This window comes from Pavona decussata, unplaced genomic scaffold, assembly GCF_977016875.1.
Source record: "Pavona decussata unplaced genomic scaffold, jaPavDecu1.1 SCAFFOLD_300, whole genome shotgun sequence".
In the NCBI taxonomy this organism is placed as follows: Eukaryota; Metazoa; Cnidaria; class Anthozoa; order Scleractinia; family Agariciidae; genus Pavona; species Pavona decussata.
In genome coordinates this window covers 3,611,562-3,871,761 of record NW_028145697.1, presented here as the reverse complement: position 1 = coordinate 3,871,761, position 260,200 = coordinate 3,611,562, and the positions used below count along the sequence as shown (strand labels likewise).

General features: G+C 37.7%; 14 protein-coding genes and 1 pseudogene across 29 annotated transcripts; 7 read left to right on the top strand and 8 right to left on the bottom strand.

Moving 5' to 3' along the window:
• Positions 1-37,524: 37,524 nt before the first annotated feature.
• On the bottom strand, positions 37,525-58,245 carry LOC146454703 (uncharacterized). 2 transcript variants are annotated; one of them, XR_014859230.1, is made up of 12 exons: positions 58,132-58,245; positions 56,254-56,384; positions 54,638-54,737; positions 52,644-52,736; positions 51,264-51,518; positions 47,059-47,244; positions 45,321-45,526; positions 42,280-42,382; positions 41,075-41,253; positions 40,631-40,856; positions 39,302-39,536; positions 37,525-39,082 (listed from the first exon to the last, which is right to left on the bottom strand). XR_014859230.1 is itself a non-coding variant. In XM_085095286.1 (11 exons), coding segments are annotated over exons 1-11 (1,548 nt in total). In that variant the 5' UTR covers positions 58,133-58,245; the 3' UTR covers positions 37,525-39,468. The 2 variants fall into 2 exon arrangements, 1 of the variants encoding a protein (XP_084951412.1); XM_085095286.1 differs by having other exon boundaries at positions 37,525-39,536.
• A 3,539-nt stretch (positions 58,246-61,784) lies between these two features.
• LOC146454702 (protein NEDD1-like) lies at positions 61,785-83,221 on the bottom strand. The gene is made up of 15 exons (XM_085095088.1): positions 82,971-83,221; positions 80,853-80,941; positions 80,211-80,327; positions 78,965-79,105; positions 78,105-78,334; positions 76,737-76,825; positions 76,020-76,123; positions 75,562-75,772; positions 73,740-73,817; positions 69,416-69,852; positions 67,979-68,069; positions 66,680-66,872; positions 65,352-65,418; positions 63,679-63,797; positions 61,785-61,966 (listed from the first exon to the last, which is right to left on the bottom strand). Exons 1-14 carry the CDS (start codon positions 83,098-83,100, stop codon positions 63,693-63,695), a joined length of 2,082 nt encoding a protein of 693 aa, XP_084951214.1. The 5' UTR covers positions 83,101-83,221; the 3' UTR covers positions 61,785-61,966; positions 63,679-63,692.
• A 6,876-nt stretch (positions 83,222-90,097) lies between these two features.
• LOC146454701 (enhancer of split mdelta protein-like) lies at positions 90,098-91,894 on the top strand. Its single transcript, XM_085095263.1, has 4 exons — positions 90,098-90,209; positions 90,298-90,393; positions 90,571-90,661; positions 90,798-91,894. The coding sequence occupies exons 1-4, from the start codon at positions 90,174-90,176 to the stop codon at positions 91,268-91,270; spliced, it is 696 nt and encodes a 231-aa protein (XP_084951389.1). The 5' UTR covers positions 90,098-90,173; the 3' UTR covers positions 91,271-91,894.
• A 3,194-nt stretch (positions 91,895-95,088) lies between these two features.
• On the top strand, positions 95,089-104,059 carry LOC146454700 (b(0,+)-type amino acid transporter 1 pseudogene; annotated as a pseudogene). 4 transcript variants are annotated; one of them, XR_014859180.1, is made up of 3 exons: positions 95,089-95,208; positions 98,463-98,731; positions 101,935-104,059. The product of XR_014859180.1 is annotated as a b(0,+)-type amino acid transporter 1 pseudogene, transcript variant X3 (transcript). The 4 variants fall into 4 exon arrangements; XR_014859179.1 differs by having other exon boundaries at positions 98,463-98,737; XR_014859178.1 differs by lacking the exon at positions 98,463-98,731 and having other exon boundaries at positions 95,096-95,208.
• Positions 104,060-117,740: 13,681 nt separating this feature from the next.
• LOC146454699 (uncharacterized) lies at positions 117,741-141,341 on the top strand. 2 transcript variants are annotated; one of them, XM_085095042.1, is made up of 13 exons: positions 117,741-118,591; positions 118,709-118,884; positions 121,640-121,860; positions 122,591-122,748; positions 123,606-123,694; positions 125,100-125,340; positions 129,144-129,572; positions 130,373-130,462; positions 130,812-131,258; positions 132,020-132,211; positions 134,041-135,528; positions 137,555-137,664; positions 139,252-141,341. In XM_085095042.1, the coding sequence occupies exons 1-13, from the start codon at positions 118,271-118,273 to the stop codon at positions 140,156-140,158; spliced, it is 4,869 nt and encodes a 1,622-aa protein (XP_084951168.1). In that variant the 5' UTR covers positions 117,741-118,270; the 3' UTR covers positions 140,159-141,341. The 2 variants fall into 2 exon arrangements, with proteins under 2 accessions (XP_084951168.1, XP_084951167.1); XM_085095041.1 differs by having other exon boundaries at positions 137,552-137,664.
• LOC146454698 (cubilin-like) lies at positions 140,934-155,310 on the bottom strand. Its single transcript, XM_085095046.1, has 15 exons — positions 155,060-155,310; positions 152,812-153,030; positions 151,564-151,698; positions 150,811-151,045; positions 150,176-150,300; positions 149,593-149,817; positions 148,436-148,579; positions 147,346-147,497; positions 147,159-147,242; positions 146,749-146,877; positions 146,313-146,472; positions 145,115-145,450; positions 143,973-144,179; positions 142,855-143,031; positions 140,934-142,215 (listed from the first exon to the last, which is right to left on the bottom strand). The coding sequence occupies exons 1-15, from the start codon at positions 155,151-155,153 to the stop codon at positions 142,064-142,066; spliced, it is 2,574 nt and encodes an 857-aa protein (XP_084951172.1). The 5' UTR covers positions 155,154-155,310; the 3' UTR covers positions 140,934-142,063.
• A 9,315-nt stretch (positions 155,311-164,625) lies between these two features.
• Positions 164,626-184,603, top strand: LOC146454696 (neuromedin-U receptor 2-like). Of its 2 annotated transcripts, XM_085095064.1 has the most exons (4): positions 164,626-164,855; positions 168,752-168,809; positions 178,859-178,926; positions 182,567-184,603. In XM_085095064.1, exon 4 carries the CDS (start codon positions 182,664-182,666, stop codon positions 183,729-183,731), a length of 1,068 nt encoding a protein of 355 aa, XP_084951190.1. In that variant the 5' UTR covers positions 164,626-164,855; positions 168,752-168,809; positions 178,859-178,926; positions 182,567-182,663; the 3' UTR covers positions 183,732-184,603. The 2 variants fall into 2 exon arrangements, with proteins under 2 accessions (XP_084951190.1, XP_084951191.1); XM_085095065.1 differs by lacking the exons at positions 164,626-164,855; positions 168,752-168,809 and adding an exon at positions 177,927-178,498.
• Positions 166,615-167,223, top strand: LOC146454697 (uncharacterized). The gene has a single exon (XM_085095274.1). It carries the CDS (start codon positions 166,621-166,623, stop codon positions 167,116-167,118), a length of 498 nt encoding a protein of 165 aa, XP_084951400.1. The 5' UTR covers positions 166,615-166,620; the 3' UTR covers positions 167,119-167,223.
• A 2,894-nt stretch (positions 184,604-187,497) lies between the features above and the next one.
• On the top strand, positions 187,498-189,741 carry LOC146454695 (uncharacterized). The gene is made up of 2 exons (XM_085095109.1): positions 187,498-188,257; positions 188,516-189,741. Exons 1-2 carry the CDS (start codon positions 187,914-187,916, stop codon positions 188,955-188,957), a joined length of 786 nt encoding a protein of 261 aa, XP_084951235.1. The 5' UTR covers positions 187,498-187,913; the 3' UTR covers positions 188,958-189,741.
• Positions 189,742-194,931: 5,190 nt separating this feature from the next.
• LOC146454694 (substance-P receptor-like) lies at positions 194,932-211,902 on the bottom strand. Its single transcript, XM_085095194.1, has 2 exons — positions 211,129-211,902; positions 194,932-197,603 (listed from the first exon to the last, which is right to left on the bottom strand). The coding sequence occupies exon 2, from the start codon at positions 197,509-197,511 to the stop codon at positions 196,372-196,374; it is 1,140 nt and encodes a 379-aa protein (XP_084951320.1). The 5' UTR covers positions 197,512-197,603; positions 211,129-211,902; the 3' UTR covers positions 194,932-196,371.
• A 351-nt stretch (positions 211,903-212,253) lies between these two features.
• On the bottom strand, positions 212,254-222,890 carry LOC146454693 (5-hydroxytryptamine receptor 1E-like). 6 transcript variants are annotated; one of them, XR_014859212.1, is made up of 3 exons: positions 221,107-221,568; positions 213,633-216,894; positions 212,254-213,561 (listed from the first exon to the last, which is right to left on the bottom strand). XR_014859212.1 is itself a non-coding variant. In XM_085095214.1 (2 exons), the coding sequence occupies exon 2, from the start codon at positions 216,722-216,724 to the stop codon at positions 215,792-215,794; it is 933 nt and encodes a 310-aa protein (XP_084951340.1). In that variant the 5' UTR covers positions 216,725-216,894; positions 222,606-222,890; the 3' UTR covers positions 212,254-215,791. The 6 variants fall into 6 exon arrangements, 4 of the variants coding, with proteins under 4 accessions (XP_084951340.1, XP_084951342.1, XP_084951343.1 ...); XR_014859213.1 differs by having other exon boundaries at positions 212,254-214,923; positions 214,960-216,894; XM_085095214.1 differs by lacking the exon at positions 221,107-221,568 and adding an exon at positions 222,606-222,890 and having other exon boundaries at positions 212,254-216,894.
• Positions 222,891-230,780: 7,890 nt separating this feature from the next.
• Positions 230,781-234,073, top strand: LOC146454692 (5-hydroxytryptamine receptor 1D-like). Of its 2 annotated transcripts, none has more exons than XM_085095069.1 (2): positions 230,781-230,903; positions 231,734-234,073. In XM_085095069.1, the coding sequence occupies exon 2, from the start codon at positions 231,887-231,889 to the stop codon at positions 232,868-232,870; it is 984 nt and encodes a 327-aa protein (XP_084951195.1). In that variant the 5' UTR covers positions 230,781-230,903; positions 231,734-231,886; the 3' UTR covers positions 232,871-234,073. The 2 variants fall into 2 exon arrangements, with proteins under 2 accessions (XP_084951195.1, XP_084951196.1); XM_085095070.1 differs by having other exon boundaries at positions 230,892-230,907.
• A 70-nt stretch (positions 234,074-234,143) lies between these two features.
• On the bottom strand, positions 234,144-236,741 carry LOC146454691 (beta-2 adrenergic receptor-like). Its single transcript, XM_085095066.1, has one exon. It carries the CDS (start codon positions 236,324-236,326, stop codon positions 235,268-235,270), a length of 1,059 nt encoding a protein of 352 aa, XP_084951192.1. The 5' UTR covers positions 236,327-236,741; the 3' UTR covers positions 234,144-235,267.
• Positions 236,742-241,650: 4,909 nt separating this feature from the next.
• Positions 241,651-246,380, bottom strand: LOC146454690 (5-hydroxytryptamine receptor 2A-like). Of its 2 annotated transcripts, none has more exons than XM_085095067.1 (2): positions 246,305-246,380; positions 241,651-244,194 (listed from the first exon to the last, which is right to left on the bottom strand). In XM_085095067.1, exon 2 carries the CDS (start codon positions 244,159-244,161, stop codon positions 243,133-243,135), a length of 1,029 nt encoding a protein of 342 aa, XP_084951193.1. In that variant the 5' UTR covers positions 244,162-244,194; positions 246,305-246,380; the 3' UTR covers positions 241,651-243,132. The 2 variants fall into 2 exon arrangements, with proteins under 2 accessions (XP_084951193.1, XP_084951194.1); XM_085095068.1 differs by lacking the exon at positions 246,305-246,380 and adding an exon at positions 246,202-246,228.
• A 5,851-nt stretch (positions 246,381-252,231) lies between these two features.
• LOC146454689 (trace amine-associated receptor 2-like) lies at positions 252,232-258,025 on the bottom strand. 2 transcript variants are annotated; one of them, XM_085095132.1, is made up of 3 exons: positions 257,891-258,025; positions 257,441-257,522; positions 252,232-255,093 (listed from the first exon to the last, which is right to left on the bottom strand). In XM_085095132.1, exon 3 carries the CDS (start codon positions 255,058-255,060, stop codon positions 254,032-254,034), a length of 1,029 nt encoding a protein of 342 aa, XP_084951258.1. In that variant the 5' UTR covers positions 255,061-255,093; positions 257,441-257,522; positions 257,891-258,025; the 3' UTR covers positions 252,232-254,031. The 2 variants fall into 2 exon arrangements, with proteins under 2 accessions (XP_084951258.1, XP_084951259.1); XM_085095133.1 differs by lacking the exon at positions 257,891-258,025 and having other exon boundaries at positions 257,441-257,728.
• Between the last annotated feature and the right edge of the window lie 2,175 nt (positions 258,026-260,200).

The following is a 260,200-nucleotide window of genomic DNA, read 5'->3' as shown; positions in this document are numbered from 1 at the left end:
CTTATAGCTGTAAATTATATGCGCGTGCCATGATTTGTTATTGCTGAAAATTATATGCGCATGCCTTGTTTCTTTATGGTTGAAGATTATATGCGCATGCATTGTTTCGTTATCCTTGTTAATTATTTTCGCGCATGATATTTTGTTATTGCTCAAAATTATATGCTCACTCTTTGTTTGGTTATCGCAGAAAATTAAATGCGTGCGCTATGTGTCAATATCGCTTAAAATTATGTGTGCGGTATGTTTCGTTATTGCTGAAAATTATGCACGCGCTGTTTGGTTATCGCTGAAAATTATATGTGCGCGCTATGTTTGAAGAACCCTAAAAAATCATATGCTTGCGCCATGTTTCATTATCGCTGAAAATTACATCCGTGTGCTACGTTTTGTTAAAGCTAAAAATTAGATGCACGTCATGTTTGGTTATCGCTGTAAATTATGCGCTCGCCGCTTTTTTATCTCTGCAAATTGTATGCGTGCTACGTTTGGTTATTGCTAAAAATTATATGCGCACTCTTTGTTTGGTTATCGCTGAAAATTATATGCGCACTCTTTGTTTGGTTATCGCTGAAAATTATATGCGTGCTCTCTTTGGTTATTGCTGAAAATTATATGTGCGTGATATAATTGGTTATCCTTGAAAATTATATGCGCATGCCAAGTTTCGTTACTGCTGAAAATTGTATATGCGTGCCATGTTTCGTTATTATTGTCAATTATGTGTGCGTGCCATGTTTCATTATTGCTGAAAATTATAAACGCAAGCCGTGTTTTGTTATTGCGGAAAATTATATGCGCAAGCCTTGTTTCATTATGGCTCAAAATTATATGCGCACGCCAAGTTTGGATATTGCTCAAAATTATATGCTTACATTTCTTTATCGCGGAAAATTATATCCGCATTCCATGTTTTGTTAGTGCTGAAAATTGTATTCGCGTGCCATGTTTAGTTACCGCTGTCAATTATATGTGCGTACCATGTTTCATAATGGCTGAAAATTCTATACTCCAGCCATGTCTTCATTATCGCTGACAATTATTTGCGCATGCAAAACTTCGTTATCGTTGAAAATTTTACCTGCATTCTATGTTTTGATGTTGCTAAATATTATATGGATATTTTTCGTTATCAGTGTCAATTATATGCGCGCGACATTTTTCATTATGGTGAAAAATTATATGTGTGCACCATGTTTTGTTATCTCTGAAAATTATATGTCCGCGCCTTGTTTCGTTATGGCTGAAAATTATATGCGCATGCCATGTTTCATTATCGCTGTCAATATGCTTGCGCCAAGTTTGGATATAGCTGAAAATTATATACTTATTTTTCGTTATGGATGAAAATTATATGCGCGCGCCATATTTTGTTATTGCTAAAAATTATATGCGCGTGCAATCTTTGGTTATTACTAAAAATTATATGCGCATGCCATGTTTCATTATCGCTGTCAATTATATACGGTCAACTCTCTCAAAGCAACCACTTCTGGTAAGCGACCACCTTCCATAAGCGACCACTTCGTAAACAACTGTTTTGTTTCTCAGTTAAATACTGTTTCAAGAGCTCTCTTGTGAGCGAGCACCACTCAAATTTCTAAGGGACCACGACCACTTTTTAGGCCAGAAATTTGACATATTCTTTTGTTTTTTGTTTCCCGTAAGCGACCACCCAACATATTTGCGTATGATCTAAGTAAATAATTACTCAGAAGCAACAAAAGTTCAATTTTTAATGATGCTTTCCCGAACAACTGACAGTTTACAGACAGAGAAGATTACTATAATTAGATCTCTAGGTAAATGGGAATTGTTACAGTGATCTGTTCCAAAATGTTACACAAAGTTTTGTCAGAAGAATGAATAGATGTGAAAAAAATTAAATAAATTAGTTTCTATTTGCCTAATTTTAGCCGTTAGGGTAATATTTTTAGGTAATTAATTTATTAGTCCAGCGTTAGGCTTATTTTATTAATCTTTCCCGTAAGCGACCACTTTGTCGTGCACCAAGGGTTGTCGCTTACGAGAGAGTTGACTGTACTCGATTCATGTTTTTTATTATCACTGAAAATTATATGTGCATGCCATCTTTTCTTATAGCTGTTAATTATATGCATGCGCCATATTTTGTTATTTGTTGAAAATTATATGCACATGCCATATTTTATTATTACTGAAAATTATATGCACGTGCAATATTTTGTTATTGCTGAAAATTATACGTGAGTTCCATCTTTCGTTATCCCCAAAAATTAAATGCGCAAGCCGTGTTTTGTTATGGGTAAAAATTATATGCGCGCGCCAAGTTTGGATATAGCTGAAAATTATATGCTTATGTTTCGTTATGGCTAAAAGTTAAATGCGTGTGCCATATTTTGTTATTGCTGAAAATTATAAGCACGTGCCATCTTTTGTTATTGCTGAAAATTATATGCGCACTCTTTGTTTGGTTATTGCTGAAAATTATACGAGTGCGTTGTTTGGTTATCTGTGAAAATTATATGTGCGCACTATAATTGGTTATGGCTAAAAAATTATATGCGTGCGCCTTTCTTCATTATCGCTGAAAATTATATGCGCATTCCTGATTCATCACCACTGAAAATTGTATGCGGATGCCATATTTCGTTGTCACTGTAAATTATGTATGCGTGCCATGTTAAATTATGGCTGAAAATTATATGCACATGCCATCTTTTGTTATCGCTGAAAATTGTGCAAGCCGTATTTCGTTATAGCTGAAAATTATATGCGTGCGCCTTGTTTCGTTATGGCTGAAATTTATATGCGCACTCTTTGTTTGGTTATTGCTGAAAATTATACGCGTGCTTTGTTTGGTTATTGGTGAAAATTATATGTGCGTGCTATAAATAATTATCGCTAAAAAATTATTCGCGTGCGCCTTTTTTCTTTATCGCTGAAAGTTATATGCGCATTCCATGATTCATTACCGCTGAAAATTGTATGCGCACACCATGTTTTATTTTCACTGTAAATTATGTGCGTGCCATGTTTCATTATGGCTGAAAATTATATACGCGAGCCATGTTTATTATTATCGCTGAAAATTATGTGCGCAACGAAAACTTCGTTATCGCTGAAAATTGCATCTCCGCTCTATGTTTCGTTATTGCTGAAAATTATATGCTTATTTTTCGTTATCAGTATCAATTATATGCGAGCACCTTGTTTCTTTATGGTTGAAAATTATATCCGCATGCCATGTGTCGTTATCATTGTCAATTATTTTTGCACATGATATTTTGTTGTTCCTGAAAATTATATGCGCGTGCCATCTTTGGATATGGTTGAAAATTATATGCACGCGCCTTGTTTTGTTATCGCGGAATATTATATGTGCGAACCCTGTTTCATTATGGCTGAAAATTATATGCGCATGCCATGTTTCGTTATCGCTGTCAATTATGTGCGCGCGCAATATTTTGTTATTGCTGAAAATTTTAAATGCATGCCATCTTTTGTTATCGCTGTAAATTATATGCATGCACCCTGTTTTGTTATGGCTAAAATTTATATGCGTGCGCCAAGTTTGGATATAGCTGAAAATTATATGCTTATGTTTCCTTATGGCTGAAAATTATATGCGCATGCCATGTTTTGTTATCGTCTCCAGTTATATGCGCCGCCATATTTTGTTATCGCTTCAAGTTATAAATGCATGCCATCTTTTGTTATCACTTAAAATTATATGGATGCGCCTTGTCTCATTATGGCTGAAAATTATATGCACATGCTCTCTTTCGTTATGGCTGTCAATTATATCACACGCCATATTTTGTTATTCCTGAAATTTATAAATGCATGCCATCTTTTGTTATCGCTGAAAATTATGTGCACGCACCGTGTTTCGTTATGGCTAAAAATTATATCTGCGCACCAAGTTTGGATAAGGCTAAAAATTACATGGTTATGTTTCGTTATGGCTGAAAATTCTATGCGCATGCCATGTTTCTTATCGCTCTCAAATATAGGCAGCGCCATATTTTCTTATTACTAAAAAATTATATGCGCGTGCCATCTTTCGCTATTCCTGAAAATTATATGCGCGCACCTTGTTTCTGTATGGCTAAAAATTATATGTGCGCGCCTTTTTTCGTTATGGCTGACAATTATGTGCATGCCATGTTTGGTTATCGCTGTAAATGATATGCGCACGCCATATTTTGTTATTGTCGAAAATTATATGCGCGTCCTATCTCTCGTTATCGCTGAAATTTATATGCGCATGCCATGTTTCATTATCGCTGTCAGTTATATACTCCATCCATGTTTTTGCATATCACTGAAAATTATCTTCGCAAACCATCTTTCGTTATGGCTTAAAATTTTAAGCGCGCGCCTTGTTTCTTTATCACTTCAAATTGTATGTAAGCGGTATGTTTAGTTATTCCTGAAAATTATATGCACGCGCTCTTTGGTTCTCGGGAAAAATTATAGGTGCGCGCTATGTTTAGGTAATGCCAAAAAATCATATTGGTGCGCCAGGTTTTGTTATCGCTAAAAATTGCATGCGCGCGCTCTGTTTGGTTATCGCTGAAAATGATATGCGTGCTCTATTTGGTTATCGCTGAAATTATTTGTGTGTGCTATAGTTCATTATCGCTGAAAACTATACGCACATTCCATGTTTCGTTACTGCTGAAAATTGTATGCGCGCGCCATGTTTCGTTATCACTGTCAGTTATGTGTGCGTGCCATGTCTCATTATGGCAGAAAATTATATGCCCAAGGCATGTTTTGTAATCGCGAAAAATTACAAGCGCGCGTCATATTTTGTTACTGCTGAAAATTATAAATGCGTGCCATCTTTTGTTATCACTGAAAACTATGTGCACGTGCCTTGTTTCATTATTGGCTGAAAATTATATGCGCATGCCATGTTTCGTTATCACTGTCAACTATATGCGCGCACCATATTTTGTGATTGCTGAAAATTGCATGCGCATGCCATCTTTCATTATGACTGAAATTTATATGCGCACGCCTTGTTTCGTTATGGCTGAAAATTATATACGCATGCCATGTTTTTTTATCGCTGTCATTTATATGCCCGCGCCATATATTGTTATTGCTTAAAATTACAAACGCATGCCATCTTTTGTTATCGCTGAAAACTATATGCGTGTGCCTTGTTTTGTTATGGCTGAAAATTATATGCCCACGCCATGTTTGGTTATCATTGTCAATTATATGCACGCGCCGTTTTTGCTGACAATTATATGCATGCTGAGAATTACGTGCGCATGGGATGTTTTGTTATCGCTGAAAATTTATATTTCATTGCATTTTTTGTTATCGCTGAAAATTTTATGCGCACGCCATGTTTCGTTACCACTGTAAATTATCTGTGTGTGCAATGTTTCATTATGGCTGAAAATTATACGTGTATGCCATGTTTCGTTATGGCTGAAAATTATATGCATGTGTCATATTTTGTTATTGCTGAAAATTATATGCGCGTGCCATCTTTCGTTATCGCTAAAAAGTATATGCTCGCGCCTTGTTTCTTTATGACTAAAAATTATATGCGCGCGCCATGTTTGCTGACAATTACAGCGTGCTGAAAATTATCTGCGCATGGCATGTTTTGTTATCGCTGTCAATGATCTGCACGCACCATATTTTAGTACCGCCAAAAATTATTTGCGCGTTCCAGCTTTTGTTATCCTTGTTAATTATATGTGTGCGCCATATTTATTTACTGCTGAAAGTTATATGCGCATGCCATCTTTTGTTAGAGCTCTCAATTATATCTGGCGCCATATTTTGTTATCGCTGTAAATTATATGCGCGTGCCATATTTTTTAATGCTGAAATTTATATGCGCGTGCAATATCTCGTTGTTGCTGAAAATTATATGCGCATTCCATGTTTCGTTACCGCTGAAAATTGTATCCGTGCGTCAAGTTTCGTTATCACTGTCAATTATGTGTGCGTGCCATGTTTCATTATGGCTGAAAACAATATACGCGAGCCATGTTTTTCATTAAATCTGAGAATTATATGCGCAAGGAAAACTTCGTTATTGCTGAAAATTTCATGTCCGTTTTATGTTGTTTTTGCCGAAAATTATGTGCGTATTTTTCGTTATCAGTATCAAATATATGTGTGCACCTTAATTCTTTATGGTTGAAAATTATATCCACATGCCATGTGTCGTTATCATTGTCAATTGTTTTCGCGGATGATATTTTGTTGTTCCTGAAAATTATATGCATGTTTCATCTTTCGGTATGGTTGAAAATTACATGCACGCACCTTGTCTTGCTATCATGGAAAATTATATGTGCTCACATTGTTTCGTTATGACTGAAAATTACATGCGCATGCCATGTTTCGTTATCACTGTCAATTATATGAGCGCGCCATATTTTATTAATGCTGAAAGTTATATGCGCATGCCAGCTTTTCTTATCGCTGAAAATTATATGCGTGCGCCATATTTTGTTATTGCTGAAAATTATATGTGCGTGCCATCTTTTGTTATAGCTGTCAATTATATGCGCGCGCCATATTTTGTTATCACTGTAACTTATATGGGCCCGCCATATTCCTTCGTTGCCTAAAATTATATGTGCGTGCCATATTTAGTTATCGTTAAAAATGATATGCGCATTCCATGTTTCGTTACCACTGTAAATTATCTGTGTGTGCCATGTTTCATTTAGGCTGAAAATTATATGTGTATGCCATGTATCGTTATGGCTGAAAATTATATGCGCACGTCATATTTAGTTATTGCTGAAAATTATATGCGCGTGCTATCTTTCGTTACGCTAAAAACTATATGCGCGCGTCTTGTTTCTTCATGACTAAAAATTATATGCGCGTGCAATTTTTGCTGACAATTATACACGTGCTGAAAATTATCTGCGCATGTATTGTTTTTTTATCGCTGTCAATGATCTGCACGCACCATATTTTATTACTGCTAAAAATTATTTGCGCGTGCCAGCTTTCGTTATCGCTGTAAATTAAATGTGCGCGCCATATTTTGTTACTGCTAAAAATGATATGCACGTGCCATCTTTTGTTATAGCTGCCAATTATATCTGGCGCCTTATTTTGTTATTGCTGTGAATGATATGTGCGTGCCATATTTTTTATTGCTGAAAATTACATGCACCGTCCATATTTTGCTGTCGCTGAAAATTATATGCACATTCCATGTTTTTGTTATCGCTGAAAATTATATGCGCGTGCCATATTTCGTTGTCGCTTAAAATTATATGCGCATTCCATGTCTCGTTACCGCGGAAAATTGAATGCGGACGCCATGTTTCGTTACCACTGTAAATTATGTGTGTGTGCCATGTTTTATTATGGCTAAAAGTTATATGCGCACGCCAAGTTTGGATATAGCTGAAAATTATATGCTTATGTTTCGTTATGGCTTACAATTATATGTGCATGCCATGTTTGGTTATCGCTGTAAATTATATGCGCACGCCATATTTTGTTATTGTCGAAAATTATATGCGCGTCCTATCTTTCGTTATCGCTGAAATTTATATGCGCATGCCCTGTTTCATAATCGCTGTCAATTATATACTCGATTTGTGTTTTTGTATATCACTGAAAATTATATGCGCAAACCATCTTTTGTCATGGCTTAAAATTGTAAGCGCGTGCCTTGTTTCTTTATCACTGCAAATTGTATGTCCGCTGTATGTTTGGTTATGGCTGAAAATGATATGCACGCGCTCTTTGGTTCCTGGGGAAAGTTATATGTGCGTGCTATGTTTGGGTAATGCCAAAAAATCATATGGGTGCGCCATGTTTCTTTATCGCTGAAAATTACATGCGCACGCTATGTTTTGTTATCACTAAAATTATGTGCATGCTCTGTTTGGTTATCGCTGAAATTATATGTGTGTGCTATAATTCGTTATCGCTGAAAATTATACGCACATTCCATGTTTCCTTACTGCTGAAAATTGTATGCGCGCGCCATGTTTCATTATCACTGTCAGTTATGTGTGCGTGCCATGTTTCATTATGGCAGAAAATTATATGCCCAAGGTGTGTTTTGTTATCGCGAAAAATTACATGTGCGCATCATATTTTGTTACTGCTGAAAATTATAAACGCGTGCCATCTTTTTTTATCACTGAAAACTAGGTGCACGTGCCTTCTTTTATTACAGCTGAAAATTATATGCGCATGCCATGTTCCGTTATTGCTGTCATTTATATGCGCGCGCCATATTTTGTTATTGCTTAAAATTATAAACGCATGCCATCTTTTGTTATCACTGAAAATTACATGCGTGCGCCTTGTTTTGTTATGGCTAAAAATTATATGCGCACGCTATGTTTGGTTATCACTGTCAATTATATGCACGCGCCGTTTTTGCTGACAATTATATGCGTGCTGAAAATTATGTGCGCATGGCATGTTTTTTATCACTGAAAATTATATGCGCATGGCATTTTTTATCGCTGAAAATTGTATGCGCACGCCATGTTTCGTTACCACTGTAAATTATCTGTGTGTGCCATGTTTCATTATGGCTGAAAATTATATGCGCGCGTCATATTTTCTTATTGCTGAAAATTATATGCGCGTGCCATCTATTGTTACGCTAAAAATTATATGCGCGCGCCTTGTTTCTTTATGATTAAAAATTATATGCGCGCACAATTTTTGCTGACAATTATACGCGTGCTGAAAATTATCTGCGCATGGCATGTTTTGTTATTGCTTTCAATGATCTGCACGTGCCATATTTTATTACTGCTAAAGATTATTTGCGCGTGCCAGCTTTCGTTATTGCTGTAAATTATATGTGCGCGCCATATTTTGTTACTGCTAAAAATTATATGCACGTGCCATCTTTTGTTATAGCTGTCAATTATATCTGGTGCCATATTTTGTTATTGCTGTAAATGATATGCACGTGCCATATTTTTTATTGCTGAAAATTACATGCGCGGTCCATATTTTGTTGTCGCTGAAAATTATATGCACATTCCATGTCTTTGTTACCGCTGAAAATTATATGCGCGAACCATCTTTTGTTATGGCTTAAACTTTTATGCGTACGCCTTGTATTTTTATGACTGCAAATCGTATGTGCGCGGTATGTTTAGTTATTGCTTAAAATTATATGCACGCGCTCTTTGGTTCTCAGGGAAAATTATATGTGCGCGCTATGTTTGGGTAATGCCAAAAAATCATATTGGTGCGCCATGTTTTGTTATTTTTATATGCACATTCCATGTTTTCGTACTGCTGAAAACTGTATATGGCACCATGTTTGGTTATCACTGTCAGTTATGTGTGTGTGTTATGTTTCATTATGGCAGAAAATAAGATGCCCAAGGCGTGTTTTGTTATCGCGAAAAATTACATGCGCGCGTCATATTTTGGTACTGCTGAAAATTATAAACGCGTGCCATCTGTTGTTATCACTGAAAACTATGTGCACGTGCCTTGTTTCATTATGGCTGAAAATTATATGCGCATGCCATGTTTCGTTATCGTTGTCAATTATATGCGTGCATCATATTTTGTTATTGCTGAAAATTGCATGCGCATGCCATCTTTCATGATGACTGAAATTTATATGCGCACGCCTTGTTTCGTTACGGTTGAAAATTATATACGCATGCCATGTTTTGTTATCGCTGAAAACTATATGCGTGCGCGTTGTTTTGTTATGGCTGAAAATTATATGCGCACGCCTTGTTTGGTTATCATTGTCAATTATATGGACGCGCCGTTTCTGCTGATAATTATATCCATGCTGACAATTATGTGCGCATGGCATGTTTTGTTATCGCTGAAACTTATATGCGCATGGCATGTTTTGTTATCACTGTCAATGATCTGCACGCGCCATATTTTGTTACTGGTAAAAATTTTTTTCGCGCTCCATCTTTTGTTATCGCTGAAAATTATATGTGCGCGCCATAGTTTGCTACTGCTGAAAATTATATCCGCATGCCATGTGTTGTTATCATTGTCAATTGTTTTTGCGCATGATATTTTGTTGTTCCTGAAAATTATATGCACGTTCCATCTTTCGGTACGGTTGAAAATTATATTCACGCACCTTGTTTTGTTATCACGGAAAATTATATGTGCTCACCTTGTTTCGTTATGGCTGAAAATTTTATGCGCATGCCATGTTTCGTTATCACGGTCAATTATATGCGCGCGCCATATTTTATTAATGCTGAAAGTTATATGCGCGTGCCAGCTTTTCTTATCGCTGAAAATTATATGCGCGCGCCATATTTTGTTAATCCTGAAAATTATATGTGCGTGCCATCTTTTGTTATAGCCTTCAATTATATGCGCGCGCCATATTCCTTCATTGCTGAAACTTATATGCACGTGAAATATTTCGTTTTCGCTGAAAATGATATGCGCATTCCATGTTTTGTTACGGCTGAAAATTATGTGTGTGTGTGCGAAGTTTCATTATGGCTAGAAATTATATGCGCGCGCCAAGTTTGGATAGAGCTGAAAATTATATGCTTATATGTGTCGTTATGGCTGAAAGTTATATGCGCATGCCATGTTTTGTTCTCGCTGTCAATTATATGCGCGAGCCATATTTTGTTATCGCTGAAAATTATATGTGCATGCCTTGCTCTTTATGGTTGAAAATTATATGCGCATGCCATGTTTCGATTTCATTGTCAATTATTTTCACGCATGATTTGTTATTGCTTAAAATTATATGCGCATCAGTTTTCATTATGGCTAAAAATTATATGTGTGCGCCTTGTTTTCTTATCGCTGCAAATTGTATGTGCGTGCTATGTTTGGTTATTGATGAAAATTATTTGCTCACTCTTTGTTTGGTTTTCGCCGAAAATTATATGGGTGCGCTATGTGTCGTTATCGCTGAAAAGTATGTGTGCGCTATGTTTGTGTAATGCTAAAAAATCATATGCATGCGCCATGTTTCGTTATCGCTAAAAATTACATGTGCGGCTACATTTTTTTAAAACTGCAAATTATATGAGCGTTATGTTTGGTTATCGCTGAAAATTATGCACACGGCTTTTCTTTTTTGCTGCAAATTGTATGCGTGCTATAATTGGTTATTGCTGAAAATTATATGCGTGCTCTGTTTGGTTTGAAAAAAATTTATGCGGAAGCTGTGTTTTGTTATTGCTGAAAATTATATGCACAAGCCGTGTTTCATTGTGGGTAGAAATTATATGTGCACGCCAACTTTGGATATGGCTAAAAAAAAATATACTTAAGTTTCATTATGGCTGAAAATTATATGCACATGCCACCTTTCGTTATCACTGAAAATTGTGCAAGCCGTATTTCGTTATAGCTGAAAATTACATGCGTGCGCCTTGTTTTGTTATGGCTGAAATTTTTTGCGCCCTCTTTGTTTGGTTATTGCTGAAAATTATACGCGTGCTTTGTTTGGTTATCAGTGAAAATTATATGTGCGTGCAATAAATAATTATCCCTAAAAAATTATACGCTTGCGCATTTTCCTTTATTGCTGAAAGTTATATGCGCATTCCATGATTCGTTACCGCTGAAAATTGTATGCGCACGCCATGTTTTGTTATCACTGTAAATTATGTGCGTGCCATGTTTCATTATGGCTGAAAATTATATATGTGAGCCATGTTTTTCATTATCACTGAAAATTTTGTGCGCAAGGAAAACTTCGTTATTGCTGAAAATTGCATCTCCCCTCTATGTTTTGTTATTGCTGAAAATTATATGCTTATTTTTTGTTATCAGTATCAATTATATGCGCGCGCGTTTTCTTTATGGTTGAAAATTATATCCGCATGCCATGTGTCGTTATCATTGTAAATTATTTTTGTGCATAATATTTTGTTGTTCCTGAAAATTATTTGCGTGTGCCATCTTTGGCTATGGTTGAAAACTATATGCACGCGCCTTGCTTTGTTATCGCGGAATATTATATGTGCGAACCTTGTTTAATTATGGCTGAAAATTTTATGCGCATGCCATGTTTCGTTATCGCTGTCAATTATATGTGCACGCCATATTTTGTTATTGCTGAAAATTATAAACGCATGCCATCTTTTGTTATCGCTGTAAATTATATGCACGCACCGTGTTTTGTTATGGTTAAAATTTATATGCGCGCTCTAAGTTTGGATATAGCTGAAAATCATATGCTTATGTTTCCTTATGACTGAAAATTATATGCGCATGCCATGTTTCGTTATCGTCTCCAGTTATATGCGTGCGCCATATTTTGTTTTGGATGCGCCTTGTTTCGTTATGGCTGAAAATTATATGCACATGCTATCTTTCGTTATGGCTGTCAATTATATCGCATGCCATATTTTGTTATTGCTGAAAATTATATGCGCATGCCATCTTTCGTTATGACTGAAAATTATATGCGCGTGCCAAGTTTGGATACAGCTGAAAATTATACGCTTATGTCTCGTTATGGCTTAAAATTATATGCGCATGCCATGTTTTGTTATCAGTAGTTAGATATTTGGGTGTTTCAGCTCACTTTCAAAAAATGATAAAAAATCCCATACAAATCCTTATAAAACCAATATTTTTCCTAAACCCCATTAACCACACATTATCTCACCCCAATAACTACATAAAATACTATTTCAGCCTTTGAATTCAACCCTAAACTCAAAAACCTAAAAACCTAAATCCTCGGTTTTCAAAAAAACCTAAATCCTCGGTTTTGAAAAACCTAAATCCTCACTTTCATAAATGACACCAAACTGACCCCAACTCACAAACAATCATCGATTAAATCCAACCAACTCATCAATCGCTGATTTGAATGATGAATACAATATTTTTGAACACCAATTTGGATAAAAAATAATCATTATGGTTGTTGTGTGACTGGATGCCGTTACTGTCACGTGTGACGTTGTGTGACTTGTCACGAAAATGGACAAAACCCTAGACGTGGGGTGCTCGGTTGGCTGTTTACTTGCCTGGCCCCAGCCAGGTCTTTTTCCCGCCGCTGGACAAATGCGGCTGTCCCTTCCCAGTTTACCTCTGGGACCGAGGTTGAGTCCTGGGACGAACTCTGAGCACCCCGCTGTAAACCAGTAGGGCCTGAGCGGGCTCAACCTGGAGGTACCGTCTACTGGAAGACATCCCACACTACTCAGTAATTCACCATCTGCACAAGCCGTCAAACAGGTTTCAGTCAGGGGCCAACTGACACCACCCTAAAGCTTCACCAGAGTTTGTGAACTAATGTAACAATGGCCTGATTACCTATATATTACACTCAGTTCTGAAATTTTTACACTTGTGGTGCTATTTTTGTGTATATTGCGTAATATTGCTTGATTTGGATTAACACGCATGCGCTTTCATGCAAGTACACGATGACACAACCCAAAGGGGACTGGACACTAGTTTGTTAATACACGTGTCGGCCATTTTGTCGCCATTTTGTGAAGAGCTTGTGTTTTGATGTTTATGGTTCCTGTTTTGGGATTTTTGGACATTTATTTCTCCACTTTCATCGTTCTGATGTTTGTAGACGCTTATTGAGGTAAGAATATCATTTATCTTGCACACAACAATAGATTTTTTTATTGGATCGACTCGCTATCGAATATTCGTGAGGCCGTGAAGTGAGCTTATTTATTTTTGCACATCGACTACATCCTTGATTGGGATCCAAGAGTTGAAGGCATCATTGTATCCTTTCCACTTTACCAAAGCTTGTTTCTTCTTGTAATCTCTCCTGATGACTTTATCGATTCTGAATATCTCCTGTTTAGCTTTCAATAATTCTGGTTCATAAAAGCTCCCTTTAATATGTTCATCGTTTAGATCTTTCAGTTTATAAGTGATTGGTGTAGTGTATTGAATTTTATCGATAATGAAGACCTCTTCTGTCCAGTTTTCTGTATAACCTCGATCAAACAGCTTTCTTTTATACTTTGATATTCTAACCTTTTCACCAACTTGGAATTTTGCTTGGGATGACAATTGCTTCAAATTGCCAAATAGATTGAAGTAAACAGTTCCTTCATTCTTTTTCTTAGATGCTTCTGTCGGTGTCATTTTTATTGAACTGTGTTTAGTGTTATTATACTGATTCAATATTTCAGGCAAAATATCCAGATACATTGTATTGCCTTGAGCAGTGAATCGTTTCCACATTTTATTTTTAATCGTTCGATTCCACCTTTCCACCACTGATGACTTTTCTTCATTTTCAGTCGAATACAGTGTAATGTTATGTTTTTTGAGCAAGTCTTTGAAATGTTTGTTGTAGAACTCTGAGCCTTTATCAGTCCACAGATACTTTGGTTTTCGACCCTCTTTGAATATGCTTTGAAATGCTGTAGTTATGGTCTCACCTTTTTTATCTTTTAATGGGACAATCCAACCGTATTTACTGAAAACATCTATAGTCATGAGAAGATACCTATTACCTTTATTCCATTTACTGAATTGTTGCATTTCAACAAGGTCAGCAGCCCATATTTCATCAATATTATTTACAATAACACGCCGCCGAGTAAAATTACGCCTTATGGGTTTATGCAGCTCATTAGCTAATTTTTCTTGCCAGTTTTCCTCTTTACCCGACGGCTTTTGACGTTTTTTGGAACCCCAAGACCCAGTTTCTGTTTTGTATTTATTGCATTTCTTGCCAACCAATGTCCCCATTGTCGTTCGGAATATGGAACAGCATCCAATGATTTAACCATCTTTTTATCAGCTTTGTTTTTACATTTTTTGTCATCTTTGCAGACTGAATAATCAACATCATGTTGGATGGCTATTGCATCTGTTTTGCCTGTTGGTTTATCATATATTTCCAATATTTGCCCTGTTTTGGGGTTATATTTTACTTGATTCTCCAAATCATTGTATGGACCAGTGTATTTATGACCAGGTAATACCCAACCAGCTTTTGGGCGCGGTAATTTACCAATCATTTTGTGTATATCAATTGAACCACCGCTTTTGGGTCGTCCTTTGATTCCCTTTTCATACTCATCCCAATTTGGTGGGTGCCAACCAATTGAATCATAGCTTGAACAACTTGGTGTGTTGTGATATTTGCTTCCAATCTTGACCATGCTTTCACAAGGATAATCTTTGTATTTTTCTAATGTCTTTTTCCCAGCCTTGCCAGACCAAAATTGACTCGACAATATGCCAGTATCTGTGCTAAATGCACTTTTGGCAATGTCTCCAGATTTGTATCTATCAAAGACTTCCTTTGTTGATGGAATTAATGTTCCAACAACATCCATTGACTTCGACGCAACCTTACCTGGTGTACCGAGTTGTTCCAAAATTGTATTCAAATTACCACCATCAAGTTCTTTTCGGTCAGTTTTGTACCTTCTTTTTGGTCTTACTTTGGTTGATAATTTATCAAACATCTCTGATCCAGTCTTTTGAACAAAAGGTGTTGCTTTAGAGATAGCATAATCAATAGCTTTCTTCTGCAATTTGGGGTTTCTGAGAGCTTCAGACCCATAATATCGACCCATTTCAACTGCTTTCTTTCCCATCCATGGTAATGCATGTTGAATTAACATATCAGCACCAGTTGATGCTAAAGTATCCATTATGCCCACCCCTTCGAACGGGCTATTTAGTTTCCGTGTTTTTTAACAAATTTGGTTTTAGTTATACCACATTCAGCACATGTACAGAAGAACATGAGCCGACCATTTTTGGCTTGCTTGTAACCTGAAGGCTGAACACATTCAGTTTCTTTCTTTTGTTTAACACAATATGATTTGACCATTTTATATCACTATATTAGATTAATTATCATCAGAGTCAGACTCATAATCCGTCTCATAATCCTCTGACTCAGAATCTGTTACCAATGTACACCATAAACATAATTTTCCTGAAAATTCTGTGTATTCATCACATTTTTCACAATATCTTATATCAACCATTATACAAATTAATTAGATAATTTTTTAAAATATTGGATTATAAAATTATGATTGACACTTTGATTGTTCATGTCAAAATGTGCATTGTGGATTGTTTTCAATATACTTGTACCCTTTTGTCTCTCAAATAAATAATACAAACACCAATAGCCACATAATACTGAATCTCATTCCTGGATTTCATCACCTGAATACATTAATCGTTTGCCACTTGTTGACATGAATTGCATAATTTCTTTTGGCATAATTAACCCAAAACTATCAAAATATTCTACATATTTGTCTCCGTTTCGATACGCAACCCAATGTGTACCTGGTCCAATCTGTGAATCCAGGTTAATGATACCAACTTCATCTTTTTTCATCTTTTGTGGTAGATTATCTCTGCTGTAAATGCCTCTGAAGTGTTTTATTTTGAGTTTTTTGACCCAATCAATGAGTTCAAAGTTACTGAGTGGTTTATTTATGAATTTCACAGAATGTCTCCGATTAATGGAATCCCCTTGAATGGACTGTTTTTGCCTAATAACAGACCTTTTCCTTTTTTTTTTTTTTTTCCTTTACCTTTGCCATATTGATCCCATGTACCGAAAAATGGAGGCGGCCTATAATTAACTGGTAGGACCAAACCACCATCTTTTTTGGTTGTGTTTGGAACAAAAACTGGGACCGATCTTCTGGATCTACTTCTATCCACCTGCAAGCCTTTACCCATTAATGCATTCAAAACCATTGGAATGCCAATTGAAGCCAATAATGTCCCCAAAAAACCTCCTGATTGTGTCTTAGTTGGTTTAATTACAATCTGTCCACCAGTATGTATTGCATTGACAATTTGCTTCTTTTGTGCTTCAGTGAGCCAATCTTTGTATTTTATTAATTGATCAATTTTGTTTTGAGGAATGAGGAAACCACCAGCTTGTCCTCTACCAAATATTTTATTGACTCCCACATTTGCAAGCCCAGAAAGTGCTCCAGTAGCTAATGGTCCAACTGCTTTTGCTGCCATTGGTAGTAATTTGGTGCCAATTTTGAATAATGATGACCAAAGACTGCCTCCTTGTTGTACAGCATTTCGTATCTGTGTTTTGCTTATTTTAATATCTGCTCCAGTTTTGTTTTGCATTGCCTTTTTCAACCTATTTATTTGTGTATTGGTTAACATCAGCTGATCCGGTCCAGTTAATTCAGAATTTGATAATCTTATTGTTATTGCTGAATTGTTTTTTAATGCTTTTGCTAGTTTATCTTTTTGCCCAATTGATAGTGTTACTCCATGTGAATGATAAGTTGTCATATCTTTTATATAACTAACGTTACATTAAAAATTTATTCCATTTATCGAAACAATATTTTACCATCTTTTTGGATGAGTTCAGCGTCTTGTTCATATAATGTCAATGCATAAACTGAATATGCAGCGTTTGTTGTACCAGATAATTCATAATGAAATGTCAACTTTGTGGTACCATCTTTGATATCCATTTTTTGTTTTGTTAAATCGAAATATAAGAATGGAAATATTGTTTTGAAATTGTTGACATTCAATAAAGTTCCTTGACTGTACTCATTGTTTGCATGCACATATTTGAGAATATCTCTGTAAACTCTGGTTGGTTCAGCTTCCGGTGTATAATGAACATCAGGATATTCATTGCTATTTCCAACTGTCAGATGACAATTTGACATTTTCATATCATTTGCTACATTGAATGTATTGTACAAAAATGGATTTGCTGTTTGTGCAGCAAGATTTGCATCATTGATAATGAAAACAAACACATGTCTTGGCTTTGAAATACCACTTGTTATCTGAAAATGGCCACTTCTTTGTGTTGAAGAATTACTTCTCTCAATATTTTCTCGCAAATAAACCCATTTATGTGGCTTCAAAAACTGACTCATATACAGTGATTGCCCCTCTGAATTGAAAGTTATTCTTGGTACAATCAACTCCATTCTGGTAATAATTACACGACAATCAGCCCCAGCTTGCCAAATAAGATTAGCATCAGATTCAATCTGCAAATTCAATTCCAATCGTGTTGATGGCAATAACTCATCCATCAATGCTTCAAAGAATGAGTATCGATTCAATGGTATTTCTGTATTGACAACCGCCGATAGACCCAAAAGCGCTTTTCTTGCAGCAAATCCTTTGTTTTGCAAAGCTTGTGCAGGTCTCTCTTCAGCACTTCGGTTTGTATCCAGATAGAAAAACTCATTGGTTGCAGTTGATTGAGCATATACTGGACTATATTCCAATAGATTCTTAATATTTACACAATGATTTGCATCATTACAATCATATACCATTTTACCATTCAATCTTACATCGAAATCATGTATAAGACTGTGAGAGCCATTTACAATACCATTATGGTCTTCAGCTGCTATATTTCCATTTTACATTGTTTGGACTTTAAAACCAACTGATATTCTTGCATTATACCAATCAAATGGGGTCACTTCTCCTGTGTTGTCAACAACAAAACGATAACCATCTTTCTTTTGTGACCTATTATTCCCTGGATTACCAGTATTCAATGGTGTCTCCAATTGGAAGAAGACATCTTCGTATCTCTCAATGTATTTTGGATTTCTGAATGATTTCATTTATACAGATATGTTACATTATTTTCATTTTCTCCTTTTGAGTTTTCCACCGGATATCATCTGATTGACTCTCTCAGCTATTTGAAAATCAGTCAGTGGCTGCTCCATTTTTGGTTGGCTCATTGTCACTGATTTTGTTTTGGAAGGTTGTTTTTTGCTCAATAATTGAATTATTTTATCACCTGCTTTATTACCAGCAAACTCACCAGTTTTGGTGAGTGCTTTTTCAGCTGCAGTTTTGGCTCCTTTTTTAGCTAATTCTTTTGCTGTTTTCCCAAAAAGTTTTGATCCAACTGATCTGAAAACATCCATAATTCCTTCACCATGAATATGTTTCATCGCATAACGACCCAATTCTGGGTCAAAACGTGGCTTAAATTCACTTTGTCGTACCATATATTGATATATTATATTAAACTAGACCTGAGAATCAAGCTCATGAACCAGTCAATGCCATTCAAGTCAATTGGCCGACCCAAAGCGTCAGTCACTGTTATCCCCATTTCTGAAATAATTGATTTGGAAACTGGACTGAATAATGCTCTTTTTGGCTCAAAAGTAAATGGATAACTCCTTGTTAAATTGTCAGTGGGTATCATTATCAGTGTATTTGTGAATCGTCCATCACTGAGGCTATCAGTTATTATATCACAATTAATGTTCAAAACGTCAATATCATTGGTAATATTTGGCAATTTTGTCCCATGTTCAGTTTGTTTAATTAACTTTGGTTCAAATCCAATAAGCGCTCCAAAATTAGAGTTTCTAATATCAAGCTTCCATTGGATGTCTAGCTCAATGACAACTCTATATGATGAAAGCACAAAATATAGATTGATGCCCTTGCTGGAAGACGGTTTATCTCCATTTTGAATTATTGATTGAGTGATATAATCATCAAGATCATCATATGAATACATTCCATCAACAAATGTGATTGTTTTCCATTTTGTACCATTATCTGGGCTGTATTTTATTGTATTATTGTTGTATCCTGCATTGACATTATGCCACGAGTATGTCATTGAAACTCGATCAACAGCTAGCTCATGTCTCATTGTTGTGTCAAGCTTCAATGGTGGATCAAATTTGATAATAAAGTCTTCAGGCCGACTTCGACCTATTTTTTGTCGGTTAACAGATGAAATATGTATCGCCCTTTCTTGCATATATTATTTGATTATATATTGTTGCAATAAATCAATGAGTTGTTTGTTGTTTATTAAGCCAAGTTGATTCAATTTATGGGCTATTTGTGAAAATTCCTCTTTGACTCCATTATTGCCAGCCAAAATGGATCCACCAAGCAATTCCATTCTGTCAATCAAATCATTAGCATCATTGAAATAAACAACACCAGAGCCCAATTTCTTGAATTTTTTGCTGGATTTATGGATTGGAATCTCATTGAGTTGGTTCAATTCATCAAATACCATTTTGGCAATATCACTGTATTTCTTCTTTGAATTAAATCTCTTGGTCAATAAATCGATTGTATCGAAATCAACCTTTTTGTCCATTACTTTGCGTTTATCTTTTGTTGCCACAAGTCTGAGTTGTCCCATTAATTTTGGAATATCGATCATGAGTCCACCATATTTCCCAGAAGATGATATTTTGTATGCATTTCTCTTTGGTTGAGTATAACCAGAACCTTTTTTGATGGTTTTCATTCCTTCTGGGATTATTTTAATGCGCCCTCTGTATTTTTGCAATAATTTTATATCTTCATCTATTTTATCAATTTTGTCTTTATTCTTGGTCTTTCCTTGGCCCTTGGATAAAGGACCCTTCTTTATTCCAAGTTTTTTCAACATCTTGCCAATATTAGCATCGTAATCCTTGATGTCAATATCTCCTTGCATAGAAGCTTGGAGAACAGAACTCGGAGGTGCAAGATCGTATTGCATCAATTTTTGGAACTCATCGTCATCAAAACCAGCATCCAAATTTGACATTGCTGGTTGATAATCTATTGGTAGCTTTGCTTCTGGTGATTGTGGTTTTGTTTCTGGTTGATAAGTTAACATAGCAATGTCTTCCAAACCTGAAGTCAACGTTTTTTGGTTTTTCTCCAATTGTTCAATCAGTTTGTCTTGTTTTTCATCAATTGTTTGTTTTGTTTCCTCTTGAGCTTTGATAATTGGTTTGAAAGTTTCTGATAAACCTTGTTGTAAATCTTGTTTATCATGCTTGTACTCCTTCAATATATCTCTAACTTGTTTGGTTATTGTTCCAGCCTTAATCTTGGCTTCAGATAGTTGTTTTAATCTTTGTAGATCCATTATATTATTAACTTATATAATGTATTGATATACATGGAAATCCCAAATTATGATAGACATGATAAAAACACTAATTTCAAAAGATTGTATGGTTACATGCCAAGTGACACGTTTCGGATGTTAATATGTGGTAATTCAGGATCTGGAAAGACAAATTTATTGTACCATATGCTGATGAAACCCCTTTTGTATTATGATAGAATACATTTGTATGCCAAAAATTTAGAGCAACAAAAATACAAGGATATGATTCAAACATTGACTGATATATCAAATAGTGTCGGGTATAATGTCCTTGTTTGTAGCAATGATGATATAATTCCAGTAGAGGAATTGAAGGATGATGATGCCCAGAAGATAGTCATATTTGATGACTTTATTTGTGAAAAAAACCAGAAACCATTGATTGATTATTTCATTCGTGGCAGACACAAGAACTGCTCTGTTATTTATCTGAGCCAATCGTTCTACAAAACAACAAAAGATATTCGACTCAATTGCTCTCATTTCTGTGTCTATGAGTTTCCTAGCAGCAATGAAAGAGGTCTGATATCCCGTGAGTTGGGTGTCGAAAAGGATAAATACATTAAAGCAACAAACGAGCCATTTTCATTTCTATATGTTGATAGACCCATGAAGAGAATTAACAGGAATTTTTATGGAACAATATAACCAAATGATATAAATGGGAATTTTCAACGAACATAGTTCATCGTCTTCTTTCACAACGGTTCCTCTTCAAGGAGCCGCTGGGCCTCAAGGAATAGGGTTTAAATTAACCCAAAATGGCAATTATGATATACAAAACAAAAAACTTGTCAATGTTAAACAAGGAGCTGATCCCAATGATGTTGTCACAAAGAGCCAAATACAATTGCTGGATAATGCTCCTGGTAATGTACAAGCTGATAAAGCAGTAATTTACAGCAATACTGGTAGTGTTCATACCAATAGTATTTATCTACAAGACACGCCAGACGGTGCTGGCAGCTCCAATGAAAAAATCTCCAGATTTCAGATCTTCAGAGGTTGGCATCTCTGGACAAATTGGAGCAAAGTCATCTTGTCAGCAGCCATAAAACAAATGAATTCAAATATCTTACAGATACCGATGAAAGCAGTTCAGAATATAATATCACAGTGTATGGAATAGCTGCTTTCAATCAATCCCCACATCAGAATAAAAAAGCTTATGATATCACATTGATTAAAGACAGTGGAAGTAATGATTACAGATCAAGGATAGGTTTCAATATTTATACTCTTGCTATTGGAACATACACAATTGTGTTTGAATTCTACCCACCAGAAATGACTAATATTCAATTATCATGTGATGCTTCTGAAGCATACATTCACAAAGCTGTACAGCGTGGTTTCACTGCTTTTAGCAAGCTATTGGTTCAATTCAATAACAACAGCAAACAAACTCCAAATTACATCTATTTGACGATGCATGGAACAGCTACAGGGACTCCAGTACAATGTCATCTGGTTGTTTATGGGGTAAAAGATTGGTCAGATAGCGTTTATCCAGGCGTTTATGACGGCTTGGACAATGTAATGTTTGAATATAAAAATGGAGATATGGAGATGAAAGTCAATTTGGATATGAATAATAAGATTATTTCTGGTTTAATAAATCCGTTATATGATTCTGAAGCAATGAATTTGGGTTATTTTACCAACTTATTCAAAACGAAATACACTGGAACTATTGCCAGTGGTGTTTTTCACAATTTCAGTATTCCTGTCTCAGGAAATATTTATTTCAATTTGTATTCAGTTGTTTTGGTAAGCAATATTCAAGTTTCAAATGCACAAATATTGATTAGGGGGAAACTGCAAGGACAAACATCAAACACTGACACATATGACAGAATTGGAAACATAATAAGTGGAAGCAATACATTCGCTTTGCCTAAATCAACAAAATTTGTCAGTATTAGTTCAATATCAATCATGGATAGCATTGGAGCAGGAACTGCTGTTAATGGAACTTTTGAATTAAAAGTATTACATTCTAGTTATTTTGAAAGATATCATGCTGACAATAAAAGTTGGTTGTCAAATATTGAAACTTCAAGTGTTGTTAACGGCGACATAAAAAATGGAGTTTTTGAAAATGTACATGGTTACAAATTTGGAACATTAGGCCCGGTTAAAATAAAAAATATTGTAATTAATACAAAAAATCAATACCAAGTTTCTTTTGTCGCCATTGCTAACAGTAAAACTTTATTTTCCCATTTAACACAATTTAATATGAAAATTGGGAGAAATTTTGTAACTACAAATACAACAATCAAACCCATGATAATTCAAATGGAGATTTTTAAAAGACTTCCAGGGTTTAATTCTCCAATTTTAAACCAAGAAGTCACAGGAACTTTTGAAATTTATTTATCAACACTATTAATATAATGCCATACGTTGAAGATGAAAATGGAAACCATATTCTTGATGAAAATGGAGATAAAATAGAATACACAGTAACTTATGACAACTTACCAGATGGATTCAAATATAGAGAACCAATACATCTGAATGATGATGGTCATTTGGATACAGAAAACAGACATTTGGTGATAAAAGATGGAGTTAATTCAAATCATGCAATTTCACTCCAACAATTAATTAACAACAATGAGGACATCATCAAACCATATGTTGAAACACAAATACAACAAGCTCTGGCTCAGTTTAAAGCTCAACAAGCTCAGGAAGCTGTAACGTTTCTCAACAATCAAGTTGCAATGAGAATAGGAAGAAAAAGTGGTACAATACCAAAAACAAATTACACATGGATAAAATTATTGAGTAAAGATGACATTAAAGGAATCAATACATTGCAAGAGATTATTGTGACAAACACATATATCAGGAGAAATGACAGATATCATCATTCCAAATCCGATTTGGTGTCATCATCATTTGATCAATTGGAATTCTTCTTTGATGTGTCATTTGAAAACTATTATTGCTACTTCAACAATCATCCATCTGATTGGACAATGAAGTATTTTGTTGAATATATTAGGATACAATTACCTGACAATAATGACCACTAGGTCGTGGACTCCGTTACTTTATTTTATAAAATAACTAAATAAAAATATTGTAATCAAATTGTATAATGAAAGAATTGTCAGAATTGCAAGAACACATTCGAACATCGATGATAGATTTTCACCGTAAATTGAGTCTTCCAATATTGCCCAGACAGGGATGCAAGATAAAAAGTATCGTAATATTCACATATTTGCATAAAAAATATTACAACACAGGTTTACCTGATGAAGTTTACAAAGAGTTAATTCATGATGGAATCGGATTAATTGGACCTGGAGATGGATGTTTGACAGCTATTCTCCATAAATTATTTGGTTGGCAACCATATATCAGATCACATGGAATATTACATGATGCTTATGGTCAATTTTACAACAAATATCATCATGACAAAGGATACATGTACACCATTAATGAGAAAAAAACATATCCTTGGATGAAAAAATGCATGTTTTTGGGTCAAATAACTGGTCTCTATTATTGCATCAAAAATAAGATAACCATATAATATATGCAAAACAATTCAAAACAAAAGAAGAAATTAATAATTGATTTCAATCATATTTCAAATCGATTATCGAGAGAAGAAATTGATGAATTGAAAGCTTATTACATGTCATATCACAAAAAGATGTGGATGTACAAAAGTGCATACAAAAGATTAAAAAAATGGGAGTTTGCTGGTAATATTTTATCCATTGTGTTTGCAACTGGTGGTATTGCATCATCAATTACAACCAGTGGAGCTTCATTATTGGCAATATCATCAGTTTCCGTCGTAATTCAAGCTTATATGAAACATACAAATATTGAAATAAGGTTGTATCAATGCCAATATGCTTTTCAAACTTACGGACATTTATTAAATGAAATAAAAGAAATAATGAGAAATGGACATTTTGATAGAGATGATTTGACAAACAAGCTTACTCAAAATGATGATTTCATTTTGGATAATTCGCCGATTGTCGATAAATGGGGTGATAAATATGATAAAAAATATCAGATATTCACTTATGTATGATTAATAATGTGCATGATTTGGGGGCCAATAATGTCCATAATTTTATCCCAATAAACATTGTATAATTTCATTGTTTTTTTGGATTTTGTCAACTCAATTTGGGAAGAATCAATTTTCATAAATTGCAATATTCTATGCAAAAGATATTTCAAACTGATTATTCTCTTTCGTTTGCCATTGATTTGTGGCAGTATTTTGTTTATTTCAACGAATATTTTATGAATTTTGAAATTGGTTGAACAACTGATTTCAACTTTGTTTTTCAAAATAATTTGATCTAATGTATGCGACAAATGGTATTTTCTATTATACACTGTTTTCTTGTATATTTTGAACAAATTGGCATGAAAATTGATGTATTCTGTTTTGAAATCCTCACCAACAACTTGTCCACAATTCACACAAGTCAATTGACCAGAGATATCTCGAATGTTTTGATTTTCACAGCATTGTGGCATATTTGATGTTTTATTGGATGTTTCTTTGTGATAGTTGCAAAAGAAGCAATAATCATAGCAATGCAGGCTTTGACACAGAGATGATTCCACCTGCATGGAATCATCTTTGATGGGGATTGGCATGTGTCTGGCACCCATCGTACCATTCTTGTTATTTGTTTTATGGGGCATACACCCAACAAAACATTCAAAAATTGATGAAAAAATAGTCGAAAATTGATGAAAAATGAAAATTGAAAACCAAGTTTTAAACACAAAGTTTGAGGCACAAGTTTTGTCACAAATTTTGTTTACAAACGAAAATGTCCATAGGCATATGAATCAAGACCATTCGGATGTAGATATCGTTTATCATCAAAACATGACAATGATGTTTTGTTGATGGTGTAACTACCAAGTTCATGATGGTTACTCCTGGTTGTTTTCATTTGATGATGTAATTGTTTCTCATTGAAAAGAACATCTTTGTAATCAGAATGTTGAATTTCTTTTTTGATAACATTCTTTTTGATTCCTTTAGCCGTTTTGCCACCATTATTATTGTCTTTGATGTATGAGTACATTTTGGATCTCAATCCCACAAATTCAGTAATGGGTACACCAGCGGCTTCATCTTTGAATTTTCCAATAACTTTTTTATTTGTTGCATCAAAATATTGGTTATCAGATGGATAATCCGAGTTATCAAACATTTCTTTTTTATTCCAAAAATCTTGATACACATCTTCGGCTTCAATTTCGTATGTCAAACTATCAGTATCAGTGAACAATAATTTGGCTTTGTTACCATATTTGTTTTTAACGAAATTGTAATGGAAGTCATACATTAGAGTTTTACTCAAATCAAGGATACACATACCAACATATGCTGGTCGATTGAGAGTCAATGATTCCTTGATTTTGTGGACTGCAACCAAGTTTTCATTAAATATTTTGCTATTGATGAATGTTGGTTTGGAAGTCAGTTTCGATAATTGTTTCTCATTAGTCACCAGTTTAATGTCTTCCCGTTTTCTGATATTCTCCATGGTTTTACCAAACACTGAGTTATTCATCAGTTTGAAGAAATCTTTTTCAAATGCATTCTTTGCATTAGTTCTTTGACGAGTATTGAAATCAATATATGTCTTCAACCAGGGTGATTGGTCAAATGACAGAACACGGTGAATTTTAGTTAATTTGAGTCCCAATTCACGGTATAATTGTAAGTTTCTATAATGTAATACATATTTTGTTTTGTTTCCCAATGTTGGAATCAGCTTGCTGACTTGTCCACTTTTGATTCCAAATTTTTCTGCAATTCTTTGACAATAATCTGACAGCATATCTTGTGTCACTTTGATTTGTTCAGCGCCACATGGATAATCATTATGCAGGTCATGTAATTCATGAGGATATTCCAAATCAACTTCCAATAAATATCCAGTTTTGTTTTCTGCCGCTTTCGACGAAAGCAATCCCGACCTAGGGACTGTTTTCCAATTAATATTTTTTATTTGTTGTTTATTCAACCATTTAAAATTCCCGGTTGGTAAATATTGTGACATAGCCCAACCATAGAGATTGTTTGCATCCAAATACATGAGATATTTACTTGTTTCATTGGGATTCCAATTTTGCATGTATTTGTTGTTGGCTTTACCGTATCTATTGGCTATGTAACTGATTCCTCCACGAAGGCCCTTTTCAACAAATTGATACATATCAATATCCGTAATGAGTTCCAAATTGACTTCAGTCATTTTCAACATTGCATCCCAAGATAATCCCGGAGATGTAAAATAATGACATGGATCCAATCTATAATATTCCAAACATGTTTTCCTGAAATTTTCAAATACATCAGCCAGCAATAAAACATCAGATTTGAGATATATATCATGGTATTCGCCCATATTTTTCAAATTAAAAGTATTCCAAACATTTTGTGCATGACTGTATTCTTCATCAGTAATATGTGTATTATTCATTTGACTGTAAAATTCATCTTTGGTTGGTAATTGAGTATCATTGAATTTATCAAAATTACTCATATAATCGTACGGATAAACTCCTTTTTGTTTCATTAATTGCAGTTTTTCACCTTTGAAGACTTCATTGGTATATTTGTATGCATCTTCTGGTAGATTCTTTACAAGATTAACCAATGATTGATTCATAAATTGAAGACTGTCGATAAATACTAAATTATAACCCAACATGAAGGCCATGTATTTCTCCATATTATTTGGGATTACATTAATTTTGTGTTGTCTGGTTTCACCTTTTCTATCCACATAAGTATTGGTCTCAATAATTTTACCAATTTCTTGCATTATAAAATGACTATCATATCCTTTCAGATTATGGAAAATTACAGGGATTTTCTCTGTCAAATAGAAATTATAATTGCATTCATCATGTGCAGATCCACGGAATTCTCCATTTACATGACAATGATCTCTGACTCGTTTATCTGTTTTCTTGTATTCTTTTCCACAAATGTGACAAGATGTTGCTTCACGAAATTTCTGTTCATCTTCTGGAGACATAACTAATGGTTTATTGAATTTGTATTTAATAGTTTGTCTGCAGTATTTGACTTCAGCAAGCATTGCCTCCATGAATTTGTAAACAGCTTTTTCTCCACGATAATATTTTATTGGTTTGGAATATTTATCATCATAGCAGCAAACAACTTTGTATCCATAACCACAATCAGTGTGTTTTTGATAAGCTTCAGTAAAAGATTGTTGGTTAGATTGATTACAACCATGAATTGGTTCAGTAATTGCTTCAAAATCAGCATAAATCACGAATGGTGCTTTCATTTGTTTATTATAATTTGTAAATTTTATTTTTGAGCCAACTTCAGGCATTTTGATTGATTGTTCACCATTGATTTCAATACATACTTCCTTATGCTTGTTTAAAACTCGTTCTGATGAAAAACATTGCAAGCAATGCATACAAAAATGTTTTCTTTGATGTGATTTGGTTTTGTGGTGCATAAATCGATTAAAATCTTTGATAAGACAGTAATGTTTATTTTCATCATCTGAGATTAGCAATAGATTCAATACATCATCAAACTTTTCTTTTGAAACATAAATTGGATAAGCTTGTTTGTTTTCATAACCGAATACGTTGATGTTAATACTGTTTTGGGTTTCAATTTTGTTGTATTGTTTGACTGAAACAGGGAATTCAATTCCTTGGTAATCCAATTGTGGCATGAATGCTTTATCTGTTTTTTTGATTCTTTGTGGATCTTTAATTTGTGGATTTAAATGTCTAACGTGACACCATCGAAAGCATTCATTGTCTTTATTCTTGAGATTTATCAATCCATGTTTGTTATGTTGTAGTTCAGTTGGAAGTTGAATATAAGAACTTCCAGTAAGAGGCTCATATTTGATAATATTGATGTAATGTCCATTGATTGATTTAATTATCCAAGCTGAACCTTCACTAATCCATTTGTGAATATCATTCATAATTTGTTCAACATTAACATCCAAAGATTCTTGAAAATCATTGGCATTAGTTATTGTTTTTGAATTACTATTAAAATATCCAATTCTGGAGACAGTTTGGTTTCCTTTTTGTTGTTTCAATAAATTTAATTCCTTTCATTTGAGTTAATAATTGTTTCATAAAATGAGCAATAGCTAATCTGGTTGAACTCATTTGAATCAAAGGATCTGTTTCATTTTTAATTCCAACTTCATAAGATTTTGTATATCCCTTGAATGCTCTTGCAACTTCTGTGATTTGGGTTCTTTGTGTTGGAACTGGAGCCATTTTCTTCATCCTTGGTGCTGCTTTGGGTATTAATTGATTATCAAATGATACTTTTTTCACTCTGGGTGCAGCTTTGGGTTTATCAGCAAATTGAATCGGATGTGGAATTATGTTGTTTCTCGGCAAAGGTTGAGGTCCATCTCTAAATTGAACAGGTGGTTTGATGATTGTATTCTCATAATCTTTTACCATTTGTTTGACAGATTGTCTAGGCTTTGGAATTGGAGTAACTTTCTTGGTTCGAGGCTTTGGAACCGGTTTTTGTTTAGCGAGTAATAATTCAATTAACTGTTCTTTCGTTAATTTGGATAGATTAGATTTGTTCATATTATACTTATATGTCATATTATTTTCAAAAGGTGCGTTCAAATTTTGTGGCAGATTAGCTAATGAATGTTGACTGCCAACAACATTCATGTCAGATATCCGTTGTACATCTGACGGGTACATTCTGTTATTTATTTGTTGAGCCATACGGCCTGTATACTCAACGCATTGAATACACAGGTTGTTTGACAAAAAATTACCAAAATTCAACGTCTGGAAAATGTTCTTGCAATTGTTTTTTAAATGGAAAATGACCATTATTGATTTTTTTCATCATTGAATTGTATTTTTTATCAATTTTATGTTTCTCATCTTCAGTAAACTCATCATCTGTTTCATCATTGACAGTGTTAATTATTTGTCTAATTTGAGTTTCTTGACCTGATTTGACACAATTTTCTTTTTGAGTCATCATTTGTAAATTGTCAATTCGATTATCATCTTTGATTGAATTGATGTGATCCACAACTAACCCCTTTGGTATTGGACCATAATAACATTCGTAGACAAATCGATGAACATAAAAGTGTCTTTTAGGTAATCCAATTTGTGATAACCGAATCTGTCTATAACCACTTGTTAGTAAATTTCCAATTGAACATCTGTCAGTTTTTTTATTATAAATTTGACCATATTTGTTGGCACCAAAGTTGGTAAAATATGATGATAAAAAAATTTTTCACATTTTATTGAAACATTTTGTGGAGATTGATTTTTTTTACCACATCTTTCATTATTAGCATATAAAATATTTTTTTGTCTGGTAACAAGCTCAAGATTATCAGTTGAATTGTCTTGTTTATCATTATTGATGTGATGTATTTGATATCCATCTGGGATTAATTGTTGATTAACAGCTTCCCAGATAAATCGATGTGAAAGATATGTTTTCTTTCCATTTTGATTGTAAACACTTGTACACAAATACCCATTAAATTGTAAGTTCCCTTTTCTTGGAACCAATCTCTTGCAATTAATAATATATCCATCAGTTGAACACCCATAATTATTATAAATTGGATGGATATAATATGTTTTTTCATTATGAATAACAGTATTTGATGCCAGAATTTGCGTTGATGAATTTTCACTGGCAGGAAAATCCACATATGCGTTGTCTGATTTTTTTGTTCCACTCATTTCGGTTACCCTTCGGTACGCGTTTTGTCTTTAAGCCCTTTTGGTTTTCAAATTCATGTCAAAACTGTCTTCCAAAACCACATCATTCATAGTCAAATCAAAATGTTGATTAAATTAGCCTTGTATTCAACATCATTAATCCCTGTAAAGTGGAAAATCAGTGTCGTCCATATTGTGACACATTCTGTAATACATCTTATTGATTAACCTGTTTTCTGTGCGTGTAAACTCACAATCATTGTCTTCCATTGGTGGAAATTCCATTAATCTATTAACTGTTTGCAATTCTTCTTCAGAGTATGAGCTGTTAAAAAAGGCTTTTCTGGCTTTGTGCATGTGTTTCATATTTTCAGAGGCTGTTACCAATTGCAAATTTTCAATTGAATTGTTCTGGCGATTGGAATCAATGTGATTTACCTGTATTTTAGACGGAATATTTGTCTGATTTACGGCCTCATAGACGAATCGATGAGCGGGGCATGTATTGTTACGTCCCGGAGAAATTATATAATAACCATTTTCAGATAAGTATCCTTTTCTAGGTTCTAATCTTTTTCGGTTGATTATGTAACCATCATCTGAGGCCCCGTAATTCTCAAATGTTGGATGAATAAAATTGTTTTATCATTGTGATCAAAGGTGTTACTCATTTTTCGAATATAAATAAGGTTACATAAAATTGAATAACCGGTTTAAACCAGTTTTGAAAAACCTAAATTTAGGTTTTTGAAAACCGAGGATTTAGGTTTTTAGGTTTTTGAGTTTAGGGTTGAATTCAAAGGCTGAAATAGTATTTTATGTAGTTATTGGGGTGAGATAATGTGTGGTTTATGGCGTCTCCGTTGCAGGAGTTAGGAAAAATATTGGATTTATAAGGATTTGTATGGGATTTTTTATCATTTTTTGAAAAGTGAGCTGATACACCCAAATATCTAACTACTGTTATCGCCTTAGATTACATGCGCGCGCCATATTCTGTTATTGCTTAAAATTATACTTGCATGCCATTTTTTGTTATCGCTGAAAATTATGTGCACCACCATGTTTCGTTATGGCTAAAAATTATATCTGCGCATCAAGTTTGGATAAGGCTAAAACTTATATGCTTATGTTTCGTTATGGCTGAAAATTATATGCGCACGCTTTGTTTCTGTATGGCTAAAAATTATATGTGCGCGCCTCTTTTCGCTATGGCTGACAATTATATGTGCATGCCATGTTTGGTTATCGCTGTAAATTATATGCACACGCCATATTTTGTTATTGTCAAAAATTATGTGCGCGTCCCATCTTTCGTTATCGCTAAAATTGATATGCGCATGCCATGTTTCATTATCGCTGTCAATTATATACTCGATCCGTGTTTTTGTATATCACTGAAAATTATATGTGCGAACCATCTTTCGTTATGGCTTAAAATTGTAAGCGCGCGTCTTGGGTAATGCCAAAATATCATATGGGTGCGCCATGTTTTGTTATCGCGGAAAATTATATGCATGCTCTGTTTGGTTATCGCTCAAATTATATGTGTGTGCTATAATTCGTTATCACTGAAAATTATACGCACATTCCATGTTTCGTTACTGCTGAAAATTGTATGCATGCACTATGTTTCGTTATCACTGTCAGTTATGTGTGCGTGCCATGTTTCATTATGGCAGAAAATTATATGCCCAAGGTGTTTTGTTATCGCGAAAAATTACATGTGCGTGTCATATTTTGTTACTGCTGAAAATTATAAACGCGTGCCATCTTTTGTTATCACTGAAAACTGTTTGCACATGCCTTGTTTCATTATGGCTGAAAATTATATGCGCATGCCATGTTTCGTTATTGCTGTCAATTATATGCACGCGCCATATTTTGTTATTGCTGAAAATTGTATGCGCATGCCATCTTTGATTATGACTGAAAATTTTATGCGCACGCCTTGTTTCGTTATGGCTTAAAATTATATACGCATGCCATGTTTCGTTATCGCTGTCATTTATATGCGCGCGCCATATTTTGTTATTGCTTAAAATTATAAACGCATGCCATCTTTTGTTGAACGCTGAAAATTATATGCGTGTGCCTTGTTTTGTTATGGCTGAAAATTATATGCGCACGTTATGTTTGGTTATCACTGTCAATTATATGCACGCGCCGTTTTTGCTGACAATAGGCCATTTTACAGTTGTGTGCTAAGTGACCTGGCATTGGATTGGAAGTGAGGCTGGGGGTGACCTTGTTTTGATACAAACCTCACTGCTTTTCACATGCAGATCATGCTGTTCTTATGCTAACTAGTTGCATTTACATATGAAAAGCTGTAAGGTCTGTATCAAAACAAGGTCAACCCAAGCCTCGCTTCCTATCCAATGCCAGGTCACTCAGCACACAACTGTAAAATGGCCTATTATATGCTTGCTGAAAATTATGTGCACATGGCATGGCATGTTTGGTTATTGCTGAAAATTATATGCGCATGGCATTTTTTATCGCTGAAAATTGTATGCGCACGTCATGTGTCGTTACCACTGTAAATTATCTGTGTGTGCTATGTTTCATTATTGCTGAAAATTATATTTGGCGTCATATTTTGTTATTGCTGAAAATTATATGCGCGTGCCATCTTTTGTTATCGCTGAAAATTATATGCGCGCGCCTTGTTTCTTTATGACTAAAAATTATATGCGCGCTCCATTTTTGCTGACATTTATACACGTGCTGAAAACTATCTGCGTATGGCATGTTTTGATATCGCTGTCAATGATCTGCATGTGCCATATTTTATTACTGCTAAAAATTATTTGCACATGCCAGCTTTTGTTATGGCTGTGAGTTATATGTGCGCGCCATATTTTGTTACTGCTGATAATTATATGCGCGTGCCATCTTTTGTTATAGCCTTCAATTAATATTTGGCGCCATATTTTGTTATCGCTGTGAATTATTTGCGCGTGCCATATTTTTTTATTGCTGAAAATTATATGCGCGTGGCATATTTCGTTGTTGCTGAAAATTATATGTGCATTCCATGTTTCGGTACCGCTTAAAATTGTATGCGCATGCCATGTTTCGTTACCACTGTAAATTAAGTGTGTGTGTGGCATGTTTTATTATGGCTAAAAGTTATATGCGTGTGCCAAGTTTGGATATAGCTGAAATTTATATGCTTATGTTTTGTTAAGGGTGAAAATGATATGCACATGCCATGTTTTGCTATCGCTGTCAATTATATGGGCGTGCCATATTTTGTTATCGCTGAAAATTATATGCGCGCGCCTTGTTTCTTTATGGTTGAAAATTATATGCGCATGCCATGTTTCGATATCATTGTCAATTATTTTCACATATGATATTTTGATATGGCTGAAAATTACATGCGCGTGCCATCTCTCGTTATGGCTGAAGATTATATGTGCGCGCCTTGTTTCTTTATCGCTTGAAACTGTATGTGCGCGCTATGTTTGGTTATCGCGCCATGTTTCATTATGGGTGAAAATGATATGCTCAAGCCATGTTTCATTATCACTAAAAATTATATGTGCATGCAAAATTTCGTTATCGCTGAAAATTATATCCGCCTGCTATGTTTCATTATCAATGAAACTTACACGCTTATGTTTCGTTATTGCTGTCAATTATATGCATGCGCAATGTTTTGCTCTCGCTGAAAATTATATGCTTATGTTTTGTTATTGCTGAAAATTATATGCGCACACTATATTTAGTTACCGCTGAAAATTATATGCGCATGCTGTTTCATTATCTTTAATATTTTTTGCGTGCGCAATTTTTCTTTCTCTTTGAAAATTATATGCACACGCCATGTTTCATTATCTCTTAAAATTACACGCGCGCGCCATGTATCGTTATCGCTGATAATAAACGCGCACTATGTTTAATTGGGCAATTCCAGAAAATATCCATACCCAACCACGGACGGCTTCCATGTTTTAACCCCCCCTTGCCTTCGGAAATTCCAAAATGCGTTACCCCCCCCATGCCCTCAGAATTCCATAATCGTGAACCCCCCCTCCCCTTCAGAATATCCGGTTTTTCTGGGAAGTACATTTTCAATTTTAGCAACGCCTATATGAACAAACGAACATGAATTTATGCCTCCTCAGGGCTGCGATCTAGCGGCGCTAGGGGACAAGCTTTACTCTTCAGCAACAAGAAAAACCTACCGCTAGTGGCCAGGCCGTGAAATGTTCTTTTCAAGTCCGAATTTGGCTATAATAATAAACACCATTTACGGCAGTTTTACTCCTCTTTGTTTTCTTGTGCCATTCAACTCCTTTAGGAAAAGTAGGAAACTAGAACAACGCATTGGATGAAGACAAAAATTATTTCTTTTCACCCCTTGCTTTATACCCGCACAAAATCCATGCTTCAGTCGGCTTCAGTTTCTGAACCAAAAATTCAATTAAATAAAATTGTATCTGTGATTCCAGGCGCTATCAAGAGAAAACTTGTGGTTTCAATTACCACATTACGAATACCTAGTATTAACTATTTCAAACGCTTTTAGCGAGGAAGAAGAAAATTACCGATTGTCAACTACATTGAAAACAACTTTATGCAAATTTATCAGTGATATGTGATGCGCGTCTTGAATGTTCGATTCCACGTGCCCGAGTCCCTCACGAGTAAACATACATCGTTGCTGTTTTGTAATTATCTACTTTATTTACAAAATGTTACTGAAAAAAGTAGCAGTCATTAACCCTCATACAAGAGCAGCCTTCCAATCGCTCGACTCTTACGCCGGAGCACGTGGACAAGATTGCGGCTTTTTCGCGGAATGTAACACGATCGCTTCTGAAATATCTTCGCTGCGCAAGCAGTACGCTGTGCAAGATTATACTTGATTGTACTTGAATCTTTCGAATGAAAACTTCAGAAAAAGCATTTCCTTTTTTAAAAACGTACAACGTCTACGGTAAAATTCGGCAAGGAACCGGGGAAACTTCAACGTGGCCGCTCGCTTGCCTTTGAGCAGACTTTGTTTACATCTTTGGCGTAGCGTTACAAATTTGCATAAATATTATCGAGATCATCGAATCTCAAAAGGCGATGTCACGTTTTCTTCATTTCAAATCGTAACCGTGTCTTCCTCTCAAAGATGACTACCTGTCCACTTAACCCAGTAATAAACAGTGAAGGAAGCGATATTAAAGGATTGCACCTTTTTCGGCCGCTGTTTCACAAGCTGAGAATGGAAACACGCGCGATCGCTACCAGTACGCTGCACATAATTATGCTTGATTGTACTTTAATTTTTCGAATCAAAACTTCGAAAACAGCATTTCCTTGATTAAAAAACGAGCAAAGGCCCCCCCATGCCCTCAGAATTCCATAATCGTGAACCCCCCCTCCCCTTCGGAATTCCATAATCGTGAACCCCCCCTCCCCTTCGGAAATCCTAAAAGCCGTCCGTGGTATGGTATGGATATTTTCTGGAATCGCCCATTATCGCTAAAAATTATATGCACACGCAAAATTTCGTTTTTGCTGAGAATTATATGCGCGCGCCATGTTTCGTTATTGCTGAAAATTATATGCACGCACCATGGTTCGTTATTGCTGAAAATTATATGCGTGCGCCATGTTCATTTATGGGTGAAAATTATATGCAGAAGCCATGTTTCGTCATTGTCAAAAAATATGTTCGTGCGATATGTTTCGTTATCGCTGAAAATTGTATGCGCGCGCCTTGTTTCGTTATAGCTGAAAATTATATGTGCGTGTCATGTTTTATTATTGCATAAAATTATATGCGCGCGCCATGTTTCGTTATCACTAAAAATTATATGCATTCGTGATAATTATTATATGTGTGCTGTTTCGTTTTCCTGACAATTATATACGCACACTGTTTTGTTATCGCTGAAAATTGTATGTACTTGCTGTCTCGTTATTTCAGAAAATTATATGTTTGTTTTGTTATGGCTGAAAATTATATGCACGCGCTGTTTCATTATATATCGCTGAAAGTTATATGGACGCGCCGTGTTTTGTTATCGCTTATAATTATATGCTTATGTTTCTTCATCCCTAAATATTATATCCGTGCGCTGTTTGTTCATTGTTTTAAATTATATGCGCGCGCTATGTTATGTCATAGTTAAAAATTATATGCGCATGCTATGATTCTTCATCGTTAAAAATTTTATGCTCACTCTAGTGCGATGTTGCTTCATGGGTAAAAATTTAAAGAGTGCTTATCTTTCTTCCTCGCTTAAAATAATTGCACATGGTATGTTTCTTCATCGCTAAAAGTTATATGCGCAAATGATATGCGCACGCTGTTTCTTCATAGCTAAAAATGATATGCGCGCGCTGTTTCTTCATCGCTAAAAATTATTGCGCATGCTGTTTCTTCATCGCTAAAAGTTATATGCGCAAATGATGGTTTTTGACACTCAAGCAAGTCGATAATGCGTTGCTGTTTTGCTTCGAAGGTGTGACCGAGTGAAAGTGACAAGAAACGTCGTCTAGTACGCTCATTCCGAAATGCGTCCGAAATGTTTAGTAAGGGAGTAATGTTTTATTTTGTTTATTCACCTTTGCGTGACATTTTCGGTTGAACTACGTCACGTTTATTGCAAATACAAAGTGATGCCTTAGACTCTCAGCGAGTCTTTTATCGTGCACCTGTCATCAAAGACTGAACGTGCATGCTCAGATACTCTTAATACAAGGACGCCCAAGTATACGCTTCCAAAGCGCCTTGTTCCTGTATGGAAAATGTTTTCTTGATTACTGTAAATAAACCATCTTATAATGGGTTTTGGTAGTCACAGGGTGATACAGTTGAAATAGAGATTTTTTTCAGACAGTGTTCCATACAACAGAGAGGTCTTCACTGGGTTAAAACCTGAGAGAGCACACCCACTGGAAAATATGCTTAATTAAGTGCAAGTGACAAATTTGAGGATATTTATTTTTTAAGACACAAGTTAAACTAAAGTAAACATACAGTAGCTATAGCCAAATTACATAAAAATCTTCAAAATGTGCACAAAAAGAGACTGTATGATGTTCTATTAAACAATGGTTAATAATTAATTCAGTTTGTCACCCTTGCCCTGTTGCCTAGCTTATTCACAGAAAATTACTTTTTATGGAGTGGAAACCCATGTAGTTATTAATAAAATCATACAATTTATTTAATATATGTTTCCAGCATTTCAATGCAATGTTGTTGTCTGATCATTTTTTTTTTTACCAGAAATTATGCAGCTTTTGCACCCCCTCATAATCACCAACCTGTGAATAATACCATCACATCATGGCCATATTACTGGTTTCCACTGTACGTATTTCCATGCTTTAAGCAATGGTAATGTACACTTTATTACAAGCATTAACATTACTAGCACTGTTGTCAGCTGTTGCATATATCTCAATATACTGTATTTCCACATGAAAATCATCAAAATGTCTGTTCTACTCACTGAAGTAACTCTGTGTTGCTGTACTGCCCTTAAATTGTGTACTTATTATTATTAATTATAATAATATTGAAGGGCTGAGAGGATAACTGTCTTATGTCAAATTTCAAGTCGATATTGTATATATTTATTTAGTTGAAGGTGTATTCAGTAGTAAACTGTTTGTATGCCTTTCCTGTTTATTTTGTATTTATATCTTTTAATCTTTTCAAGTAAATTGTCCACAGAATTGTGGTATGAAAATTAATAAACACCAATGAAAGAAGTAATAAAATAAAAATAAAAGTAAAAGAGAAACAAAAAAAATTCAAGTTGATTTTTTGTTCTCTCAAAAGTGCTGGAATTTTTGCATGGCCTCCAATTTAATCAAGAACATTGCTCTGTGTTTGTTTTGCTCCAAAGCAATCTATTGTTACATTTGGCCTCATTTTTCTGAAAAACTAAGTGTAAACCAGGAGGAAAAAATACAAAAATTGACACACTTTTGAGCAAAACGAAAACCCAGTGTATGTTTTGCCCTTAAAGACAGTTAATATGCTGTCAGCCCTGCAATAATATTAGTATTTACCTTGAGTATACACACTGCACGGATACCCCCCCCCCCAAAAAAAAAACAGAAAACAGTGATGTGACTGTGTTTAAAATAAACGAGAATGTCCGCGCCACTTCCGAAGATTTTCCGCAGACTTACGAATGTTGCCGAAAATGTCTGAAGATATTCCGATGACCTTCGAACACGTTAATACGTTTCAAACAGATTGTAGGCATTTGAAAGCTTTTGTGATTGTTATAAAGAGCAAAGAAATATAATACATAACAAATCTGAAATGAAATGAAATTGCTTTTAGAACAGCTCATCCGGATTTGTGAGTCAGGTGTGAGAAATTGTCCTCGATGCGTGAGATCGATGTCTTAAGTCCACAGACGTTAGACTCACGCATAATGCGCCAGAGTTGGCAGGTATACTATTCTACAAGCAATATTAGTCACCTCAGCTCTACACTGCAGTCTATAACTATCCACTCTTGAAAATCAAGTTGAGCCTCACAGTCTGCAAAATGTGAATTAATTACTTTTAATATTTGGTAATATAACTGGTTCATGGTGACATGAACTGTTCTGATTAGTTGCTGTGAAGTCAAAAGACATTTTGACTAAAGTGAGAGAAAACAAAAGCACGCCAAAAACATTCTTGCAACAATGTTTCAGTATGGGACGCAGAACAAGAGGTGACAACTAAAGTTTTGTGATGTTTATACCAAGTCGTGTTTATTACACATAGTAAAACAATTAAAAGTAACTTTTTGTTACTGCCTTGTTGACTTTCAGTGCAAACGAATAATGCTAAACAACACTTATTTTATTGATTTACACTCCAGTGTGGGTTGTTTGATCCTGCACTCAGTCTTCCAGTGACGAGTGCCCCTCTCCTTCCCAAATTGTATTCACTTCCCGCTGCACTCGGTGATCTGTCAATATTGAAACAACAGTTTGTTAGCTTTGGTTAATGAAGGTTTTTTTATTCAAATGTATTGATTTTTAACTAGTGTATTTTAACACACTCAGATACAGAGAGTTTTAACTTTATCAACTGCATGGTTCAATTTACCGTTGAAGAAGCTACAATTTTTTATACAAACTTCAAACATTCAACTTATCAGAAAATGCCAGCTTTTAACAGTTTAAAAATACAATATTAATTATTATAAAAGGAATATTAATGAATTAACAACTTGTCGCTAAACATAGTAGTTATAAATACACACAACACAATCTTTGGCAGTAAATGGGACTAAAGACATTGGGTGCTCCCTAGCATAAATGGAGGGTGGCAGCAACACACCCTGCAAATGGAGGCAATAAGGGTGGCAGCGACACACCCTAGCAATAACAAGTAAGGCAACAAGGGTGGCAGCAACACACCCTAGCAATGATAAGTAACGTAACAAGGGTGGCAGCGGCACACCCTGCAAAGTATGGATGAGCCAGCGAGTGAGGTGCGTCCCCACCCGGGTGTAAGTGAAAGCTAAGGTGGGGCGAGAGCCCCACCCAGCCTGCAACATGCAAGGGAAGTGGCAGGTGTGCACCCAAGCCAGTAGTCCAGCTTTGTTGAAATAGGGGGAAAGGGAGTGGTGGGACAAAATACAGCACTAAGGCGAAGTAAACTTGATAAAACTTATTGTGCAACGTGTGCTCGCAAGGCAAACAATGAGGCACGCAATTCGGACCTAATTCGGACCTAATGGATATAAGCATACCTTGGTATCGATTACCTTTACTAACAATGTCCAGTTGTAATGAAGTACTGTTCAAAGACATTAAAAGGTCAGTTTATGTTCTGCTATGCAGAACAAGGCAGCTATATAATGAGTAATGTCACGCAAGGTCCCTGTTTGTGCGAGATGAGTGTAATAGATATTTTAGTGGCAATGAAGTCGCTGATATGCACTAAGGACAAAGGTTGTGTTAAGCTCCCATTAGTTAACTATATTTTACAGGTAAAATAACCATTAAAGGAATACAGTTAATTGGTTAAATTATGTTTAAAAAAAACAATACTTACAAATATCATCAAAGGCCTCCACAATTTCTCCAAGTTGATTTAATCTTTCATCCAAGTCCTCCATCTTCTTCTTATAAAGTTCAAACCCCTGTTCATTTTCTGCTTTGGTTTGTTTGTCCTTGTCGTATGATTCCTGGTACTTCTTCAACTTCTCCATGATCTCACCAACAACAACTTTCAAACCACTTCTGGCCTTGGATTTTTTCTCCTCTTTCAGACTTGTTATCTGAAGTACAGAGATTTTTCAATTTTTATGTATTTGCCACACAACCACACAAAAAGAAAACAAAATGGCAATTAATAACAAGGATATATGGATTCAAAGAATCAATGTGTGTTATGGTTTAATTTCATGGTTTTTAAAGTTTCTTGTTTGTACTTTTTCAAGGTGATTTATAAATGAGTCAACCAGGTATAATTATTTTTGCAAGGTTAATGTCACACCTGTTTCTTCAGATATTTTAGGTTTTCTTCACAGTCCTCCATGTGTTGCTTGCACTCCACAGCAGCTGCTGCTGTTGCATCTCGTAGTCGTCGGTGAGCCATGATGTCTAGCTCATGAAGATCCTTTTCCTCCTTCCTTTTGCTTTCAATGGAAGCTTCCAACAATTTACTGGACCCATCTAAGCCAACAAACACAGACAGTTAAATGTAACAGCGGGATTAGGAGGGCAAAATAGACCAGAAGGCTGAAAAACACTGAAAAGTACTGAGCCATCTGTTAAAAGAATGCACTGGGCTAGAATTAAAGAAAGTACAACATTAAGTTATAATAAGCTATTATTCTGTTGACAATTTGTATTTAATTTACAACTATGTTTAATTACCATGTAAAACTTAAGTTAGTACAAACCTCTCAATATCAATATTTGTAATTAAATGTATTGATTAATTTTCAATTAAATTAACTTAATTTTAATCTTATTATTCAATAAAAGTTTCATTCAAAAGATAGAATTTCATAAAAAACATTCAAGTTCTAGCTTTGTTTTTATGAACATGGAAAATTAGTATGCATGGAATCAAATCAAATTTCAAGCAAAATTTGTATTATATTAAATGTATAAGTTAGCTCAATTTCATACCCAAATCCTCAAGACTCTGAGGACTATGTTCAGGAAGCTGGGTATGAAACTGAGCTTACATAATATGTTACTTTGTTAACGGCTCTGCCTTTTTAATGCATTTTTTTTGCTGCAGGATTTCTGTGGTGAAAAAATAATTATTGGAATACCCAATTAAGAGTTTCCAGACGACCAACTGTTGGCCAATTAGAGCCTGTCAGCTGGATTCTGCGTATGAGACAAATGTGCATGTAAGCTGAGACAAATCAAGAAGAGGAAGTCAAAATGTTTGGGTTAATAACTTAAGGTAAATTTGCCGCTGTTAAGACATGCAAAAGCTGAGGTTTCAAGCGAATGCTGACAAAGGGTTAACACTTTAGAACAGTCAGCTTTTGTATTTCTTTATGGTGTCCAATTTTCCTTTGAAACTTGTCAACTCAGTTGATAAAATCAAACATTTTTTACCAGTATTCACTTAACTCAGCATTGCAGCGCCACATGTACAGTTTCTTTTAATAGGAACTATCTCTCTTTATCACCAAGAGCAAGACAGTGTTTGTTAGAAAGTCATGGCTGATCAGTTACCTTTAAATGCCTCCATTACATACAGTGCAGCCCAACACTTGTCATGTAATTCCTGTATTTGTTGACGCCACTTCTCTAGCTCCTGTCTGGCTCTCTTTTCAGTCTGATTGTAAAACATTAAACAAATAGATGTTAAGGATGGTGCCTACTTTTGTTACTGCGCATACCTTCTTCGCATCTTGAGATACTTGCATGGGTTTCCTATGGGTGGTGCCTACTGATACAGGAATATTTTTGCGTGGTTTAAAACTATGCGGAGAAAGCAGAACTTAGCAAGTGCTCTTGGTATCCAAAAAGAAAATTTGGGGTAACCATGCAATTTTCAGAGATAAGAAAGCTTCAATTTGGGGGAAAACGCCATACATTAATCTACCTGCCAACTTTTTCTGAGTCAAATACGTGAGATTTTCGTCTTGTCATGACCAGGATTTCTGAAAACATTCCAGCCACTTCCGAAGATTTCCGATGATTTTCTGAAGTCTTCTGAATGTTGCCGAAAATGTTCCGACGACCTTTGAACACTTCCGATTCAAACAGATTGTAGACTTTTGAAAGCTTTTGTGAAAATTTTAGCGTGTTGTGATACAGTTAGGACACAAAGTCAACATTTGGCGCCTTTTTTGGGTAAATTGAATTTGAATTTTTGTTATTAATCACATGTTAAAGAACAGCTCGTCCGGATTTGTGAGTCAGGTGTGAGAAATTGTCCTTGATGCGTGAGATCGATATCTTTAGTCCGCAGGCATGAGACTCACGCATAATGTGTGTGACTTGTCAGCTACACATTAATTGCTTTGTGTTTTACTGCTTTTTAGAATAATAATCATTGTTCTTTATTTTATTGGTCAATTGCTTGTTAAAGCATTTTATAAGAAAATTAAAAGTAACACTGTTGGACGTTTCGATGTTTCAAACACCATTATCAAGAATGAAGAAAACGTTTGATGTCAGGGTTGCCATCAAATGAGATTTCATTTATTCAAACTCAACTCCTTTTAGCAACCCTGACATCAAACGTTTTCTTCATTCATGATAATGGTGTAACATCGAAACGTCAAACAGCATTACTTTTAATTTTTCTTTATTTTATTGTTGCTTATAATTATTATCTCTGAAAAATGCATGGTTATACCCCCAATTGTCTTTATGGATTTCAATAGTCCTTAGCTTGCTAAGATCTACTTTTCCTGCATAGTCATATATCAGCTGCGCAAAAATACCTCTGTATTAATAGACACCACCCTTAATTAATAACTAGAAATACGTGACGATGTGACGTAACTAGCAAAACCCCGTGAAGCTGGGGCTGGGTGGAAAGCCCTCTTTACTCGTATTGTAGCATCAAATAAGGAGGTTAAAAGGTTTCTGAACATATAGCAACTATTTTAATGAGCATGGTCTTTTCGTAGTTCCACAGGCTAGTTTGCGGTTGAAATCTATGGATCTTGTGTCTTATAGGGGGCCTCGATCGATGGTAACGGTCGGTATGTCGGTCGAGTCACGGTCGACTGACCGTTGATATCTCGGTTGATATATCCACCGAGTATCGGTCGATTGTCGGTCGAGTAGCGGGCGAGTATCGATCGAGCATCGGCCACTATATAGGCGATGTATCGACCGATCATTGGATCACTTTCGGTCGAGAGATCGACCGACAGTCGGTCGCGATAGCATCGGCAGTGTGTCGGCAATATATCGGTGAACCGTCGGTCAAGTATCGGTCGATGCATCGGCCAATACTTGGTCGACACGAAAAAGGAACGAGGATTTTGCTTTGTTCTAAGCCGGTTAAACCGGGACACTACAGTGTAATACGCTGGCATATTTTTGCGCGTTCTCTTGACCTAATATGGTAAAATGATGCAATAGTGCAAGAATAAAATGAGATAACAACAGACTATCGACCGACTATCGGTCGTTTTTATATTGGCCATCAACTGATATGACGACCGATATAGCGGTGCGCTATGTACACGAATGTCGATCGAGATAAGGACGAAGTGTCGAAAAACATATTGATAGAATATTGACCGATATATCAGCAGATACTATCGGCCAGTAAGCGGTGAAATATCGATGAAGTATCGGTGATGTGTCGGTGAAGTGTTGGTGTATTGCTATCTATATCGGCCGACAGCCACCTCGGTCGATATGACGACCGCCATAGCGGCACAACATCGACCGAGTCATCCCCAATTATCGACCGAGTAGCGACCGAGGCTTGACCGAGATATCGACCGTCAGTCGACCGTGAGTCGACCGACATATCGACCGTTACTATCGATCGAGGCCCCCTATAAGACACAAGATCCAAATCTATATCTGACGCGACAAAATGTACAACGGGCGTGCAGTGCTGTCGTGTTCGATGAATTTATTTCCCATGGAAAATTATTTTACCGCGGCCACAAAACGTGTAATTTCGTCAATGCAATCTTTCACAAAAAAGATTTCTAGAAGAAAGGGAAAAGATTCTGCAGAGATAGTTCTGTATCCAGTGAATATTGATGAACATTGCAGTTGAAATTTGATCGGGCACGCAAACTTTCCCGCTGTATGCAAATTTTGCTCCAGCAAACTGTTGACGTCAGCCTGTCTGCCAACCTGTTGCCGCCTAGCAACCTTTCTTTTGTCTGACGTCATTCGTACTTTGTTTTTTCACCGTTGCTAGGCAACATTATTTTTCGCTCAAATTCGCGCGGCTTAGCTCCGCTCGGGCCGGCGTGGCCTGACAAATTTATTACCCTCACTACGCTCGGACCCCGCAAGGAATTATTTAAATCATTCATGTGTGACTCTTAATGCTCTTCTCTCATGACAAGTTATGTTGACAATTACAGTAGAAAAAATTGTGTACAAGTTCATTATATGCATCAGATTTGCCAAGTTAAGTTTTTCAAAAAATTTTAGCTATATCTGCAGGCTATGTTATAATAATTATTAAACATTGTATCATTTACTGATATAATTATTATATCAGTTAATGTAGATACAATGTTAATGGCTAGATTTATGGGGCCACTGTGTATTGATATTCTCACCATTTCAGCGGTTTGCTGGGTGTCACTTCTATTTTGTCTCTCTTCTTCCAACTTCCGTTCATGTTCTTTGAGCTCATTTAGACGCTGCTGTAACTTGTCTTGTTCAACCCTATTCTCTTGTAATTCTTTGCAGAGGCTTTTGTCTTTCTCTGTGTATTTCTTAAAGGCCATCTTGGCAGACTGGCTGAGGGTTTCCAGGCTTTTCCCTTGAATTGTGAAAAAACAGTCAGTTTCTACATGGCAATTAATCCATGACAATGAATTAAGTTGAGAATTTAAAAACGTATTTTCTCACCACATTACACCTGAGTGTAGAGAATTTGAACCTGAAGTTTATGACACCAATATTATGGCCTAGTCAGTGTCCCAACGAGTTTCAAAATCCTCAAACAAACCTTACTAAACACAATGAGTTCACGGTCGGGGTTCATCGGAAAGATAACGCAACAATTGCGCTTTGACTAGACCTTTCAGTGTTCATGTGATCGATGCGTGACAATGCTGTCATGAAGTTGGGGTCCATGAGATTTCCATACAACACCCATACATGTGGAGTAGATGGTGTCCCATTACATGTGATTGGCTCACAATTTGTAAGTGACCAGTTTCTCACAACAGTAATTTAACAATGTATTAATTGCACTGTATTATTTCTGTGGTTTAAGTATAAGTTCGGTCTGTTATATATTAGCATACCTCAGTGACCCACTATCGCGTAACGCGCAATCTGATTGGCTACACAGGTGCCGTCTATCAATCGATAGACGGCAGTTTTTCAGAGGGCGCGCGATTTAGCATGCATCATTGCACAAATATATCAAAATTTATGAAATAAAAATATATTTTTGCTTCACAGATTGATCACTGAGGTATGCTCTCGGTTTCTATCGCCTTTGATAGTTGGCTTGGGGCTTTGCCCCTCGCCAACTATCAGCCGATAGAAACCTCGAGCTCGCCGTCTAATTGTTAAATAAAATAGCATGGTTACACAAGTTCTCTTTTTAATTTAAATTTGTGTGGCTGAGCAGTTTATAGCCGTCAATACTTCATGGACTTGTAATCCAGGGGTCCTGGGTTAAGGTCTGCTCTGGCTGCTTGCTGGAGTTGTTTTTTGGTAAATAGCCAGCTGGTCTACTTCCTGCCAGTTGGGATTTTGAGTGTATACAACATACGAGCCAGTGAGGCATGCAAGGCAGACGTGTGAGGCATGAACAAAACATGCAAGGCATGCTAGGCATGAACAACCCCCAATATAAATGCTAACCGGAGAGCTATTTAAGCTAACCGGGGAGCTATTTAAGCTAACCGGAGTGCTATTTAGTCTAACTGGAGTGCTTTTTAGGATAACTGGAGTGTATTTTTAGGCTAACTTGGGAGCCTCACACATCTGCCTCATATGCCTTGCATGCCTCGCTGGTTCGCAGATTGTGCATCCCCGGGATTTTTAACAATGCTTATCAAATATTTGAATTGTTTGGTTATGAAGTTTAAATGTTCACACAGTCCACTAGCTATCAAAAAACCTTTGAGACAGTGAGTATTTAATTTAGAGAACAACAAATAATTAAATGAACAAATGAAGACCCCCCCCCCCAAAAAAAAAAAAAAAAAGAAATATTAATTACTATTTTGTGAGCACTCAGCCTGAGCATGTATCTGATGATTTCTAACTAAGGATAAATTCTAAATCCAATAAAACAAAAAGAGACTAACAGCAATGCGTGCCAATATGTCGTACCTATAGTGCTTATGTCACCCTCACAGTTCTCACTCATCATGTTCAGCTCCTCAATTTCCCTTGTGATATCTTGATCAAGTTCTTCTCTTTTTTTGATAAATTTTTGTAAGGTTTGTGCTTCTTCTAGCATCTTCTGTCGATCCAGCACCCTTGTGACATCTTGCTCTCCGCTTGTAATGGCTTTGTCTGTAGATTTCATTTCAGATTAGCAGTAGAGCTGTCCACTGGGGCATATATCTCATTACTGCATGGTTATAGATGTTATACTGACTCATGAATTTATTCCAAAGCAGAATAAGTTCTAAAAATTCACTGACTTTTGTATGTCTTCCACAGTAACTCCCAAAAGATTTTACCAAGCTCACAATTTAATAGATAATTATGACAATGAAGGAATGACTCATTCATTAATTGAGGCAGTTATTGTAACCACTTAAGGTCATCAATTAAAGGAAACACAAACTTTCACAAAAATAACACACTTAATAAAAAAGTATAAATATCATGTGGGACTGATAAAACCTTTAATATTGCAGCAAAACATTTTGTCACAAATTTGTAAATTATATTACACTCGCTCTGGAACCTAATTAGGACTGGGATTAAACATGATCATTTATTAACAGAGATTTTAATAAGCAAATTCAAACCACATTATTTTATAACTAATTTAAGGGAAAATGAACAATAAAAATCTTTGTCAAATATCAGGGTTTGGCTGATAATCAATTAATTTGCATTCATTTGGCCTGGGACAGTTTTTGAGTGGTCAGTAGAGCTGATAAAGCGGCGTGGAATGGCTCTTTGGTAGGAATCAAAAAGGCTGTATAAATAAATTAGGTTTTTAATTGGCAGAAAACTACTTTAACAATCTTTTACAGAATGCTGTGATAGGATTAAATGTCTGTTAATTTCTTTCACATTCAACTTCAGCCATGTGACATTTTGTGATACTGAGGGGGATTTGAAGGGGTGTCTACAAACCAAAGACCGAAGACCAAAGACCGAAGACCGAAGACTACAAAACGAAGACCCTCGCTAAAACGCTTTATTTGACACGAAAACATTAAATTCAATGGGGTCTTCGTTTTGTAGTTTTTGCCGCCTCAAACTACAAAACGAAGACCCTAGCCTCTCTAAAACGCTTTATTCGATCACGTTCTTGCATTTTTTTTCCGGATAATTAAGCCGGAATTTACGTGAGTGATAGACTTGTTTATCACAATTAAATACCGTGGAGGAAATTCCACGCATGTTTTTATGGTCAAATAAAGCGTTTTAGCGAGGGTCTTCATTTTGTAGTTTGAGGGGGGCAAAACTACTAAACGAAGACCCCATTGAATTCAATGTTTTAGCGTAAAATAAAGCGTTTTAGCGAGGGTCTTCGTCTTGTAGTTTGAGGCGGGCAAAACTACAAAACGAAGACCCATTGAATTCAATGTTTTCGTGTCAAATAAAACGTTTTAGCGAGGGTCTTCGTTTTGTAGTCTTTGGTCTTCGATCTTCGGTTTGTAGACACCCGGATTTGAAGTTTGGGTTGCATTTCACGAAAAGGTGATTATATAGCACTAATCCATGATTAACTCCCAAATTATCAAGAAATTCCTTTGGTTAGATCCTGTTCCTGAAAGCATGATGAGACTGCTAACCAAAGGATAAACTTAACCCACCTAGTGGGGTTGATTAACAAATTTAATATAAGCAAGTTTGTTAAAACAACAACTATTATAGTGGAAACAGTTATCATTCGTTGTTTCAAGTCATTAGATGGAGGAAAGCAGTTTCGATACCACAAATAGTTCCTCTTGGAAATTCAGGCAAGAATAAACCGAGTTTTCAGCAGAAAATATTATCAGCAGCGAAACATAATTTATTACATTAACCCTCTCACTCCCAAGAGTGCCATATGGCACAAAAAGTCATTGTTTGCCCAATATTGGGTCAATTTGCATCAAATTTGGACACCAAACAGATCTTGGAGAGATCTGCACAATAATAATAATTAATGGAAGCTTACCCACCTCCTACATAAGACATGATTAACCACCCCTCCATTTTTTGTAACTTTTTCCTCTTACACTTTTAAGACCAAGTCACCATTAATTTGACAAGAAACTATGTGCTGAGATCTGCAAATTAAGCTATAGTTTAGGGGTATACCCAGTGTATACGAGAAGTGAGATGTATTTTAAGGTTTATATTTTCTCGTTTTAAACACTTTTCATTCTTTTCTGTTACACTCCGTAAAAACTAAAATCTTAAACTAAGATTTTACCTTACGTTTCCCGTCTTATGCAAGACCACCACCACATTAAATTGAGACGGTGATCATCTTATTTTAACACAGGAGATCTTAATGAAGACTATCGGAGTCTCAGTTAGTATATAAGGTAAAAGATCGTCTTAAATATTGTCTTTAAATCGTCTTCATTTGAGAAGCGCTTATCTTAATCAACATTGAGGCATCTTACTTTAAGAAAGACCAGTCTTAATTATATTAATCTGAGTCGATGGGGTCCTTATTTTAAGATGTTTTTTGGTCTTGTGGAAATTTTAAGACGCCTAAGCAGGCTATAAGATACTGCCATCCTACGTAAGATGCAATACGCCTTAAGCTGGCGACACACCTGGCATTTTATACGACGATCGCAGCGAATTTGATCGCCAGCGAAAATCGCAAGTGATTTTCGCCACCGATTGATGCGGACACACCTGGCGATTTTTTTTCGCCGATCGCGGCGTTGTTAATGTGATAAACCCGCCCAACCTGACTGATTGACTTTACTGGCAATTCGCAGCGGATGAGCGTAAAAAAATCCCGGGAACGGGCACATTTGGCGAATTAATCGCCGATATCTGACATGCCAGATATCGGCGATTTAATACGCCGATCTCTACTCTCACCATTTTAGTTCTCGGTAAAAAAATAAAAAAATAAATAAAAAAAGGCTAACTTGGAAGAAATAGAAAATTCCAACACAAAAGGATCCAAATTTTGGAAAGCCCTTCCTGATTGAATCATTAAAAAAATGCAGACCACAAGGGAACAGGACTTCTCTTCTGATTGGTTGATTTTGATCCAAACTCTGCAGACACGGAGTCTGGGCTGGAGTCTGAAGCTTTGATCCATCGCAAACTCTCACCTTGTTCAGACTTTAAACAAGCCGTTAATATTTTTCAAGCAGCGGAGAGTGGAGAATTTACAAGAATTTCGAGACAACAACTTCAATATTCAAATAAGAAGACATCTGGACATCAAATACGGTCTAAAGCCTTGGCTTAAAACGTTGTAACTATACACGAACTTAACAGCATGCACTGCACACTCAGCAGAATGAAAAATGGAATGAAGAAATTACTGTCGCTTTCTAAACCGCCTGTTTTTTGAAAACCAAGATGAGTTCTGCAATTCTGCTGCGTCACCGATCAAAGGAATGAGTGTAGTGACAATTCAGACAATCTGCAATGCAAAGTTTATAATTTACGGGACTTTTAAGACCAACAAAACAGTATTTAAAATGCCGCGGCCCGACCTCTGTTTTCCTGCGAATTTACGGTAAGCGGATTTGTATAAGTTGTGTCATTTCAGATTTGGTTTTAATAAAGTACTATGGATTGAAATTTGTTGTGTTTTCATTGCTGCATGTATCATGTTCAAGCTTAACAGTATTAAACGTACGCTCCCTGTTTTTGAATGTAGGCTTAATAGTGACCGTTGCAGTTAGATTGAAGATTTCTTCCTTGCTTCGAAACTTAAATTGAGATTCTAAAGCATCTATATAGAATAAGATTGTTCAAATTTTGAGTTAAGATGAAGATATGACTTACCACAGCACTTTGAATCTAAGAAAAAATCATCTTAATCTAAGACGCCATCATCGTATAAATAAGAAGAAAGTCGTCTTATCCTAAGATAAATCGTCTTCAAATGAGATTTACGCGCTGTCTTACCACAGCACCAGAATTAAGTGTAAAAAACGTCTTAAAGTAAGATTTTAGTTTTTACGGAGCATCCTTTGTCTTAGCTGGAATGATTTATATGATGCCCCAGATAAAACCTTTTAATTGGTGTGTTCCAGTTGGTGTAGGGGTTCACAGTTGCCGTTTCACAAAAATACGACATTTCCCATGGGAGTAAAAGGGTTAAATAAAAGTGGTTTGTTATGGGGTCATTATTGAATTATTTTGTGTTTGATGCTACTTACTGAGTAAGCCTTTTCCTTCTTCTCTTTTCTCTTCAGCACTGTCCATTTCTACCTTCTTCAACAGGTCATATCTTTCCCTTTCACATCTCTTGAATTCTGCCAGGGCTGTGACTGCATCATCTGACAGTGTAAACTTATCTGCTACTCCATGGCAAGCTTCTAGCAGCACAACTAAACAGGAACCCAGCAAGTCATTCACAGCATTGAGGGAGGTTGCATTCTTTGAAGCATATTCAATAGCAGTCAAGAGCTTCTCTGTGGAAGAATATTATAGTACAGCAGGATTATGATGGAATTAAATCGGTTGTGACTCATAAAATGTACTTAAGTTTATAATATATGTGTACTCGTATTTGTCAACTGCAGGTGGTAACTAAATTAGGAATAAACTTAAATATATTGTCTTAATGTTTTTTACAAAGAATCATGTTGTATAGTCTTGTTCTTTGGGATTGTAATTGCTGTTAACTTCAAAGCAACAGGCAATTGACGTGTATTTATATAATAACTATAAAATTAATGACCATTAATTTTTATAAAAATAGGCACACTTAATAGCAATACATATAATTTTAATGTGCTATTTAATTAACCATACAACTGCAGTTTTTATGTTACAAACTATATTCATCTCACATGTGCAGACCTGGCCCCTTTAATTCTTTTGATGCAAACTATTCAGTTGTTTTCTTATATTTACAGCTAGCTCATTAGAGTGCCCGTTTTTAATCTGTACGTTAAGAAATTTATGAATACTGTACAGAGAGCTAAATTTGTGATGTGCAGTTTAAATTTCTACAATTCACTACATGTACAGTAATAATCTTAAGACTTAAATTACGACTCTTTATTGTTAATTTATTGATATAGTTAGAATGTTAGTCATTAATTATTGATCTGTATGTTTTTGTTTTTTACATTTTTAAATTTTTCTCGGCATATTAGCATGACTGTATTGCTAGGAGCCCTATCAGCCACATCAACCCGAGTTGAAATAAAGTTACTTAAACTTACTTACTTACTCAGAGAGTTAACTAAAGATAAAGCAAAACTGAAGCATGATATTAATAATTATTTACTGTAATAACAATTCTACTCTAATTAATGACAGCTGTAGCAACTTTTTGGTTCACTGTTTGAAAAATAGCACAGCCTAGCTAATTAGCAAAGCTAGACAGTGCACGTGCAGTGTATGCTGGTCATTTTGATTGTCTAATGTTGTTAATCTTTGGTGCAGGTGTCTTGCAGCTTAAGTTATACAGTTTATTGAACTCTAGCTGTCGAGGCTCATGAAAATGACTTGTCTATAACGACAAGTGTATATAAGCCTAATGGACCAAGTCTAGCTTGAACTTTTATCGTTAGACTTTGGAAACATACCATTGACATCCTTTCCAGTTGCATGAAAAGGTACAAAATCTGGATTGTGAAGAATTTCTTCAAGTGTTGTCATATGCCCCTTGATCTTTTCATCTGAATTAAATGAAAGCAATAAGTGTCATTTCTTAAAATTAAATAAATTTGAACTGAATGCTTGACCAGAGCTACTGTCCATATCTATCGACAGTCTGTTAACAGGGGGCCGCGCCGGGGCACATTCACAAATGTACAGGAGTTGACTCAGTTAATGCATGTTCACACTACTTATGACAAATAATAAATGAAGTGGCACAGGATGCTTTTCTGTATTTTCTCCAAAAAACAGTGCTTATTTCAAATTTCATATTACAATAAGCAAGCTCCCCCTGAAGACAATTTATTCCACCTCACAATGAACTTGAGTGTACAATATTAATGCTATGATTTGAAGTATGGATGTTTTGCATGGTCGCCATAATTAGCGGCACAGTCATGTAATTAATATTTAGATTGCCCTTGATAAAGGCAGTATATATGTTCCAAGTCAATTGATAAACTATGACGCTGCATAGTACACCTAATTAAATCCACAGCTAGGTTGTACATGTAGCACCGTCCTATTTTTTCTGTTCTTTCTTTTGGACTGCTTTTAAGTGGGATGGGTTGGTAAATTTCCTCAATTTTTTATATATATAATACTTACCCTTGACTAGTATATCTATAAGAGATGCTTATAACCTAAGGAGATCTGAAATCCCATTAAACTACTCCTCTCCCCCACCCCTTCCCCAAGATTGCAAACACTGACTCCCCCCCCCCCCCCTAAAAAAAACAGGAAAGAAAAAAAAATGACCCCCGGACAAAAGAATTATGCACTTGGGAACTGTGACATACTGAATTTGCAAATTAAAGTGAAATTTTGTGGATCAAGGAAATATTAGCTGTAAAATCTTTTCTCAGCTCTAATTTTTCTTGTTTTTTTTTTTTTGTTTTCACATACCTTTTGGTCGCGTTAGGTGATGCATGCTTTGCACTGTGCGATTTGCTGTTGTTTTACATTTATAATTAACGTACATTAACATACTTTAGGTTTTATTCATGACCAGCCATTTGCTGTTTTACCTAAGTGTTTGCCGAGATTGTGTGGTTTTATCAAAGAGAGGAGCACTCTTTTAAAACAGCTATAGAATGGCAAAATTCGAGTCGACTCGCTGAGACTCTAATTTAAAATCAGAGTCGAGACTTGAATTTTTTTTTCAAATCTGAGTCCGAGACAATGTGAATCAAAATTTCTGAGCGTAAGACGGCGTGAAATCAGCTTTGCTATTTTTGGCATAATATTATGCAAATATTAAGCAAGGTACCGCACAACGAAAATGCTGCGAGTATACACAGAATCTGTAAAAGATCTAATCAGCCAAAAATATAAATGACTCAAATTTCTGCAAGGCTGATCGGACTGCATAGAAAACTTAACACAACAGTGCTGTCGTGTTAAGTTTTCCATGCAGTCCAATCAGCCTTGCAGAAATTTGAGTCATAATATTATGGCAATATACAAGCAGAATTTTTTCCAAGCCGCGCGCTTAGTCATGTTTTACAGCCTGCGTGATTGCGATGTTGAGCTGCTTTCTTCACTATTCTTTGTTTTGTTGTTGTTTTATGACATTCATTCAGACTTAACAACTAATGGCTTGCGAGACTCTGAGATTCAAAATCCAAAATATGAGATTCCAAGACTGGACACTCGAAATTGCGAGGCTCTAGTTTGAGACACCAAGATTTCAAGACTCCCCGAAAATTTACCGAGACCCCCCTGGCATCAGTTTTCAAGGAACCATTCTATACCGGCCCCTAGCATTAGTGGGCAACTCTGAAATTACAGATTTACTAACTTAGTGAATTTCTGAGTGAAATACATGCAGGAGATATATGTCCTATATATTTACATGGCACAATTTAGTTATATATTTATTAGCTACCCATAGCCTCTTGCAAAAGTATTAAAATCTTACCAATTTTTGGTCGTGACTGCACTTTGTTCTTGCTAACATCAAGCCCTTCTTGATTGCTGTAATACAATTCTCCTTTAGTGTTTTTGGGCAATACTTGTGCCTGTTACATATAGAATTAAAAAATAACTAATGTTACATTAGCTGTCTCAATAATATTGATGTATTTAAAATTATTTATACTATATAAATGTTTGTTAAAATATATAAAGATGTCAAGTTCAAATTTAGCTGGTACAGTATCTTTTTCTTCCCCAAACAAATAGTTTGCTCCAGCAAAAACAATTGCCCAGAAGCTGGGTAATTTTCTGGGAGCTTAATTCTTTATTGATGTATAAATTTAACAGAAAAATGAAATAAAATAATACACAAATAAACATAAATGTTCTTTTAATCCATATTTTTTCGTTTAATAATCTCTGCTTTGTGTTCAGATGTTTTATGGAATATTCATAAAATGCTGTAAGCAAAACAATGGCTGGCAAGTTGATATATCAAGAAAAAGCCAATTTTCTGCTTGCTTATACATCCCTTACATTTGAAGACGTCACTCATCTTGAATATAATTTTATGAAAAGTGCTAAGAAGTGTTTATCAAACTCCCGGCCTGATGAAGGTGGGAAGATGCCATATGCACTGAAGTACCATATTTGGGGATGGGGTGGGAAAAGTTACAAAATAGTATACATGTAGACCATAATCTAAATACCCTCCGACAAAACCTATGCCTGGCCGCCACCACTAAATTAAAACAAATACCAACTAGCTGAAACCTTTTTATATCTTAATAACTTGTTTGTGGGTATAGACTTTTTTCTGTTTATTTTAACATTGTTTTTATTTGCACTTTAGTAAGTGGGCCTTTCCATAATTAAATCACTTAAATATTTGTGAAGTTGGTAACCTTATATAAAGATTGTCATATTTATTAATCTCACTTCATCATCATTAATTAATTATAATACATGAATTTTAAACCCAAACTATATTGAATCCTTTGCACCCCCCAGATCACATTAGCCCAACACCCCCTCCCCCCATCCTCGGGAATTTCACCCCACATATTAATTGTACTTTTTAACCTAAGAGATGGCAAAATAGATCAGGCACTCTGGAACTCAAGATTATATTAATTTTTACTTTCAAAGATTGGTGCATGTTAATGTAGGTTAAAATGACCTAAAATGAATCTCAGGTTAAAATGATTTCAACCTAGGTTGATTTGTATTTTCCTTTGTTCCAGATGTAAATTACCCAACCTTAAACATCAACATAGGTTGAAATCATTTTAACCCGGATTCATTTTAACCTGCAACACATGTACATGTATTACACATTTTAGCTGGCATGAAGACTTCAGTATGAATGCTATTATTACACCAGCTGTTGCTAAAATGTATACCGGTAATGTCCCAACATCGTAAAAATAATATTACTAATGTCAAAGAATGTCAAGTCCAACAGTAACAAGGTTCATAAGTTTGAGAACCCTGTGGCATTCTTGTCATAAAGAGGGTTCGCTATTAAAGGGTCAACAACCTTCAAATCCTGGTGCATTTGTTCATGTATATGCCGGATTAGCTCTGCTAATGGCAATTATGCTAATTAAAGATACCAACCTCTAAAATGTCCCTTCTCTCGGGTTCATTACTAGGTTCTGTTTCAACAGAGCTGTTAACAACCTCAATACTTTCTTCTCCATCAGGGGCATCTACGAAAACCATTTGGTTATCATCAGGCAGAGAATCCACTGCAATAAAGAAATCATTGTTAGGCACCAACAACTTTATGTGACTATATATGTACAATTTATTGTGGGCAGCAGGTAGCTAGATTATGTTCTTCCTTCCTTTCTTTCTTTCTTACTTTCTTTTTTTTTGTTTCTTTGGAGTCATACAGGTTTGTCAAACGATTAAGTAAGATATATGATATAGAAGGGGCTTAATTGGCTAGAATTAAGGATGGTGTCTACTAATACAGAAGTATTTTTGCGCGGTTTGTCACTATGCGGGAAAAGTAGGTCTTAGCAATGGCTATCGCAGCCATTTAAAGAAAATTGGGGTTAACCATGCATTTTTTTTAGATAACTAAGCAACAATAATTCTAAAAAGCTGTCAAATATTAAGGAATGTATGGAGTTTTTTTTCCAAATAATTTTAAACTTTATTATCTCTGAAAAATGCATGGTTACCCTCAATTTTCTTTTTGAATACCAATTAAGAGCACTTGCCAAGTTCTGATTTTTCCACAAAGTTTTAAACAGCACAAAAATATCCCTGTATTAGTAGGTACCACCCATAGGAAACCCGAGTATCTCAAGATGTGCATATGCATAGTAACAAAAGTAGGCACCGTCCTTAATTCCTCAATAAGAGTCCCACAACATTCCTGCCCACAGGATTCTCTGAGTCTCTTTAAGTTGACTGAGGGCTCCCCGATCTGGAGACAGATTATTTTGCAGTGCTTATAGATACTTCTAGTCTTCATGTATTGTCCCCTGTTTTGCAGGTTGCATGCACAAAAAATAGACCAATTATAAAGAGGAATAAAAAGAGTGACTGAATTACTGACTGACTGACTGACTTGATACTGGTAATTACCGTTTTTGGGGAAGGAGGAACATCCACCCCACCCTACTTGTTTGGTTGTCAAATGGTGCAAAAAGGGTAAGTTGTTCTCTTCCAAGCCAATACCGGTTGCAGTACGTTAAACGTGCCCAAATATGTTTATTTCAAAACGTAGCGTGACCTAGCTATAGTTCGTAATGACTCTATCATTATAATTAGCGGGTGATAAAAATAATTGTCACGTCATGGTTAAACTTGACGATCAATCAGTCATTTTGGTTTATCTGTACGCCGTCCAAAACATTCAATTACTTCTTGAGAGTTCAATCTGTTTGAAACTCGCCATAAAACGCTTAAATGCTTTCGAGCGAGTTTGAAAATTTGAGGTACCGCCACATTCGAGCCGTCTTTGAAGCTAGCTCGTGATATTAAACTGTTTCCTCAGCCGACCTAGGTTAATATGTTTGTTTTGTGAGTTCGTATCCATTTGTATACTATAAAATATTCCCAGAATATATTGAAACAAGTGTGAGGAAAGTGCATGAGATCAAATGTGTTGGATTTCCGGAAAACCTTTTCTTGAATCTGCCTGCTGAACTTTGATCGCTGCTATTGATTCCCGAAGGTCTGCAGTTTTCACCCGTACTATCTCAAATCGAAAGCGCTTCGCAATTTGTTCACATTCAGTGTTACTTAATTGCAAACGAAAATCCTCATCACGAATGTACTGCATTTATCGATTTTGTTCGATCTCTTTTCTTGCATAAAGAGAAATTAAAAGCGAGATCACAAAAGACCTCGACAGCTCGGCGTTAACCCGGAAGTGAACGCAATCTCATTTCATAGTTTGTATGCTGAAATAAACCTCCTCAAATATTACCCATGACAGAGAGAAACATAATTTCAACTGAGTTATCCATTTAAACTTACTCTTCGTGGCTTCGTGCTTCTTCGTTAGCCTCTGGAAAACTTACTCCGAAGCTTGTTGAAGTCGCATCTCATATATCCAATAGAGACAATTCGGGGGAATAACCCTTATTTTCAACGTCATTTTAGACGACTGTTAGGAGAATATAACAGCTACAAAGTAAAGGTTTATGTGAAACTTCACGTCCGTGTAGAAGAGAATACAAAATTCACATAAGAAGTTTTTATTCTTTTTTTTTTGTGCATATTTGTCAGTATATTTTAATATTTCTGGCCTAATTTGCGGATGAAATATCTGTTGTTACTCGAAGATCGATTAAAATTCTCCCAACTGTTTTCGTGGAATAATTCCGAAATTGGGTTGTGACAACGCCATTCCAAAAATAGACTCTGTTTGTTTGCTGTTTGCCCCCAGTCGTCCGGCGCGCAACATTCCACGCGCTCATTAGAATATTTCGCTGTTTCTTTGTGTGCGAGTCATTTATGGTCGGAACTGCAGTTTTAAAAACTTCAAAACGTAGCTTACACAACGTAGGTTTTCCCGATATTATTCTCCCGTATTCTGGGCTTTCAACACATAAAAATAGCACCCTGCGAGCAGAGGCCCTGTCAAGGAAGATCGAAGGGCCTCTGCTCGCAGGGTACACAATTCATAAATAGCCAAATGAATATAAATAACCTGATTGTTTTCCAGTATTTCCTTCGTTTTCCTTTTAACTTTTTTTAAAGTTAGCACATTTCGCATCTCCTTTTTGGGGAAAATTTCAAGGAATCTGAAGGAATTGATTCCACTTCATCACAAGCATAAGCCAAGAAAAATCGAGTGTGTGTGAAATATGAACAAACGGGAACACTGGTGTCAAAGTCGGCGAGTATACATCGCCAATTTTACTTCAGTTTTATTTAATTTTGCTTCTGCTTTATTGGTTCAATTTTCCATAAGTTGACCAAATTTGACCATTTTTGTACACCCCGGAATAATTAAAAACATAAAGCCTTAAAATTTCGAACGTGGGCCGAGGGCCGATGGGGTGCGTTTTTTTGGGAGAATCCAAAAACGAATTTGTGATCTCAGATCATTCGGATCATGCCGCATCAAAGGAACCGACGAATCCATTCCCAGAAAATTCGTCGGGTTATTCTTGGGACGGCTTGTTTTCAGAGACGGAAATTTTGCGTTTTTCAAATTTGATTTGTTTGACAGTAAAACAGCTTGAAACTTTGCAAATTCATTCAAATGGTCTCACACTAATTAAAAATGAATTTTCTCTCAGTGCTCAAAACATGACTGACAAAGTATTCATTTAAAATATTGTGCCTTTGCTATGCACTGACATTTTCAGTTTGTGGTTCAGCCAGACGGAATAAATATTAGACTATACAGCTATTTCAATTAACGTTGTCGGTTCAAAGCATAAAGCTAAAAGACAAGACCGAAAGTTTACGTGGGATTTTTATGAATAAATTCATCAAAATCAGTCATGCCTGGAGAAAACAATAGGTTGTAATTAGCAGTACAATGACCTGCACGTGCAGGGATGATTTTGATGAAATTATTCATAAAAAATAATCCCACAAAACATTGCGGTCTTGTCTTTTAGCTTTTTTAATCCGACAACGTTTATTAAAATAGCTGTATACAGTGCATGGACAGTGTACATAAGTGCAGGTTTACTTGTACAGTGTACATAAGGCAGGTTTACTTTGAATGAGAGCCAATCTCGTACCCAGAGTCTTCAGGCTTTTTGGTCAGCGGGGCAACGCCGGGAAGACTCTGGGGACATCGAAAAAATTCAATTTTTTTGATTGGCTGTTCCGTAACGGTTTCTATTGTTTTACCGCAGAAATCCTGCGGTAATAAAATTTGATGTCCCCAGAGTCTTCCCGGCGTTGCCCCGCTGACCAAAAAGCCTGAAGACTCTGGGTACGAGATTGAATGAGAGCATGTCACTGGGGTCACAGAACTGTCCGTTGTCAAGCGGGCTAATGTAAAGCCTGGTTCACACTAGTGTCATAATGACATAAGGTGAAGTCACACAAATGCAAATAAAAATTTATGTCTAAGTTTTATGTCACAAGTTTGAACGACATAACACAATGACATAACAGAAACAATGGCATAAAGAAAAAAAAAAACGATCTTCCTTTATTTTTCCACTGGGCTGGTAGTTGGAACAGAACTGGACTATTATATTAGGCTTTTGTATGTAAATACTGTCGCCAGTTATTTATGACTTCAAGTAAAAACAACTGATACAAACTTCAACATTCTTTTATTTACAAAGTATTGTGACCTAGGAAAATACTTCACAAACGCAGTATAAATAGAAACAATAGCTTTAAGTGATCTCATATTCATTTTTTCCACATCAACATTTTATCTCCGTATTAAGCCCAATTCATTTGACCAAGATGGGGTCACTTAGAATGAACAAGTGTAACAAAGTCTGAGGTTGATGGGTGACTGACCGACTAACATTCCTGCAAGTTTGATTAAATTACCAATTTCAATTGGAAAAAGGGATTATTTCATAATAAATAAAAAAGTAAGCCCTTTTTAATTTCATTAGTCCTATTTATTCCCAAGCCATTGTTTATGTAGCTGGACAATCCGATTCTACTGTGATCTTCTTTTCTTACCCTAACTCTTCAAGGATATAAAATAATTTATTTACCGGTAACCCTGCGAGCTATCTCTGCGCAAAACATCTTATGTTCAGTTTATTGCAGGAGGACTCAGAAATTTCACAACAGTAGTATTTTCTGTTAGATTTGGACCCCAAACAAAACATGTTACATTTTTCAAACCAAGGTTCAGTTGTTCAAATAATCAAGTTTTTTGTTTGTCGACCTAAAATTCCATTCTGAGATAAAAGCCAAAATGATTTTATGAAACTGTCCCTGACACGTTAAATTTATAAGCCATTATAAAATTATTATTATTATTACTATCATGATTTAAAAAATATGCTAATCCTGGAAAAAAGCTATAATCGTGCTTTGAACAAGTGCACTTAGGTTTGAGTTTTGAGGTTTGAAAAGTAACAGCTAATCTACAACTATGTAGTAAAAACTTTACCCTTTAATCAGGATAGATTTATTTTGCCAAGTAAACCTTTGCCTATCTTGCAAGGAACATGAACAAGTAACAAAACATTTCAATTTACTGTATCCCAATAACCACTGACACCAACCAATAGGCCAGGATGTATTTTGGTTAGCTTTCAAAATGGACAAATAATGCCAAACACAACAGGGAAATATAGTTTTGTCAAAGGAGATCAATGTTTTACTGCTGTAGACCACTCCGAGACCTGAACTATATGAACAGTTCCAAGATATACCATAGTGCCTACTGGGAGGCCGTGCAGCATGCTGTCAGCTGTTAAGTATTTTACCCAAAGAAAGGTTATGAAATTCTTGCAGGTTTTTGTGTTGCCATAGGAATAAGTAATACACTTCTTAACTTTTTCAACCCAAACCTGCCATAATTTTAACCAAGTATAAATCATCTGATCTCTCTCTCTCTTTTTTTTTTTGAAAACCTGTTTAAATTAAACAACCACAATGAATGCTTAATGATTTTGTCTCCATTTTCCAAAATATCCACTCTAAATGTAGCTATAAACACTATGAAACCTTGTTTTGGTGCACTGTTGATCATTTAAGCAAGTGCCAGAAGGGATAATATTTATGACAAAATACCGATTTTCTGAGCTAAAAATTAAGAAACGTATAGATGAAGACAGAGATGGAAGTAGTAAGTTGTTTTCTTGGTTGGATGAATGCACCGTGTGGCATCACAATTGGACCTCCATGCTGGAGCAACACAAACAAACTGTTGAACAAGATAATATAAACAGTCTCATTGTTTAAAGAACTTTTTGCAGGCTTTTCTTCTTTCAGAAGAAACTAACTTTTTTGTAGACTATACTAATCTCACTTTAGTGGATAGTGGAGAGGCTGGACTGGGGGACAACAGAGATGGTAAACTGAATGAAGATTCACCGTTAATGGCACAGGACAAGATTCAACTGACAGTGGAGAGTTTGGACTGGAGGACAACAGAAATGGTAAACTGAATAAAGATTTACAAATGATTAAATTTAACTGACAGTGGAGAGTCTGGACTGGGAACCACAGAGACAGTCTCTTCTCTCCACTAAAGTGCTATACCATTTAAACATGATTAAAACATATTTCCAGCTAAATAATATTGGTCCCATTTCCTTTGCTCTAAAATCGTACTGGACCAAAAAACAAAGCACTATTATATTACAAAAAAAAAAAAGAAGGATTTTCAGTCACTACTTTTAATTTTGGTCAACTTTAAAACAATACCAGTTAATAACAAAAGGCAGAAACCTCTAGGCCTGCTGTAAAGAGGTCATTTTTTAAAGGCTTCTTTAGACATACTGATGAATCAAGCTGATTTGGCCCAATTTAACAAAGAAAATGAGTGAGTTGATGAAAATTGGCCCGATTTACAAAAATCTGTGACACTAGTGCTACAGACTTTTTTAATTGGGCCCAATTTTACCCCGTTATGCCAAGAAAGAGAGAAATCAGTTAACAAATTGTACTATCAGTGTAACTTGGCCCATGAGATTGAATCAACTAAATGGGATGATAAATCGGTGTGAGTAAATTAGCCTTAACTTCCCAAATTACAACTGAAAAGAGTAATATTGTGATTGTCACCATTTCAATACCCAAAAGACAAATGTCAAGTTAAAATACAAATACAGAATAAGCTCTGTAACTCAAAACAGTCATTTCTCTCGATGAGGGCAACTTAAGACAAGGTAACCAATGACTTCAAACTGTGTAAGAATTTTGATGCTAAATGGATGAGCAAATAAACAGATTTTCAATCAATCCAAATTTATTTGCTACCAGTAAAAAAAGTTATTAAGGTACAAAAATCTTATATATATAAAATATTATGGAGCAGGGGCTTTCAACAAACCCGGCTGGGCATTACCAGGAGAAATGAATGTTTGGTTTATTTGGCCACCAGGAAGAGATTAGAGTGCTGGTGTTTTAGGCATTAGCCCTCTGTTTGAGTGAATCAAGGAACTGCAGGTTGTATGTGGTTTAAATAGTGAACAATATGGAGCAATGCTATTGGTGGGAGCATGATAACATGGAAAACAAGAATTAATTTATGGTCGAATGAAAGCATTTATTGTAGACTGCATGGCAGGTGCATGAAAAATATATAGGGCATGAAAAAGAGCATGCGCCTACCACCCAGGCTACATTTGTTGATTCTGTGCACAATTTGAGAGATGAATTTTTGCTCTAAACTTCTACGTTTTTTTGGTGAATTACCATGGCGTAGAAAAATGCCACAGACTGTCATGTGTGTTTGTAAGAATGGTTAGGCAGATGAAAGTGTCGAGCAACTGGTTTGGATGCATCCTTGCATCTTTCAGTGTATCATATCATGATATTAACTGATATCATGCTTTGTGTTAGTGCATACAAAAATGATATACATCTTACATTTTACATAATTATAAAGTGTGCCTGTAGCTTTCCACCTACCATGTGTATCATGCTCAGTATTTGGATTTGAGTCTGTTGTTTTCCTCCCTTAGACGCTCAATCTCAGTCACCAATGCTTCATTTACAGAATATTTTTCTATAATACCTTTCAGTTCATTCTGTAAAACAATAAATAAATAGAAAAAAAAAAACAGTTCAAACACTCAAAAACATTCTTGTTATTAGCTAAAAACAAACCTCACCATTACTGGTATATTCTAACAGTCTGAACACAGGGTGATCAAACAGGTTAAACAAAGTTTAATTTTTATTCTTGCAAAAGTACTGAATGAATTTTTATAGGAAATCGCACAATCTCAAGTACAGTAAGGGTACTGTTTGTGATTACTGGTAGGAGACATGAGTGATGTTTTGAAAGTTCTTAAAGGCAAGTGCAATTTGAGAACTTTCTAAACATCATGAGTAAAGCTCTTCATGTACTTATCACAAATTGTACATGTCAAGATTACAAATTGGTGAGTACTTTGGCTGAGTTTCCTTGAAGGTTAGGATTGATGTTACGTTCTTCACCCAAGCCACAGCAAACATTGACCAAAGCTGGGTGCCTTTCTGCATGTTTGCATTACTTGCTTTTACTAAGTTCTGAAGCATGTCTTCACTGGAAATTGCATAATGGCAGTCAGCCACCTTTTCGGTTCATGTTCAAATTTGCTGCAATATTGTCTGTGATCATGCACCGTTGCCATGGAAACATTTTACAGGCACTCCTACAGAGTACAAAATTTGGGATTAATTGTACTGCTCTCAACCAATCAGAGTTGAGTAATTTTGTTGACTGTACCATAAGTTATAGAACCATGCATCAAGAACAGTTACAGACTGATCACTGTAGGGAATTAAGGTGGCCGAACACAGTTTTAAAGTATACAGGTGTTAGTAAGTGTTATTTGGAAACTACGTTCTTCTGGGTGCCCGAAATTGGTGTGGTGCAAGATCAACTTAAAAGAAATGAATTTTGATACTTGTTGTTGAGCTAGGTCCTGTTGCCATGGCAACGCAGCGAGCTATTGACCTTCTACAAACAATAGTTTTCCTTAATTTTTAGAAAATGCACTCGTTAGATTTATTCCATTTTTTGTCTCTAGAAAAACTCACAAAATACTGACATAATGACACTGCTTTCATGTAACTTTAACAGAGGGATCTTCGGTAAATATCCATTTTGCACTTTAATGTTTTGTGAAGATACCCTCTGTCAGATTTGGATTTTTGTTTGCAGGCGAGTTAGGCTCTTAGAGAACTACTATATTGCTAATTTCACGAAATTCTAACGAGCGGTTCCTGAGAAAACAGTTCATTTCCATTAACACAACCAGTCACAATTTTTTGGTCAAATGCGCATGCGTGGCTTTTAATTGGGTTTTCACAGCAAAGATTAAAAGCGTACAAAAAGGCTTAGCTCTTCGCGAAATCGCTTTCTTTGTTCGGTGATGAAAGAAAAAGGGTCACAAACGATACACTGGATTATTTTAAGCGCAAAACTTAACTCTGTGATCAATTTGATATAAAATTAAGGGATCACTTTATCGATGCCATATTTTGCTTACCACAACCCTAGCGCGCGCTTACTATCATCATTAAAGAATGAAGTTAAGCGCGCGCAAACTGTGTTCGGCCACCTTAAAGGTTATCTCTGAGAACATTTAACTTACTTGTTGAATTTGAAACTGTCTGAGCATCTCAACTTGTACATTAACAATCTCTCTGTGTATTGCCACCCTGAAAAATACACATCATAGATTAATCTTGTACCCAGATGTTTTGTCTGTGGAGAAAACATCTGGTAAAATTGGTCATGTTCTTCAATATGATTGGCCAATCAAAATGGCACATACACAAGACTTTTCAGATCTTTGCTTTACACATGCCAAGACAAATCTATCTTGACACTTCTGTGAAAGTGGTTTCTTCTAATGATTTAAACTTGATGTTTCATTAAACTGTGACAAGTTCTTAAATACATAAACTTTTCTAAAGTGTTGTCTTTTCTCAAAGTTTTGTGAAAATTCTTGCTTGGCAATCTGACGCGTACAACTAACTTGTACATGTAATATTGGGCGTGCACTTTGGGAACCATTGTCAACAGAACTTTAGCAGCGGCTTTTTTCTTTCCCAGAAACTTTAAATTATTGATTTTTCTTAATAGGGTAGGTGAAACATTGCCGACACATTTATGGCGACAAATTGATCTTCAGTTGAAAAAAGCCATCTTGGGCAATTTGTGAGCAAAATCTTTTTGCTACAAATGTTAAGCATGTGCAGTTATGCTATGTGTCACATTCCTGACACCTGAAAAAGGATTTTACCAGATGTTCTCTGCCTGAGAGTGAGAAGATCTGGATACAAGATTAATCATAAATGTCTCAATGATAACTTGGTCATAAAAAAATTATAACCCCAAACACTTCTCATAAGCTTATCGCCATTAACAATTTCATGATGTGTTTTGAAGTTCATGACTGCATGCAATAATGTTTAATTTGCTAACAAGTTCTTGACAGTTTCTAGTTAATGATTATGATTATATATTGTTCAGCACTTAGAGATATCTCTGTTCCTTTATAAAACACATTTACAGATTCCATATTGGCTCTATTCAGCTAAATAATAGATCACAAAAACATTAAAATGTGGTAAGAGCATCAGCAATGCACTTGCATGTGGTTTTTTTCTTGCCACACTTTGACATCATCTACAACATTTTTAACATGTACATGGTGAAATGTAATCTATTGACAATTTAATGGTATAGTTAGGTGTACTTTAATGGACAGTGGGGACTGTCTTTGCTATCCTCCAGTCCAGACTCTCCACTGTCAATTGAAGTTCTGTACCATTTGTGAATCTTCATTCAGTTACCATGTTTGTTGTCCTCCAGTCTGGCCTCTCCACCCTCCACTAAAGTAATATACCCTAATTATTTGTTACATTGTATAAACAGGCTGTTACTCTTTTCTGAAGTGAGCTGGGTTGTTCATACCTGAATTCATCCAGTGATTCATCAATCAGGTTTTTAATGAACTGCACTTGGAATGGCAACATTCCTGCATTACCCACAGCACCTGCTACATCAGAAACATGTTCACTTGAAGTTGCCATGCCAACAGCTCCACTAGGTAAGGGGTCTATGCTGTGTTTTATGCTGTCAAATATTAAGCTTTGGGCTGGTGACACTGAAACAGGACATTACGATTGTGAGATTAAAGTATCTTTGTTCCCAAGCACAGAGCTAAATCATTAACTTTGAAACCACATGTTGCATTTAGCTTCACACCCATGACAAATGTGTTACTTTGTGAGTATCAACCTTCAATAGTCAAAAAATTAAGATCACCTGTTAAGTAATAAATAAATTTATATCAAACATGAGACACGGTGTTCCGTCACATATCAAAAACCGAGAAGAGAGTTGAAAATACAACGCATAGCGGAGTATTTTTGACAAACTTCAAGGTTTTTGATATTGTAATGAAACACTGTAACGAGTGTTTGATATAACTTCTCAAACAAACTGATTTTGAAGGAGAAATTAAGGATGCAAAAACCAGGAGTTTTTCATCAGATATCTAAACACATCACTGTGTATGATTTCCTTTGTCTTTGTCTTTTGAATTATTAATGAGTTTGAGAAAGTCCTATCACGCATATTCAGCCATAACAGGACTGGTGACATTACAGGTTATGAACCTTGATGATAGTTCTGTGAGCATTCACTTAAGACTTAATTGCTGGTAAAAAAGATAGGACAAGTTGACAGAAGTAGAATCAGGCACTTGATATAGTATTGACAGTTTTTTTTAGTATTCACAGTTGACCAGGGCCTGTTGCAAGAGCAAATGGTATACAAACATGTTTACATGATTGAACAAAACTCCTTGCCACATTCACAGATGGGTCTGAATCCAGTGAAACAAGATATCGTGTTCAAAATGAAATGTTCAAACTCTTTTAAGTGCCCAAGGTTTTTTCCAATCCTTGTTTTGTAAAAAACTACAATGATACAAAACGGTTTCAAGATAATGTCATCTTGCTCATCATGTATTTTGCAAATACATTTCTTTTAGAGAATTTAGTTTTCCAACAATGAGCTGTAATCTTAGAGTACAAAGTTACTTGGAGCACTGGGCACCAATAAGGATCCATGGATAAATGTTGGTCACACCCCAACATATCTAATTGCACAACAGGGAAAAATATTAGAAGCAGCAGTAGAAATGCCAACTACCCAGCATTTAAAATGCTAGTGTTATCGAGCTAAACTGTTGCAGCTGTTTTTAACCTTTGTGTGATTCTGTTCCATTTGTGATCTGATCATATATTGTTGTTCCATCTGCTGGCCTCTTGATTAGAGATGGAGATCCATGTGGACTCTGTGACAAAATATAAACATCACTGATAAATATATACAGCAGTAGATATATTTGTGACTGGATTCTCAAAGTTGTTAAAGGCATGAACTAGATACCACTGCCAACAACTTAAATCACTATTTTAAAAAATATAAAAAATATAAAAATTCTGTACTCAGAGCGCAATTAAAATTTTAAAGTGGGATATTTTGTTCAGATCCACCGAACTTCATCAGCAACTTAAATCACCAGACCATTATTTTTTATTCCATCTTTCCTTTATTACCCGTAGACACTTCTTCAGGAAGACACCATTCTAAGGTTGACACTATTTAAGCCAGGAATCATCCTACAACAGGCATCTCTTTTTAAGATAGTCTCCACTATTGCCTGGACAGTTCTCTAAATTGAAGACATCTGTAAGGTGGACTATCTCAATGTTTCCAAATCTTTCGTTTGCCGTTGGGGTTCCTTCACCTAAGAGTTATCTTCCTAAAGTGGCTCTCTCCTCCGCAGAGGCTCCATCAGTTGTGAAACGGAGGAAAAACGGGGAAAAGGGCAGGAAAACGAGGAAAATAAAAAATCAGGGGCGCGTGCTTTCCTTTTCCTTCTCCCCAGCCTCCGCGTGCTTTTCTTTTCCCTTCCCCAGGCCCCATACAGCTCGAAAGAATGAAAAGAGACCTCTGTGGAGGAGAGAGCAAAAGTTGTTATACTCAGAAAAAAAGTGAACATTAATTGGGAAAAGTGGAGGCATGAGTAAAGATGGCAGGGAAAGAAAACCCTTCTTATTTTTCTCCTTCCCATCACCCCCACTTGTGCTTTGCTCATTCCCAGCTTAGCAAGTAAGTAACAAAAGTTTGCTTCATGCTTCACTGAAATTGTTGACAAACTTCTCTCATCTGAAGACTCCATAAAATGTTGGTGTCCTTTCAACCTCTATTTGTCTAGCCTGCGTAGCAGTCATGTCCGTTTCCTTTAAGCACAAGACAATGCCCTCGTGCGTCTTTCGTGGCTACTATTTGTCAAGCTCTCAGATTTTCTTGAACATGTTTGCTCCTGCAAATGGTGCCTGGGTTTGCTGTCTTTGCTTGCTTTGTTGTGTTGTAGCATTTATACTAACAGAAAAAAGCAAGCTTGTGGCTTTGGAAGACTTTCTTCTCAGCACAGTGAACGCCGTTACATTGCTGGACGGAGTTTTACCACTGAGCATTTTAGACATGCTTTTTTGTTGGCCATGGGAAGCAACAGCATTACTGTCAAGACTCTTTGGGTTTTTGTGGCCTTGTGACCCTTAGAAAGTTACCTGTGACAGTTACAAACACGTTGTAGGTTCACATCTAATTTAGCTCTAAATAGTATTAACTTACTTGTGATGACCTGGTGCCTTCTGTGCCAGGTATAAAGCCACTGAATGGCTGTCTATTGCCTCCACTGATATCTGCACCATGTGAAATGACTGATGAATGTTCTACTGCAGAATGGAACCTGGTAGTACTTGGTGCCAGGCCCCCACTGATGGAAGCATCAGAGGGGGGTCTGTTGTTGGTAATAAGCTTGGTATCTGAGTATGATTTGGGGATACTGTCATGTGACCGATCCTCAGCAGTACTTAGTTCTGTCAGAGACCTAGTAGCAGATGAACGCACATTTTTCAGGGGTGAGGGAGATGTTGCAGTTGTTAGTGCAAGTGTCTTTGGTGAATCAGGTGCATTATTATTTGCCGCAGTTACTCCAGCAGAATGATGGGACTGACTGCTGCTGACTACAGATAGGTTGCTTCCAATTGGAGAAAAGACTCCTGACCCTTTGAAGAAAAAAAAATAGCCTTTTGATCAAACATTGCCCTTGGTGAAGTATTTGATTTACTAATCACACTCTCTTTAAAGCCGCTTTACAATACGTTTGCTTACGAACAATTCTGTGACAGAAAAATAAATAAAAATGATTCAAACTGTTCAAAACACACATCAAGAGGAGTTCCCATGATTTGAATGTTGAGGTTAGGCACTCTCCACAGCCTTGCAAAAATTATATGTACCAAAGAAAATCTGTTATTCATGGCAATGGAAAAGGAAGCGGGTAGAAAAATGCAATTACATGTAACAAACTGGCCCCAGTTGTTCAAAGGGCGGATAATTTGATCCATCGGATAGTTTGCTATTCGGCAGATAAAATGTGTGCAAGATTTTCACGATAGTCCTATAATTTGTGAATAGAGTAGAAGCATGTGTCAAATTTAAGAAATTATGGGATTGTGTGGAAAACTTGCCAAAAGCATTGGTTGCAGTACATTTGCTCCGCTGGATAGCAACTTATCCAGTGGATAAAGTTGTCCGCTCTTTGAACAACAGGGGCCCGGTGGGTAAGTCGTTAGAGATGATAAGTTCCTTCGGGAAAGTCCTTAAAAATTCATTTTATGATTAAAACTTTGCAATAAATAAGACAGAATCAGAAGTTCTAAGCAAAATGATAATCACACTTAGTGTAAACATTTTCAACTTTCTGCCTTGCTATTGAAACAAGAGTATATGCAGTAGAGTGAACCAATGGACAGTAAATGGTGCCCAGCCCTCCTCAATGTATCACATAAATTTGCCCTCCACGCTATTAAAAGGATCTGTCATATGTGCATAGCTAGAGGAGTGTTAAAGTAATTTTTTACTAAACATCTACTGCAAAAAATGATAGTTTGTAACTTTAAACATTGTTTGACAATTCATTTCTCTGAAGTAATAAACAAACACCTACACTGCTTTTAACAACAATGGTTCCAGTCAGTGAACAACAACCACACATTATAAGCTTTTTGTTTGAATTCTGCTTTAAAAACTGACTTCTGACTGTACCCAAAAAGAAAGGAAAATGAAGAATTCAAAATAATGAAATTGACCTGTACTATGTCTGTAGTACACCTCAGTTGATCTGCGTCGACGCATACTTCCCTTGTTAATAATTTTTCAAAATGGCCCTTTGAATTTTGAAATGCCAATAATTGTATGCACTTGAGGACAAAGAATCCGTTGGAGTCTGGCATACTTCCTTGTCTCGTTATGAAGTAACCACCAACTGAACAATGATAGGCTTATATTTATAACAACACATTAAAAGGATATCACAAAGCAATAGAAATCTTAGGTGAGCTTGGGGACCGTGCTATTGTTAGGTTTATTGCTCCTTTTTAAAATAGTGTCCGCAATGCATGACAACAAGGTTAAGGGTTGACTTTCTTGTAAAGAGAAAATTTATTTAATAAGGATCTAAAACAAAGACAAATCAAATAATTCTAATGATAGTTGGCAAAGTTTACCAACAGCAGGACACATATTCATCAGACCCTTGTTTTTTTCTGTAAATTACCACGAAACCAAACTGCTATTAATTTTTACAATAAAAAGTGTTTTTGCTCCACCTTCATATTATTATTGTCCAAATATTATTGCTTGTACCAGGAAAATTATCACATTGCTCAACGTGCTCAAATCCTGCTAGTTAGTACATCTTTTACTGCTTATGTTTTGCTCCAAAGTTTTCTACAGCTAAGTACTCTAATATAATATTTCCACATCATACTTTACAAATTGAACATGGTGTATTATTTTGCAACACAATTTTTTCCACATTCACAAAATTTGATAGAAAAGAGAATTTTGATAAGAATGGGAAAAAAAAAGACAAAAAAAAATTGACCACAATAATCATGCTATACTGCTTCTGAAATTACAGCTGTTCAAGTTGGTTTTATACTGTTTGTTTAATACTTTCAGAGCTATTGGATAGTATTTAATTGAGACTTATTTTCACTCCCAAATAATTATCATGATTAATCTACATGTACCTGTTGTTCCGCATGTTCCAAATCTAAACAAGCAATTTACATAATATATTTATAATGTTCCATACCTCCCACTTGTTGGTCAGGAGTCTGAATTTTTATTACTTTAGCACTGTCTGCTCAAATTGTAAATTACATGTAGCTCATGAACAAAGTTCAAGAATCACATCATGATTCACCTTCACACAATCACACAAAAACTATAGCTTATACAAATGTCTAATGTGATTTCAGAAAGAAACAAAAGTAATAATTTCCTTGGTGAGTGAAAGGTAAAGACATCCTCAAAAACCAGAATTGTAGATTTTTTCCCACTGTGCAGTAATACACTTGATTAAATTTTTAAATGATTTTATCAACATGTCATTCACCTTCTTGAATTATATGTAGCTTTAACTGAAAGAAAATATTTTATTTTTAAAGAAAATATCATAATTATACAATAGAAAGACACAACCCAGTAAGATAACACCATTAGCACTTATTACTGAAGTATATAGTTAAAACAAAAATTGATTAATTTGGAAATATAATATTTTATAATAAAAGACTGTTACATCAACAGAAAAAAAGTATTTGAATACCCCAAGGCTAATGTTGCTGTTTGTTCAAGAGGCAGGAAACCATGTATTTGAGTGAACAACTTGTTCAATGCATTTAATTGAATTGCTGGTATTATAAAAAAGGAGATTTTTCTAGCCTCCTTTCACACATAGCTGTGTGAATATCAGCCAGCTACCCAGTAGTCACAATGGTTCAACATCAAAACAGTACCTTGTAGGGCTTCAGTCCTTGTGTTTAAGTTTGTCTCTCTAAAGGTTTCAAACAATTTGTTTAATTTAACCTATATTTTAGCTTATTCACTGTGAGGGACAACCCAATCCTTTTTTTATGATCACATTGGCCTGTCCTTGTGTGTAAATCAGTTTTAAGCTGCATCTGATTTTTTGTTAAGTTTTCTTAGAATTACTTTCCAGACTGTTCCCTATATCAGTGATTATTACCTTTATAATGACAGGATAAATGAAATACATTTGGCCATGAAACCAATTATTGAGCACATGAGACAAAACATAATAAATAATAAATAGAAGTATGCCATCTTGATTGATAAGGAAAATTCCCGTTTTTTTGCTGAAACGAGTAATCACCCTTTTGTAGCTTTCTTCCTTTTGCTCTGTAACTCTGATGAATGAAATGTTAAAATTAATGTATATTTTGCACAGCTTTACGGTTCCAGAAGTTAATCAATCTTCGGTAGAAAAAAAAGACGCAAGGGTACTATCTGCTTGCTTGTCAATACAAACTTGAGCAGAACAAAAGTGTCAGTGATTGACTACTGATTATGAGTGATGTTAAAAAATCCAAACTTGCTTTTTCATTATCCTTGTTACTAAATTAATTTAAAACTCTCTTTTTTGACTATTGAATCCTAAAGTTTGTAGTTTCCTGAGTTTTTTATTGGAAAAAGATCTGTACCTATATCAGCCAAAGTGAAAGCAGCAAATTTATGTATACTTTATGCCAATTTCAAATTGCCCTTGTGTAACCTGACATGTCTCATAATTATATCCATACATCTCAATCACAGGCTGCCAGAAGACAGGTTGGATGACACTTAGATCCTTAATTTCTCCTATATTTTAGTGGGTGATCTATACATAATATTGAGCTCATACAAGTCTCTTGTATTTTTATACACTCAGACTTACCAAAACATGGCATGGCTTGTAAAATGTAATTTAGTTATTGTTTTGTTAGCTCTTTCAAAACATAAACGTCATTTGTTAAATTATTATAATGATTCAAAAATTGTTCAATATTTTGATTTTGTAGATTCTATAGCAAAAAGTTCTTACCATCTGGTGGATTGTTTTGCTTGAGGGTATTAGATCCAGTCACAGTGACCTGCTTGTTGTGAACAACAGGAGTTTTAACTGAAGATTTAACACAATTCAGATCCTTTCTTAAGCCATGACTCATAAAAAGACTCAGAGAAAAAGAAACAAAGCTTATTGTTTAACATGACTGTGCCCCTAAACAACAGTGTTGAACAATATGTCTTGACTTGTGACATTACGTGACATTTTCTTTTGTTGTTTATTCCCAAAAACAATTAATTTATTCTTTGTTCGTCTCAGGTTATGCGTCTCTAGTAAAAAGACAGTCACATGATGCATTATGCGTCTGGACGAACTATCTTACATTGTCCATCGTGTTATTAAAGAAACTGAATGTGTAGAAATCGAGACAATGCCAAATCCAGTTCTGTGCAGTGATTCATAATGCGAATAAAGTGAAGATCACATGGTTTTCATATGACACTTTAAAATAATGTACAACAAAGAACAGATGTAACCGGAAGTTACACCAGTCCTTTCACAGGAAATTCCTGCAAGATTTTCTTTTAACCTTTCACTTTGCTATTATTTGCAACAGAATTGAGGAAAAAATTTGGGGTAGTTAACTTCAGTCAAAAACTGCGATATTTACCACCAATTTAGTTATGCTAAGTATGCTAGCAAGGAATTACTGTCAAGGCCCGTTTAAACGGTTTCAACATTTGGTTGAACCTGCGTTCAACACTTTGTTGAACCAAATATTGGGGGCGTTTGAACGGGTCATTTAACATTGTTGAAAGCATAAAAAATGTTGAAAGTTTGTTGAATCAAATTTAAATCAGTTTAAATGTCATTCACCATCCATACAACATTTTGGTTGTTCTTGAAAATGTTGAATGGTGGTGAAGCCATTTGAACACTCCATTCAACATTTGTCCAACATTTGCCCAACATCCGTTCAACTTTTGTTGAACAAATGTTGGTCAAATGTTGAAACTGTTAAAACAGGCCTTTAGTCAACTCAGTTCTTGGCATTTCCCCCTCCATTTGTACGCCATGTTGCATAGAGGGGAATCATGGATTTCAGGATGTAGCACTTACAGATAGAAAACCGTGCTCTGGCAGCAGAAGTGCTTTTCCGGCCCAGTAGGTATACTGACTAAAAAAGCTAACTTGAACGTTCCATTTTTTTCCTTCAAGTATGTGGCCTACCCAAGTGTTCCAGTTTGCAAGTACTGATATTTACCAAGATTGATACTGCTCACGAATCCAGCAATGCAGATCAGTATTTGAATACAAGTGACTGTTATTGTTGAAATGTACCCCAGGCTTTTCTTTGAGCAACATTATTTTGAGAGTTTAATCCAGGTTCAATTCATCCAATGTCAAAGTTTTCAGGCCTGAAATGCCTGTGAAAGTACATTTTCCGGTATTTAGTTGTTAAAAAAATTTTCCTGGGGGGAACATGCCCCCGGACTTCCTCCTCCCCCCCCCCCCCCCCCACCAGAGCCATGGACCCACTGCTGTCTACTTTTCAGAAGCCTCAGGCTACTTAAAAACTTAAATAAAACCCTGCATAATTTGTAACCATGGCTTAATCTATAGTACAACTTTCAAATCTACTTTGCGAGGTTTACCGGTAGAAAACTGCTTGTCACACCAATCTTGTTTGTATGATCTCCTTATCCGCTGGTAAACAACGGGAAGGAGTGGCAGAGAGTTCTGGGGATGTGACTGATTTGAAATTTGAAAGTCGTTCTCGTACTCAATCTCGTACTTATACTCTGATCTGAAGGTCCCAAATCTTGAATGCTTATCAAACAACATCCTTACAACATACTTTCTCTAAGGGGTGAGAAAATGTCCTCCTCCTCATCTTTCACTCCATTTTGTTTCAATGTTGGTGTGTGTGTCACATGATCTTGCTCAGACTTGGGTGTTGGTGAGGAAGGTGGGTTTGCTGTTTCCACAGGTTGTTCAGACATCTTTTGTGGTTTAGTGCTTAGTGCAGAACTTGGCTTGGAACTCTTGCTGTTAGCTAAACTATTGACCTGCACAAAAATAAGGAGAATGTTAAGAGTGGTACAGTCCAGCATCAAGTTTCAATAGAGCTAGTGCAAAACCTCAAACTTCTTTGGTATAATCAGTTCTATGTTGAGTTTGTAAATAGTGTACCACAACAACCTGCTTTCTTTCTGCCTGTAAATAAACAACTACAGTAAAACTGATTTGTACTATTTTAAGAACACCCTCTGATAGAAATAAAATTGATTAATGAAGTATGAATTTATAACAAACCTTGGTTGATGATTGGAATGAAAGAGATTGGACAGAAGTTTTATGTGCCACTGTTGTACCAATAGGGGTGGACCCACTGCGCAGATCATAGATGTAGATTTTACCTGTATACAAAAAAAAAAAAAAAAGAAGAAAAAAAAAAATCCAGAACATACAGGTATTTATCTCAGTGATATGATTATGATTATGATTATGATTATGATTATGATTATGATTATTATTATTATTATTATTATTATTATTATAATGGCAGTAAAAACTTCTGGATGCCCAGATATCGTAAACAATCATCGGGCGGCCAGCCGTAGCCAATCAATTCAACGACGCAAGTCCTTACAATTAAAATCCCAACTCCTAATCATAAAGATCCTAGTAATAATTATTAAATTCTAAAACTATTTACTATCCATAAAATCCTCAATCCAAATACTAAAACTTCTGTTCCTCACGATGGAAACAGTCAAAAAAAATAAAAAAATAAAAAAAGTATAATAAAACGCCTAATGTCCATTATTTTAAAAGCTTAAAGCGCCTTGCACTATCTCCCACTAGCTCTTTCACTACTACTATTATTATTATTATTATTATTATTATTATTGTTATTATTATTATTATTATTATTATTATTATTATTATTATTATTGTTGGGAAAGGTAGGTTTAAAAACTCATTGCATAGAATTGAAAGTGAACCTTACAACATAACAACGTAACATACCTCTAGTTGATCCAACTGCCAAAGTCGCTCCATCAGACATGAAATCAACAGATGTTAAAGGCGATTCTGCTGTCATAACCTTCACTGACCTTTTAAAAACAACCATTGACGCATGATTTTTGGGGTTTTGTAGAATGGCCAAGTCAATGTAGTAAGTTTAGACATCATTTCTACAGCAAGTACTTTGATTTTCAAGTCTTAATTTACCCTGTCAAGGTTTCCAGAGGTTTAGGACCTATGGAAGTCAAGTGCGCTACTTATGAGTGGTGTCCATCAAAAGCAATTTAAATAAGGAGGTTGTATGTTTCACAGCCCTGGGTCTCAGGTGTCAAGCTGACCTTGATAAACTTAATAACATTTACTGAAACCCAACCCTCAGTCACTGACAACCCGTGTTGGGTGAAAACATGATTACCGGTATTTAAAAACTTATGAAGGATTGGCTTCAACTTTAACTAGTGTTGGGGACTGAAGATTTTTACAAAAGTTCGTTGCCTGTTATGTTTGAACTGTTTGAACTCTCACTTCCTTTTTCTTTTTTTTTTTTTTCTAACTTTATGATAAATTTTAAGACAAGACAGGTGCCAGTTGGTGAAGGTTGAAGGATTCTTCAGCTAGGAACCAAAACCTTCCGATCACTAAAATTGGTGTGAGGGAAACTCTGTGTCCATCAACAAATTCATCACTGTGAACAGCATAACAAAACACTTCACACCAGGACCCAGTTGTTCAAAGAGCGGATAAGTCGCTATCCAACGGATAAAATGTACTGCCTGGAGTATGTTTTATATGCTGGATGGCAATTTATCTACTGAATAGAGTCTGTATCTGTTTTTTGAACAACTGGGACCAGGATGATACTGAGAGACTGATGTCGTTTTCTTAAATAAGTCATAAAAAGAAGAGCAAAAGAAGAAATTAAAAATAAATAAATAAAATACTGCATTCAAAGACCAGGGCTCCAAACCTCTGTAATGTTTATGATGTTCTTTGTTAAAACTTGGATTGATGGCAATATCCTTTTGTTGGTTTAATATTGTTCATAATTTTCCCTCATTACCCAAAACTGTGAAATAAGAGATGTTGAGACACTAATTGTTTGGCACAGAAAGATGCTTTATTCACCCAAAACCATCCCTCAGTGATAACCAATAACAACCTATCTACACACCAAAGGGTGGGAAAGGGAAAAAATTACTGAACTAACAAATGAAGTGTTTTTTGTTAACTATCAAGGATAAATGTGAAGCTTGCTTGCTTGGAGAACTAGTCATGTGACCAGCTCATTTAAACTTAGCAAATTCACCTAGTTTAAGTGCCCCCAACATAAAGAATCATTATACAGTATCACCTCTGTAGTTTACTCACTTTCTCCCTTGTACATCATAGAACACAATACGTTTGTCAAGACCCACACTGCAAAGAAGCATGTCATTCATAGGAGAGAAGCTCAAGCCAGTTGCAGGAGCTTTGTGATCTGATGCAAATGATGTGAAAAGTTTACGAGTATTAGAGTCCCACAGATTAAGGGCTGAATCATCACTGACTGCACCAAGCAAACTTTTTTTGAAGTGTGAAAACTGAATGTCCCGCACAGCCTGTTGGACAAAATAGCAATAAATCCTGTTTACTGACTGAGCTATTAGGTTTTTTTTAGTACTAACTAGTACTGAAAACTTTGAATACTATTTAAATACCCATTTGATTTGGAACCAGTTATTGTGTCAGTCCAGCTCAAATTATGGTCAAACTGGGACTTCAAAAGTTAGATGAGTATGCGACAGAACTGAGTTAGGAAACTCAAATCTGCAGTATTGTAATATTAAACAATAAAAATGTATAATTCAGAACACAAAGCATCTGATCATGATGATGAGAATGCTACAAAAAGATTATAAGGAAAACTGTGACACCGCATTTCTCTGGGACAAAAATTAAACTATAAAAAGTAAATTGAAAGTTAAATGGTTAGAAACAAGATGTGTTAAACATGTAACTTCTGTCTGGTCTATTTTGGAAAACCAATCATAAATATAATTTACAATAACTGGAAAAATTTAATAAAGTATGATTCATTAAATATTTAATGAAGGGGTATTTCTGTACTTCAGAAAAAAAAATAGCGACAGTGGCATTCTATTTATTGTAATGATTACAGAAATAAAATCTTAAGTCAATTCCCTTATTCAATTTACAAAGCATGACTGCTTTCTCCATGGTAAGGCTACCTGAGTCTTTGCGAGTCTGAGCGGATCAGAAGCTTGTCCTGAAATCACATTATGAAGCAAGATATCACCATTAACTGATCCTGATGCAATTGATGTGTCATTCCAGTTGAATGCCACGCACGATACAACATCCTTGTGATCCTAACAAAGAAAATCACAGTAATCCATAATTAATATTTTCTTCCAGACTACGATGCAAATAATAAAAAATTAAAACCACTGCATTTCGGGCAACATGGGACAAAATGCCAACAAAAAAAGTAACAATAAAATTACATTTTCATGCAATCCCATCATCTCAAAAATACAAGGAAAAAATGTGTTCTTCCACCTAACAACATTAATAGAAAGTTTAAAGCCATCCTCCTCCTCCTCATCATCATCAAAGTTTTCCCTTTAGGTGTTCTTTCTGCTTCGTTCCAGCCACCATGTTGAAATGGTTCCCTTTTCCTTTCAACATTTTTCAGTCATGTCATTTCCCCCCTCCTCCCTGTACTCTTGGCTTAATGATATGGTCAATGATGATGTAAGTTCTAAAGACCATAATCTAGCTAGCTTATAACAGTAAAAAATTGCTGGTTTTCATTGTCACGCCATTGAAAAAAAATTGAAACCATTCCATGAATGAAGTCAAGAAATTGACATGCTATAGATAATAAATAAATAAGGAATCTGTCCAAGTGTCAGGTCCGTGTGGTATTCCGTACTCGAGTTATTTGACAAAATGTTCCACACAAATTTATAGAGCTTAGTATGGAGACACCATGTTGGTGTCCCTCTGAGGGGCATAAACATGGTGGCCGGAAATAGGGAAAAAACATCTGGAGTTCACTTGTGCCAGAAAAAGAGGTTTGTTTTCCCTTGTGAATTTTCAAATGTTTAGATAAATATTTCTCCTTGTTTAGAATGCTGAAAATCACCTGAAAAGACATTTTTAAGATACGGAACAGCTCTGTCACAGCCGTCCTCCTGATGTCAAGCCAATGAAAACTCGGAAATTGAAACTGTTCTATTTTCAAAAGGAAGTACGACATCGAGCTAAGAAATTGTGAAAAGACATATTTTTATGTAATCCTTCCTTGAATGAAGGTAAAAATTTGGTAGGCCTCTCGGTTTTGAATTCTAGAATTTGGTGACGTCACGTGAAAACCACGAATTGCACGATTTGTCTACTTGAAATGGACAATATCACACATTCAGTTGTCTTTTCACACCAGACACTATTTGTCATAATTATTTCACCAACCTTGTATGTTTTCTTGATACTCTTTGTCTTCATGTCCCAAATATTCAGAGTTTTGCCTTTCCCACCAGTCAGTAAATACCGAGATGATGAATTGAAAGCAACACATGTATTTCCCTCCTGAAATTTAAAAAAATCTGGTTAATGCAAAAACTTATTGTGTGAACCATAAATTTATGTATAGTCACTTATAATAGCAGGATCATAGCCTAGAGGGATGGTGTGCAGGAATCGTCCCCATCTCACCACCTGAACAAACCTTGCTTGTACACACAATCAGGTTCATTAACATAACAATACATGGCCCCAAAGGAAACACTAACACTGTGGCATGTGGGTGGGTTACTACAACAACTGAATCTGTGTAGGGTAATTAAAATAGCAGTCATAGAAAAAAGCATAGTGCAGACACAAGAAGAAAATGTACTTAATACTTAATTATTATGCCTACAATGATGACTTACAACAGCCATCTTTGTTATGATCTTTTTTTGTTATCAATGACAAGTTCAGTAATACCTGCATTAAGTGACAGACATTTACAGAATGACATGATTTTCTTATGCTCAGGCTTCACTGCTAGCTTCTGATTATGACTTTTGCACACTAATAGCAAGGGTAATATTAATTTCTAAGTTTACTCACCCCAGCAGTAATTTCTGTTGTGTCATAAACATCTCCTTTCACATAAGTGACAGCAACTTTGTCATTAGCAGCACTGGCCAAATATTGATCTGATGGTGTTAAGGTTTCAATCCCACTAAAAATAATTTATTGACAAGGTCTACATGTTCAAGGGGTGTTTTTCAAGGACCACACAACTCCCAAGATTTTAAAATTTCAAAGGTCATACGATCTCATTTTTTTCCCACAAAACCATCTTGGAATTTTGACTTCATTTTCAAGACCGAGTGATAATGAAAGATTAGGGAGTGCGTTCGATAATCTTGATCCCAGACTCTCTCTCTCCTTTGCCAAGTTGATGATGATGTCATCTGCCAATGAGAAAACCTGTGGGGATGCCAGATATGCGTCCAAGGATCTATTCATTCATTGTTGTCCCATACAAGCTTGACTCCAATCTATTAGGAGTGCGTTCTTTCTATGTCAAATGCAATTATACATGCACCACTGTCATTCTAATCCTCTTTCAAAAACAGCAAGCGTGAATAGAGTTTATATTGGTAATTGAACTGAGTGGAGTGCAATTTGGTCTGAAATCATACGCGTGATTCCAAAATCAATTGAGCGCGCAGCGCGAGTTTGATTTGAAATTACAAGTATGATTTCAGACCAAAATTGCACGACACAAAGTTCAATTACCACTTAATTACATCCATTTTGAAATCACAGAGTATCATTGTCAATATTAATATTCCATTTGTGTTACTTCATTTCCATTTTGATGGGCTAAAGAAAGGATGCAATTTAGAGCAAAAATGGTGCAATTTGGGAATAAATTGCATCATTTTGGACCAATCAGATTCCAAGGATCCCCAATGATTTCAAAATGGATGTAATTAAGTCAGAAAATGTATACATAATTAATGTATGGGGCTTTGAGGAAATCTTGTTGTCTACAGCTGTTTCGACAAAGGTTGTTCAAAAAAGTGTAAAAGCGACAATGCCGAAAGGTAATATGGGAAATACCCAATAAATTTCAATAAAAGCTCAGAATCCATTTAACAAATCGAATGCGGTTTAGCGTTGTCTGTACTCTTATCGACAACGATATTCCTCATCACAGTGGTCAAAATGTTGTGGACTCACTCGGCCAAATTTTGACCACTGTGATAACGAATATCGTTATCGATAAGAGTGCAGACAGCACTAAACCACATTCGGTTTGTTTTTTACCACAATATCAACGTCAAAGAAAATTTTTACAATAACTGTCAAAATTTCCGCGCGCTGATTGACGCGAGCAGGGTTGTCTAAACTCTTATCGACAGCGGATAATCAGCCAATCAGATTGCAAGATTAGAAACAATTGTGATAAAAAATGCCTTGACCATACAGCGAAGACTTGATATGGCCGGCAATATGGATTCTGAGCTTTTATTGAAATTTATTGGTTTTTTAGGACAACCTTTGTTGAAACAGCTGTGAATGTTGTTTTTACATGGAGTAATAACTCACTAGCAATTGCTCCTTTAAAAAGACAAAGCAGATATGTTGTAAAATGGCTTGTCCACAGAGCAGGGACAGTCAAAACGTAGCTTGAACACCTTTAACTACATAAGACTTATCACGGGGCCACTTACTCGCTTATTGGAAAGTCATACTTCAGTTCTGCAAAGAATGCACTAGATATTTCTTTTAGATTAACTATGGACGAGTAGAGCTTGTAGTATCAAGGAATAAAAATCTATTTGCGATATTATTGATCATGAATGGGCAACCAAAACCACTCAGCGGACTTAGAAGTCTATTAAAAAAAAAAACCCGAACATTTTAAAATCTAGGATGTTAGACACTTTAAGATGATTGCAACAAAAGGCTAACAACAAGGAAAATAATTTCTTTTCAAATGCAAATTAGAGCCAATATAAGCTCAAGCAAACTAATAATAATTTCAAAAAAACGTTTTACGGAATTGAAATATAGCGACAAGGATTCTTGATGTCTTGCTTTGGCAACCAAAAGAAAGACTTAAAAATGCAACGAAATTGTACTGTCGTACTCTAACATCAAATTTAAATGGTTAAGTATCTGTAAAATAAAACACTATATCAAGCATAAATTACTAGTTAATAAAGATACGGTTTGGACTCCAACACAGGGAACCAACAGGCTGCGAGTGCGGACTAAAAGACTTCACCATACTCAGCTCTGGCATGTCCCATATCTTTATATCGCCTCCAGACGATGCAAGACGTATCTTTGCTGCCATTCTCTTCCTTCGTAACCCGCAGTTTCATCCAGGGCCCGTGATTTTCACATATTTTCTTCAACCTTTCGCATTCGATATTGCCGCCATTTTTTTTTCGTTTCCTAGGCTAACCATGATGCTCTGCAAGTTGACAAATTATCCGCTGACCACTTCTTGCACCAGCGGGGGAAACAGTCGACCTTTGTTGAGGTAAAATGGGTGCAACATCGTCCAGCATGGTTGAATCGAACAAGTTGCACGACGTTGAAGGATGTTGAACAAAGTTTATGCACTAGTCAATTGAAAACCTCACCCCCCCCCCCCCCGGACCCGGGACAGATAGGGGAATAATAGGGGCATATAAGCACTTTTGATCAGTGATCTGTCCCCTGGGGGTGGTAGATAAGATGTGTTTTGCTTCTTTACAGTGTGCCCACCTCGGGCAATCAGGGAGATTTGACTGTGCTTGACTCAGGTACTGAAGTTCTTCGCGAAGTGAATCGACTGCACGTTGTCATTTTCATGCCATCCATATTGGATGATTATTGGCGAAATGCTTCGCAAAATTTGGTTTAAAGACAATTCAAAAGAAAGAAGAAAATTCATTCCAGCTCTATGCAAAACTCTGCCTACAAACCCATGGTGCAGCCATGGGTGCAAAAATGGCAGTCGCCTTTGCGGAGATTTTAAAAACAGAGATTTTAAAACTGCTCATTTGGAAACGATATATAGACGACATATTTTCCCTCTGGACTTTAAGGAGAGGAGATATTGCAGTTCATTGAGCAAGCACACAAACACCACCCCACAATTAAATTTACGGCTGAAATTTCAGAAACAGAAACATTTCTGGATACAAACATTTATAAAGGTGAAAGATTCAGAAGCAATTCAGTTCTTGATGTGCGTACGCACTTCAAACCTACTGAAACATTTCAATATACGCACTTCTCTTCGTGCCACCCACCAGGGGTCAAAAAAGGCTTCATCAAAGGCGAAGCACTGAGACTTCTCAGAACAAACTCTTCTAAAAACATATTTCAAGAGTAAATTCAAAATCCTAAATCACGCCTACAGGAAAGAGGTTGTCCCAAGAACTTAAACTTTAAAAAACAAATCCTCATGCAAGCCTGGCATTTAATAGAGCAACAACCATGGATATGGCTCAAAGAAATCTACAAAGACCTTCCCCTCATATGTTACACTGAGAGGGCGGTCAGTCAAAGATATACCCGTGAGAGCTAAATTATAAAAAAGGCTTAAACACGCGCTAATCCTGGCTGCCCTATAGAGTGGTTCCATTTCGAATGCATGGGACTTGTGGATGCACCAAGTTGAAAGCGGCTTTACGCTGACTGTGCTGTTTAACATTTTCAAAGCTACCGCTGTTCAGAAATGCCCTGTTCTAATGTGAAATTCACATAATTTCTTGCAAAATTTAATAATCCACAACAAGTTTTGTTAAGATGTATTAAAAGAAAGCCATTGCCTTATTAAATAATATTTTGCTCCTGATTGATCCAGTATGAACGGTTTCTTTTGTCTTGTTTTGTTTGGTTTGGGCTATTTTTTTAATCCCTTGCCAATTTGTTCCCAGGGGGAGGAGAATTTGATCTCAAGATTTTCCCCAGGGGCTGGGGGTTTTGGTATGATTTGATCAGGGCCTTTGTCAAATCCCCCTACCTGTCCTGGGTCCGGGGGGGATGGGGGTTTCAATTGACTAGTGCATTAGTTTCCATCAAACATCGTCTTTAACCACAGGTAGCCCAAGCTGTATGAGCGTTAAAATAAAGACCTTTGTTTGACCTTTGTAATTTGAGTGTCACGATGAGTGTTACGCAATGGCGTAATTTATAAGTGTTTGTTTGTATCAAAAATAAAGGGCATGAATTGAACAAAAATGGCTTACCTTGTCTCCTTGATATCTTGCCAGTGTTTGTGTGCCGTATTTTGGCCATTTCAGCGCGATTCAGTGGAACTTTTAGGTTCGCTATTTTACTCTCTATGTATATATCTCTATATAGAGAGAGTAATCTAGAAGAAGAGGAAGTGCCTTTATTTACCATTTTGTTTTAAAATAAGCTGTTACATCAAAAGGCAGGAGATCCAGCAAGCTCTGTTGAGCTTTTTAAAAGATCCCCGCTTAAATTTATATAAATAGATATGTAAATCAGTTAATAACAGAATCTATATAGAGAGAGTAGGTCCAGCGAACCTAGGGGGGGGGGGGGGACAGGGGGGTCGGAACCTCCCGCCTCCCGTACCTTTGCCTCCCGCCTCCCGCCCTTTTTCGCGTTTCTCCCGTCTCCAAGTAAATTAGAAGGCTTTAAAACCCGTATTAGTCATAAAGCTGTACCAGGACGTACCATTCTCAGGCCTTTCATTATTCATTTTTTTACTATATATTTTGATTAACGTTAACATTATTGATAGGTTTTGTACTCTGAGTTAATGAAGTTTTGACTAACATAAGGGCTTTTGTTCTTGAGCCATCGTAGCTTAATCAGAAATAAAATACAAGCAGCGGTGATAAACATAATAAACTTGCGCATTTTATGTAACCTGACGTTTCATATGCTACGTCAAGCTAAAATGCGCAAGTTTATTATGTTTATCACCGCTGCTTGTATTTAATTTTTGACTAACACGTTCGTCTTGTTTGACGGTTTAACCATTCTTTTAATGACAACAGTCTTAGTCCATCGTGCAGTGTAATAGTTGTTGCATTTTTTAATTATTCATTTGCTGGGATCATGTAATTCAAATGGGGAAGTAGGACATGGCGAGCTGGCAGCCAAACGCCCCAGTTAGAGTGTGGTATGTCTGCCTAATTCTCGGCGCCTTATTGCGGATCCATCGCGTTTACTTGATACACTAATTATAATCTTGATATCTTTCTCGATATCCTTACTCCCTAAAACTGCGTGAAAATATTGCTTTTAGTTCGGGAAATGGTAAAATAAAACTTTAGGTTTAAATCTCTGGGTTACTGGTGGTGAATTCTAAGCTCGCTGCTACTGCTCTAAGGAAAGAATTAATGCATTAAATGCAAAAAGCGTCCGAAATTAGGCCGGACAAACTGTTCATCAAAAAGAAGTCTTCATCAATGTGCAGAGGAGGCTGCACTGATCTCCTCCTACTCCTAATCCTACTCCTCTTTTCTATAAAGTCGCTCCTGACTGCTCCCCATGCTATTTGGCTGCCTATTGTAATAGGAATCGATTTTGCCTTGTCCAAAGAAAAAACCGGTGTCGTTAAACGAACCACTCCGCACTCTCCATGTGCTCATTGAAACAGCATTCCGTTCGCAAATTCCCATACACCATGCAGCAAAATCTTTTGTACAGTCTGATTGACGGTCATTGGGAGCTAACTCCCAAGAAGGTCGTCCATGCCCCAGATTTCTTACTACCGCACTGAGAAATACTAAGAACTACTAAAATGGTCTTTGACGACATTGAATTTTTTTATATCTCTGATACTAAATTTACAAGACGCGTACTTGCTCGCCTTGCTCACCTCTTTTAAGACTTCTAAAAACTTGCGCGGCACTCACACATGTGTACACATGCCACGCTTGAACATTTCATGAGCTCATGATGGCGTAACACCATGAAAGGGTTTACAATTTCACCGGAAGTAACCCTGTTTATCGCCTGAGCACGAATTTTCCTGTGCCCTCGGATATAAAATATTGTGTAAAGCCTCGGAGGACGCTATAGGGAAGACAAATAACATTGTACAACATTGTTGAGTTCTTTTTTTGATAGTATTCTAACGCATTAATAAGTAAAGAAATTCACCGTTTTGTATTGCTCTCCCGCTTCCCGTCCTCTTAGAACTCCCGCCTCCCGCCCTTTCCTCTCCCGTCTCCCGTACCCCTCCCGCCCCCTATTCTCCCGGGCTCCCGCCCCCCTGTCCCCCTCCACAACCTAAAACCCACTGAATCGCGCTGAAATGGCCAAAATACGGCACACAAACACTGGCAAGATATCAAGGAGACAAGGTAAGCCATTTTTGTTCAATTCATGCCCTTTATTTTCGACTCCAAAACACCGCGTTCGTAAATTCCCATACAAACCCTTATAATTTACCCCATTGCGTAACACTCATCGTGACACTCAAATTACAAAGGTCAAACAAAGGTCTTTATTTTAACGCTCATACAGCTTGGGCTACCTGTGCTTCAACATCGTCAAACATTTCTTTGGCCGCCGTGTTCAACATTGTTGATCTTTTTTGAACGCACGCATGCCCATAGCCTCCCACGCAGACGTTTCACGCGTTCCTGCCCAGGAACGCGTTACGAACCCCTAAGAACGTCTGCGTGGGAGGCTAGCATGCCCACCAAGCTGACTTTGCGCGTATCTCTATCCATGGCGATGATTTATTGTTTAGTGATCTTTAATATGGCGCACAAACAAGCGATCTCCCTTCAAACAGAAAGAGAAAGAGAAAGAGAAACTGGAACACCAGGGACGAGTTGCGTAAATGCTATCGTCAGACGTAATACTTGGGCTGAACGCCTGGCGTAAGCAGTAACGCCCGACGTTAAATTTTATGCAACTCGGGTCACTGTCAACTCGCTTCTCCTGGGGTGATGCGGAGGTCGATCGGCTTTTTCAAGGCCAAGTTTACTTTACAGTAGACGTTCTTAGGGGTTCGTAACTTTACAGTAAATGTTGCTTTCGTACGTAAGTAAACCGGAAGACGCTAATTTTTTATCACTGACACGGCAAAGAAGCCACACCATCGTGCTGATCATGTACATGGGTCTACATGGACTGCAAAAAAACGTGCGCGAATACGTGACAAGCAGGCGCGAAAGTCGCCTGTAAAACGATCTTCTTCCGAACTGCGTCTTCAGCTGGAAAAATTAAACATTTCCAACATGTTTTTTTTTTCGCGTGGTTTCCAGCGCACCGCTTGTTAAATGAAGAGATTTGGCAACGAGGGCCGAGCGGAGTGACACTGGAGTGACATTCAGTTTGTGATGAGCACAGTGATATCTGCAAAATAAGCTATGATAGCTATCCTTCTTTGGGAGACCTGTCGAGCGAGGACCAAAGAAGGTAAGCAGGCGCGAAAGTCGCCTGTAACTCTCGACAAGTTCGTGTTTGTGTTGTTCGACTGTTGGACTGCTCGTAATTTAGAATCTTCACTTTCTGTATCTTCCTCTGTCATTTGACCAGGACTAGAAATAAAACGTGGACAAACTTTCTAAAAAAGAATCGACCTAAATTCCTATACATTCCTCTTCGCTATTTGGGGAAAACAAAATTCAAAAGGCCCGCTTTCACTGCCACGTGATCGGAAAGCGTGTCTTTAACCAAGAGTAAAGAAGCGGTTCTTTTTCTAATAACATAAATAATACACGAATCAGAACAAAAGAATATTTATGTAGCGGCATCCCTCGATAATTTCAGAAAATAGCGACGCGATTTTGACGTTTTAATAAGCTATTATACAATAATGATCTTTATAATCAGGTCAAACAACAATACAACGGAATATTAACGAGATAAAAGTGAAGAATAATGTCCACTTTACGGCCGAAAACACGATATAAGACGCGTGACTAACCAGGCAGCGGCGCGGCGGGCTTTTGATCCAGCTTTTGAATTAACTGTTACATTGTCTTGGTTTATTAAACATTTTAATCATCCCTGGTCAATTACGGTCGCGGTGGGTAACAAAAGCAATATTCTTCCTTCAAAAATTTGAACTTACGAAACTCGAAATTATTGTTGTGTAGAGTTGAACTGAAGGTTTCAAAGAGTTTTAATCAAAAAAGTCTTCCAGCTTCAGTTCAGAAGCCTTTACGGTTAAAGTCTCGATCTCTCTTTTTCCGTTTTAGTTCTTTTTTATCTTGTTTTGTTTTTAGAATTGATTTAAGCGTTTGTGTTTTAGAATTACTTAACTGATTCTTTAAACTAAGAGAATAACTTTGTACTTGGATTTAGCTACACCATACTGTATCTACTATCTCTCAAAACAGTACTTTTGCTTCCTCGGTGAGATATTTTTTTTGCTCAGTGTGTTTTGCTGTGCGTTGTCTCTATTGTATTCATAAGGCATTGTTGTAGGCAACCTTAGCCGGTTCTCTTTGTTCTCCATTTTTTAGCGCGGATATTTTAGAGTGGTGTTCTTCATATGGTGAGGTTTGAGCCGACTATTATCCTCAGTTGACTGAAATCTCTTTGTTTGTGTGTGACATTTTACACTCAGTAATTGGAGGCACGTGCAATAGGTTCACACAGATTGAACTTGATTTCAAACAAACTGTAATGTTCTGAAAATACGTCTTGAGTTTTAAAAACCCCTCAGTTGGCTATTTGCATCAAACACCAAAAATCTCAAAAACCTTTCCTTGAATTTCTCTGTAATGCTGTTGGAAAAGCGCAAACAAAAACTTTGTTCTCGCGTCCGAAAGGATTGTTGTGTACAGCAGGTTGTGGGTAAATATCGCTGACAAGTTAAGTTCAACATGTCTGTCATTCTTCCAAGACATAAAGAAGGTTAATTTTTATGAATTTGCAGTTGAGCCTGTTCATAAGTCTACTTTCTCTATCCTGCATGCACGCGCGAGATGTTAAACGCAAGGTTATTCCACGCACCGGCATTGATATTTTGGCGGGAATTTCGACGGAAAAAACACTGAAGCGTGTGAATAAACAACATCCACTTTTACGTAGTCTTTTGAATCAAAACATCTTCATCAGCCACAGGGAATCTGTAATTTGTTGGATAAAAAAATATCAATCACGCGCTGGAATCCGCCGGGAGTTGATCGCTGTCTCTTTGATGTAAAAAGGTTAAAATTATTTCACGGTTTAGAGGCGTCATTTTTGCTAAAAAGGGATTGATTTGTTCGCACTCGCGTGCGAGAATTGAGGGCCTGATTGCACAACACAATCGCCGCTTCTGATTGGCTCCTAAGAGAATAAGTCTGAAATTGCTTGCCCGTGGCATTGTATATTTAGGTCAAAGGTTTTAGCACTAATTTCATTTCCTGACTCAGCGTCGTGCAAAGCAGACCTCTCCGATCTTCAACCTAGTAACTATCTACAATTACTCGCTTTTTGAAGGTCAACATGGCAGAGAGAATCCACTTAACCAGGAGACGACAGGTATTGGGGAGGTTCTCCTCTGCTTGCTGTCAATTTTCAAGGTGCTGTTTTCATGTGTTTGTTCTTACTTTTTCTTCTGTTCCAACAGACAAGCAAGCCCTTACTGGAAAGACAAAGGCGAGCGCGTATTAACCGAAGCCTCGAAGAACTCAAAGGACTCGTCCTATCTGCACTCTATCGCGATGTAAGTTTACTGTCTTCTTGTTAGTAGAATGCTCTCCCAGCCGTCTTTTTATCATTAGTTGCATGAAGTTTAATTTGTGTAAAGCGTCACTTAAGAACCTACTAAGTATCCTGCCCTGCAAGTCAATGGAATTTCAATAACAGTTGTGTAATCTTTTGGTCTTTTTTACTGTTACAGAATGATCAGAATTTCCAAAAGATGGAAAAAGCAGAGATTTTGGAGCTGACTGTGAACTTCCTAAAGATGATTCGAGAGCAACAAGCTACAGGTTAGTAATGATACTATGTGAAATTTTTTAACCCTTTCAAGGGCTGTCGTGTAAATTCCGAACATCTAATTTTCATGCAAACTCAAGTGTGAGTTGCGAAGCCGAAAACTGAATTTTTAAATGCCTTTGTGTTTAGGTCATTGGTCCAACTACATGAGCTGTTCGGAATCGCTGAGCAACTACCGCGCTGGATTCAATGACTGTGCCAACAAAGTTTGCAGTTTAATGGAAAACCAGCCTCTAGTGGACACCAAACTCCGCGAGCAGATCCTTGTGCGTTTGGCCGCCACTTACAGCCCGGTAAAGTCAGATAATGTGTATTATTCAGGCAGTGTTTCAGCGCCAGAAATCTACGCTTTACAGAACATAACCGACTCGTCTTGCTGTTGCGTTTCTTCGCCGCCGCCCTCACCAACATCAAGCGCGTTCAGTCCCTTCGAGGCGAGCAATGGAGGTGTAACACCAAATGAGACGGGAATAAATGGATATCATAGCAATGCCAATGTAAAGAGCACCGATGCTGACTCCGCAAACTGCACCAGCCGTGTGGAATGCAGGCTCCCACTTTGGAGGCCATGGATTTCAAGCTCGGAGGATGGAGCAGTTTAATGCACCGTTCCCTGTTGGATCGCAATGACATTAGCATAACGCATATCCTGTAATGAGTTTAACGAAACGACCGTCTCCAGTGCGATCAAGAAAGCAGCAGACAACTGAAAATCCGGCACGTGCAACAGTAAGTTTGTTTAATTTGTTTGACTAACAACTGGATTGCAAACGGAGGTGCCTGCTCTTTTGAAATGTTTGTGACTCGAGAAATGGAACATGAAACATAGTTGTCAGACTGAAAGCCGTGGAAATACTAGAGACGAATACATTCAATTATCTACGAGTATTGTTGCACTGTGTAAAATTGGTAATTAAAAAAAATGTTGACACATTTCAAATGTTTGTTCTCGTGGATTGTCTTGTGGTACTTTCGTTAACCTTGGTGAGCAGGTGCGGGATGTTTTATTGATGTTTACCAGTTCACGTCCGATACTATGTCATTTGCGGCCATCTCCTTACTATGTGAAGTGTGAAGCTGATGTCAAAAGACCACCTGAAAATGAATTTTGAACGAGATTTGATACTTTAAAGTTGCTTCAAATATGTCCATTCTACTGCTCCAAAATTGTACTCAGTGATAAAAGTGCAATTTGTCTGGATTCTTGACTGACTGTATGCAAGGCAGAGGGGAAATCTGAACAGAGCAGATTTGAATTCAATTTACCACCAGCTTAAGTCCCCTATCCCTAGTCATTTCCTGTACGCTTCCCTCTAACTGTTTAATTAAATTACCACAACTTGTAAATGGACAATGAAATACGAACAGGTTATTTTTATATTTAACAGCTCACTGACAGCTAACAGCTTATTTGTTAATTAAACAGTTCGTCACGATTCGTCTTTTGGCTCTCGAAAAATGTTTTAATACAAAATGACGGCAAAAATTATTTACTAGACCTCATCTCCTGCATTATACAGAACCAATTATTTATGGTTCAGACCAACGAACCAGGGCATTCCTGAACTTGCATCATTACCGTGCAATCAATAAGCCACTGAAAAGAACCCATGTGTAGGAGATTAGGAGGCCTTGAAGGATAGCCAATTGGCTCGTAACATATACATCGTTGAAATAATTAAACAAATCAATAAGTAAGGTTCTTACAGGACTATAGAGACTAAAATACAACACTACACTGATACCATACTGTATCTAGAGGTATTCGTTGCAATGTTACTGTCCTGTCCTTTACGTCATGCAGTATATTTTCTCTATAGTAATTAAAATGAACGCCTTGTTTTCCTTATTTTAACAACAAGCGCTAACATCGTAGGAAAAGTGGAAAATTAAAGATGGATTCAGAGGATTCGGTTTTTAAGCTAAAACTGTACCTATTGAGTTACAGTTGATCATGAAATTGACGGCGACTTGAATGGCTGAGGAAAGTTTCAATGAAGTTTCTGCTGGTACAGCTGTGGCACAACATAAGGTCAGCAGGTACAGGAGGGCAGTAATGTCACGTCCAACACATGTGAAGCCGATTACATTGTGATGCAAAATTTTCTTTCGTGGTAGCTTGCATTGTCCAAAGTGTTAAATTTTTGCCGAGCCTGTTTTAAAAAACTACACGCAACTAAAATGCTAATACTTCAGACGTTTATGGCGTAACACAGCGGTGTATTTACTCAGAAGAAACAAGGCAAGTTTCCATCGATTTTACAGGCTGAGTTTCCTTAATGTATCTCATAGTACTACATCTCAAGTACTATGTTTATAAACAATCGTTTTTAAAGTGCATTTTTATCACGAAAGTCAAGGCAACACAAACTGGAGTTTGCCATTATAAGATACCTCCACTGGAGTTTGATCGACGATTTCCAATTCAGTATTTCACGTGTGCTGTTTTTCATGTGTTTATTTTAAATAATGACAAGCTTATTCAGTACTGTGAGAACGTGCTTACCTGTTGTTACTAAAGCCGCAAAACGTGGCCCATTTATTTGAACCAAGATCATTGTAGTCTTTTTGTTTATGTACGCTGATCGGTTCTATGTATATGGTATCGAACAGATGAACATTTTTGTGAGTTCAAGTTTTGCAATTTCAGTTTCGCACTTTAATACCGCGAAAAGACATTACAAAGATCTTGCAAAATATAGTCCTGCAACACACACAAAAGGTTTATGTTGTCACTTTTCCACAAAGGATTCCTTCTTCTTTGTTGAATTACAAGTATTACTTTATGTTAGCACATACACACAATCTGAGAGAATTATCATCAAATCTTAGTAAGAAGCAAAGCCATTGAAAATAATCCATGGATAGTCGTCGCTTACATGTAACATATGTAGCGATCAGACAGTTTACGTTTTATGGTATCATTCATTTCGGTAGACTACAATCCCAGCCAAACTGTATGGACGCTTATAAATCTGAAAGACGGCAATTCTCCCTGAAGGCCAAGCTTCCCAAAAGTTTTATTAATAAGAGTTTTCAGGCGTTAGTTAAACGTACGTTGCTCAAACTCCCCGCGAAAACAACTCGGGCCCTGTTGAAAACTGTAACCATTTTACACTATTTTATGTAAAAACAATGTATTGTTTATCAGCACTCTGAGAAAAAAATTTGATTTAAAATCATTTCGAAGGATTTACCATTGAAAACTTTACAATATTGGGAAATACATTGGCCCAGCTTGCACACAAAAAATAAACTACCACCAAACGATAGAAAAGAGGTTTGCCGGAAAATAAAAATAAAAGAACTCTTCAAGGCAACCGCTAAAGAATTTCCGGGCCAAAGTATTTTACAATTGGCTTTCTATCGATTGCCCTGGGAGGTACTCAATAGAGTTTTATGCCGGGAGAATTTGTCCGGAGGTCCAAACCCTTACCCTTTCATATACCATTTTTGGCAGAAAAGGTAATTCTTTCATTTTCCTTCCAAAGAAAATAGTACCCCTTTCGGCATACCTGCCTTTTCGGCTAGTCTGTTTGAGATATTTTAAAATACCGTTAAAAGGCCCTTTTAAATACCTAAATGACAGTCTTCCCTACCCTTTTCTTAGCCTGCGTAGCATCGTTTCCGTTTCCTTCAAGCCAAGCGGGGCAAGCGCGCGAGGGCATTGGGCAAAAAGGAGCAAAAAAGTAGGAGTAGCCCCTCCCCCCCGCTCCTACTTTTTTGCTCCTTTTTGCCCAATGCCCTCGCGCGCTTGCCCCGCTTGGCTTGGAGGAAACGGAAACGACTGCTACGCAGGCTACCCTTTTCTATACTTCAGCTCGTGACATCCCTACCCTTCTATATACCTCCATCCTGAAAAAAGGATGCCCCTTTGGGGGGGGTCCTCTTATTGTCCACTATAGGAAGCACTCCCCCGGATCGAGTGGTGGTAGTTTAAGTGCAAAGTAGAATTTTGAACGTTTTAGCTCTGAAATTATTAAAAATTGATCTGATTTCTCGTAATGAACATCTTACATGTAGAATAATTTTTTGGCGAAATATTTTCTGGAGCTGGTGATGCGTTTTTCAAAAGTCCCAAAAACATTTCGTGACTTTTTGTACGTGCTCAATGGCCATTTCCATATTTTTTTGTAACTTTGAAAACCGGAACGGGTTATTTAACGTTGAAAACTTTACAAGAAAATCAAACATATTGGTTTAGTTTACACGGAAAACTGCCAAAACTATTGATAGAAAATGAGTTTGAAAAATACTCCTCAGTGCCGAAAACTCTTCAGAATTTTTTAACGCGCGCCGCGGTAGCGAATTTTCGGCTTGTAGCTTCTTTCATCAGTAATCCCTGGCCCAGCCCTGGCCCACGATGGAAGCGAGGGAGATTCGACGACATATCAAGGGCGGAGACTGGGGCCGTCCGCCTGCTGGTGCGCAGATCAAGTGCGCATTCAGTTATTTCTTCATGGTGAAGTTGAAGCAGCAATACCCAAACTGGCTTCGAGACAGGTACATTAGCTTAAAATGCGGCAAGTTAGGATGAAAGGTACGAACAAACAGACATATAGTATTTACAGGTAGTGTAGTGTGCGTGTGTTATTAAAGAATTTTATATACTTTAACTTACAATGTGTATCCACCTAACTAATTCGTAGCTTTTATATTTAGCATAGATCATAGATGATTGGATCTTTCCCAAATCATAAGCTAGAACACTGCACTGGTCAAGATAGTTAAGAACATATAACTCTGAATAAGTTATGTGTAAGCTTTTGAAATGTCGAATATCAACAGTCTTTAAAATGAGTAGTTGGCTTTATAAGAAATTATCAAATTAATGTTAAGTTGTTGAAGATAGAGTCTAATTTCAAATTTCATTGGAAAACATGGAAATAAAATTTCTGTGTCGGAAAAAACAGAATAATATTTAATTATAATATTTAATATTTATATTGCGCATTTTCTATAAAAACAATCAATTGCGCATTTGATTATCGCGTATTTTTCATTTTGAATTTCCCGGTGCTGCCATCTTGGATTTCATGATGTTATACGGTTGCTCAATTGTTTCACACAAAAGAACTTCTGTTCACTGACAATAGCGGCAACCCCGTATGACGTCATGAAATCCTAAATGGCGGTGCCCGGGAAATTTATAATCAAAATAGGTGATAATCATATCTAATTTTTAGCCCACTTGAATTTCACTTCTACTTGTAAAACTAAAATTTAGAATCTAGACACTATTTCTGACAATTTATTGTCAATTTTGCAAATTTATTTATGGGAGTCACCAGATGCTTTCAATAATATGACCACTGGTGCTCATTTTGAGGGAACAAACAAGAAATGCATAGTCAAAACCATCATACAAGAAAATGGGTGTTTGTTATTTTACCATGCTCTTTCTAGAAGTGGCGCAAAACAAATGGCCGAGTGGTCATCAGGGAACTGGACTCTAATTCTTTGAAAACGTTTTACTCAAAAGCCACCTGTACGACCCTACCACAAAATCTTACCATTTATACTTTGGATAAAAATAAACGTTCTTACAAGGTAAAACAAAAATCTGTAAGAGAAGTTTTTGCATATCAACGAAAATGTCAAAAATGGGAATTTTTGCAAAAATAACTTAAAATCTGTCTTCAGTCTTGCAAAATGCAGCATGCGGTTGCTTAATAAGCCTTTGTGGCTTACTTTTCTTTAATACATAAGTGACCTACACAAAAGAGATACAAACACTTGACTGATTTCTTTTGTTCACAAGCACAAAATAATGCTTTGCTTGATTTGGTTCAGTCTCATACACAAAAAGAGATCGGTCGACTGTCTGTGCTTCTTTTGTGTAGATTGCTTTCATTTTAAATAATAGTAATAAGCCTTGTTTTTTTTTGTTTATTTACCATTGTGCTCAAAAACTAAATACTAAGTTGCTTACATGACAACCAGTATCTGAAGCAATTTTGATTTCAAGGCAAAAAGTCACTTTTGGGAGAGGTGGTGGGGGGGGGGAGGGGGGGAGAGCAAGGGAAAGAAAAGCCTGATATGAGTGCTTTGACTCTAACAGCATTTGGATCATGTGTACTTTAGGCACCTGTCAACCAACTCTTGGCTGATACAATGTACTATCGACCATCACTCAGTTAACATACATGTATCAGTGGACAGTCAGTTGTCAGTCGGTCAACACTCGGCCGCTATATATCTGCTAATACTTGAAATTGCACTTGTAAATGCTAGGCGAGAAGTCTTGCACCAGTTCTGATCTACAAAAAAACAAAAAAAACAAAAACATGTTTACATGACTTGTGGCTCATTTACCAAAGCTTGCCTTTGTTGAAATTTGAAAATGAAGCTTGTAAAAATGTTAAATGGTGGTTGGGTGTTAGTGTTCAAGCTCTAGCCATACACATAATTCATTGCATCATGGAAAGACAAGGATGTGCTGATGGCTGCGACCTTAAAGGGAGTCATATTTATTCCTGGTGAACTCCAGTTTGTAAACATCATAAACAACTGAAAACAAGCTTTCAAATGCTGTGACTATTTACTGAGGGGATTTGAGACCATGTTGCATTCAAGTGAAAGTATTTCTTGTGTTTATTTCAAATGAAATGAGCTTCTTGTGCCTTAACTTTGACATTTTGTGCAGTTTTTCATTGGAATAGAGGGCCAGTGTGTTGTTTATCAAATGAAACAAACATTGAGAAATATGTTTAAATTTTAATTATGTGAAATGGACATTGCTTGCATTACTTTCAAATGAAATCAACCTCTTGTACAATACTTAGATGTGAAATGAACATCTTGGGCTGTTTTTCACTGAAATAGGCCTGTAGCTTATTGTTTGTAAGTGAAATGAACGCTGAGAATGTAAATTTCATGTAAAACGGACATCACTTGCATTCCTTTCAACTGAAATGAACATCTTGCACATTGATTTCAACTGAAATGGAAACCTTACTTATTACTTTGATGTGATTTTTATGGACATGACTTGTGCTGTTTTCACTGAAAATTGTAGACCCATTGCATGTTGTTTGTACTGAAGTGCATGTGGGCATCGAGAATGTTAAATTCATGTGAAACAGACATTGTGCTTGCATTACTTTCAACTGAAATTAACATATCTTGTGCATTACTGTGATGCAACATGGGCATTTTGCACCATTTTCCATGCAATAGAGCTGTTGCATGTTGTTCGTAAGTGAAATGAACATCATGATTGTTTTAGTAATTTTATGTGTAAATGGATACCCATAGTTGACTGATTTCTTTTGTTCACAACCAAAAATGCTTTGCCTGACTTGGCTCAGTCCCATACACAAAAGAAATCAGTTGAGCATTATATCTTCTGTTAGTCACTTGCATTAAGGAACAGTAATAAGCTATTTCTTGTGTATTTAGCATTTTCCTCAAGAACTAAATATGGGACCAAGTTTCTGACATGATAACTGGTCTCTGTGCCAAATTAGAGCTTATTTGCAGCGATTTTGATTTCAAGGCAAAAAAAAAAAGGTCAATAACAGGAGTCTTGCATAAAACCCTTCAGTTGTGTCCCTTTTAAAGTAGATGCTTCAGTTTTTGCCTATCTGGAGTCCTCAAGGACGGTGCCTACTGAATGCAGAAGTATTTTCGTGTGGTTTATGAATTTTGGGAAAAGCAGATCTTAGTATGGGCATTTGGGCTACTGGAATACAGAAAGAAAATTGGGGGTAACCATGCATTTGTTAGAGATAATTAAATGGCAATAATTATAATAATTTCATCGGGCAATTTGCGGCGTATTTTATATTTTAGCCCGCTGCTCTAAGCCAATGAGAAACAAGAAAATGACATAGCCAGCCAATCAGAACTGGAAACCATTCAACTGTTCGCGCCGTTTTCTTGCTTGTTTAACTGGAAGCACTGCCATCTGCCAAAAAATTGTTTTGAGCTACAAAAGGGCTGAAAAACCTAACGAAGAAGCAAATTCCCAGTCGTCTCAGCTAGCTAGAGAAGAGGACTTACAGAAACTTGTGGGCGATGATGGAAATAATGCCTGTAGTAGCTCCATGGCCGGTGGCGAGGTGAAGGTAAACAGTTTGTCTTCGTCGAGCGAAACCCACTCAGCGAACATCAACTCTATTGTTATATTCTAAAAACCTCTAAAATATAAAGGAATGTATGGCATTTTTTTGTCAAAATGAGGCTTTATTATCTCTGAATTACCCCCAATTTTCTTTTTGGATACCAAGAGCACTTGCTAAGTTCTGCTTTCTCAGCATAGTTTTAAACCACGCAAATATATCCCTGTATTAGTAGGCACCACCCATAAGAAACCCGAGCATCTTGAGATGCGCAGAACGTATGCGCAGTAACAAAAGTAGGCACTGTCCTTAAGAGCATGTTTTGGATAGCTCTCATTCTTTTCCAGCAGACTTTTGTTTTAAGTTTACAATCCAGTATAATTATATCTATTACATTTGACATAGTTATTTAACCATTTTTCAAAAAAGCTATATTTAAATTTTTATCTTGGCAAAATAATTTCTCTATTTGACTAAAATGTTTGTTGTAATATGCATGTGCATCCCACATTTCAGTGGTAAACACTTACAGAGATGTAATTGTGTGAAAAAGTAGGTCCAATTAACATGCAGTGTAATTGTGAATCTTGAGCCACTAAACTTGGACATGACTGATGGTTCAGAGAATTAACTCTGTTGTGAATCCATGAAAATTCCTACTGAGCATTAGCGCTAGTGAGGAAATGGGAGACTGCACAAGGCAAATTAATTTTTTTTGACCTAGGTGGGAATTGAACCCATGACCTCTGGATTTGAAGGTCTGTTGCTCCACCTGTTGAGCTCAGAGGCCAGATGGGTGCAAGTCATGGGTGGCACAATTACTGCCTTAATGACACACTTGCTCCCCTCCGTGACTGGCCTCATACATGTAGCTCAGTTGGTACAGCAATGGACGATCAAATTCATAGGTTGTGGATTTGATCTGTTTAGGTCAAAGATGTTTTACTTTGCATCATGCAGTCTCCTACTTCCTCACTAGGGCTAAGGCTCTGAAGGAATTTCCATGGGTTCACATAGCACTTTAACTTACACTACATCTAGTTAATTCTCTGTACCACCGTTCTGGTTCCTTTAAGACTACTGAGTTTTAAGAGTCTATCTTCCAGGAGTGTGGATGCCCCTGAGTGTTCAAAGCATTCAATTTTCAAGAAGCAAAGCAGGTGGCCAAATATTTGATTTGGCTGAGTTGTGACAGAAACTGTTCCACTCTGAACTGAAATGGATGATTTTCACTGAAAATTTAGTGCAATGCTATACACACTATTAAATTTCTCCTGTGTTGAGCTGTACACTTTGGCTGGTGTGTTAGAGCTGTTTGTAATACTGCTTAAGAGGCTGGTGACCCCTGTTGTTTTGGTTTTGTTCCCTTGACTGTGTTTGACATCAGTAAAATAATTTTGATTTCATTGTAGCTGTGATCAAACAGAAAGATGAAAGTTATGAATATTATTGAAAATGAATATGTGTGGATGAAAGATTAGATAGAAGAAAAGATTCTTGCAGTTATCTAGACTCAACCGGACTGTTGCGAAAAAAAATTCAGGCTTGAACGGGGTTTGAACCCATGACCTATGCAATGCCGGTACAGTGCTCCATCAACTGAGCTATCAAGCCAACTGGGAGCTGGTCATGTTCTGAGTTCTGAGGGTTTTTTTTCAGGTTTTTCGCAACAGTCTGGTTGCATAGATAACTGCGAGAATCTTTTATTCTATTTAATCTTTCATCTGCAGTGCATATACATTTTTACAAATTATAACAGTCCAAATTCCCGCGCGCTGATTGGCTCGCAGCTATTGTCTATAAGAGTACAGACAATAAAAATGACGTCAGATGTAACGCGCACGCTTTCTCATCGAAAAAAATAGCCAATTCCACTCTTACTTTTTCCATGTTATTGTAAAAAACAAATCGACTGCAGTTTTCTATGGTCTATACTCTTATAGACCATAAAATGATGCCATAAAATGTCCAAAACTAGGCAGTGAAACCACTCGCCTGCGGCTCGTGGTTCCACTTGAGTTTTGAACATTTGTTGACGTCATTTTGTGGTCTATTAGAGTATAGACCATAGAAAAACTGCTGTCGATTTGTTAAATTACACATGTATTCACTACAGACATATTCATTCATTCTTCATGGGTATATTGTGAACTCAGAACATGACCAGCTCCAGTTGGCTTGATAACTGCGAGAATCTTTTCTTCTATTTTCGATTGAAAAGTTTGATTATTTTTTAAAAAATTTCAATCAAATTTAGTTAAGATTTGCATGAAGTTGAAATGTGCATAGATTTTATGGCTTGTGAATATATTCTAGTGTTTTTGCACTTATTATCTTTTAATTTTTGTTTGACCCCACCAGCTCTGCTGATTAATTTTATCAATTTATGAAAATAAAGTTATTCAGTTCAGTGCCATTTTCAAGTGAATCAATCAGTAGAGAATTTGAATACATGGGAGACTATCACAGTTACAAATGCAACTTCAATATTCGCAGAAGGAAATCTTGAAAATGACTTAAACTTGACTAGCAGGATTTGAACCCAACCTTTACCAACTGAGCTATCAACTGTTTGAAACTATTGGCAGATATTCATTTTGTGAGTTCTGAACAAAACCTGTTGAGGATGAAAATATAAGAGTGAATATTTCCTCCGTGATTTTACTACACACTCAATAAAATAACCAACTCCCAGTTGGCTTGGTAGCTTTGTTGGTGGACTACTGTTCCAGTATTGCAGAGATATTCTAACCTCATAATCTCTTTACAACAAACATGTATTGCCTTAAAAATGTTGTTTTATTTATAAATTAAAGTAACTACTCATCCTGCTACCATGACCATTTGAAACTATGTGAATACAGAACCACTGTTTGTGATTGCTTGGTCTGTTTGTAGTTGCTTAAATTGCCTTTATAAGGAGTTGTTGTTGTTTTTTTCACTAAATACAACACAAACAAAAACATTCCACTTGCTCCATGTAGGTTCCTCAGTTCGAAACCTGCATTATTCTTAGTAGCAGTCATAATAATATTGTTGTACTTGCTACAATCAAACATACGGAAGAATTTTAAGTGTCCATGCTTAATGTGTGTTCATGGCAGTGGCTATGTACTGAATAAACACTGAATTCTGATGTTTAAAATGGTGTGCCGTAAAGTGAGTTCCAGAGTACATTGTAATGTTTTCTTTATTTCCATTAGATCCCAAATTTACCACTGAAGACCAAGAACTGTAGAGGCTATAGAACACAGTGATGACCAAGTTTAAGCAAGAAGATCTTGATGCTGGTGTTTCATTTCATGAGACTAAAAGAGGTCCAGGAGAGAAACTAATCAAGCCGCAAAAGAGTTCCAAGAGTGAACAGCCTGCGGGAAAACTGACCAGAAATGTGACTCTGTTACAAGGAGTCTCCCTCATGGTTGGTGTTATGATTGGTTCTGGAATCTTTGTCTCTCCACACTATGTTCTTCTACACTCGGGCTCTGTGGGTGCAACACTAATGGTATGGATTTCATCTGGTGTTATGGCGACGTTTGGAGCCTTGTGCTACTGTGAATTAGGAACACTGATTCAGCGTTCTGGTGGTGAGCTGACATATATTCGTGAAGCCCTGGGCCCTTTAGCTGGTTTTCTAGTAAGCTGGACAATGGTTCTGATTTTGAAGCCAGCATCTGTAGCAATCATGACTCTGAGTTTTGCATCCTATGCTATCCAGCCATTTACGAGTGATAATAACATAGAAACTGAACAGCTCATCAAAGCCATAGCTGCTGTTTGCATCATTTTAATCACATCAGTGAATTGCTTGAGTTCTCGCTGGGCTGGTCAGATGCAGATCATTTTCATGGCAATGAAATTGTTGGCCATTGGGATAATAGTATTGATTGGAGCTTCTAGAATTGCCAGGGGACATTATGAAAATTTCCAATCTCCTTTCAAAGGGACTAACCCAAACATTGGAGAGATTGCTCACGCTTTCTTTAGTGGATTGTGGGCATATGACGGCTGGAACCAACTCAATTATGTCACAGAGGAGTTACAGAACCCACACCAGAATCTTCCTCGTGGTGTTATGATTGCACTGCCACTTGTTACGCTTTGCTACACTCTGGTTAATATAGCATATTTCAGCATTCTGACACCAGCAGAAGTTCTGTCATCCAATGCTGTTGCTGTATCTGTAGCTGAGAAAGTGCACCCCACCCTTGTTGTAGTGATGCCTCTGTTTGTAGCTTGCTCTTGTTATGGTGCAGCCAATGGTTCCATTTTCACCAATGGTAGAGTAGTGTGTGCAGCAGCCAAGGAAGGCCATATGCCTCAATTTCTTGCCACCATCAGTGAGCATTTTCACACTCCTTTGCGTGCTATCATGTTCCCATCCTCCATTTCCATTGGTTTGTTGATGCTTGGTAATTTAGATTCCCTGTTGAGTTGCTTCAGCTTTGTGGCGTGGATTTTTCTTGGTTGCACATTCCTTTCCCTTTTAATTCTTCGCTGGAAGAGGCCCCATGACGTGCGTCCCTACAAAGTATGGATTGGAATTCCTGTTGTCATGGTTATGGTGTCATGTTACCTTGTCGCTGCACCACTGCTTGCCAAGCCACAGTCCTCTGCAGTTGCACTGGGTTTTGTTTTGTCTGGGGTCCCTGTGTACTTCTTGTTTGTTGGTCAAGGAAGCAGCAGTCATAAACTATGAGCAAATGACATTCAGTTCAGCAGCAATATGTGATTTTAGTGACTGCGTCACAGATTCCTATTTGAGTTGTCATATATGCCAAAATATGGTGACAGGTATTTTGAGCTATACTATTTACTTGTTACTTTGTTGACCAGGCCCCGGTTGTTTAAAGAGCGGATAATTTTATCCACTGGATAGGTCGCTATGCGGCAAATAAATGTGTGCAAGAATTTCCCTTTCGCCCTATAATTTGTTTATAGATAAGAGGCGTATGTCTAATTTAAGTATGATATTGTGTGGAAAACTTGCCACAAGCATTGTTTGGTATACATTTTCAACGCTGGATAGTGACTTATCCACTGGATAAAGTTATCCGCCCTTTGAACAACTGGGGCCAGTATTGCAATCATGATATAATTAACATGAGATGTGAAAATTTGAAAATGTAGTTTTATCCAGCAAGATGGATGTTGTAATCTGCAATAAACAAGCACGACTCTTCCTTCCGTCCTTAGAATATGTCTCTCCTCCTCTCTCTTAGGTTGAGGTTTTGATTTAGGTTGGAATAGGGTAATCTGAAAAGTTGTAAATAGAATCGAAATGTTCGGGTAATTTGTTCATTTGCCAATAAAGAAACTGTGGTGCTGCGTCGGTGTGAAGTGGAAACGGGTGGCTGGTTTTACTAACAGAGTTGGTAAGGTAATTTATCCACCGGAAAGAGATTTGAGTTGGCCAGAGCAAATCCGATTCGCTCCGACTCGGCAAAGGGCTAACACTCGAACGTCAGCGCTCCAATCTATTCACGGTGGCCAAATTACCGTATTTTTACATGAGCTCGGATTCCTTTGTTCTTTTCGGGGGGGGGGGGGGGGGGGAATATATTACATAACCCCCAAATCAACTGTCTGAAAAGCTGGGTGTGGCTTTAATTGTTTGAAGGGAAGAGCGGGGCTAATGAACAGCTAATTTAAAAGCGAGGGAATTATGTGTTAATATGCAAGGGGGATAAGTCACTTATCCCCCTTGCATATTAACACATAATCCCCTCGCATTTAAATTAGCTTTTTTATGAAGAACAAATTTACAAATGTATACACAAACTTGCTCAGCCAAAACGACAGTTCGAAAATTGCAAAGTGTATTTAAAATTCCACTGTTTGGAGCTACCACGAAAGTGTCGCTGTCATTTATTGGTAACGAGTTTCGCTCCGTAACCCAGTCATCCCAAACTCGTGTACTCCATGAAGTCCCTTGGCCGGAATCTTCTTTATCTGTAAAAAGGTCGGTCAAAAGATCCTCGGTGCGTAAATTGAAATTGTCAACTGCTTTCTCTTTGTTTTCCGAAAGCTCAATTGAGGTGCTGCCACTAAAACTGCTTTGAGTAACAAACAGTTCTGACTCTGAATCACTCAACATTGCTAGCCTGTTCCTAGCATTCACTACGAACAAGACGAACAACTAATTCGAAATGCGACTTTAAAAAAGCTAACAATTAAAAAGCCGACAAACTTGTGAATCCCACAAGTGCCAGCATGGAGTGTTGAAAAACGAAAGAAAGATGAACAATGGAGGTATTTTTCTTCAGTATATTTTTGCATCCTTGAAGAATCTTCGCCAATGTAAAAATAAGCCGTTTATCGGCCTTCAGCTCGTGGTTATGTGATTTATTCCCCTCGTGCGAAAATCACACAACGGCCTCGCTTCAGGCCGATAACTATTACTTATCAACTCGAACGTGTGTACTAAAACTTGGGAGCACCAGACAAAGGGAGTGGACAATGAATCAGAAACTTTTTTTGAAAACTTCAGACTGTAAGGCGATGGGAAACGAAATAGTTTATGGGCTAATGTACCCAAACGTTTTTCAAATAAGTATGATCATTTTTGTTGCCGATGCAGATCGTAAACGCGCAAAAGTACAATTCGTAGACATTTAGCCATTAGTTTGAGTTAATAACCAGGTTCAGGAATGAACTCCGGCGTGAAAATATGAAAAATTTAAAAAATGCGGTAAAGAAATGCCTGCCACTCGGGCGGTGGCCGGCCATACATTTCTGTTTACTTTGTGAAAGGGGACTGATTTCATCAAACTAGACAGTTACGGACGTTCTAAGGATTTATTTGACTTAATAACACCCTGTACCTAATCGTCGAAGTTTTTGACTTTAATTCTAAAATTTTGGGATCATCCAGATCAGTATAAATGATCCAAGATCACTCGGATCATGGGCATCAAAGGAACCGACGAATCCACTCTATCGCAAAGAAACACTCTATCGCAAAGAAACACACCCTAGAGTGGCGAAAGGTTTGTTCGAAATTTGATCACAATGAAGTCTTGGAATTTCTTATTCTGCTATTACAACGGTAGGTTGATTTGTACGGAAGAGTCAAATTTATATGGAGAAAAGTTGTCCCCGGAAAGAGGGTCACCCTCCCAGCCGAGTCAATTTCAGCGAGCGTTTATATGAGAAAAAAGTTGACCCCTTTGCCTAAGCAAACAGGGCTCGCGCATGCTCTGATTGTCTCGCCTAGACGGAGTTGAACCGGCTAGGCGAGCCAAAGTGTTTATATGGAGAAAAGTTGGCCCGGCTAGGAGGGTGACCGTACCATCGAAAAAGGGTGACCCGGCTAGGCAGGTCACCCTTCTAGCCGAGCCATCTTTTTGTTTCTCATGTAAACGGTTCGCCAAGTTTTGTAAGGAAATATAGGAAAAATTGGCTCGCCCAGGGTAGCTCGGGTAGGCGAGTGACCCTTCTACCCGGGACAACTTTTCTCCATATAAACGGGGCCTAAGTCGGTAGATCTTGGAATAAACAAGTGAACTGGGCAAAATGAAAGAGGAATTAAACAGAAATACAGCTGACACTCGGGTGAGCATCATGTCAGGCCACAGGAAGTCGAAATTTTGAATCACTTTCTGTGGTAATTGTAGAAAATTACTCCGTACTGCATATAGACGGAAAACCAAACTTCCTGAGTAGTCACAAAGGTATTTTAAGCGTCCAACATTATACTAGGTTAAAAAGTTTCGTTATAATAGCCTAATGGATAACGCTTTGCCTTATAAATTAGGTAATACGTCGAAAAAATAGTTATATTTTATCTTAAATACTTCACCGCATTTGAAACTGACATTCAGAACTTGACAAGCAAAACGTTTCTGGGATCGCTAGTTTTTATTCTAGAAGACGACGAACAGGTTTCATGATAGCTATAAAAATCGTGTTTCGCGAATTGTTACATTCTGTCGAGATCTCAAAGAAAAAAAATGTAGTCGTTGTACTTGATTCTTTCATGAGCCCGCTCGCTATGTCGAATAGAAGCCCATCCCTGTTTTATGGCAATTTACTCCTGCCCATCTCCGCCTATCGCCTTATGAGATCAGATCCTTCGTGCAAAGGAGATAGGAGACGTCTTCGCACAGGCTAATCATGGCTCACTAACGGGGAGGTAGTCGCTTATACAAGATGTCCCAAATAGAGTGATAATGATTAGATAGGAAAAAATGTTGGTATTTTAGAAACTAGTCGATTGCAGGAAGTGGTAGCGGGCCAATACAGCTGGGCCAGGATCTATCCGCCCTGGCTTGGCTAAGCGGTTGTACTCGCAAGTGACCGTATAGTACTATACGTATATTAATCAGTTAAAACAAGAAACTCATCAGGGGTTTTCTGCACATGATTGTTATAGCTTACTCAAAATTTTAAGAAAGGAAAACAAGCCTCGTGCCAGATACGAACAAAACAAAGTTTGTTAGTGAAGACGAGAAAACTAATCCGGTACGAAAACGACGGGGAGACAGCCTAAAATTTTGCTGTTTACTTATAAAGCTCTTCATAACTTAGCACTTTGTTTATACACAAGGCCGCCTACTTTTAATTTACCGTGACTCCTGCAAACAACTTTAAATCTTCTTCTTCAAAACTATTGGTTACTCCTTTTATTTTAATTTGAAGAGTTATGGACACAGAGCGTTCTCGGTCTGTGCGAACTGCACTTCACTTGATACTTTAAAAATAATTATAAACTTTTCTTTTCAAACGAACTTTTAGTTAATATCTAGTTTATTTTTTCATATATTTAAACAATTTCTTGTACCTAATTTTAACAATTTAAAATAAAAACAAACGATGGCAATGTTGAATGATGTCTCGATGACTCCATGTTATCATTTTCGAATTCGTTTAAGTCCGATTGTGCGGGTTAGTTGTAAAAGCAAAAACATGATAAAAGTTTTCTGTTTTCACAAAATTAAAACCTAATTATACTGAACGGGACCTACATTAAGAAAAACTTGAACATAATAGGAAATTTTAGAGGAAAGTTTGTTGAAACCCTCTGATTTAGATGTCCATCTTTTCTGTATAAAAATATAGTAAGCAGGAATCCCAGCGAAAATTACCGACAGACCAAAAGCTGACTCTACTGGGTTTGAAATGAAGGGGATGACTGCAAAATACAACGAAACACACGCCATAAAAATAGGAATGATAATGTTGACCTTGAAGTTTCTCGGAGTGTTTGCCTTTTTCCGCCTGAGCCAAATTAAACCAATGAAAATGAAACTGAGTAGGAGCCAGTCTACAAACAACAACCAGTTGAGGAGATTTTCAATATTTGTCGGCAAAAGCATGAGGAGTGCCAGAGATGTACGCATCAGAATAGCAGGGATAGGTGCTTGGGATCTCCTGTGAACCATGGCAAAAGTTGACGGCAGCTGTTTTTCTCTGGCAATTGAAAATATTACCCTGGAACTGCTAAACAATCCCGTGTTTAGGGAGCCGAAACACGATAGGGATACGATGAGAGGCATTATTGCTCCGAAAACCGGGCTTAAACGGGAAGCGAATGTCAAAGCAACAGCATCAGAGGCCAGAATTTCCTGCTTTGATAAAACACTGAAGAACGCCAGATTAATCAACACGTAGCACAGGGTAACCAGCGGAATAGATATCATCAAGGTCCTCGGAAAGTTCTTGTTGGGATTTTTGACTTCTTCAGTGATAAAGTTAAGGCCGTTCCACCCGGCGTAAGCCCACATGGCGCTGTAGAAGGCGTGCCCCACGTCACCCGGCCCAGTAGCACTGTCTCTAAATACATTCTGGCTAAATCCTGTAGTTTTACCAGCAAGTAAACGAATCAGAGCCACAATTACTATGCTAGCCACTGCCAATAACTTACAAGATGTGAATAAAACCTGGGCTCGGGCGGCTAAACGAATGCTGATACAGTTGACCGCGGCCAAGATACAAATTGCACAGGCTCCCAACAGCTTCACCAAGCCCACTGGTGGATGACAATCGGCACCCGAGCTGGCAGCGATTGCTTGACTGGGAAAGAAAGGCTCCGTGGCATACAGAGCAAAAGTAAGACTAAGAATGGCGAAAGAACCTGGTTCTAAAAACCACACGTTTACCCAGCTGTATAGGAAACCGATGAAGTGGCCATAAGCGAGTTTTAAATAGATGTAATCACCGCCGGATTTTGCGATGAAAGTTCCCAATTCGCAGTAGCATAACCCTCCACACAGACTCAATACACCACCAATTATCCACACAAGTAGAGTCTCTCCCATAGAACCGGCGTACTTCACAACATACCGGGGGGAAATGAATATCCCTGAGCCGATTATTCCCCCAACGACCAGGGCGATCGCATGAACGAGCCCTATTCTTCTTTCAATACGTTTTTCTGAAGCATCATCGCGCTGTTCGATAAACGGGCTCCGTTCCAAGTTGCTGACTTGCCAGTCGTCCATGTCTTCGTCGTAGTCTTCGGGTTCGCCACCATCCCTTTCTTCATCGCTTATTAAACTGCCTGCTTCATTCCTCATTAACGATGATATTTCCATGACAGTGTATCTCGCGGTCAACACAAGAGTCTAGCTTTTGTCGACGCCGCTTACCGTGAAACGAGTATAAAATCATGCAACTTGAAATTTGTATACACGAACACTCGACCGATCAAGGTTCTTTATGCGTGCAATGTCGCTCGAACTGAAATCGATATTATTTTTTTTATTCACATTACATATTGTTCTTCCCATCCGCCGGCGATTTACATATGAAAACCACAATAACACTGCTGTGCTTGCTGATGATGTTGTTATGCTAATTAAGTAATTTTAAATAGGCCTTATTACGGTTTTCGACGCCATTTTGACGAGTAGGCAAACAGGCTTGAAATAACAGTGTTTGTATGGAAATCCGATGTTAAATAATTTTCATAAAACATCGCTTCTGAAAAATTCATGAATTGGAAACTTTTGGTACTAGGAAAAGTATTTTAAGAAAAAAATTGAAGGGATGTAGCTGTGCCAGGAAGCGTCCAGTCGTGTTTTGAACTTTCCATACAATTGTCTCTATAGCGAACTGCTACTAAAAAATAGGTCGCGGGAAAAAATACAGGGAAATGTATGGAAAGTTCAAAACACAACTCGACGCTGGCACAGCTACATCCCTCCAAGTTTTTTGTCCTAAAATCCTTTTCCTAGTACCAAAAGTTTCCAATTCAAGAATTTTTCAGTAGCGATGTTTTATGAAAATTATTTGACATCGGATTTCAATACAAACACTATTATTTCAAGCTCGTCAAAATGGCGTCGAAAACCGTGATAAGGCCTATTCTTGGCTCGCTATACCGTATAATGTGTAGCCCTAAAATCAGTACATGATCTACTGCTTATAAAATCTGTAAAAAAACAATTTGAGTAGCGTGATACGAAATACAACAAAGAATATAAATCTAAGCCGTCCACACAACAGGGCTCTCCCAGTTAAGCCCATAAGGGTTTGTGGAGAGTCCCTGCTCTACTCCATCTTATTTTTATGACAGCAAATGTATCCATGTAAATAGATTCAACTGTAGAGCGAAATAAAGATTGATTGATTGATAAAGTCACAGGTAGCCCAAACCCTACGCGTTTACGATTTGAATTGACCTTTGTATCAAGACGACCATTGCTGCCGAAACTGTAAAGCGGTTCAGGTATGGGAAAAATAATCGTATTTGAAGGAAAAATTAGGAACGATTTTTCAATAAAAGTTTCTCATCTGAACTTCTTCTGTAGTTTTTGTGTCCTGTGTGGTTTTTAGTCGATTTGAAGCGATTTCGTGGAGTTTCACTTCCAACGCCGGCTTTTAGTTGCGTAATATCACAGACATCCCAAGCTCAGGTTGCAGAGATTAGGAGAGAACACATCCTCCCTGATTTGGCCAATCAAAAGCGGGGAATCAAATGCTTCTGGGACTGGTTCGATAAGAGTTATTTCCCAGGGGCTCTCCTGTTCTTTAATACAGTAAACTTTGCCCAATTAAAAGCGGGGAATTCAAATGATCCTGGAACTGGTTCGGTAAGAGTAATTTCACAGGGGCTCTCCCGCTCTTACAGTTAACTTTTGCCCACGAAAATCTCTTCCATCTGATTAACTGCCCATGTTCTCCGAGGATGGAGAGAACAAGGAACAATTAATAACGTGTCCTTGGAGTGTAAGCAGCATCCACCGTGCGTAAAATATGGCGGCTGTTCATTTTATCACAACACCTTGCGAACCTAACACAGGTACGCAGCCAACAGGCATGTGGAAAGCGTCCCCGACTAACAACATATATTGTGATGTATGCTGTACGTTTGAGGTTTTTACACTTTTCCTCGCGTTGTTATGAGCTTATTTTTCAAAGGTTTTGTACGCAAAAAATTATGGGTAAATGTACCAGACGCCATCTTTTTTGCTACGGTGGATTGAGTTACGGCCACAGCACGACATTATGATTATGGCTCCTGGTTACAGGTGGTCGTTGAGAATTTGAGCGCTTTACCAGAATTTGTATGGGGAATGAAATATCATAGATCCCGAAAGTAAGAAAAAGCAACAACAAAAATGACTACTATATTTTAACATTCCAGTGATAAAATGAATCAAACTAATTCATCTATTTCGTATTCTTATAAGTTTAGAGTTATTTGGGGTTTCTTTGACATTCCGTCTTATGAAGGGAATAACAGTGATGTCAAAGGAAGCTTGAAAAGGTAGAAACTGACCCCAAGCCAATTCGAATACCCCAGAGATGAGCTAGCATAGTTTTATTCATTTTACCGAATGTATTATAAAATATAGCTTTATTTTACGTTCAGAACGTATAATATTTTCTTCCTTTATTCGACAAAGTCTTCATATAGCGCACATCGAAATTCGGAACCAGCCGCCTGGGCTGTGTGTGATCGACCTGTCCGACGTCCAAAAGCAAAAAATTAAAAGCCAATAAAATTGATAAGATTTTACTCCAGCATGCCAACAGGGGTGGTGTGCTCCAAGTTTCGCCTCCTTTAATTGTAAGTCGTTAAAGATATGAAACATGCGAAAAAGAAGAGAGAGTGCTACATGCCATTTTCATGCGTATTTTACAAACGACCACTGGTTTCCCCACGTGAGTAGGAAAGGCAGGGCGGGGTGGGTGGGGAGTGGGCATCAGGCATGCTGATAGCCAAACTGTTCAACTGTTCTCCTCTGCTGAGAATTTGACAATTTTGTGCTACCCGGAGGTTGAAAAGATTACTCTCACTAACGTGTTCAGGGCCAGCCTGGTTTTCAAGCGTCCGGCCGGAAAATCCTGCAGATTATCACAAATCAACACGGCTTTTATACGCTTTTCTACAAATTCTGTCATCGCCGATCATCACGTAAGTCTGGGATGCGCCGTCCGAAAAATGAAAACGTTCCCGGTTTTCTCAACCGTCAAGGACTATCCTAGAAAATCCCAGATGACCGGGACTGCGAAAACTGGGACGCTCGGGAAACAGTGAAATCTCGCCTGGGATTTTCCACTATATATTAAAACATTACATAACATAACTTCTGCAAAGCGATATATACAGCTACATTTGACGAACATTTTACCACGCACTTGTACTGAGCTATAGCTAAACCAAACGACATGGAAACCACCTGTAATTACTAGACAGAGACAACATAAAGTCAGATTCCAAATGAAGAGATACGACAGGCGAAAGCCACACTGACTCATCAATGACATTAAAATGTGAAACATACGGCGGTTAAAAACACAGGGCTCAATATGTCATCATCAGAATCCTCAACTTGAGTAATCCCTACATTGAGTGGTGTATGCACAGTCGCTCGCTGTCGGGCTGCCATGTACAGACTACTCAGTAAAAATGTACAAGAAGCTAAACTGGTTGAAAGACCAAAATGGCGGTAAACCTAAGGCAGCACTGAATCATGCCGTAGAACTTTCAGTCCCAACAGAAACCCCGGCGATAATAAGTGACTTAGCTAACATAGGAAAGACTACACAGTGTATTTCCTATGTTACCTAAGTCTCTTATTATGGGAGTTTTTCTTGACACTGACTCAGTGGCTAAGTTTGTTACAGATAATATATATAAGTAAGTTTGCTTGTCAGCTGCTGCTATTTGCTGCAGTAAATTAAGTTGGGAATTTACTAGGAATGTCTGCGCCAAGGTGAAACAAACTGGACCATCAGCCATAACCTATCCTCAATCCCCCCAGTGTTATGTCGGGACAACTGAACGGTGTATGAGTGCAAACATGTGAATTTAGTGTGGATGGAAAATTAAGTGGAGAAAAAAAAAAGGGAAGTACTAATTCATAGAATGAACATACAAGTGTTTACAAAACGATTCAGAGCGAGCTGTGTCTTGCAGCGTAAGGAGTCTAGAACCGTCAGTAACATTCAAACTCTGCCGTACAGATGCATGGAAGTACTTAAAATTCCAGACCTTTGGTAGCCGATCAAATTGTGGACATGTGCAACTCAATTCTTTTAGAGCTTCAGCAAGCACCAAATATACATGTTTTAAAGATTGCTATCAGTCCGGAGTGATTTTTGAGGACAATATCTTTCCAGTTTGTATGGAAATTAAATAGTGACAAAGTAAGAAAGTTTCCTTATATCAGGCATAAATTTCAAGTGCACTTTTTTCTGCGCCGGCATATCTGCGTCATTGAAAGTGCTGCCGCAAGTGGAAGAAGACCTTTGTAGATGGCAATTTGACATGGAATAGCTCTATTGCTCGAAAGATTAGCTCTTCCACTGCTCTGTAATTCGTAATTTAAAATATTACTTTGACTGTTAGTATGATATATATTAGTTTTGTTTCGTGCATTTATGATAGATTGTTAGTCTACTTTGTCATGAGTCACAAGCTTTCTCTTTGTAATTATGTACAGGGGTATGGTTATGCTAAACAATTCTTGCAACTCTTCTTTTTTTAACTAAAAGATCATAGTTCATGTTTTTGTTAATCACCTTAATTGCCTTTGCTATTTGTAAGTTATCAAAACGCGGCTTACCTGCATGAAACTGAAGTCTCTACCCTCTGAAAAGTCGTTCTAAATCGTTCTCATGAAAATGCATGGTTTACATCAGTCAGGAAACAAGCATCGCGTTTTTTTCCAAGAGTTGTAAAAAAATCTTGATATTGTTTGACCGAAATATTGGTCTCCTTCTGCTCATTGCATTAATGTCAGTAATAATTGTCAGTAGTTGATGATCCTCGTATAAAAAGTCGTCATACCCGTATATAATTAACATCATTCATTAAAGTGAAGTCACGCAAATTTTCTCCAAAGTAGTGCGATTGACGAAAAGATTTGCAACTTGTAAACAAGTGATTAATGGTGCAATTATAAAGATTTATGAACTTGGAGAAATTAAACGGCTTAAACATCGGGCTGCAAACAATGACTGTCTGAAAACTGATGTTCAATCATATAAAGGAGAGTACTGAGTCACAACGAATCAAAAGAAGCATTCTTTAGGGGAACCCACTTACCTTGTTTAGGATAAGGATATGGAAGGCATCATTTATTTCGTGAACCTTGTGGAAATAGTTTCATAATGAGTTTATATTGGCCTGAGATATGAGTTGAGACCGAGAAAAAATTTTACAGAATAAAGGTCGATCCGAGTAGTTTGTATTACGAGTCCGCTGTATAGAGACAACAGAATACAGTCTTGAACAGGAAAACCACCTTGATACAATCTTTCAAAGTTAGCCTCTGGATGATTAGAGAGGAGGAGATTATATGGATACCATGGTCATCTTTTCTTGCTTTGCTATCGTAGCTTCCTTTGGAGTATTGGCTGTTTAAAGCAGCCAAAAATAAACGAATAATATTGAACTAGGAAACGGCCCTCACACTAGATTCTCCACATAACAACTGAGGCTACAATTTGCTCTAACTTGTTTAATTACGCCTTAATTTAATTTCCCAGTATTGTACAAGGTGACGAAATTCAAATATCAAACAATGACTTTTTTGTGATTTCATGACTACCCTATTCCTTAGCGATCTGACAAGTTAGCCCCCCCCCCCCCCCTCCCGCCGGAAGCTTGCTCGCAGGCTATCTGACATGTATGCTTTTGTGGCAGATGTAGTAAGAGAGTAGGAAGCGAAAATAAGAGAGAAGTATTATGAATACTGGGGAGATATCTCCTGTTATGGTCTTGTGTCTGGCCAAGGACACAGTACAATGGATAATGGGATGATGGTCACCTATGTAGCAAGCGTTTCCGTTGAGTTTTTTCGTTTCTTTTTTTTTCTATTTTTTGACCGCGGGAAACGGTTTTTCCTAACGATGTGCACAGCTTTTCCGTACCGAAACCAACGGAAACGCTTGCTTAACTAGTTAGGCTAGATGTCACAAAAAAAAAAGAACGTCACAAAATGTTGAAGAATGTTATGTGGTCCCCTAGCACAGTGCCCGCGTGCAAGTATTGTGTGAAAACAATCTTCGTGTTCGCCGCTGGAGTATAGGGCGGATGCATCAGCTATGGGATGTGAAAAATCCCTCCCATCCATATTAATGCGTCCTAACACATAGCTGCTTCTTGATAGGTAATTTGGGTTTGCGCATATGTGAGTGTTTTGGTGAAACACGGAAGATGTGTTTTGTGGCTGTTTGCATCAGTTCACTGTTTTACATTTACACTTCAATCTGTTCCAAGCATTCAAATTGTGGAGGGCAAAGAAAAGATTGCGCGCCAGCAAAAAATAAATAAATAAATAAATAAATAAATAAATAAATAAATAAATAAATAAGTAAATAAATAAAATAAAATAATAATAATAAAAAATATCACTTCTCACAATCTGCTGACTGATACTTGGAAAGGGCGACGTCAGACAAATTTCTTTTATTGGTAAGGACAGTTCTTTTCATTTTATTTTACTTTAGCGCCGATGCCCAAGCGACAAATGGGTCCCAATCTGTTTCTATAAGAAGTAAATCTCAGTGGTTCCCTTATGATTATGATATGGGTGAAGTGATTCGAAAGTTGTAGAAACAGCCCGCTGCAAGTGATCCGGGAATTCACACGCATTCGAGGAGTAGCGCACAGCCTGTTATCTGACGAATCAGGCTCTTGCCTGTCAGTGACGTTGCTGACTACCACAATCAGGCTGAAATGTTTCTTTTGCCTCGCTGACAGTGCAATAACCAGACAGTTTAAACCGATTATATAAGTTGTACTGAACATTTCCTTTTCCAATCGAGTATGCCCAAAGCCGCCCATGTCTTGCGACTTGCCGGTAACCAACTGGTGTTCACGTGATCACAGGCCAGTTATTTTGGGACCCAAATGGGAGGGTAGTCAGGCAACACCACAACAGTTTCAGTTATTTACTTCGAGTAATTTCAGAAGAAATATAGGAGCAATATTACTGAATCTGCGTGCCCATGAGGTTCTCTTTTCTAAAATATCTCTAATAGTTTACGCATAACACGATGACCTTAATGTGAGAAATAGGACGAGCACTGTCAAAGACACGTGACTGGCCTGTTATGTGTGGCGGAAGTTACGCAATCGGACCGCGAGTCGTGATCAAAAATCAGGCAGAATTTAGGGGGGTTGCCCAATCGCAGATCATTGCCCTGGCACGTATGATATTTTTTTTCACAATTGTTATCTAAACACTCTCTCTTAACTCTGAATTTGGAAAGACCACAACGACAAGAAGTAACAAACTGAAAAAAATGTATGTAAAAATATATTAGTGTCAAGTTCTTACTCGTCAAAACCTTTAGCAGAGAGCATGTGGACCTCCGACTCATGCAAGACTGAATGTCATAAACCGGTTTGGTTGGTTTGGGACGTGAGGTATAGGTAGCTAAGCGCAGTGGAGGCACTTAGCAGGGCTGAACGGTCAGACGCCCGTCACGGTTCCAGGTCATGCAATTAACAACAAAGAAGACAAGGTTTAGAGCCACTGAAAATCCGCACATATGATCAAACTTGCTCAGCGTTGGATTAAAATAGATCTTGATCAGTCAAAATGAAATAATACCATGAATAATCGTCCAAAGACTGCTGCGTGCGCTGATCAAACAACGTGTATTAAAGAGCTTGCACGATATCTGCCTTCTGAAGAAGACCTCACGTGACAATGAACGCACACGTCAGACTGGAAATATAGCTCTCTCATTAGTCAAGCAATCTTTGTAAGGGGCAACCTTGCAATGAGCAAGCTTGTTACTCGTTCACGTTAGCATCAATATCGAGAATTATCCACACGAACCGTAAAAAAGAAGATACAGTACATCGCATGTGGATCACACTGTACATTGGCAGCCCTTGGAACCTAAAAAATAAAAAATAAAATAAAATAACCACCCTGAAAGTCCACTCTCGAATGATGCAATAAACGTATACAAGAGCAAGGCAAAACACAAGTACAATTTAGAGAAAATAATCGGAAACACAAATATAATAAAATAAGCAGCCAACACGTGCTCACTGGAGGAGAATGAAAGACAACGAGTGGTAATGTCTATTTTGGCTTCTAGCAGTGTGCGCGACCTTGCGGTTGGCCACTGATAAGTCACATGTATGACATATGGTGAAAGATTGTGACACTTTGCATAAAAGATATTCTCCAAGTTTGGTCTAAAATTAAAAGTGTTATTCCTTTCAATACCACCTTTTTACGGTTTTTGAATATACTTGAATTATTATCGTTCAGAAAAAAAGCATTGCGTCAACAAGGATTGGAAAGAGTCGCAGATTGTTTTTTCCTCACTTCAAATAGTTGAAGCTCGCAATAAAAACTGTATTAATAGGCACTTTGTTATATTGTACTCAGTTGGTGAACACGAATTTCGTAACAAAGCGAAGTGAATACAAAGGACTTGTAATGCCATTCTCGCCAAGGATCTAGGAATAGTCATGAGACCATTACAAATCAACCGGTTTTTCCTGTAGGAAAAATTGAAAGGGTCATGCGCAGAGCTTCGTTTCCTAGTAACAAGTCCTGGCTGGCCGGTGTCCCTGCTCAAAAAGCTCCTTACGGTCTCCCCCTGAGTAGACGTGTTCATGCGCCATTGAATGGCCGTTGAGTTTCTTTCTGCCATATTTACCTGCACTCGTCGGATTTAGTAACCTCCATTCGTTAGTTCTTGGTGACTTTTAATAGCTTGAGTGTGGTTCTCAAAGGAGTTCCTTCTGAAATTTTTGTTTTGTTTTCTTGCGACGGTCATCCTAATCGATAGGAGTTTCAAAATCGACTGCAAGGAAAGGCAGCGGATGCTGTGATTTGGCCGTGTTGTTTACAGCAATGGACGGCCCTTTCACTCTTTTTGTAGGCCTAACCTAGCGTTTTTCGCTAGTTCGGACACGAGGGTATCTAAGAGAACAACCATTTTACGTCGTCAAGACGGGCAACGGTTAAACTCCTTCAGGATGTGACTTCTAGTGAACGGAGCAATGGAATTCTTGAAGTACTCCGTTTATCGTTGTATGGCGCCAATGTGTTGGACAAGTTATCCGCTTTAAACGCTTCGCTCTTGACTTCTTCTAACGTTCAGGTAAACGTTATGGAGAGTCAAGCAGATGAATTGTCTAAGGATGAAGCTATAAAGCCCCAGAAGCATGTACAATTCTTAGTCAATTTTGTCGCTGAGGATGAATCAAAATTTATTGAACCTGCCCTGCTCGATGGCGCTTCGAAAGTAACAAACAAAGGAGAGAATCGGGAGAAAACTGTTGAATTAGAGGCGGAGGAAAAAGCAGTGAGTGTTAGCCCAAATGGCCGGTTTCTCAAATTCGACATTGAAGTTGGCAGAGGCTCGTTCAAGACGGTTTACAAAGGTTTGGACACGGAGACAGGGGTAGCTGTGGCATGGTGTGAGCTCCAGGTTAGTTGTCACTGTGAATCGGTGTTTTCACTTCTGTGTTTAATACGGGAACTATTAAAACTGATCAGTGCTTAACATTACTTTTGTACATTTTTTCTTCTCTTTCCTCTATCACAGGATAAATATTCAAAAGCCGAGAGAGCAAGGTTCAAAGAAGAGGCCGAAATGCTAAAGCAATTACAGCACCCAAATATCGTAAAATTTCACGACTCGTGGGAAACAAGACTTCCCAACAAAGACAAGAAACGGGTCATTTTAGTTACCGAACTTATGACCTCAGGAACACTGAAAACGTAAGTAATGTTTCTAGTGTTTGTTGTGGCTCAATACGCCGCCGCCATTTCTTGCCACGACTTCATATGTTGCGAATGTAAATTGCATGGGAAGGAGGCAGGAAATTGGGAAATGTGACGAAACTGTTTTGCCATTTACCTAAATTTTGAATGAACAGCCAAACAAAGACACGTTGTTTTACCTTTGCTAACTCAAATTTAGTCTCAAAATTCAAATATAATGCCAATTTACCGTGAAGCTCTGTCTTTCTGCCGCTAATTCCCTTGATCGGGGTATTTGGTTGCTATTCGTCGTGGTTTCCGGGGTAGCTCTATTCCGGCCTACTGTCGCCCTCTTTCTCGATAAGTTCCCTTGTTCTCGTTTTCTTCGAAATTTTGTCGGTTTAGTGAATTTTTAATAGTTTCGTTTTCCATAAATGTTTTATTCTTAAACGTCTCTCGATGTAATTGCTTTTCTCGTGCGAGAAAAACAACTTTGTGTCAAGCTTTGCCATACTATTGTAGAGCGTGCATTTCCAGCGGCGAAGAATACTTGTGTGTTTTATCTAATAAGATTCACAACATGCTTCTTTGGCTTGGCGTCTAAAAATACCAAAACACAGATTACAAGGACGATTTCCTCGTCATTCCCTTTCCGTTCTTGTAATATGACTCGTTTCGGAGCATGTCCATGTTTTATGAAGCCTTGTTGTTTTTCTCTCACATGCCCGACTTTCCCTCCCCCGAAATTATTTCTTTAAATGTCAGAGAATCTTAGCAAAACACAGCAGGCTAAGGCATTTGTGGTTTCAGAGTTGCTATATGTTGTCGAATCTTTGACACTCATTCCACCGCAATAATATTATCAATTTGTTTGAAATGCATGCGTGTACCGTGCTTTCGTCACAAGGTTCGTTCATCGAAACTACGGGTCAAACTTGCGAAACAACTAATTATTAAAGATCAGTAAAAAAAGTTACTGATCTTTTATAATTAGGCGATATTGAAAAATGTTTTAAATCCTTTAGCAAGTTGCTGATTAAAGTTTATTTTCCTGTTATCTCAGTGTCTGAACAAAAACTGGCTTTCGTCATTACGTATACCCGTGATGCTTTGCTTTGGTGATTTTATCATTGTGGATGAGAACTATTATTGCCAGTGCAATAATTGATTAACGTAACTTGGAGATTGGAGTAGTTTGTCTTATCGCCTGTGACAAGATCCTGCTTTGTGACTGGTATCAAGTCATTTCAATGTAACTGGAGGCCTTTTTGTACTGTATTACATGCAAGGGTTGATGGAAATGCAGCCTTGAAATTAGCTGGTATAGAATATTTTTGTTTGCAGAGGTTTACTGAGGTTATTTTATAGTTGATTTAAGTTTTTCCAGTTTGTTGTGGATTGCATCCATATGATATTTATTGATTGTATCCCTATTATGTTTGATGGTTGTAATTTTTTAACCTGCGATCAGGCATTCTTTTTTTCGGGGGAGCGCGAAAGTGTGGCAGCACAAGAGTTGGCGGTCGGGAGAAGGAAGAAAAAAGAATGCCTGATACAATTATGGCACGAGTTGTCTGTCACCAGTCCAGAATCTGGACTTTTGCCTCATTGGTTGAAAAACAAAAGATTCTTTGAGCCACGTTCCAATTGGTTACATGATTGCATGTTTGACTTCCGGTGTAATTTGAATTTCAATTTCGAGGGAAATGCGAACAGCGAATTTTCTGTGGCTCTTACTTCATCTCTTGAAGACTTCATCCACAAATTATTAAAGGATGAGCAGACAGAATTCATCTGAAGGATTGTTTGCGTAGAAGATGTTTTTGCCGTACTTCCAGTGGGATTTGGCAAGAGTGTCATATATCAGTTGACTTGTGCAGTAATTGTTTCAGTCGTTCTTTTTTTCTTTGTTCTGCCGACCATTGACTCTTGCCCTGCCACACTTTCATGCTCCCTCAAAAAAAAGAACTCCTGACCACAGGTTAGTAATTTTTCAATTATCAGGTTTTCTGATACTATGTTCATTCCTCTGTTACTTTAGGTACTTACAAAAGCTCTCTCTCTCCCTCCCCCCCCCCCCCTCTCCAATAAGCTTTCCCTTTTAAAGGTAGATTTTTACCAACCACCCCTCCTCATGTGAGGAAAACACAAAAGAAATGCTTCCATACTCAGTTGTACTATGACATCTGCCAGTCAATCTAAAGGGGAACATAAAAAGATAAATATTTGTGATACACAACCCATTAGTGCAATGTTTCAGTTAGTTGTTTAGTAAAATTTTGGAAAAGTTCAAGTTTGTTCAAAACTGATGATTTGAAGTCAGTCCTGCATCTCTCTCTATAAAGTTATACTTTTAGTTTCCTTTTGGCTTTAAAAGTACCTGAATTGTTGCTTGTGGCCTCTAATTCACTTCGAGAACATTGTTTGGTGGTTTCTTTTATCGCTGGTTTGCACGTTGTAAGAAAAAGGAAGTTGAAATATTAAACAGCAGCAGTTAATTGCAACAAAGCGGTATGATTCTAATATAACTGTTTCTGTGAAGTAGTTATTAACTACATCAGGCTTGGGGGATGCACTGTGACATGTATTGGTTTGCTTAAAATGCAGGGCAACAACCAGGTATTACATGTATACTTTTTTGGGGTCTTGAGGCTACAGCTATAACAATAAATTCACTCTCTACCCTACAGTCTTCACAGTGCACATTGTATATGCTTCTGTTTGCCTTACCAGTTCTTGTCATTGCTAACTGTTATTAATTTGACTTTAACAGCTATCTGAAACGGTTTAAAGGAGTGAAGGAAAAGATTCTGAAGAGCTGGTGTCGGCAGATTCTTAAAGGCCTACTCTTTTTGCACACAAGGACACCTCCTATTATCCACAGAGACCTCAAGTGTGACAACATTTTCATCAATGGCACAACTGGCCTGGTTAAAATTGGAGATCTGGGGCTTGCAACGCTAAAGAAATCATCATTTGCCAAAAGTGTAATAGGTAAGGATAGTTTTCTCCCTTAAGAATAAAATTTTGGTAAAGATTGTAACACTAAGTATTACTTTTACATGAATGGAGGTTTGAATTGCTCCTTTGACTAGCTATCTTGGGTTTCACTTATGCATTGAAAGAATGTGTTACCCTATTTCTTTTCTGTTCAGTTATGCTCTTAACTTGCATATACAGATGTTAGAGACTCCCCTGTTGTTGTTTTTCTTCCTTATTTTAGAAGCACTGGCCAGGGTGTTTTGCCAGCCCAAATTGTTCTGTAGGATTAGGTAACATAACAGGAGTAGTAGACGAAAGAGTTAAGTTGAAAGGGGTGTTTGGGAAATTAATGCAAACTAAGCAGTAAATCCTTGTCTGTTGCTGGCAAAATCACTGGCTGCCACGGTATAATGTGAGGGGGCTGTTTGTCTCAGTATGCTTGGATCCACTTTTTATGTGGTGATCTCTCTGAATTCTTTATGCAACATTGTACTTGCATTTTGATGTTTTTGAAATGTTTGGTTTATCCCTTTAGCAAATGATATTTCATCTGTATTGCTGAATGCAAAGTATATGTTTAAAACATATTTCCATCCATCTTACCATGCTGAGAAAATTCACCAAATTCTTGGCTGCAAGCTTAATTCCCTTATTTTTTACATGTTCAAAATAAACCCAAGCCTAGCAAGTTTCTAGAAGTCTCCTATTTCGAGTTCAAATGTACTTTTTGTATTTTCTTTAGGTACACCTGAATTCATGGCACCAGAAATGTATGAAGAACATTATGATGAGTCTGTGGATGTTTATGCATTTGGGATGTGCATGCTTGAGATGACAACCCTGGAGTATCCTTACATGGAGTGTCAGAACCCTGCCCAGATCTACCGCAGAGTTGTCAGTGTAAGTAAAGTAACCTGCTGCTAGACAGAAGGGCCATTATATGATTAGATAACATGCGTCTTATTTGAGAAATAGGGCTCATGTCTTATTTTAGACGCGACTTAAATAAGACGCATCTTATCATAGAACAGGATTTCAGCTGTTCTTATTTTGTCCACGTCTTAAATAAGATGTGAACTTCCTGAGATAAATGCTTTCACACCTAAATAAGACGTGAACTATAAGTGCGCATGAGTAACAACAACATTTTTTTTATGAGACACAGCTTGCGCAGTTGCTTACAAATGAATTCAGCATCTTCCATCTGTAACATGTCATGATTGCACCAATCCGTTGATCCCTTTCTACCAACTCTTCTTGGATTTATGTCATATTCTTTGTATGCAACACAGAGTTTATGGATTCTCTTTAACATTTAGAAACACATCTCTGAAAAAGTCTCTTCTTAAAGTGACAGCATGCTTTTGTTCCTTGCTACAGCACACCATCTTGCATTGTTACAAATTGTTGCTAATGGTAACATTTCACGTGAATGAGGCTGTATCAAAAATAAAACGGAAACCATTTACACGTGATCTTCGCGTCTTATGTGAGAAACAAACATATAAACGGTACAGTCCATGTCCTATTTAAGACACATCTTACTTCCTCCCGTATAAATGGCACTATTGTATCTATATTCTGCGTACACCATTTCCTCACAGATGTGCCCAGGATGCTTATTTCAACACTCATATCTCAATCCCTATCTTTAGTTTTGAATGTAAAGTTATTAACAAAGCCAGGGGTTAAGGTGCTAATTTTGGAGTTTTTTTCAAATGTCTTCATTCAAAGATGTTTGCTTTGGTATTGTCTAGGGTATCAAGCCAGAATGTTTGGATAAAGTTGGCTCAAAAGAAATCAGACAGATTATTGAAGGCTGTACAAAGGCTAAAATGGATGAGAGGTATGTCTTGAAGAGTACTGTTTTCAATGTATAATAGAATGTGTTTGATATGGATATACAAATATCACATTAGAAATGTTAGGCATCAGCTGTGAGTTTCTTGAATTGAGGGAGAACTGTTAATTATACAGCGATTATGCTTGGTTAAGTTAGATGATATTGACCTTTTTTTGTGTCTATACTCCTGGGCCCGGTTGTTCGAAAGCCGATTAACGCTAATCTACGATTAAAAGGCAATCGAGGTTTTCATCTGGCTCTTTAAAAGTGATATCAAAGCCTAATTTCAAGTTAAAGGTAAAGAAAAGTCTAAGTCAAAACTGAGGGCCAAAACTCTTTTGGAAGAATCTTTATTAATTAGTTATTAAACTTGATCAAAGTTCACGTTAATCCAGGATTAGCTTAATCGGGCTTTGAACAACTGGGCCCTGTACTTTGTCATCATCATTTACACAATGTCTTGTCCTCTTGGCCTTTCGTTTGCTTGGTGATCTTTCAATCATAGTGTTGGTGGGTTAACTACTATTTATAATTAATGCAACAGCCCCCAACTTCTTTTCCTCCTTAGTACACTATTGAATTAAATAAATAGATAATTTCATTAGAGTAATAGGTTCTCTTGTGCATTTAACCAAAAAGTAAATGACACAATTGTTGTTAAAGAAGTTACAAATTCAACACTTTGATGAAAAGTCTGGTATATCTAGATTGAAGGTATCATTAAATGATAAAGGTAGTCACTATATCTGGGAAACTATTAGAATGCATAATTGACCATGACCCTCAAGTGAACCCTTGTCAGGCTTTATCCTTGATTGCAAAATTGAACAATGCTTTGATGAAAACATTTAGGGTTCTCATTAATTTTCAGAGTAGATGGCTAGGATCTATATAAAGGCAGTTTGGCAAATGGGTGTTTAAACATATTACGTACTTGAAGTTGAAAATGACTGATGATAAGTCAAAGGTCTTTCACTTTTAATGTTTATCTTAATAACATTAAGCCATTTCACTGCAAAGGAAGGTGGCTCAAAATCAGAAGTTGCTAGCTTTTTCGCCGGCTACCAGCACTTAATGAGAGCCCCAAACACTTAAAAAGATGAAGTGCAAAGTAATACTAGGAAGTCGGAAAATAAATTTGTGTTTGCTTAAAACTGCACAGCTGGGTTTAAGCATTGACAATCTCAACACAACTTCTGTTCTGACCTCAGAAAATTAAGTTGCTGGTAGTTTTCACGGAACTAGCTTTGCGACATTCACAAGTTTCAATTGATCTTGTTTGCCAAAGGTCATCTTCTAAAAGAATCAATATAACCGTTGTTGTCCCAAAAGAAACAACATGACCTGTGTGGCCGTTTAGATGAATGTGGGTAGCTATGAAATATAAAAGGGTTGTTTCTTGTTTCAGATACACCATCAAAGAATTAATGAACCATCCATTCTTCCAAGAGGACTGTGGTGTGAAGGTGAATCTAGTGGAAGCTGAGCCAGCAGTGGATGTGGACAATAGCAAACCAACTGATACAGTGAAGCTGCTACTACAATTGGAGGACCCTAAGAAGAGGAAGGACAAACATAAAGAGAATGAGGGCATTCAGTTTGACTTCATCTTAGGCACTGATCAGCCAGAGAAAGTTACTCAAGAACTGGTGAGAAGCCATTTTGTTTTTAAAACTCTCATCTAGCTGAAAAGTGCAATAATTCATGATATTTCTTTTCTTCACAGCTGAGCAGGTAGGTAGGTGCCTGCACTGAAATATACACTAGAGATCAACTGAAAAAGACTACTCATTCTATAAATTTTTATTATAATTGTTTTAGTTTTTCATCATTGACTTTTTTTTACTGTATTTCCGACCATAATGTGCCTTATTTTTCAGTTTTTGCCTAGTGTATGTTGTGGCACTGTTATGACTATTAACTTGTGAGTGAATTTTAATTTGAAGGTTGTTTTTGCCACTTGACGGTTACCAAGTGAGCTGAGTCTAGACTCTAGAGGTATTGAAAAGGAAATGCTTTTTCAGTGTGCTTACAAGCGGGCATAATTTGTTCTAAAATAGAGTTTAATTTTTAACAAAACTTAACAGTGGAACGGAGAATTAGCAGAAGTTGAACAAAGGGCTCCAAAGGGAAGGAGGACATTAATATTCATTACTGTCATCAAAAGGACTTGAGAGTGGAGGTAATGTGTTCTAAGTTTGCCAAACATTGCAAGGATTTAACATTCAATCAAGGTACGTTGAAATGTGTTTAGACCTGTTGTTCAATTAATTTCCAACTGGTTTTTATAATGGTTGAAAAGTCTGGCCTTTTTTCTGAGCCTCAAATTAATTAGAAAATGCTTGGCACAACTTGAGGTGTCTCGCTAGGGTTTTAAGCTCGCACATGTACTGATGATGGGAGCTTTGGTAATGTACACGTGAGCAGGCAAACCCTGACAAAACAGTGAAAACAAGTCAACAATACAGCTCAAATTACAGACATGGAGTAGAGACAGAAAAGAATTTCAAAGAAAACGTTCTCTGTTATTGTTTTATAAGTGAAATATTACTGTCTGTGTATTCGCAGATAACAGAGGTTGTAAATTTTGTCCAAGTAGTTCGCATCAAACTTTTAGCAAACAAGTCCTCTCCTGTAAAGTTCTTGCATGCCCAAATTGCAATCTTGGCAAATTCCTATTCAAAGATGTACATGTAATTATAGTTTGTAAAAATGTAATCTTTTGCCTGTGTTTACTTGCGTTTCCTTTCGTGAAATTTCCCAAAAACTGGTGCAAAGAATGTAAATAATAATTTGCTCTAGTTAGAGCTCAATTTTGACAAAAATTTATAAGACAAGTTTTTACACAGTGACAAAACCCACAAATTTTCAAAAACAAAGAATGCACCTTTTTAACCCCAACCTGTTTTAAACTTAAAAGATTTTCCTGGTGAGGCTCGATATGTGGTGACAATTTCTGAAGCTAAATTTCACCAAAGGAATTGGAAAAAAAAAATCAAAGTTTAATACGTACTGACCACTGCCTGTGTTTGAGTAGTTTTAACTCAAGACTCAATCCCATGTTTACGTTGGCTGAACCCATGGATTATCAAACACCAGTAAGGTTTTTTGCTAAAAGGGTGTCAGGATGTATAATAATGGGAGAGATACTAGAGAGACCTGAATTCAACTAACATAATATCATAGGCACATTAAATTATAACATACCTTCTAATATAAAAGTCAGTATCCAAAGAATAAAGTGGAGTTGAACCCCAGATCCTGTGGGTTTTTTTTGGCTCTTATGTAAGGACTAAACTTGTTAGTAATAATCAAAGATTAGGCAATGCGTTCGATGATCTTGATCCCAGGTTCTCTCTCTCTCCTTTGTGATGTCATCTGCCCCTGCAAAAAAATCTGCAGGGGATGCCAGATACGTGTCCCATTCTGACAATCAGCGTTGTCCCATACAATCTCGACTCCAATCCGTATTAGGAGTGCGTTCTTTCTATGTCAACAAAATTAGTTTATCAATTTAGCGTATAATATGACAAACTACGTAAATGCTCTTTAGCCCACAAAGTAAGAATTTTTACCTCAAATGTTTTTGAAGGTTTTCATGTATTTGTGTTTTGTTAATTTTTTACCTTCAGCCAGGATTCTTAAAAAATGAACTAGCTAAAGTGGGGTTGTCTTCCATTTCACCAAAATTCCAGTTTTGCTGGTTGAAATGCGCATACTTGGCTTGTATGGATCAACTGAACATTTCCAGAATAAGAGGACCTTTTTACTTGACAGAGAAATATTAACTGTATACTCAATAATTTTGGTATTCTGTTAAATTTCTTGTGGAAAAATAGAAAGTTGCTGGTGTTGCAGCAAAGTCAAAATAATCTGAAGCACTGAACAAAGTTCATTTACTCAGTAACGTTAGATACAGTGGACATCACAAAGTTGTGGCAGTGCCATATCTGTTTTGTTGGTTTCTTGTGCTCTAATGTGAGTTCTTTGAACTACCCATGTGGTTGGACATTTGGAACTGAAAACAAGACTCTTTTCTTGGACGGAAAAAGTCTCTACATCTGACATGGAAAGTTGCTGGAATTTTGGAATAAAAGCACCCCAGGTCAACCACCTCAAGTGTCAGTATCACTGGCTGATTGAAACGTAAATTAGAATCGTATACCTTTCTGTTACAAGGGAACCTCTCAAGAAAGCATTTAAAAACACCCCCAAAATAGTTTGCACTAACGAATTGTCTGTTTATAGTGTTTTGCCAAGACTTTGAAGCAAGAGGATAGAATTTGATTCTCAGTTTTAGTTGGGACTGAACTTCATGGGGTCAATGTACCAAACACACCTCAAGGTGTTTCCTTTTGCACTTTGCAGAAAATCATATAAACAAAAAATCGAAATCATGTTACACGTTTCTAGCCTTGAACAGTCAGTGATGAAAACATACAGAACTGAAATGTATGGTCAAGGTAGAACCTTTCTACCTTATCAAGGTAGAAACTGCTCTGTTTAATTGGCAACTAGTTAATTTTATTCCATAATTAGTAATTTTAACTATTTTAGACCAAAGGGGTGTTGGTTTTTTTGCCCTGTAAGTTGACAGTGTATTTTTACTGCACATGGGGTTGGAAATAACCACTTTGCAAATTTGGCCAATGTTTGGAAAACCTCTGGTAATGGCTGGTAGGAAAAGGGTTAAAAAACGTTTGAAAATTCATACTTGAGGATAGGTGGCATACTTGAATGTGTAAATCAAGCAAACCACAGTCAGCCTTTGCTGTTGACTTACATGTATTTCCCAGGCCTTCTCCAATAGCATCTGTCTTGAATGAGCTGATGTTTTTTCATGACGTTGTTGGCTTGCATTGCCATCCCTTTAGTAATCATTTGGTGTTTTCAAAATATCTGACAATAAAAATTGCTTAAGGCCGATTTACACGGTACAACTTTTGCTTACGACTGTCGCATGCCATTTCTGGAACGCGCGCTGCTCGTGCCATGCAAAACATTGCACACAACTCTAGTCACTCAACATTACCTATACCTACTGTACGATTGTCGTAGGATTTTGAAATCTTACGACAGTTTTTTGTGACATACACGGCAGTCGTCAGCAAGTTGTAGGTTTGATTTACATGAAACAATTTGTGTCGTAGGCCTGTCGTAAGCTTGGCGCATGCGACAAAGTCATACCATGTAAATTGCCTTTTACAGAGATTTTTACCTGTAGTATATCAGTGCAGCAGGTTTGACATATTTGGTTGAAATTTATGTCAATGCAGATAAGGAAATGTATATTATACTTTGGAAACGTGCCCTAGGCAAAACACTGCATTTATTGTCTTGACCATTTTTTTAGGGGGGGGGGGGGGGTGGTGCTGAGAAAACCCATTTTGCACAGTCTGTTTAGGGGACACAGCTGTGGTAAGTCAAAAAATTAAATGCTTATGTTTTGCAGGTACGGCAAGGTTTCATTTATGATGAGGACCAGAAGGCAGTTACCAAGGCAATCAGAGACCGCATTGCACAAGTCATGTTGAACCGTCGCAACATCAAACGAGAAGCCTTTGGGGAAGAAAAGAAAGAAAAGGAGAAGCTGGAAAGTGAAGAGCAGATCATCAAGGCAGAAGGGGACGACAGTGACAAAGAACAGCAGCAGTCAACTGAAGCAGAAAAGGAGAAAGAAGACAAGGAGGATAAGGACAGTGGTGATGAACCTGAAGCAGCAGCTGATATTCCTGTTAACATACAGAGTACTTTTGCTGGGAAGCATGTCATTGATCATACACTGCAACGGTTGGAAGGAATAGCAGAATGTTCAAGTAGTCCACATGGAACAATTGATGAGCGACCAGTTACTGTGCCCCAAGATAGTGCTATGGAAAAGGTTAGGATGTTTTTTGTTTATCTGTTTTTGTTTGTAGAATGGGAGAACGTTTCCATTTATTGAATTTAGAAAAAGTGAAGTTAAAGGGAAAATATTTTCTGAATTAGACCCAGACCTTCAAATACTGGAAAACAATTTTGTACCATATTGGAGATTCCTTTTTTGCTGACCTTCAGAAAGGTGACTATACAAAACTAAGAAGGCAGTTTCACAGAATAATTACCATAATGGTTTGGCCTACAGTGTAAATAGTTTAATGAACAATAGCAGAAACTATAACACTAACAGCTGTAACAATATGAGTTTGCTTGGTCAGAACAGTCCCTTGTCTTTTATTTAAGAAGTGTAACAAGCTAAATCACATACTACAGGTGGCACTTATTATTGGAAAAGGGTGTGCTGATTAACAAAACTGCACTCAAGGGGGAGCACTAATCAGAAATGTGGCTTATTGGGACGAGGGCACTAAATCGAATCATTACGGTAATGGCTCCTGAGCAACCAACCTTGGATGAGTTGCAGCGACTAGTCATTATAATATTATATTCTGATAGTTCAACAGCAACAACAAAATTAACTTTATTTTTACAAAACTGAAAAAGGCCTTTGTAGCCCACATTTAGCAGAGCTATTCTAGGCAGGCTACTTATAATAATTCTGTGCAGGCCAGCATCCTCTCCCACCTCCACTCAATTTTGAGTGAATTTTTGGGACACAGGTTCTGTTTTTTCTGTTGGTTTTTACAGAATCCAAGCTATTTGTATAACTATTCTTTGTATGCATTATTTTGTACCTAACAGAAGGTATTCAGTGGCATTGAGGAAGTGATCCCAGATGTGACCAGTGGAACAGACACTGCTGCTACAGCTGTTTCAACATCACCTCCAGTGGTATGTACTCAACTCTACATGTCAGGTGTCTGGATCCTAATCTTGTAATAATTATAGTAACATGAAGTGTTATAATGTCACTTTCACATATTGATCATTGTGGGATTGCTATAGAAGGGTTTGTACATGGAAATACTATTTGTATTATAGAGTAGAGTTGGGGCGACCTGCACCATTTGCAACATCTTAAATGTTTGGTCGAGAGGACAAAAGAATGAACAACAGAACAATGCTCCCAACCCTACAAAACAGTGCAGCTACAGGTTATCAGGTTGTCATTGAAAGTGTTTTAGTATATACTGTTTGCAGCTGTGGGAAAAGTGTGATTTTAGTTTTGTCTTGTTTGTAGGAAGTGGAACCTTTACCTTCTTCTGATCTTACCACTCCAACTGAAACAACCTTTACCACATCTCTACCTGAACCAGCATCCATGTCTTCTGGGTATGCCTCAAACTCGTCATCTCTGTCCTCTGCTTCTGTGTCAACTGCATCAAGTGAGGTGTCTTCAGTTGGAATGTCTGGATCAAACACTATGGGAAGTTTGAGTGGGGCTGTTAACGTTTCATCTACATCAGTGTCTGCTCCTTCAGGAAATACGTCAGCTGTGGAGAAGAAGGACAAAACTGGTGCAAAGCCTGTCAAGAAGGAGAGGTTACCCAGAATTATGTTGAAGAAGATTGAGGGTTCCCCGGAGGGGCTGGTGGTTGAATGCAGCTTTGATACTTACAAGAACAACAGGATAATATTCAAGTTTGGCCTTGATGATGATGAGCCAGATGAAGTTGCCACAAACATGGTAAATTTTATTACATGAATAGAAAACAGCCATGTAGCTAAGTGGCTATTGTTTTATTTGTTTTTAATTTTATGTTGGGTAGATAAATAGGTTATTAAGACACTGTAAAATCATCAGTTAAAAAAGAAAAGAAAAGAAAATTAGCAGTTGATGGCTACATGGGTCTGCTGGCCCTTTTCATTCGCTGTGCGGGGACTAGCAGTAATCAAAGCATGAGATGCCTTAAATGGTACAGACACAAGTGTAGTAATCTCTCTAAGGGCCATCTTCTGGGTTATTTACTTAAGTAATTGAATGACTTTTGTGTTCTAAATGGTTCATATAAATCCTTTTTGGGATTAGGTATAGACCTCTTTCATAATGGCAGGCATAATTACAGTAGTATCCTTTTATGTGCGTGCAAATAAGCCTTCTTGACCTCGCTTTTGAGTGAATTTTTTTTTGTTCTTACACATGCTAACAAGGCCAGGAGGGCTAATTTAAATGCATATGAAAGAATAACCATGAGGCCCTCCATTTCAAAAACTGTAAATCTGAGAAATCCATAATGGCAAATCTGTTTTTAGATTTGAGCAAAGGAACGCACAACCTTTCTCTCATGATTGCATTGGCATAACTTGACAGGATGATGGAGAGTTCTGGTTGATAATGCTGGTTCTACATGTAGTTAATTTTGATAACTGGTACTGTTTCAGTTGCCAGATAATCTTGCCAATCTTTTCTGAGGTTGTTTGCACTCACACAACTTTCTTGTAAAACAGATGGAAGCAGGCCATTTGAAAGAATGTAACAAACAGCTGTTTGAAGACCAGCTCCGACGAGTTATACTTGAAGCTAAAGAGCGAGTACAGAAGGCTAAAGCACAGCCTGGAGCAGAGAGCACTGGTGAAAGGCCAGTGCTGGACACTCAGATCTCATCAGAAAGTATCACTATCGGAGCTGTATCACAACAGGTTATTATTGCTTTTTAAAGCTTGCTTAATTAGCTGTACAAGTTTCCGTTAAGTTGCTGGATTCAAACAAATTCCAAACCAATGATTACTTCGGTTTAATACTTCTTCATTCCTTTTTGAGCTATTTTATTTATATTTGATCCAATATAATACAAAGCAGCCTGCTAAGTCAGCATGTGGCAGCCCAGCTGCTAAGATTGCCATTGTTTTCTGTGGGCAGGGTGGTCATATTAACATGGTGGTCTGATTAACAAGCCTTTTTAGACGAGAAATGAGACATTTAAGTGTTAAGGCTGGGTTTTTCTGGAGCTGGGGCTTGTTTCTCAAAGGTTTCAATAAGTTACCGGTCTTGAAAAATGTTATTGTTATGTGTTCAGTGTTTCTTAACAGATGCTCAGTTTCTATTAATTTTGAAAACCTATTTCTGAAGTCCTTATAGTTCCATGAACATATTGGGGAAGTTTGCACCCAAAATTGTCCTCAATCAATATAAAAAATAGGTACCTATACAGGTACACGAGTCTAGTGCATCACCAATTTATATACAGTATGTTAGATGATCTAGGAATGGAATGTCTCAAGATTTCTTCACTTGTTGTATCAAATTTCTCCTTTTAAATGCGTTAAGAATCTATAAATAGGTACTCTAGAAGGTTCACGGTTTCCTAAATGTTTCACTTCAGATTGTCGTATCAATTTTCTAGAAGTCAATCGGACTGGCATTCTGATCAGTGTTTCATGGCAGCGTGTGTACGATTTTGCGAGTTCTGAATTTTGGCCCTGAATTGCAAAAATAATTAATTACAATAATGAAATTGTCCTTATTAATGTTTTGGGTGCATATGTAACATTTTCAAGTCTGCAACGCCAGTGGTGATTCACGATGGCAGATTCCCTTTGCTTTGAAAATGCCACAATCTGTCCTCAAAACATAATTTCTTTGCTGTGAGCTCTCGAATTTCCACTGTTTGAACTGTTAAGTATTCCTTAGAAGTTATTCTAAACTTTTGTCTTTACCCTCTGCACCAAATTCAGGCCAGAACGCCAGCTAACTCCCGTACATGCATTTTCCATCGCGTTTCTTTTTTTTTAAATTGATGGGTAAACATTGATCGATATTCTAACGTGCGGCTTGTTTGAAGTGTGAACAGTTAACCATAGAGCTCGTGTCACTACACTCAAACATTGAGCGATTCTCGAACATGAGGCTTTGTCTTTCCAACATCGCAAATGGTCAGCTTTTGGAAGTGTGGACAGTGAAAAAGCTTTACTTAGTTGGCCCAGTAAGCTATTGGGACTTACGGGAAACACACCTGGTTTGTTAAGTAGCTGCTGGTACTTAATGACAACCCATAAGATTATGCATGTCACATTCCAGAAACATTTGCATTTGTTGATACTGTAGTGTTATGTAGGGAGTGGTTGATAGATGTGGCTGGTTAAAAAAGTTAGGAAAGAGGGAGAGAGTTGGTGTGTCTGTGTGTGTGTACAGAGTGGGGAGGGGGAGGGGGTTTAAAGGTGAAAATAATGATACCTGCCAGGCTAGCTGTCTTATTGATTACAATCCCCAGCCCCCAAGATATTAAGTTCCTTAGAGTACCCTAGCCCCATACCATCACAATCATCTGGGTAGATGAGCTGTTACTAAATAATTGAAGGTATTCTAACCTGCAGTGACGAGTAATCTTTTCCATAGATTGTTGTCATTGATGACCTTTTATCTATACCCAAATTACTGAGCAGGTGTAACTTTTACAAATTCTCTAAAATAAAGCTTGTGGGAATTCAGTGTGTTAACATGCATATGTACTTTCTTTTTTCTGTTGTAGTCACTTGAGAGTCCTCATCCAAGAGAAGTGCCCTTCTTTGTGGACAATACAGTTATAGCTAAAGCAGAGACAACCTCAACTCTGTCTGAGAAAGAAACTTATGTTCTTGAAACCTCACAGCCAGATGAAAAACAGTCTGCAGTATCTGATGAAAAGCCTAATTCTCCTGAAGAGTCACCTGATGTGTCTTCCAACCAAGCAACATCTGTGCCTACGAAGACTGATGAAAAAGCAAGGCAGCCAGTTGTACTGAATCCAGTTCCTCAACAGCAGGTTAAACAGCCTCAAGAAGACAAACTAGTGTCTCCAGCAGACTCGGACAATGAAGTGGGAGCAGTGAAACAACACTTAGTTACACCGCAACAGCTCTCCACGGAAAGCACCATGCAAGATAAAAGAATTGATAATGTAAACCAATTGCCTGTTGACTGTGTGGTGTCAGTGGTTCCTCCATCTGGAAACATGAAAAAGCGGTTTACTGTCAAGAAAGTCGAGGATCCTGTTTTAAACAGCAACTCATTTTCTGAATTCAAACTAGAAAATAATGAAACTGGACCATCTCCAGCTGTGTATGCCGACAGCAATACAGGTATAACTTCATTTGCTGAAATGATATCTGACCATTCAAGCAATGACATTTCAGCCCAACCTGAAAGAGAACTTAAGCAGGACGTCTCTGAGAAGGCAGTGCTTCAAGGAAAAGAAACACAAGAGATTGCTGTTGTTACGATTAATTTGCAACAAGGGCATGATGATATCCTTAAAGGAGACACTGAACTATTGACGCCTGCTGTTTCAGGTAATGAACAGTTACAAATAAAAGTTAAAGTTCAGACTTCTAGGACTAATGGTGAACAGCTGCAATTTGAATCTACAAGCTCTTCAAGGCCTCAGACTCCAACCTATGCCTTTCATCCTCTTGGTGATGCTATTTCTGACGGACAATCCTCACAGCATCATTGTAAATTTGAGTCTCAGTTGTCAGGAGAGGAACTGAATCCAGACAAACTGAAATCTGAATCTGTGGCGTCATCAGATGACGAGTTGACAACAAGTGTTTCAACTATGAAATCAGGAGCACCACCTTCTGGAAGTGAGTATATTCAAGGCCGATTCATTGTTTCAGTGTCATCTGACAGACCTGAAACACCATTATCAGAGACTTCAGAACCTGGCAAACCTCCTCCTGTGGAAATAACACTTCAAGATGTGACAGGTGGTGTTGGTACAGATTCAGTTCCTTCTTTAACTCCAAGCTCATCAATGGAAAGTCTTAACTCTGTTGGTTCACAGCCAGGTGGGCAGAGTGCACCATCGTTTTCCAGTTCACCTCATACTATTCTCCCTGAGGGTCAGAGTTCAACAAACCAAGCTTCAGTGTCTAATAAAGAACCGGCTAGAAAGAACAGTGGGCAGAGTGATATTCTTAATGATACGGCTAAACTGGTAAAGCAGGACGGAGAGCAGGGAAGGCAATCCAATGAACAGGTACAAATCTATACAGTGTATGACTATTCTACAATTATTTCACCCATGATTCTTTTATTCCTAGTCCATATCGTCCATTAAATTAATACAATATATAACATTGTATAGTATAAGAAGTGTATCAATGCCACTCTCAGAAATTTTTACCTGCACCTTACGTTTCCTAAGGGTGCGTATCTTAGGGAAAATCCGAATCCGGATTTTTGAATCCTAAATGAATTTGAGATCACTCAGATCATGGTGTATCAAAGGAACTGACGAATCCACCTGGGTCAGGATTCGTCGGTTCCTTTGATGCACCATGACCCAAGTGATCGTGGATCATTGATCTTAGTAAAACCCTAAATCCGTTTTAGGATTCAAAAATCCGGATTCAGATTTTCCCAAAGAAACTCACCCTAAGGTTTTTTGCTCTAATTTGGCAGCATCGCAAGTCCACTTTTAGTCCCCATTTTGATGACATCAGCCCCCCAACATGGCTGCCAATACCCCTGATGATACTGAGATCTCATTTGCACGCTTTATAAGACTTGTGCTTCAAGCTCGAAAGTACTTATTTGTTGCAGTGGACATGTTCTGCCCTTTAGTGGAAATAAAAGCACATGCATGTACAAAAGAATGATGTACAGAATTATTGTTGCCTTGGTAGAGGCGCTATTGTACACAGGGTCACTTAGACAATGAAAACCTGTGTCATTTGAGCTTGCAAGTGTAATTATTGCAGGTTGGATGAAGTTGAATTTTTTTTATAAATGCCATTAGCTTTTATTTCCTTACCCCTAGCTTATTGTGAGTCAGAATTTCAAGTCACATAACCATTTCAGACATGATCTAAAACACTCTTCCTACTGATTCATTTCCTGTAGTGCCCATTTTCAGAATGACAGAATCAAAAAGCCAAACACTACCCTTTCACTCAAGATTTCCCTCATCTTTGTGGTAATTAGGAAAAATAAAAGTTGACCCATTGCCTTAAAACTGTTCATATTCAGATTTGAGTTAGCCTGCGTAGTTTGAGTACAAGATGGAGTAGGAGTACAAGTTTTAAATTTCAAACCAGTCACGTTGGCCGGACCTTCAATTTTTTGCCTTGTGTATAAAGTAGATAAAGAGACTGTAAAAACAAGATTAGTGTGACAAGTGGTTATCGAAATAATGCGAACAAGATTTGTATGCGTACTCAACTCTAAAGGGCCCCAATTGCTCTTAAAAGCTGCAAAGTGTTAAAATGCTGAGGAAATGATGTTGTAATTTGCGCCAGACAGTGGTTAGTGGGAACAGACTGCCTTTTGTTCTATACCACAACACTTGGCTGAAGATTCTTCTTTTTTCTGATCCTCATGCATCAGAATTGCAGCTTGTAACCCCTTTCACATGACTAGTAAAGTTGAACGTGAGCTGAATGATTTCGGTACATAAATTTTGCCTTTATGTCTTCACATACATTTAACAATAAATTATTATCCTGTGAAATAGCACAGAATATCGCCTGACACTTAGCGGACAAGAACGCATTGGCTAAAATCAGGGGATATTCCACAAGATTGTGTGGGATAATTGCTTTATTATTCAGCACATTGACAACAAAGCACTTTTTCATTGTAGAAGAGCTGGAGATGATCTATATTTCCCAACACATGAAATTACGTATGTTGCTGGATACCTGTTGTTTACAGACGATAAAATAATATTGAGTGCACCATGACCATTTTTGGGCAGTGTTACAATGCGTTGAATAATAATGTACTATAATCTGCCACATACCGATACATTGTGCTGTTTTTCAACAATCTGCCTTGGGTGCAGCAAGTTACATATGTGCTGCTGAAGAAACCCCATGAGGACATAAGAGGTGATGTTTTTTTATACTTAAATGGATGGAACATTTAAAGGTTGAAGTGTACTGCTGGCATGGTCAGCAGAATGTCTATTATGTGGCATGAAACCAGTCACCTCAAGGTCTACATTCCTGCCTTTGTTTGTTTTTCGCTTTGTCTTGAAATTTTACGTTTTGTTTTGTCAGCAGAAAAAAGTGGTACAGAAAACAAGATCCCAGACAGGCTTTGAACAGAGGCTTCACATTTCACTTGACTTGTCTCCTGAGGAAGATGAAGAATTGAAGAAACTCTGTGCAAGGTATTGCTGATCGATTGACTGACCGACTGACCGACCGACTGACTGACTGACTGACTGACTGACTGACTGACTGACTGATTAATTGATTGATTGATTGATTTACTGATTGGTTGATTGATTGACTGACTGATTGACTGATTGATTGATTGATTGATTATTTATTTGATTGATTAAATGACTGACTGTTTGATTTATTGATTTATTGATTGGCTGACTGACTGACTCACTGACTGACTGACTGATTAATTGACTGACTGATTGACTGATTAGTTGATTGATACACTGCTGGACCCAGTTGTTCAAAGACGGATAACTTCATCTAGCAGATAAGTCGCTCTCCAGCGGATAAAATGCATTAGTTGGAGTACATTTTATTCGCTGGATAGCGATCTATCCACAGGATAAAGTTCTCCACTCTTTTAACAACTGGGGCCACAAGTAAATTTAAAAACGAGACGCTTTGTGTAGCCTTTACTCGTGCCGTATAAATATAGGTGATTACTTATATGGTGACAAACTTAACACAGTTCCGAAATTTCAAATTAACCCATTGACTCCCACGTGTATTTCAGTAATTCTCAAAATAAGCAAATTGGCATTAAACAACCCAACGTGTGCTGTAAAAATACACAACTTACAGGGTTAAAAAAACATCACTCCTTTGCTCTAAATGGTTAGAAATTCTAATTATCGAATTAGGAAAAATAAACTAGTTGTGAATTAAAAATTGAGGGCACGTGTTTGTTTACGTAGTAACCGCGTTTCATCAATGAAAACAGGAAAAACAGCCAAAAAGCTTTCCTAAATGAAAAATTTTTGCAGGAAGCTTTGGTTTACGCCCAAGAAGCGAACGCGTACAATTTTCTTTTCGATGCGAGCAACACGCAATTAAAGGAATTGTGAGTCAATCATGAAGCGAATTTATCGGCTCGTGCGGAGCACGTTTTTCAAAAATTACGCGAAAAGTGTCAGGTATACGATGACTCGGTCAATAAGAATGCTATTTCAGCACAAATTCACCATCAAGGGGTAGTTTTCCCAGGAGCGCTCAGACATTACAGAGAACGTCTGCGGCTTAAATGATAATTTGAGTTGTCCGCTGGCTCCTCGCTTTGATCAAACCACAATCTGGGCAAACACTTACGCAAACAGCAAGAAATACTCTTCAATAAAACCCAAAATGTGCCGCTTCTCCTTTCAAAGCAACGGGGAATCACTCAGTGAAAAGCGTGCATCACCTTGTACCTATCTTGTACCCATGCACTAACTTGTTGCCGTACCGGCACGAGTAAAAATGTAGTAAAGCAACAGTTAAACAATTTGGTATAGGCGTGTTTTTAGAAGCAGAAAGCGTGGCACAGTTACGGCCTGCTATTTCACCTGCCTCCATAACTTAGCCAGGTTGAAGTGTACCACCTAAGGTGACTGTTAGGTTGAGCACCTCAATTGTTCAAAGCTGGTATTCAGTGCATCAACTTTTCTTGTTACAGGATAAGTTACTGTCCTGTTTTTTTTTTTTTTTTTTTTGAATTTATGCAACCAGTGTGTCAAAGTGCTTACGTCTGTTTTTTTTTTTTTTTCAATCAGACAACGCAAAGAGAAAGAAGATATGGAAAAGAAACATGAAAAGGAGTTAATGGCTTTTAAAAAGAAAGTTGAAAGCAGAAAGCAACGACAGCAACAGCAGCGTGCACAGCAGCAACAGCAACAGTTGAAAGACGCTTTTCAGGCCCAGATGAAGAAAGAAAAGTTAAAAGAACAGCAACAAGGCATACCACAACATCAGACTCAACGACACAAGAGCAGTACAGATGACACACAAGAACTATTAGATCATTCGAAGAGCAATGGATGCAGCTCTGAAGTTTTGGTAAATTCAAGCAATCCTAAAAAGACTTTCTCTGGAATCGATAAAGAAATAGAACAATTAGCTCAGTTCGAGAGCAAAACAAAGAAGAAACCCTCATCTTCCGTGGCGCAGGCCAGACAAGCTGGCCAACCACCAGCTGGCAAGATGGAAACAAAATTAAGTCTGAATCAAATCAAGGTGCACCAACAAACCATCAAACCTGTACAAACTGTCCCAAACCCAGTGCCAACAAGAAATGGTCCACAGGTGGTTGCACAAGCAGCTGTTCCTCAGCAACCTATAGCCACTTTTTCTGGATCTAGAAATCCCAGTTTTTCGAACTTGCAGGGCGCTCAGGGTGCCCAGGTTCCTGTAACAAATTATGGCGGTACTGTCATAAATGGACCTTGGACCAGTGGCCCTGATAATGTGCCATGGGCTCCCAGCATGGAAGAGCATCAGTGGCCCTCTGTAGCAGAGCCCCAACCTCCGTGGCCCGCAGTTGCAGTGCCACTGAATTCGGGTTCAAATTCTAGTGGACAATACGCTGTGAGAATGCCACAGCCATTTGTACCAGCTGCAAATGTCACAGGTCCGCCATATGTGGTGCAAGCAGCGCCACACCAACAAATGCCCCATCGGTAGTCAATGTATTGGGTAATATACAGATTATTTTGTTGTTCCTGTTAAATTAAGATGTGGCTCTGTGAGATGAGCTAGAGAAAAAGTACTGCTTTAATTTTGTATTAAAAGGTAAAATAATTGCAACGCGACCGCGTTGCGTCAAATTAGATTGATATGGGACGTATGTCGAGCATGTTTTTTGCATGCAAACAGAACGAAATCTGCTACTGGGCTTTGTAGAATCCTTGGACAAAACTGCTGTACGTCAGGGTTGAATCTTAAAAGAAACAGGGATGTCCGGTGCAGGTAATTGTACAGTATTTGGCATACAAAACCTGTCAGCGTGGAAGGCTACTAACAAAATGTAAATTACATGTTGCACAAATTTACGTTACTGTATACGAAGTTATTTTTGTTAATATCAGGAAACGTAAATGGTTTGCATTTTGGTAAAGAACCGTGCATCTGAGTTCCTTTATCTTTTGGGACCATAATATTTTTACTGCGCATAGAGAAATACAATGAAAAATTTAGTCAAGTTAAGGCTTAATACAGTGCAAATGTAAAGGAGAACTTTTTTCTACTTGGATCATGTGGAGGGTACATAGTGATTTCAAATATTATTTTGTAAGCAGTTTTGTTGAACTGTAAAAGATTCACTTAAGTAAAGATACTGAGTTTGAGGCCATGTTGAAATGTAGAAAGTTGATTGAGACAGAGTTAATGTTGGCAGTTGAATGACCTCTAGCGATATGATTTCACCTTTGAAACAGTTTGTTTTTTGTTTTGTTTCTTAAAGCTTTCGTCTACAACAGTCTTGTCCATTTTTGGAGACGGATCTTTAGCGTTCCGTTCAGAGAATTGTCCAAATACAACTTTGTTAAGCACGAATAATGCCGCTAACCTGCAGCATCAACCATTTCAAACAAACCGTGTGAAGAAGGAAGAGCACTTTTTTTTGTAAGTTAAAAGAAGGCCATTTAACTCTAGCTGACATTGTTCTCTTTCTCAATTGGTTAGAACTATTTATTACAACTGAATAACGGCGCAGTTTTTGCGTGATCCAGGACCTCAAAGTCATCAATCTTTGTTAAATGGTTCATCTCTTCACTCTTTCTTATCGGTTTCAAGATTCGTATAATGCTATCACAGACGATTTTGAGTTTTCGTCTTTTATTTGAATAAAATTGGCTCGTTCACACTTTCTGTCGTTTTTTTTTTTAACCAGGCTCCTCGCTATTTTTACTCTAGGCTGACTAGTAGGCTTTCCCCCCTCCCCCCGTTCCCTTAGAAGGCCTGATACTCGGGTATTTTTACTCTTACTATATACCTGGAACCAATTTCTTGACAAATCTGAAATGAAAATCGGTAAGATATTGTTCAGATTTTGACAAGTTACTGATCCACATCCGAACGGTAAAGGGTGCTCTCTGATTGGTCAATTAAACATTTACTATTTACCCATGGTGCACGCTGACGTAAGCTAGCGCGTATTTGAGAACTAATTCCCTTCCAGCTTCACCGAGAAATTTGACAAAATCGTCTAATTCATTACTTCTTTTTAAAAGCACGCAAAAATGTTCATTTGCCTGATTTGCAACAAAATAAAATGTGGTATTTCTAACAATAGGATTTTCCTTAAACTTTTACATTGGGAAACGTGGTTAGAAATCAGATAAGAATAACAGGGTCATCAAACAGCTCTTTACAGAACTGGGACGTTTTTTAGGGAAAAAACACTTCAGCTTACGCGCAAAATGTAAATTATTAATTTTTATTGTTACATATGAGTAAGGTTGGAATATTTGGCAGTTAGCCATAACTGAAGATAAATTCGACCTTGCCAACATGCGCAGTAGAGTTGCGCACTACAAAACAGAGGAATAACCTTAAACGGATTGCATGAGTTACTATATTTTTAACAAACTAAGAAAACTGCTGGTATAGAAAGGCTGTGGTTAGCAAAGACAAGCTAACGTGAATTAGGTAAGGTGACACATCTGATGACTGTCCTATACTTCGCTGATTTTCAAGTTGACTTGTGGATGGCGCACTGGCCTCTGTGTTTGTTGTTTGCTCTGAGAAAAAAATACAAGAAAAAAATCATACCTCTCATGCAATCTTTTTTTAACAGAAATAATGGGTAAGTCAATTTTTGAAAGGAATGCATTGAAAAGAATGTGTTGATTATTTCTGATAGCGCTTCTTTCCTGTTCCTTCAATGACGCTATAAAACTAATTTCTTATCATTATATCGACAGTTTTCATTCAGATTGGGCTAAATTTGACCTACCAAATAATATTACAATGTATTTCAGGAATATTAATCAGTTCCAAACCTCACTGACAAGTTGGGCTTGTGCACGCCGGGACAAGCGGCGGCACTAGACAATCGATGAACGTCAGTCTACTGAACGCGACAAAAGCGCACAAACTTTAGACGGGGACTCGTCTAAACTAAGGGCAGAATAATCCGAATGTCGGTCCACCAAATCTAGGGTGGAGCGTGGGACTAATTTCTTTACCTGAATCATTGAAACAACCACCTATGGCAAGAAAGACAAGATACTGTACATGGGGAGTATGGGGTCTCACTGTTGTTGGTAGTTCGGACAACGGCGCGCATTCGCGACCCAGAGTTTACACGAGGGTATGGGGCAATGGTGATTGACGAAGAAGGAGAATAAAATGTAGTAAAAAATAAAAAAATTACTTACCCGACTGACGAGTTGTTGGTTGATGTTGTTTTGGTGAAGTAACACTGTACTGTAACACAAAACCTTTTGCTGCGGTTGTGTTATCACTGTGAAAGGTGATGCGCAAGTTATTGAAAGTGGAAGTCACTTGAACTTGAATATGTTTTCCGCAAAACATCTTCAACACAGGAGAAGAATCTGAAAATAAGAATTCAACATTAGTTGTAAGTAATAAGCAAAGTACCTAATAAATTAGCACCTATCTGGAAGATCTTGGTTGCACATAAAAGCTCCATTTAGCCACCCTTGTAGTACACCCCGGCTCTCCTCCTCCTAACTTGACAAGGAACATTCCTGTTACTATGGGCGCGTTCTTTTGGAACTATTCCGGAATAGGAATACTCAGAATAGACGGTATTTGTGTTCTTTTGGGAGCTATTCCGTTTTCGTAATAAACGCGATATCACTCTGTTCATTCTGCTCCCGATAGCAGAATAAACAGAATGGGAGGAATACGGTTTACTCGGAATAGACAGAATATACGCATTCTTTTGGGAAATTTTTGGCGGGAAATCCTACGCATGCGCTCGAGCGCGCAGGCATAGTAGTTCTCAGGTCACCTCCGCCATGGGTATTCCGTTTTCAGATTTTAGGAGCGTTCTTTTCAAAATTGAAATTCCGTGTATTCTGTTATTCCTAAACCGGAATAAGAATAGCTAGAATAGCCCCAAAAGAATGCACCCTATGTTAGATTTTAGTTCTGAAAGAGATGTGATGTTATAATTTTTTTGTCCTGGTGAATAACTGTTATAGGAGTCTCCTGTAGCTCGTCAGTGGTAGAGCATCCGAAATGGTAATCGGAAGGTCATAGTTTCGCCTACTGTTGGGAGAACTGGGATTTTCGTTTTGCGAGTGAAAAAAGTACAAGTAGATTTTAGTTTTGTGTCATGCACCTATTTCAGGCATTCTGCTACTTTCCCTAAATACCCCCCCCCCCCCAACCATTTGGTATTTATTAACAACCTTCCTTCGTATACAGCCTTGGCGAGAAAAGCCCCCAACTGAAAACGTTACTATTGTGTTTGAAAATTAAAATTAAACATGAAATGCCTGCTTCATACTGTTTATACTGTTTTTACCTTGTCTGCCATCTTGAATCTGCACAAAATCATAGCAATGCGTGCCATTGGAAGGTTGTAGATCGAACTCGTGAAACGTGACTGCGATCTTAGATCCCGGATGAGCAGTAAGAATCCACGTGCAGTGTTGATCGTGTTCATATGGCAACGGGTACCCAGGCGACGTCAGAATATCGCTGCTGGAAACATGCATCACTCTTCCACATCCTAAAAAAAAAATTGTGATCCACTGTCAATACACCACAACCATTTTGACGTATTAGTTTTTTAAAGACCCTGACAAATTGAAAACTTCACTTAGGAAGTTAACTACAGTTCCCAGTATACTGAACTAAAAGTCATCATGTATAAGATAAAGTTCAAATACAGATTTGATGCTCGAATGTTTTCCATTATAAAGCGGGGAATGTAACGCAGTTGGACAGCATTCTTTCGGGCGGTCCTCTCTAGTCCCCCACACAGTCGTTTTTGTGGGATTCGTATAATCCTATAAAAAAAGACGCGTTATCCTGCCTCTCATCGCTCCAAGCCTCTAGCGGCGTTTGCGAGGATTCGCAGGGTACAAAAGTGAGTGGGAGACTAGATCCTTTCATTCGGTCGTCCTTTTTCTATGTTTAGTAGTTAGTACCAGCTGGTTGTTATAACTTATGAACATCTTTCGTTTCCTTCGTTATATTAGGTGCACGATGTATACACCTGGGCCTGTTTGTTCCAAGCAGCCGTGTGGGTTCATCCTACAATTTGATCACCTCTGCTTTTACGCATAAACGGACAGTGGAAACGCTTTTTAACAGCAAAAAACCTGGTTAACTTTTAATCCTGACTAAACGTCGATCAATTTTGAACAACCGGACCTGAAAATGAGTTAATCCGAGTAGAATAACAGGAAACAATCGAAACAAGGACAACATTGTGGTTTGGATTTTCAGTCTGTATTTTATTTAATAAACAAATGTGTTTGGTTGAACCTGTGCTGACGAGGCTGTTGTCATCCGTGTGGGAAATAAAAATAAACTTTACTTTATCGCTTTTTATTTGTTAATAATCAAGTGAAAACAGTTGTTGCAAGTATTCACTTGTTCAGTTAGCGTGAAACTATCTTTTATAGCAAATGTGAATATTAATTTTGATTAACTGATTACCTAAAGACTCCGTGTTATACTGAAGGTCAAATCCCCAAACATCCGCGCCATTCTCAAGGTTTATTTCCAGCGTTATCTGGCTTGTGGCGGCAAAACTTGTTATTGGTGGAGGGTCTGCACCACAAAATGTTTTCTTTTTCCCACCATTTCGGTCATGTAATGTCACGTGACCGTGGTGACATGGTACATCAAGGTACGTAAAATGAAAGTTGATGACGTCATTGGACAAGTTTGGAGGACTGGGGATAGACAGCCATCTACACATTTTAGGTTGGTGATCAGATCCACGGACACGCATTTCGCCCGACTTCTCAAAAGAAATGATTCTTCCACACCCTAAGGGGTATAAACCACATGGAAAAATAAATAAATTGAGAGGCAGTGAATGGAAATCAAAACTCGAAGAAGAAGCGTAACACCGAATACTGAGAAAAAATAAGCCAAACGGCTTCAGCTTGTAACTTAGACCGTTTTCGATTGAGGGAGAATTACTCTGGCCAATCCCAACAGACGTAAACAGCGCAATGAACCAATCAGAATTCAAAGCGAATACATATAACCGGCGCCAAGCGCGCGAAAACACGTGCGAGCGAGGCTTGATTGGTTTTGGTTTTACATCTCTACTGTGAAAATTTAAGGAAAATCCTGTTTAGAAATATCAAATTTTACCCCTAATTCTAGCCAATGGACATTTTGGCGTACCATTATACGTAATGAATTAGATTGTTCTGTTGAATATCTCAGTAGCACTGGTCAGTTATAGTTTTCAAACAAATTTCACTTTGAAACTAATTTATGCACAGTGAAAAATTCTATGAAATGAGCTGTTAACTATTCTTTTTAGAAAACAATTCCTGTTTTGGGCAAATGCTCTATCATAGTCCTATTTGTTCAAAAATGCATAAATTACCATATTTCAATTCTTTGTTTCTAAAGAACGAGCATGGTGACCCCGTCTTTTTATTTCAATTTTAGAGCAAACATATTTAGATCAGTAACTTGACGGAATATGAAAAAATCTTATGTTGGCTTTTATTTCAGGAGAATGTCCTTAATTGGCCAATCAGGCGCGCGCTTTATTTTAGTTATCTTTAAAATGCAATGCCAGTTTGAACCATATTCGCTATCTATCTACCGACACTAAAGCGAAAAGACTACAAATGCTTCTACTGTATATTCAGTGGGGCGTCATCTTTACCTAGATCATGATTGCAGCCATACAGTTCCGCTCGAAGACACATGTGTTGGATAGGACTGCTTTGGAAACCCGTGGGGAAAATTCGAATCTTTGTGGCTATGATGGATGGCGCGAGAACGTTCTTCTTTATTTCATTGATGTTCGTATTCCCGTTGATTTCCTGGTGGAAATGAAGTTCAATGTCATGAAATCGTGCAGCTGGAAACACGACGATTATTAAACTGTAACAGAGCTCCATAGACAGAGAGAGAGAGAGAGAGAAAGAGAGAGAGAGAGAGAAAGAGAGAGAGAGAGAGAGAGAGAGAGAGAGAGAGAGAGAGAGAGAGAGAGAGAGAGAGAGAGAGAGAGAGAGAGAGAGAGAGAGAGAGAGAGAGAGAGAGAGAGAGAGAGAGAGAGAGAGAGCGAGAGAGAGAGACAGAGGGAGGACTGGACCTACTGTAAATCCCAGACTGCTGCTGTTTTCTTTGTTGCTCCTGTAAGTGACCCAGCGGTTTCCGTCGTAACTGTACTCTACTTTATAACTTGTCACGTATCCCCAGTAAATGGTTCCCGCCAGATGATAACCCTGAAAGAAGAATGGACATGTAGATTACGAACTCGAACCTATTTAATTTATACGTGGCCACAAAAACCTTTTAAGTTAAAACACGTTAGTGGGTGTTGTTACTGGAGTCGTTGCTAAGTTACACGACGTGGCGCAGTCCTGAAAACCCAACCCAAAATCTATGGGAAGAGAATCAGTCTTACTTTTAGCGTTCTGCCTGTAATCAGAATTTTTAAAGCTCCTTTGAGAATGAAGTGAAATATTTGCTTTTATTCTTCATGCAGCCATTTTGTTCTTCATACCTGAGTCGCTATAGCAGTAATTTCCGTCAAGTTCAGGAGGTCGATCTGGAGATATTCACCAACGATTTTGTTTAACAGTTGATTCTGTCAAAAAAGAAGACATCGTTTAGTCTCCATTGCAAATGTCGGATGAATTCACTTTACAGGCATACATTTTCCATCCTTCAGACTTGCTATTAAACCTTACCTGGCTGCACCATGAGTAAACACTCCCCACCCGTCCATACTGAGGAGTCATGTACAGCTGTCCCTGGGCGAGTTGAAGAGTGAAGAAAGATGAAGCGGAAAGTTGAGAGTTCTTAACTCTGCCATCTTCTAGACCGATAGATTCATTGCATTCTAGAGGAGAGAGCCATATTGTTTAATAGTGTTAACACAAAACAGAACTTAATTTTCTATCAAGCAGCCTTATTCTCCTTCTTAGCATTATCAGTATCAAATTATTCAGCCTCCCCGCTACTCTTCTTTTTCCTGTTGCTTCTTTTGTTTCAGTATTCAACAGAGATCCTTTCTACAATATGCCCTTTTGAACCCCGGAAGAATTTACTTCCTTCCCATCCCTTTTGAGCTATTTAACAACCGCTTATTAACATTTGCAGTGAACGTTCTTGACTAGATACTTTAATTCACCCGCCAGCACATGCGACAACCAAGGCACTACTTGCACGATCCAAAAATAGTTCTTGCACGCTCTGTGTGCCCATGTTTGTTTTTTGAATTGTTTGTAAACATTGTACTTCTTTCCTTCTTTTCTTTTTTTGTAAGCAGCTTTCAAGAAAGTTTTTCTGTAAGATATCATTTACTATTGTGTTTTACCGTACTGCTCCATGTTTGTCAATAACAAAATAATGTAAATGGGTTTTATCAGTTCTTTAGGAGCTCCGTTTTAATGTCAGAGAGGAGGGTGCTCTCATTCATTCTCTTTTCAATTGATTGTTCGAGGGACAATCGCTTTTGTCGAATTGCTGTCGGAATCAGGGGGATGAAACACGATTGCAGAAACAATTATTCTCAGTACACTGTGAAAAGGATAAGTGGAGTAGTTGCGTTGTTTCAACTCCGGATAAATGAGACCACAAAATACGAAACTAATCTAGCGTAAGTATTTGGTACAGGCTTAATACAATCTATGTACTATCTGTAGACTGGAAAACGGATATAAAGAAAAAGAAGAGAAGTTGGAACGACGAGAAGCAAATCGCTTTCTGTGTGATGAGAATCAGAGCGCGTATGTGCCTCCAGATCAAATTATTCAAGACAACTGAAAGGCTATGTACCTGTTGAATGAGTTAGATAGATTCCCTTGAATCTTCTGTTGAACATAGAATTCGCTTTCGCCTCACTTCTCGCTCTAAAGTGAATATACAGTTCATAGCCATTGGTTATAATGACAGGAGGGATGTTCTGTAGGCAAGATCGCTCTGTACGCAGCAAAGAAGAAGGAAAACAAGACAAAGTCAAAATGGCACAGTTAACAAGGATAACCTCCTGATAACCTGTTTTCCACGAGCGCGTTCAATATGAGATGATAATAATAATCATCTCACATCCAATAAGCGCGCGTAGAATAATTGTTTTATTAAAAACAACCAAGAAATATTTTAAGATCTTAGTGCAACCCTCAAAGTCCTTTTTTTTGTGGCATCGACTTTTAAAAGCATATCAGTATCCCTTAGGAATCTCTGTTCAGTTGATTTTGGAACAAATCGCTATTAGTAAGCACAAGCAAAGTGTAACATTCAAGAACATTTAAACAACACTGACAAACCCCGCCGGACAGGTACTTCATATAGTGGGCGCTATATGTCAGTTTCCGCCTGAAAAGGGTGTTACCCTTACACATGCAGTCATGCTTTGCAAAAGCGTTTGAGAAATTTAAAATAAAAAATAGCTCTGTCAACCGAAAGAGTAACAATTACATCCAGGTATTATAAAGGGTAACAATACCTGAATAAAAATTCCTGGAAAATTACACCCCAAAGATTACACTTTGGACGGAAAAAAAATGAGGCGGCACAGCTTTTTTGTTCGTAGCTACTTCACAAGGCTCATGTGACCATTGTTGACTCCATGTTTTACTTTATGCACATGAAAGGGATATTATTTCGGTAAAAAGCAGATATGTTAAAGGGTAAGGGCTTGAACCTCCGTGCGGAGAATGAAGGACACCTAATTAGTACAGGGACCCCGGGCTTGCTCGCACATTTATTCCAAATTACACGATTTGAAATACGATTATAGGGATTACGTTAGATTGCTAAATAGCATTTTCCGGAGCTTTCCTTCTCTTCGACAGTTAACGAACAGGTAGGAACGAAAGCAGTTTGAGTTACTTGTAGCTCAGTCTGGACTTGAAAGGTGTGCATCACATGAATTTATTTAGCCAAACAAAACTGAGAAATTTACTTGAAGAGAGTATTATCACAATCATTACCTAGTATTTGAGCTTTCCTTGAATAGCCGTCCCTCACTTCAACGGAATCAACCGAGCATTCGGCATTGGTACCATTGATTCCTGTAAATTCCACAAAGCGGAGAGATATGTAGCGGTCAGCGGGCGCTCTAATGCGCCAAACGCAGTCAGAAAACGCGGGAAAAGACAGTGGATAATTTGGAGATGCGATGACGCCACTCTCTGCAGCAATATCTCCTCCACAACCTGATAGAGCAAATAGTAATTTGGCAAATGAAGATATTTTGTTAGGTTAACCTTATTCAAAAAGTATTCAGTTCTTTCAGGTGACCCACGCAAACGACTGGTATTGGTTTCACTCAGTACGAACGAGTCATTCGGATCAGTTGCTCGTAGAACATTAAATTTTCCTAGCCTCGTCCCCAGTCGTCTTGTGCGCGCAATCGAATGTGACGTCACCGTTAAGCAGTTCAGGAAGACACTACATCGTGTTTGGCCCCAAGTCCCCGACATCAAGCTCGGTTCCCTTAAGAAACGCAATGAGGCCTTGAAATGAAAATGTTTTAAATCTTTAAAGTAAGATGGGAGCGTGTGAGATTCTCACCTGGAGTAATGGAGGTTGTGTACGACAGTCTAAAGCCTTCAAAGCGTCCTTCCTTACTTGTTACGAATCGGAGTCTAATCCGGTTGCTAGTTGACACCACGAGCGGTTGAATCGTCACGCAAAAGCTGAAGAAGAGAAAAATATCTTTCTTAGATCGTGTTTATTTGGCTATTGCTATTTTGATTGGATTATCAAAATTGAACTGCTGAAAGAGAGTCATTATCATCATCGCCATTCCCAACGATGTGTAAATTTAATTATTCAGTCTTTGTGTGTAATTAGCTTAGAGTATTTATGTGCCAAGAAAAAATCATTTTCTCTTGATTGTGCTGCTTTATATTCAATAAAAATCATCATCATCATCATCATCACCATCATCATCATCATCATCATCATCACCACCACCACCACCATTGGGGGGCTCATATAACCTTAGTGTGATTTAGCGAGACCCTGTGAATGATAATGACAATACTATAAAAATGGAGTAACGAGCAATAGGTCAGAACAGGGTTTATGAGATTCTTGTCAAAGTAAGCTGTGTGCAAATAAATAAGTGCTTTGTACACCAAGAATTATTTACAATTAAGCAATGGTCGTCATGAAAACAAAAGTCAATGAAAAGCATCTTATACCTTCCTAACTTGGTCTCATTGAATTGTGGTCCATCCCATAACTCCAAGCGGTCCACACAATGGCATTTTGTGTCGCAGTTGAATTCCACTTTAAAGTCGGAAAACTCGAGACGAATGAACTTACCACGTGGTACAGTGATGGTCCAATCACATTGCATTGAGTTGGGATATGGATAATCCGGGAATCGAGGAGATGAAATACTGCCGGAGGTTTTTGACAAATAACCACCACAACCTAATTAATAGAACAAATATCATAAGTACGTAAATTATGATCATCCGGATGAGTGCAGTCCTGAGAACGACTGTTTGAGTTGACAGCGGAGAGTAAAATTGGAATGCTCGAAGGATATAAATGAATGTCATCAGCAATAATATACATATTCGCAAAATATTAGGTGTGATTGGTTGAGCCTGAGTTTGTCAGATTTTGTCAAGACGTAATCGAACCATAATATCATGATATATATCATGGCAAGACCAAACGAGCTTGAAATGTCCCAGTCATGAAGTGATAAAATTAGGTATTTGCATTATTTATTTAACCAAATATTTGAACAGGAAATATCCAGTTTAGCAGGTTGCTTTTTGCAACGGATTGTTCACGAAAGCGAGAGGAATTAAAAAAAAAAAAACTAACAAGCGAAATGTTGTGCCTCCGTAATGACTTTGGAATAAATAAATATTTTTTCACGTTCATAGAATAAACTGATCACTGCACCAATTTCTTGCCTATACACTATCGCATTGTACCTTTTTCCCGCTTGCTTGTGTAAGACGCGTTAAAACCCTGATGTGCATCGGTCTTGTCAGAGTAAAACCAAACTCTAAGCCTGTTTGTGCTGGATGTTATCACTTTGGGTGGCGGACTAGTGTCGCAGAAACTGCCTGCAGGTAATGAACACGTTATTAGAGGAACAAATGTCTTCCAACTAAACCGTCATAACAAAAGCGTGGTTTACAGGTGGCTGGGGAGTGATGTGAGGACGAGTGGAAGGCTCGGACATTTTGAGGCCGCTACAGTATAGGAAGGGGTGACTGAACTAAAGGGGAGAAGACATGAATAAAGGAAGGAGAGCTTGGACTGAAATGTTTTAAGATTTGAAAACAGTGGGCCCTCCCCTCCCCTACCTCCGCCACTTTGTTACACCAATCCTAAAAGTTTCCAAAGATATGAGGATCCATTAGTGAAATGGTAATGAAGGATGAGCAGTGTTAAGGGCCTCTCCACCACGCCTCGCTATCTCATAACCACACATGTTTGGAAATCTTTCGAAAACGTTACAACTTCATCATTTACCGAGTCTAATCTTCAGTAAGAAAGATTTTAACCTTGAATGAAGGTGAAAACCCGGTATTAGGGAAATTTATTTTAAAGGTAATACTAGTGGTGTCATATTTTCACCATTCGTAGTTTTAATGAAATCAAACAAGAAGCTCTCTTCAGAAGATAGAATCCATCCTTTCAAACCACAAAACTAAATTCTACGAAACGCACAGAAAAATGCCAGGTTCTGCACTTGAAAAATTATCCTCCAAATTAAAGTTGACAGTTATTCCACTCGCGCTTGTTTGATATGGAATAATTGTAGCAACTCGGCGCTAACGTGCAGAATCTAGTATTTTTTCTGTGTGTTAACTGCCAATATCTGTGAACCATCCAATATCCAACAAGCACGAATGGGATAATTGTTTTATTAAAAACTGGATCATTGTATAATGCAATTCCAGGGTTTTGATTGGCTTAGCGGCCATGGTATATGAGCCATAATACCATGCCCAAGAAGTAGCGACCATAAATTGTTTTCTGGTTGCTCTTGAAAAGGAAATCAGCAAGGCCTACCAATATTACTTGATTGTTTTTAATAGAACAATTATTTCACTCGCGCTTGTTGGATAAGAGACGATTATAGCCAACTCGGAGCTACGCGCCTCGTTGGCTATCTATCTAACGCGTGCTCGTGGATTTAATTGTTAAATATACACAGATATTAGACTTACCAAGGAGTTGATCTGTGGGTCTGCTTCCATCCTTTACCTCCACAATATCAATGCATTTCTTATTATAGCTTTCTATATCAAACACCACAAAGGAAAGTAACACAAAACGCCCCGGTTGCACCTGAATGTTCCAGATGCATTCGATGTTGTTCGGGTACTTGTCAGGGAAGTTTGGCGTTTGGAATGTTCCACTTTCCTGGGTCAGATAAAACCGACAATCTGAAAGAAATCATTCTGCTTCATTAAATAAAGTTAATAAATAGCTTTTAGTTACGGTTTTCAAAAATGATAATTGCGCATAGTGGCGACCCATACTAAAAGTTAAATGTGCTTAGTACTTTCATTCCTAACATCTGAAATTTACAGCCGGACGCCTAAAAAACTCGGAAACAATCAGTGAACAATCTTCAGCGAAAAACAATCAATGTGAAGTCCAGCACTTACGGAGGCACAGGGAGGGTATTTCCTACGCAAAATAGAACCTACATGGTACCTTGTTAACTTTGAATTATTTCGTTTATTCAGTTAATTAATTATGCACGTGATCCGTCCAAATGCTTAACACATTTCACTGCATCAATTTCAGATGTATTTTGTATGGGACCTGCCTGTTAATGTTGTTTTTAGTCCCGCCTTGTGCCTTGCTGAAAGACAAGTGTCTATGCTTGGCCTTCCTTCTCGCTTTCTCGCTAGTGGACTAGCATACGCGCATTAATTCGGTACTCTTTTTATTAGTCATACCCTAACACAGACACAAACCCTTAGGCCCTGTTCTATTGGGACCAGCCCTTTCAATCTTATCCGGTTTTGATTTATTTGCTTGCAATGTCCCAATAACACATTTTTCGATCATTTTTGGTTAAAAATGTTGATAACAACTGCACAATTTATTCAACGATTCAATAAGATAGAACACGAGTTTGTTTTTTGATATTTATACGCACGCGCACTGATACTCATGCACATGTACTGATCTAGGAGTATTCTGTAGCAATACTTATTCAGATACGGGCCGAAATCTTTGTTGAATTCAACCTGCCATCTGTAAACAGCGTTTAGCCTGTTTTCTCGGAGAATAACATTTGAAAACAAGTGAGAAACGCAATAGCGTGACTGGGTTTGCAGCAAACATTGTTTGATAAACTGCTAAGCCAATCACCGCACCATGTCGAGCTTATTCAGTCTACGGAAATGAATCTGTGAACAAAGTCTGGGCGAAACTATAAACAGTTTTAACAAAGGCAGTTATCGGAGACGCTCAGCATGCCTTGAAACCCGCGGGACAAGCTCAGGTCACGGTTATTTAAAATAAATTTACCAAATTACAAAGGCTTACTGTGTATCACCAGCGTCTTTTTTGTAAGTTTATGTAGAGTGAAATAGTGTAGCCTTTAAACGCTTGCATATTTCATGGAACATCAGTAATAAGAGTAATAAGATACTATGGCATTAGAGCCGTGAACACTTGTTAGACATTATGCTTGTCATGCGTTAAAGCTCAAGAAGAATAGTTAAAGACAATATTTACTCGTTGAAAATAATTAAAATGATACGTTTGTCTTATCTCAGGTAGATTAGAACGAGAGTCAGCTCTAATTAATTATGTTGCTTTCCTACAGTCACGAGGCTCATTGTAATACTGGTTGTATCTATCTTTTAAAAAAAAGTTCAGTTAGCATCTTATTATTTAGTTTTAGTTCCGCCTTACACTTGCTTGGCGAGAGGTAAATGATAATTTAATCACGTATACATGCTGTAGTCTAGGACCGCCTGAAGCGTTTCACCTTTTTTCCCACGCTTGTAGGGGACGCTTGAAAGAATACTGAGAGTTTTATTTGTATCAATTCTTATAGCGTGGATAGAACATAAAAAATGGCATAAAAACTGCTACGAAACATTGGAATTCTGTATCTTTCTTATAGCTCAAAAAGAGAAGGAGTTATGGCTGTAGTAACACCCTTACCCGATTAAAACTCATTTCATCTTTTAATGTTGACGAAAAAACTACAGTGACTTTACCACACCAAGCGGGAACTGTGTCAGTATAGAAAACATCCATAACAACAGGGAATAAAAAACTGTGCGTTTTAGCTACATTGTAAATTACACAGGACTCGAGAGGGCGACAGTAGACTAACCGAAGACACTGAAACTGTACGTTTTGCGAGGCACATGTTAGAAAACAACCTTTGCAAGCTTCTCTTTGGATTTGCGGCTAATGTTTTTACTTTATGTTGTAAAGACTTACCTCTAGTTTGTGCTGAGCTCTTATCTACGGCGCTCAAACTTAGCAAGATAGTTGCAATAGCAAACGTCTGGTAAATCGAGTTTAGTAGATGCATAGTCCTATCTTAGTCCTGACCGAGGAATGAAGCAGTTTACTTGAGTTTCAAGACGTCCTACTTACTCAAGTTTTACTCCACAACGAATTATTTAACAAGAGCTTCAAGTTATGCAAATCGATCCCAACTTAATTTCACACCAGAGATTTGAATAAAATTTTCGCGTTATAATTGACTTGTGCTCAGTACTACGATTTATGGTAATTGTACTTTGAAATGTACTTTGTTTAAGAACTTCAAAGGGATCTATTGTTTTCACGAAAAACAAATTTAAACACGTTGACAACTTTGCACTATGGGTAAACTTTTCTTTCCTAATTCTTTGCGGTATTGTATTGTTAACATATTTTTGAAGCAAATGGTTAATAAATGGCCCCATTTTAAGAAAAAGAAGTGTAAAGTGATTAATTGAAACGCGTGCTAGTTTAGATTTCCAAGAACAAAGGTTCACTGAGTCGCCTCGTTGTAGAGTATTTGAATATTTACTCGCAAAACACGAGTCTTTAACCTGACACGAGCTTGTGTTTGCTTACTATTGATTGCGAGAATTCATTGTGTTTCTTGTTCAGGTAATCGACGAAAACATTTAATTCTATATATCGTGGGTAAAAAGCTTTTCCTAAAGTACGCTGTATGGCTGTCAGATTGATTATGGTTTTATTGTCAAGACTGAAGATTTGAGAATAATGATAAAGTTCACGGTAGCCTAAACGTGGCCAGATAAGTCACTTAGAGAATAATTGTTGAAGGTTTTTTAAAAGTAAGGAAAATATTTTGATGAAAGCATTACAGCGGGTATGATAATAGCAGACACGTGGCTAATGAAAGATCCAGCTGGCCCAAACACATGGTGTGTATTCACACCGCTGCAAATCATCTATAATCTGCGCCTAAATATACACTACGTAAATACAAAATATGCTCTACATCCTCAGAAAAGCATAACAAGAAATAGTGTATTATAAACAATCTGAGCTGTTCAGTTGCGTTTGCAAGTTGTTCTAAGCAATTTGACGGAGGAATTTGATTTTGCTGAGGTCAAGGATCACCGAGCAAGAAATAGTTTTCAGAGGGATTTTAATTGTCAATCTTCTCCTTTTCTTTCAGTGCTGAATAGTGAGCGAGGCCGCCTGAAAATCGCGTCGGTTTATGATCTGATCAGGCGTAACGGAGTTTTACACATGTAAGATTTGCGGCTTGATAATCACATCCACGCATTCAAGTTACAACGTGTAATAGTAAATTTAAATTATATAACTCCTTGAAGAGCCGGCCTGAGCTAACAAAAGAAAAGAAACTTTAAGTTTCCATGAGCGAATGACTGGTACTCATAAAAGGGATAAGTCTGAACCCCTAAAATATTTCGCTTCTCAGAGCAGAAAAGTTTCTAAACTGAAAAAAACAAAAATTAACAAACATCTTCCAAACGAGTGGTCGCACTTTCATCCTCGACCAAACCTTATCGTCTTTTATAAGTAAAGCACAATAAACAGCATCACAGAAAAATCATTGCTAGGACCAACAAAGGAATAGATTTTAACGGGCCACTTCCAAACTGAGGGAAGGTGACCTTTTTGCCCGAAAAAATAAAAAAATAAAAAACGAAAAAAAAACAAAAACAAAACAAACAAACCAACAAACAAAGAAACGATCTCATGCCTCTTGCATAAGAGACGATACAATCCGTTGGTCCTCTGATTTGGCCTCGAAGCAGCAGTTTGGGTAAATATATTATTTGGGACGAGAGCACCAATCAAAGGAAGATTTACTAAGCGATGTACACGACTGGCTTAGTGATCACCTGTTCATGCTCAGAGATGCTGGATAATAAGCAGGGGAGTGCCCCCGAGTTGCAGCTTAGAACAGGAGAGCAGAAGGCTTTCTTATTACAAAATGCGACAAGGTTTTGTTATAAAGGTGCGATGGATGTATTACAAATAGAGTTATTACAAACTGCAACGATTTACAAAGTGCGACTAAAACACGGTATCTTTCTTATTTAAAACTAAGGTATATAAGTGCGAACTACTCTTTCCTCGTCAATCGTTATGTGCACCATCTGCCAGCAGCTTATGCCACTGGAGGACCTCTGTCACTGTCAGTGGACTGTGACGAAACGCACAAAACATAACGCCGGTGAGCGTAGCCCTGGTTACCAATTGGAACTTCTGTCCTCGGTTGTTCAAAGAGCGCATGATTCTTGACTATCCGGTGGATAAATCCCTATCCATCGGATAAAATGTACTCCAGCTAATACATTTTATCTAGTGGATAGCGACTTATCCGTTGGGTAAAGTTATCCGCTCTTTGAACAACTGGGGCCAGAACAGACTGGACATCCGACGTCAGCAGTTACGCCAGAAGTTCAGTCGCCCCGGATCATTTTTTAGCTAAAATTTTTCAAAAACTTTCGGTCGTGAAACAGGAGTTAGTGAACTTCCTCTTCAACTTTGTCTTCATTCCACGATTTTGCGTTCATTAGTGGATGTAGTTCTATAAAATTCTACAAACACTGGGGATTGCGTTTGTTTTACGCCATATGGGGGCAGGATGACATGCTATAACCTTTGTAACGGTTAGAAAATTGGTTCTTGACCTGTGTAACGATAGGTTTTTGGCGATTTAAACAATAATCATATATTATGATATTTAACACTTATATAGCATAATTTCCATTTCAATGTTCAATTGCGCTTTACAAAAGCTCTATAAATTGATAAGAAATATAGAAATATAAAAATTAATCAATTAAATCAGGTCTACTTGAGATGGCCCTAAAGGAGGTTGCTTTTGGTCGCCGGCAATGGTAAAATAGGGAAGAACTCTGGACACACGGTCGGCGTCTGTTCACAATATGTAAATGCAGTTCACTAAGCCTTTCACTGACTATAAAGACAAAATTTCCTGGGGAGTAAATAACCACAATAAGCATTATCCATTACTTTAATCGATATCTCGGCTTTTACATCAGTATAAAATGCAGCTATTATGGGCCTAGGTGCTTGTTTACAATTTAAACCGGAAAGTTGTGGACTTCCTTTTCGGCAATTTCGAAAAGCAATTTTAAAAAACCACCATGTACTTCTATTTAGTATACGGCGACGATTTCGATTGATCCAAGTAAAAATGAAGATTTTTTGAACTGAGCTGAAATATTCCTCTCCACAAACATTTACCATGTTAATATTTCGGCTCGACCACTATACAAATGAGGCAACCCGTATAAAGAAAACTGAACATGTTTTGATGTCCATTATGAACTTCAAATTCTCATCAGGCAATCACCCTCAAGGCCTTATTTCTCTCCATTTGCCTAAACTTCAGCAACCCTTCTTTGTTCTTATTTCAAAACATCCTAAAAATACGCGGAATTTTGGACTGAAACGTTAGTGAGATATAACAACAACAAAAAAAGAGGTTGAAACTTAGAAAACACTTAGCTCTTGGGCATAACATATTTTAGAAGACTTTTTCAATTGTTGTACATTAAAGTGGTTGTTTACAAGAGGTAGCTAGGAGGTGGTCGCAAAAAAACGAAAACAATTTTTTTTCTAGATTGCTAGTATAAAAACGATGATCGGAAACTTTGCCACATAGATCAGAGATATCTAAGTTAGGGCACGCGCGCTGTTTTGTTCTGTTGACTGAAAAGGAACCAGTTTACATTGAAAGGTAAGTCAAACTACAACTAAGACTCAGCTTTGCCGGGGAAATTTTTGATTTCTAGAGCGACGCAAAACCCGATTCTTCTCATAGAATTCTTCATGTGTTATCTAACTCCAGTTTAGTTTTGGAACCTGTTAAACGAACATCGCCGCTTTAAAGTTAATTTACGCCCTTCCACCTTCCACCTGCCTCCTTCTTGGGGAAAAATCAATCGGTAAACTATGCCTCAACAGGGTCGTGTACCCTGCATCTGGGCTATGAAACTTTTTGCCAAAAAATCGCTTAAGTACTGCTTTCCAATAACATTTTATAGCATTTCTTGAAATACTTTTATTTTGATGATAAGAGAAGCAGAGACCGATACAACGTAGAATTACGGTTTAAAGGTTACTATATTTCGGCTGGCCAAACCAGCCTTCTTCAGGTATAATGAAAATTTACATTGGGACACACGTTTATATAGCTGACAAATATTTGCGCAATAGCGGAACTACGTAAAACTAAAATGATTGACAGTAAATATGAAGCAAATGAAATAATAGTAACAAAAAATAAAATAAATAAAAGGAAAAAGCTAGTACATTTCTTCGCGAATATTAAGGCCATGCGGAGAGAGTGTTCTGCCTTTTGAGATTAAAAAGGCTTCCCTGGCCTTACGGATTGAGTCTCGGTTAGAGTAGACTTTTTCTATGGGGATTAATTGCATGTCGTTAGCGGTGTGGTTAGGAGCGGTGAGGAAGTGTTCTGCGGCTGTGGTGGGTTTAGATTTAGTGTTAGGGTTATCTATGGTGCGGCGGTGTTCATTAAAGCGGTCTTTTAAGCGTCGTTTAGTCTCTCCTATGTATTGTAAATTACAGGGGTTACATTGGATCATGTAGATTAGATTTTTAGTTTCACAGGTCAGGTTAGATTTGATAGGGCGCGTTTCACCAGTGGAAAAGAAGGTGTAGTTAGTGAGACCATCAGAAATGTATGGGCAAGTGGCGCAATTTTTGCCGCAACGATAGGAGCCGGAAGGGAGTTGTGGGTGGGGATTAGTCGAGTTAGAAGAAAGTTTAGCCGAAACCAGTAAGTCACGTAGGTTAGGAGATCGTCTGAAAGCCACAACAGGCAAATTTGGAAAAACCTTTTTGCAGCGGTCAGACGAGTGCAGTAAATGATAATGTTTTTTTATGATGTTGGAGATGTGAGGAAGCGATGGGTTAAAAGTCGTAATAAAAGGTACACGCGTAGGTTTGTTCATGTCTTTAGTTTGTAAAGCGAGTCTGCGTGGGATGTTGGCGGCACGTTGTATTTGTTTAGTGACAAAGTTTCGTTTGTAGCCTCGTTTGAGTAGGTATGTAGTAAGTTGTGCAGTGCGTATATTAAACGTTTCGTCAGTAGAACAAATACGTCGTAAGCGGAGTGCTAGACTGAAAGGAATAGCATTTTTTGTATGCAGGGGATGGCAAGATGAATACAGTAGATGTTGGTGTTTGTCTGTAGGTTTAGTGTACAGGTCAGTGCTGATGTTACCGTCGTTCGTTAAAGAAACATTAACATCAAGGAAAGATACGTTAGTAGAAGAGTGCGAGCTAGTGAATTTAATGGTAGGGTGAATGTTGTTAAGATAATCGATGAAGATTTTTAAGTTATCCAGACCTTCAGTCCAGATCATAAAAATATCATCAATATAACGAAACCACATGTGAGGGTGAAATGGGGCATTTTTCAAAGCATTCGCTTCGAAATGGCCAAGAAAAAGGTTGGCAAAAGAGGGGGCCATTTTAGTACCCATGGCTGTGCCGTGGATCTGAAGGTAGTGGTTATCGTTAAAAGAAAAATTATTCATGGTAAGAATCATGCGAATGAGGTCACAGAGTGTGCCAGTGGGAATGTTACTATGAAGGCGAGTACGTAGGAAATGGTCACAAGCATTAATACCTTCGTTATGTGGAATATTAGTGTATAAAGATGAGACATCAAGTGTGACTAACAATGAATTAGAGGGTAGCTTACCGATGGTAAGAAGTTTGTTAAGGAAGTCATTAGTGTCTTTAACAAAGGATGGTAATTTGTGAACTAAAGGTTGAAGGTGATAGTCGACAAATTGAGATATGCGTTCGGTGGGATGGCTATTAGATGAAACAATGGGACGTCCTGGGTTTCCGGGTTTGTGTATTTTGGGTAGTATGTAAAAGCGTCCTGGTTTTACGTCAGTTTGTATGAGGTATTTTCTAGTTTTCTCGTTGATAAGTCTGTCATGATACATCCTGTTAACATAAAAAGTTACACGTTTTTGTATGTCAGCAGTTATGTCTTCGTTCAAGCGTTTGTAAAATTTTGAGTCATTAAGTTGTCTGTTACATTCGTCGATGTACCAAGTTTTGTCCATAACAACAGTACCGGAACCTTTGTCAGCGGGTTTTATAATTATGTCTTGTCGTTGTTTAAGTTGGCTAATGGCCTGTCTCTCTGTAGCAGTAAGGTTGTCACGGATTTTGTTAGGTGTACCAGTAGTTATGTCAAGTTTAACAGCGTCTAAAAAAGTGTCAAGAGCTCGTTCTCTGTCTGTGGGGGGATTCCAAGTACTTTTGTTATGGAAAGGAGTGTCGTCTTTGTTAGCGTTCGCGGTGTTGCTGTTATCGTCAAAAAAATACTCAGTAAGTCGCATGCGTCGAGAGAAGTCGTAGATGTCAGCTGAAACTTCTGACCAGTCAATATGTCGTGGTGTGGGACAGAATGTAAGTCCACGTGCAAGGATTGATGTTTCGTCGGTAGATAGAGAATAGCTAGAGAGGTTAATAACAGAAGAATTATCTAGTTGAATGTTAGCGGGTTTGGTTTTACGGCGAGACCGTTTACGCGTGGGTGTGACGTTAGAAGATTGAGTTGAGTTAGAGATGTTATGTGTGACATAAGAAGACGTGTCGTTATTATTAGTAATGCTGTTGACCTGTGGGTTAACAAGGCTGTTATAGGTAAAATTATTGTTGTCTATAATACGGCGGATCGGAGCGGTCTTTTTGGCACGTCGGTTGGTAAGTAGAGACTCAAGCGATAAGGCCATAGAATCCAGTTTGGTTGAATAAAATAAAAATTCATCTTGTGTACAGGAGTTGCGTAATAGTTCCATGTGGTTTGAGAGTTCCATTGAAAGTTGCTTTATCTTGTGTTTACATTCGGCGATTAATAGTTTCAGGTAGTGGTAAGCAGTAGAGTGTGAGATGTATCTCCATCGTCGATAGAGTTTGTAGTTCATGTATAGTGGCGGTAGCTGTGGGTATAGTGATGCTGGAATGAAGTTGTTGTCTTTGTAAAAGGAGTAATTCTGAAGGTGATGTTTGTATCGTGTGAGCTTGAGGTAGATTCTTTTCGTGGCGTTGAAAAGCCTTTAGCGTTAAGTGTTTTCCCCAAATGTATTTGCAAGTGTTTTAGTTTGAAACTGTTGTAATTGTAAGCGTCCGTTTGTAAGAGCTGTTAAAAAAAATCACTTACGTTATAATCCGCAAGTACAAGATCGAGATTTATTTGAAAAATATTTTAAAAAAGAAAAAGTGCTCTTTCCTACCAACGTTGTCAAGTCGGTTGTCTTATTACCAGTCTTTTAACCTCCCTGGTATGGGTGGACAAAAGGATGCAATGAATTTTACGTAATAGCTTTCTGACGTTAAAACACAGGTAAGCCATTTCGTGAGGTGGTCACAAGTATTTACAGCATTTAGGTGCGGTCATTTTGTGCGGAAGTTGGGTATCGTAAACTAGTAAAACAAGTTTTACATTAGCAATTTAAAGGTACGATGTAATCTAACGTGGAAAAGACTACCAAATGGGGCATAGGGCTAAGAGAACAACCGGCGAGCGGGGCGACCGGAGCACGGTTTGGGGGTGAGAAAGAAAGAGAGGGAACTCCCTCCCTTTCTTTCTTACCATGCCCCCTTTCCGAGTTTGGCAATTCTCTTCGCCCTACACCCCACTTGGAGCCTGCTCACAGGCTAGATTTATTCGCAGTGTGCGATTAAAAACTCCATGTGAATATCTGGAAAAGCAAATAATGACCAGGTCACCCGCCCCCCTCAAATCAAGACGATAAGAATGATATTCCTTAACGGTTTTCAAATTTATTCTTTTTAAGCAGAGAATTTGTCGAAAAATAAGTAGCGTACAGACTTGGTGTATAAGCGCTGGTACGAAACTGCAAATCATTCAAACAACTCAGGGAGTACTTGCCGCCATTGTAAAGGACTGTTTACATTATTAAATAATAATAATAATAATAATAATAATAATAATAATAATAATAATAATAATAATAATAATAATAATAAATAGCAATGTTGAATGACGTTTTAATGGCTCCATGTCATCATTTTCAAATTCGTGCAAGCCCGATTACGCGGGTTAGTTATATAATGAAAATAATGACACGGAGTCATCGAAACGTCATTCAACATTCGTATCGCTTCTCTTTATTTTAATTTAAATTGTTTATCGAAAACCTCCGTTATTACATTATGCCATTATTTATTATCATTATCTTGAAATATGCTTCTAAAATGAAAACTAACACAAGGTAGGAGTATTCGAGTAAGGCTGCCTGCAGACATTTTAGGCGCTTTATATCTCGCGTCAATGCAGGAATGAGCTTGGAAAGTTATCCCTCCATATTTTAAGAAACCACCTTGTTTCGGGATCGGATTAGTTGGGACATGGTCTACGACTTCCTAATCCCGACCGCTGACCTTACTGCTGGCACATCCTTCACAAAACAGACACCCTTGCTATCAGTAATTGTTCTTGACTGTGTGGCACTGGACCCCAGTTTGGTGGCCGCTTGAAATAGATTTGATCCTGGCCTAGTTGCCCAAAGGTGGGAAGCAGGGCGACTCATACCATTTCGTTAAGGAGTACTTGTATAAGACGTATAATCGAGCAAATAATTGAGTACATTGATGGGAAAAACACTTGGTCATGGGTGTTTCTTTCCCTGAGAGTGAGCGTCCATTTTGTGTACCCCTCCACGTACCCCTCCATGAATCAGTTTCCTTGTTTTAAAGTAAACGGGAATTACCTAATCTATATAGCAACTGCTAAGACTTGTGGTTTGACAACCTTTCCCACTTAGAGAAAGAAAAACTTCATTGAAATTTATTCCGAACCAGTTCATGGTAAAAAAGTTAATTTTCGATAATTTCGACCTATTTTTTTTTAATTTCACCACACCTGACAATTTGCTAACCCACACGTGCAGAGATTTAAAAAATTTTAATTGAAAAATACTGTATCCACTAAACGATTAATTATTGTTTTTTACTGGAGAGCGAAACGGCTCGTCCATAACATGTGAGCAGGTGCTATGAAAAATATTTTTGAATTTATTTCGGAAGTTATTTTTTTAGAATACTCAAGTTTTCCTGCTAAGTCATTTTTGAATGATTAAATGGCTTTTCAGGAAAACTTTAGTCTCCTGTTAAATTGAAGGCAAAAATAAATAATAAGAAAAAGAAAATAACTGTTGCACGAGACCTGTTTTTAAATAAATCATTTTTTAAATAAAGCAATTTTTTAGCCGAGGTTAGCCTGATTTATCTCAAAAAGAAATTACCGGCTGCTAATTCAATCGAAGACAAAGTACCTTGCCGACACAATAAATGCAGACACTTCCGTTAAAACGCCTATTTAGATAACAGCAGTCTTATCTTTACATTGCCACAAATCGGAATCACTTTGAATTAATATGCGCAACTGACACTTAGCGTGCATTGTTTATCAAAGACGAGACTTTTAAAGAGAGGTTCCGCCGGAAAAAAAATTGGCGGATTGCAAAACAAATGATTGGGATATTGGATTATGCATGGATTAAAAGCTATTGATCCACTTTATATTGGCAAGTATAATGCTCTTTAATCCTTTTTTTCCGATCTAGGAGAACAAACGAATAAAAAAGAAAACAAGGAGCTCTAAGGCAAAACTCTGAGGAGGTCACGGGGCATCGTCAATGCCTCCAAAGCAGTCCTTATTTTATGGCTACCAAATAACCTGATTCGCGAAAACAAGGTAGGTTACCAAGTGTCTTCATTTTGATAATGGTTTACATTAAAAAACTTTCAACACAATGCCAGCTCTCGCGAATTCAATATGATCATTCCCATTTTTCGACCATTAGCACTTAGTTCAGCAGGTCGCTACCATAAAATTTTTACCGTTGTTTGGAAAATTTACCGAGAAATATCTTCAATAAATATTCCTTATTATTTGGTCCATTTTTCACCTCCTTGAATAAAATCTATAACTTGCTTTTTTGTTATCTAGTTCTGAATCTTGCTGATGTATGTAGCGGCTTGCAATAACTGTCAACTGATCATCTTCCATTGTCTTCCTGGTCACGATATATCGAAAATGTGATTGCATTTAATTGTACTTGTAGACTCCTGATGTAGTCTTTTTTTATTTGTCCATTATATTTCTTTCACACAAACTAAGCGCTGCACCGGCATCGCTGAGGTCATGGGTTCGAATCCCGTTCAAGCTTGACTTTTTTAAAGGCTTTCTTATGGCAACTGCTTAAGTTGCGTAGTAACTGCGATGATCTTTTTTGTATTCGATGGCTTCATTGTTCTTCTAAAAGAACAGGCCCCAGGAAGGACCCTTGCGGCACTCCATATTTGATTGTCAAGCTTTCCTTGCGGCACTCCATATTTGATTGTCAAGCTTTCCGATTTTTCTGCCTTATTTTTAACAATTTTGTTTCTGTTTGTTAAGTAATTTTAAACTACTCAAACTGTATGAATGTATGCCGTGGTGAAAAAATAAATAAATAAATAAATAAATAAATAAATAAATAAATAAATAAATAAATAAATAAATTCCCCTAATCCCAGTAATGCTCAAGTTTCTGAAGTAATATTTCATGGTTCGCTGTGTCAAAGCCTCGGCAACGTCTAAAAACACGCCAGTTGTATATTCTTTATTCTCTAATGCTTGCAATATCTTAGTCATAAGTTCTATAGTCGCTAATTTTGGTTGAATGTACTTTGCGAAAACCATATTGACTTTGAAATATTTTGTTCTCCTTATCCCAGCTATTTTAATAATCTTCTTTTACACAATTTTCTCTAGAATCTTACTGAAACATGGTAGACCAGATATTGGTCTGTAATTTGAAAATTCGTTCTTGCTGTTTGCCTTAACTACTGGCGTAACAAGTGCTTTTTTGAGGTCACCAGAAATAATTCCAGTGATAAGGCACTGATTTCCTTTATCACTGGAATTATTTCTGGTGACCTCAAAAAAAAAAAAAAAAAACTTGTTACGCCAGTAGTTAAGGCAAATAGCAGTAATGCCAGTGGCTAAACGATAAATTAGATATTTCTTATAATTAACTTGCCTCAGATTTGCTCTTCGAGTTCCTTTTTTCCACCTTCAGTTTAGATGATGAAAATCTTCGTGCATGTATTTAATATGCAATAGGGATTTTTACCTCATATCATTCTTTTGGCAAACGTTTCCGTCTGTGGATTTGGTTTTCATGCTTTTGGCCAGGGATATGCGCTCATTCTAGGTCATGGTGAACTGTAATGAAAGTTTCTTTTCTCTTTTAATAATAATAATAATAATAATAATAATAATAATAATAATAATAATAATAATAATAATAATAATAATAATGATAATAATAATAATAATAATAATAATAATAATAATAATAATAATAATAATAATAATAATAATAATAATATGTGGTCATGCGTGAGAAAGTGTCTCGCACATTCTGGCCGGGTGCTCTGCACTAGCTCAGAACAAGTATTTGCTCAGACATAACATGGCCTTAAAAGTCCTGTTCTACAAGCTCCTACGTGACCAAGATCTTCTTGAGGAAGTACCACCATGGTACTCGCCAGTGAGGCCAAAGCCGGTGTACAAGTCAGAACAAGTAGAAGCGTGGTGGGATGTAACTGTGTATGCAGATCATCAGGAGGTGCGAGCCAACCGGGTCGATGCGAGGGTTGTGAATCATGAGAGCAAAAACGTCATGACCATAGAGATGAGTTGTCCATGGATTAATAATCGAGAGAAGAAGAGCGAGGAGAAAACCATGAAGTATGGTCCCTTGAGGTGGGAACTGAAGGAGCAATATAAAGGATACGAGGTGCACCAGTATAATATTATCATGGATGTGCTAGGCGGCTGGTCGAAAGAGACAGAGATTAGTGTGCGATCACTGATTGGGCGAAAGACTACTCAAGTCCTAGAGAGAATGCAGAAGGCGGTTTTATCGGCGACGCTGAACATTGCAAGAACTTTCAAAGTAGTAACATGATAATGTTTTATTATACCAAGATTGATAGACCAGCCATGAATAGACCAGCTATGACTTTTATATATTTTTATATATTTTATATTTTCAGACTATGACTTTTATATATTTTTATATATTTTTTATTTTTTATATATGTATATATATTTTATTGATTTATTTACGTGCTATTTTAAGTTTCGCTTGGCTCACAGGTTAAAACGCTACGCGCCCTGTGGTGCTTTCTTATACTGTGCATATAGATAGTTTTACTGCGCATAATAATTATATAATAATTTTATATTTGCTGAAAATGAAGATAATTTTTAGGAGTGCATAGGGTTGTGTTAAGAGTTGGTCATTTTTAATAAAGATCATTATACCAAGATTGATAGACCAGCCATGAATAGACCAGCTATGACTTTTATATATTTTTATATATTTTATATTTTCAGACTATGACTTTTATATATTTTTATATATTTTTTATTTTTTATATATGTATATATATTTTATTGATTTATTTACGTGCTATTTTAAGTTTCGCTTGGCTCACAGGTTAAAACGCTACGCGCCCTGTGGTGCTTTCTTAAACTGTGCATATAGATAGTTTTACTGCACATAATAATTTTATAATAATTTTATATTTGCTGAAAATGAAGATAATTTTTAGGAGTGCATAGGGTTGTGTTAAGAGTTGGTCATTTTTAATAAAGATCATTAAATAATAATAATAATAATAATAATAACAATAATAATAATAATAAGAAGAAGAAGAAGCAGAAGAAGAAGAAGAAGAAGAAGAAGAAGAAGAAGAAGAAGAAGAAGAAGAAGAAGAAGAAGAATGATACATCATATCCTTATCTCGAAGGGGGCTTTTAAAGCTTACTGTGGCCGATAAGGGAAACGAAAGTGTGGACGCCCACGATACTCCAAATCTCTTGTTTTGAGCTACGTCGTGCTAGTCCCAACAATTTCAAGGCGAAACACCTGTCCACGGCAGCTTTCTAGTGTTGCGCGCTAATCATGTGAGGTCTGGCCGACTAACTCACCGTAGTGCTCTGTTTGGATAGAGATCCCCCTGAGAACAAGCTACTTCTTAAACAATTTGGACGGCACATAGGTGCTGATAGTTTTTTTTCTCTCGAATGGAAAAACCTTCTAAGACAGATACTTTCTTCTCTCTATCAGTGAGAAATTGAAGTAGTGACAGTATCAGAGATGCCCACGATAGCAGACGACATGCGTACATTACGCTTTTTAACAGTATTTGTTCTTCTAATATGTTAATTGAGACTGTTATCTGTAATTTAAAATGTATACAACTTTATTGATCAGTTTCACGTTCTATCATTAATACAAACGGCAGGACTGATGCTTACTGCTGTTAAAGAAAGAGGAAAATATATTTTCGAAACTTGTTATCACTGTGGTGTTGCTAATTTTAGCGTTTTGAGTCCCTATGGATGGTAGCCAAAAAGCTAATGAATCTCCCTGAATAAATAACGTTATCAAACAAATTTACATTCCTAACTAAACAAACGGAGAGATACCATGTTTTCTTAATGGCTGTTCCTTCATTAGGGCGCTAAAATATACCAATTAAGCTTTCTATGTTTTCTTAAGTCTGCTATCTTTTCTACATTTGTGCACGCAGGTTTATAGCCCAAGGACTGTTGGAACATTTTTCTTCGTGTAAGAAGTTACCAGTCAGAGTAAGTGGATTGTTTCAGAATATTTAGTGACATTTTCTATTTGGTATTAGGTCGACCTATTAGAGAAATTAAATTAAGTTGACGGCGACAGCAACGCCACAACATGTTCAAAACAGTTCGGTTCCATAGGCTTTCTGCAGGTGCGTTAACATTTGGGAACATTTATTTGCCGTCCTTTTATTGAATTGACCAAATTCAAGGTTTTGAAGAGAACGTGAGCACACGACGATGTTCACTTAACTTGAACGTCGCTCCTATCAATTTAGTCCCTGGGTAGTTTGCCCAGTTGTACAAGTTGAACGAGTTGGAATTATCACGAAGTAACTCAAATCACCTCTGAGAGTTTCGGCCTTGGCGTTACCATCACTGATAACATCATTTTAGTTACAACTCTTCTACTTTGTTGGACTTGCCGGTGTATGGCACAACCTGGCTGGATTTCACAGTTGCCATTTGTTAGTTATTTAATAACGACAAATTTTCGATAATATGCCAGTGCTGTAGGCCCTTGTAAAATATACATATCTTTTCGTTGGTAGCAGATGTTACCGGCACCTTAACGAAACATTGGGACTGGTAAATTTAACAGTTTGATAGTAAAAATGTTATGTTTTACGCCTACAATAACGTTTTAAGAATTCCAACCACTTTTAAACTAAAATAACATTTTTGTAAAGCAGTATTGGGCGAGAATTCATATTTTAACTTTAAGTTATGTTTGATAAACGAGGTAATTACGGCGATCTCATGGAGATTTCCAATATATATCTCTTAATGAAGATTAGAAAATGCCCTAACTAATATCATCACAGAACGAATTGTGCTATTGGAAATTTAACATTAAACATGATGATTTAAGACTCGCGTCGTTATCGTGTCCGACAAGAAACCTTATTTTTTTTCGGTTGAGTTGATTTTCTTGGTTCTTTTCGGATAGAATATATTAAAAAATTCCCTGACAATTAATAGCTGTCTGAAGAGCTGGTGGCGGACAGTTGATTACAAAATGTGAGAGTACGACTGAAAACAACAGCAAAGCAATGGATGACATCCCCCTCTACATATTTCCTCAATCTATTCTCCCATATTCCCTTTAAAATCCCACATTCCCCGCAGTATCTGCCTCGGTCTAGTCCTCCTGAAAGATAATGATAAGATAACCCTAAACGGACAGATCGATTCATGTTGTTCCATTCAATGAAGATAGTTTACGAATTCAAAACAAGACAATTTTATCGCATTTCCACATGAATAATTTGGTGGGGACGAAATGGAAAGAACATCGGGTATTCGACAGAATCTGATACAAGGCCCAATCATGTTCCACGCCTCGTTTTACTTTTGAACTCTCCGTTTCCCTTGGAAAACTCACTGCCATCTACTCTATTCATCGACAGAGTTGTCACGGCAACACAGATCCATGACTAAGAAGACCATAAATAACGCATTTTACACATTTCGTTGGCTATTTCATTTCGCACACAACAACGCAAATTATTCTAACCGTCCTTTGTTAACACGCGTAAATCCCGCTTAAGCCATGCGGAATGTTAGCCACCAGAGAACAAAGATCTTGTTTTCGTTAGAAAAATAAGCATTGATGTTGATCTGTCTCGGTCTGGTCACACACGTACAGACCTGACTCACGTTTTCTATGCTGGTTATGTAATGTCAGTAAGTGTAAGATTACAAAGTGTCCTCCTTTCATAAAAAAAAACCCAGAAAGACAAACAGCCAAAAAGCTTTCCTAAGTGAAAACTTTAAGTAAAAATTGACAATCAAACCTTTAATTTTTTATGAAGTGGATTTCCAGTAACGCTTTTAGGCATAACGAGTTCGACAAAGTCTGCTTCGCCAGAAATGATTTAAGCCAGGAGCCATAATCAGGGATGGAGACCGTAACGAGATACCATTTTGACTTATGAGCTTGTCCCCATGTGTTATACCAAAAAATCTATTTTTAGAAAAAATTGCGCCATCCGCGCGTGACGCGCACGCGTGTAAATGGTCAGGATCGCGCGTTGAGAAATTGAAATTTCTTTCCACCTGTTCAAAATGGCGTCCAAATTTTAAAATTCTTCCAGGGAATATCTCCTCGGTGCCCACATTTAAGGACTTAGTCTCTCACAAGGAAAAGGTAACAATTGAAAGAAGACGGGGAAAGTTGGAATAAAAATATATTGATCAGATTATTGATCACACGACTCTCACAGTAAAGTAAAAAAGGCGCCAAAACAGTGGCGCTGCGTGCGTTGCTATAGTTGAATGAATGAAAAAAGCTTATTACACTATACGGACATGTACTTTTTTTGTACTTTCTGTCACTTTTGCTAGTATGATATGGCTCAAATAGTATCCGAAAATGTCTAAAGTTCAGTTATTTGTTGTTGGAGAAAGTTTAAACAGTTGTGTAAAGTTATGATGCTGCAAAGATGTTACGCAGTTTTCGCAATCTGTCAGCTTTCACTTTTTTCTTGCTCATGTTGAACTGGAAAAGAGCTTTTTGCTGCTTGGAATCAAGTTCCGTGGCCATGTAAAGGAAGAAGGAAAACAACAACCGGCTACATGGATGGACTTTCTAACCAAGAAAAAAATTACGCTAAAAAATTATACCAGCTTTATACCTTCAGCTCTCACATTCGTAAAGCCGCAGCCGGTTTCTTAGCTATAAACAAAGCTTATTACTGATGTCGGGATATAAAACAGTGGAGGATGCATTTGACTGTGACCGACACCGAGTTGAAACATTTGGATTGATACATACTTAAAAATAAAGTAAAAAATTCTTCATGCCAGTGAGTGCGTAAAAAAACGTGACACGATAGCCTTTGACTCGTCTCCTCAAGGACTTACCACCAATTTGAAAAAAATGGTTGAATCTGACTTCTCAGATAAAATTTAAGCTTATATGTATCAGCATTGCGGAGAATACTTTTATGTTTGTACTGAAAGGTTTAATGTTTTCTACTCAGCTAGGAGAATATCCTGGAGTTGTCCCCAATGCTTTAGTTTACAGCTGTAGTTTAGTAAGGTTAGACGGAGGAACTTAAACATGTACACGGTAATTAACATGCTATTTTCACATTCAAAGTATTTAAAAATCATATAATTTTGTCGAAACTGAACTGAACTTTCTTTTCCATTTTCCATATAAGGTAGTAGCCCTACGTAAATTTGCGTGTATCCGCGCGGGTTTATGACGTGAAGAGTGGCACAATTTTTCTAAAAATAGATTTTTTGGTACAACACCACGCTTACGGTCTCCGTTCCCTGATTATGGCTCCTGTTTATGCTTGAGGCTTGACGTTTCCTCTCTGCATTGCAAAACACAATCTGTCAGGGAAAACCTAATTTCTTCGCGGTGAACTTTTTAATAGTACTTCTCAGAACTTATCCTTTCGATTTATCACTTCTAAGGGTAATTTTCTATCTGAAAACGGCATATTTGGGTATAAAACATGTAAACAATATGGCTTATGAAAGAAGCCTTCTTTCCAGTTCAGAGATCATGGGTATGTGACGTCACACTGGTAGAAAGACTCCGTCCCCTCCCTCCTGTCATACACGCAGATAATGGATTCTGATTGGACCGTTCTTGTTGACGACAAAGACAGCAATAGAGGACAAAAATATCCCGGCTTGGAGAGAACAGGGTTTAATCCAGGTTTAATTAATTTAGCTCAAATAACTGCAAGGCCAAGCTGGGTGCGTAGAAATCTTAACACAACAGCGACATGATAGAGACCAAACCGAGAATCAAAAAATTCAGCCGTGGACAGCTGTTTCTAGCTGGCTGGCTTTCGTCAGCACGGTGTAGCACAGCAAAAAGTAGAACAACCAACGCGAGTCAGTTGTCTACCAAATGCACGTGGTAATGACTCCGGATGGACCCAAATACAGACGTTTGCCCACGTCATAGCGCATGACTACGAACAATGAACGGAGCATCTGAAATATCATGTCGCTGTCGCAACAAACTAGGTGAGTCCTTTAAAAATGATTGCGTGGGAGGCTAGAAATGCATCCAGCCGAGAAACGAAAATGGCCATATTATTTGGCTGACAACTTCAACCCTCAAGGTATCATTATCTCTCCTGGTTTTCATCAACGGCCAGGCGTCTCTTATCATAGTCTCGATGCATATGCGTAGCAGTTCACACTTTGTCCAGTGCATTTGCAAAGAAACTCCTTTTCATAACCAGAGTCAAGCTATCATTCCAGTTCTGACGTCACTGATTTCTAATGTCTCTGGCCGGACAGCTACAGCTGGCCCTGAGAGTGTTCACCTTTGAAAGGGTTGACTGAGCTAAGGTCATTCTTGCTGTCACGACTGAGTGTCTTCGAAACGTACGGTCAGTATATTTTGAATGACTCAACAAAGTTCTCATTCTCATTAGTACGTAACTATGGTTTATCTGAATCATCGGCGTACGGGCAAAATTTTGTTGGGGGGGCTGAACATAATTTGCCCGAATGAAACTTGTTGGTCACAGATGCACAAGATGATTCTTTCGTGACGTCAAGTTTTCTTCGCCATACCGTGAGAGCACGGGCATTCAAAATAGTGCAACTATTTTCGGTAAATTGAGATCAACATTTCTAAAATCAAAACCATGAAGCGAGAGATAAAACGTACCCATTTGAGCTCTAAAAGAAGTATGAAGAACGATTACTTCGAGACCCAAATATGTCAATAATCTATGTAATTCTGCATTGTCTTGTTTGCATACTTTCTTTCAATGTTATTAACGGGGATACTGCTAAGTCGGTCTTTCTTGTCCCATTGTGGATCTTAAATTAAAATGTCTTGATGCGGCGAAGGGCGCTGAAAGACCTTTTAGCAGAGCACGAGGTTGCAGGAATTGTGGCCAGGATGGAGGCAACTTTATATAGAACAGGTAAAATGTCATGGAGACCATTTTGATGCATGGTCTTTACCATCACGGGTGCGTTTTTTCTCTGGCATGGGTCCCCGCAGTCGTAGTTTTCAAAGATTGACTTCTCACTGTATAGCACTTCACTATCCACGACTTTGTCAATACTTGTGTAATAACCGATAATACGAAAGTGGTCTTTTGCCGTCTGTTGTGAGCTGTCGTTTGCTGCAGCAGGTGTCTTACCAGTAAGGCCCTGAAGTCGGCATGATGGTCTGGTTCGTGGCACCTTGGCATCTCTGAAGGCAAATTTCGTACTATTGATTCCTATTCTGATTTTTTGCCCTATAACATCAGCATGTGACCACATCTGAGTGAAGCTCTCTTCATTGCGACAATTGCTCAGTGTCTTAACGACAGCATCAGCAGTCTTCTTGGCAGTGATGACATCCATCTGTTCTCCCTGTAGATATCTACTCAAATTATCAGTGTTGGATAAGATGAGCTTCAAAACCATCAAGCCATAAACAAACTTAAAGTCACAAATTGAGTGGAGAAGTGAATTACTTTCGTTGTAGGTCTTGAGATCGCGATCCTTTGGTAAAGTGACCACGCCTTCCATTATCCTCGGCACTTGCTCTACAATCGTGGACAATTCTGGTTAACTGAAATCTGAACGCTGCCCACCAAGAACAATTATTTCCTATTCCTCCCCTCGAATTTCTACAAGTTACTTCTCCCTCCCCCCCTCCCCCTCCCCCTATACAATGTTGATTTGGGAAGTGCTGATTGCCGGGAAACTGTTCGTGACCCACCAAACAACATTGAGTTGGGGGGAGGGGGGCGGGAAAAATATTGTCGTTCGATTGTTTACTTGTAAAAACGCTTGGAAGGGTACGTTTTGCGAGACAGGAATTCGATGCTTTGTCTGCTTTCTCCCTGAGGCACGTGGTGTGGCAACGCGTGATTCGGGGAGCGGGCGGGTTCAAAGTACGAAACTTGATAGGACATGGGTTTTGTTGCATTTTATTTGAGCTGGCTCTGTCGCTGGTTTCATATAGAACTGCTACACCGTGCTGACGAGTTCCAATAAGAACGAAACAGCTGTCCACGGTTGCAGCCCTGTTTTGTCGGTTTCTGTCGGGTTGTTGTCTCGCAAAGTCAACTCTTTCACGTAGTATCAGCCTTGCAGTTTGTGTTACAGTTTATTTTTGGCTGATTAGGTCTCTTGTAGATCCTACGTCAACTGACAGCATTATCGTTCGCGGTCCTTTGCAGTTTTCACGTCTACGTTTTCTTAACCGTTTTGTCCACGATTGTAGCACGGCCCAAATCAAGTTATTAAAAAAATAGAATATTTTTTACTATGTCTTTGCCCTAACGGTACATCCGTTTTGCCCGAATAATACTATTTTTTTTCCGACAGGGGGGGCTGCAGCCCCCCCAGCCCCCCCGCCCCGTACGCTGATGATCTGAATGGACCAATGGCGATCTTTCTTTACTAAATGATCCTTGATATACGGCTTACCTCAGGAAATATATTTTAAGAAGATCCCTCTATAAAGTGTTTTTAACAAACAAACAAAACACACCAACGTGCATATAATGCAATAGTAACAACAACAACACTTTATTATCAAGAGAATATCAACAAAATAATGAATTGACGCTTATGCTACGCGGAATAGTTAACCAGAATTTCTTTAAGATCAAGCAGAGGAACACTCAAATACGACTACCTTGGGAACTGTTATATTGTATTAATGATAATCATTGACCCTAAATCGTAAATAGGGGCGTATTCAGGAATTTTCGATTGAAGAGGTCCAAATGTTTCCTTTTCAATACATATTTGACACTAAGGTAATACCTCTCATAACTACGTTAGACAAAAATCTTAAAATTGCTGTACATCATTACATTTATCTCGCGTGCAGTGCAGTGCAAGATTGAAATTTATGTCAAAGAAATATTTGAAACATTTCTTTCTTATTTCTGGTGATAAACAATTGTGGATTAACAAACTTCGATATCATATATCACGTGAAAGCCAGGCATCAGTCTGACAGAATTTACAGAAGCAAAGGATTTTGCCTCAAGAGGTTTGGTACATTTGAAATATTCGATAATACTTCCTGCTAAACTAGGTTTACAATGTTTTCTCTCTTTATTATGAGAACTAATAATATAATAATAATAATAATAATAATAATAATAATAATAATAATAATAATAATAACAACAATTAATAATAATAATAATAACAATTATTATTATTATTATTATTATTATTATTATTATTATTATTATAGATACGCACGAGTTCACACCTTACAGATCTTCAGAACTTGAATGAATTACAGTGAAATTAAATTTCACCAATGATCAACAAAAATTATGTACGAAAAGACTATAACCTTCAGATTAGCCTATGACCTGTAGCGAAGGATAGCAGGCCATTCCCATCCTAGTTTGTAATCAGGCTTTGCAATATCTTATGTTTGTGGATTTAAATGATTCTATTTTGGGAGATGTACTGAGCCAAAATCGTCAACACATCCAACTTAACGACCGCGACAGGATCCAAGAGTGCCACTTCAGTAATGAGACATGTCAGTTGTTTCTCACTGGATTACTTTGTAGTTGTACCAAAGTTTTTAATTGCGTTCGATCACCGATGGCGAACCCAATCGAACTGCATCCATCTGATTAAGTTGGTTCGGAAACTCATCGTTCGATTGCGTTCGATTACCTACGCCGGGACTGCCTACAATCTAAGGATCAAGCACACAGGATATTCTTATAATCCGTGCTGGTTGGATGTCATGGCTCATTCGCCGCGTTTGTTGTGACACTGGACAGTAGCTACGTTTAGAGACAGCGGAGGGGGAGCGGCTGGGGGGGGGGGGGGGGCTTTAGCCCTCACCCCCCACTTTTTGGATGGTTAAAAAAATATTTTCTTTTATTTTATTTTATTTTACTTAACTATATCCATCACTTACAGAAATAACTTACCTTGCAGATTCTCCGACAAACCCGACAACTTCAGACAGTTTGTCGGCGTAAGTTTTGCTGCAGAACGGACGACTAGATTTCAACTGTGAAATAATGGAATTTCAGCCGTTGTTTCCATTTTCTTTCGTACTTGGATCGGTGTTTCACGAAGATAAAGTTTGATCAATGAATAAGTTCGAGGGAGTTTTTGTACAAAAGCATTCATTTATTTATGAAAGCTACTTATCTCCTTTACGCGTAAATATTTGAAAGGGATAATTATGTACAGCTACGGTCATCCTGGATCATTCAATCCCACTGTCATAACCAACAAAGACGCTCATATGATTTACGGAAACATGAACTACAAAACTCGGTCTTCACAAGCTGCTGGCTTTCACAAGAAAGCAAGTCGAAAATTTCTGTCTCATCAGCCTGATGTGTTGGCCAAATGTAATTAGGGCCAGACTGAAGCATTGACCCCTTTCTTAAAAAGGAAAGAAAACATGTTTTAGTTGATGCTATTAAAAGTTTACATCAGTGTTGACAGTTTTTTTTAAATGTATTTCTCGGCCATTTCAGAAAATCTCCCCGGGGGGGCATGCCCCCGGACCCCTCTAGTTGTCTCATGCTAACACGTTCGCTTTAGCCTCCCTACTCCAAAACCCGCTCCGCGGGCCCTGACGTTTCGATTTGTCGGAAACAACCTCTGAAGTGAAAAGCAAATTACTGTAAACTGTTTAGTGTATTTTAGTTTTGGCTACGTCTTCATTAGTTTTGGATGGTCGCTACCGACAGTGTTTCTTTTCAGTTAGACAACAAGTCATGTTGATTCTCGCTAGACTGCTTGTACTAAATTGCAGTCTGTTTCTCTCGAGTTTTCTGTTGCGGCTTGAATAGAGCACGTGGTGAGGGGAATTGTCTTTTGTGATCGCGTTTGGCTGGTTTAATACTCTGCGAACACTAAGTGAAAAGGGGGACTGCAAGCAGTCTATTTTCGTGCAACGTTTTAATTTACGCAGGATCTTGTATAATGATTCGTTTTAGCACAAAAGAGCTTTAAAGCCATTTAACATTGATAGTGCATAACTACTGATAAACACTAACGAATTGAAATAGTGTCGGGGGAGTGGGGTAAGGGGGGGGGGGGGGGTGGTGGCTGTGTATACTCGGGGACACCCAACGAGACTTGTCGCTTTCTGTTTTCCAAGAACGTTTTTGGGCCTTCAAAGAGATATTGGTGTGCTCTAACACGATTTGATCTGTTTGGATTCTTAAGCTGAATTTTTTTAAGTACCGTAAACTTTTAGGGACAAATCTTACAAGCTGTTGTTTGCCAAAAAACCTAGCTGGCCTTATTTCGCTGTCAAAATGACCTTCTTCATCCTTTGGAAGACAAAAGGAATTCATTTTTAAGTTTCACGTGAAAATACACTAAAGAAAACGCTAGTTTTACCTCAAAATTCAAAACGAATTTCTGAAGCTATTTGGGCTATCGGAACGGATATTCACCGAAATGATACTGTCCACAGCTCAAAACCCTTGTCCTATTTTAGACCACAATTAATTGTTGTGCCTTATTTCATGAGGTTGACAAATCCTCAAAGGCCGGAATAAATCAGGGCAGTTCATGACAACATAGGTAATATATGGGAGTACCCTCCCCCCCGGAAATTTCTCCTTGGCGTCTCCACGCAACAAGTAATTTTCAATCCACCATTGAGCAACGTCTGCTGTGTGACCTGTTGTTTAAACCGGATCGTCTGTCGTGGGAAAGACATAAATAGCTGTAACGTTATATTAGCAGAAGAAGAGGCTATGGTATGATAACGCCTATAAAGACATAATGCTTTATTGCCTATTACTATATTCAAACAATGATCAACTTTTGTAATCTTTGACTGATTAACTTGCATCAACTAAATTCACTAACCAGTGAACTCAACAGAGCGTGATTCTTGATCGATGCTCATGACTTTTGCCAACTGACAATGAAGATGTTTTTAAGTTCTTTAGTTTTTCGGTGCAAATGTCAGTACACTTCCGTCCAAAACGGCAGAGTCGCCGCCGGCTGCTTTAGGTTACCAAGTTAACGCGGAAAGTTTTTGTGTGGAATGTATAAATGTCTATATTAACATTTATATACCAGCCTATTTAAACGGGTTATTTCTTTATTTATAGACGGTGAAAGGAACAGTACACAGGAGATCGCTCAGTTTACTCATTTGGTGCAAGTAGTAAGGGATAAGGTAAGTATTAATAATGAACAGGGAACTGAAATGAATGACATGGACGAAAATATTCCTAATATCTAAGCATTTAACAATTAGTCACCGAAGCGGAGATGGACAGTAGTGGATGTTATTAACCACTATTCACCGACGCCGAGGTGAATAACTGCTTTTTTACATGCCAAACAACCAGTTATCCAGCCTTAATAAGTCGCTTTATTTCTGACCACGAAATGGTGAAATTTCGCACGTGAAATGCAGGACAATGCTGGGAATTGAATACACCACTGTAGCAAATACTGTGCGAAGTTTGAGAAGCCAATCAGAGGAGAGAGAAAAGCACTGTCCACTGGTTTAGTATATCATGTTATTCAATGGTATGACAAAATTATAACGAAATTTCTTAGTCAGTTTTTATATCTTCAGTCTTTAATAGTTTGGCAATACGGACAAGTATTGACAGGAAAACCCTAAACGGGAGCTACGTCCCTCACTGAAGGGTTACTTAAGGCCTACACTAAATAAGCATACAACATAAGTACATACATACATAATCAAGTGGAAAATATGTACAGTATTAAACTAGAAATATAATAAAAGAAGAAGAATAAATCAAGAGAATGTAGTAAATGTAGTAATATCCTTCTTGTGTAAAAAGGATTTAAGGCGATCATTAAATTCGTTTAAAGATTCGGTTTTTCTTAAACGCAATGGCAGATGATTCCATGATTAAGCTACTCTAAAGAAATATGAAAATTAAAACATTGGTTCTTGCATATCTAATTCATTTTGACATGTAATTTTAAAACATGCCTGAGATAATGTTTAGAACTGTCAGCTGTCCCAAGATAATTAGACAGATCCAAGTCGTAAAGGCCCATCATGCACTTAAAAAGAAAAACTAAGTCCATTAAAGGTCTCCTCGAGGCCAAGCAAAGAAGATTCAGCTCCTTAAGTCTCTCTCCGTAAGGCCTATCCTTTATAATCAATTTTGTAGCTCTTCGCTGAACTCTCTCAATTGTGTCAATCAAAAACTGAGGCAGGCAAATTCAATATGTGGTCTGACTAGATGAATGTATAATTTAAGTAGTGCTTGGGGTTGAGCACGAGTACCGCAAGCTCTCTTGATCAAACGTAGGACTTTTTTTTTTGCGGTGTTTACTTTGGCCATGATATTTTTATGCCGTGACAGTTTGTGACTTATCAGCAGTCCTAAATCTTTTTCTTCTGTTGACAATGGCATACGAAGACTTTTGAAAACATGTAAGCTTGGACTAGCCCAAAGTCACAGTGAAACAACCACATTGTATTAACCTAATTGCTCAAAAACTGCTTCCTAAAAACAGTTTTAGTATAATTTTATGAAGTGAAAAAGACAACAAACGCAATTTCTCGCAATCGTTGGCGTCTTCGAAGTTGCTGAAACAAATGGCTCATGTCCAATGGAAAAAAAATCACTTCTTGTGACACAAACACGACCAAGATCACCGAAAAAACTTTTTATGCGATAAAATGTGTTTAACTATGTACTGAAAGTTTTTACTAAATTATTCCATCAAGAGGTAACCTTGGTTTTCTTAATTTTAAGAAAACGTATGAATATACATACTAGGTCGGCGAAGCATTCTTTTCTTTTAGGAGATAACATATGAACAGCGGATGCCTATTGTTTTTACAGCCAATCCTATGCTTCGTGGTGGCTGCTCCCGACGGGTACCCACAAGTCTTCTTTGTTCCTTGCTTTAATATATTATAATTACACTGCGTATCTTTAGACCATGACTTAAGAAACAAGAAAACACACGGCCTCAACATGAAAATATGGGGATGCCTCACCAAAGCTCCGATAAAGCCGTGTTTCATTTCGTTACAAGCTAAATTCATTCGCGACGAGTTCAACAAACTACAGAAATTATACTCAAATACTATTGGCGATTGAAATTTCTTGAGTTTTTCATCAGTTCCCGTTTGTATTTAATCGTTTTGCCCGATCTAGAATTAGTAAGCTTTCGCGAGTTCTCTTTGTAAGAGACATTCACCTACAGAAACTATGTATTTCGACTATATCGCGGTATATGACTCTTGATATATGTCACTGATATGTGCAGCTTTATCATAAAACTACGTTTCCATTGTAAAATATCAGCAAAGCATATATGATAAATGAAATGGCGACTTGGATTAAATGATATAAAGGAAACAAACTCGGAAAAAGATTCTCTGCCTTCCCAACGGGAGTCTCACCCATGACCTTTCAGGTGCCGGTTAGATGCTCTACCACTGAGCTATGTTGGACACATGGTGAGCAGAGTAGATCACTAATTAAGATGTTTCTTTAAATCCATTGTAAAAAGGAAACCACTGTGTAACTTTGGAAAAAAATTGTTATCTTGGCTCAGCTCGGCCATACTTCTGTGACTTCTTTGCGCCATCGCTGTCGTTGTTCTTGATGGCCACGGTCAGAATTGATTAAGCTCAAAACAACGTGCGACTCGGTAAGAATTATCATTAATAATATCATTCAGGGTGCCGAAATGAAGGGAGTGCGGAAAAAGTGCTGATCTAACCCGATATAACTGTGGTCTCTCTTCAGTAAGATTGAGCGTAATTTCCCCCGATCCGATTCATCCTAAATTATTTCTATAGAAAGGAAACATCGAGTAAAGAAATAAAACTAATCAGAATTCTGTTAATGTGACTCCCAACTTCGAGGCAACGTTCTTTATGTTCGTATCCAAGACGTGCAGCCTTTTAAATTGTTTAGGATATCCACATAAACTATTTTGTTCCTCATCAGAATTTTTCACTAGAAACGGTTCTAAAAGTATATATCTTAAAAGTCTGAAAAGTGACTCTGACATCTAAAAAAATCACCCTCCAAAAGATAACTTCGAACGCATTCCAACTACAAAATGGCAGTTTCGAGAAATATTCAAGGCTTGCTTGGATTTATTTATTCATTCATTCATTTATTTATCAGTTTACTGACTAATTTGTCGAAGGTTGTAGCATCTTTTCTCTTCTTTTGCGAGGGAGCTGATATAAAACGAAACTGACATCTTATGGGAATGCATGGGTTTTCTTTCCTGAGTAAATGAAAAATTTAAATAGTTACGTTTCTTGTGATTTTTATTACTTTCTAGTTCTACTAGCTAATTCAGTTACAAACAGTGATGATCTAAAAACCTTTGATTTGACAAACATATACACATAATCTTTCAGGGGAGAGCGCAATGCTCACTATCAGAACTGCAAAACTAAATGAAGTTTAAAGTTACTGATTTATTAACTGTATGTTATCATTAACATAAATAGAATAATTATTCGTCTCTTTCATGATTTTGAAAGACACATAATAATGTTCCAGGATGGAATTTCATTTGACCGTGCTGTAAGTTTTCTTGGCCATTTTTGTGATTCGAAAACAAAACTGCTAATATATCTTTTATTTTAGAATGGGGAGTGTTTTTCGATCTTTTTATTGGAGCACGAAGAGGGTTCCTCATCTTGTAAAGTTGAAACTATCTTTAAAAATTTTCCGCCAACTGTGTATGCGCCAATTCATCTTAGATGACTAGGCAATCCAGCGTCACAGGATTGTGAATTTTTTTTGACCCATTGACCAGCATAGATCAAATATTCTCTCTTTTTTTTTCAGAGGCTATCTATCTTCAGCAGCGCCAACAGGAACGTCAACATAGGCGCAGCAGCACCGAACCACAGAGCAGTGTGAAGAAGCTCCTGTTTAACTCAAAATGTCCAATAACACTGGTTTAAAAACGAACATTTCCAACATTTCAAGTACAACAGCCGGACCGGTTGAACCAGAAGCCCCGCAACAGACGAAACAAGATTACCACATCCTCCAAGAGGTACTTCCAATTGCAGTTGTTATCGTCCTGGTTAACAGCCTTGTGTTCTACCTTTTTCTCAAACAAAAGAAACTTCGTAGCCCTACCAACTGTCTCCTTCTGAGCTTGGCTGCGTGCGACTTTATGACTGGCTTTATTAGTATCCCTTTGTTTATAGCTGTTGTTATGCGAGTCGTAAAACCACCTGAGTCTGTCCACTTTGGACTCTTTATCGTCGTCTTCAATAACGCATTAGCCATATCAGCTGCATACCATATTCTCACCATCACACTAGAACGGTATTTTTCTATCATGAAGCCGTTTGTTCATCGCCTGGTGACCAAGAAATCCATGTTCAAGGTTGCCTCACTGGTTTGGTTTGTTTCTACCGTCTTCGCCTTAATGCCGTACGCATGGTATTCAAAGAGGTTAACAGATCCTGTCGGCTACCGGAAGACTCAGTTTGGCTATTTAGTATTTTGTTTGATTTTTGTGTTTTTAGTTCCGTGTATCTTGATCGTAGTTTCTCAATTCTTTATGTTCAAAACCATCGCCAAACGCGGTGGGCGCAGCCTGACTTGTAGAGATGCCTCCCAGCGGAAAGTGAGAAATGACAAAAAGTGCCTCATTATATTTGCCTTAATGGCTGTCATTTACTTGGCCTGTTGGCTGCCGTGGTTTGTGCTTTCTCTTTATTTTTCCCTTTGGTTTCCACTTAGTCAGCAAACCTGGGAAGTCTTGGAAAACCTGGCGCAGGTGTTTGGTATTTTTCGCTTTGTAACTTCTGCTGTTAATCCGGTGCTCTACACCTTCTTCAAAAGGGACTTTCTTGATGCATTTAAAATGATTATCTTAAAGAGAAGACCACCCAAACGAAACAAGACGTTAGTTTCTCACAGGAAAACCTTGATTCCTTTTTCAACTTGTTCCAGTAAAGATACCGAGGAGATAGAATACACTACTGTCTTGTAAACACGTCAAGTACTGTTCTATTTTTTTTTAAGCAAAAAAATTCAGCACGTTTTGATTGAATAGATAAACATATCTCGATTTCAAACGAAGCCTGATCCGCGTAAAGGAAAAGTAAGAAACAGCAGTTTCCATGGAGACTGAGCGCGGTTGTATGTACTTCTTGGCTCAATTCTTTAAATAGGCGACATGTTTTCAACTGATGAAGCTATCACCGACCGATTTCTCCCAAGGATAACCAAAATAATCAAACAAACAAAACAAAACAAATAATAAATAAATAAATAAATGATAAATAAAATGAAAGAAAATTTTAAAAGGAAGGCAGAGATTGAGAGATAGTGAGATGATTATTTCTGTTGGTAGATATGTTTTCCTTATTATAGTTGAAAAAAAGTAGTGTAAGTTAATGATAAACAAAATAATGTATATCACCGAATTGCTACAGTAAAATGCAACAATATAAGGTTCCTTTGTATTTGTTGCCTTGAAATAGTGCTCGGGCACGAGTTCTAACTAGTATGTGTCCAGTAGTCAGGTGGTAGTATCAGTAGTCATGTGTATCATTGCTGAACGCCTTGTACGATCGATAAACAAAACAAGTGTATCATTGATTGCTATCGACTATATCGATGAAATCAATGTCAATCTAATTAATTTTAAGGACATCAAGGAACTGGTTGATTGATTAATCAGTACCAATTTTAATCGATTGGCTACGCTTGTCTTTCAGCACAAGCAGCGAAATGGGAATGATATAAAAGATTTTAAGATTGGGTTATATTTAGGACTGATTCAGTGTTGACATTCCCTCCATGTTTATGTATATCTGAGCTGACTGGATGGATATTAATTAAAATTTGTGTTACAATGTTTTTGTAAGAGATAGCTTGATAGTGATAATTAATAACTTCCTAACCGATTAAGTAAAAACAACAACATAAAAAATAAAAACGCGCTTATTCTTGAAAACAAAAAAAACAAACAAAAAAAGAAACCAAAACAAAACAAACACTATTTATTTTTTATCCCATCTTTGCATTCATATAGCTGGAAGACCTGTTATGTCAAAATTTAATATGACAGGATTGTTCCGAAGGTAAATATTTTCTAAAAAGAATGACAGCGACCCGATCCGTTTTGACGGAACACCGCAATTTGAGCAGTTTACGTCTCCGAGGATGAAATTTTCTTGGGATTAGACATAAACAACCGCCATAGCTCGTTTAAAGGGCGTCTGGGAAACCGGAATAATGAGTAGCGAATAGTAATCGAACAGTGACGAACAGTGGCGAATATTGACGAGTAGTGACGAATAATTGCGAAGGGTAACCAATAGTTCCGAATAGTAATCGAACAATGACGAACAGTGGCGAATATTGACGAGTAGTGACGAATAATTGCGAAGGATAACCAATAGTTCCGAATAGTAATCGAACAATGACGAACAGTGGCGAATATTGACGAGTAGTGACGAATAATTGCGAAGGGTAACCAATAGTTCCGAATAGTAATCGAACAGTGACGAACAGTGGCGAATATTGACGAGTAGTGACGAATAATTGCGAAGGGTAACCAATAGTTCCGAATAGTAATCGAACAATGACGAACAGTGGCGAATATTGACGAGTAGTGACGAATAATTGCGAAGGGTAACCAATAGTTCCGAATAGTAATCGAACTGTGACGAACAGTGGCGAATATTGACGAGTAGTGACGAATAATTGCGAAGGGTAACCAATAGTTCCGAATTATCGCGAATGGTGTCGATGAATAGTGGGAAAAGAACAGTAAAAAGTAATGAAGAAGAGTCGCAGTAGTTCCAGTATATTCTTTTCAGTCCAAAACTGTCCAGTAACTTTTGATTATTTTTATATTTTATACCATTTCAGCATGCCAATACCGATGGAACGAAGAAATCCCTGATGGTATTTAGGTGTGTTAATTCACGGCCCTGACCGGGCTATAACGATCGAACTTTCAGATCTGGAGACTTTCGAAAATGCATCGTTTCTTTAGTGTAGATGGGTAAAAAAACACATCGTTTGAAAAACTCGCCGGGGTTTGTGTGTGGACGGGTGAAAGCAGGGTCTCACGAAACGCTAAATCATTTTTTCAAAGCAGATAAAACAATATTCATTTTCAAACAAAAACGGTATAAACAGGAAATAAACAGGAAAAAATGATACAAAAGTGTGCGGACAAATTATTTGCTACGTTTTCGCCTTGAATGCAAACGAAGACTTTTGAAAACATATTAGCTTGGACTAGCTCAACGTCACAGTGAAACAACCAGATTGTAATAATTTAATTGCTCAAAAACTGCTTCCTAAAAACAGTTTTAGCACAATTTTCTGAAGTGAAAAAGACAACAAACGCAATTGCTCGCAAATCGCAATGGTTGGCATCTTCGAAGTTGCTGAAACAAATGGCTCAGGTCCAATGGGAAAAAATCACTTCATGTGACACAAACGCGACCAAGGCTTGCTCGATGATCACCGAAAAAACTTTGTATGCGATAAAATGTGTTTAACTATTTTCTGAAAGTTTTTACTAAATTATTCCATCAAGAGGTCTAAGAAGTCAACTGACTTAACACTTTTTCGTGAAAAATACTTTCATCGAACGCCACACGAATCAAATAATGGTTTTACCGGGGAAACTGTGTCGTTTGCCGCAACACTGCAATAGCTACAGGCCTACGGGGCCAGTTGTTCAAAGCCCGATTAAACTAACCCTGGATTAACGTGAATTTTGATTCTAGTTTCATAACTCATCATTAAAGGTGCTGCCAAAGATTTTGTCCCTCAGTTTTGACTTGTCTTTAGCATGAGCTTACAATTAGCTTTCAAAAACCATTTTTAATGGGCGAGATCAGAAAACCTTGCTTAACTTTTAATCATCAATTAGCATTAATTGGCTTTCGAGCCGAACCGGGCCCTAGGCCACTATAACCTACCTTCCCAGCGATTTTCTTGCGCTCTCTTTGTGTTACCTATCCTCAGGAGACAGCCTATAGCCTTCAGCCTTCCGCTATCAGCCTTCAGCCTTCAGCTTCCGCTGGTTAATCCGAAAAATCCTTCGCAAAGTCGGGAACGCTTATTGAATTTAAAACGCCCACTTATATCGCTAAGATGCTCTGAAAACGACCTTGAGGCTCTCAATTAGCAATGGGTGGTTATCCCGCTATTTTCTGACTATTCGTCACTATTCCCTGATTATTCATTCCTATTCACGACTGTTCCTCTCTACTGATTTCCACAATTTGCAACTACTACTCATCACTAATAACAAATAATTTTTGCATTTGTATAATTTATGGGAAAACAATAAACTGAACTGAACTAAACTGAACTATTCGCTGTTCAGACGTTCCAGTCGCCTGCTTTGTGTACCTGCACGGGCCGGAAGTGGGTGTTGAATAATTCCCTCTTTTCCTGTCCTCTCGAAAAATCTCGATCTTTTCAAATTGAAATTAGCACGCAATTAAGTTTGTTGACAAGCGAAAGTCACGGCAACAGAAAATTAATATACCATGACCGTATCAAACAGTGAAGTTCGATAGGGTATCAGACGCTAAATTATTCTTCTTTTCATAACAAAATCTCGAACAAATGGTGATTTGTTTCAAACTAAGTAAAAATTCTGACAAATGACACACACGACTATTGATAACTTTTGTATCAAAAATAAACTGTTGTCAGTTCAGTATTTTAATAGCCCCGTGGATTTTGTGATAAGTAGATTACATTGTCTGATAGGGTATTAAAATACTGTTTCCAAAGGAATGACGATTGAAGATTTGAATATTTGGTCATCGAATTTTATACCACAATATTCAAGTAATTCTTCCAAAAACGGCGGAAATTTTGATGGGAAACCGATACTACCTGTTGATTCCTCTTTCTCTAAGAAGCGCTGACGGAAGTTCTGAAGCAGAGCTGTAGCTTCCATGAAAAATTTATGGCATTTGTTTCACGTGGGCTAACCGCGGAAGCATGTCAAGTGCTCGTGATCGTGGGCTCTCGTACAGCGTGATTCGATTTCAAGTATGATTAAAATTGTTCACAGTTCTTTTCAGCGCACAAAATACGGCACGGCTTAGGATCAGGCACTGGAGTTTTCATTCATCTCCTATAAATAGCTGAGACAAGATAAAGAATCGAGCAACATACCAAGCTTGTTATGGAAAATATAACGAACCCAAGGTCAGAATATTCGACATCGAAAAGGCAAGTCATTGCTGAACTGCTACCGATTGCTGCCTCGATTATTGTCGTGAACAGCGTCGTGTTTTTATTATTCACGAAAGAGAAACGACTCAGGAAGTCACCGACGAATTATTTGCTGTTCAGTCTGGCGGTTTGCGATTTCATGACTGGATTAATCAACATTCCGCTGTCCGTTGTCGTGATGACTGAACTCTTTCCTCCTCCACATGGGATTTTTCTAGGATTTTTCGTGGTTGTTCTGAATAACATGGTAGTTGTCCTTGCTGTTTATCACGTCTTTGCCGTGACAGTGGAGAGGTATTTATCAATCGCTCGCCCGTTTCGTCATCGACAAATGACAAAGAAATCATCCATGAAAATTATAGTTCTTATATGGCTGGCTGCCATTTTGATCGCGTTTCTGCCTTTTGTGTGGTTTCGAACATTCTTAAACTCTGAGAAAGACGCTATAGACGTGGCGTTGAAAATTCAAACAGGTCACATTATATTCTGCATAGTTTTCGTCTTTCTTTTGCCATACGTTTTTATTATTTATTCTCAATTTGTTATGTTCAGAACGATCAGGCGAGGGACACTAAATATGGAAAGCAGCAGGAGAGACTCCGCCATCCATGGTGGTATTGTGGTCAACGTTAAACGATGTCTGATCATCTTTGCACTGATGGCATTTGTTAATGTCGTGTGCTGGTTTCCGTGGTATGTATTGAGTATCTTCCACAATCGTTGGTTTACCATCAGCAAAAGAGCGGACGCAGTTCTGCTTCAGTGTTCGCATGCATTTCTAATCATCAGATATCTGGCCTCGATCATTAATCCTATTCTATATACGTTCTTCAAAAAAGACTTCTATGAAGCTTTTAAAACTGTGATTTTAAGAAGTAAAGTCCAACCACATCACCATTCCAGCCTGCGACCGCTCGGCTCAAATCGAAAGAGTCAAGTCATCCTTGACGCACGCCGCCTGCTAACAAAGGATAAGAAAGCCGAGCTATTGTAGTCTATTGGAGCCCTTCTAATACTGAGGAGAGAGCTACAGAAGAAAGAGCTATTGTAAACTCAGTCTAACACTGAGGAACTGAAGAGCTACACAAGAAGGAGCAATTGCAGACTTTCTAACACTGGGAAAGAGCTATCGTAGACTCAGTAACACTGGGAAAGAGATCTGACACACGAAAGAGCTATTGTAGACTTTCGAGCACGGTTTTTTTTCTTTGAAACATCCTAACTTGGCTTATATTTCTACGCTCGAATGCGGGGGAGAGTCTCATTCAGTCGTTTCAGACACCATTAAAAATCAAACCAGTTGGCTTAAAGCACGTAGTGCTACTGGTGAAATGTCACTGTACTTGAAACATTTTCTAGCAACTAGTCATGATAATTTTATTGTACAATAAGATATAATGATGAATACTTCATACTATATATCTAATACTGGAACTTGACGTACAGGTGACTGACTGGGTCTAAAGGCCGTGAATTCTGACTAAACTGATTAACTATAATATATACATTTTTGTAATTTCTGTGGTATGGCAAAGCTAGTAAATTAATAAACTTTTGTTTTGATTAACTTTCTAGCCTAAAGGGCAACTGACAGAAAAATTTGTACAATTCTTAGCATTAAGACTCATTCTTAACAAAGTTTAACTGTATAAAAGTAAATTAAACAGGATTTTTTCCGCCCTCATTTGGCTCACTTTTGTTGTCACATGACGCGATATTAAAATGCTTATCATATTGGAAGCTGCGAATTTTGCAAATAAAAAGGCATTAAAACGTCAGCGGAGTTCGTTTATTCCGGCTTTCGTTTCGCAATTCATGAGAAATCAAGTTTTGTTCTAGTTTGATTGTGTTTCGAAGAACAGAGTTCAAGCAGCTGGCTTGCGCGACCTTTGTGGTATCTCGGTTTCCTATCACTATTGAGCCCTATAAATGCCGTTCAGGTTCTCCAGCGATTGGAAAATAAAGATAAGGCTCTGTAAACCAATTTGCGTGTATTGGCTATTGAGATTTTATGCCGCAAGTGTCATTCGAGACGGCGTGACGTTTGCCGGCTAGACAGATTCAATTTAAATTTATTTACCTTGGCGCACGTTGAACGGCAGCGTAATAAATGATTGACGGGGTAAAAAATCCAAAGGGCGCAACGAAGTCAGGGAGGTCCTGGTCCAAGCGTTTTGTCGTAATGTTTTGTAATAATACCAACGCAGACTAGTAGTCTTCACCAATTTCCGAGAGCTGAACCGCGGCGAAGATTCAGCAGTTTTTGCTTACTGAAAGGGGTCCTAAAAGAGGGTTCTGGGCCGTATTTGCGGTCAGCATTTTTTCTCCAGACTGATATCTTGGAGCCTTCTATTTTGCTTTAGTTGTTTTGCACATTGTTCGTTGTGGAAATGAGCGTCACACGGTATTGCCGACCTACACTCTTTTTTGTAAGAACCTTTGTTATTAGAACGTCGAGGCTGAGATTAACTAAAATTTAAGAACATACTAAGAACATTACCAAGGCTAAGAGTCAGTTAAGAACATTTTTGTTACGACTTAATGTTTTTAAAATGAACAGTATAAATACGGATAAAATAATACAGGTAAAAATTCAGGCTATATTGCCAATTAACCGATAATAGGTGTCTTAGTCACGTCCGCAGAGATTTGTTGAAATACTATAACAGAAAACTAAGAACATCTTAAGAACTTTTCAGGCTCAAATTGCCAAAACTAATAAGAACGTTCGACTCCAGCCTCAAAATTAGACGTTCTTGTATAAAAAGAGTGCACCTCGATCGTCTTGCTGGCCACCGTGAATGGTCAGCAAAAATATCGTTAAATTTTATCCGAAAATATATATTTTTTGCATTATTGATTCATGAATTATTTTCCCCATGAAAATGAAACGCTATTTGAGGGTATCAGCTACCGGTGACAATAGCACAATCAAGGCACAGAGGAGCCATCTTTTGACCTTAATTCCAGCTACCGTGACTGCATGACTAAAGCCGACAGGTTAGACTGGGGCGAAAAGGATCTCCGAGCAAGTTAAGGTTACTGACAAATTGAAGTTAGTACTGTTAGTACTTCTGGCGGTATGCCCACAATCAATGAATGCTCTTTGCTAATTAGGCTTGGTTGATGAGAGTAGGTACGTAGTGGTTTGATATGTTACAATTCATTAGCAAACTACAAAAAAGTCAAAACCTTAGCTCTGTGCAAGCTTATATTTGTCTGTAGTGTTTTGGAAACTCCGGAACATTTTACAGACGAATTTAACAAACTAACATTTGATTTCATTTGGACAGGGGACTACCTTTACTACAAAATAAGCGTTGTTGCTAGGGGATTTTGAGGGATGGTATTTTATGATACTCTGTTTTGCAGTGTTTTATGGCGCTTTATTGGTGAAATGTATGAGGCTGAAAATATAGGTTTTAAAAATCGTTACAACATGCATTAACTATTGCCAGTGCCTAACCGGCGAGGCGGAGAGAAAAATCCCTAAAAACTCGAATAAAAAGGAGGTAAAATTCGGATTTTTAAGTCTGAGACGTTCCAGCCTTCTTGTTACGTCATAACTCCATAAAAATTCAAATTTCCCTGGCGTTCTTTAACTATCTTCACTATTTTCAATTTTCACACGTGTGCGCCGTTTGAATTTTAGGCTTCTTTTTATTCTGATGATGTGACTTGCCAAATAAGGTTATGACTCGAAAATTGTTTGTTCAAACAACTGCTCCGTGGAAGTCAGGGTTTCCAAGATATGACGATTAGGAACTTTCCATGGAAACAATATGATAGTTAAATTAGTCCCCCCTTAACTTAGGCTTGTGTAAGGCTGTGTACAGTTGTATATGTCTGTGTAAAGTGTACCTGTGTAGGGCTGTGTAGACTTGTGTAGGCTTCTTCAGGTGCATTCTTTGGTACTCAGTAGTCATGATGTCAATCTAATAAATGCTATCAAACCACTAGATGATGGTTAAACCACGTAATGCTATCTACCTGCGGATGAAATATCACCTGACGCGTAACGGGCTCGTATAAGGCTTTCTTAGGGATCGATATGTACAATAAATATAGTCGCGGTCCCTGTGGTTGATTGTATTGTTGCACGGTTATCAACCAATCAGCGCACGAGTTTACTGCACAATATTCTCTATTTTTAAGTTCTCATAGAAATTAGCTCATGGTTTTCAGCCATTGAGGGAAAAATAGAATAATCTTTGAAGCTGTTATCTAGAATGGATTGCGTAAAAAATTCTGTGGCAGAAATTTTAGTTCTGATATGACGTCTTCACACAAGAAGAAAAGAAAGAATTACTTTTATGTCTGCAGTTGTATGTTTTTTTTTCTCTCTTTCGGTTGCAAAACAGATGAACAGGTGAAAAACAGATAGGGATCACAGTTTTTTGGAAGGGAAGGTTTTGAGTTTAACAGGTATGGAAAAGGGTAGGTCCGCGAAATATTTCGGGAAAAAATGAAAACTCCCCCAGCCTTCCCCCTCAGTTAAAAACGTACCTTCCCTCACTTGCAAGAAATTTTGTAATTTAACTCCTTAACTAGAAAATTCCTTGGACTCTTTGGGCAATTTTCTGGATGCAGATGACCAAAAGGGATTTAGTTGTCCTATATGAATGTCTCCTTTGAAATGTACTGTTGCTCTACAATACAGAGGACTCATGTTCTTTTGTGACGTCACCAATTCATACAAGCTTCAATCCGTAAGTAATTGGTTTATAAGTGTGTTTTCGAGCCATTTGCCACCGCAGAAGCTCCCAGGCTGGCATCATTAAGCTGGAATTGATAGAGGCAAATCTCTGAACTAAATCAGGGGTGAGAGAGAATTTCACAGCGATTGGGACGCCAAAAGTGTTCCTATGAAATCATGGTGAAGTTGTCTCTGTGGCGGTTATGTGGATGAATTTTTTGACCTACCAGAGCAATTTGGGCGAGATTTGACTTTCAAAGAACACAATGGGTGTGATATTTTGCCAGAAGGACCAGATGGTCCTATTTTATTCTGGCGTGAGTTACAAAATTGAGATGGTGGGACTTCATTTCGCACGGTAATATCCGAATTACCCAGAATACCTTTCGGGCACCAAAGAGAAAATCACAGCTTTCAAAGGTGGCTTTAATCAACGACGCTGATGTTCAACTCACTGTAGGCGTGAGAGGCAAACTTGGTGACAATCTGCTTAGTCGAGACATTAAGGTATAGCTGTCTTAAGGGAATTTTGTTTTCAAAATGAGATTTTGAGTTAACGAATTGAAGGCAAAGATGTATGTTTTATAGCTTTGTTTTGGGACACATAAGACGGGCATTTTTGGTTTTGCTTGAAAACGAATGTTGGCATGGAACGGGAAACTGAGGTTATCCTCGAACACTTACTTGTTGACACCATAAACAGACCATAACAACCAGGTTTCTGGATTTGAGAACGTGACCAATCTTGAAAGCAGCAGCCCTCCAAAGCCTATGAATTCGTCCGCTTCACTAGTGGTGAAACATACCAGTTATCAGAAGTGTCTTGTGAACACATCATTATTTAGGCAACTTTATAACATAGCACGCGTGCATCCTAATCTAATTCCTATTGGCGCCATCATGGTACATTTCTCAACATACGCACGGCCGTGCGTCCATCCGATGACGTGTGCAAGTCAGATGGGGGAAGCATGCGCGCACTGTGTTATTAAAAAACTTTTACAGAGAGACAACACTATAAAAATGTATATTTATAGGAGCTTGTCGAAGTTTAATAAAACGTTTAGATTAAACCGATGTGAGAAACCACTTTCACCTTTTTTTTTGTACAGAGAATGTTGTAATTAATCAGGGAAAAAACCTGTTTTCTAGGAATCATTTACTTTATTTTCACTATGTTATAAAAGAATTGGTTCATGCTTTTAGCTGTGCGTATATCGAGTTATGGATGCACTTGGGAAGTTTGGAGAGCACTCAAAAAGCTAGAGTTGCTCTCGGCTACGCCTCGAGCAACTCTTACGCTTCTCTCGTGTTCTCCAAACTTCCCGCGTGCATTCATAACTCGATATACGCACGCTAAGCATGAACCAATTCTTAATTTGTTTACGACTGTTGCATGCGATTTTCGTAGCGCGCGCCGCTCGCGTCAGGCAAATCGTTGTCATTCAACATCGCCTACGCCTACGATTGTCGTACTAGGTTTCTAAAACATGTTTCAAAATCCCGCGACATTTTACGTGCCATGCACGACAAGTTGTAAGCTTGATTACAAAACAGTTCGTATCGTAAGCTTGTGGTCAACATGTCGCATACACGGATAGCCCATCAATCATATATTCTGGCTTGTGTTCAGTTGATTAACAGGTCTCAAGTGACGCAATATGCTCCTACTGGAACGTAAAACAACTCATGCATATAAAACAAAGTGTCGCTATGGCCAGATGTGGCCAGGAAGAAGTCAGTATCGGTCATTTGTACATGACAAATTTCCAGGACATGTTCGTGTATGTGAATTGCAGGTCTTCTTCTTTCTTCCAGCAGCGTTTTCTGAAATTTCAAGACTCTACGCTCTAAAAAATTCAAAAAGTATGCAATGAATTTACTCAAAGGATATTTGTAATTTGATATTTAGTTGTTAAAGTGGAAATTTGACTAAGAAGAAAATTTCAGTACGTTGTCAGAGTAGAAACTGTAAATTCTGTTGCTGAGGGAAAGTTGAAACTTTGAATAGACTTTAGTTCTATAGCAGAGTTCGAATTCTTGCCACATTGCCTCCGGGCTGGTCTGTAGGGTTTATTCGAGACGTGTACTGTTTGTCGGTTTTATACGCTAGAGTCACTTCAAGAAAGAGGAGCCTTTTTTTGTTGCATGAAGCGAAGATATCAGCAATCCGAAAATTTAACATCTTAAGGCCTGTTTAAACGGTTTCAACATTTGCTTCAACATGCGTTTAACACAGTTGTTGTTATTGCAACTCTATCAGAAAAACAGACAGTGGGCTTTTCTTTTATTGTTTATAACTTTTTTTCAAGTCTCAACACGCTAACTGTAGTTTACAACAATAAAATTACACGACTGTATTGCAAAACATCATGGTAATCATGCGATTGTTGGTTTTTGTTGATAGCATTCATTTTTATGGCATTATCTCTTGGAATACGATATTAAGTTATGTAAATCATGAAAAATGCTTGCTTAGAAATACAGCAACTTATTCTAAACCCCACCTGCCTATTAACAGTCTTATGTACAAGAGAACCCCTGCTGCAACAGGCAATCGTCACCGATAAATAATTGAGCAATTTGAATTGAGTGTTGGTGGTAATTTACGTTTATTTTTGTTTTTCTTTACCATGCTTTGTAATTGATCAAAAAAACCCGCGCCGCTTTCTCAGTTAGTGAGAAACAAAACCAAAACCAATCCTGTTTTGCTTGCTCACGTTTTCTGCCGCTTGGCATCAGCCACATGAATTTGCTTCGACTTCTGATTGGTTCATTCCTACATGTTTACGTTTGTTTGTTACACTCAAATGAAAAATACTCAATAAGTTTGTTATTACCTGTTTTAAGGGGTCAGCTTCTATAAAGCAGTCCGGTCATAAAGACAAAAAAATTCCTAGCTTTTATATTCACTGTGAAAGTGACCTCTGTTCGTAGCCAAGTAGATCTATCTGGATTTTTTTGCATAAAAACGGCCCCGCTCATGCTTCTTTGACAGTTGTAATATAAAAACAAAAGGTTGCATAGTCTTTTTCCCCTCTCCCTCTCGGTGTCGTTTCACGAAAAGGGTTCAAGTTTTCATAAGCCACCTTTTCAAAAATTTGGGTGGATATAAATTATGGTTATACTAGTAAACAAATGACGTAACCATTCTGTTGTTATTTCTTTCTACAAATGACACAGAGGGTTTTAAATTTCTTCATTTCTTCAGTTTATCTCGTTTGACTCTTCCTTCAAAAGTCGGTCTTTTTGTGAGTCTATATGAGGAAGTGGTTAGAGTCATTCCGTAAGGGTGATCGTTTACTTCAGTGATCTGTTCTTATAAAGTTGTTGCATCCAAAGTATTTCACTCTATTTGGTTCTCTTCAAAGAAAGTTATTGATCACAAATCTGCTACCTTTGTAGTGCAATTTAGCAGACGTTAGATAAAGCGAATGTTCTGAAAATGTGGGCTGCAATCTAGCCATATATCATCGGCGTCGTCAAACACCTTTCATCTTTAAACTTATAAGTTGCTGTTGATTAAAGGTTTGAAGTAAATCTCTACCATGTAGTGTAACTCTATGGGACGAATGAGCTTAAGGGAAGTGCATGCACATGGTGGGGAGGAGGAGCAGCAGCAATGGCACCGGCATAAAGTTCTCAGAAGAATTGCTCGTTGATACACTGGTTAACGCAGAGCCTTGAAATTGCTAACCACAGGGAGCTGTATTCACAATACATTATCGAGGCATTGCGCATGAAGAGATTCCAGCTGGGAAGGATCAATTCTTTTTGGTGACCAGTCAACTGGCTTGTTACAAGGATCTGTTTGCAGGGTTCCTCGTCTAGTGGAATACGCGTTGACGGAGGTGGAAACCTGCCTGCTATCACGTCTTCTGAAGACAAACTTTAGAGCTCGATGGAAGTCTCTTTTGAGGAATGTGTACAACAATGGATTGACCACGGAAGTCAAGTACCTGAAAATTAGAGCAACCTGAGAGGGGACTTGCAGTTTGGAAGCGTCCAGCGGTAATTGGTACAGTAAAAATATCACGAACCAGGGCAACCAACAGACGAGAAACACCAAGGCCATGATGACAAACAGCAGCAAACATTTCCGTTCACCGGTTGATTTCAACAGGAGTCTGTGCCTTCGAGCCATGACTGGATTCTGCTGTCCATAACCATTTGTTGATGGGCGACACACTTTTGGCAATGAACGATTGATAGCCTTGAACATTCTCACGAATGCGTAGATCAAAAACATGTAAGGTAGCGCCAAGGCGAACACCATACAGAATATAGTGAAACCGAGCGTGAATTTAAAAGATTCCGGTTGAAATTCAGGGTATACCTTACTGATCCAGCTAAACGGAATGGACGACACAAGCAACGAGCAAAGCCAGACAGTCGCTAAGACTTTTTTCATGCATTTTGGGTGAAGTAGTCGGTGTTTAAGAGGGAATTTAATTGCCATGTATCGCTCTGCCGTGACAACAACGATGTGATAGACAGTGGCTATGGCGATAAAGTTATGAAGAACAGTTACCAGGTATCCCACATAGAACTTACTCCTCCGAGACGCAATCAGTGGCGTAAAAAAGGTGATGGTGAACAAAGGAATGATAAGGAAGCCGCACAAGAAATCACAGGCAGCTAAGCTGAACAGTGGATAGTTTGAAGTAGTACGCAAGCTCTTTTTCTTGATATACAAATAAAACACGACACTGTTTATGATCACAATTCCAGCTGCGATCGAAATTAGCTTTGCAATTTCCGCGTACTTCGGGTCAAAGTAGGCGTTCGCGTTGACTTGATCTGGTCGTGTTGTTGCATTTTCAGATGTCGCATTTGAAGACTGAAACGCCATGCTATGCACAGTGTGCTTCAATATCAGTTTCAACCACAGAATCTTTCGATGTATAACTCACCGCAACGCTGGCCAGTTTCGCGACGCTTTTTCTGCAAAAACAAATACAAAAAGAAATTAATTAAGGACGGTGCACAGTGTATGGCTGCGGGAATAGTAGATCGTAGCCAAGGGGACCAGAATATTTGAATTCAAATAGAAAATTGGTGGTAACGGCTTATTTTTCAGAGACCAAAAAAGCTTTAAAATACGTAATAATCAATGGCATTTTTCCATGATGACAAATAGGAGCAAACACAGGTTCACGGGTTTATTTCATCAGGACTATGTGCCTACATGTCGTGACTGGTTTTTTCTGTCCATAACCGTTTGGTATGAAAAATGTGTGGTCAACCGCAATTTTATTTTGGATTTCAGTAGCTCTTTAAAAGAACTGCTTTTCCCGCACGGTCAAAAAGCGCAATTCGTTTGGGCCCTCAGTAATTGGCTCACGCTGTTGTTTTTATTTATTGTACTGTATTGGCCTTGGCGAAGCTACTAAATTGAATTAGTGGGTACCATTACTGGAGTTTCTCAGACCATCCCCAGTATGAGCAGAACATATGCGCAGCACCAAAAGGAGCTACCGTCCGTAACGTCTTAAATATGCTAAAACAACGAACACTTACTAATTTTGAGTTTGAACTTGGAACTGACACAAAAAAAAGCAAAGCAAAGAAAAGCAAAACAAGGCACAACACGAGACAAGTCGACACGACACACCACCGAAAATAAAGAGTGTTTTCTTACACAGCTTAGGCTCTGGCCTCCGCCGACAATTTGCAGTACTAAACGTGAAAAAACAAAAACCTAACTGACCGTCCAATGGCATCCTTATGTACCTGTACTCTATGGGATATAAGAACGAAATCAAAGGCTTTTGTTGATGCCGGTAAGTAAAATCAGCATAGAAACTTTCAACCTTAGATACATTTGATAAGTTTCCCAACGACTGAAAGATAGAGCTCTTTTCGTATTATATTAGACTTATAATGATCATATCAGGATCTCATATATTTTGACATTTACAGAAGAGGTCGATATAAAGATATATCTATAAACAAATATCGTCAAAAGAAAAGATACTACGAATGACATAAGTTATCCATAATCAGCTTTAAAGCAAAACGAAAGCTCCGCCATACACACATCATAGGATATTTTCCTATTCCAATATTCAATATTTCATGACATGAACAAAAATGTTGAACAAATTTCAAACAATTCATCTTAAAATAAACACTGGTCTATTTTTGGTGGAATTTTGACTTTTCATTATTACGATTCTTATGGAGAGCTAACTCGGATTTCAGAAGTTTTTTACCTTGACGAAATTGCATGTGTTTCACAACGAATGCGGCCGTACCGAAAAAAGTGTTTCTATAAGGAGAATTAAATTTCTTTTGTATGCTCTGACTGTATATCCTGGACTGAAAAGTTAACTGTGTTAATAATAATAATAATAATAAAAACGATGATATATGAACTGTGAGTGATTTAAAAGATTTAATAGGTGAAAGCCCATCGCCGTAAAATGCGCAGCTTAGGCAGTTGAGCTGATTAAAAATTGCTTTCATCTCAGCCTTCAATCCATGTTTCTGCAAATTTTTTTTCTTTGACCATTTCTGTTCCGAAGCATGGGTCGGATTTAACACACAGGGAGATCGATTTTGCTTTAAAAATCGAAAAAAAAAATCTTTGCTTTACCACTGTACAGTTGTTTTTGATTAATCGAGTCGGAGGACGCCACAAAAAAATTCGCTTACCTTGAAAACGGGTGCTGAACTCTCGTCAGTTCAATTTTTTAGCCAAAACGTATCAATATGAGGGTAAAAGCTATGGTGTTCAGGAGTGCTGTGAGACTGTAATACAGTAAAAGATCCGAGACTTCTTCTTTCCGTTTGCTGGACATCGGATATGGTTCTTGAATAATCAACTTTTCTTCTAATTACGAATATTGATGTAATCGAAACAAGCTTTTTAAAAAGTGTTAATGAGAAGTGTATTTTTTTCGGATATTGGTTTTGGGAACAATGCGTGTATTTATTTGAATCACAGAGACACCTGCTACAAGTCAAAAACATCCCAGTTTAATTAGCCATGTCCTTTTTTTTACTACATCACACTGTGTACCCTACTTACGATCATGGTACTATGTATAATAAAAAACAGTAGCGATTTATCTTTCACCATAAGTTTTACTCTCAAAGACCTGGGGTTTCAAAGCTGTTAAATTGATGTTTATAGCTAAGAAAATGTTGTTTAATTACATTGTCGGGACACTTTCAAAATTTTAAAGGGATCTAACAAAAATTTGTTAGAAAGGTAACGCTGTGGCGTTGTAGGTCTCCACTGGCTTCCTTTCCCATTCGCTGTCCCATTCCTGGTCAGCCTGACTTGGCTCACATTTTCATTTTCTCTCGTCTGGAACAGGCGCAATGTCTGTCCAGTGTACAGATAACTTCGACACTCATATGGTATTCTGTATCAGCGTGGTTCTCTTTTTCACTGAGCGGTTCTTGACCTTCTCTAGCTTTCTTCCGGATTTGAATGTTACAACGAAAGAGTATCGTCCGGCCATCCGTTTGAATTTCTCGAACACGTTATTTAGATAGGGGATTGTCACTGTGTGTGATAGTTTTTTTCATGGTTATTTCTTCGGTTTGTTTTTTTCCATATACCTCTGCATCCTTCCGCTTGGGTGACCAGTGGCTACAAACACGTTTTCGATGCTACACAGTTCTTTCTCAAGGCAATCTCTGTCTCAGAGAACCCTTGCTCTATCTGCAAACTTTTAAATTATGGTTGTCTTTATAATTCAGGACGGTTTGACCTCTCTTTCAAGTTGATGTTCGTATGGGTTTTCTTGTAGTGGATAGAGCTTCCTAGTTCTCCTCTTCACTGGCCTTCCGTTTCAATCCAGGCCCCGGCAGTGTATCAACTTATGTAATAAAGATTGAACTTTGTACTGCGCATCGTAGTTAATTAATGAGAATTTAAAGATTATAAAATCGACGCTGTTAAGGACGGTGCCTACTTTTGTTACTGCGCATACGTTCTGCGCATCTCGAGATACTCGGGTTTCCTATGGGTGGTGCATATAATACAGGAATATTTTTGCGCGGTTTAAGACTATACAGAGAAAGCAGAACTTAGCAAATGCTTTGGTATCTCAAAAAAAATTGGGGGTAGCCATGCATTTTTCAGAAATAATTAAGCTTCAATTTAGGAAAAAATCCCATACTTTGCTTTATATTTTGGCGCTTTTTAGAGATATTATTGCTTAGTTATCTCTGAAAAATGCATGGTTACCCCCAATTTTCCTTTTTGGATTCCAATAGCCTTTGCTAAGATCTGCTTTTCCCGCATAGTCATAAACCGCACAAAAATACTTCGGTATTAGTAGGCACCGTCCTTAAGAGAGTTTCAACCGACGTTTCGACAACTTCTTCAGGGTACGGTAGATCGGTACGGTATAGTTTTGTACCCTTAAAAAGGCAGCATTGTCAAAACGTCGGTTAAAACTCTCTTAAAGGGTCGATTTTATGATCTTTAAGAGCGGCTGCCTGAGAATATCGAGAACCTGAAATTTCGGATGTCCTCATATTTTGTCAGAAGAATCCCTCTAGAGAACTATTTACGAAAATAACAATAAAACTTTCCAAAGATTTTTCGTTTTCGAGAATTCCGGTATAATGTGAAATGCCGTGATCGCGTCGCAGCCGGCGTTAAATTTTGATGAGATTTGGTGCATTTTCCAATCGCTCGGGAGGGAAGACGGCTTAGCGTATTAAAACGATCTTTTGAAGTCAAGTTAGGCATCCTTCTGAGAATACAGTCTTATGAAAATATTGCTGGAAGATTCTTATTTACATGCAATTTTCAAAGTCCGAAGAATCCTATTTTCAGTATTTTCGTTAACACTGGAAATTGTGGAAACTTTACGGACAAATATCGTGTTCTGGTACATCGAAATTTGTAGCAAGTATTATACTTTAGGAAAGCTCTATACATGTACTGCAATATATAAAAAATCCAGCTTGGGTAATTTAAAATCCAAGCGTTGACGGAAGTAAACACATAGAGAATTTTAATCCATTTTTTTTTTTCAAAAATGGCAGTGACCACGCAAGGACAAGTTAATAACTTTAAAAAATTTACTGTTTATGTTTCATTTCTGGTGGAATAAAACTAAGTTGTTATTCGGAAACAAAATCACATGTGTTGATCAGTTTATCCCTATAAAAATTAATTTCATTCCTAGTAGGTGATCACCGATCGCAAACGAAAAAATGAAACGTTCAGGTGTTTTGTCACGCTTTCCTCGGTACGCCAGCGTCAACAATGCGAAGGATACGAAACAAAATAAATAAATATTTCATATCAAAGTGTATCTGAAACCCCCCACAGACGATAATGTTTCATTAAATTACTAATCGACTTGCGTGAAAAACGCCTTTGGTTCAGAAAAGTTGCGCAAAAGTTGCAGTTTTTATAAATCCTAGGTTTGTCAAACATGCATCTCATCTTCACTGTCAATAAAATGTCGTGACAGGCACTACATTGAGCTGGACAGGTGAAGACGAGAATTCTAAAAGCTGAAGAACAAGGTATCTGCGTTTTCAATTTGCAGGTCCTAGACTATATATTATAAACAGAACTGAGATATCAGAGCCGGTAGAGAAAATCATGCTTTCACTTTAGCGCAAGGCTGGCCATAATATTATCTGCAACAGCTACACGGCTATAATGTATTTGAATGAGCACTTACCGTTCCAATGCCTGCAAAATAGGCATTTAATGAACCATCCCCATTAATGCGAGCAATAGTCCACCCTTCTCAGTCCGATCCGGATAGAAGAGCACCAGAAAATAACCAAGGTTGTTTGCGTATTATGGCCATCACTGTATACATAGTTATTTTAAACTTGCTATTTATAAACAATGACGCAAAATGGTTATAAATAGCAATGTACGTTCTTGGTTTGGAGTGGATTGCTCGATACTAAAAACTGTATTTCTTCTTCCGCGATGTCATATTTTGCAGTTCCTCCTGATATATTTTCGGTTGCATTTATGGCTTCGTGCTCATTTTCGTCCTTGATAGACGACTAGTCCGGTTGCGGTCAAAGTTCGTACTATTGACCCCCACTATTACAGCAACCTGCGTTTCTTTGGGTGAATGCGAAAAAGATATCTCCAGTCATCCAGGTCCCAACGCCAGGAAGGTGTTTGCAGACGACAAAACTGACAGTGAAATGTAATTAATCCTCGCGTGCGCATGTTAGTAAAGTTATCGATCATCTGACGTTGTTGATTGAACATATGAAGTTAAGTTTACTGACTTTACATTGATGGAATACAAACAGCGGTGATATTTCTGATCAAGCTACGATGACCCAAGAACAAAAGTCTTTACATTGATGGAATTTGATATTCTGAAAGGATGAGTCGAATAACAATCTGACCATCTGCCCGCGCCGTCGAGATGTCTACGGTCTTCGTTGGCGGTAACCTCCCACGCAGTCGTTTTTAGGGGACTCGTATTACCTCCTTCCCGAGTCCCCTCAAAACGACTGCGTGTGAGGCTACCGACAACGAAGACCGTAGACATCTAGTTTAGACATCTAGTTTAGTCGAAAGGGGTCGAGAGGGAGAAAATCTGCGTGACTAGCATTCCGCAAGCGTTGCTCCTCTTCGCGCTCGCGAAACCCAGATATGCCTGGATAAACCCTAAAATCATCATCATAATCATCATCATCATCATCATCATCATCATCATCATCATCATCATCATCATCAACATCATCATCATCACCATCGCCATTATCGTCATCATCATCATCATCATCATCATCATCATCATCATCATCATCATCATCATCGGTGAATCGAATAAAGGCCTTGGAGGTGCGGCATGTTGCTTTGCTATTTTTGTGAGCATGAGAAACCTGCAGTTACTATTACATGACATCCGTAGTGCGGAAATACTTTGGATTATTGTTGAATGGGTAGCACTAATCTGCGGAACTGCCGACCGCGGAACCGCGGAACCGCGGAACGGCGGAACCTGCGGAACCTAGAGAAATAACTAGTTTTTTTTCTTTTGCAACTTACATACCAGGTATAAGGTTACAGCTGATTTCATTGCTATGTATAAACCCGGATTTTATTTATTTTTTAACATGATTCGACCAAGAGAAAATGAGATTTTCTCCTGACTCGACGGTCATGATTCGACCGAGAGGTTACCAGGCTCAACGATGAACTCGCAAAATCACGAAGGTTCTGCACGAAGACCCCCACGAAGACTTGAGGTGGCGGGTGATTTATCACCAATATTTGTACGGGAGCTCGATAAATAAAACAGCCAAATGAATGTTCTTTTTACGAGTACCGCATTTGTTTAAAAAATCCATAGATTGTATCGGCAACGTGGCGGGGTGAACCGAAAGAGAAGAAAAGGACGGCAATAACACTTGCGTGGTATATCAGCCATAAAACGACAGTATGTTGCCCTCAAGAATTCATATCTCTGTTTGTTAATCATCCTCAGCTGAAGTTCAGAAAAGCAAAACAATAAGCTTGGGACGTTTGGCAACCAGCCATTTCATATACCAGCATATACTAGAAGCGATGGAATTTTGAGGGAATAATTTATGTATATACTGGTGTAACTGCAAACTTCGTTTGACTTCAAACAAAGGAAAAATGATGAGTTTTGTACGTAAAACCAAGGTGCAGAATCGATCGACACATTGTTGCAATGCTAAGCCGGGTCCCTGTAACGGCGTGAAACCAGTCTTGGAATTCATCTATATAGAGTTCCGGCTTGCTCCTTATCATCGCCTCTAAAACTTTGTTTTCTCTATCTGTTCCAATACCAGGCAAAGAAACGTTTATTCTAGCACATATTGTTCAAGATATTGTTCAAGAAACCAAACATAAACAAAACAAACACGAGCTTACAAGACAAGATTCTTTGCCGTCCTTTTCTTCTCTTTCGGTTCACCTCGCCACGTTGCCTATACAGTCTACGGATTTTTGAAACAAATGCGGTACTCGTAAAAAGAACATTCGCTGTTTCCTTTATCGAGCTCCCGTACAAATATTGGTGATAAATCACCCGCCACCTCAAGTCTTCGTGCAGAACCTTCGTGATTTTGCGAGTTCATCGATTAACTTGGTAACCTCGCTGGTCGAATCATGACCGTCGAGTCAGGAGAAAATCTCATTTTCTCTTGGTCGAATCATGTTAAAAAATAAATAAAATCCGGGTTTATACACAGCAATGAAATCAGTTGTAACCTTATACCTGGTATGTAAGTTGCAAAAGAAAAAAAACTAGTTATTTCTCCAGGTTCCGCAGGTTCCGCGGTTCAGCGGTCTGCAGTTCCGCAGATTAGTGCTACTCTTGTTGAATACCTTTTACGTGCAAGGGTATGTGTGTACTGGAGGAGATTCAAAATTCGTTCAAATTAAAGTAGCCACAGCGATAGAATGATCCGGCTGTGACCATTGCGGTTTTTTAATATTATTTTCTCTTTTTTTGTTTAAGTTTATCAGTCACCTTTCCTTCTAAGATCAAAGTATTGTGTCTCTATACCACATGGTACCCTCCTCTTAGATAAAACAAAAGTTCCCCGCTTCCTCTTCTCCCCGCATTAACTACATTCATTGTCCTCTTTTTTAAATGCCATCTTCACTCAAGATTTTTTGAGGGCCGGTTGGAAAAATCAATCGCTTGGGATCTAGGGATTATTTTCAGCAAACTCATGTATCTATTAACAAGTTGAATGCGTTGTAACCAGCTTTAAATCAATGTTATTTTCTTTACTATGGAAGAAAATACTCAAAAAGACTCAGAAAATGCTGTTTAATTAGCTATGGTAAAGGTCGTTTTATTGACAGGCAGACAGACAAACAGACTACACCGGTTAGTGTTGAACTCCTGCGAAAAAGATGAAAATACCGCAACGTTTGTTTGATGGAAGTTTCGTCTTCAGTGAGCAATACCACGTGTAGATGAAAACTTCTACTCGAAAATATGCCAAAGCGCCGGGAAAAATAGAATTTTGTCTCTAATTTTTTGCTCTAAATTGCATCCTTTCTTTAGCCCATCAAAACGGAAATGAAGTAACACAAATAGAATATTAATATTGACAATGATACTCTGTGATTTCAAAATGGATGTAATTAAGTGGTAATTGAACTTCGTGTCGTGCAATTTTGGTCTGAAATCATACTTGTGATTTCAAATCAAACTCGCGCTGCGCGCTCGTTTGATTTTGAAATCACGCGTATGATTTCAGACCAAATTGCACTCCACTCAGTTCAATTACCAATATTAACACTTGACTATAAACGTTATACCCAAACTAAATTTCTTACATGTTGCAGTAAAGTAACAGATCGTTCCTCAAGCATACCTGTTATTGTAAGTTTCGATGTACCAGGACAAGATTTTGCCTCGAAATATTTCCCCATTTTCAAGTGTTCACATGTCATGGGAGTTCAACAGTCGGCATGTTGTTGACAGGCTGTGATCTAGAAAACGTGCCTGCTTTGCCACAGCTCACAAACCCAAAAGTGATTTTAAAGCCTGTAGTTAGTTTTATTATTGAAACAAGTTCATATTTAGTAAGATATACCATAAATACTTGGTTCTAAATGCACCATGTGAAAAAAATTAGTTGAGATCTGGACGAGCAGAAAGGTGACATGACACTTCGACCTTTTCAAATTTGGGGTTACATCTCACTCCCTAGTTAGACTTTTTAAGGTATATAAAACAATACAAAACTTATTAGATCATTACATTTAGTTTTGGAACAAGAATTTCAAAATTCTCCAGTAAAAATAACATACAAACAATAATTTATTGAAACATGTCATCTTGTCCTTGCGTGACCACTGGAATTGTTTGAAAAAATATGTAAAAAAATCCCTATGTATTTTATTCCGTCAAAGGCTGGCTTTTAAATTACCCAAGCTGAATTTTTTATATGTTGCAGCACAAGAAAAGAGCTTTTCTTTAGTGTAACTTTCATTGTAAATTTCGATGTACCAGGAAAGGTATTTTGTCCGCAAAGTTTCCAAAATTTCAAGTGTCAACATAAAATGCTGAAAATAGGATTCTTCGGAATTTGAAAACTGCATGTAAATAAGGATCCTCCAGCAATATTTTCATAAGGGTGTCAGTAAAACGCGGGGTCGGGGTCGGGGTCTGGGTCGGGGTCATTTTTTTTCTTTATTTTTTCTTTTCCTTTTTGTTTTTTGTTTTTGTTTTTTTTTTCTTTTCAACATCACAGGTCATTTGTAGGTCAAATAAGGATTAAAGCCAATATAAAAAAGTTAAGTCTCTAAAGCTTACTAGCTTAGGATAGGTCATCGATGACAACACTCGATGCAGTTCCGTATTCTGGCGGACATTGGTTCCGTGAATTGACTATCATTTATTCTTCCAAGAAACGAAATGAGGCAAAAAATACAAGGTATTAGACAAGATATTTCATTGAACTAACAAATTCGTGAACTAGAATGTGCATGAACTTACTATGAACGACCCCGCCACCTTCCATGATCGTGCTCGTTTGTTACAGTCAATCCACGTGACTATTATTTGCGTGACTATTATTATTTATTATTAGCTTTAGAGACTTAACTTTTTTTATATTGGCTTTAATCCTTATTTGACCCACAAATGACCTGTGATGTTGAAAAAAAAAAAAGAAAAAAAAAGAAAAAAAAATGAAAAAAAAAAATGACCCTGACCCCGACCCTCATAAGACCGTATTCTTAGAAGGATGCCTAACTTTACTTTAAAAGATCGTTTTAATACGCTAGGCCGTCTTCCTTCCCGAGCGATTTGAAAATGCACCAAATCTCATCAAAATTTAACGCCGGCTGCGCCGCGATCACGGCATTTCACATTATGCCGGAATTCTCGAAAACGAAAAATCTTTGGAAAGTTTTAATGTCATTTTCGTAAATAGTTCTCCAAAGGGATTCTTCTGACAAAATATGAGGAAATCCGAAATTTCAGTTTTGACCGCGAGTTCTCGATATTCTCAGTCAGCCGCTCTTAAATGATTCCCGGTAGTGTATCACTCTCCTGATCTTCTTTCGTGAATTCTATTACTCCTGGTTTGATGGTGTTCAGATGGTCTACTGAGGATTCCTTGGGCTTTTTCCTCTTGAACTTTGTTTCACTGTCATCAACATGCATACCAATCGGTACGGTGTTGTTTCGATGACCTTCAGCTCGAAATCTTCCATGTAAATTATGGCAATCTCTCCTGTGTCTCTGAGGCCTATTGGTCCACTGTCTCGCACGAAGTGCTTTCCTCCATATTCACAATAAGTCAGGTCGAACCTCCGTTTCAGTAACTCATTATTCAGTTATTGATACGAATTTTGGTTTATCAACAGAATTGATAACTAAGGTTAATTGGCCACCGTAAATAGTGCTGACGTTTCGAGTGTTAGGCTTTCGTCAGAGCAATTCAAGGTGTTGTGGGCTGCATGTGTTTATATAGTGAGCAGTGGAGCTATGCTGTTGGTAACGTGGAAGACAAGAATAAATTAGTCCAATGAAAAGCGTTCGTTATTGAATTGTTTTTGTTCTAAAGTTCTGCGGGTTTCTGTGTTTAAAATTCGCGATTTCTGATGTATGTTGGTGTTGGTCAGCTGACTTAATATTGTAATTACGCCCTCTGACGTTTTTTGTTCAGTCCTTGCGTAATTTTTGTATTCTTGTTTTTTCTATTATTTTATTTCGGATTGGTCACGATCTATTTTGATCCAACGTGGAGCACGTTTGGTCGTACACGGTTTTTGCAACGGATATCAAAACGTTGATAGCGTCGTAGAATTTTTCGAATCAACCGAAAAGCTTGGGATTTGGGCTGACAGCATATTTCTTTTAATTTCACAAATTTAGAAAAGCGCGAAGGAAAAAAATTCCGACGCAAATGTAGTCCGGGAAAGCAATCAGTCTTCGCTCGCTCCGTCGAAACTGATTTTGTGTGAAGAGGTAATACTACATGGCCGAAACGAGCGGACCAAAGTCTTGGAAAGGCAGGTTCAATCTGTTCAGAAGAAAAATCCAATTCGACGCTGTCAATCCAAGTCGAAGTTATCATATTTGCTATATTCTGTCCATTCATATCGCATTTTGGCGACAGCAGCCAACTCGTCTGCTCTGCTACTTTGGCTGTTGGACATTGTCTTATCTGCCTTTGTGATGTTTCCTTCTTTCTTTTTGTTATTTTCTCTTTTTGTGCTTATTACCCGAACAATGTGAAACCGATAACGACTCAAAACTGTTGGGCAGAAGGAAAAAGGAGTAACTCGAGGTTTTCTGCATTTGAAATATAATACATTTAATGAATTAATAAGGAGCTGCATAATTTTAAAAATGTTTGTAGGAGCTTGATAGCTGCAAGGCCTTTTTATACAACAACCAGCATTTGCCTCCTGCTGTTTATATTTTTATTAGTGTGTTTTGGGTGAGTGACTCTTTCAGTGTTGTATGTGTATAGCGCATTCTCCGCAGAGCGTCCTTTTGACTGGTAACTTATATTCTATTCACAGACCTCAACTGATTGAAGTTTGGATCGAGTTGAAACCGAGTAGCGGCCAAGAGACGGTTCCGTGTCAGTATTTGTTGAGATTTGTAAATGTACAAAGCAATTCAAGTCATAAGTTATTTTTGAAATTCTCTTAAATATTGTTATCCTATCCTCAACCAATTGTAGGCATTAAACCTTTGTATAGCTCAGTAGACTAGGAAGCAAAGTTATTCACACTGAGTAGAACTTATAATTAGCAGAGTTGTATGAGATGGTTTGTCCTCTTGGAAGCGACCCTAGCTTCTGTTAAATGCTCGCCGTTTTTCTTCCTCCGCTTTTGGAAATCTAATAAATGGTTGTTCCTTAGACACCAGTTTCGGTTGTAAGGAAGCCGGCTTCCGGCTCCGACGAAACGCCTGTTTGCGGCATACTATTTTGAGGGCCAATAATAGTAACAACAATCAACTTTATTTAAGTGTCGAAAATACTTAAGCACGTATGCTAGTTAGGGAAGCGTCATAGGGCTAACCTCTAGTTTCTCCTCTTCAAGATGCTGATTTATAATTATATTTTTCTAATCCTGAATAAATATTATGTTATGTTGTGTTATGTTATGCTAATTGGAGACACAACATAACTTCATGACGTTTTGAGGGTGCATGGCCACTGAGACTCAAAAGCCGTAGTTATCGCTGGTGCTACAGGTCTATTAGGCACGAGGATACGATGAAAAAACACGGGCAGATGGTAATCACGATTCGTCAATCATCGCCCGAAAAAACAAGTGACAGTCACTTCACTCAGTTTGGCAGGTGAATGAGCTAGAACGCGTTTGATTTTGTTAAAATGCTTTCCTCGCGCGCGACTGCCGAAATGCCGCGAATAAATTGAACTTCAATTTCTTTATTTTGCAGAGAATGTGATAGTCTTGTTTACCTAGACTTCAGATGAAAATCGATATAATGTGCCCTAATGACTTAAATCTCACGTGGGTTTTATTTTCGTGAGAATTGGTGTCAGAAAAGAGGAAACAGTATCACTCAGTAGCGCCCAAGATTGTAATTTACCCTTCCTTATCTAATAAAACTCTAGTTTTTCTACATTTCTGGTTTTTGTGGACGCCGCCTCATCGCGTGTGGGAATCAGTTTTACCGCTAAAATTTTAACAGCTATTCTTTTTTGCGCGATCACGGTATGGCCAGTGAATTCTAAACCGCGTGAAAAATCAACGCAAGCCACACTTCATCCCATACCGGCTGAACTTTCAAATGAAAACAAAGAACCCGGCCAGTACACCACCTCAATGGAAGATCGAATTAAAATCATTTGCGACAAGGAGACAAAGTATAAGATGCTATACACTGACTTTGCCACGAACTTTGTCACGGAACGCCCCTATGCTACACCGCTCTTGAAAGTACAATAGAACAGTTTGTACTGGATCGATTCTCGTTCTGCGCACCTGTAACTCGATCGTTACAGCGTTAATGGCGGTTGAGGATTATGGCACACGGCGTTAGTAGCTAACACGGCGTTAGTAGTTAGCAGTTAACATCAGAAACAAATGCTACAAATCGAAAGAATCATGGTTTTTAAAGAGACACAGACCAGCAGGAAATATTACTGACAAACAATTAACGTGGTTACTGGGTTGCACTTGTTAGTACCGTAATACAACTCCAACCTGTTGTCTTAGTGGGAATTGAACCTCGGGACTCTCACGAATTTCACGTCCGCTTGGCCAGGCACGCTGCATGAGTTAGTCCTTGAGTTGCCCCTTATTGCGTAGGGTTTTGCTATTTCTTTTCACATCATGACGCACAGTTAAAAACAAAAATTAATCGTCATTTTGGGAACGTAGCCTTAAATCCCAAAATTAATATTACGATATAAAAATGAGAAGTGATTGTAAAAGAACTATTGACTTGATAGAAGTTAAAAGTCCATAAACCCCAGTAAGCTAGGCGTATAAACCAGAAAGGCAATGAAATATTCACTTACTAACCTGATCTTCCTCTGAACTTTGAAATTATTTCTTCTGAGAGCGAAGCCAACGAGTTTATGAAAAGGGATGGCAAAAGTCTAAATGAAAGTGAAAGTAAAGTAGGCAACCTTTCGATAAGTTTTACAGGCAGTGAAAGTTGACTGGGTCAGTTTTCAACAGCCGGGTACGCGGTGCCTCTCCGTGAGATAATAATGCAAATTAAAAAGCTAAAGGGCCAAGGCTATTCAGCCGAATATCAATAACACGAACAAAATCTGCCTTTTTGATTGCTCCCTTCATCTAAATAAAAGGCGGTTTTTGAAATCACCACGAAAAATTCTGTAAAAATTTTCGACCTTAAATGAGAGCCGATTTGAAATTTCTGCACGTGCCATAATACTTTAAATTTTCATGAATAAAAAACCTAAATAGGGAGGCGGAACAATCGAAAGACTATTGGAAATTAATGCAATCTTTTATCTGCACTTAAACAATCCGCTAAACTTTTTTCCCTCCTCGAGGTTAAAGGCAGTACAAAATCCACTATAGGTTTGTAATGCAAGGGGCCATAAATTTGTCAGAATTTTTTGGACGAAGAAGAAAGGAATCCAAGGGGTTGGATAGGTTAGAAATGTTTAGGCGACTAAAATAAAATACAGTGAAGGAAATTAACGCCCACCAGAACATTCATAGAGCCTTTGGCCATCATTACTAATGCAAAAAACTCTTTCACTTAGTGAACGATGTGTTATAGAAATGATGAATATTTCAGTCGGCACGTTTTCCACTCTCCATAAATTCATTTGTCCAATGTGGCAGACGTATCACCATGGAAAAAAAATACTCGTTCTAAGAACCCGTAACAATTTTTCTTTGTTTTGTTCCTTTCCGTGCCTCGCGCGCTTTTGTTTTACTGGAGTTTATACCAGCCTTTTGTCGGGTTTGGCAGGTTTTTTTATACCGAGGATGAGCCGCAGTCTCCCGGCCTCACTTCCATAAAAGCCGAATGAAAAAAATGCGCCTTTCACTCTAACAGAAGCATTGTGGGCATTGTAATGAACAGATCCATGCAAGCTTAGATTCATAGTCTTTGCAATTAAAGTTAAAACAAAGTTTCGAGAGAAGAGAATCATGCTGACGTTTTCTTGAATATTTTAGGTGATTATATATTCCATTTGACAAGCATTCAAAACAATAGGGAACCCAAATTACCCTTTTCGTTCAAAAGGCGTTTTGGTGGCGTGTTTTTGCGGTCCTTAATGGCCGGTTTCGGCTGGCTTACGAAGAAGAAAACTTTGAAGTTACTTATCAACGACTAGACCGCGCAGACTAATTTGTCCAGACGTGTAAAAAAATGCCCATAACTCATCTTTGATCTAACAAGTTTATAGTTGGTGATCTTTAATTGGTTGAAATAAAATCATTCTTTAGGCACGGAGCCAAGACTGTGTTAGCTGCTTGTTCACGATATTCGAGGCGATTCCGCCACGTACAAACGCTCATCAACTTGATTAAAGTTTGAAATGGTTGTTTAAAATTGTCTTCTTGCTTTGAGAGAGACAAAATCTTGATTGTCACGTAGCAGCTATTGACAGGTAATGAATTCTCTATCAAGAGTGGAGGCTTAGCAGATAAAATAATATAATCGCGTGACCTCTCCTTTTTGATAAAAACCGTGAATATTAATAGACAGACCTCACAAAAACTGACATGGAATCGATCACGTACATTTAGAAAATGAAATATATAATCCTTATTGATTGATATATTTTTTCTCCTGGGTATTTATTTATTTATTTATTTATTTATTCATATATTTATGTACTTGTCTTTGATACTTCTGTTTTGCATGGTAACTGACTCGCAAAGCTTCAGAGAGCTGAGAGGAGCGAGTAACACGACTAAGTTAGTATTGCCATATTTTGGGTTTGGAGACGACAAATCTACCCTGTGATACACGACAAACAAACATTTGTCCACAAAGTGATTTTATTTTAAGCAGTGTTTAAGTAATGTGCGATTTTATAATAGACTGCTCTCGAAAGTTCGTCAAGGGTACTGATCTCAAGACTGAGTCTGGCTAAGTATTCAGCGAAGCTAAAAACAACCACGAAGGCTGTTGTTTCCGATTTTTGAGTGGGTGTGGGAGAGTCATTTCCCAAATTTCGGAAGGTATACTCTTGTACTTTGAACCGGCGAGAGCGGCTAGTTAAAAAAACCCACGAGTTACAGTGCTTAAAAACATATTAGTGTGCAGTGATTGATTTGAGGTTCTCTGAAAGTTCATTCCGCATCACCAAGTTTCACTTACCTTAAGACGTAAAGACGTAAATCTCCGTCCGTTGATGACTCTACAAAGCTTCTGTTATCATTAAAAATTAAAGCGCAACTCAGGTTTTCTTGACATGATAGCAGTGTAATGTCACCACATGCAGTGCTCAGAGTTAAATATTACTAAGTGGATTAGTCGCTGCAGCATGAATTTGGTGACAAAGAAGGGGAGGAGTTAACCCTTATTTTTATACCCACGTGGAAATTACCATGATAAACAGACTGCGACTCGAAGTCCTTCAAAAACAACTTACTGTAATTGTAATACCTGCAGTGACTCCCTTTCAGTCGGAAAAGATATAATAGAGCATAATAACTTTGTCAGGCTAGGCCTCAACCTGAATATGCCACAACAGGGCCATAAGACTCAAAGGTGATGTGGTTAGTTGTAAAATCGCCTAATATTCGCAGTTGACAACGCGAGCGATGAAAGAAAATACAATAAATTATCTTTACGGGAGAGAAAATTTAGAGAAATTTATTAAAAGAAACATTCTTGCGGTCTTTTCGTGCCGATCAGTTGAAATGGCTTTATGTATGCTAATGACGCCAATTATAATTAGCACAGTTGAAGGTGGTGTATAGCTGAAAAGCTAGCTTAGTTTAATAACAGAGCGGCATGAGATCTCATATCAAGCAGAACTGATCACTGTTCAAGGCACCTGTTGGTGGGTAAACAAACTAAGCACAATGCTGTACTCCACCGCAGGGAGACGTGAACACCGTACTGAACTCATGTATTTAATCATTAATGTCGATATATGACGTTACTGTGAAATCATGTATCGATCGAGACAAAATGGTTTGTTTATTCAAGACTGAACTTGAAGTTCAGACTTATTTGCTAACAGACCAGTATTGTGTTTAAAGGAAATAAATTTTGAAGTCTTGAATACCCTCAGGGTACTGAAAAACGGAAACTGTATCTATGAGCTCCAAGGTGTACACCCTGGCGTTTTGTCGCGGCAAGGTTGATCGTGGAGCACTATTTGAAGTCATTAAAATTATGTTTATACTTTTGGGGCAGTTGTTTTTGTGGTTGAACGAAATAACTAAAAAACCCTACTCCAAGTAAACCTACAGGTTATCAAAATGTAAATAAATATATTTAGCTTCATTTAACAATGAACTTCAGCTGACGATAACCTGGTCTATTTATCAGTTTTTCACATTTTCAATCTCGAACTCCTGGAAAGCGTTAATAACTGAAACTCGCTTTGAGTGTGGTGTTTTTAACGAGAACGCAATGAAAAAGCGTTTATTAGCTTCTTAGTCTGATGGCAGGTGTCTCATGTTTCTCTCCGGTTTATCCACATTCAGTAAACGATTCCCAAATCGAACTCGCAACGTTCCCGAACCGCGAATCCCCAAGCCAGTAATTTGTGGAATAACGTTCGGCAAAGAGGATCATGTAATTTTAACTTGGCTAAAATATTTTAATGACCCTATGAATCTTTTTAAATCAACATCTTTTACAATCTGCAACTACTATTATAGTATTGGGATGTAAACATTCAACACCTGCCAGCAACAAATAATAAGAATTAGGCGATCAAAATCTCAACTTGTTAACCAGAAGAAACGGTTGCAGCAAACAGTGTAGTTTACAAACCAAAACGATACTTTATTCAATGATAACAATTTTTTGACAATCCGCTTTGGTTAAATGTTCTTAAATGGTTAAGATAATTTTTTTTTCATATTTTTTCAATGTTTACGCGAGTACAATCTTAAGCAAATAGTTGAGATTGATAAACGGACGAGTGAGTGAAACCCATCATGAAGCATGGATTGAGACAGTTCTAAAAAAATCGTCCAAAAGTTAAAATGTTTCCATTAGTCTTAGAGCGTGTTGCAATTTAAATTACCGAAAACCGATCTTACCTATGCAAGCACTTGTACTGTAGGTCATTTTCGGGCCTTCTTCTCCTACGTTAAATCATTATTGTAAAAGCCAGCATGTGTTTGCCGAAACTAAAATGTAACTCAAGAACTTTGTGAAGCGTCTGAAAAGAAGGGAATGTGATTGAGGGAGGTTAACTATTAAGCACTGATGAGAAAGTTCGGGAAAAAAAAGTCGGCACACTACAAATGGATTTAGTGATAACTTTCTCTTGAGTTAGTATGTAGTTTATGCTGCGTGGCTTTCATCCCTGTCAATATTTAGGATTGGTTACTTTCATCACCTTTGTTGTCTTTTGAGCCCTCAGTCTAAACGCTATGCATGGGAGTTGTTCAGATTATCCAAAAGAAACAAAACTAGGTGGTTGACAGGGACTGGCCAATCTGCTACGACTTCTTGAAGGTCATCTGCAAACCGCTGTCACAGATGTATAGACAGCAACAGATTATTTCACTTTTTCAACAGCTGTTTCAGGGCTGCATAAAAATCTGGTCGGAACAGACTGTACAACAGTGGATTGATAAAAGATGTTGCATACCTTACTAAAATTATAACATGTCCCGGAATATAAAAAGTTGGTGGAATTAAATCAAGAGTAAGAAGGAGCATTAATAAAAACCATGGCAACCAGCAAACGACAAATAAGGTTGCCATGGTAACAAATAATACAATACACTTCCTCTCTCGAGCCAGTTTTTTCTTGCGGCTTGAGGGACGTTTTGATCTTCGCTTTAAGAGACTGGAAAGGGCTCGAAAGATCTTGACAAAGGCGTAAATTATAAAGCTGTATGGCAAGGCAAACACAGCGACAAAACAAAAGATGATGTAGCCAAGAAAATATTTAGTTCCTGACGGATCCATGGTTTTCTTGATCCAAATGAAAGGAATAAAGCCAAGCAGCACTGAGACAAACCAAAGCATCAACAACACTCCATTCACTGTTGTTTTTGTGGCGAGGCGGTGGGTAACAGGCCAGACGATCGACAGGTACTTTTCCAAAGTAGCAATCAATATATGATAAACAGACAGAACTGCTGTAACTGTGTGGAGAACAGTCACAAGGAAGCCTAAGTAGAACCGTACTGTATTAGAAGAGATGACAGGTGTGTAAAACACTATCAGAAACAGAGGAATGTTCAGTGCTCCGGTCATGAAGTCACTTATTGAAAAGCTGAAAAGAATGTAGTTAGCTGGTGTACGTCGTAGCCTTTTCGTTTTAAGAAACACTACAACTACCAGCATGTTTATAATAATTATTATCAACGCGATAGGAACAAGTTCAGCTATCACCTCCACATTGGTCACTGGAAGGCCGTCTGTTGATTGGTTTGATTGGTTTGTACTGATCACGGTGCTGTTTAGCGGCTCCTGAATTGGATTCATTACAGCTGGATGAAAATTCTGTATGCGAAATCAGCTGATTCCAGTTCGACGCTAAATATTGTTCCTCTATACTTCTTCCTCTATGATTAGTAGTCAATTCAGTACTGGAGTGCGCGTGTCCGGGTCCACATGAAAACTTTCATATCCTCAGTGTCAAAGGCATCAAAACACTGCAAAGGAATGAGAAAAAGTTGAATTGACCCCTGAAAAAATCTGCTTTTGTCAACAGTTAAATTTTTTTGTTTAAAGGACTTCATGAGTAAAGTGCTAGGTCTAAACTGGCGCGTAAGCTACCACCTACGCTTGAATGGTCGCTTAAGGGAAAGGAGATTAGACTGTATTATCAAATAAATACTAACAACGAGTTCTTTTGTTGATCGTGCCGAGCGTGAAATGCGCGATGCTAGAATCTCCCGGGGCGGAATTGATGCACTGTTTAACGTTGGACACTTCAGCCGCTAGTCAATGATGTTGAGATGTTCAGAAGAACGAAAATATTCACTTGAATAAATTAGTGGAACACCCAGGCTTACCATCCTTTGTTTATGTGGTGAACTGTACGGACATTACTTGTCACATGATTAGCTTTTATTTTTTAGACGATGAGAAGTCCAAAGACTACTGCAAAGCTGACACAACGTAATATATTTTAAAACAATATTTCGGCTGGCCAAACCAGCCTTCTTCAGGTTTAGATGTTACTAAATTATATAAATGAAATTACAATATATATCATGAAGGATGTTGCAATACATGGGAGCAGCGGAAATGACGTTTACAAGGTGGTACCAAAGGATGAGGAAATAAGTAAAATAAAATAAAAAAATTTACAATTCATCACGTCTATTCAAACCGTGGGGTTCCAAGGTCCCCGCTAAATCTATAAGAAAAGATTCTCTGGCTTTTCTGATTGAATCCGTGAGGATTGAATCACGTGAGGATTGAATCACGTGATTCAATCAGAAAAGCCAGAGAATCTTTTCTTATAGATTTAGCGGGGACCTTGGAACCCCACGGTTTGAATAGACGTGATGAATTGTAAATTTTTTATTTTATTTTACTTATTTCCTCATCCTTTGGTACCACCTTGTAAACGTCATTTCCGCTGCTCCCATGTATTGCAACATCCTTCATGATATATATTGTAATTTCATTTATATAATTTAGTAACATCTAAACCTGAAGAAGGCTGGTTTGGCCAGCCGAAATATTGTTTTAAAATATATTACGTTGTGTCAGCTTTGCAGTAGTCTTTGGACTTCTCATCGTCTATTTTTCAAGTTTGGCTGATTAGATCTCCTGTGAGATCCAACGTACAAGCAAGCAGGATCTTCGTTCACGGCTTTTGCAGTTTTTAAAATTTTTATTTTTTAGCTGTTTTGAAACTGATTAAAATTAAAAAAAAAAAAACCAACCAAAAAACAAAAACTAAAACTGTAACAAGGTCAATGGCATTTTCTACGAGTGCAGTTTTAGAATATTAAAGTTTGACTCCTTATCTTCGAGTTGCTAAAACTGTATGTACTTTAGGACCACAAATAATTACAAATAATTTAGTACATTTGAAGACTAAAATATAGCCAGCCGCATGTTACTTAGACTACAACTACCTTGATTTCCTGCAGGTGTGTAACATAGAGGGTACTGTGGCCATTGTATAATTTCTTTAAATATAATCATGACATCAAGTCTTGAATAATCGCTCCATCCTTCCTGAGGGGATTTTTTTGTTTCATTTTTTACCTTTCTTTACGTCTGATGAATTCAGGGAGTGCCATTTTAAATTGAGGGGGCGTTTACGCCATTACAGTACAGTACAGTAAATTAATCTGCCATCATGTTTTGTGTCTATTCTTAAAATTTTCTCAAGCTGAACGGAAAAACGTCATGTTTATTAAAAAGAGAGAAATGACTTTGGGAAAATACACCCTTTCCTCGGCATTTGTCAACTTTAAAAGAAAACACCTGGCGATATTTCCGAACTGATGCAAATTTCACTTCATACATGCGCTGCAGGGTTTAAAATTCTGCAGATTATTTTCAGCGGAACTAGTAACGAATGATGTGCGTATACGTTTTGCACGTATTTTAGTCACCTACGTGAGAGAATCGTAGAAATTTTCTCCACTTAAGCATGTTGTCGCGAAAGAACTGACGTCAACACAACAATGTAACCTACCTTTTGAGGTGGTGTATCTTGGCGCTGCCTACCCAGACAAGCGGCGCCGGGAGCAGTATTTTAACAAAAACTGAATGACTCATCGTTTTGAATAATAATATGAATATCTCACCTCAGGAAACAAAGAAGCCACACTGTTAACTCACAAGTCTTGTCGTCAATATTTTTAAATATATTAAAATATATCCCTTCTAATTTAAAATTCATCCAAGTTGATTGGACTGAAACTAATAACCTGAAAAACATACATCTATATCAGGCTGTCGTGAACAGCCAAAAAACAAAAAAAAACTAACGTTAATTTCAAATTTCCCACTAATCTTCTATGCCTGAACCATTAGTTTTTATGTTGTATTTTCATTTAAATATACATTTAAAACAATTTAATTTTTATTTATATAAGACACGTTTCCTTCTCAACTCACAATGTGATGGAACAAAAGAAAGCGTATAATTTATCCCTACCAACCCGTTTATCAACCTGCGTCTGATTAGGCGATCGATCTGATGGAGTCATAATTTGTATTTTTCTGAGAAACAGCTGAAACCAAAAAGCAGCTAGATATACTAACGAAGTTATCATAACCGCCGTAACAAAACAAGATTTTCTTCGATTCATCATACCGGAGCTGTATACCATTTGTTCTTTGTCGTTGTTTATTCACAGAACTTGACTGTACGTCGTTTTATTTCCAAGCGAGCGCGAGAAGCGAACCCCTTTTTTTCTCTTTTTCGTGCTTCATGTCTTCGCTAGCCTCAAGCGATCTCGGAAACGAGAAAACTGGTACGTAGGCTAGATCATAATAGCATGAGTTTTCGCGGATAATGGGGGACTGCATGAACAGAGGCTGAACGACTCTGTAACACTCCAAAGATAAGTTTTTCAGTACTATTGATCAATACCCGTTGAGGGATCGAAAATTCGAACAGCTTGTTCGAAATCAATTGTTACCATTGCGAAATTATAGCGCACAATTACTATTTAGGGAAGGATCGAAAATTCGTACAGCTTGTTAGAAATCAATTGTCACTGTCGCGAAATTGCGGCGTATAATTCGGTGAGATGTGACGTTCTATATTGTCGTTAGCTGTTGTAACTGACTCCATTTTTAACTGCGCTTTTTGACATTTTCTTATATACTAGCCTTACTGAATTGACTGGATTAGTTAGCAACATTTTCCCAATATGTTACCTTGGACTATAGCTATTGTGTACGTACCATGGGCACTGAAATAAACTTATCGTCATCTTATGGCCGGCTTTTTATTTGTCAGAGACCGGTCAGTTCGCAAACAGAATATACCAATTTGAAGGATAGGTTTTATCCTATTCCTTCGAATTTCTTCAAAATAGCGCTTACCATTTTCGGAGTCAGGAATATTTTTCAAGATTTTGCAGCACAATACGCTCAAATCGGCGCATTCGATTTATAGACTGGCCGGACAGTTCTGGCAAATAGAAAGAACTCTTAGCCCGTTTCTATCAAGAGATATGTGATTTATTTTACCAATTTTCTTCCTTTGAACACAATGTATTATTTTGCTTAAAATTAAAATCAAAATTAAGATTATCGGCCCTCGTGTCTTTATAAAGACTTAGCTTTTTCGGGTGGGTGGGTTGTATTTTCGAGTCGCCTGTCAACTTTGGTAAAACGTGTACCTTCTATGTTAAACTAATGTCGCCTTTGTGTAGGATATATGAGAAGTAAGAGGTGCAATCTGTATATTTCTTTGCCGTGAGTTTAAACTTGAGATGCGGTGGTCCACAAGACCTTTGAGTACACAGACAAGAGCACATTCAAACCGACTGAGCAACGAGTACTCCATGTAGAGACAGTGCTGTGTACCAATCTAATAGTAACATTGCAGAGGCTCGTTACAAAGTTAAATTCTGACAACTTAAAGGAAATACGGAAGTGGAGGAAAACTGACATGTACGAGAAAGAACACAGAAGTAAACGAAATTGAACGACCTGAATGATCCCACCTCTCAAGGGTAAGGCGATACTTTTAAAGTTAGTTGACTGAGATTGTTATCTGAAAATAATGAATAACTGAAAGCTTGTGTAATGGAAAAGATTGTTACAGGTGGAAACCGCAGAGGAGATTTTAATCTCCTTGAAATCACAGTGTAGAAGCAAAGCGTGGAAGATATAAAATGGCCAACAACACTGAGCTACATTGTAAAATTGCATCCGCGCACCTTCGTTAGAACAGAGGCTTGAGCCACCATCAATACTGATGTCTTCATTCAGATTTCCATCAATGTGCTTGGCTCACTTCAAGTAGTATACAGGTGAAGTAGTTTCTTTGACATATCAGCCATGGATTCAACAATCACTCAGAAGAAGTCCTATAAATTTATGATGTCTTAAACCAACAAATAGTTCGTGAAGCAATTTTTCATTGTCTGACGGCTCATAATAAGTCCTTAGGCTCGTAGAACTTGTTTTGTCTATCTTTCGAACTGCTGATGCCGTCTATGATATTTATGCAAACTTATTTTCTTTTGAGCACAAAATTTAAGCGGAGGAGAGGCTCTGTTACCCCTTTGAAAAGCTGTCTACTTCTTGTTCTTTGTTTGGAATCATGGCTGGCCAGTTTCTGTGACGTAGAAACACCGCTATGAGCCTTTCGTAGCTAAGCGACGACGAAGGGCAGAAAGAAATTTATAAAAGCACTTCGCTTCCTTTAAGAGTCGCTTTCGTATAAAAGGGACACTTCATGTCTTATACGCGTCTCATATAATTAAGGACTTATTTTTCTCGTATCATTATGACCGGTTACGTCTATGGGTTTTTTTTTTGATAAAAACACGTCTTGCGTGCTGTACTTCAGTGGTTACGTGTATGTTAAATATTATAATAACAATAACATAACGATATTTTTTCAGTGCTTTATAAAAATACGAATACGTTGTTGCAAGAGTAAAAAAGGAACTCGCTAAACATCTTTTTGGTAAATTCTATAAAAGCCCGAGACATAATTGTAAGATATCGACTGATACCTTAGTCAAATACATTTCATGCAGAACCTGCTTTCGAATAATGTTAACCAATTAAAGTATTCACAAAGCAGTTAGTAACAGACAAAGGTATTGAATCAGTTTGTCTTGAAGCTGACACGCACGAGGTATTTCACGTGTATTTTATGATTCTACGATATCTACAGCCATCAACGGTATCTTACCCTTGACTCCCTTAACACTACAGGGCGGCACTGAACCATTTTGACTACTGAATTAACTAAGAAAGACGAAACGTGCGTATCTTGTTAGGGCGGTTTCTATTTGTATTTATAAGTTTGCAAACGGAATATACCAATTTTAAGAATAAGTTTTATCCTAGTCCTTCAAATTTCTTCAGAATAGCACGTACCATTTTCAAAGTCAGTGATTATTACAGCACCATCACTTCAAAATGACGGATTAAATTTACAGACTGGCCGGTCTAACCGGCTAATTCTGGCAGATGGAAAACATTCTAACGGAAGAAAAACATTTTTTCGCAATCTGACGTATCACATGTACCAGGCTGAGGGGAAAATTTAGGAACTACAAATACATGTAGATTTGTAGGATCTATGAATGCTCACAACATAATTTTAGTTCAGTAAAGCTCGGTCTCTTTAGGAAACTCAGATTCTATTCCCACCATCATTTTCGACATACAAAATCTACATTAAAATAAATTAAACAGTTACCTTCGTGAGATCCGTGCGGGACAATGTCGCAAATGGGAATTTTTTATCTCGTGGCTTTTGAAACTAAAAGCATCATCATGATGTTCTCTAAAAGCATTAATTAAACATGTCACTGCACAGAAAAGACGCCTATTAATAACAATGATCGTCTATTGTTCCACAAGTGTGTTTTCCATATACAGTGTAGGGCTCTTGTCAAGTGATTATTGTCGGTGCATAAACACAAACTCAAGTCCGAGAACGATAGGCACACTTCATCCATTCCGGCATCCATTCATCCGTCCGTTAAAGAGAATAGGGGCTTAAGCGACGACGACGGCAACGGCAACCAAAACGTCATTTGTAAATATATCGTTATTTCATTTGTGCACAAAACCTTAAAGGTGGTCATTTCACGTTGTTATTTTGCAGAGGACAGCAAAGAAATGTACCAAAATGTAAAACGCACCTGCAGAGCGATTGTGTTTGGTCATTAACCTATCGTTCTGTGGCGTTGTCGTTGCCGTCGCCGTCGTCGTTGCTTAAGGACGGTGCCTACTAATACCGAAGTATTTTTGTGCGGTTTATGACTATGCGAGAAAAGCAGATCTTAGCAAGGCCTATTGGAACCCAATAAGAAAATTGGGGGTAACCACGCATTTTTCAGAGATAATTAAGCAATAATATCTCTAAAAAACGTCAAAATATAAAGCAATGTATGGGATTTTTTCCTAAATTGAAGCTTAATTATCTCTGAAAAATGCATGGTTACCCCCAATTTTCTTTTCAGATACCAAAAGCATTTGGTAAGCTCTGCTTTATCCGTATAGTTTTAAACCGCGCAAAAATATTCCTGTATTGGTAGGCACCACCCATAGGAAACCCGAGTATCTCGCGATGCGCAGAACGTATGCGCAGTAACAATAGTAGGCACCGTCCTTAAGCTCCCTTATATTATGTTTAACACTCTCAGGGCGTGCGTTTCTCAAAACTCGGAAGACTTTTCGGGCCCGAAAAGCTCCCCGTAAAGCTCCCGAAAACGATTTCCAGATGGTGTTTCTCAAAGCATGCGAACATTTCGGACCCGAGAAAAGTCGTGTCATTTCTTCCCCCCCCCCCCCCCCCCATGATAATTCTCGGGTGCTAGAGAGCTCCCAAAATGCATTTTCGGGAATTCCTTTTTCAGTTAAATGGTTGTATCGCGTTGCTGTTGTCAAGCAGGAGGTTATACAAAACGAGAGTTTGAGTTAATTGACAGATGCTGGACTAGACTTAAGCTAAAAAAGTCTAAAAACCAACAGAAAATCTCTGAAAAACTCACAGATATGCATGCGTTAATGCGCGCAAGAACTTCGTGTAGATGAACATAAAGATTTTGTTGACTCCAGTAAATTTACGAAAGTAACTCTTGCAAATCGGTTATTTTCAGTTGAACTTTAAAGAATGACGACCGACAAAGCAAAAGAAATGAAAGTCGTTCTTTTTGAGAGATTATGGACCAAATGAAGACTGTAATTTCATGACCCTTGATTTCGTTCTTTAAGAATTATTAAAGCTAAACTTAAGCTTAAGTTTATTTTCTTATAAAATAGAAAGCTTTCGAAGGATTATAAGTCTTCATACAGTGGAAAACGTTGGCCTAAGTTTTGTGTTGACTTAGAACATCTCGATCGCGTCAATCACGGACTGCAACCAAAGGTCTCATTGCCACATTCAAACTCCCCGTTTGTGCATAGTAAGTAAGCGCTAGCTTAAGACTCACGTGACATTTTTTACGTTTTTCATCACAGGCTACTGACAGGCTTAGGTATCTCTTAATTTATAATTTCATGTTCAGGTAATGTAGAAAAAGGTATTTGACAAACAGGTTGTACGGCAACTTCGTAATAGAAATCAAAAACAACAACATTAAAAAAAAAAAAAAAGATATGACAACCACCTGGAAAACTTTCATCGGACAATGCTAAGCTGCAAATGTGATAAGCCAGTTTCTTGCAGTACTACTTATTTCTTATCAGCCTCCACTACGAAATTTTGCGTTCATAGTAATGCGGTGTCCGAGGAAGTTAAAAGTTGTTCGAAACCAAAACATCGATGTTTTGGTTTCAAGCAACCACTCGTTGCGAGCAACGTCAGTTTCAGTTCATTCAAACGAGTAGCCAATAGTATCATGGAAACTTTAAAAGTGATGACGGCTTAAAAGATATATGGAAACACTGACAAGGGTGATTTTATAAGGTCAAAATTAAAATAGAAACCAAACAGTCTTCATGTTATGAACGAGTTAACTCAGTGATACAATCTGCCTTGAAATCCGTTTTTAACAATAGCATTTACATGTAAATTCGTTTTACAAGTACAGTTACAGTTTTCAGCTAGAAAAATTAAAAGTTGTAATAATAAAGCCGTGTTCTATAATAAGCTGTCCAGCTCTAGTCGCATTATCGTAGCCGTTATTAAATACGAAAAGATTCCCGAAAATATCGGGAGACAATTCGGGACACTTTCGGGCCGGTTCTGAGAAATACTTTTCGGGACCTGAAAAGAACACCCGAAAAGCGCCCTGAAATGTGTTCGGGCCCGAAAAGTTCCCGGGCCTTTTGAGAAAAGCACGCCAGGAGAGGAATGAACATTTATTGTGCAAATAAAATTGCGTAGAAGATTAACATCATTCTTAGTGCACTTTAAATTAGGGGTATAAACGTGCAGATATAGAGCAACAATTTCACGACTCAAGATAGCAAAACAGTCCAAGGTTAAAACTTGTAAATTCTTCACAAACTCATTAATAATTCATAAGCCCATTGACCTATCAAATGGACGATAAAACATCACGTGCAGTGGTTTTAAAACCCGATAAAATCTCCTCCTTATTGGTATACGGTGTTTAATTTTTTTCTCGTATGCCAATTTCCAACGTTCACAAGAACATTATTGTTATGAACTCTCTTGACACACGCTTTTCCAGGAATGTTTATGAAGCCGTTAACAGAACTCGCAGCACATGTGTTATCGGGTCTTAAACCACGTGGCTGCGTCTCGTGATAAAAAACACTGCTGCTCGTTTTTTAAACGATGCTTAACGAACACCATTTTTTGCGGCGATTATTGCACGGTAATTTTAGTCAAATGAAATGAAAGAGTACAGTGCAGACACGCAAATATCGCAGGTGATAAGCCCACGTCTTTGAAGAGGGTTATTTTCATAATGCTGTGGTATCGTGGTTTAGAGATACGGCTTATATTACTTCTGTTTTTGTAAGTACAGGTTCTATTTTTGTATGGTGGGCCCCCCAACTATATACACCACTGGGTGTGAAGCGGATGAGTGTGCACGTTAAAATTATACCAAGTGGAAATTTCCGACCAAAAAGATTCAGCTATTGGACACGTGAAGACCTTTAGCTCGACATTGGTGTGGTAAGGACAATGAGGTTTATGTTTGTACACTTAACAATTATTCCATAATGATGTAACTCCAAGTTTTTGGGACATTGACAGAATCCAGTGTCAAAGGTATATGTGAACTATCAACCAGTCAGTTTGTCCAATAACGTCCCAGAAAAATCTTTACAATTCAATCGCGGAACTGAGTGTCAGACCAAGGTGTTTTGCCGTTCTTGAAATGACTGAGTGAGTTTGCATACTCTTCCACTGTTAACAATCCTTTGCAGCTGTCCGCCTTTCACAACAACAAAAATATATACAGAGTGTAAAGAAAGTCTTTGACCAAATTTATATTGTTGTCACAGTTCTTTGAACTAATTCCTTGACAATTCTCTTCTTAACACTGCTTTCAGTTCCTTTACGCCTTCTTGACTGACGTCATTCTCGGGCATGCTGGATTGATCTCTTCAAAGCCGATATCGTAGGCGGATCTTTACCTTTACAGGCCTCCGTCTTTAAAGTCGCCCGGACATTTTCGATTGGGTTTAAGTCGTTTTTTGGCCACTCTTATTTGTTAACGAAGTTTGGCGTACTCTCTACGCGCTGTCATTCTTGTAATAGCTTAGATATGTGTGTACGCCCGAGCACTGTCTTCCTGGAAAGTGGAGGCATAGCGATTCTGTACCATCTAAGTTTAGTTTCCGAGCGTCTACGTTACGTTGCAGTGATGTCTTGAAGCCTTTCTGAAGTATATGGTTTACGTAGTAGCCAGCTATCACTGTTTTACCGGTTGGTATAAAGTGCAGGTAGAAGCTGTTCTCTAGTTTTGGGGCATCTTGCACCCGTATTTCCTGGGAGCAGCAAACCACATTATTAAAAATAAAATTGGACCTCATAAGGGAGAAGGAATTTTCCGAGTACTTTTTGGTCAGATGGTAAATTGCAGTCTCTTTTTCTTTTGTTAACAGCTTCCCTCTTGCTTGGCACATTCGTTTCCAATTCCTTGTTTCTGAAGAATTTGTGTATTGTTGTTTGTTTTTTATTACATGGTTACCAATTTTTAAGCTAATTACATTGGATCGCAAGTAGGGAAAGCTAATCGAAGCGGACAAATATTCAATACATTGAAGCGACATAAACACACTAGGAGAAATAAAGCAGTGCGATGTAATGTGTATATGATAAACACTAGCAGATTTGAGTAATGAAGTATCTATAAATTATGAATATTCGGAAATAGTTTGGACATCAGGGTAGGCGTGTCAACATAGGTGTCTCCAACTAACACCTAAGTAGAACTTCAAGCAGTTTTATCCTGAAAATTATGTTTTGGTAGTTTCCTAATATCAGGTGGAACACTGTTTGATATTTTAGCTCTAATTCAAGAGAAAGAATTTTTTAAATAACTTGTTCTGGATTGTTTGATACAAAGATTGCTATTAGATGCAAGAAACTCTGAACAGGTGAATAGAGTGAAGATGTTGGAGGGAATAAGGTTATTAGATATAAAAGAAACCGAACATGGAGGGCCCAAGACAGAACCCTGAGGAACACCACAAAGAGTTTGTTCAGGTTTAGATATTTTTGACCCAACTTGAGTCGTTTGGATTTGTCCAGATAGATAAGAGGAAAACCACTTATTACTGATCCCCATAATTCCATAATTTTCCAATGTATCAGTGCAATAAAATTGAATGATCAACACTGTTAAACAGCCTTACAGCTTTAAAGGGTGCAGCACCATTTTAATCTAAAGGCTTTCTGCTAAATAGCAAATAAATGAACTCGAGAGGAATTGGACTCGCTGGCTCGATATATTTAACAATTATTCCATGAGCGCGCGTTGGATATGAGGTGGTAAATAGCCCACGAGGCGCGAAGCGCCGAGTTGGCTATAACCAATCTCATATCCAACAAGCGCGAATGGAATAATTGTTTTATTAAATTCTCCGCGTTTGGGTATTGCTTTGAAAGTTTACTTAATTTTATTTTAAGTAAAAATTTCTTTCAAATTAAAACGACCGGATGTTGAGGCAACTTCCGACCAAAGCGCGCGAAACTTAATGATCACATGACACGCGCAGCTCCTGGCAAACGGAGTTAAATGAAAAATCGAAAGCGAAGAAGATCAAACACAGTCGGACATCTCAAATTCAAGAAACGTTTAAGTGCACGAATTACCACCGTTCTGAGACAAGCATTCTAGTGCTTTTGAAGTTCCAGCTCATCGAGAAGCGTAATAGTTGTGCTCATTTGAGCAAATGTTTTGCTGTGTGGTGCCGAGCGAAGGAAGGGATCAAGGACGGCTTTTTTTTACGCTGAACTGAATTACTCGCAGACGTTTTAAAACACTTAAGGCAAGTCCAAGTGTACGAGGTACAACCTCACTGAGACAAGCATTCAGTGCAAGTTTTTAAACTTCAAGCTTATCGAGCTGTGCACGTTTGTGCAAATGTTTTGCTGAGTGGTGCCGAGCGAAAGAAACGAACATTATGGCCGCCGCTCGTACGGATTTCATAGACGAACAATTGTAACTGGAGTCCTCGTAAATACGTAGAAACATAAGGTAAGCTCTTCTTGAGAAATTTCTTCGATCGGTTTTAACCCCTTACCGCCAGGATTTGCAAGCCATCCTGAAATTTTTGAAGGTAACCGGTTGTTATTGTTGTTGTTGTTAAGTTTATGTGATCTAAATCGTAAAATCGTGCAATTTTTCTGATATTAAAGGAAACTTCAGAGATACGTACCATTAAATGGTGTCATACCGAACTTTGTGGCTTTTATTGTTGTTATATTGAGATTGCATTGTTTGGTATTTCTTCCTTTTCTTTTTTTTTTTTTCTACGTATTTCCGAAGAAACTTTCGCTTCCCGCCGAAAAAAAATTAGCTTAGCGACACCTGGGGCATTCGTTTCCCATATAAGGTCAAACTATGGTATATGAGCTGATAACCGGGATTTAGTGAACCAATCGGAACGCTAGAAATGCAATATCCGAGGCTGAGAATTTAATAAATACATATATATAGTTGATGTGGGTTATTTTTATCCCAACGGGGGAGTACAGGCTGGTGCTTTAAACAAAATCTACAGAACCAAAGTAACATGAATAATTCAGCGATCTAATAAATCATAACCTGCCTTTTACGGAAATGTAGAATTTGCTAAGACTGATCAAAATGAAAAAAGGAAATACGTTTTTGTGAATCGTTGAGGATTTATTCGGATAATCAGTTGATCTGTCAAGAGTCCGAATAATAACTTTTCTTTTTGTCATGTAAATTTTTCCTAAACTATAGTACGTGACCCCTGCTCCCACCAAAAGAAGAAACGAACGAGTACGTTTTACTGCTTAGAACCGCACACCGGTGACAGTGGAAGTGAACTCAACTGAGTTTATATTGTAAGTTACCGTAATATTCAACTAACATCTGACAAAACCAACATTCTGCACTTGCTTGTGTGGGTAATCTTGCAATATCGAAAATTTCCGATTACGATGATAAACGACTCAAACGTCTGAGTAAAATTCAGTAACTGCTGATTGTTATTAGTTTATATAAATGAAAACAGCAATTTATCGAAAAGCGTTTCGGTTTCGTTTCACGGTTTTCGGGGTAAAAATGTATGGTTAAACCTCAGTAAGTATACGCTCGAATTTGCACGCCTAATTTTGACAGGAAATATGTCTTTCAAAAGTTTATTCAGTTTGCATGGCCTGAGATTATTTTTCTTTAAACATATGGAGCAGATTCAGGTGTGTCAGCCGTAAACAAATTTTTGAAATTTCATACAAACCCTTTTAAGTCAAAATATGCAAATTCCTGGTGAAATTCAAGGTGTCTATTTCGAGCGGTGCATGGTATAGTGATTCAATCGACCAAATCCCATACATTTACTGTAAGTTTAGCTGTGTTTGTTCCCCAGCCAAGGTGGCATCAGTAACCGTGAATTAGTCAAATAAAACTGGTAAAAACAGAAGTGGCTTTTCGCCGCGAGAAGAATTTTTTCGCGGCTTTTTACGACATTTATTTACCTTTGTTTTCAGCCTTTATTTCTTATTATATTCACAACAGGTTCAAATTTCTCTAAAAGTTTATATTAACTTGCCATATGACCGGTCTCAGTGCGAATTTATCTCCTTAACACGCAAGCCTTCCCTGGGGCCACTGGACTGTTTATTTTTTGGAACGAACTGACGTATTATTGAAAATAATTGAAAAAGCCTTCGATGTATTTGAAAAAAAACCCAATGGGCATTTTCATTTTGAGTTTTAAATGAGCTAAAGCCATTTGTAAGAATGTTCAGCGAAATAAATGAGGAGCTAAAAATTCATTCATTTGTGAATGATTATGATTTGCTTTTAGTGAAGAAAAACTCAAATTAAGCGCGGAAACTGTTTATGCATAAGACCAAAATAATCATGGAAAGGTCGAGAATACGTTTTAACAGATCAGTTCTTTTGGTCCTGAAACATTAACAATAACTAACGTTGCTAAATTATATATTTTCACGCGTAGAAATATCGAGGTTAAATTCACCGCGCTTTTATTTTTTCGCGTCGGTAATGTATTTTCTATTTGCGTTTGCAGCTGAACTTACAATCTCTACCTAAACAAAGGGAAAAAAAAATCATACACGGATTAATAGGACATTTCGAAAATTAAAATGGATGTTGTCAATTCAATTTCAAACTGAAATGACAGAAAAGAAATATGATTGGCTTAGAGTAACTCAATTTAGGCAGATTCGCCAATCATTAAGAAAGGCTTATTAAAAATTCCCAAGTGACTCTTTCCGTGATCATCTCTTCATTGAAAGAAGTCTATGGGAAGGATATTCTTCATTTTTTGTCACTTCTGAGAACGTGGATTACAAACAAACGACAGAAATTTAGTGTTTAAGCAAAATCTACTTCAATCAATGGTCCAGGTGAGTTTTAAATTGCTGGCCTATCTTTCTCGGATTTAGATTGCTCTTTAAATCCACAATAATTAAAAAGAATATATATCATTTCCCTAAGGTGCGACTTGAAATGTTTTCAATAAGTTTTTTTAATGTTCCCCTTTTTCCACGCTGTGGGGTTTCTTGTAGATACTCTTGTATCTTTTTGTGTTAAATGCGTGTGAAATAATTTAAGGTGTGCCAGCGCTACTCGCAAAACGTGTAAAAATACGAGGAAGAATGTTCATTTGAATTTATCACATTGTTAGTTCGATATTTCAAATACACCACAATTGGTTTACTATGTATCACCCGAAACAAATTCAAATCAAGGCAATATTCTGTGGCTTACTCTTTATTTCTCTTGCGTCCGAGTCAAATGCGAATAATCGTGTAAGACAGTTATTTCAAATAAGAAACCGAACAATAAATTCAAAAGAAAAAATAGACTCTTAAACAGCCGTAGGCACTGCAGAGAAAAGTAAATATGTGTTTGAAAGGCGCTGTCATGCCTCGAAAAGGGGTTCCTGTCTGTTTATAGAGCATACGGGTCATCTTGGCCAATATCGTAAACTGTGCTTTCATGTCTAAAAAAATGTTTAAAAAAATTATTTCGCTGGTAAAAATATAAAAACATAAAAATATTTTAAAAACCACTTAATATCGCCCTGAAGCTGACAGGATAGTTTAAAACGTTAGGTATTCTCTTTTAAAACTATTTGATTAGTTTTCATATTAATATTAATCATGCACGTTTAATCAATGTCTTAATGCCTTATTGTAAAGAAGGCTATTTCTTGTTTATTGATTTCCTTCAGTCAAACAAGACAAAAGAGGCTTTTAGTAGTGACAGCTGGAGCAAAACAAACATTTCCCAACCGTAAGAATAATCTTTTGTCGTTATTGCGAGAGGAGAATTTAGATGGTGTACGAAAAAACCTAAGGGTGGAAACAAGCACAACTGTCTCATCATGCTGAACACAACGCAAAACTCTTCCAACAGAATAACGAATGAGCCAAACTCAAGCATTGATTTCAAGTACGAACCTTTCGACCGAGCTGTTCCAGAACTCGTTCCATTTTCAGTAGCAATCATATTAGCGAACAGTTTCGTGTTTATTCTCTTCATAAAAAAGACCTCGCTGAGAACTCCAGCAAACTACCTTCTTCTCAGCTTAGCAGGGTGCGATTTTTTCACTGGGTGTATAAATATCCCGCTTGCTTTACTGGCGTTCACCCAAGCAGTTCCATACTCCAAGCTTCCCGATTTGTTTTACTTAGTGGCTGTATTACACAACTTTACCGCTGTGTCTACCGGATACCACATCTTGGTAATTACATTAGAGAGGTACCTAGCATTCATTTGGGATGTTGTAGCTTCCAAGAATACTATCCTTAAAGTGTTGTGTACGGTGTGGAGTGCCTCTACAATAATTGCTATGGTGCCTTTCTTCTGGAAGACCGAAAAACAGAATCCGAAAGCTTTAAATCTTCAAATATCCCATGCTATATTCTGCCTTGTAGCTGTTTTTGTCCTTCCATACACATTCATTATTTATGCTTACGCCGTTATGTACAAGGCCATTAAGAACGCACGACAGCAAAGGGAGCTGGGTCAAAATCATGGAAATAAGCTGCTGAAGGAGAACGAACGAAGATGCATGGTGATATTTATTATAATGGGAGCGTTGTATCTGGTTTGCTGGTTACCATGGTTTACCTTGGCCTTGATTTTTGCACTGTACCCGTCCGTAAGAAGTGACGAGCTTACCGTTCTCTCACAAGTGTTCGCCGTTGTTCGGTACTCTACCTCAGTCATCAATCCCATGTTGTACACTTTCTTTAAGAAAGACTTCTTCATAGCGTTCAAGGAAATAATTCTCAGAAGAGGACACCAGGAGCAATCTTTGTCCGCTCTGGAAACTGTACAGAACAGCAACTACGATGATTTGTAGATTCATGCGCAAGACAGCTACCTCAGTTGCAAAACAGTCAACGCTCAATACGTGAATTTTCATTTCTCTTATTTATCAGTAAATTTTACCATGTGGTTCGCGTTAACTTCTCAACTATGTTAGAAGTGCGAAGCGTCGAACTAAGGTTAAATGAAATTGCAAGTTAAAAATTACAAGTTAATAGCAATACTAACTAGCAGCTAATGTAAAGAACTACAAAGCTAAAACTGTTACTAAGAATCAGATAACGGGAGGTCAATTTGTACATTACCTTAAACATTGAAATAGAAGTGAAATAATACAACAGTTACCGATCGACGTGAAATTTACACCAGTTATTGGTTTTGGATTAAAAAATGGAAGGCTTGAGATATCTTAGTAAAATGGATATCGGGAGTACCATCAGGGCGATAAACAAGAAGTCTCGAAATCAGTAAGTCGTGAATTTTGTGCCTTTCAGTTTTGAATTAGAAAAACTAACCTAAAAATCTTGAAGTATGGAGTATAGCAAATGAAATATACAAAAATGAAAAAAATTCTATGTGTTTGATTTTGACTAAATCACAGAAGCGTTTCATACCGTAATGCTTTTATGGTAAACGTAATTACAAAAAAAAAAAAATAAATAAATAAATAAATAACTCTCTCAAAAGATTACTTGAAAATATTGCCAAAATGTGCTCTGATGTTGTTGTTCGCTACGAAGGTCTTGTTGATTTTCCTCGTTGCGAGATTGAGAACGAGATTAATTTCTGACACTGCTTGCCTATAAGAATTTTCTTGCAGTTTTCAAATTTGTACGTTTTTGTAAAAAATCTCGGTGATCGGCTCGATAGATTTTGTGAAGATCTTCATCGCGCATTCTTGATTATGTGAACAATGTTATCTTAAAGCCTTATTATAATATATTTTACAGAACACTTTTGAAGTAAACGATGAAGAGGACTTCTAAAACGACGGTTAAGTTTGCACTACAAATTGGACGTTGGCGTGGTCTGGTAATACATTTAAATCAGTGCGGACGAAATTCTTGCGTGATGTTTACATTGTAGATAACCAGCAGAAGAACAACATGGTACTATGCAATAAAATATACCAGACACGGCGGAATATCGTAAATACTGATTTCAATACAGCTGTTTCAACAAAAGTTGTTCAAGCGAATAGCGTAAAAGGACAATGCCGAAAGGTGGTCTGGGAAATACCCATTAAATGGCGGGAAATATTGATTCTGAGCTTTTATTGAAATTTATTGGGTATTTCCCAGACCACCTTTCGGCATTGTCGCGTACGCTATCAATTTTTTGGACATGTTTGTGAAAACAGCTGTATACACCACCCTCGGGGAAATGGCAAGAAATCAGTAAAAGGCGTGGTGGAAAGGTCAATTTATTTGAATACAAACACGCGCCGCTTGGAGGCTTGTGACAAGTGTTGCACATAAAAATACGGCTGTTTTTCTAAAAAAAGTTTCACTGACAATTGTCAGTGAAAATTCCATAACCTTTTAAATTCGCACAATTCCTCTCAAGGAAATCATGTACTAAAGTCTCCACTACAACAAGAACCATACAAAGTAAGTCGATGTTACAAAATACGGCAATCTCTGTAATGGCAAGTTGGACAATACGAGCCCTGGTATCCATGAAATGATAGGTAGGTTCGACCGTATTACCATAACCTGTCAATAGCAAGTTTGTAACGTAAACATTTTCGTCGCTTTATGCCGCCCTCTTCATCGTTATATTTAAAATCAACTTTAATGAAAACTTTGGAATAAAGTTGTTCACAACATCAAAAATTCGTGAAGAAGATCTTACAAAAGCTTTTGAGCCGTTTCTGGGATTTCTTTAAAAAAGGACTGACATAAGTTCAAAATTACAAGGAAATTCGTTCTCTCCATCGGAAACCGGAGAAAATTAGTAAAACTTTGGCGGCTTCAAACAAAGCAAATATTGACAAAATTTTCAAGTCACTTTAAAGGAGTGTTTATTTTACGGTTCATTCACTATTTTTAAATAGTTTATTACCACACAAACACTCAGTTCTGAAATGTTTTAAAGATTTGTTTGAAATAAAAAAAGTACAATTTTTTTTTGTTCTTGTCCATTTTATTTTTCAGAATTTGGTGGTGGCTTTTCTAGTTCAAATCTGAATCACGCGAAATTTACAATTAACAAACAACACCAGGATCGATTTTACCAAAATACATCGATCTTACCAAAATGTCAATCCAAACCCAATAACTGGTGTAAATTGCACATCGATCGGTATCGGAGAAGACTACCAAATAGCAGGTTGAAAAAGCGGGGTATGGTCCCTCAAAAACTACATCGAAACATCTTCAGCGTATATATATATTGTTACAAACACTTCATATAAACCACAGTAAGTGATCTATACTGAAGAAACCAAAGAGATCCTGGTGTTGTTGTTTCCAGGCTCGCTGTGGTTCACCAGTGGCCGAGCTGTTATTCTTCTGGATTGCAGCTTTACGGCTGTAACTGAACTTCTTTGCCACACCATATTGAATTGTGGAACCGAAGAATGTCTACATCCAAGTTTGTTCCACAGCAGCTCTTTACAAGCCCGACGAAAGTCCGGCTTGAAGAATGTGTACAGTAAGGGGTTTACTATACAGGTTAAGTATCGGAAGGGTACAAACCACTCCAGGAAGCTGTCGAGGTTTTTCACGTGAACTTGGATATTCACGAGCAACACCATCATGAACCATGGCAACCAGCAGAGTGCGAATACCGTGGCCATCACTGCGAATATGATGCAAACGCGGCGCCTCTGTATGTTAATGTGAACGGTGCCACTGTTTCGCCTAAGAAGTGAAGTTTCTTTCTGTCCACTTTTGCGGGAAATTGTTCTAAACATCACGACCAATGCGTGAATCATGAACACGTACGACAAGATGAAAACCACAACAAGGCAGAAAATACCATGGCCGAGAAACAGCTTCAGTTTAAAGTCTTGGTCGCTGACCTTTATCCAAGAAAACGGGATGAAAGCGATCACAGAGGAAACGAACCAGACAGCTGCTATCACTGCTATCGTGGTTTTCCGGGTGAGCAAACGATGCTTGAAAGGCCACACAATGGCAAAGTATTTCTCGCCAATAACGACAAGAATGTGATACACGCTTGCTATCGCTGTTAAGGCATGTAAAGCCAATACAAGATAACTCAAGTAAGTTTTTACTTCTTGAGAACGGATCTCCGGCGTGAGCATGGTAATTATGAACAAAGGAATGTTGAAAAATCCGGTTATAAAGTCGCACACAGCCAAACTAACAAGTGGGTAGTTTGATAAAGTTTGTAGATACCGCAGCTTAAAGAAAAGAATAACTACTAAGACATTCATTACCACGATGGCGACTGATAGGGGAACAAGCTTGGCGATTTCACTGTACTCTGGCTTTGCTTCAGGGAAGGTCTTGTTATCCGCCATAGTTCAACTCTTGTAGCAATGCCCTCGAGGCGAACTTAAGTAAGGAATTGGTCTGTTTTCAAAATATTTTTTCTCGCATCTTCGCAGTCGGTTACGCACACTGCACTTTATTGTCTACTCAAGGTGTGTTGCACGCTCATTAAAGTTCTTGAGACAGTTTTCAATGACAGTGGCACGTGCAATCACTAAGGTGACAACCGCAGGTCAGGCAATCATCTGTTGTATTAGGTTGTTTCCAAAGTGATTAGTAGACATTACCACGCGCTCAGTTTAACAAATGTATTCAAGTGCATCCAGCCACTTTTAAATAGCAGTAATTGACATTCTTGTACGCTAGATCACGATCTTTTAATGGACCATTAAACTTGGTCTTGTTCTTCAGGTCATTGTTGTATTTTGTTATTCAGAGATATCTCACAGATTTTCTCAGATATTAAACTTACAGGGCAGACTGATGTCGAGCTACTTTTATGCTTTTAATCCTGTTTGTTACACCGGTTAATTAAGGGGTTTGTTACACCGGTTAATTAAGGGACTGGTTATTTAACCTAACCGTCTTCAAAGGGTTGGAAGGGCCGAGACAGTGCACAATCCTTTGTCTTAAACGTTCACACTGCAGATGGATATCTTAACATTTAAGGCCCGTTTAACGGTTTCAGTCAACATTTGATGAACATTCGTTCATCAAAAGCTGAACGGATGTTGGACAAATGTTGGATGAACGGAGTCTTAACGGTTTCAACTCAATTCAATATTTTCAAGAACAAAGAAAACGTTCAATCGATGTTGAAAAAGGAAAAAGGATGAAAATGGGCTCTAGATGAAAATATGGTGCAAAGGAGTGTGGGTAGTTTAGGCCAGGTTACCAAGGCCTTTGGACACTTTTTACGCGTGGTAACAGGAAGATTCGAAATCAGCATTTTCTAAGCTTTAAAATGATACCAAGAACAGCTTGCCAGAGGGGGGGTGCAGCCAACTCTAAAAATAAGGCTATTTTTAGAATTGGCCACTACACTAAATCAAAAGTGCGTTTTGCCCGACAAATTTGTCATTTTGTTTTACCGTGGTAAGCAAGCCCGTAGCAAGGCTAAAATAACTAGGGGGGCCGAGCAAAATGGTTAAACAAAACTACTCTCCTCCCCTCCCCCCCCCCCCCCCCCTGGCCCGTCATCCCGAAAAACAGACAGATTAGGGAGTTTAGGATGCCACAAGAACATAAAAAAGCAGTAGATTTAGTAGCCAATCAATAACTTTGCACCTGCGTCACACTTTTTGGTACATTTCTTTGCCTTTTTGTTTTTTACGCGGACTACCAAGTGAAATTTCCTAATTTCACGTTTGAAGGAGGACGTAAACAAACGAGGACAAATTTTTCTTTCTCTTTTTAAATTTGGAGTCGGGCAGTGAGAATCCGACTGCAGGAAAATTTTGCTCTTGAGAGGTCATATTTGTGTGGCTTTCGACAACGCGCGAATACTTAATTGTTATAAACTAAGGGCATTTATATTGCTATCAATGAGCAGATGTCTTAAAAAACAAGTAGTTTATTTCAACAGCTTTCACGGTTTGAGATTGGTTGATTTGGATCCATTTTGGTTCTTATTTCCGATTCACAAGGTAGGAGTGCCTTCGTTGCCGTTGTATATAAAAACAAACTGTTAGCTAAAGAAACTGAAAGGTAGTAAACAAATTATTGAAGGTTGTGAAAAGGCACTTGCAGCATCAGAGTTCAAGACTAATCAGTGCACATTAATCTGCTTTAATTATCATTTTTTGGCACATTGTTTTTTAACTTCCAAAAATTCTGGGGGGGCTCAAGCCCCCCCTGCCCCTCCCCCTTCTACGGGCCTGGTAAGTGATCCTTTTCCCGTGAGAAATTTGGTGTGGTGCATGTCACCGTACTTTCCCGAGATAAACTTACCATGGAGAATATGATATGTGAAAAAGAATAACATTTAACGTGGTGAATAAATAGGGTTTTTCGATACCCAAGGCAAGAAAGCCAATCACGATATTTCATTTGAAACCAACACGAAGCCGCAAAAAAAATGTTAATTTAAACAAGTCTCTTTTGCTTCGCGCTATTGTTGATATATCAGATCTCACGTTAAGATGGAAGTTACAGGGAAGAGAAGAAGAATTTCTTCAGCTTCCTCAATTCATGTTACTTGTCACTCCACCTCTCCCCCCCGCCACGCCACCACCACAACTTGGAAAATGTTCCGCCGTCCTTGATAACATTAAATCTTGCCATATCGCCAGCGATTTTTTCCCCTACAGCTATTGTAGCTCGAATGAAGCCGTAAGAGCGACTTATTTACCATAATAAACAATTCACGTGTAACCGCATGTTACAACGATAAAATTTACCGCGGCTTTACTTAGCGTGGGAAATGACTTTTAAAATGGTCAATCATCGCGTACTTCTTTTTTGATGCAATTTGAATCAGCAGAAATCAAATATCTGCAGAAAAATAATCAAAGTCAACCTCCGGGTAAAATGCAGCATCGCAGATGCTGTGTTCCTCCCCTCCCAACATACTGTAAAGACCGACTGAAAATACTATTACATTTTGCGTTACTTTCTGGTATTACATTTTGCGTCAAAAGTTATTACATTTTGCGTTAACAAAGTTATTACATTTTGCGTCAAAAGTTATTACATTTTGCGTTACTATTACATTTTGCGTCAAAAGGTATTACATTTTGCGTTACTATTACATTTTGTGTCAGTTATTACATTTTGTAGCGTAACAGACCACTCCACTCTCTCAAAGTCCACAAACAGGAGAAATTTGGGGTGTAGCCTATAATGTTTCGCCAGTGAAAAGGCAGTTTTGACTATTCACCCGAATTTGAGACCAGAAAAGAATGAAGTTATTGCTCAATTTTTGACTGTTTTTCCGAATTTGAGAACAAAGAAGAATGAACTTATTTCCCGATAGGAGTGAACATATTGCTCGATTTTAAAGATTTTCACGAATTTGACACCATTAAAGAATCGGCCTTGTTGCTCGATTTTTGGCTATTTTCTCGAATTTGAGACAAGAAAAATGAACTTATTTATCGTTTTTATTTGCTATTTTCACGAATTTGACACAGAAAGGAATAAACTCAGTGCTCGATTTTTGGCTATTCTCACGAATTTCTGTCGAGAAAGGAATGAACTCCTTGTTCGATTTTTGGCTGTTTTCACTAATTTAAGAGCAGACGGGACTGAGCACATTTCCCGATTTTTTTGCCATTTTCACGAATTTGAGACCCGAAAGGAATTAAATTATTGCTCTATTTTTGCCTTTAGAACATAGAGGGAAAAATTACATAATGCTGATTGGTCGAAACAGAGGGCATTTTTTCTTATTTTTTCCTTTCATTAAGGTTCTTAACTGACTCTCAGCCTGGGTACTGTCCTTAATAGGCTTATATTTAACAATTAGATTATGAGCTCGAGATTTCTATCGCGTGATAGCTGATGAGGGCGCAGCCCGAATCAGCTATCATGCATAGAAATCGAGAGCGAATAATCTAATTGTTTTAGTATAAATCTACTAGTAGTTCAAAACAAAACAAGTAAATTATCTATATCCTCATCGCAGACATTCGAAAACGCGAAGAAGCGGCCGCCATTTTGTTGAAAACCGCTACTCACTATCTATCACAGAATAGATAGCGAGTAGCGTAGCCAATCAGAGAACGGCATTCGTGATAGAACACTAGTAGATTTATACTAGTGGTAATCAAAGATTAAAGAGTGCGTTCGACAGCCCTAAGTTGTGCGATTGTACGGCCTGCTGCGTGACTTTTTTTAGGTAGCTCTTTCGTCCTTTTATATCTGTACGTAATGTGTAACTACCAAGGTGAAATATTTGCAATAAACGAAGCTGAGTTTAAAATTTCAGCGGCTACGTTGTTGAACTTTTAAAAAAAAAATAGAAAGTATTTTCGGTCCGCCCGTTGCGTGACACCGTCGAACTTTAAAATAATGCACATCATTGTCGGTATAACGCTTATAATCTTTGAGAAAAACGAAACTTACAGGCCAGCGTACTATTTTGGTCTTCTGACTCAAAAGGTATTTTACCAAAATGCCGCGAAACTTACGCGACTATAAAGCCGTAAAAATGTCGAACTGAAGCGAGCTAATTTGCATACAGTTTTGAAAGACATCTCAGAGCCAAGGTTTATATTCAAAGAGCGGATAACTCTATCCAGTGGATAAAATGTTCTCCAACCAATAGATTTTATCCGCTGGATAGCGAATTATCCGCTGGATAAAATAATCCGCTCTTTAAACAACCGGGGCCTGATGTCAGTTTCTGATGTGTGCATATTTCAGATATTTTTGTATTTTGATTTTATACTAACGTAATACGTGACTCGCAAAACCTCGCGAACCTAGGGCTGGGTGAAAAGCCCTCTTTACCCGTATTGTAGCATCAAATGAGGAGATTAAAAGGTTTCTGAACATAGCAACGATTTTGATGAGAATGGTCTTGTCGTAGTTTTGCGGTTGAAATCTATTTCTGACCCGACGAAATGTGCAACAGGCGGCGTGCAACGCTGTCGTGTTCGATGAATTTATTTCCCACGGAAAATTATTTTACCGCGGCCACAAAACGTGTAACTTCTTCAATGCAATCTTTCACAAAAAAGATTTTTGGAAGAAAGGGAAAAGATTCTGTAGAGATATTTCCATCCAGTGAATATTGATGAACATTGCAGTTGAAATGTGATCCCGTACACTGAATGTAAAACTTTCCCGATGTATGCAAATTTAGTCAATAGCGCGAAAACGAGGGGGCGACTCTTATACGAAAACGAGACTAAAAAGATGGCTCCAGCACGAAAACGAGGTCAGATGTCGTCATAAGTTCGCACCAGTTTCCCGGCCGACACATGCCCCTGCAAAACTCAAGCGGGGGCGCCATTTGGGTGTCCTTACAGCAATCTCGAAAAATTCTGCATAGCCGTACACAGGCACACCATCTCGAAAGACACAGGACGCAAAAACGAAATTAGGCTTGCGTTCTCCTTCGTTGAACGCAACTAATTAGTTATAGAGTGTTTTCACATGACGTCACGGCGGCCATGTTGGTATCCCAAAACAAAGAAATGGCCGCCATGAAACCTCTGGGAAAAAACTAAACCTCTGGGAATTGAACTCTATTTTTATGCAAATACTTCCTTTTGTTTCAGTTAACCAATATGGCGGGTAGTCACGTGAATGAAAACACTCTATTCTCAGCATCAGCGTTCTTATAAAAAAGGTTGTTATAAAAAAAGAGTGTAGTATGGCTGATAGACCAAAAGTTCCGATCATTACTGCCCCGCCGGTTATTTAGCCACTTAATGTCCTCGACATCTGTAACATTTTAATTTCTTTTTTTTGTCGCTACTGTTATGCATTTTTATCACAGTAATCGTTTTTCTACTAGTTTTCGTAATCTCTTCACCACAGGTTCATCAGTACGAAACTCGAATTGCCTCTCCCTATAGATCATATTTTTGTACGAGTTTAACATCCTTTATCAAGGGCGTAAAATCTGGAATTCATTCCTCATTTCATTGATTAGTTCACCGTCCATTTCTGGTTTTTTTTTTTAACATAAACAATATCTCATTGAAAGCTGATTTCAGTGTGACATAAGCTCGATGTGTGTTTTTTTTTATTTATTTTTGTTCACTCTGCATTAAGATACCTTTTTTAATTTTTAATTAACTAGTCTGAGGAATTAAGTCTATTGATATAAGCTTACAGCTTCCTTAGGATTCCTTGTTAAATTTACTAATATTTTTTTAAAACACACAACAAATTTAAGTTTGTAAATCATGTTTCGACATTGCTTTGTCATTTTTAGTTACAATAGTTCGTTGTCATTTGAATTTTCTTCATTGTACAATACCGTTAAATGTAATTACGCTAGTTGTTGCGTAACTATTATTCATATATTTGTTTATTTAGAGTTCTTATTTGCTTTACTGTATACTTATGGGATCTAAATTGTTAACGTACCAGTAGAGCGCGCGGCGTACTGTTTCTCTGCTATTTTCCCGACCATTTACTAATATGTAATTAACTACGATTTCTGTTCAACCTGTTTTATATGCTCTGTTTGTGTGGGTGACTAAACAAAATAAATAAATAAATAAATAAAAAAGATTTCTAGTGATGAGAAAGTAATCTACTCTGCAGTGTAGTTTGAATCTTTTTTATCTCTATGTATAGCATTTAGGGTTTGGGTTTATGTCCATCCAAATATCAATTATATTTAGATTGTCTTTACTCTAGCAGGGATGGCGCAGTTGCATGCGAGAGGACTCACCTCCCACCAACGTGGCCCAAGGTCGATTCCGAAGTTGATGCCTTACGAAGCTTGAGTTTGTTCCTGCTCCGAGGATTTCTTCGGGTACTCCGGTTTTCCTCCCGTCACAAAAACCAACATTTCGAAATTCCAGCGGCAACCTGGAAACATTGGACGAATAGCCACTCTGTGTATGTGTCAATGAAATTCCCATTTACTTCTTTTATTTAGTTCTTGGACGACCCTTCTATCTTCACTCGCCGACTGTCAAATAGCGATCGGCCTACAAATCACTCCAATTTATAATCAGAATATTTTATTCCAACTAGTTCCAAATAAATTGTACCACGATGTGATCAATATTTGCACTCATATTTGTCCCTTTTTGTGTCCTCTTTAATTCTTTAATTAATTTGCCTCGGGTGTTAGCAGTGCTTCCCTTAAACCGTAGTTTGAGTTGATATGACTTGATCTTCCGAAGTGGTAGTGTAAGCTTGATTAACTTTACCAAGTGACGTTTCCATGACGTAAAACTGACGGACGTCCATTGTAACTACTATGATACAAAGGAAGACTGCGTGTTCCTTTTGTCATACTTCTGGCTAGAGTGGTAACTGGCTCTCTTGTTAGGGGCAGAGTTTTTAACGCGACCCAAAAGTCACGTTTGAAGAAGGTGTAAAGCAGAGGGTTGGTAACGGATGTCATGAATCGAATGATGCCAAATGCTTCCATAGCTGTTTCAATCGATTTCAAGTTATCTAACTTAAGATAACCTCTGACATTTACAATTAACATAATAGTGAAATACGGAAACCAGCAAATTGCATATATTGCTGCCATGGTTGCAAAGACCAAGATGCATTTCTTGTCGTTGAACTTCTTTTTTTGTAATTTTGATCTGGTGATGCTATTTGGCACCCTGGGAATTTCACGGTTGGAAATAGCTCTGAGCATGACCGTATAGGCATAAACCATGAACATATATGGCACAAAGAACACCATAAGCAGGCAGATCGCAGAGTGGATAATGCTATAAATTAAAAAAGAAGGGTTCGTCCGCCACGCAAAGGGAATGAGAGCAAATCCTGCAGAAATCATCCAAACTCCCAGTAATAGCTTGTATATTGCTGATGAAGCTAGAAGGTGGTGTCTTAGCGGTTTAACAATAGCAAGGTACTTTTCTGCTGTTATGGCGAGTATATGATAACCAGCCGAGATGGACATAAGGGTATGTAAAATGAACATGAAGTAAGAGGAAACGGAGTTGTAAGGCAAAACATGGAAATTGAAGATTATGAAGTAAGGAATATTGACTGTTCCTGTCAAGAAGTCGCACACAGACAAACTAAACAGCAGGTAATTGGGTGCAGTGCGAAGGCTTTTTCTTCTGGAAAACATTACGAACACGAGTCCGTTTGTCAGGGTTATGGCGACAGCGATTGGCAGAAGTTGGCTTAACGCCTTTAAAGCAATATTGTGATACGTCTGTGTCTGATCCTCAAAAACAGTTGAAGCTGTGCTGCTGTTATCCATATCCACTCTGGGCAGAATTATTCTTTATGAAGTCTGTAAAAGAAAATTGATATATCTATATTATTATTAGTTGTAACTGAAATTAAAATTAAATTCGAGAATACCCGTAGTATTCTATAATACCGCCGACAATAAAATACTCTCCAAAAAAACATCTTGCAAACTAAAATATAATAATAGGTCTGATCAAACAAAAGAAAACGGATTATTTTGGTTCCTATCACAATACCACAATGAAAAGAATAGAATAAATAATATCACGCCGACTTATAGAGAAGCCCAAACATAGATTTTCTGTCAAAAGAGTGTCATGGAAAGTAACGCTTCTTAGCGATCCTCCCATTTTTCGACCGAAAAAAGTTTCCGTAAAAACTTTGTAACTGACATATACTGAATCATAGTTCCTAGCTTCTACCAAAACCAAATAGAACACTATCAAGCATATTATCAACAACAACATTTTCAAGCTAACACAGTTACTATGACAATCATCAGTCAGGTAGGAATTGTCTCTCTCGCTTTATTAAAAACTGGATCACTGCCAATTTCAGGGATTTGATTGGCTTAGCGGCCATGGTATATGAGCAATTATACCATGCCCAAGAAATAGTGACCATTAAATTGTCTTCTGGTTGTTCTTGCAACGCAGAATCAGTAAGATCTAACAACATTTCTCGATTGTTTTTAATAAAACAATTATTCCACTCACGCTTGTTGGATATGAGATGAGGCGCGTAGCGCCGAGTTGGCTATATCTATCATCTCATATCCAACGCGCGCTCGTGGAATAATTGTTAATTATACAAGTTCGTTATGTAAATCGCAGTTGATATAGCAATAAAAAGAGCTTAAAAATAAAATAAAAATTGACTCATCAACTGAACCCAGTCATGTTACACTGAATCTTGCGCTGAATCCACTAAATAATTAATTGGCTTTTAAGAGTGTTTTCGTCGTGCGCGCTCTGTGGAGTGTAATACCGTCTGATCGTGCGTCTGATATTTGAACTCATTTTGGTGCAATATTTTTACTCACTCTGCAAATGTTATATCGATCGTTAATACCGACTCATGTATCTATTGACTGCTGGGAATTACCACTATATACAGTTCATGCTGTTTCCTACCGATGTACACAATTGATGACAACTTTAATTTCAGACGATGGCTCTCACTTATACACAAGTGTTTCACATATGATTAGATTTGCCATATATATTGTAGTTCCTGTGCGATGCGGATAGTTTGTGTTTACGGGTCTGTTGTTATAGTTTGAATTGAACCTTTCACTGATTAACTGACCTCACTAACCGCACAGGTCTTCTATAGTTTAGTAGTGATAGAGCATTCCAACCGGCTGGAAGGTCATGGGTTCGATCCCTCACTGGGGACTCGGAAATTCCCTTCTGCGAGTAAGACCTTGACATTTAGAACTGTTATTTATAGCTAAATACCAAGGTGTTTATAACATGAGTAACGAACAGTGGGTAACTCTTCTTTTAATCAGTACTGATATCATGGTGGAATAACCTAAAGCCTACTGAGTGATTTTCAATTGATTGCCAAACGGAGTAATTTTGTGTTTGCTTTCAGCTGATGAAGACTCTTTCAAACGCGGAAGTTGATCTTATTTATATCTTTGAATGGCCTTTAATTAAGAACACTCCTGCAGATATTTTTCTCGAATAGGAATTCTATAAATCAATAATACCGTGTAAAAAAAAAAAAAAAAGCGCACATAAAGCTATCCTAAGGAAGAGTGGGTTAACCTCCAGTCTAAAGTTTGGCCAGATATGCATCATATATATAAAAAAGCACTTTAGCCTGAAAAAAAAAAAAAAACGGGTTCTTACATATGAAAAATTATTTAAGATCAGAAAACACTGGTGCAGACCCAAGTGGCTCAGTTTAGCTTTTTTAGCTTTCCATTGCATATTGCATACATTTATTCTAAAGTATATGCAGGCTTTTACTGGGGTATCTCAGTGACCGAAATAGGGTTTTAAGATTCCTTAACTGATAATCGAGAATTTGAACTCACCGCGTCGGGGTCTTCTGAAACCGTAAATTTTGACTTCTTCTGTATCACCTTTATGGTCTTACTCTGCTACCAACAGAGAGGACTGAAAGTGATATAAACTTACCATCAGTTATTGTATGATACTGCACAAGCGGTCGTTCGTAGTATTGCAAATTGACTTCAAAGTCGGAAAGGCATGGCGTCCTCGGCGAGAATTATTTATATTACAATTACCGCAGTTATTGGGTCCGACATTGTGCGATCAAACGATAAACCGTCACTTGCAACGAAAGGTACACGCTAGAATTAATCCTGGGGGCATGGGCGCCTAATTTATTCAGAAAAGATATTTCCAGTTTCTAATTCACAAGCCCATCAAATGATTGAGGATAGACCGACCCCCAGGACTGACAGCTCGGAGGGAAATGAGTGCGGTGTGAACAGCGACTAATGCATAACTAAAGGTCTTACCACTGAAGCATGAATTCACTTCGATGATGAAGATGTTGGTGCTGTGAACGCACTAGAAACCGACGGTCTGCAGAATGTTAGGAATTTTGTTTCTTGTGTAACATAATACTGTTTATGAGTAGAACTGCATTACAACACAGCTAGTAAATTCGTATAATCAAATTCAATTGCGCGCGCGTGCTTCATATACCCATTGTGCACGCTGATGACGTTGGGTGAGTGTATTGAAAAGTCTCTGGTCAACCTAGGATCAATTGGTTGAACTACCGCGTTGAAAATGTTATAAAACAATTGGTTCATGAGTCAGCTGTGCGTTCATAGAGATATGAAGTACACAGGAAGTTTGGAGAGCACTCAAGAAGCTAGAGTTGCTTTAGGCTACGCCTCGAGCAACTCTTACGCATCTTTCGTGCTCTCCAAACTTCCCGCGTGCTTCATATCTCGATGAACGCACGCTGACGCGTGCAAGTGAAAGGAAGGAAAGCAGCACTTATGAAACTTCTTTCCTTTTTACCGAATTATTAGTAGTTGCCAGCGAAAATGACAAGGGTTCGGATGAAATGTAATAAGTTTTAAAACAAAGAAGGCAAAATTCCAATGATGATTGAGGAAATAATGAGCTATCACCACAACATTTGAAAAACTGATCAATTACAGCAAATTGAAGACTTCACGACGCTTTATAACAGTTACAGTTCTGCAACTCTGCGGCGCTTCCTGTACCCTGCGAGCAGACGCCCTTCGAGTTCCTAGATAAGTCGGACTTATCTAGGAAGATCGAAGGGCCTCTGCTCGCAGGGTACACTTCCTGAGGCAATGACATTATAATAAAGTCATTGACGTTCAACGTCTGGATTAATCAGATTTAGCTAAAAAAAATATTCAAAAATTCATAACTCAGGCTGGTAACAGATAAAATAACTGTGAACAAACCAATAACTTTACTATCACAAATCCATCAAAATGTTTCTTTCACAGGAGACATCTTCATGAGGAATTTCTCTGCAAACTCGGTCGGAAGTTTCCATCAAAGAGGGGAATGCCGGCTCATTTAGGATATCTGCCTTATTAAGTTTTCTTCGACAAAAATGTTAGCTTAAAATTTCGTAACACAGAAAGCCCTAAATCCCTCTCGTTTTCGGTAACGCAAATTTAGGGTGCGTATCTTTGAGAAAATCCGAATCCGGATTTTCGATCCAAGATCACTCGGATCATGGTGAATCAAAGGAACCGACGAATCCACTCTGGGTAACGATTCATCGGTTTCTTTGAGGCACCATGATCCGAGTGATCTTGGATCAAAAATCCGGATTCGGATTTTCCCCAAGAAACGCACCCTTACGTAGAAGAAGAGATTTGTTGAATAATTTAACGTTGAACTTCAACGTAATGACGTTAAGCAAAGGTCGAAACGTCGTCGCTTTTTAAACTTTTAACCAAGATGGTTTTAAATTTTTTAAACTTTTCAACATTATCGCAATTTTTTATAGTTTAAACGCACCCTTAATGTCATTAAAAAATGCAAATAAGGTAAGCTGGCATTTCGTAAGGCCAACAACAGCTCGTGGATTCCGTTTCCTGAAACTTTCTTCAATTTAATTTTTCAGCTAAAGCATTCGAACATATCCATCTGTATTAGCTTACACAAATTGATTTCTAACCCAGAAAACGAGCTGGGAATACGGGAAAACATTTATTTTGCTTAAAAGTTCTTGTTGGGCGCCCCTGGACCAATTTAACCCCAAAGATGGTTTTCTATCAGCAGTCTAAATATCAACAATTCAATCCGCAAGGCTTTCTCTCTTTTGATCGCCTGTATTCATAAATGTAAACATTAACATTAAGAAAGAGTTTGCTAAATCTTAAAATCCTCTTGCGAAGTAGTTAAGAGCGGCTGCCTAAGAATGGACCATTAAACTTGGTCTTCTTCTTCAGGTCATTGTTGTATTTTGTTATTCAGAGATAAGTGACAGATTTTCTCAGATATTAAACTTTCAGGGCAGACTGATGTCGAGCTACTTTTATGCTTTCAATCCTGTTTGTTACACCAGTTAATTAAGGGACTGGTTATTTAACCTAACCGTCTTCAAAGGGTTGGAAGGGCCGAGACAGTGCACAAGCCTTTGTCTTAACGTTCACACTGCAGATGGATATCTTAACATTTAAGGCCCGTTTAACGGTTTCAGTCAACATTTGATCAACATTCGTTCAGCAAAAGCTGAATGGATGTTGGACAAATGTTGGATGAACGGAGTCTTCAAACGGTTTCAATTCAATTCAATTCAATATTTTCAAGAACAAAGAAAACGTTCAATCGATGTTGAATGAAAGTTTAAACCAATTTTTAAATTGGTTTAAACACGCTTTCAACAAGCTTTCAACATTTTTGTACACTTTCAACAATGTTGAACGACCTGTTCAAATGCCCCCGACATTTGGTTCAACAACTGTGTTGAACGCATGTTGAAGCAAATGTTGAAACCGTTTAAACAGGCCTTTACGTTTCTATTTGTCTGTTCGACCAACACATTTCAAAATCCATTGGTCTGTGCACGGTCAAGGTCGAAAATGCCAACAAAAACATATAAGAAAGAAGTTTGCTTCATAACCATTTCCTAACTTGCTCAAGGAGATGTTTAGTAACAAATTGATTCAAATATGGCATTCCCATTTGATTCCAATGCCCATGTTGGGGTTGTTATACTACAACCTTGTTAAAGGGAACCTCCACTCGCAGTTGGAACCCCGCCGTTTACGGACACCCCCTTAATACGGACACCCAGTTATTATGGACAGTTGTGTTTGTCCCGATGAAAAGCTTTTACATTATCTCTTACATTAGTCCGCTCAATAGGGGCACCGGTTAATACGGACAACAGAAAAGGCGGAAACTTTTTCTTCGTCTATAGTCTGAGTGCCAGGTACCTTTTCCATACTTTGTTTGGCAAGAAAGATTAATTAATGTTTACAACACGTGCACCGGACAAAACAAGTTAACATCTGGATGCATACGAACGCAAAATACACACGCACTTTTCCATACCCCTTGAAGAAACCCCAGACTGGCCCGCAGAACAAGCGGGCGAGCACAAAGCGCGAGGTGAAAGTACACCACGAGACAAGCGCGAAGGGAGGGAGTGAGGGCGTGTCACCCACCGTTCTGATGGATAAAAATTAATCGCTGACTGGCTGAATACATTAGCGTTTTTTATGTTACACCAGACCGTTTGAGGCGTGTCACCCGCCGTTCTGATGGATGTATATTGACCGCTGGATTGTTGTTTTAGCGTCTTTTTTATTTCACACTAGACCGTTTGAAGCGTGTCACCCACCGTTCTGACGGATGAAAATTAAGTGCTTAAATTGCTTCATTAGCGTTTTTTATGTTACACCCGGACCGTTTGAAGCGGTCGTTTATATGGTACATCAGACCGTGTGAGGTGTGTCACCCGTCGTTCGAAGAGAAATATATTAAGCGTTGGCTGGCACTTGTGTTTTTATTTTGCATTAAATTGTATTTACGATTAGTAGTGTCCTCGGCATATTGGCTCATTATAGGTTCTGTATCATTCACAACAATTTCTTTGACGGTCGGGATCCTTGTGAATTGCACTTGCCAATACTCTTTTGTTTTATTTTTTCCACATTACAAAATACAATATAAAATGCAGGTTTTCGTGTCGAAGACAGAAAATGGCGAATAAACCTAAGAGAAACCACGAGGCTTATATAAAATTAGTTCTCCTCACAAAATACAAGATTGAATGATCAGTTACTTAAACTATGGATGAACAAGAGGAAGAAGATCTGAGAACGAATTATATATATCTGCACAGAGGATAATAGATTGGTGATAGTGGACATACGACTCTCGATACTGGTGTAGAAAAGTTTTATCCAGCGTAATAAGAGCCAAAGTTAAAATGTCGCAATGTTTCTCAATGAAAGACCACTCCACTCTCTCAAAGTCCACAAACAGGAGAAATTCGGGGTGTAGCCTATAATGTTTCGCCAGTGAAAAGGCCCTGCGGGATCTAGTGCGATCATTGTTAACTATCACTTGTGATGCTCTTTTGTAGTCGCACTGAGTTAATTAATGAAATTGGTCGACGGTTCTTTAGATAATATAATATATTCTCTTTATAATCTCTTTGGGGTATAACAGAAATGATGCCTCTTCTTTGGGCAACCGACAGCAAACCTTTTTGATACTGAGGCGTGTTAATGGCGTTGACGAAAAGTGATGAGATATCATACCAGAGTACTTTATAAATTCTATCGGTAGACCATCGCTTTCTGGCGATTTTCCTGGTTGTGTTTGTTTCATAGCCTTCTTGCATTCTTCTTGGCTTATAACACAATCGCAGCTTAGTTTTTCTTTTTCATTTATTAACCTCAGAGATATAATAAATGTCTTACGGACCTCGTTTTCTAGGTCCGTCGGTACTGTAAATCACGGATCCTCGTTTTTTCCCGTTGATTTACGGTCTGTACCTTACAGTACAGTAGGTTTCCTTTTAACGAATTTGAGAGCAGAAAGGAATGAGCTTATAGCTCTATTTTTAGTTATTTTTACGAATTTGAGACCAAGAAAGGAATGAACATGTTTCTCTATTTTTGGCTGTTTTGGCCAATTTGAGACGATAAAAGATAAAGGACGATAAAGGAGTAAAACTTTTCTCGGGTTTAGGCTATTTTCCCGAATTTTGGACCAGCAAACAGTGAATCTCTCGCTCGCTCTCTGGCCATTTTTACGAATTTGGTAGCAGAATGGAGTAGGCCTCTGACTCGATTTTTGGCTAATTTGGCGAATTTGACACCAAAACGTACTGTACCTCTTGGTACATTTTTGAATATTTTGGCAAATTTTAGAGCGAAAAAGACCGTACCTTTTGCTCGATTTTCAACTGTTTTGGCGAATTTCTGGCCATAAAGGAGTGAACTCATTGCTGGAATTTTAGCCGTATTTTCACGAATTTGAGGCCAGAAAGGGGTCAACCTCTTGCTTCATTTTGGATATTTTTGCCAATTTGAGATTTAAAGGAATGAATTTATCGCCCGATTTTTGGCTATTTTCACTAATTTGACACGAGAAAGCGCAGCAATTTCTGGCTATTGTTTACGAATTTGTGACCAGAAAGGAATGAACTTATTGCTCGATTTTTGGCTATTTTCACGAATTTCAGACCAGAAAGGAATGAACATTTGACGGATTTATAGCTATTTTCAGGAATTTGAGGCCAGAAAGGAATGAACGTATTGCTCGATTTTTGACTGTTTTTCCGAATTTGAGAACAAAGAAGAATGAACTTATTTCCCGATAGGAGTGAACATATTGCTCGATTTTAAAGATTTTCACGAATTTTACACCAGAAAGAATCGGCCTTGTTGCTCGATTTTTGGCTGTTTTCTCGAATTTGAGACAAGAAAAATGAACTTATTTATCGTTTTTATTTGCTATTTTCACGAATTTGACACAGAAAGGAATAAACTCAGTGCTCGATTTTTGGCTATTCTCACGAATTTCTGCGAGAAAGGAATAAACTCCTTGTTTGATTTTTGGCTGTTTTCACTAATTTAAGAGCAGAAGGGACTGAGCACATTTCCCGAATTTTTTGCCATTTTCACGAATTTGAGACCCGAAAGGAATTAAATTATTGCTCTATTTTTGCCTTTAGAACATAGAGGGAAAAATTACTGAATGCTGATTGGTCGAAACAGAGGGCATTTTTTCTTATTTTTTCCTTTCATTAAGGTTCTTAACTGACTCTCAGCCTGGGTACTGTTCTTAATAGGCTTATTATTTAGTTATTCTCAGCATCAGCGTTCTTATAAAAAAGGTGTGTTATTAAAAGAGAGTGTAGTATGGCTGATATACCAAAAGTTCCGATCATTACTGCCCCACCGGTTATTTAGCCACTTAAAGTCCTCGACATCTGTAACATTTTAATTTCTTTTTTTTTGTCGCTACTGTTATGCATTTTTATCACAGTAATTGTTTTTCTACTAGTTTTCGTAATCTCTTCACAACAGGTTCATCAGTACGAAACTCGAATTGCCTCTCCCTATAGATAATATTTTTGTACGAGTTTAACATCCTTTATCATGGGCGTAAAATCTGGAATTCATTCCTCATTTCATTGATTAGTTCACCGTCCATTTCTGTTTTTTTTTTAACATAAACAATATCTCATTGAAAGCTGATTTCAGTGTGACATAAGCTCGATGTGTGTTTTTTTTTTATTTATTTTTCTTCACTCTGCATTAAGCTACCTTTTTTAATTTTTAATTAACTAGTCTGAGGAATTAAGTCTATTGATATAAGCTTACAGCTTCCTTAGGATTCCTTGTTAAATTTACTAATATTTTTTTAAAACACACAACAAATTTAAGTTTGTAAATCCTGTTTCGACATTGCTTTGTCATTCTTAGTTACAATAGTTCGTTGTCATTTGAATTTTCTTCATTGTACAATACCGTTAAATGTAATTACGCTAGTTGTTGCGTAACTATTATTCATATATTTGTTTATTTAGAGTTCTTATTTGCTTTACAGTATACTTATGGGATCTAAATTGTTAACGTACCAGTAGAGCGCGCGGCGTACTGTTTCTCTGCTATTTTCCCGACCATTTACTAATATGTAATTAACTACGATTTCTGTTCAACCTGTTTTATATGCTCTGTTTGTGTGGGTGACTAAACAAAATAAATAAATAAATAAATAAAAAAGATTTCTAGTGATGAGAAAGTAATCTACTCTGCAGTGGAGTTTGGATCTTTTTTATCTCTATGTATAGCATTTAGGGTTTGGGTTTATGTCCATCCAAATATCAATTATATTTAGATTGTCTTTACTCTAGCAGGGATGGCGCAGTTGCATGCGAGAGGACTCGCCTCCCACCAACGTGGCCCGAGGTCGATTCCGAAGTTGATGCCTTACGAAGCTTGAGTTTGTTCCTGCTCCGAGGATTTCTTCGGGTACTCCGGTGTTCCTCCCGTCACAAAACCCAACATTTCGAAATTCCAGTGGCAACCTGGAAACATTGGACGAATAGCCACTCTGTGTATGTGTCAATGAAATTCCCATTTACTTCTTTTATTTAGTTCTTGGACGACCCTTCTATCTTCACTCGCCGACTGTCAAATAGCGATCGGCCTACAAATCACTCCAATTTATAATCAGAATATTTTATTCCAACTAGTTCCAAATAAATTGTACCACGATGTGATCAATATTTGCACTCATATTTGTCCCTTTTTGTGTCCTCTTTAATTCTTTAATTAATTTGCCTCGGGTGTTAGCAGTGCTTCCCTTAAACCGTAGTTTGAGTTGATATGACTTGATCTTCCGAAGTGGTAGTGTAAGCTTGATTAACTTTACCAAGTGACGTTTCCATGACGTAAAACTGACGGACTTCCATTGTAACTACTATGATACAAAGGAAGACTGCGTGTTCCTTTTGTCATACTTCTGGCTAGAGTGGTAACTGGCTCTCTTGTTAGGGGCAGAGTTTTTAACGCGACCCAAAAGTCACGTTTGAAGAAGGTGTAAAGCAGAGGGTTGGTAACGGATGTCATGAATCGAATGATGCCAAATGCTTCCATAGCTGTTTCAATCGATTTCAAGTTATCTAACTTAAGATAACCTCTGACATTTACAATTAACATAATAGTGAAATACGGAAACCAGCAAATTGCATATATTGCTGCCATGGTTGCAAAGACCAAGATGCATTTCTTGTCGTTGAACTTCTTTTTTTGTAATTTTGATCTGGTGATGCTATTTGGCACCCTGGGAATTTCACGGTTGGAAATAGCTCTGAACATGACCGTATAGGCATAAACCATGAACATATATGGCACAAAGAACACCATAAGCAGGCAGATCGCAGAGTGGATAATGCTATAAATTAAAAAAGAAGGGTTCGTCCGCCACGCAAAGGGAATGAGAGCAAATCCTGCAGAAATCATCCAAACTCCCAGTAATAGCTTGTATATTGCTGATGAAGCTAGAAGGTGGTGTCTTAGCGGTTTAACAATAGCAAGGTACTTTTCTGCTGTTATGGCGAGTATATGATAACCAGCCGAGATGGACATAAGGGTATGTAAAATGAACATGAAGTAAGAGGAAACGGAGTTGTAAGGCAAAACATGGAAATTGAAGATTATGAAGTAAGGAATATTGACTGTTCCTGTCAAGAAGTCGCACACAGACAAACTAAACAGCAGGTAATTGGGTGCAGTGCGAAGGCTTTTTCTTCTGGAAAACATTACGAACACGAGTCCGTTTGTCAGGGTTATGGCGACAGCGATTGGCAGAAGTTGGCTTAACGCCTTTAAAGCAATATTGTGATACGTCTGTGTCTGATCCTCAAAAACAGTTGAAGCTGTGCTGCTGTTATCCATATCCACTCTGGGCAGAATTATTCTTTATGAAGTCTGTAAAAGAAAATTGATATATCTATATTATTATTAGTTGTAACTGAAATTAAAATTAAATTCGAGAATACCCGTAGTATTCTATAATACCGCCGACAATAAAATACTCTCCAAAAAAACATCTTGCAAACTAAAATATAATAATAGGTCTGATCAAACAAAAGAAAACGGATTATTTTGGTTCCTATCACAATACCACAATGAAAAGAATAGAATAAATAATATCACGCCGACTTATAGAGAAGCCCAAACATAGATTTTCTGTCAAAAGAGTGTCATGGAAAGTAACGCTTCTTAGCGATCCTCCCATTTTTCGACCGAAAAAAGTTTCCGTAAAAACTTTGTAACTGACATATACTGAATCATAGTTCCTAGCTTCTACCAAAACCAAATAGAACACTATCAAGCATATTATCAACAACAACATTTTCAAGCTAACACAGTTACTATGACAATCATCAGTCAGGTAGGAATTGTCTCTCTCGCTTTATTAAAAACTGGATCACTGCCAATTCCAGGGATTTGATTGGCTTAGAGGCCATGGTATATGAGCAATTATACCATGCCCAAGAAATAGTGACCATTAAATTGTCTTCTGGTTGTTCTTGCAACGCAGAATCAGTAAGATCTAACAACATTTCTCGATTGTGTTTAATAAAACAATTATTCCACTAACGCTTGTTGGATATGAGATGAGGCACGTAGCGCCGAGTTGGCTATATCTATCACCTCATATCCAACGCGCGCTCGTGGAATAATTGTTAATTATACAAGTTCGTTATGTAAATCGCAGTTGATATAGCAATAAAAAGAGGTTAAAAATAAAATAAAAATTGACTCATCAACTGAACCCAGTCATGTTACACTGAATCTTGCGCTGAATCCACTAAATAATTAATTGGCTTTTAAGAGTGTTTTCGTCGTGCGCGCTCTGTGGAGTGTAATACCGTCTGATCGTGCGTCTGATATTTGAACTCATTTTGGTGCAATATTTTTACTCACTCTGCAAATGTTATATCGATCGTTAATACCGACTCATGTATCTATTGACTGCTGGGAATTACCACTATATACAGTTCATGCTGTTTCCTACCGATGTACACAATTGATGACAACTTTAATTTCAGACGATGGCTCTCACTTATACACAAGTGTTTCACATATGATTAGATTTGCCATATATATTGTAGTTCCTGTGCGATGCGGATAGTTTGTGTTTACGGGTCTGTTGTTATAGTTTGAATTGAACCTTTCACTGATTAACTGACCTCACTAACCGCACAGGTCTTCTATAGTTTAGTAGTGATAGAGCATTCCAACCGGCTGGAAGGTCATGGGTTCGATCCCTCACTGGGGACTCGGAAATTCCCTTCTGCGAGTAAGACCTTGACATTTAGAACTGTTATTTATAGCTAAATACCAAGGTGTTTATAACATGAGTAACGAACAGTGGGTAACTTTTCTTTTAATCAGTACTGATATCATGGTGGAATAATCTAAAGGCTACTGGGTGATTTTCAATTGATTGCCAAACGGAGTAATTTTGTGTTTGCTTTCAGCTGATGAAGACTCTTTCAAACGCGGAAGTTGATCTTATTTATATCTTTGAATGGCCTTTAATTAAGAACACTCCTGCAGATATTTTTCTCGAATAGGAATTCTATAAATCAATAATACCGTGTAAAAAAAAAGCGCACATAAAGCTATCCTAAGGAAGAGTGGGTTAACCTCCAGGCTAAAGTTTGGCCAGATATGCATCATATATATAAAAAAGCACTTTAGCCTGAAAAAAAAAAAAAAACGGGTTCTTACATATGAAAAATTATTTAAGATCAGAAAACACTGGTGCAGACCCAAGTGGCTCAATTTAGTTTTTTTAGCTTTCCATTGCATATTGCATACATTTATTCTACAGTATATGCAGGCTTTTACTGGGGTATCTCAGTAAACGAAATAGGGTTTTAAGATTCCTTAACTGATAATCTTATAGAAAAGGAAGAAGTAGTAAGATGGATCGTTAATTGAACTCCACAATCTTGGCGTTTGTCGATGTCAATCGAAGTACTTTATTTCATCTAAGCATCCTATATCTCTGTATCATGTGTCATGTGACGAGGAATAGCGCCTCAAAGGAAAATAAGAGTGTAGTATTGAAAATAATAAGAATGTAGTATTTGAAAGTATGACATAGTACTATGAGATTATTCCGGCTATTAATTTTCTCCAGTCAATTTCTACCCATCAAAATTCTTAAACATTGGTCTGCAACGACATTCACACGATCTAGTGTCCACGGTCGACATAGGTAAGGACAAAGATAGCCGTGGAGTCGAGAATTTGAACTCACCGCGTCGGGGTCTTCTGAAACCGTAAATTTTGACTTCTTCTGTATCAGCTTTATGGTCTTACTCTGCTACCAACAGAGAGGACTGAAAGTGATATAAACTTACCATCAGTTATTGTATGATACTGCACAAGCGGTCGTACGTAGTATTGCAAATTGACTTCAAAGTCGGAAAGGCATGGCGTCATTGGCGAGAATTATTTATATTACAATTACCGCAGTTATCGGGTCCGACATTGTGCGATCAAACGATAAACCGTCACTTGCAACGAAAGGTACACGCTAGAAGTAATCCTGGGGGCATGGGAGCCTAATTTATTCAGAAAAGATATTTCCAGTTTCTAATTCACAAGCCCATCAAATGATTGAGGATAGACCGACCCCCAGGACTGACAGCTCGGAGGGAAATGAGTGCCGTGTGAACAGCGACTAATGCATAACTAAAGGTCTTACCACTGACGCATGAATTCACGTCGATGATGAAGATGTTGGTGTTGTGAACGCACTAGAAACCGACGGTCTGCAGAATGTTAGGAATTTTGTTTCTTGTGTAACATAATACTGTTTATGAGTAGAACTGCATTACAACACAGCTAGTAAATTCGTATAATCAAATTCAATTGCGCGCGCGTGCTTCATATACATATTGTGCACGCTGATGACGTTGGGTGAGTGTATTGGAAAGTCTCTGGTCAACCTAGGATCAATTGGTTGAACTACTTTAGCGTTTATGTAGCAAACACTAGCAGTACTGTAAAGTAATGGACCAGGCCCATTGGATTCGCATTGCAACTGCTTTATTTCACACACACCCCAAAACTATATACACATCAATCCTGTACTTTCAATCATGTGGCTTACGTCATTGTCAATATCATGTTACTGTTCGCACAAACACTAAATCCCTCCCTTGATTAGATTTGAAAATCAGCTGTGAATCATAAGGCTATTTTCTGGCTAATAGCGAAACCAACAAAACTTTCAGTTCTATGTCTCTAGGACTCGTAAACGTAAACTCCAAGCTATATATATGTCACTAGGACTTGTAAATGGTCAGTTCACAATTGGAAATCATTGAGACGCGCAGGTGCATGTCTCACACGACTTGATCTCCGGACAAGTGGATCTACTGCCTCTGGAGCATGTTGGTCCACAGCTGCCTGTTGGTCATGTGTACTAGTTTTTTTTTTTTTTTTTTTTTTTTTTTTTTTTTTTTTTTTATTCATAGCAACGACACGTACAAACAATACTACGTTACATGGCTATTTGAGTTACACTACTATTACTACATTACATTACATTGCTTGACCTACTTACAGAAATTGTACTTACATTGCTTGTATTCTTTTTAACTAATTACGAAATAAATACACGTGCTACGTCATCCTGCATACGATGCTAACACAACACACACACACATACACACACACGCACCCCACCCACACATACAAGAGATAATAAAAGATTCCCCTTACTCAACTTTCATACTTAAAGTGCTTCACGCATCGTAGTTGCTGAGAGTGGTCCACTTAGCTCTATATTTTTCGTAATTGGAATTTCTAATGGCTATTTGTCTTTCACATTTGATCTTGCTGTCTAGTAAGGCAAGAAAGACCTTTAAATTTGGAGTCTCAGACTGGTTTCTTGCAAGAAAAATATGATATTTAGCAATAAGAAGATAATGGTTTAACGCGTAGAAGGTGGTCGTTTCAGGTTTGTAACCGTACAGGATTTCAGTATTCCTAGGACTAATGTTGTCAGAGCGCTTAGCATTCCACCACATCATTATGTCTTTCCAAAAGATTTTAACGTCGGGGCATTCGCAAAGCATGTGAATAAGCGTTTCGTTCGGAAAGAGGCAGCGTTCACATTCTGGAGAAGCCTTTATATTCATTTTATAAAGAGAGTGATTAGTGGGTATGATGTTATGAATTAGTTTGAATTGGAAGCTCCTCAGTTTGTTTTCGACTGTGACTTTAAAAGGAAGCTCGTATATTGCCTTTACATTCAACCCTTGTTTTCTAAGATTGATTTCAACGATGGGGGGAGAAAAGGATCTTTCTGCAAGCATCACACGGGCTTTTTTTGTAGAGGAGATGTCAAGGGATGGAACTGGTTCGTTATCGCCGTTAGTGAGATTACCTACGATTTCGCTTTTCCAAATTTTAGGGATTGCTGCAAGAACACCAGCATAATCGAGAAAAGTAGAGCGAACGCTATATTTGCATTTGAAGTTTTCGAACGAAAGGAACTGGCCATGGATGTTTAGGAGGTCGCTTATTTTCAAAATGCCTTTATTAGCCCATGATCTATAATAAAACGATTTTCCGTTTATCTTTATAAACCGATTGTTCCAAATGATTTCTTGTTTGTATTCATTTGCGTTACGTGGATCTTTGGAATTGAGCTCTTGCCATACAGCTAAAACGTCTTTATAAAAAACAGAGAGATTTTTGAGGTCGAGTAATTTAAGATCGTAATTACATTGAAATAAGAGAGTTCCACCGACCTTACCTAAAAGCGAATCAAGGAGGGCACACCAATGGCGGTCATTTGCTAGACAGTAACGATTAACCCACGAAGTCTTGAGCGATTTAACAACGTCAGCAAAATTGAGCATATTAAGACCGCCGTGGCTTATTGGGCCGGTCAGAGTTTTTCTTTTGACTTTATCTGGCTTAAATTTCCAAATAAAAGAGAAGATATTGCTGTAGACTTCTTTTACAAATTCTTTGGGAACATTTAATACGGAACAACTATAAA

What these genes read in the sequence shown, in the direction of transcription:
- LOC146454703 (XM_085095286.1), bottom strand. An exon ending in TAAAATATCTGAAGAAACAG is followed by an intron (nt 40,857 to 41,074) that starts GTGTGACATTAA and finishes TCTGTACTTCAG; the next exon opens with ATAACAAGTCTGAAAGAGGA. An exon ending in GGAGGCCTTTGATGATATTT is followed by an intron (nt 39,537 to 40,630) that starts GTAAGTATTGTT and finishes CAATATTGACAG; the next exon opens with ATCACCGAGTGCAGCGGGAA.
- LOC146454702 (XM_085095088.1), bottom strand. Translation starts at nt 83,100, where the DNA reads ATGGCAGCAAAGATACGTCTTGCATCGTCTGGAGGCGATATAAAGATA. An exon ending in CATTCCAATCATCAACCAAG is followed by an intron (nt 75,773 to 76,019) that starts GTTTGTTATAAA and finishes ATTTTTGTGCAG; the next exon opens with GTCAATAGTTTAGCTAACAG. An exon ending in AAGGCACCAGGTCATCACAA is followed by an intron (nt 68,070 to 69,415) that starts GTAAGTTAATAC and finishes ATTTTGTCACAG; the next exon opens with AGTCCACATGGATCTCCATC.
- LOC146454701 (XM_085095263.1), top strand. Translation starts at nt 90,174, where the DNA reads ATGGCAGAGAGAATCCACTTAACCAGGAGACGACAG. An exon ending in TATCTGCACTCTATCGCGAT is followed by an intron (nt 90,394 to 90,570) that starts GTAAGTTTACTG and finishes TTACTGTTACAG; the next exon opens with AATGATCAGAATTTCCAAAA. An exon ending in TCGAGAGCAACAAGCTACAG is followed by an intron (nt 90,662 to 90,797) that starts GTTAGTAATGAT and finishes CTTTGTGTTTAG; the next exon opens with GTCATTGGTCCAACTACATG.
- LOC146454699 (XM_085095041.1), top strand. Translation starts at nt 118,271, where the DNA reads ATGGAGAGTCAAGCAGATGAATTGTCTAAGGATGAAGCTATAAAGCCC. An exon ending in AGAAAGTTACTCAAGAACTG is followed by an intron (nt 125,341 to 129,143) that starts GTGAGAAGCCAT and finishes TATGTTTTGCAG; the next exon opens with GTACGGCAAGGTTTCATTTA. An exon ending in GAAGGCAATCCAATGAACAG is followed by an intron (nt 135,529 to 137,551) that starts GTACAAATCTAT and finishes TTGTTTTGTCAG; the next exon opens with CAGAAAAAAGTGGTACAGAA.
- LOC146454698 (XM_085095046.1), bottom strand. Translation starts at nt 155,153, where the DNA reads ATGCATCTACTAAACTCGATTTACCAGACGTTTGCTATTGCAACTATC. An exon ending in ACCCACAGATCAACTCCTTG is followed by an intron (nt 151,699 to 152,811) that starts GTAAGTCTAATA and finishes CATTACCTGCAG; the next exon opens with GCAGTTTCTGCGACACTAGT. An exon ending in GTATAACACGGAGTCTTTAG is followed by an intron (nt 144,180 to 145,114) that starts GTAATCAGTTAA and finishes TTTTTTTTTTAG; the next exon opens with GATGTGGAAGAGTGATGCAT.
- LOC146454697 (XM_085095274.1), top strand. Translation starts at nt 166,621, where the DNA reads ATGGCCTTAAAAGTCCTGTTCTACAAGCTCCTACGTGACCAAGATCTT.
- LOC146454696 (XM_085095064.1), top strand. Translation starts at nt 182,664, where the DNA reads ATGTCCAATAACACTGGTTTAAAAACGAACATTTCCAACATTTCAAGT.
- LOC146454695 (XM_085095109.1), top strand. Translation starts at nt 187,914, where the DNA reads ATGGAAAATATAACGAACCCAAGGTCAGAATATTCGACATCGAAAAGG. An exon ending in TTTGCCGTGACAGTGGAGAG is followed by an intron (nt 188,258 to 188,515) that starts GTATTTATCAAT and finishes TGTTATGTTCAG; the next exon opens with AACGATCAGGCGAGGGACAC.
- LOC146454694 (XM_085095194.1), bottom strand. Translation starts at nt 197,511, where the DNA reads ATGGCGTTTCAGTCTTCAAATGCGACATCTGAAAATGCAACAACACGA.
- LOC146454693 (XM_085095214.1), bottom strand. Translation starts at nt 216,724, where the DNA reads ATGAATCCAATTCAGGAGCCGCTAAACAGCACCGTGATCAGTACAAAC.
- LOC146454692 (XM_085095069.1), top strand. Translation starts at nt 231,887, where the DNA reads ATGCTGAACACAACGCAAAACTCTTCCAACAGAATAACGAATGAGCCA.
- LOC146454691 (XM_085095066.1), bottom strand. Translation starts at nt 236,326, where the DNA reads ATGGCGGATAACAAGACCTTCCCTGAAGCAAAGCCAGAGTACAGTGAA.
- LOC146454690 (XM_085095067.1), bottom strand. Translation starts at nt 244,161, where the DNA reads ATGGATAACAGCAGCACAGCTTCAACTGTTTTTGAGGATCAGACACAG.
- LOC146454689 (XM_085095132.1), bottom strand. Translation starts at nt 255,060, where the DNA reads ATGGATAACAGCAGCACAGCTTCAACTGTTTTTGAGGATCAGACACAG.